Below are 288358 nucleotides of genomic sequence, written 5' to 3' on the forward strand. Positions count from 1 at the left end.
GAAAAGGCAAACCTGAAATAAAGATGAACAAACTTAAAAAAACATTTTTTTTTTTTTTTTTAAAGTTTCTTAAAAATTTAAATTTTTATTAAAATGGATAAATTTGACACTCCACAAAATTAAAATGAGTTTTTCAGGGCCATAACCATTGTTTAGCAGTCAATACGCTGTTAAAACCCAGTTACACCTAATCCCAAAGGGGTCTAACATTTAATGGGGTTTTTAACAGCGTAATTACTATGGAAGAGCCGACTTTTTCATCAGTTTCTGTAATTTGACAGATTACACTGGTTGCCAGCTCTGTGGTGGAGGTGGGATGCACAACGCAGCCTATCTCTCTTCTTAGGCAGTCCCTCGGAACCGAGGATGACTTGCTTCCACCCTAAAAATGAGTTCTCAGGTGACTGATGAGTCCAATGCAGGACCTACAGTCTCTGTCTCAGGTGGGGCAGACGGTGGTTGAAGGAGCAGGTGCTTGGGTTGACGTGCGCTCCTTCCGCTGTTTGCGCTTGGATTCTGCTTACTCCCGGCGAAGAGACTCGAGGTGTTCGGCACCTTCCCGGATGCTTCTCCTCCACTTTGTGTGGTCTTGGGCCAGGGATTCCCAGGTGTCGGTGGGGATGTTGCACTTTTTCAAGGAGGCTTTGAGGGTGTCCTTGAAGCGTTTCCTCCGCCCACCTGGGGCTCTCTTGCCGTGTTGGAGCTCCGAGTAGAGCGCTTGTTTTGGGAGTCTCATATCGGGCATGCGGACGATGTGAGCGCAGCCTATGGCAGAGCTGTAAATGACAGACCGCAACTTCAGGATTTCCGCTTTAGGCTGCACATGCACTAAATCTTCAAGTTGTAGTCAGTTTCAAAGGCAAAATGGCGTCGAACGCTGCCAGTTCGCCATCATCAGGGCCACAAATTCCAGGCCAACTCATTTAAAACTATTAAGAAATTGCACACAGGCTGTGAAAATTAAACTTCAATCAATAGGCTATTTAAACACAAGTTATCTTGATTACAAATTAAACACCAGGAAACAGCTGCACCATTCACATCAATGGACTTTTGATTACAAAGGGATTGTTCTCAAGTGCTCTGTTATAATAAGAGTGATCATGCAGATTTGATAAACTAGTAAAAGTAGTAAAAGTTATCAGCTTTATTTTTGCGATAGTGGGATCAATGGATTTTGGTGATCATTGTAGTGCTTTGCAGTGTTCTCACAATGAGTGATTTGATTTGAAAAAGCACTATGTTTGTTCTTAGATTAGCAGCTACATTGTATTTTCAGTAGGAAACCATGGATTTCCACTGCTGGTAGTTTCTTCGAAAACATGTATTTTAACACCCAACATCAAAATTTGTGGTTAAAGTGATTGGAATTGCTTCAATCACCAATGTGAAGCACAAACTCGGTATAAAAGAGCCCTATGTCGGTCCATTATGCATCACTACAATGCCATATCAGCCAGTTTCCAATAGCAACATCCTGACATCACATGCAAGTCAAGTATAATTAAAGATTTCAAAATTAGGTCACTTAGAAATTGCAACAGTGTTGAAGGAAATATTGTAAGAAGATCGAGGTTCAAGTTAGTAAAATAATTGTTGAAATTTGAGATTGGTATATTGAAGCAGTATAGAAACATAGAAGATAGGAGCAGGAGTAGGCCATTCGGCCATTCAATGCGATCATGGCTGATCATCCAAATTCAGTACCCTGTTCCTGCTTTCTCCCCGTATCCCTTGATCCCCTTAGCCTTAAGAAATAAATCTAACTCCTTCTTGAATATAATTAATGAATTGGCCTCAACTGTCTTGGGATTGGGAGCAGTTTCAGATTCAGCAAAGGAGGACAAAGGGATTAATTAAGAGGGGGAAAATAGAGTATGAGAGTAAGCTTGCATGGAACATAAAAACTGACTGTAAAAGCTTTTATAGATATGTGAAGAGAAAAAGAATGGTGAAGTCAAGCGTAGATCCCTTGCAATCAGAATCAGGGGAATTTATAATGGGGAACAAAGACATGGTTGACCAATTAAATACTTACTTTGGTTCTGTCTTCACAAAGGAGGACACAAATAAACTCCCAGAGATGTCGGGAAACATACGGTCTAATGAGAGGGAGGAACTGAATGAAACCAGTATTTGTAGGGAAATGGTGTTAGGGAAATTGACGGGATTGAAGGCCGATAAATCCCCAGGGACTGATAATCTACATCCTAGGGTACTTAAGGAAGTGGCCCTAGAAATAGTAGATGCATTGCTGGTCATCTTCCAAAATTCGATAGACTCTGGAACAGTACCCATGGATTGGAGGGTAGCTAATGTTACCCCACTATTCAAAAAAGGTGGTAGAGAGAAAACGGGGAATTATAGGCCAGTAAGCCTGACATCGGTAGTGGGGAAAATGCTAGAGTCCATTATAAAAGATGTAATAGCAGAGCACTTGGAAAACAGCGACAGGATCGGACAAAGTCAACATGGATTTACAAAAGGTAAATCGTGCTTGACTAATCTACTGGAATTTTTTGAGGATGTAACTGGCAAAATAGATAAGGGAGAACCAGTGGATATGGTGTATTTGGACTTTCAGAAGGCTTTTGATAAGGTCCTGCATAAGAGATTAGCATGTAAAGTTAAGGCACATGGGATTGGCGGCAAGGTATTGACTTGGATAGAGAACTGGTTGGCAGACAGAAAGCAAAGAGTTGGAATAAACGGGTCTTTTTCCAAGTGGCAGGCAGTGACTAGTGGGGTACCGCAGGGATCGGTCCTAGGACCCCAGCTATTCACAATATATATTAATGATCTAGACGAGGGAACTAGATGTAATATCTCCAAGTTTGCAGATGACACAATGCTGGGTGGACGTGTGTGCTGTGGAGGAGGATGCCGAGAAACTCCAGTATAATTTGGACAGGTTGGGCGATTGGGCAGATGCATGGCAGATGCAGTATAATGTGGATAAATGCGAGGATATCCACTTTGGTGTCAAAAACAGGAAGGCAGATTATTATCTGAATGGCAATAGATTGGGAGAAGGGGGAGTGCAACGAGAACTGGGTGTCCTTCAGCACCAGTCGCTGAAGGTAAGCATGCAGGTGCAGCAGGCGGTTAAAAAGGCAAATGGTATGTTGGCCTTCGTAGCGAGAGGGTTCGAGTAGAGGAACAAGGATGTCTTGCTGCAGTTGTACAGGGCCTTGGTGAGACCACATCTTGAGTATTGTGTGCAGTTTTGGTCACCTTATCTGAAGAAGGATGTTCTTGCCATGGAGGGAGTGCAGCGAAGATTCACCAGGCTGATACCTGGGATGGCAGGAATGACGTATGAAGAGAGATTGGGTCGATTGGGCTTATACTTGCTGGAGTTTAGAAGAATGAGAGGGGATCTCATTGAAACTTATAAAATTCTAACAGGACTAGACAGACTAGATGCAGGAAGGCCGTTCCCGATGGCGGGGGAGTCCAGAACCAGGGGTCACAGTTTAAGGATAAGCCATTTGGACTGAGATGAGGAATTTCTTCACCCAGAGAGCGGTGAACCTGTGGAATTTTCTACCATTCTTATTTTTATGCCAAACAGGGATGAACAAATTCTGTAGTTCATCCATGCGATCTTTAAATGTTTGCCATTGCCTATTCACCGTCAACCCTTTAAGTAACATTCCCCAATCCATCCTAGCCAACTTGCGCCTCATACCATCGTAGTTTTTTATTTAAATTCAGTACCCAAGTCTCTGAATCAACTACTTCACTCTCCATCTTAATGAAGAATTCTATCATATTATGATCGCTCCTCCCCAAGGGGCCTCGCACAACAAGATTGCTAATTAATCCTTTCTCATTACATAATACCCAGTCTAAGATGGCCTGATCTGTAGTTGGTTCCTCGACAGATTGGTCCAGGAAACCATCCCATATACACTCTAGGAATTCCTCCTCCACAGTATTGTTACTAATTTGGTTAGACCAATCTATATGTAGATTAAAGTCACCCATGATAACTGCTGTGCCCTTATTGCGTGCATCTCTAATTTCCCATTTAATGCCATCCCCAACCTCAGCATTACTGTTTGGGGGTCTGTATACAACTCCCACTAATGTTTTCTGCCCCTTGGTATTTCTCAGCTCTACCCATACAGATTCCACATCATCAGAGCTAATATCCTTCCTTACTATTGTGTTAACCTCTTTAACCAGCAATGCTACTGTGGTGTATGTGCCTTTAAGAGCACCTGTGTACTGTAATGCCGGTAGTGGCCACTCGGGCTATATAAGCCTGTATAGTGTCTTGTATCTGTTAGTTCACCTCCAGACTTTGTTCAGTAAACACCTGTTAAACCAACACCTGCATTCCGTGTCTCCATTAACACACGGATACAACAGTGGCGACGAATTGGAAACGGACTTACCTGCAATTCGGCAGCACCTCAAGGAGATCGATTCCTCAGACGAAAGTCGAAGAAAAAAAAAAGGGAAAAAAAAAACTGGTTTCACCAGCTAGCCGGGCTGGTGGCAGGTACTGCAATAATCCTTCCTGGGTGGCGGGCTGTGGCTCGATCGGCTGGCTCTGCAACGGGGCCTAGCAGCGAAGGCGGAGGCAAACAGAGACGGAGGGTGGAGCACTCGGGAGACGGCCAGCGCTGCAAAGCAGGTCGGCGTTCGGACCAAGCAGAGGGAGGGAAAAGTCCCAGAGAGTCCGACGGGAACGAGTCTCCAACTATTAAAAATATCTGTATAAATAAAAACCGCGGAGAACAGCGTTGTCAGCAGCAGCAGCGGCGGGAAAGCGCAGGAGGCGCCATTTTTTCTCTGCAGGGAAGAAAGGAAAGCGCGGGAGGCGCCATTTTCTTTTCAGGATGCCTAAGACTGGCAATATTACTGCTTTCGATAGTGATGTAGAGGATTGGACCACATATGTGGAAAGGGTGGAGGTATATTGCACAGCGAATGAAATAGAAGATGATAAAAAGGCATCGGTACTTCTAAATCTAATGGGCGCAAGGACATACGGGCTGTTACGAAACTTAATCACTCCAGCCAAACCGATGGACAAGAATTTTAAGGAGATTGTTGATACCCTACAGGAGCACTTAAACCCAACACCGCTGCTGATAGCGGAATGATTCAAATTCTTCAGGAGGAATCAGCACAAGAATGAAAGTAACGCTGATTACCTCACCGAATTAAGGAAGCTGTCAAAGCACTGCCAATTCGGAGCAGGACTGGCAGATTCTCTTAGGAGACCGCAGACGAATTTGTCTCGAAGTGAAGGAACACAGAAAAGGCTACTTTCTGAGAAAGATTTAACACTAGACAAGGCTTTCAGTGCAGCTGTATCATACGAAGCAGCAGCAAGAGGAGCTGCAGAGATACAGCAAAAGCCACAGGACTTCGGCACCCATGAAATGACACAGGGTTTCGAGAGATGTTATCGCTGCGGCAGATCCACCCATGACCAGAGGGACTGCTGGTTCAAGGACAAAGCATGCAGGCAATGCGGAAAGATGGGACACATTGCACGTGTATGCCGATCTGGAAACAAAAAATCCACCGACAGAAAAAAAATCAATAAGGAAAAGTACAGAAAGGTACAAATGATGACGGACAGTAGCTCCAAAGACCAGAAGAGCGATAGCGACTCCGGAAACAAGAGATTAAGCTGTCTCAAATTACATAATGTAATTGCCAAAGAAGACTCCCAGACCATTTGGGTTACCCTCACGATAGCGGGGTCCCCAGTTAAAATGGAGCTAGATACAGGATCAGCTCTGACCGTCATAAGTCGACGGGATTACGAGCAGCTATTTCCGCATATACCTTTGAAAGACACATCCATTATCTTGAAAACATATACGGGGCAGAAAGTATACCCCATAGGGAAAATAAGGGTGCCTGTTGTATACAACGGCAAGGAAATACAGAAGTTGTATTTATACGTTCTGCAAGATGGTGGTCCACCGCTGTTGGGACGTGAATGGATCAGGAAGATACGTTTAGACTGGCACTCCATTCAGGCACTGACGGTGACCAGTAAGAAAAAAAATGATGACGTCATACCTGAACGATTAAAAGACATCTTGGCCAACGCCAAAGAAATGTTTCAACAGGAACTAGGAACCTTGAAAGGCGTCACCGCCTCAATAAAAGTGGAAGATGCGACAATTCCCAAGTTTTTTAAGGCAAGGCCGGTGCCATACGCAATTCGTCCAGCAGTCGAGGCAGAGCTGGAGAATTTGGAAAAGGCAGGCGTGTTATCCAAGATAGATTGGAGCGAGTGGGCAACACCCATCGTCCCGGTCATGAATAAAACGTTGAATAATGATAAATCTGAAGAACAGAGAAAACTTCGCATCTGTGGGGACTTCAAGGTGACTGTAAACCCGGTTCTTCACACGGTACAGTATCCTCGGAAGAGGATAGAAGATATTTTCGCCTCACTATCCGGAGGGAAACGTTTCACCAAAATTGACTTGGCACAGGCATATCTACAGATGGAGGTTGAGGAGGCCTCTAAAAAGCGTCTCACGATAAACAAACACAAAGGCCTGTACCAGTACAATCGACTGGTTTTCGGAGTAGCATCAGCTCCAGCTATCTGGCAAAGAGCTATGGAGCAAGTCCTGCAAGGGATTCCGGGGACTCAATGCTACCTAGACGACATCCTTGTAACAGGAGAAAACGACAACGAGCACCTTGCCAATTTGGAGCAGGTGCTCACTAGGCTGAGAGAACGGGGCCTACGAGCAAATCGCCCCAAGTGCGAATTTTTCCAGAAACAAATATCATATTGTGGCCACATAATTAACGAAGAAGGGTTGCATAAGTCACTTGAAAAAATTGAAGCGTCATAAAAGCCCCAACACCTGAAAATGTCTCACGATTAAGGTTGTTCCTGGGATTGATAAATTACTATCGTAAATTTTTACCGAACTTGTCAACTGTTCTGCACCCTCTTAACGAACTTCTACAAACGGGAGTAATTTGGAAATGGAGCGAAGACTGTAAACGTGCCTTCCATAAATGCAAAGGCTTGATCACGTCCAAGGAAGTTTTGGCTCATTACAACCCATCACTGCCAATCAGACTGGCGTGCGATGCATCCCCTTACGGCATAGGAGCGGTATCATCGCATAGATTCCCTGATGGCTCGGAGCGGCCGCTAGCTTTTGCGTCACGCTCATTGAACTCAGCTGAGCGTAACTATGCCCAGATCGACAGGGAAGCACTCAGCCTGATATGGGGAGTGAAGAAATTCAACCATTACCTACACGGACAAAAATTTACCTTGTTGACTGACCATCAACCCCTCGTCTCCATATTCAACCCTAAAAAGGGCGTTCCCATTATGACAGCGCAAAGTCTACAGAGGTGGTCCCTTTTCCTAGGGGCACACCAATATGACATAGAATACAAAGGATCAAAACAGCATGGAAATGCTGACGGTTTATCGCGTCTACCGTTGCCAATGGTAGAAGAGGCACCTACAGTGGACCCAGTGGAGGTGTTCCACTTAACCATAGTGGAATGTCTACCAGTAACAAATTCTACCATTGAAAAGGAAACAAGAAATGACCCGACTCTCACGAGTCTACGATTTAACGGTGAAGGGATGACCAGCACATGGCGAACCACTGTTGCCAGCATTCTCGCAAAGAAGAGAACAGCTGTCAGTGTGCCGATGAACCTTGATGTGTGGATCCAGAGTGGTGATTCCACCCAAACTCCAGGATAAAGTGCTAAAGGAGCTTCACGAGGGGCATCTGGGTGGAGTGAAAATGAAGAACCTAGCCAGAGCATTTGTGTGGTGGCCAGGTATCGATGGAGACATCGAAGAAATGACCAAGGGCTGTCTAGGATGCCAGAAGGTCCAAAACGCCGCACCACAAGCCCCTCTACATCCATGGGAGTGGCCCTCATCTCCATGGCAAAGGGTACATATCGACTTTGCTGGTCCATTTATGGACTCAATGTTCTTAATCGCGGTTGATGCACACTCCAAGTGGCCGGAGGTAATAAAGATGTCCTCCACCACCACGGAAAAAACCATCACAGTATTAAGGACCATATTTGCCAGGAATGGGCTGCCTAAACAGATCTGTTCTGATAATGGACCGCAATTTGTGTCCGAAGAATTCAGGAAGTTCTTAAAAAACAATGGGGTTAAGCACGACACGTCCGCCCCATACCATCCCGCCACCAATGGATTGGCTGAAAGGTTTGTCCAGACCTTCAAGGAGGCCATAAAGGCCATGGGTAATGAAGACATAAAAATACAGCATAAGGTAGATAACTTCTTGTTTGCATACAGGAATGCAACACATGTGGTTACAAACCAAACTCCTGCCATGATGTTTTTCAATAGAAGACTAAGATGCTGGCTGGGTTTGATCAAGCCAAACATCAGAAGGGATGTAGAGAACCGGCAATTTCAAGGCATGAATGAAAGGCCAACTAGAACCTTCCAGATAGGTCAACAAGTTTTGGCCCGGGACTACCGTATCGAGAAATGGCAGCCTGGAACTATTTGCACATGACTAGGACCGCTGATGTATACCGTGGACATTGGAGAAAGCATAATAAGGCGTCATGCTGACCAGATCATAGAGTCATCCGAAAAGGGACAACCTACACCACAACTCTATACGCCTAATGATGAAGCAGAGATACCCATAGTATCTACCTCCGATCCGGTGATACTGGAACCAGATGAACCCGACACTGGCATTCAAGCCGAATCGACCTTGCCAAAAGAACCTACTACACCACCGAAAACTACTACACCACCGAGGCGTTATCCGGACCGAGTCAGGAAGCCTCCAGAGAGACTAACTTATAATTGATTAACTGCAGCAAATGTGTAGATTATTGTTCTTGTAAACATGTTAATTAATGATTACTTAAAAATGTTATGTACTGGTTGTCTGGAAGGGGAGGAATTGTGGTGTATGTGCCTTTAAGAGCCTGTGTACTGTAATGCCGGTAGTGGCCACTCTGGCTATATAAGCCTGTATAGCGTCTTGTATCTGTTAGTTCACCTCCAGACTTTGTTCAGTAAACACCTGTTAAACCAACTCCTGCATTCCGTGTCTCCATTAACACACGGATACAACAGCTACCCCACCACCTTTTCCTTTTTGCCTGTCCTTCCTGAATATTGAATACCCCTGGATGTTGAATTCCCAGCTTTGGTCACCCTGGAGCCATGTCTCCGTAATCCCAATTATATCATATCCGTTTACATCTATTTGCGCAGCTAAGTCATCCACCTTATTACGAAAGCCTTCAGGCTTTAAAAAAAATTTTTTTTAAAACACTCTTAGACCTTTTAGAATTATTGTTTACTGCGGCCATGTTTGATTTACACCCTTGATTTCTCTAACTTCCACTTTTGCTTTTCTCCTTCCTGTCTTTTGCTTCTATCCTTGCTTCCCTTTCCTCTGTCTCCCTGCACAGGTTCCCAAAACCCTGCCATTTTAGTTTAAACCTCCCCAATAGCACTAGCAAATACTCCCCCTAGGACATCGGTCCCGGTCCTGCCCAGGTGCAAACCGTCCAGTTTGTACTGGTCCCACCTCCCCCAGAACCAGTTCCAATGTCCCAGGAATTTGAATCCCTCCCCCTTGCACCATTCTTCTAGCCACGTATTCAACTGAAATATCCTTCTATTTCTACTCTGACTAGCACGTGGCACTGGTAGCAATCCTGAGATTACTACCTTTGAGGTCCTATTTTTTAATTTACCTCCTAACTCCCTATATTCAGCTTTTAGGACCTCATCCCGTTTTTTACCTCTATCGTTGGTACTTATATGCACCAGGACAACTGGCTGTTCACCCTCCCCCTCCAGAATGCTCTGCAGCTGCTCCGAGACATCCTTGACCCTTGCACTAGGGAGGCAACATACCATCCTGGAGTCTCATTTGCGGCCGCAGAAATGCCTATCTATTCCCCTTACAATAGAATCCCCGATCACTATAGCTCTCCCGCTCTTTTTCCTCCTGTCCCGTGCAGCAGGACCACCCATGGTGCCAGGACGTTGGTTGCTGCTGCCTTCCCCCGATAAGCCATCCTCCCCAACCATATCCAAAGCTGTATATCTGTTTGCGAGGGGGATGGCCACGGGGGACCCCTGCACTACCTGCCTGCACCTACTACTCTGCCTGGCGGTCACCCATTCATTTCCTGCTTGTGCAGCCTTTACCTGCGGTGTGACCAACTGATTAAACATGATATCCACGACGTCCTCAGCATCGCGAATGCTCCAGTATGTATCCATTCGCAGCTCCAGCGCCGCAATGTGGTCTGCCAGTAGCTGCAGCTGGATACACTTCCCGCACACATGGTCGTCAGGGACACAGGAAGTATCCCTGATTTCCCACATAGTGCAGGAGGAGCATGCCACGGGGCCGAGCTTTGCTGCTATGACTTACCCTTTAATTAATTTAAATTAAATCAATACCACCAATTATACTACAATTAAATGATCTACTCAAGGGCCCTTGTTTCCTAGCACTCCCCGCTACACAGCAGAGACCTTAGAAACTATAACCACAAAATTATGACCATCTAAACTTTATAAACTATGAACCTTAACTGTAAAACTATATAGTATAAATACTCACCTGGCCGTACTCACCCAATCAGCTGCTTCCTCCTGCCCGCATCACATTTTGAAGCGTGACGTGGCTCTGGAACGCCACCGCCGGTCTGCGAGATTGTTAAGCCTGTGAAAAAAAGCCCGCAAAAGTGAGTTTGAATACTCACTAAACCTCCGCTCTCACCGCTCCCAACAATGGCCTTTTGAAAAAAAGCTCTCAAAAGCGAGTTTAAATACTCACTGAACCTCTGCTCTCACCGCTCCCGACAATGGCCTGTGGAAAAAAAGCCCGTGAAAGTGAGTTTAAATACTCACTGACCTTCCACTCTCACCGCTCCCTATATCGTTGGTACCTATATGCACCACGCCCCCAGAATGCCCTGCAGCCGCTCTCACTTTCTAAAATGCATACAATACATTGAAACCAACATTTTGGGGCATTTTTCTAAGTGACTGTCTAGTATTTATCTTAGCAATAAATTAGATTTAAACTTTTGAAATGTCACTTGCCGTCAATCTTCAAGGGTGGGAATTCTGGACACGTTTCCTTATAATATGCTGAACACATACTGAATAGTTTGCCAAAATTGTGTGATTTGGCTCATAAGTTTTTTAAAATTCATTCATGGGATGTGGGTGTCCCTGGCAAGTCCAGCATTTATTGCCCATCCCTAATTGCCCTTGAGAAGGTGGTGGTGAGCTACCTTCTTGAACCGCTGCAGTCCATGAGATGAAGGTACTCCCACAGTGCTGTTAGGGAGGGAGTTCTAGGATTTTTGACCCAGCAACGATGAAGGATCGGTGATATATTTCCAAATCAGGATGGTGTGTAACTTGGAGGTGGTGGTGTTCCCATGTGCCTGCTGCCTTGTCCTTCTAGGTGGTAGAGGTCATGGGTACACTTAGAGATGATGCCAACCATGAATAAAAGTTAATGAAGCAGACAGCATTCACTTAAAAAGCCCACAAAACTCAATCCATTGAGCTTTCAACATTTTTCCACTAGTTAATCGCTTAGATTGCAAAAAGTACAAAATATCAACCAATAAAAATAAAATTCTTAGCTTTGGCTGGAGTAGAGATGGGGGTAAGATAATTCTAATTTTCAAAAAATTATACATTGGTTCTGTTTGTTTAGAAACATTTCAACACAAAGACTCATCCATTTCCTTTGTCTCTATAAAGAATGGCTGGTGAATTGCATTATCTGTGATTGATGGACAGCTTCATGGACCTAATAGGTCTTCTCATCTTTTATTTCTATTTACAAAAGAGCACAAATGTAACTCTTGACAGCTTCAAACCCAAATGGATTACAAATGTCTTATCTCAAAGGGACTTAGAATCATTGAATCATTGAAACTTACAGCACAGAAGGAGGCCATTTGACGTATCGTCCCTGTGCTGGCTTTTGAAAGAGCAGTCGTGCTTAGTCCCAAACCCCTGCTTTTTGTTTGTAACCCTGCAAGTTCTTCATCCTCACATATCCGTCCAACTCATTTAAAATTATTTATGTACTCAGCTTCCACGACCTTTTCAGGTAGAGATTTCCAGACCCCACCAACTTTCCGAATGAAAAAAATTCTCTTCATCTCTCCTCTAGATCTTTTGTCAATGATTTTAAATCTATGACTGCTATAGTTATTGACCCACTCACCAGAGGGAATAGTTTGTCGCTATCTAAACCTTTCATGATCTTGAAAACCTCTATTAGGTCACCTCTTAACCTTCTCTGTTCCAAGGAGAACAATCTTAACTTTTCCAATCTTTCCTCATAACTGAAGTTCCTCATACCTGGTAACATCTTGGTAAACCTCCTCTGTACCCTTTCTAAGGCCTTTACATCTTTCCTGAAGTCCACAAGTCTCCATCTGAGGCCTAATCAATGATTTATAAAGTTCTAGCATGATCTCTTTCCTTTTATATTCTATGCCTCTATTTATAAATCCAAGTAACCCATCTGCTTTGTTAACCACCTTATCAACGTGCCCTGCCACCTTTAAGGATTTGTGTATTTGGACACAGAGGTCTCTCTGCTCATTTACACTTTTCAAAATCATGCCATTTATAGTAAACTGTCTTTCCATATTAGTCTTCCCAAAGTGTATCACTTCACATTTCTCCGCATTGAACTCCATCTGCTATGCTTCTGTCCATTTAACCATCCTGTCTATGTCATCCTGAAGTCTACAACTATCTTCATCACTTTCTACTATATTGCTAAGTTTCGTATCATCTGCAAACTTTATAATGCTGCTCCCTACACCAGAGTCTAGGTCGTTTATAAAAATTGAAAAGAGTAATGGAATCAAAACTGATTTCTTTACTTTTCTAATGATATGGCATCTTCCACACATTACTGGAGCAGGCTGGCCACGTTTACCTGAGGAAAATCATATACAGAACAACATCCTTTTAAGATAGTTTTGACATCAGTCCATATATTTTGATGGATTTTGATTAAAATGAATACCAACTAAAATTTTCTTTTGGCTTCCACTCAATTACTTGAGTCGGGCGGAGGCAGCACAGCACAACGAGCAGCAGCAGCAGCCACGACGTCCCGCTGCAGCACGTCGGCCGGTAGCTCCATGGCGGGAAGCTCGCAGTCCGACTGGGAGAAGGGGAGCCGGGCATGGCGGCCAGAGATCGGATCGCGAGCAGGAAAGCAGGCCAACACTTGCAGCCGGCAACAGTGAGGAGGAGGACGGAGCGGCTGAGGGACATCGTGCTCCCACTGCCACTGGAAGCCACTGTATTGACTTTCTGAACGCGGCGCTGTATGATTAGCTGACGCATCCCTACGGGGAGTAAGCATTCCATTGTAATTGTACTTGTACTGGTTACATATGGCAAATAAAATTGAACTGATAATTGATTGGGACCATATGCCAATCCAGAAAAAGGAAAGATAACATACGAAACTCCCCACAACACCCGAGGATGTGGCCAGTTGTATAGACAATAGCATACCACTTAAAGAATTATGGCAACCCTACAAGGCAACAAATACAGAAACATTGATTTCCAAGAAAAGGAAAGATTCCAGCCTTGTAAGCTGATTTGCCTGTGGCCTTTGAGCAGAATCAAGGGAATATGATTTTTTTTGCTGTTGCAGATAAATTGATGGACATTCTGGATATGTCTGGACTATATTCACTGTCAATTTTTGTGTCATGAAGTTGTTCAACAGATCTATTAAGGGTCTTGGCTCTCATGTTGTCCATTCTGGCCCAATATTGCAACAGAATTGTGACCCTGTAGTTCAGGCACCAGAGCAAGCAGCGTCACGTCCCTGGACAACAAATGGACTGAGAGAGAATTAATATACAGCTGTGTTGTCTATTAAGATATGCACCTACTTACCCTGCACCAGATGGAAAATATTCAAAGCCACATGTACAACTCAGTTCATAGTTTGTCGATGTACTAATTAGATTCATCTTCAGTCGACTGAATTCATTTATTTGTCCTGAGTGACCTTTCCACAAGGAAATCTGTAAACTATGATACCCCGTCACGGTTGCAATGGCACTCACTGTTTAGACTCACACATGAAGGCATGAAGAAAATGTCTAACCATTCCATGCTCCTATTGTGCCACCACATTGTAAATTAAACCCAAGCGTAATATCACTCATTGGTTTAGTTACTGAGTAAACTACTGATGATTTTTTTCTCCTTTGTGTTAGTTTTAATGAAACTGTAAACATGTTCAAAATAGAGGAAAATATGGGGCATAATTCTAATTTTGAAACATGTGTCTTTTGGTGATGTTGATGTGCACTGTACTGTCTGCAGGAAACATTGAGGGAAGTCTGGTTAGGCTGTATTACACCTTGGCCTGCATGAAAATGAAAACTAGAAAATGGGGTGATTCCAGCCAGATTGGACTATGGTACATATTTTCTTCCAGAGTCAGCAGATAAATGGCAAATGAAATTCAGTATAGCAAAATGTGAAGTGGTTCATTTTTGTGGAATAAGGAGGCCACTTATTCTTTGGAAGGTAAGAATCTAAATGGGGTAGAGGAACAGAGATCTGGATATAGATACATAAAATGCTAAAACAAGCAAAACAAGTTGATAAGGCCATAAAGAGTACAAAGAAAGACTGGGGTTCATTTCTAGATGAACAGAATACAAAAGCAGGGAGGTATTGTTATATTTATAAGGAACCTTGGTTAGACCACACTTGGAATACTGTGTGAAGTTCTGGTCTCCATACTACTAAAAAGATTTACAAAGATGATACCAAAATTGAAAGGATGCAACTTTCAGGAAAGATTGAGCAGGCTAGGACTTTTTTCTCTGGAAAACAGAAAAGACTAAGGAGACTTGATAGAGGTCTTTAACGTTATGAAGGAGTTCGATAGGTAGACTTGAATAAACTCTTTCCACTTTTGGGTGAGTCCAGAATAAGGGGGGCCTAAATGTAAGATATCCAGTAACAAATCAAATACAGAATTTAGGAGGAATTTCTTTAGGGAGTGATGTGAAGGTGGAACTCGCTGCCACATGGAGTGGTTGAAGCAGTTAGCATTGACACCTTTAATGGGAGGTTTGCTGCATAAATGTCAGTCCCTCTGTTAATCTGTTTGATTGTAACAAATGGCAGAAGATCATCTACCTTGGTTGCCATATTTCCACGAGTGGAGGACCCGTCAGATAGTCAGTGAACCACACCACAAAAGACAGGGGCAAAATCTAAGGGCACCCTTTGCTGATGGTCTCCTAACCACAAGTAACAAAATGATGCATCCCATATAGTTCTGAAGTATTGCTACTTGGAAACTGTGAAGATGGCCTTTCACTTGAATATACTGTAGGAAGGGGAGGTAGGGGAATGTGTTTGGGGCCTGCTCCTTAGGGTAACATGCCAATCACTCATTGAACTACATCCAGATCTAGAAAAACATGCTGAATGCATAAAGCCCTGCTTCAAGGCACAGAATGGTAGCTGTACTTCAGATAAAGCCTCCAGACAGGAAAGCCTGACCATTGCTGGAAAATCCTGAAAATGTCAATCTGGGAATCGCTCAACGGTTCAATTTTTTTCCATTTGTTCATAGGCTGTGGGCGTCACGGGCAAGGCCAGCATTTATTGCCCATCCTTAATTGCCCTTGAGACGGTGGTGGTGAGCCGCCTTCTTGAACCACTGCAGTCCATGTGATGAAGATACTCCCATAGTGTTGTTAGGGAGGGAGATCCAAGATTTTGACCCAGCAATGAAGGAACTGCGATATATTTCCAAGTCAGGAATGGTGTGTGATTTGGAGGTAGTGGTGTTCCTATACTCCTGCTGCCCTTGTCCTTCTAAGTGGAAGAGGTCACAGGTTTGGGAGGTACTGTCAAATAAGCCTTGGCAAGTTGCTGCAGTGCATCTTGTAGATGGTACACATTACAGCCACGGTGTGCTGGTAGTGGAGGGAGTGAATGTTTAAGGTGGTGGATGGGGTACCAATCAAGCAGGCTGCTTTGTCCTGGATGGTGTCGAGCTTCTAAAGTGTTGTTGGAGCTGCACTCATCCAGGCAAGTGGAAAGTATTCCATCACACTCCTGACTTGTGCCTTGTATATATGGTGGAAAGGCTTTAGGGAGTCAGGAGGAGAGACACACTGCAGAATACTGTCGAAATCTCGACTCCGAGTAAGACCCTGAAACACAAGCAGTACCGTCAGATTGTTAGTTTAATTTTTACTTGCACAAGGGGAGAGCTGCCTGGACAAAGGCTAGGCCAACATCTCCACCAAACATCAGTGAATGCAGCATATTTATACACTCAAACAAGCAAGCGTTCCATAAATCACGTGTAATGGTATTGTATCATTTTAAACACATTAAGAGTTTGCACAAGGACAATCAAAAGGTCAGCAGGACAGAAATATCTCCAGACAAGGTTAGTTAATCATATATTCTGTCAGGAGGTTGTGTCTGAATCTAGTTACCAAAATGATTTACTTACTCATGTCTGATCATCTTGTTACCGAGATGATTAGCTTACTCAATAGTTTTGCTTCTTTGTCTAGCGACAATCATTAATAGTTTATCTATTCTATAGCCTTATGCCTCCCTTGTGCTAGTGAGTCAATTATAGCTGTTATCACATCCTCAATGTGGGTGGGTATTATGAAAGATCTCTTGGTCCTGGACACGTTGTGACACATTTACTTTTTTTTGCTTTAGCTACAACCTAAGCAAGTTTGTTCTTTTACTTGGCCATTTTATTCTACCCAGCATGCTAAGTATAATGTCAATTTCCACATTCCTCCCTTTTGTCCTAACTAGGACAATAATCTAATCAGATCTGGATTCTTCGGAGCCTTTCTAACTCCATGGCTTCTGCCTTTTCTGAATTTTGTTGAAACAGCCAATATGCCATTTTATTGGAATTAAAGGGGATAGGTCTTAATGGAATTCCTCCCTTCGTACGGATGGGCACCTGTGTGCATACCCAACAACTGGAGGCATTAGTTCCCCTAGCATAAGTGTAAGACATATACAAAAAGGTGTTTACATGCAATTCGGGCATTACAGGTATTATAAGTGTCACAAGGAAACATAGTCCTAACGTCCATTTCCATTTACTGATGGGGTTGGCAATTCCTCTTCCTCGGGTTCTGGGGCTCTTTTGCAGTGCGAGGCGTGGATCCATGTTGGTCTCTCTTTCACCTTTACAGCAGTGTTGGTGGTTAACAGGATCTGGGACGGACCCTCAAATCTTGGGTGAAGGCTACTCTTTCTCTTGAACACCTTTATGTAGACGAACTCGCCGGGCTCCAAGCTATGGCATCTTCCTTCGGCAGGGTCAACTTGGGCTTCTTTTACCTGTGAATGGAAACTAGAAATACATTTTGTTAGAGCAATGCAATAGTTTAGCATATTTTCTTCCATTTTGTGAATGTCCATTTGTTTAGCAGTAAACGGTGCGGAAAAAGGCAATCGTTGGGGACGTCCCATGATGATTTCATGTGGTGATAATCCTGTTGTTCTGTTTGTTGCTGACCGCATTACCATCAATGCTAGGGGTAACAGTTCGACCCATTTGAGTCCAGTCTCATCACATAGCTTAGCTAACTTATTTTTCAACATTCCATTATATCGCTCCACCAGCCCAGCTGACTGTGGATGATAGCTGCAGTGAAAATGCTGATTGATTTGCAAAGCCTTACACATCTCTCGCATAATTGTCCCAGTAAAATGTGACCCATTGTCACTCGAGAGTTGTACAGGTATACCGAATTGTGGTACAATTTCCTTTAACAAATGTTTAGCGACGGTAACAGTGTCATTCTTTTTACGTGGAAAAGCTTCAACCCATTTAGAAAACACATCTATAATATCTAATACATACTTAAAACCCATACATGCGGGTAATTCAATAAAATCCATTTGCAAATTCACAAAAGGTCCTGTTGGATTTGGGTGGGTGGCAGACTGTACCTTCTCCGTTTTTCCCGGATTCATCGTCTGACAGGTAGTACACTTTTCACTAATTTGTTTTGCAATTGCCAAAATACCCGGTGCATACCATGTCTGTGCGGTATAGTCTGCCATCCCCCCTTTGCCCGCAAGTGTGAAAGTATGAACACAGCGGGCAATCCATGGGAGCAAAGATCTGGGTGCCACCACGTGGCCGTCATGGTGAACCCACACTCCCTTAGGTGTTTTATCACATTGATCTTGTGCCCAGGCTAACACCTCCTCAGTACTGGCCTGTGACTGAAAGGCCAATACATCATCCAATGTGGGCGGCAAATCAACAGGTTTTGTGTTTTTAAGAACATAGGCTGACACCTGGGAACCTGTATTTGACAAAGCAGCACCTTTTGCAGCCCCGTCATTGCCCAATGCAATTTGGTCCTGATTGCCTGTGTGTGCTTGACATTTAATAATAGCAATTTTACGTGGACACTGGACAGCACGTAAAAGATTGTCAACTTGTTCTGCATTCTTGATCGTTGAGCCTGCGGAGGTCAAGTAACCCCTAAATTTCCAGATCTGTCCATAATCATGGGCAACTCCAAAGGCATACCTTGAATCTGTATAAATATTAACAGTTTTGTCTGTGGCCAAGATACATGCTCTTGTGAGCGCGAATAGTTGTGCTGAAAAGGAGTTTGGTAACGACATTGCCTCTACAGTTGAATTGTCCGTTGTGATGGCGTAGCCAGTGCAGGAAGTACCTTTGTCATCTCGGAGGGCTGAGCCATCGACGAAATATATGAAATCTGGATTTTCTAGCTGTGTTTCACTTAAGTCCACTCGGGGTTTGGTGACCAGCTGGGTTACCGTCTCACAGCAGTGGGGTGTGCCATCCTCAATGGTCGGGAGGAGCGTAGCTGGATTTAGGGTTGCGCATCGCTTTATGGTCAAGTTTGAATTGGACAGTAATTCTACCTCGTACTTAATGGTACGTGATGTTAGGTGTTGAGTGGCGTATTTGGTTAACAGCACCTCGACAGTGTGGGACATGTAATACTGTATGATGATTTAGAGTCACAGTTTGTGCTTGTTGTACAGCATAGTAAGCGGTGGCGAGTGCGGGCAGGCATCCCGGCAGACTGACTTCTTGTTGGTATTATAATGCCCTGGTCAAGTAAGGACTTGATTACTGGTTCAATGCCTTGTTCTACTGCTTGGGAGAGAGGATATTGTGCCTTTCTTGGGAGTGGGACTGCAGGATTGCGGGTAACCTTGTAGGGTTGTGCAGTTAACATCTTTCCGACCTCATTGGGGTGGCTAGACCATACTTGCTTGGGGATTTGACTCAGAAGTTTCTCTACTTCTGGTAGGAACGGGAAGTTATGGATGTCCAACACCCTTGCCTCAAATTTGCCTTCGAACAGCAGGCTTGTCTGCAATTCCACCCCGTATCCCTGCTTTTCTTCATACTGGACCAAGGTACCCTGAGGCACTTGCCACTCTTTTTCTATTCCTAGTCCTCCCATTCTTTTAACCATTGTTCCCAAGTCCCTTGGTGCATGTCCTTGTGCCACCGCTAGGGTGCAATGTGGTTTACTGTCTTTTTCTTCAAACAGGTCCCATGCTTCCATGGGTAAAAGAACAGCGGCGGTTATGCCTTCGGGACCAATTAAAATTTTCCGAATTTTCTGCAAATATCTGTGTTGCAGAACGGGCTTATAATATCTTTTGTGGTATTTGTCCATTCCTGTCTCATCATAAAAGGCTGTGCAGTGGGGCTCTGTATGCCAATAGTCCAAATGCAATTCTTTCTGGTATTCGGACGCCGATCTAAGGACAAATTGGAGGGAGCCTATAATAGTTGACAATGTTTTGTTAAGACCATCTTCACAAATCTGCCATGCGTATAGGACCGGGGACAATTTGATCTGTAGTGGGTGCATACCACATCTGTCTACGGGAACATGGACTTCAAGTCTTTTTTCAGAGCAAAAAATCGTTGCCTTCATTTTGCATAATAAGTCTCTTCCTAATAAATTCACTGGTACTTCTTGAGACATTAAAAAGGTATGTTGATTCCTGTAATTATCTACTTGCACATTGAGGAGTTCTGACCAAGTCATGGTCTGAGTAACTCCTGACACTCCTAAGCAACTGGCACTACACAAAATTCCTTCTGCATATTGTTTTGTCAATACTGAATTGGTGGCTCCCGTATCTACCAGAAAAGGAATTTCTTTTCCCTCCATATTGGTTGAAACTGCAGGCAATCGTACTAGGGGTAATTGCTTTTGGGCAATCTGCGGGTCAGGTCCCAGGCGTCACGTTGAATAGGGTAAATTTAAACTTTGTCCACTTTGATTCTGGGTAGCATTTTGTGCTCCCCACTGGTTGTGGACTGAAAAATTCGCTTGAGGGCGGGTGTGAGCCTGCGCTTGGGTAGAATAGTTTCCCTGGGTAAATTCATGACCTTGTCCCCCATTTTGTTGTAATTGCCAGTTTTGACTTTCTTTCTACCACTTCTCCCTGGGTCCCTTTCTAAGAGACACCCCTCGAGACACGTTATTCGGTCTAGATTAAATGTACCATCCGGTGGGAATGGCCTTTTCCCCTTTTTGGTCCATTTTACCCATTTGGGTAAGTCATCTATTGATGTCTGACCACAATTCTGGAGCATGTAACAGGCAGGTGTGCCTTTTTCTGGTGTTTTACTTGCTCTGGCTCCTATTTTTATTGGTTGCGATCCCCTGATCACTTTTTACTCTTTACCAATTTAAGTGTTTCTAAGACCCAACCTCCCCTGTTGAATCCCCTGTTATGTTTTTCCAAGAGCTCACAGACAATAGTAGCACAATAATACAAAGCTAAAAAAAATTACAGAGATGACAAAAATTGCAAAAAACCCAGAGGGGTATACAGATCAAAATTCTTATACTCTAACTAAACAAATAGCCAATTCTCGGTCTGCGTTGTACACCCCTACAGACCGAGTCCTTAACAGTAAAACTTATTACTTTAAAATCCTATCTTTCAAGGATAAGTCCTATCTTTCAAGGACGAGCGTCCCTTTTTTTTTTTACTTTTCCTCTATTTCAAGGATATCTCTCCCGTTCTTTCAAGGGTAATCGTTTCCTTCCTTCAAGAAACAGGGACCTCTACAGACGTCTCCTCTTACCTTCCTTTCAACAATCTGCCCGGCCTGTTTTCAAGGTTCAGGTTTTCAAAATCTGTCTCCCTTTTCTGTCAAGCTGAAAGAGGAAGTGATAAAAATTTCCAACTCAACCCTGAAATGAGTCTTAACAGATCGCAGTACTCTCGCCGAGACAAACAGACTACACTACTGTACTTGTCCAAGGAGGAACCCCTTTGGTGATTAAGCACCACTGATAACTGGCCAGTTAGGGTCTGTTCTTAAAGAGTCATCGTGTTTTTGTCCATTTACTCACCGGTAGGTAGTAAGCGATCTCGGTGGAACCTCCAAGTTTTACTGTCGAAATCTCGACTCCGAGTAAGACTCTAAAACACAAGCAGTACCGTCAGATTGTTAGTTTAATTTTTACTTGCACAAGGGGAGAGCTGCCTGGACAAAGGCTAGGCCAACATCTCCACCGAACATCAGTGAATGCAGCATATTTATACACTCAAACAAGCAAGCGTTCCATAAATCACGTGTAATGGTATTGTATCATTTTAAACACATTAAGAGTTTGCACAAGGACAATCAAAAGGTCAGCAGGACAGAAATATCTCCAGACAAGGTTAGTTAATCATATATTCTGTCAGGAGGTTGTGTCTGAATCTAGTTACCAAAATGATTTACTTACTCATGTCTGATCATCTTGTTACCGAGATGATTAGCTTACTCAATAGTTTTGCTTCTTTGTCTAGCGACAATCATTAATAGTTTATCTATTCTATAGCCTTATGCCTCCCTTGTGCTAGTGAGTCAATTATAGCTGTTATCACATCCTCAATGTGGGTGGGTATTATGAAAGATCTCTTGGTCCTGGACATGTGACACATTTACTTTTTCTTGCTTTAGCTACAACCTAAGCAAGTTTGTTCTTTTACTTGGCCATTTTATTCTACCCAGCATGCTAAGTATAATGTCAATTTCCACAATACCCAGCCTCTGACATGCTCTTGTAGCTACAGTATTTATGTGGCTGGTCCAGTTAAGTTTTTGGTCAATGGTGATGGTAGGGGATTTAGCGATGGTAATACCATTGAACGGTGGCAGCTTAGAGCTGTCAAATAGCTCTTTGATTTTCTCACTGAAGAGGGCCCTCCTACTAAACTACATCTAGAGGAGCTACTGCAATTATTGTATAAAAATGTACAGCCAAGCTGGCTAGCAGAGAATGATCCCATAGGTTATCGGCTTTCCTTGGAACATTTACAGCATCCACCACAGGCTGATGCACTGAGCAGGCTTGGAAGAGATCCTTAAGCAAAGGCAGGTATCGCTCCCTGAATGAACCCAGAGAACTTAATCCCAGCTTGGATCTGGGTTACGTGCTGGTGAAAAAACTTGGCACAATGGTTTAAGGGAATGCAATTTACACCTCAGTCTGGTGCCATTTGCAGCTACCTTAATCAACCAAGCCCTAACTGGTGCCTCTGGCCAGGATTTTGCTTACCTCGGCAGGTCTGGTGCAGGCAAGGTTGGTGGCGGGTCGCAGCCCCACTGCTGGCTCCATCCCACTGCCTAAAATGAATTTACGTTGATAAGGCTGGTTAAGCCTGCCCAGCACATTTCCTGGCCCAATTAGAGGAAGCGAGTCTGGTGACATCATTCACGATGAGTCATCAGCCGGTTTCCGTAAAGGGACCGTGGCCAATTTACTTTTGACGTTTGTGCAGTCAGTGTTCTGCAGCATTGTAGTGCTGCAAACACTGACAATCACTGCAGAGAGATGCAGGGCTGTACCCAGGTTCTTCCATGACTCCCTCCATATGCTTATGGAGGGAGTCACAGCACGCAGGGAGGTTCTCTTCCCTTCCCAAGAGATCAACACAGCCTGCCCGGAGGCACAGGAGGGCAGAAGCAGGGATGGCGTCAGGAGGACCTGGGTGCAGTGAAGCAAACCTTTCAATTATCTCATTAGATCACAAACCATTAGTACAAAGCCACACTCACCTTCATCCTCCTGTGCCTCTCAACACATTCCCATCACTCTGCCTTCCCTACCCTGCTCCTGCACATTCTTACACCAACTTACCTTGGACCTCCACCCATCCCTCTCTATCTACATTATCACATCCCCATCTCACTAGCCTCATCCTAGTGCAATCATACCAACTAACACACACAGGTAGCCACTTGGGTGTTTTATCCCCTGTTCATGTTTCTGTTAATGTGATTTCAAACATTGAAACCTTTATTTTCAACACTTTGCATTCTTGGACAGATTTGTGTGCACCTTTGGAAGTGGCTTAGTGAGTTGAAGTGAATGGCAAGACATAACAGTACCCCCATAATGGTGGTGAGTGTGAAAAGAATGGCTTGGACATTGTTGGGATGCTTTATGGTGTTGGTGTGGGGTAGTGGCAGCCAAGGTGTATAGCATCAAGTGAAGTAAATCTGGCCATGGTGAGGCCATCACTGGCCTCCAGGGCAGCAATGTGCTCGGGTGCCGATGCCCTCTGTCCTGTGCAGCATCAGGTGATTGCGGAGAAGGTTGGTGTTGTTGTTGGTGCTGATCGTGGTTGGATTCGGAGGACCAAGGTGAGACAGTATAAAGGGCACCCATGTTGATGGAATAGATGGCAGGTGAAGTAGAGATGACAGAAGCATCCTGTCAATGGTGAGAGAGTTCTTCCAATGAGGTGATACTGGATGGAGAGTGGAAAGTGGAAAGCCTGCAGAATCTGTGCTGGAAATGGACTGAGAAACAGCTTGTGGCTGAGGAAAGTGGATAGTCTGTCAGGTGGGAGCTTTTCCTGTACATTTGAAGTGGTCAAGTAATCAGCTGGAGCAATGGCCACGGAACTCCTGCCTCAGGTTGACAGACATGGTCCCTGAACAGCGTGATTCCAGTGGCCATGAAGTTAAAGTTAAAAAAGCCCATTAAGTACATTATAATGCGTTTAATTGGGTCGCCTGCTGCTGCCTGTCGGGACTGCTCAATGCCGACAGACCCGACATTGGGAATGGCACATTCCCGACCCACTGTAAAAAAAAAAAACTTTCTCATCTGACCTGCCACCGATCCCGCCCGCTGACACTCCAGAAAATTCTGGCCAATGCTTTTCCTTTTCCTTCTTGGAGTAAATATTAGTTAAAGTGATATCAGCTAAGATAGTTCCCTTAATGCTCTTTTAGAATTAATTTCATTTTGGGCTGTTCCAGTTGGAAGATAGGGGAAAACTCCCATCCTTTCAGTCCAGACAAGATTCAAATCCAGAGCCCAGAGGAGAAAGGACAGTGTTCAAACTCCTAAACCTGCTCGAGTGCAACCTCAGCTTTAAAAACATAAAAGCAAGATCGTAAATTTGTGGAACTGTTAACTCCAGTGGTTAACGAACATGAAGTACAGCAATTAAATGGAGCACAAATTGCTGCAACACAGCATATGACAAATACCATGCTGAAGAGTTTCTTAGAACATCCATGGGCTTTGGACATTAAGACATCAGGGTGCTCACTTAAATAAACTAGCTTTTTGGCTCTTGGTGCTACTTACCCCATTTTAATTACAAATCTGCCTACTTATTTATCTTGTCAATTCATTGAGATACTCTACCCATCATTTAATGTACCATATGTTGTATTATAGATCATCCCTGTTAAGTACACAAGCATCTTGACTTTTTTTTTCAAACCCAGGATACACACAGGACACATACAACATTGTTTAGAGCAAAAGATATTTATTTAGAAAAATGCTGTTTTATACTTGTAATATGACAGTTTAAAGGGCATCTGTTTCAGCTACATTTCCAGAGGTATGGTAACTGGTCTCAAACAGCTTTGGCAATCTATATCATTCCCTCCCACTTACATTGCCAAGATGATTAGTCTCACAACAGCAAACCTCTTCACAAATTCAGACCTCACGTGCAGTTCCACAAAGAGGAAAAAGGGCTAATTTGCATTGTCACATATCCAAGTCATGCCACAATTACTCAGATTCCCATGCTTCCATTAAAAATATTCACTGAATCCTAATATCCTGTAAAGGAGAATAGGAACATGTATGCTAGTTTTCAGTCTGCAAATGAGTTCATGTTGTGCAGATACCATGAAGCCAGAGACTGAGGATGTGGAGTTTAAATATTATAATACAAGGTAGTAGAAATAGGTACATTTGACTGAATCTCATTCATTAATAACTCACAGCATACTCAACTAATCCATCTTAATTAGTTAACAGGTGAGCATTTGTAAAGGAGAGAATGGTGGCAGTTAATCTGCCTAAGTCTGAAAATTTACACACTTAACCTGCAATTGATGAATTTGGTACTTTATGAAAGACTCACTTTGACCATTCCCAAACAGCAGATTAAGTCAGTATCACCAAGAACTCCCTATTCTTAATGTTAGAGTCGAAATGAAATCTGAACTGAAATCAGTCAGATAAACCTGTTACATGATATAAAATGAGACTACTTTTATGAAAAAGGGATAAATAACAAGACTTTGGTAACCCCATAATTTTTTTGTCATTATTTTTATCTAGATTAGATGAAGGATTTAAATAAGCCAACTAACATGGAAATGCCAGTCAGAACAGCCAATAGTTAATAAATAAAAAAAACAACGGTGTTATATGGAACAGCTAACCCCACATTTCTTATGGAATCTGGTAGTGCTAGATTAGGTTTTGTTTTGTTTTTATAAATACCATCAATTCACTTCAACGTGGCAAACAACCTTTTCGAACAGGGTACATACTTAAAGAGGGCATCTTAACAGTAGGATCGCTTTTCAAAATTGAACAACTGAAAATAATTCTGATTAACATCCTTTTCTTTCTGACCTATTTGAGTTTATTTTAAAAATATTTTTGTATAAACCGAGTGCTGATGATGTTATTGATGAGAATTGGTTGGGAGGGAGTTGCTGAGCCATACAGCATGTGGGAACAAATAAGTCCTGAAATAAAGCAGTCTGGTCATCTCAACACTGTATAGATAATTCAGCTCCCTCACAAGCTGGACTCAGTAGCTCCTCCAACCCAGGTTCTCCTGAGCTCTATTAGTATACTATATAAAATTAAAAAAATAGAAAGACAGGAAAAAACCACGGTTGTTAACCATAATTATTTTATACTTTGACTTTTAAAAAGGCCACTGACTGCACGACACCCTCTTTAAAAACAAATGTAGTTATGTGGAGAGAGCATTGTATGGAATAACACAAGTTGTCAGATGAATTAAGGTGTATGTGGTCCCTTGTTGATTTCAGGCTTTTGTGCATGCAAGTGGTCATATCGCTTTCATAACCACCAAGGACAGACACCCATGTTAGGTCAAGTACCTAAACTCAACTCTTATTCCACATGAATAGATACAGCCAGTTGCTATATTTATCCTCCAGCTTATCACCTTGAGTAAAGCAAGTTAATTTAACTTATATTTCATAAGGAACAAGTTTCTTTTAATGCACTACCGACAAGAACTCTGCACAACGTCCAAAGTGAAACTGCACCCAGAATGCCTGGCCTGCCTAAGACATATGGCACTGCCACAACACAGGAAAAGCTACTGTCTAAAAAACAAAGAACAAGACAGTCCAAAATCCACAATGGGTGCTATAGGTCAAATTCATAGTAATCAACATCCATTTCATCATGGAACAAGTCCCACTCATCATCAGAATCTGAAAAGTCATCATCAGGGCCATCTGCCAAAAGCATAAGCAGCACTTCACCAAGCTCAAAAGTGACCATTTCATCATCTTCATAGGAATCAGCATTTTCTCTCTCTTCAATGAAATCCCAAAGATGAGTCCTTCGTTGGTTCTATGACAAAACGTATGTAATTGTAAACAAATTAAAAGTGTCTTAAACAAACATCTCAGCAATATTGAACTGACCGCCAAATAACTATGGGCCAGAAATTGGTGAACGGGGCTTGCCGCGCGTGCAAGCCCCGTATATGCACTTACCCCGCGCTACTGCCGATCAGCTCCAGGGACGCCTGGACTTGGTGTTTGAAAAAGAAGAATCCCGGGCAGCGTATGACGTCACGCCGCCCAGGAGTGCAGCCAGCGCGAAGCCAGGAGCGTGCAGTGCAAGTGAGACACGCCCCTTGAGGTCTCAGTTTCACTGGACACGCCCCCAATGTTTCTGTCAAGCTGCTAAGCATTTTCACATGCAAAGCAGCAGTTTAAATAGGTTTTTGGAAGTTTTTTGAAGATTTTGGTAACTTTTATAAACTTTTTAAAATGTTTACATTATTTTGAGTAATCTGAAGTAGTTTTAAAGAGAATTAAAGCAATTTAAAGACTTTTAAAAGCCCTAAAAGAATTTTTTAAATTCCATTTATTTATTTAGCAATGTCGTCGTCGTACGTGTCTTCACACTGTTCCCTTTGGGGAACTGTATGAAGTGGTGGAAGGATTTATGGCCATGATTAACGCTCATTCCGTGACCATAGCCATCTTTGAACCAGCCATTAGGGCGGTTAGTCCTATGGCGGGAGGGTTTTACAGGCTCCCACAAGCTATACAAGGAGGGGGGGCCACCCACACCCACGGATGCAAATATCCCACTGGATGTCAACCCAGAATTTAGAGCCGGAGCTCCGACTCCACTTGCCGGGACTGTCTGGAGCGGGGTTCGAAACCCTACCCTGATCTGGCCCAGCGGCGGGGATCCTACCGCTATGACAAAGGCCCAATCCGATTAGCAACGTGAAATGGCAGCATAGGGCTCCAGTCACGGGGAGGGAAAAGGCGCAGGAAACGTATGGGTGTCACCTTTTGTGCGGAGTGGGCCTTTTGCGTAGCAGTAAGCATCCCCGCCGCTGGGCCAGAAGGAGTAGGGTTTTGAACCCCACTCCAGACAGTCCCGGCAAGTGGAGTCGGAGCTCCAACTTTAAATTCTGGGTGGACATCCAGCGGGATACTTGCGTCCGTGGGTGTTGGTGGCCCCCCCCCACCCTCAGATGGGTTGTGGGAGCCCGTAAAACCCTCCCGCCATAGGACTAACCACCCTAATGGCTGGTTCAAAGATGGTTACGGTCACGGAATGAGCGTTAATCACGGCCATAAATCCTTCCACCACTTCATACAGTTCCCCAAAGGGAACAGTGTGAGGATACGTACGATGATGACCTCTTGCGCAATGCACCTCCTTGGACCCTCAGTCGCAGATGCGAGGGGGCAAGTCGTGCAATTGTTACATTTTTCATTTTGTTGACATGTAAAATGTTGGCCCAGTAATTCCCTTCCAAATGCGCGAGTACGGTCGGGGTACTTACGCATCTGGCCGGATGAAATGCCGGTTTTCAGCATGCACAGTGCATGTGGGGAAAACCGGCATTTCCTGTCCTCTGAACGAAGGGGTTCAGAGGCAGAACGTGTGCGACTGCACAGGCAGCGCATGCGCAGTATAATTCGCCGCTTTCATTAATGCTTTCAGTGAGGTCAAGCCATTACAACTTACACATGAAAAAAGCATGGGTACAGTTGCTCCAGAGGCTGCGGAGGAAGATATTTATTATCGTGGAGCTTCTGAAAGTATGTATGTCTGTATATATTCCTTTACTTATGTGTATGAATGTATTATTTAATTATGACTTTCAGAGAAAGTAACTTATTGGAAAATCATAATTAAAAACATACATTCATACACATTAGTAAAGGAATATAAAACATACATACATATACGTAAAGGAATATATGTGGACATACATACATAACTCATTCTCACATTCCATTCACACAGCCACAATTGCTCCTTCTACCTACCGTTCTGAAAACCCTTTAAAAAAAAAAAAAATTTTAACTTTAAAACTTACTTAAAATTTCTTAAAATAACTTCCCTCCCTTTCCCAAACAAAAATATTGCATTTCAGAAGCTCCACGATAAAATATATCTTCCTCTGCAGCCAATGAACAACTTTACACTTGCTTTTTTCAAGTGTAACTTCTAAGGACTTACCCTCACTGAATCCATCATTGAAATCCACAAAGTTCACTGCGCAAGCGCTGCCTGTGCAGTCGCACGCGCTGTGAATAGACCTCGGGTCTGGAAATGCCGGCGTTCCCCGCATGCGCTGTTCCTGCTGAACGCCGGCATTTCCAACGGCCAGATGCGTGAGTACCCCGACCGTACTCACGCTTCTGGCCGCGAATTTCTGGCCCATTGTTAGCTGTTGAAAGGGCCACTAGACAAAAAATTTCCTTTCAGCTTATACCACAGTTGCAGAGAAACGGAGAGGATTAGTTCAGGCTCAATATTTTCAGTCTATACAGACACGCCTTCAGACTACTTGCTCTCAGCAAGGCAATGTTCTGACACATTTTTGTTTGTACATGTGCATATTTTGAAGACAGTAGAGATCAAGCAACAATGGAGCAGGGAGGAGGCCAATGGAAAGAAACGGAACCTCAATTTTTGTCTCCAGGTTGTACTGGCGCAAAATTACAGCATAAAAAACCAGTCGGGGGTGCTTCTGGTATAAACCAAGTCGATTTAATTATACAAGTCAACATGAAATATTGAGTTTGAGTAGTAGTTCCAATCCAATCAGATCTCCAAAAGAGTACAATTCTGGTACCACTTTACTAACAATCTCAACCTGTAAGATTTGGGGTTCCAATTGTTTGTATATATTTATAACATAATAACCAAAACAATGCTAAATACATAATTTACATGAAAAGTGTCAAAATCACACCTGGAGTAGCAAATGTAAAGCAAATCTCTGCTAACTATCTTAATTTTGCCCTAAATCATTTAATTAGAAGGAAACAAAGCTAAGCGGGAAGTGGCACAGCTTACCAGGAAACCAAATATAAAAAAAGTTGTTGTAGGATGTTCCACGATACCTCCCTATAACTAGTTCAACTTACAGCTCATAGATGAAAGCAATAGCACAAGGTGGCTTTCTTAATCAAAACTCACTTGTTTAACATATTGTAATTTGCTTACCCGGTATCTACCCATTGATCCAATTGGCTTCCTCTGTGGTTGGGGTTCTTCCAGACGACCATCAGGGTATGCGTGTTTGTAGAAACAGTTCCCCCCAAAGGGACAAGTGCCACGTCCCTGATCAAAGTATCGACATGCCTTGTTGCTGCAGAGCAAAAGATAAATAATTATTGAATAACTTACTGAAAACTCCTGCTTTATCTGATGAAATAAGCCAGTAAAATAGCATTAGATCAATTTCATCATCAACAAGTATATTTATAATGTTACGTTGATTTCTAGCATCCGCAGTATTTTGCTTTTGTTTTATGTTTAGCGGAGTCTTCGCTAATCATTTTTGGCTATGCTCCGCTATACACTACCCTCCAGTTAAGTGTCAGCTAACAACTCACTCCCAAGTCAGCCTAGAATAACTTCCCTTGGCAAAAACACAGAGAAGTTAATCATAGGTATGGGTCCACACACTACCAGAATGTCATAGCTCATTAAAACCAACAACACACTGTGCCACAAACAAAATTACTCTGTTTGAAATTTAAAAACAGTATCTGCAAAGTGCCATAGCCATTCTTGGATTGCTGACTCAGGAGACAATTCAGATAAATGGCAACTGTGGAAGTCATTCTGTGCATTCCCTCTCCTCCTACAAACGAACGTATATCCATGTAAGGATGTGGTACAGGAAGATGTAACGGGATTATAGCATTTGGCCCTCTACCCAACCCAAAATCAGTTTGAGATTTGATAGGAAAAGTTGAATTGAGGATTTTCATTACAGATGTATTCATTTCCTTCAATGAGAGCAGGATTCCTTTCTGATTGGTACTAATATTCAGGATTGTAAGAATAAATAATGGTATAGATGAATTTTGAGTGGAATAGGAGCATGGAAATGTCAAGTCAAGAAAGCAAACTGTTCGTAATGAAGAACATGAAGTTGGATAAAGTTTCTGGGGTTTTACTTGATTTACTTTGTTAGGAGGGGAAGAGACATTTTGCAGAACCTTTTCTCAGGAAATTACATAGTTTTGGTTAGAGTCCATAGTGTCCCGGAATTTCCTGGAAAGTTTACGGTGCAAGAGCGGAGATGCGCTGAATTTTCTCCAAGGAAATTCGCAGAACTGATTTAGTTTTACCCTGAAACATCTCTGTGTGAATTTCCTCGATAATTTGCACCACTCCTGAGTTACGTCCTTTGTAATCCCGTTGAGCTCATTAACATAGCCCCACCTCAATGAAACAGGCCAGAGAACGCGAGTTTCCTACATTTACATTAGTTCTGAACGGATGTAAAGTAACTCCCAAAATTTAGGCACGGTATGACCGAAAGTCACTATATCTGGTGTTTTATAGCAATTTTCCTTACTGAGACCGGCACTGTACTTTCTTGTATCTTTAAATAATTTATGGCATAAGAATTTATTACATTAAGAGGAGCGCTTCCACAATTGTAGTTTCTTAAACACACTGTGCTTAATGTACATAAATTATTTCAATTTTCCCATCATAAAGATAAAAAGGAACTTAAAGAAGATAACGCATATTCCGCATTTCTCTCGGGCCCCGATTGTTTAGGCTGATTTCCACTTCTTTTACACTGGTTTTTACGTCCAGGCATGTGCTGATGAGATTCTCAGAAAATTTTGGCTTCAGGTGCCGTCAGCAAGATTGGCGTAGAAACCAGTAATCAGATTGAGGAGATTCCAGCTGGGGTGGGTGCTGCGAGTCAGATTGAGGAGATTCCAGCTGGGGTGCTGCGAGTCAGATTGAGGAGATTCCAGCTGGGGTGCTGCGAGTCAGATTGAGGAGATTCCAGCCGGGGTGCTGCGAGTCAGATTGAGGAGATTCCAGCTGGGGTGCTGCGAGTCAGATTGAGGAGATTCCAGCCGGGGTGCTGCGAGTCAGATTGAGGAGATTCCAGCCGGGGTGCTGCGAGTCAGATTGAGGAGATTCCAGCTGGGGTGGGTGCTGCGAGTCAGATTGAGGAGATTCCAGCTGGGGTGGGTGCTGAGAGTCAGATTGAGGAGATTCCAGCTGGGGTGGGTGCTGCGAGTCAGATTGAGGAGATTCCAGCCGGGGTGCTGCGAGTCAGATTGAGGAGATTCCAGCTGGGGTGGGTGCTGCGAGTCAGATTGAGGAGATTCCAGCCGGGGTGCTGCGAGTCAGATTGAGGAGATTCCAGCTGGGGTGGGTGCTGAGAGTCAGATTGAGGAGATTCCAGCTGGGGTGGGTGCTGCGAGTCAGATTGAGGAGATTCCAGCTGGGGTGCTGAGAGTCAGATTGAGGAGATTCCAGCCGGGGTGCTGCGAGTCAGATTGAGGAGATTCCAGCCGGGGTGCTGCGAGTCAGATTGAGGAGATTCCAGCCGGGGTGCTGCGAGTCAGATTGAGGAGATTCCAGCCGGGGTGCTGCGAGTCAGATTGAGGAGATTCCAGCTGGGGTGCTGCGAGTCAGATTGAGGAGATTCCAGCTGGGGTGGGTGCTGCGAGTCAGATTGAGGAGATTCCAGCCGGGGTGCTGCGAGTCAGATTGAGGAGATTCCAGCTGGGGTGCTGCGAGTCAGATTGAGGAGATTCCAGCTGGGGTGGGTGCTGCGAGTCAGATTGAGGAGATTCCAGCCGGGGTGCTGCGAGTCAGATTGAGGAGATTCCAGCCGGGGTGCTGCGAGTCAGATTGAGGAGATTCCAGCTGGGGTGGGTGCTGCGAGTCAGATTGAGGAGATTCCAGCTGGGGTGCTGCGAGTCAGATTGAGGAGATTCCAGCCGGGGTGCTGCGAGTCAGATTGAGGAGATTCCAGCTGGGGTGCTGCGAGTCAGATTGAGGAGATTCCAGCCGGGGTGCTGCGAGTCAGATTGAGGAGATTCCAGCCGGGGTGGGTGCTGCGAGTCAGATTGAGGAGATTCCAGCTGGGGTGGGTGCTGCGAGTCAGATTGAGGAGATTCCAGCCGGGGTGCTGCGAGTCAGATTGAGGAGATTCCAGCTGGGGTGCTGCGAGTCAGATTGAGGAGATTCCAGCCGGGGTGCTGCGAGTCAGATTGAGGAGATTCCAGCCGGGGTGGGTGCTGCGAGTCAGATTGAGGAGATTCCAGCTGGGGTGGGTGCTGCGAGTCAGATTGAGGAGATTCCAGCCGGGGTGCTGCGAGTCAGATTGAGGAGATTCCAGCTGGGGTGGGTGCTGCGAGTCAGATTGAGGAGATTCCAGCCAGGGTGCTGCGAGTCAGATTGAGGAGATTCCAGCTGGGGTGGGTGCTGAGAGTCAGATTGAGGAGATTCCAGCTGGGGTGCTGAGAGTCAGATTGAGGAGATTCCAGCCGGGGTGCTGCGAGTCAGATTGAGGAGATTCCAGCCGGGGTGCTGAGAGTCAGATTGAGGAGATTCCAGCCGGGGTGCTGCGAGTCAGATTGAGGAGATTCCAGCTGGGGTGCTGCGAGTCAGATTGAGGAGATTCCAGCCGGGGTGCTGCGAGTCAGATTGAGGAGATTCCAGCCGGGGTGCTGCGAGTCAGATTGAGGAGATTCCAGCCGGGGTGCTGCGAGTCAGATTGAGGAGATTCCAGCCGGGGTGCTGCGAGTCAGATTGAGGAGATTCCAGCTGGGGTGGGTGCTGCGAGTCAGATTGAGGAGATTCCAGCTGGGGTGCTGAGAGTCAGATTGAGGAGATTCCAGCTGGGGTGCTGCGAGTCAGATTGAGGAGATTCCAGCCGGGGTGCTGAGAGTCAGATTGAGGAGATTCCAGCTGGGGTGCTGCGAGTCAGATTGAGGAGATTCCAGCTGGGGTGCTGCGAGTCAGATTGAGGAGATTCCAGCTGGGGTGGGTGCTGAGAGTCAGATTGAGGAGATTCCAGCCTGGGTGGGTGCTGCGAGTCAGATTGAGGAGATTCCAGCCTGGGTGCCTGTCACTGATGTCATTATCAGCATTACAATTTTAGATAAAGAGAGGTGCAAAGACTGCGCAACTCTGTAACTGAAAATCCATGAGCACTGATTTTTTTCCAGTATTGATGCCCTCAATTTTGATCTCCTCCCCAAAAAGCAGGTTTGCTGAAGTACAGAAAGATTAAATATGGCCAAAAATAGAGAAACATCAAAAATATAGAAACCGGAAAGAGAAGCTATAATTAGAAGTGTGAGCAGCATACAGTCTGGAAAAGTGTCTGTTAATTTTACCTCATTGCCTCTTTGTACTTCTTGATGAGTTTCTGTTTTTCTTCCTTGTCTTCTACCCAATATTCACTAGGAATGACAAAATTTGATGTAATCCGACACTCAGGACAGGATCTGTAAAATTGAATTCATGAACAATTAAAATAGGAAATATTATCAAGCCATCTTAAATATCTAAAAGCCGCTTAAAAGAAAAGGCTCATCTTTCTTTTCACAAACAGAAACTGCTATAAAAATAGCTTAATACCTCAGCTGGAAAATGAATTCCAATAACCAATTACTAAAATATGCATTGCAGTGTAACAAAATTCTCAATATAAACCATAATAAGTTACCCTTCATATGTTTCAAAATGTCTGTTGAAATACCAAGACATACCAAATGTATCTATCAACTATCTTTTCCCTGAAAGATAGGTTATATCTCAAAAATAATTTAAATATATGTAAACAGCCTACAGATTTTGAAAGGGCCACTACCCTGCAACAAAGCTCTTCTATTTATTATTGTAATGTGGCACCATGTGCACAGAAGATTATATTGAAGCACATCTCCATCTTGTTGAACAGAACATGTAGTGAGCTAACTTGCATCACGCTCAAATTTCTACCCACTCAGATCAGCAAAGACAGAAACAAGGAAGTGAGCTACCTCTTAACTTTTTGGGAAAAGGAATGGTGGGGAGGGGCTGGGGGAAGAAGTTAACAAATTACAATTATTTTTAAGTAATGGGCATTATTTAATCAGTGATATTACACAGTTTAAAATACTTGAATATATATCTTAGATTACAAGTCAAGCTTCTTGTGATGATCCCGATTTTAAGTGATGTGCAATTGATGCAAGCTCAATGTATTATACATTAATCAGTGGAACAGTCCACTTAACCTAAAATTTGGCAAGTCATAACCTAAAATAATTCAATTAGTTTTTCTTTTCTTTTAAAGTATGCTGTTAGTTTAGAGATATACTTTGAAACTTACAATTTGAGAAAATTCAACTGTACTCTATCAGGACAGTGGAGTACATACTACAGCCATTTAAAAAAAAATACTGCCAAGCAGAAAGAGCAGTAAACAGAAAATGTAGGTTAGACCTTCTATATTGTACAATTATGCTGTTCTTATTAGGCTAATCTGCACAATACCTGTATCACATTATATACCAGCCTAATTAGGATTGCCAGTTTTCCACAATTAAAATTCTATTTATAAAACAAATTACTCTGAATATGCAGATGACATACATAAATCGAGATCTATGATGACATTTCAAATTTTACTGAACTATACTTAAATACCACCTGTACATTGAGAGAAAAAGACAATTTTACTAAAGGTAAAAAAACTCTCAGGGGCTTAGTATATGTCAGTCTAAGTTCCAGCCTTTGTACCTCAGTAACACTGTGAATGCTTCTGTCAGTTTATATAAAATCAAATCAAATCAACTTTTATTGTCATTGTTAGTGCACAAGTGCAGTACAACGAAATGTAGGCTTGCGGCTCCCGAGAGTGTACATTTGGATTAAGACATTTAAACATTCAACATACATTTGGCTTGTAGTATATTAACATAAACATAACCATAATAAAGTGCATTGGCAGATGTGCAGGCTTTAGAGTTTATTTGTGGAGTTCAGTAGGATGACAGCCCTGGGAAAGAAGCTGTTCCTAAATCTGGTCGTACGGGTGCGAATGCATCTGTAGCGTCTCCCAGATGGCAGGAGGGCGAACAGACTGTGGCTGGGGTGGGTAGGGTCTTTAATGATGGACCGTGACCTCCGTAGACAGCGTTTCTGGTATATGTGCTCTATGGTCGGTAGCCGGGTGCCGGTAATGCGTTGGGCAGTTTTGACTACCCGCTGCAGGGCTTTCCGGTCATAGTAGCTACAGCTGCCATACCATACTGTGATACAGTTTGTCAGGATGCTCTCTATTGTGCAGCGGTAAAAGTTAGAGAGGATCAGGGGTGACAGGTTACATCCCTTCAGCCTCCTTAGGAAATATAGGCGCTGCTGGGCCTTCTTCACCAGAGAGGAGGTATTGAGGGACCAGGAGAGGTCTTCCGTGATGTGGACTCCGAGGAACTTAAAGCTGTCCACCCTTTCCACCACAGCCCCATTGATGTGGCTGGGGGTGTGACTTCCGCCTTTCGACTTCCTGAAGTCCACAATGATTTCTTTGGTTTTCTTGATGTTAAGGGCCAGGTTGTTATCGGCGCACCACTTCACGAGATGCTGGACAAACAAATATACTTGGGTGTGCTACTTTTGGTCTCGAGTTGCACAAAAATCATTGCCAAGCTTAACAGTATCCAAAGCAAACTATTAGAATTTCTGCTTGCCCAATAAGGAGTGCATAGTCTCTCATTGCCTCCATCGGGATACACTTAACTTGCAGAAGCCTACAGAACATAGGTGTAGCTGATAAGACTCGGTGTCAAATTTTCCTGTGAAGTGCCTTGGGATGTTTTACTACGTTAAAGGCGCTATATAAATACTTGTTGTTGTTTATGAGAGCAAAAACTTAACCAAAACAAATAGTTTAACCGACTAAAATTGCAGAGCTTACCAGCACTGGCTTACAAGGTTAACTGGTTGAGTGGGAAGATTCCAAGTCCATTGACAGGTCTATCTATGAGCCAGACTGCAGACCTACTAGCTCAGGTATCATATTACCGAATCTGCCACACAGGATCAACTTGGTTTATGTCTCCCGTTGGCAAACATGTTGCTTTGAAATCAGCAACTCGAAGAAATCCCACTTGCCTCCATCCTACCAAGAAGGCTAATGACTAATTGATTAGTCAGATACCCAATGAACATGGATTTAACCCTCACTAATCTACAGCAGATACCAGGCACTCCTCCTCAGCAGCATAGTAACTTGTAAAATACACCACAAAATCGGAGTGCATTACCACCAGCCTCCTGATCACATCATAGACACACACCATATATCATTAATGATGGTTCCACCAGTTGAAGGTGTAGAACTTCGGTAAATTTCCTCGCTGCAATCAAATCAAGGTTCATCTCAAGTCGCAAAGTTTCATCAGCTACTTGACAGTGTGCTGAAAGCACCTACACAAGACAGCTTTCAACATGCTAGCCACCTAAATGTTCTTGATGTCCACAAGCAGCGTTAAGATAGTAATCTGATTGAGAGATTCATGTTTCATAAATTTAAAATGTAACTACAAAGTTGTCATCTAATCCAAGTAATCTCAGAAACCTTGAGGTTCATAAACATCTGAACCCAGAGATTATGCAATAAAACAAAAACTGTAATTTAAAACATCTTGCTATTTGCAACTGTTCACATGTAGAGTTTTTGTAATTTTGCAGGAGGATATTTTTTCCTCGTCTAATTTTGTTTGCTTTTCTACCAACCTCTTCTGAACATATTAAGTGTGCCAGCAGCCCTCCTGTACCTCACTTAAGTACATAAACATACATAGAAAGCATAACACAAACAGGCCATTCAGCCCAACTAGTCAATGCCAGCATTTACCAGCCATGTGAGCAAACTGTCCTAATCACAGTTACCCACCCTATTTCCATATCCCATTTTCCTTTATCCACCTATCCAATCTAATCTTGAATACGGTCACAATTTCTGCCTCAACCACCAACTCGAAGTGAATTCCAAGCTTCATAACTCTGTGTAAAGAAGTTTCTTTTGTTCTATGTTCTAAACCCCTCAACAACTGGAAACAGTCTACTTCTATCTATGCTGTCCCATCCTTTACTAATTGTAAACACTTCTATCATATCATCTAACAAAATAAAGCTCCAATTTTTACATTTTCCTTTAGATCTATTTCCTCATGACAGGCAGCACCCTGGTGAGTCTGCATTGTACCCTCTCCAAAAGCCTCAATGTCCTTCCTACAATGTGGAGCCCAATACTGGATTCAGTACTTTTTGGTCTTAAGGTTTTAAATAGGCTCATCATTCCCTCTTGACTTTTATATTCTATACCTCTTGTGACAAAACCTAGAATTGTATTAGCTTTTTTCCCCCCCATAGCCTTATCAACTCAAGGAGCTGTCTTTAATGTCCTGTAAACCTGCACCCTCAAATCCTTCTGCTCGTCCACAGCATTGAGCCTACTTCTATTCAAAGTATAATTACTACTGTTACCTTTTTTTTAACCAAAATATATTACCTCACACTTACTGACATTGAATTCATTTGCCAACTTTTAGCCCTCTGCAGCTTCCTTTGGTCTTCTAAAGAATTAACTATACCTCCTATTTTGGTAGTGTTGAAAATTTTAACACTACTCTCTGGACCTATATCCAAATCATCAATGTGCACAGTGACCAGAAGAGGCCCCAGAACTGAACGTTGTGGGACAGCACTACCCACTTCCAACCACTCTGATAAATTGCCCTCAATTCCTACTTTAGGTTTTCATTCTTCTAACCAAATCTTAATCCAGTTTGCTATCCTCCCTCTAATTCCATACCCCTTAATCTTTTCTAAGAAAGAATCACCCGTGTGGTATTTTGTCAAAGGCTGTCCTAAAGTCCAGGTGTTCTATATGAATTACAGTGCCCCCAATGGAGCCCTGAAATATAATTTCTAGGAGCTCAGCAATTTTCTTCCTCATCATCAGGATCCTAGGACATACCTTGTTGGGCTATGGCACTTTGTCGTCTTCTTTTAGCCTAGCAAACTTGCCTAAAGTTCTCCTTTTTTCCATCATAATATTGCTCATCCTACTCTCAACCACTTTAGGATTCAGCTCCTGTCCCATATCCTTCTCTTTACTAAAGATTGATGTGAAGTACTTATTGAATACCTCTGCCATTTTGTGACTATCATCTACAAATTGACAAAGTGATTAGTCTTCATGTGTAAGCTTGGACAGCAAGTGCCAGTGGGCTATTATACCATAGAGACATCACAGCTAAGATCTAGATTTTCAATTGCCGTCCACATACAATCTAGCAGCTGTCATTGAACAGCAATCAGGAATGGGAACCCTAGCCGGGTGCGGAGGTTACAGAGCCCCCTACTGATGAGATCAACTGACGCAGCACAGAGTGAAGGCTGAATGGAAAGCTTTCCTGCTGCCGGCTCTAAAATTATATACCCATCCCTGGCCATTATCTCTAGCTGACAAATACTTTTCACAATCTCGGGATCCTATTTGATCCCAAGCTGAATTTCCAACCCCATATACTCGCCGTCACAAAGGCCACCTACTTCCAGCTGCACAACATCCGCCTCCTCTCCTGACTCAGTCCATTTACCCCCTGAAACAATCATCCCTGCCTCTGTCACCTCCAGACTCAACTATTTCAATGCTCTCCTGGCTGGTTTCCCATCCTCCATAAACTAGAACGCATCCAAACTTTTGCTACCTGTATCGTAACCTGCACCTGTCCTTCATGACCTACATTGGCTCCCGGTCTTCAAATGCAACCAATTCAAATATTTTCATCCTCATCTTTAAATTCCTTCATGGCCTCAGCCTTCCCTATCTCCGTAACATCCTCAGACACTGCAACAACACTCTGTTCCTCTGACTCTAGCCTTTAGTGCATCCCTCCTCCTTTTCTCGACCGTGCCTTTAGGTTCGGAATTTGCTCCCTTGACCTCCACCTCCACTTAAAAGATAGAAATGTCAGAAATCAAATTATTTTGATGCAATAAAGCATTATTGATCATTTCTGGACATCTTTAAATATAAGCTTTGTCCTACAAAATATGTTATTTAGAAGCGTGACTTAGAAATTGCACACCAGGAATCAGGGATAGTCACCATTTAATGCCAACAAGAGACCACAAACTACTAAACTGTACCCCAGCTACATCAAATGTATTTCTACAGATGTGGAATCTGTATGGGTAGAACTGAGAAATACCAAGGGGCAGAAAATGTTAGTGGGAATGGTATATAGACCTCCAAACAGTAATGCGGAGGTTGGGGATAGCATTAAAAGGGAAATTAGAAGTGTGCAATAAGGGCACAGCAGTCATCATGGGTGACTTTAATCTACATATAGATTGGGCTAACCAAATTAGTAACAATACTGTGGAGGAGGAATTCCTGGAGTGTTTATGGGATGGTTTCCTGGACCAATATGTCGAGGAACCAACCAGAGATCAGGCCATCTTAGACTGGGTATTATGTAACAAGAAAGGATTAATTAGCAATCTTGTTGTACAAGGCCCCTTGGGTCAGAGCGATCATAATGATAGAATTCTTCATTAAGATGGAGAATGAAGTAGTTGACTCAGAGACTAGGGTCCTGAATTTAAATAAAGGAAACTACGATGGTCTGAGGCGCGAGTTGGGTAGGATTGATTGGGGAATGTCACTCAAAGGGTTGAGTGAATAGGCAATGGCAAATATTCAAAGACCGCATGGATGAACTACAGAATTTGTTCATCCCAGTTTGACATAAAAATAAAACAAAAAAGGTGACTCAACCGTGGCTAACAAGGGAAATTAGGGATAGCATAAGATCCAAGGAGAGGACATATAAATTGGCCAGAAAAAGCAGTAAACCTGAGGATTGGGAGCAGTTTAGGATTCAACAAAGGAGGACAAAGGGATTAATTAAGAAGGGGAAAATAGAATATGAGTGTAAGCTTGCAGGGAACATAAAAACTGACTGTAAAAGCTTTTATAGATATGTGAAGAGAAAAAGATTGGTGAAGTCAAGCGTAGGTCCCTTGCAGTCAGAATCAGAGGAATTTATTATGGGGAACAAAGAAATGGCAGACCAATTAAATTCATATTTTGGTTCTGTCTTCACAAAGGAGGACACAAATAACCTCCCAGAGATGTCGGGGAACATAGGGTCTGATGAAAGGGAGGAACTGAAAGAAATCAGTATTTGTAGGGAAATTGATGGGATTGAAGGCCGATAAATCCCCAGGGCCTGATAATCTACATCGTAGGGTACTTAAGGAAGTGGCCCTAGAAATAGTAGATGCATTGCTGATCATCTTCCAACATTCGATGGAATCTGGAATAGTACCCATGGATTGAGGGGTAGCTAATGTTACCCCACTATTCAAAAAAGGTGGGAGAGAAAACGGGGAATTACAGACCGGTAAGCCGGACATCGGTAGTGGGGAAAATGCTAGAGTCCATTATAAAAGATGTAATAGCAGAGCACTTGGAAAACAGTGACAGGATCAGATAAAGTCAACATGGATTTACAAAAGGTAAATCGTGCTTGACTAATCTACTGGAATTTTTTGAGGATGTAACTGGTAAAATAGATAAGGGAGAACCAGTGGATGTGGTGTATTTGGACTTTCAGAAGGCTTTTGATAAGGTCCCACATAAGAGATTAGCATGTAAAGTTAAGGCACATGGGATTGGCGGCAAGGTTTTGACTTGGATAGAGAACTGGTTGGCAGACAGAAAGCAAAGAGTTGGAATAAACAGGTCTTTTTCCGAGTGGCAGGCAGTGACTAGTGGGGTACCGCAGGGATCGGTCCTTGGACCCCAGCTATTCACAATATATATTGATGATCTAGACGAGGGAACTAGATGTAATATCTCCAAATTTGCAGACGACACAAAGCTGGGTGGGCGTGTGCGCTGTGAGGAGGATGCCGAGAAACTCCAGGATGATTTGGACAGGTTGAGTGATTGGGCAAAAGCATGGCAGATGCAATAGAACGTGGATAAATGTGAGGGTATCCACTTTGGTGGCAAAAACAGGAAGGCAGATTATTATCTGAATGGCCATAGATTGGGAGAAGGAGAAGTGCAACGAGACCTGGGTGTCCTAGTGCACCAGTCGCTAAAGGTAAGCATGCAGGTGCAGCAGGCGGTTAAGACGAAAAATGGTATGTATGTTGGCCTTCGTAGCGAGGGGGTTTGAGTACAGGAACAAAGATATCTTGCTGCAGTTGTACAGGGCCTTGGTGAGACCACATCTTGAGTATTGTGTGCAGTTTTGGTCGCCTTATCTGAGGAAGGATGTTCTTGCCATGGAAGGAGTTCAGCGAATATTCACCAGGCTGATACCTGGGATGGCAGGAATGACGTATGAGGAGAGATTGGGACGATTGTGCTTGTACTCGCTGGAGTTTAGAAGAATGAGGGGGGATCTCATTGAAACTTATAAAATTCTGACAGGACTGGACAGACTAGATGCAGGGAGGATGTTCCCGATGGTCGGGGAGTCCAGAACCAGGGGTCACAGTCTAAGGATAAGGGGTAGGCCATTTTAGGACAGAAATGAGGAGGAATTTCTTCACCCAGAGTGGTGAACCTGTGGAATTCTCTACCACAGAAGGCAGTAGAAGCCAATTCATTAAATATATTCAAGAAGGAGTTGGATATATTTCTTAAGGCTAAAGGGATCCAGGGGTATGGGGAGAAAGCAGGGACCAGGTACTGAAATTGGATGATCAGCCATGATTGCATTGAATGGCGGAGCAGACTCGAGGGGCCGAATGGCCTACTCCTGCTCCTATCTTCTATGTTTCTATTCTTCCCCCCCAAAATTGTGTTGTAACAATCATTTAAAAACATCCTCAGCTCTCTACGACAGTCTGTGCGCTATCTAGCCAAGATGATTAATTGCACTGCAGCTCAAATTAATGCTGATTGATGTGAGGAGTCATGAAGATGCAACTGCCTACTGTGACTCTAACAAAACTATCACCTGACTGACAAAAGACTAATTGCACTGTATTTTTGCAGTAGATTCATCGGAAATTCACTGCAAGCATATAAATAGCAGTTTTGCTGGTAAGCAGTACTGATTACTTGAAGTAAAAGAGCATTGTATGGTTGTACCAGAAATCAGATGGCGTGTCTTCTATGGTGACATTTGTGTCTTTTAACCAGAAAATACATGTACCTCCATAAAGAAATTATTAAGGCATTTTCCAAACAAGCGAGAGTGTGACTGGTGTTTAATTTCCTCGTACCAATCAAAAGGAAGATACAAGTTTGAGTCAGGCCAGGTATAGAACCAAAGAGCAAAGCTCTGTACATACAAGTCAAGTCTATTCAAGGAATGAGAAAGGTTGTTTAATTACCTACTGTAGGTATGTTTGTTCATTCAGCTTTCACAAACAAATTAATCATGCAAAGAGAGGAGAAAGATTCTGTTGTGACTTAATGTGGAGGCGAGTTTAGGGCACAGAGCACAAAAGCACTAGACATTGAGGTGTTACATTAAGATCACATAAACATGTGCGTTACACAGATCGGCAGATGTCCTCTGTCCTATCCACATATAGAATTTAGTGGCTGTAAGCAATAATTAAATTCTACTTACTTTCAAGGGAAGTGTGTGGTGGTGAAGAAAATGTCAGATCTCAATATTCTGTGCCAAAAGTTAAGATAAAGTTTTAGGAACAGATTTCTGATTTGTCATTATGATTGTCCTATCTGCATGCCAAAATAAACAAGGTGGGTCGACCACCAAAGCATAGAACTCTCTAACCCTGCAAGTGAAAAAAGAGCAAACACTAACAATTTCAAGGAAAAAAAGACTTCAAGAAACTGTTGGACCTAATGCAACCCTGTGTAAAATAAGATTCAAGTCCTCTGTAGGCTAAGATCTAGTTTTCAAAAGATTTTCAGATGCCTTTCATGAACCCTTGACACCACTAGATATTCACAAATAAATTCCCCATCAACAGCAATTATAGGCTACAGTGGCTGCATAAACAGTCAAAAAAAACCTTGACAACAGACCTCAATTCAGTAACTACTGTAAATTAGCACACACAGCCGGATTTAACACAGCAAAGGGATGTTGTTGCTAATCTGGTACTGGGAGACAATTTGTTTTCACTTAGCACTGTAAGCTTTAGCAATGGAAGGTTTTCTGGATGCCAATGCAAATCAAAAATGACCTTAGTAGAGCAAAGTTGTTTTACAATAAATTAAAACCTAACAGAGAAACAAGGATCTGTTTTATAGTTTGTAAACAACCAAAGGAATTTACATTTCTACAAATCTAGATTCAAGGGACTTACTTTACAATCTTGTTCTCAAACTGCTTGGCACTCCTCCACTTTCGAATGCAATTGAGACAGTAGGTATGACTGCAGTTGGACAGGATTCCAAAACGTCGTTCATTTGCATTTGTTTTCTCATATATTACTTCCATGCAGATGCCACATATAATATCCTTACTACGTTGGATGGCAAAAGATAGCTCCATGTCCTTTTCATGAGCCTCAATGCAAGCCTATAATAAAGAATATTCAGAAGTCAAAAGAACATACTAATATTGCAATTTAATCAGTTAAGTTGGATTTGCATATATCTCCAACTCGCCAAGTTAATATTTTTGTTCAAGCTAACATCATGTTATTAGAAGAGAATACTCCATTATTCAAATATTTTCAGAGGGCTCTCTTTTAAAATGCCATGAAAATAGAAAAGGTAGAATTGTACAGTAAATCTAAAATAATGACCAAAATTATGGCCATAAACAATGAATTAATTAAAACCAGTAGTAATCAAATTTGCTTGATTGTCTTGTTACATCACTCACAGCACTAAATCTTGAAAGAGTTCATCACAGCATGTGTTGTACCGAACATGTGGAACGTCAATTTATTCAACATAAATTTTAATCAAACAGTCTTCCTCAAATTTGCAAACAAGTCCCTTCCCATTTGTAATATTATGCAACAGTCATGTTATTGATCCAAAAACTCTATGATTCTATGTTGCTTGGCCAGAGATCAGGAGTCTAACAAGACTGTACTGGGGAAAGCGCAAGACTGTTTGGTGCGATCAGGACTTCACTGGAATCTAGTATGTTGGGTCCATGTACAGGAAACTCTTTGGTATCCGGCACTGATGGGACCGGGATGGTGCCGGTTGATTAAAAATTCTGGATGACGGAGAGGGTTATCTACTGAGGCTATTTTTAACAAACAAAAATAAAAAAATCAAGAAATGTGCAGTATACAGTAATTGGGTACTCACCTACAGAATGTGTTAAATGGATGGTGGAAGATGCTTGATTAAGTACAGTACTGCCAGTTGAGGGTAATCCATAACTCTTTAATGGACTTCCGACAGCGCCAAGCCGCCGAGCAGTGGCAGTTTGGAGAACTACCCCCACTGACTAACTCGGCCACCGCGGGAGATTCTGACTCGGCAACATTTCCAGTTACTGAGGTGTCGTTTTCGGAGTATGAATTTTGCCGGTTAATAAGAGAATTCCGGATATTTAGGTGCTGTTTAAACGAGAGTTTCCTGTACTCTGTATATGGCTCCAAGTCCACCAGGCTTGCCTTTGATGGTGTAGCAGTTGTATTCTTTGCAGTCTCAGAAAATACAACCGGTACACCGGCTGGGACATGCCGATCCAGGCTGACTTGACCAACCTACCATCGATCTGTCTCAAATCTAGAAGGCCATTTTGGACAGTCACCAAAGCCCTTCAGCAATCTCCCCTCAGCCTTGATGACTGATAGCGAAATGCTTGGAAGAACTGCGACATACCAAACGGATTCCTTATAGAGGACCCCACAGTAAAACCTGAAGGATCAAACCTTCCTCGCAAACAGTGGGCAACCTTCAACCACCTCAGAACCATTCATGGTAGATGCTGCCACCTTCTCTATAGATGGAAGATTAAAGCATCCCCATCATGTGACTGAGGAGCTCCTAATCAGACCTGGAGCACATCAGTGAACACTGCCCTCAGAGGAAATTTGCAGTCAGCCTACAAGATATCAAAGCTGTTACAGTGGAAACTTTGGCCTGGATATCGGACTTAAATATTGATATTTAATTTGTTTCTTGCTACTACCATACAAAAGAAGAAGTCATCCACCAGGGATATTCATTACTAATGTCAAAGATAGTGATGAAGGCTGTAATTTGAACTCTGACAGAACACTCAGTTGCTGGCCATACCATGTCAAGGTAGAAGCTTCCTTTATTCTTACTGAAAAAAGCTAGCAATCATCTTTTTGAAGACTGCTAAAAATGAAAGTTAAACTGTATACAAGTTAGGCTCTGCTGACACCCTCAATCTCTTGGCAGATAATGATGCTTGCCTTGAGGAATCTGGCCATTGGAAAGGAGGCAATTGAAAGATAAGAAATCTCAAATAGAGCCTCATATGTGAGAGAGAGAGAGAGAGAGAGAGAGAGAGAGAGAGAGAGAGAGAGAGAAAATTCTGATGACCACTAACTGCATGGACGTGAACCAGAAAAGGATACTTGTATTGATTTTTTTAAAAATCTGAGACCTAATAATCTTCTATAAATGAAAACAATCACACTCGAGATCCATCTCTGTAAAACAATCTTCTGGAAAGATTGCTCAAGTTATTTTAACTAGAAAGAATGACTATTTTGATTCTGTTCAAAATTGATCCAAGTGATAGAAGGTCTGGAGATTGTACTGAATCCCTGGGGTTTAGGGGACCAAAAAGTAGTAGGAATATTAACTTTTTTTCTTTATACACCTGCTAGAATCTCCTCTATGGCACCAAAGTAAACTGCTTAGTTTATCTGACAAATTATTTCCAAACACAAGGCTCCTTGAATATTCCAAATTAGGTAAATTACTGGCACCACCCAAATTAACTATCGTATCTCCCATACTGTAAATTGTTCCTCCTTTCTTAAGACTTTGTAAGCCTTACTTTACTATCATTCATACCATCTCCATTTTCACACCATGCACTTGCATTTTTGAGAAGCTATTCCTGCTATTAGCTCATGTAGTTTGTGGAAAATGAAGACAGATAAAGAATAGTATGTATTCCAAAATAATGCCTTTTCTCACAATTTACTTTCTTAAAACATTCTTTAGCATAGTTATAAACTGCAGTACAGATATTTGAGCAGCTGTCCTGCACAAAATCGTGACACTTTAAGAGTGTAATGATTCTAATCAGAGCTATCAGAGATTGCACGTTACAGGAGCTTTTTCATGAGGGCAGGGGGTGGAGAGAAAACTTGCAGGTTGTAGACTGCAGGCGAGACAAGATGGTTTGAAATCAACTACACACTTCTGGAATTCATGATCGTAGGCATTATATATATTCTATATACAATTCAATTTTATTTTATTTTATTGCTGTCCTCAGTAAAACATCCCAACTGCAACTTCAAATAAATTCTGAAATGCTTCATTGACTAATGCTAACATTAAGTGTTAAACATGAATAAGCAGCAACAGGGGAAAAATGGCCACAGAACAAATTGCACAAAAGTGAAATACAGGAAACTTTCTGGTATCCGACACGGACGGGACCGACGTGTTGCCGGTTCATCAACAATTCCGGATAACCGAACGCTATAGTAAAAGATACGGAGCTCAGAGCTCCGTATAAAGCAACAAACCCTGTTGCTTAACAGCTTCAAAACAATCGGCACAAGTTGCAAGCGTCTCTGTAGCTTAGCAACAGCTTCAGCTACACTCTTGCACAGCAACAAATGGAGTAAAAAAAGTAACTAAAAGTAAAAAAAGTTACCTGAACCGACTCCTGAATTTTGCCGGTGGATAGAGCGTTCCGGTTATTTAGGGGCCGGTTAGTCGAAAGTTTCCTGTAGATGCATGGCATGGGAATCATTTACCCAGCAACTACAATTTAAAAAATGAAACAGCTTAAGGCTGATGTAGATTAAGTACACATCAATCCTCTCTTAATTCTGCTGCACCACAAATCACATCAAACCAAATGTTTTAAGCACAATATAGTATCCTTCCTGTTGTTCAGTTACTTGCCTTTATGTGGTCTGATCTCTGAGAGGCATCAGTTGGGTGAAGAACCTGCAAGCCACACATATCGCACACATCTCCATGGAGGTAGACGCAGTTCACACCATATCGACATTCTCCTAAGGCAGCATATGGACACATCTGTTTCTTTACATCTTCACCAGTTTGTGGGGCCCCAAAGCTTTCTTCTATTATTAAATCCTCCATTCTTGCTTCACGGTAAGTTGGTACAGCTGTAACGAGAATTTTAAAATGCTCCTATAACTAATTACCAACAGGACTCTACGATTGTATGTCAAAAATACACTATAATTTTGATTGTCTATCCAGACTATTACAAAACTATCCAAAACAAAATGTGGCAGAAATTAGCCTTAAAAGGGCAGGAATATTCATAGGGAATTGGGGTATTTTCATTCTGAAATTTCATCACCAAATTCAGTAAATGTTATTTATAGCTTCTTGTAACCAGTGAATTCCAATGAGAAAGAAGCCTGCATGAAACCTGTTGGGGGGGGGGGGGGGGAAAACACTTGCTCAGGTAACTTATGCAGTGTATGCACCATCAGGCAGCGCTCATATTAAACAAAGATCCAGTGCTGAGCATTAATTCACAAACATCAACACAATGAGAAAAATAAAATCTTGGCCAGAAAAGATGAATTCATTGCAAGAGTTGCTTGAGCAGGTCTTTTGATTAAAAAGACCCAAAATGGTAGGTCTCTAATCGGCCACTTACGAAAAGCTGAATTTTTCCCTAAAGGAGAATATTTATTTACAGTGGCTATGGGATGGATAAGAGGTGGAGGCAATGAATACTTTAGATTGTAGGTAGGCCCTTGCTCCCAACGTACTTATACACCACTGTTTTCCCTGTATGAAAGAGCTGGTGGCCTAACATGCTGGTTTATCAATGCTCTCTGCCACATTCCTCGAGTTCAGGCCACCATGGGAAGGTAGTTAGTGAAGGCTAAGCACTTTCCATAGGGAAAAAGATAAGGAGGGGGAGTCACCTTGTGCTACTCATGACCTCCTGGCTAGCTAATGATGGACATTGACATAGGCCAGGTAGGAAATTTCCTAGCACCATTTTATTTTTTTGTGGGAGAGGTGAAAGTAGGAGCACAAGGAAGATGGGGAAAAATTAAGCAGCTTGATATTTCTACAAACCTTCTTGCATAGAAACAAGAAAAATCAGTAAGCCAAAAACAGGGTATTTCAAAGTACAGCCATTGTTTTGGATCTGTGTCAGAATTGTTTTAACATTGACTTTTAAGAAGCCGTGAACTGCAGACATTAGTTGCATGTGTGCAGTTGTACTGCATAAGCTTGTCTCTCTGTGCCAAGTGAAATGGTCAGTAGTGCAAACACAATGAATCTGTTTATTTCTAACCATTAATTACCAAAGTACATGCAGATTACAGTATACACCAGGTAAAAAGGTAACAATTCACTCACATCTGGCATTGTACGAGTCAGATAGGTCTCACTCTCAACTCCTCTATGTATAGTAAACAGCAGGCAAAAAGGTGGGAATTCAATCACGTATGGCTTGTGTATTACTCCTGTCCACGTGTACCAGGGCTGGAAAATTTCAATCACAACTAGCCAGAGGTTTTTCAGCTTGGGAAAGCTGGCAGGTAACTCACTAATCCCTCATCTTCAATCCTTTATAATTTCTTGTTGGATCAGATCCTAAGTGGCCTGTTGCAGCTCCTTCTGCCACCCAGACTAGTTCCTCATCTATACCAACAGGGTGTAATATTTTCTTTGGATTCATTTCCTCTGTTTAAAGTTCAAGCAGACATGTTTGAGTGAAAAGTTATTTTAGGAGATTTCAGAATTTTTTTTTTTTTTTTTTTTTACTTGATTAAGTGGCGAGCAACTTCCAAACATTTTTTCCAGAATGGATGAATGCTGCAAAGTGAGTCTGCTGTACACCCACTATAGCAGAAAGGCAGTTAATTGAGAGCAGGACAAACTGCACTGATGACGGAGGAGCTGATATTCAATTTATGTGACATCTCAAACGAAAACATACATTGTACATCTCCCAAGTGTTATGTGCACCAGTGTCGGCTTTTACTTAGTACGTAACCAGGTGGTTTTACTGTCCTTCATAGCATTTGCTTCACTCACAAAGCTCAGCAGTTCTCCAGGTTGAAGAATTTGCAAGACAAGGGTCCAAGGAATATGCAAAGTTTCCTGGGTCGCTGTTGCCTGGGCCCTTCAGACTTTTAATTGTACTTAGGAGTGCTTTAATCAATATCAATACAAGCAGCACAGGATGTTGATTACATATTATTTTCTTTATAAAAATCAAAGAAATATAACGTCATTTTATTTCTAAAACCTTATGAATAAAAGCAATCTAGCTGTATTAAGGTGCTCTTAATATTTTATGGAAGGATCCAGGCTTCTGCATCAGAATTGCAGGAGCTAGCTTACAATTAAAGGAAAACAAAAACTTCACATTTCATTGCTAAAAGCAAACTTCAATGCCACTCCCAGTCATTCTGTCTCTATACTCGCTGTTGTTTTATAACTAACACTTTGGTCCTACACAAAGGGTCGAGCTTAGCTTTCAGTACCTCAGGTTTTAATTTTTTTTTAAATATTATCTAGATCATAGAAAGCCTGAGCTAAATGCAATCCAGTCATTCATGAAAGTTTTGGGATCACTTCTGTAGGTTTTTACATATACACAGACAAGATAGCAAAATCAACTTAAGACTGAATTATGAATCCCAAACTTTCCCAACAACTTTAATATGTACATATTTGCTACAATACATTCATTCGACCAGTATTCCCTGGTTTGCATACTGAAATTAATAGAACACATGGAAGAGAGGTTTCAACATGGACAGTATTCTTTGAATGTAATCAGTATATCTCAAGTAGGTTAATGTGTATTTTTTTCAGTTAAAATAATAAGTTTTTTCAAAGGGTTAAATTTAAATAATGAAAGGAAAATCTTACTGTATATTTGGAGGACAATTTCTTACCTCATGTGGCCCACACATTAGATGCAAATACACCTACTTTTGAAGAATAATGAGCTGTTGAATGGTTCCTCCATAGAGCACTGCAGTCTGTGACTGGACATCAGGTTGGGGAATTCTTTGGGCAATCATATATTCACTAACCATCATGAAGTCCTGTACAGCTGCACCAGGGTCATTTTATTCTTTTAAAAATAGGTATCTGCTGAGGTGTATAAGTGCAGCTAAAGCTACTCTCCAAGTCTGCTACTGTAACTGATCCATATTGAGGTGCTTTACAGGGCATGGCAGCAACAAGAAAAGCCTTTTTAATTCAGCAATGTACTTTATGTTTATTGGGTAGCAACTGTGACCAGAACAGATGTCTCCTGAAGTTGACTGATGAAAAAGGACAGGAATATTAATCTGAAAAACTAAGGGGATATCAGTTTTCCACAGCCTTACGTACAGTTAATCAACTCCAAGTCACAGATGACAGTTAAATTATCTGAGGGTTGAAAGGACTCATGAAACTCTCACTGCATATTGTTCCAAAAGAACAGTATCATACCTATCTTAAACCATCTTTTCTTCAATTAAATCCTTTCTTGTATACAAATTTCACATTGACTGTTCAATGTGTATTAATAGATTAATTTATCCATCTGGTTAAGTCACTGATCCACTTTATGCTGGTCACCTAACTAGTTTGGTCCAATCAGTAAATTTCATATAACTAGAAGCAGCCTATTCTATATTTTTTGTTAAATGAATTGTGTAACCACCAGGGTCCCAGATGAGACCCCTGCAGAATTATTTTTTCTATTAACAAGCCACTTTTCATTTCCAGTTGACCACTTTGGCATTAAAGGAATGACAGTTGAATTTGATATGTGATTGTAGCCAATTCACAACCATTTACCACTCCAATAATCGGTATAAAAAGCAAAACTTATATTAAAAAAATATTTTTCAGTGGGTTATGACACAATTCAAGCTGGATGTGGCATCAATGATGGAGTTACAAAAATACCCAACTTATTTCAAGAGCACAGTCCGAGACTAGGGCCTGGAGTTTCCTCCTGGAAGCACAATCTCGCTTACACCCAAGCATACACAGTCTTTTAAGCTTCGTAAATTGTTTGCGCCCAGATTGCAGGTCTCTCTGCGTGCAAATGCCGAGGAAACTCAGGGCCTGGATGTGGTGTACAGTTTAACTACTGCTGGATACAAGTGCAACATTATTGCCGCATAAAGCAACTGCATTCCGTGCAATTGAGGCCATTGATCTGTCAACTTATTTCTGCCAAGTTCAAGTTACTAGCCTTCAGTCATCATCAAAGGCCACACTGTTATATACCTAATGATATCCAGAATGGTGAAACCAACATTCAGAAAAAGCACCAAGATAAAATGACTGCGGGCTCAGTTGAGTATCAGTAAAATTTCCAGTTTTAACTTTTGATGATTTTCAGTGTATATTATGGCCATTTTTGGGTTTATTTAAATTTATCAGTTTTTCTTTACTTAAAAAAAAAAAATCACAGGAAAAGCAGAAAAACCAAGTATCACTTCGACCTTGCCATCTCACATGGTTTATTCCCATCGTCTTAGTCTCAGGCAAGGCCATCTTTGATCACTTTCTTGTATCCCTCACCACTCACATAACCCTTCCTTCTGCGTCCGCCCTGGGGAAAAACTCTCGCCAAGTCATTTACAACTGCTCTTTTAAACTCTCAACTGTCTAGCCATTGGCTGCCTGTTTGTCACGATATTTCTGCAGCTGTTGATCTGCTCAAGCACTCCTTCACCTCCACCTTTGATGCCCTTTCCCTCAGTAAAACACTTACTCTCTCCCACCCTCATCATTTCCTCACCTTCACTTCCTCAAGTCCAAAGACCTCAGATTTGAACATATCTGGCGCTCAACTGATTTAGCCATTCATCGCCAGAGCTGGCTGCACTACATAACAAGCTCTATTTGGCCCTGCTCTCCTCTGCCAAAACTGATCACTACTTCAGGATCATTCAGGAATGCAAAGATAACCCCATCATCTTTTCTCCACTACCAAATCCTTAAACGCCTCTCCACTCTTACCTTGAACAAGTGCGAGGAGCTCATGGATTTCTTCATCACGAACACGGAGATCATCCATTCAGCTGCATCTTCCTCCACCAAGCCAAACATCCCGAGGTTCTCTTTGCCCTAGCCCTGAACCTGTGCCTTTGTCTAGTTTCTCTCCCATCATGTCCTCTGCAAGCTCATCTTATCCATGAAACTCACCACCTTCTCTCTCAACCCCATTCCCACTAAACTGCTGACCAACCAACTTCCCTTCCTGGCCCGCGTACTAACTGATATTCACCCTCAATGTCTCTATCCTTGCAAACTACAACCCTATCCTCAACCTCCCATTCCTCTCCAAAGTAATTGAATGTCTTTATGCCTCCCAAATCCATGCCCACCTTTCCCACAACTCCATGTTTGAAGCAACTCCATGTCTGAACCATTCTAATCACATTTCCGTCCCTGCCACAGCACTGAAGCGGCCCTAATCCATGCCACAAAGGACATCCTCTGTGCTTCTGGTGCACTATCCCACTTCATACTTCTTGACCTCCCTGCAGCCTTTGACACAGTCGACCACACCATCCTCCAATGCCTAGCTGAGTGGGACTGACATCACTTGGCTCCACTCAGACCTATCTAATCGTAGCCAAAAAATCTCTAGCAATGGCTTCTCTTCTCACTCCATTATCTTTGGAGTCGCCCAAGGATTTATCGATGGTTCCCTCCTATCCCTCATCTATATGCTGCCCCTTGGCTATATCATCCGAAGACATGACATCAGATTCCACATGTACGCTGATGACACCCACCTCTACCTTGCCACCACCTCTCTTGACTCCAATGCCTCTGTTGTCAGCCTGATTCTCTATTCCAATGCTATTTGGACTGACCTCCACCCTGCATAAACTAGAGCTCATCCAAACTCTGCTGTCCTTTACCCCAACCCTGACAAAGTCCCACTCATCCATCACTACTGTGTTCAGTACATTGGCTCCAGGTCCACCAATGCCTCCATTTTAAAATTCTCATCTCTTGTTCAAATTCCTTCATGGCCTCACCCCTCCCTATATCTGTAACCTCCTCCAGCCGCACAACCCTCAGAACTCGGCATTCCTCCAACTCTGGTCTCTTACACATCCCTCACTGCCTTTGCCCCATTGGCCGTGCCTTCAGTCGCCGGCCCTAAGCTCTGGAATTTCCTCCCTATACCTCTCTGCCAGTCCACATCTCTCCTCCTTTAAGACCCTCCTAAAATCCTACCTCTTTGACCAAGCTTTTAGTCAGCCCTCCTAATATCCCCTTCTTTGGCTCAGTGTCAATTTTTGTCTGATTCGTCAGTTTATGCTCGAGATGTGCCTTAGTATGTTTTGCTATATGTAAATAATGACACCATGTAAATGAAAGTTGTTTTTAAATTTGTAACAGACTGGGGAAGCTAGTATTAAAATAATAAACTTGGACTCAAGCACAGAGTTAAAGAGTGAGGGAAGTCTGGAGAGAAAGTACATAGGAACTGGAGTAGAACATTCAGCCTCTCGAGCCTGCTCCGCCATTCAATTAGATCCTGGTTGATCTTTACCTCAAATCCATTTACCCACTTTAGCTCCATATCCCTCAACTTCCCTCACACTTTAACTCTGCTCAAGTGCAGGTTTACTGTTTCAGTGCCTTCTCCCCAGCTCCCTCATGACTTTCCAGTCGTTAGCTGTGCTCGAGTCCAAGTTTATTATTTTAATACTAGCTTCCCCACTCTGTTACAATTTTAAATGGACTTACCCAACAAAAATCTCAGTCTCGAAAGCTCCATCCCAGTATCCACAGCCTTTTGGGGGAGTGAATTCCAGATTTCTACTACCGATTTCCCTTCTAAATGGCCTGGATCTGGATTATGTCCCCTCGCTCATGGTTCGCCTCCCCCCGCCCAGAGGAAATACTTTCTCTTCATCTACCCTCTTGAATCCATTTACCATTTTAAACACCTCAACCAGATCACCCCTCAATCTTCTATACAAGGGAATATAAGCCAAGCTTATGCAACCTGTCCTCAATTTAATCCTCTAAGCCCCAGTATCATACCACCATATAAAAATATTTTTTAAATGTTCACAGGGGGTAGTAGGGGCGGACGGACAGGGTCATGGAAGAGTGGCCACTGGTTTAACCTGAAACCAGAGAAGTTAAGAAACAGCTGTGACTACAAATTCCTTTACGTACCAGGGAATGGATACCTATTAACCTGCTGCTTTGTATAAATTTTAGTGAAGAATTTCAATCACAGTCCCTTTAAATAGAGGATAATGCATGAGAGAACAAAAAAAAATTCGAGAGCTGTAGTGGTTATAACAAGTGGACATTACACAAAAGTACACTTTTCAGGCCACCTGGGAATCCCGAACAATTTATGAAGAATGTATTAGTATTGGATGCTGATGTAACTTCATTTAGACTGTTGTGTATTTTTCTTGGATAAACAATCTAAAAAGACTTAAGTACTGCCCACTAGAAGGGCACCATATTGCAACTAGAGTTTCAACTTAGGTTAACAAATACAATTTATGTTTTACGTGAATATTAATGCATTGTATCCTTTAACGTGCTGTACTTGCACCTTACATATTTAAATAACTTGCACGATAAAACTAATGGAGTGATCTATGACACATTAATTAAATTTGGTGCAACATGTATTTATGCAATATGATGCTCCAAAGTACCCCTAATTAAAAAGCAATAATGCATTTTGTATTAAATGATTAACTGACATTTGTCTAAACTTCTGAAGTTCAACTTATTTTATGGCAAAAAAATCTAAAATGTAAAACAGTTGGAAGGGTATGTAACCTCCTATGAGGGCATGCACTTTTTTTTTTTTTTTTAAATTACAGGAAACTTTCATTTATCTGGAGGTTAAATGTCCGGATAGCTCTATCTACCGGCAAAATTCAGGAGTCGGTTCAGATAATTTTTTTTCTTTTCGTTGCTTCTTTTCTCCAGTCCTGGCTCTGCAAGTGTCTCTGTAGCTAAGCAACAGCTTCAGCTAGATGCTTGCAAGCTGCGCCGACTGTTTTGCAGCTGTTGCTAAGCAACAGGGCTTGTTGCTGCACACGGAGCTCTGAGCTCCGTATGTTTTAACATTAGCGCTGGTTTCTACGGCAGTTTTGATCTAACGGCACCAGCTCGGTCCTGTCGGTGCCGGATACCAGAAAGTTTCCTGTACATGTCCTCCCTGGGCCTTCCAACTAATGTGGCTAAAGGACAGGGTGGGTGGCTGGCTCCTGGGTTGTTGTGATTATACTTTTTAGCAAGCAAGAGCTGCACATAACAACTGCCCAACAGAAACACCGAACTCAAATTACCCTTCTCCCTGCAAGGAGATGCCAGACTCCTGCTTGTCCTTTCACACTCCATTGCTGTGATAAGTAACTCAGTGGCACTGGGGGTTGAAACTGCTCCTCCCACTACAAATTATAAACTGAATGACTCCTCCTGCTTCAAAATGCCATGAATAAGCATTCCTGTGAAGTTTTACTTTTAAAGCACAGCAAGGCAAATTAAGGCATGTGCGTTTCTTTAGATTAAAAATTAATTAAATAAATAAATAAATAAATACAGTTTAACAATGTTAATGCTAAATACATACTAGCATATCAGAACTAACATAACCCATTACATCCCTAAATATGCAGTTGTATATTTTTTTAATCTTTAAAATATTTAATTGATTTGAACAACAATCACCCAGCCATTCTTCACTACAGTATTCTTAGGAATTTCCATATCTGGATTTACTGCAATGTTGTATAAATTTCCAAATGCAGAAATATACATCGAAGAAATTAATTTAGTCATTTATGAGTTTTACTTGGATGCAGGTAAATCATACACAAAAGTGACAATTGTTGCAGGACTGTCAATTATCACATTTGCAGAATTACCCAGGTGTGCTCATAGATAATCAGGAAACAACTGTCTGGATTTTTCAAACCGTTGCCCTTCTTCTGTAAAGCAATCCAATTTAACTAGGGTAATTATGCATCCAGGAGGCTGGAAGTGTGTTTTGGGACTGAAAACTAATTAAGTTAGACAGTTATAAAATGTCATATTTGGGCACCTGACCAATAATATTGTAGCACTATATGGCAGGTGAAAAACAAAATTGGTATACTTTTTCTGCTGGTCAGGGAACCATAAACAATGTGGATTTTAACAGAGGTTGAGGCGCAGCAACAAATGTTACAAACAGATCTATTAGATTTCAAGTTAGGTTCATACGCTATACATATGTTTATCCAAAAATATGCTAAATGATAGAGAATAATAGTGGCATTATTAGATTTTCATTACTGAGCCTATTTTTTTTTTTTTTTTTACACATAGGAAATCTAGAATAGAATTCTCTTTTGAACACCGCTGTGGAAGATTTGAAAGATAAACTCTAATCAGTTCAAAAGTTTGTGCGGCAAACTACGTGTTGTCATTCATGGACCGCAGTCAGCTGTACATGGGCTCAATCAGCACATTGGATCAATCAGCACATTGGTACAGTTGTTGAGACACAACTCCACTCCTCCCAACAGCAGCCAGTGACTGAACTAATGTCTTCAAGGTATTCCAAGTCCTTTAGGTAAGGCCACAGGAGTTTCATCAAGTTTCGATCTGAGGACTAGGCAGGTTTATTCCAGCACATGGACTTCCTGCTTCTTTACAAAGTCCATCATAGGTAGAAATTTGTTTAATGTCATTACCCTACTCAAATGTATACTGCCTTTCTAACACCCTGCTTTCAGATGGGATCATATAGTACTTAAGAACATTGATTTATGAATTTGAAGTACCCTATATCTGAAGTAGACGCCCAAGCCTAGGAGATGAGGACAGATAATGGCACAATCACTTCAACCAGTGATGACCTGATTTGTCAGACGTCTTTCCATACATCTTGCCAATTTTATCTCTTCTAGTTTCTGGTGCACGCGAGTTCCTGATCAGATATTTGTGCAACCATCACCTCACTTTCTGGCAATTTACTGGCCTGGACTAATGATGGACATTTGGTCAGTGGTCACAAAAGTCAAGAGTTGTCTGAAAAGACATACAATAATGGTGACTTACTTCTTCCACTGCTGCAGTGACCTAGTCTAAACTGATCATCATATTGCTTGACCAGAACAACGGCTTCTTTCAACTTGATATTGAATTAACAGTGAAAAGAAAGACAGACTTGCGTTTATATAGCGCCAGTCACGACCACCGGATGTCTCAAAGTGCTTTACAGCCAATGAAGTACTATTTGAAGTGTAGTCACCTGGGAAACGCGACAGCCAATTTGCACACAGCAAGCTCCCACAAATGACCAGATAAACTGTTTTTGTTATGTTGATTGAGGGATACATATTGGCCAGGACACTGGGGATAACTCCCCTGCTTTTCTTCAAAATAGTGCCATGGGATATTTTACATCCACCAGAGAGCAGACAGGGCCTCGGTTTAACGTCTCATCCGAAAGACGGCACCTCCGACAGTGCAGCACTCCCTCAGCAGAGTGAAGGAAAATTCAATCAATTCATTCTTAGGTTCCTGGCAAAACATTAGAGAATATTCTAGAAGTATGCAAATTATACCTCAAATGTTAATACTAGGAAAACATGTTCCTATATTAATTGCACCATAGACAGAGAGCTGAAATCCTGCTCCATCCTCTCATTTTAATTTTAGATGCTAGGGAAGGAGAGTAAATGCAGATTGAAGCCTTATGGGAAAATTACAACAATTGGCCGTTTAATATTTTTTTAAGCAAATAATCAGGGTCTGTATTAGAAAGCCAACAGTAAATAGCACTGCAGGCTCACATATTATGCACAGAATAAGGACTTCACATGACCGATAGCACCTTTTTTATGTAAATGACTGCCTGCGTCCTGATGCCCATATAAAATAGCTCAAGGACTACAAAAATGTCTACAGCTTATTCTTCAAATCAAAATGCAGACATTATTCCAAAATCTACAACTACTAATCAATTTCCTACACTCAGATTGTTCTTAGATTATAGAAATTTTTCCCCGAGATATCAGCTGATTGACAAATGGAGAACAATGGGATATCCAGGATCAATTATGAGGCAGCAATATAAATCAAAAGAAATGATTTAACCACATTACACAAAGAATACAAGGCTCTAATCTTAATCAAAAGGATTCAAATAAAATCACAAACCAAAAAAGTAAAGATGGAAAGGTATAGAAGTGGCACCGGAACTCGGAGAACAATTTACTGTCGTGAAATGATTCAATATTAAATATACAATTGTAACTTAATGTGGTGTTTTAATTCAGTTTTTGGCTTGTTGTGTGCCAACTCTCCCAATATTTCATGTCAACGGTATACAACTTTGGTACCGGATTAACTGTCATTATTGAAAAATACAGTTATTATATTAGACTGACTTCGGATCACAGCAACCCAAACAGCAGCTATGGTAAAATTCCACCAACACACAATAGCACTTAAATGCATCAAATGCATAAATAAAAATTCTCCACATTCTCTGGTCCTAGCTAAAATACTGTTATAGTGAGCAGTAGTGCTCAAATTTTGAGAAGCAGAACTTATGGCAATACCTGCTTTGGTTACTTTTGGTTTTATTGAAGAGATTTTGTTGCATTTATACCACTTTAAATATAGAGATTAGTGTAGGAATCTTGGACTACAACTTACTCTGGTTAAAAAAAATCTACACTGTGGATCATTGCATTCTTTATTGCAGACTTAAACTTACATAAGTAATGGTATTTCAAAATTAAATCTTAATGTCACCAAACTGGATTCAATCAGAGAATAGATTGTATACAGTTGCAATTGACTTTAGAAGAAAAACTAAAAATCTCAAACAGGTATGTAAAGATCTTTAACCCTTTCCCTGTATGTTTGGTCACATCTCCCCAATCCCTCTTGTATCCATTCCATTCCTCCAGTTAGTATCAAAACCATTCGCATCTGATGCCATAATCTTCTGGGATTCTCGCACCCATTCACCTGAATTGTGCCAAAACCAGTGAATCAATCGACAACTGCTCTCTCGCACTGTGCGTTGAATCCGTCCACAAACACCTATGCCTGTAACTGGCTTCAAATACCATTCCTTCCTACTGGTGGACTATGAGGTGAACTTTTTAGAAACAAAATGAAACCACGAGGAAAAATATAATTCGAAGAAAAGCACGCAAAAAACAGAAGTATTTTGAATAATGTAAAGAAAAGCTCAGAAATAACAGGCACATGACATCATAAAACAAAAGGGATTAAACAAAATACAAATTTGAACTTGGTTGCTTTCTATAGATGGGTTTTTGCTTCCACCTTGCAGTGAAAGGGCATTTCACCTCAGGTAAGAGACCTCAGTCTTGAACAATCAGCAGCACAGACAACAGGTCATAAAACATCTACAAGCTAATCGGTTTCACCCACCCTCTAGGCAATGGGGGGAGGGAAGACAGGGAAAGGGAGCACATATAAAGTAACATGTAAAAATCAATTAAATGACAAAATATGATTAAGTGCATTTTTGTACAATTGTGACTGAGTTGACACACGATGTTTTAATTCTTAAGACATGAACCTTTTATACAAAATATAAGTTATCTTAAATGCTGATACATTATCATTTTAGTAGATATAACAGACAAAATAACAAACATTAATAACTAGGCACTGCAAAATATGTAAGATGCACTACAGGAGCAAGTTCGAAAGCAAGGTGGACAAGCATTCCATACTACAGAGTACCATAGGGTTCAACTACAGCTGGGAGGCAAAGACTATGTGACTTACCAGATAAAGAGAAACAGTAACATGAAAAAAATCAGGGAAGGGGTAAAGTGTAACTGAACAGCAATAACACACAATTGTATCCGATGATGGCTTGATTGCAGTCTTCTGTTTCAATCCAGCTGTGTCTCCTATTTACAACTTGCTGCAAGCATGCTCATATACCAGCTGCCAAATATATGCAACCAGTCAAGGTGTTTGTGCACTCTTACAATACTTTTGTCATTTACGGAAACTAATTTCTTTTTAAGCATCTTGTCTAGTGAAATTAAATGTTCTGTCTAGTGAAATGAAATGTTAACAGCTGAATGAATTACAATCGGCCATTAAACTGAGAAAAAACAAATTCATTTTATTCTGACTCCTTAAAAGTCTTGCCAAAGTGAAAAATATTCAATATCCTAGTCAAGCTTGTATAACCAACACAATTAGTTAAAAGCAATAGTACTCGATGAAAAAGTTTTAAAATATCAAAAATACGTAAATTTTAATTTACTCCCACTTTGTGATACTTACAGGTCAACACTGATGACAAGTTCAAGTCTCACCTTTTAGATCTCTTCAGTGACCTCTACAGGTAAGTTGGAGTAAATGGTCTGGAGTTTGGTTGATCATACTTCCCTCCCGCAATATTTAAAATGGAATAATATAGTTAAGTGAAAAGGGAGAAGTACTTCAAATGTAAATATACTCCTCCCCTCTCATGTGTGTATAATTTATACAGGTTTAGTCAAAATTAACAGAAAATCTCTTTAAAATAACCACACTTGTAACTATGTCTCTTCACATTAGAATTCTAATTCTATAAGGTCACATCGCCAAAGTTTACACTTCATAAAAAACAGTGTGAAGGTGATACATATATGCTGCATTAAATAGCACTTAAGGACATATATATTGAGACAATTGTTTTTAATTTCAAGATTTCATTGACACATGAAGAAGAATCAGGCCATGAGTAACTACGTATCCAGGCTGCCAGTTTCAAAGTGGTATTTGAGGAAGCTAGCTGCCACTTAGCTAGCTGGGTCAAGTATGTAATACACAAAGACCCCCAAAAATGAAAAGGAGTGCAATTCCTTTTTTTAAGAAAGGAAATTTCAAAAAGAGTCTGCTCTGCCAAAATCATATGGTTATGGGAAATTGTTGATATAGCAATTCTATTGTTGATATATAAAAACCAAATTTTAGAAAAATTCACAAAACAGTGCTGTGGCAACTCTGCCATCTTGAAACTAGGTCAACAGTGGAAAGATGGAGCTGCAGTTTCCCCTCCTGGTTTCAACAGCAGCACAGGTTTACAACCAGGTCTGCTTCAGTACCTGACCATCCACAAGCAGTCACACAGGATCAGGCACTTGAGAATCCTTTTGGGAAAAAGGAAATATTGTTTAATTTATCTGTCATCTGAGGAGGATTTTTAAGAAAGTATATTTAAACCATTCATTAATGTTCATTTTACATGAATATTCCTGGACAAAATTTTTTAAATGACTTGCACACGTTGATGGCTTTTTAATAATGAAATCTACTGGCACAAGGAATGTGCTTTGATACGAGACATAGCTAAAATTGCTAGGTTAAAAACAATAAGGTAAATTATTCACCTCAGATTTATACTTTTATAACTAGCCTTTTCAGTCGCAACCATTTTTTCCAAGCACTTGCAATTTAAAAAACAGATGTAATCATTTTGGATGCACAGTTCTTAAATTACACTTACACTTTTGTAAACTATATTTTAATACTTTTTATTATTGACCTTTTTATATTTGGTTTTACAAGAGGCCTCGTTATCGCAAATGTGAAACTGTAAAGTACTAATTCTAAGGAAGGGTTCAAGATATCCTCAATAATTATGTAGCTACTGCTAAATCTCAGGAAAAAGACCAAGAGTTTTGCAAGAATAATTTAATATTAAGTTCCACTGTACTGTATGGCATCCCAGGAGGGCTCCATTGTAAATTAGCTTTTAAAAGCTAAGTTAGGCTATCCCAGATATAGTAACCGGAGCGGATTTTGGTATGTTAACTATTTAGAACCATAAATACAGCACCTTCACACTAAATGGCAGAAGCTGCAAACTGCTGCAGTATATCAAGCTTTATACAGCCACTAATTGTTGAAAAAGTTACATTTTGAAAATGACAGATGTGAATAAAGTTCTTGGTTTCATCACTTGAGACACATGCACTTGGAGCCACTTTATCCCTTAAAAAGCAGCCAACTCCAGCCTTTGCAGCATTCTCATCCAACAGTTGAATAAAGGAAAGCCCTTTGAGGAACTTGACAAATTTAAATACTGCTCATCAGCCACTTTATACAAAAGGACTATATAGCAATTATTGGTAGCTGGAAGATGCATTTCCAAGAGGATTACTGCACTGGACGTGGGTAAACATGTCTACTTCTGAGCTGGTTAAGTAAAATGCAGCATGGCCAGAGTTCATGAAAACAGGAATTATTGTTCGTGATTTTACAAAAAGCCCGAGGAACATTTATTCAGTACTTATGGACGACATCCAGTAACAGACTGGTGGTTGCACTGACTGGTGTCCTGTTGCCTCCCTCTGTCCCAGCCTCTCTCTTGATACTTCCAGAAATATGCCAGGTTGTGCTGTTCCTTAGGTTCCACTTAACAATACCTTTTGACAAGGTAAAGCAGTTCTATGGACCTAAAGATATCTGGCATGTAGTTCTTCCCTATCCTTGATTAGCATGTTGTACTCTGCATCACGATTGTAAACTCTGACATGATGTTTTCTGGTGTTATCTTCCTTCTGTATTCTTACAGAAAATCAATTCAAATATCAAACAATTGAGGAAAGACACTAGGGAATAAGTATTATACGCTGAAAGCATTTCTCCTTCCTCAAATAATTAAACAATGCTTAGCAACTTCCAGCAAAGATGGATTTTGGGAAGGGTTACCGATTTGTAGCTTTATTCCTAAATGCATTATGGCATTTTGCATCCTAAGGGTGAGGGCTCCCATTTGATTTGACTTTACATCAATGTTACATTATTTTACATAAATGTTATATTCAGGAGGAATCTAGGAGAACCAGTAAGTGGGGGGAGAAAAGCACGCAGCCATTACAGGAGCATTGTAATACCAGCTCCTAACATAAGCAAATGTGTGTGTAACCTGGGGAGGCGGGTGGGGCAGGAGGAGGGGTACAGGGACATGGACACATAAATCTAACATAAATCACATAATTGTGCTGTTTTAGTTTAACATTGTAACCCTCCATTTTCACAAAATCTGAGCAAAGAGAACCGAAACCAACAGCTCTTTTAAAATGGAAATCAAATCTGAACCATTTACCTAGCCCTATACAGGTAGCCCATGTTCATTTTGTACAGTAAAAAATAGGGAACCGTTTGTTAAAAGTTATTGTAAATAATGTATATTGGAGGCTATATACAGTAAACTGAGAAATACTACAGTAGGTTGTTTGTGTGTTTTTTTTTTATTTCGTTAAGTATCAAGCACGTAAACATGTCGAATCAGCTTACTTCGTCCACAGTATGGCTGTCCAGGTATAAACTCTGCTGCATTAACCCAGTCCTCCAGGTTTGAGCTTGTTGTTGCAGGGTTGGATTCTTCAATCACTGCTGTTTTTGTGCTCATTTCACCATTTAATTTGGTAAGTGGAGTAAGTTTAGTAGCTGATGCGGTGGCAGAATCCTTCGGGATCAATGGCGTAGGACCACTCTGAACCTCCGACAATCCTTGCTTTGACGGCTTCACGTGGTCATACCTGTATATCAATTAGGGATGTTACAATTAATGCAACATCATAAACCTGCGATAACAACCTTTTCGCTTAGGAACACGAGCCCGTTCCACAATTCAATTAGAGCATGACTGATCTGTATCTCAACTTCATAACCCGCCTTTGTTCTGTATGCCTCAATACCCTTACCCAACAAAAATCTATTGATCTCAGTCTTGAAAATTTAAATCGACCCAGCATCAACAGCCTTTTGGGGAAAGAATTCCAGATGTCCACTACCGTTTGTGTGGAAAAGTGCTTCCCAATTTCACTTCTAAATGGCCGAGCTCTAATTTGAAGATTATGCCTTGTTCTGGATTCCCCCACTACAGGGAGTAGCTTCTCTGTATCGATCATATTGAATACTGTTATCATTTTAAATACCTTGATTAGATCACCCCCCAACATTCTAAACTCAAAGAAATACAAGCCAACCAGTCTTCAATTTAACCCTTTAAGTCCTGGCATAATTCTGGCAAATCTGCACTGTACCCCTTCCAAGGCCAATATATCTTTCCTGAGGTTCAGTGCCCAGAACAGAATGCAGTTAGGATCTCGCAAAGGCTCAATACAAGTGAAACATCACTTCCTCACTTTTGAATTTCAATTGCCTGGAGATAAAGGCCAACATTCCAATAGCCTTTTTAATTACTTTTTCTACCTGTGCATTAGCTTTTAGTAATTTATGCTCAAGAATCCCTTTGCTCCTGCACAGCTCCAAGTCTCTCACCATTAAGAAAATATTCTGATTTGTATTTCTCAGATCCAAAGTGGATGGATGACCTCACAGTTCCCCCACACTGAATTCCATTTGCCATAGTTTTGCCCACACACTTAATCTGTCTATTTCCCTTTGCAACTTCCTGCTCTCATCCACAGAACTTAGTGTGCCTCCTAACTTAGTGTGACATGCAACACTCCCCTTCATTCAACGCCTTAACATATATGGTGCAAAGCTGAGGTCCCAGTACAGATCCCTGGGGAACATCAATTGTCACATCCCATGAATCAGAGTACATTCCCTGTATCCCTACTCTCTATCTCCTACCTCCCAACCAATTACCAACCCATTTCACAAGGTTATCACAGAAATCACAGAAACCTCACAGTACAGACAGAGGCCATTTCGGCCCATCGAGCCTGCACCGACACACATCCCACCCGATCCCCGTAACCCCTACACCAACACACATCCCACCCTATCCCCGCAACCCCACGTATTTCAATTTTATGCACACTCATTTTTGCTAATAATCTCTTGTGCGGAACCTTATCACATATGCCTTCTGGAAGTCCATATAGACAACATCAATAGATGCTCCCTTATCCACCATGGTAGTGACCTAAAAAATTTCAACTAGATTAGTCAGACATGGCCTATCCTTCACAAATCCATGCTGACTCTCTGATCAGCTGATAGTTGTTCAAGTGCTCAATCACTCTGCCTCTGATGATTGCAATATCTTTCCCACAATTGATGTTTTTTTCCCCCCCACAATTGATGTTAAACTGACAGATCTGCCATTACCTGGTTTCTCCCTCCCTTCTTAAATAAATTAAACACAGGCGCAATTTCTCGCAGAGGTGACGGGACAATGATCAGAAGCAGGGACCCCGGCTGATTCTTCGCCCTCCCTAACCAAGCCAATTGTAAACAGACTAACATTTATGTACAACCTTAACACACCTCTCAGAAACATTACAAAGCACTTCAATTGTTGCCATGGCTGAGATCAGCACGGGATAGGAACACAATATGGCCCCCTCGTCTGTATGGCGTAGTACATGTGTAAGCTCCCAAACCAAAAAGGCACAATTCCTGAAACTGGAGGGCATTGAAAAATTATGACTAATGCATCTGCAATTTCTTTGCCTGTTTTTAATACCCTGGAGTGGAAACCATCAGATCCTGGAGATATATCCCAATTATTTGCTCCATTACCATTTAAAAAAAACTTTACACTACATTCCTTCCCTTGACTTATTTTTAGGCTCCCTTGTAACACTGATATTTTGCCCTCTTCCTCCAGATACATACTCATTTAATAAGTCTGCCTTTTCCTTGTCCATTATATTCTCATCTGCCTCGGTCTTTAATGGGCCCACATTTCCCTTTACCACTATCTCTCAATGTTTTTTCAAAATTCATCCCCTTTTTGCACCTTATTACTTTCTTCTTCCTAAATCATAGTTGTAAAATGCTGACAGGTGAATGGGAAAAAAGATCCCAAGAACATGTTCACTCAATCACCTCACCATGGTGAATAACTCAATCAGCACGTTATCAAAAAACTTTTTAAAAAAAATCTGAGCTACATGGTGTACTAACTTAACCCAGCATCACTTGTGTGAAATCTGCAAATCCACTACAACAATCAAAACAAAAATTAAGTTGCCCATTGGACTTTTTAAATTCAAAGGGAAATGACTCACTATCTGCAGTATTAGCTCTAATTCATGTGCCCAATAAAAAGCAAACATTTCAACTAGATATTACAAAAAACCTCCAATGGGTTGTCGATATAAAAATCAAGGTTTGCGCAGTATTTATGTCCATTGCATTTTCTCCAATTTACCTCCTTGAATCCAACATTGAATTCCTGAAATTTATATATGGGGCTTTGAATACATTTCTACTTTCTAAATCTTTGCTCAACAGTAATATGCCTTGCTGTCTTTGGAGGCAGTGCTGAAATATAAATAAGATGGTGTTCAAGACAAACCTTACGAGTGCCTTTTTTGTCATGGAAAACGTAAATGACAGTCGCTAGCAGCAATTGACATCAAGTCCATTGCTGTATTTTGGCCAAAGGTGGTTGACAGCAGTTTTGACCTTGTAGGTCCCTACATACCTTTCCTCGACAGAGAAGGCTAGCAGCCAGAATGATAAAGTCCATGAATATAACTTTGTAGGAAGTGAGCATATTGTTATTTTCCAGCAGCTGCATGCATGTGTGCAAATTTTGTGCATTTGTTGCAGGGAGGATGTTTCCCCTCGTGGAGGAATTTAGAACTAGGGGGCATAGTTTCAGAATAAGGGGTCGCCCATTTAAAACGGAGATGAGGAGGAATTTCTTCTCGGAGAGTCGTGAATCTTTGGAATTTTCTACCCCAGAGAGCGGTGGAGGCTGAGTCATTGAATATATTCAAGATGGAGATGGACAGATTTTTGAAAAACAGGGGAATCAAGGGTTATGGGGAGCGGGCAGGAAAGTGGAGTTGAGGCCAAGATCAGATCAGCCATGATCTTATTGAATGGCGGAGCAGGCTCGAGGGGTCGAATGGCCTACTCCTGCTCCTATTTCTTATATTCTGGCGTTTCCAAATCCACTCTGCAATGTAAACAGGGCAAATTTGGCATCAAGGGATATTGGGCTATATAACAGAACCTATTCCACTGGGAGCCATTCTATATATTAAATATAAATGGCATGTAAACCCATTACAGGAGAGTTGCACTGAGGCAGAAATTTGTGAAGACCCTAAACCTGCACCAAAACTCCTACTCCCGACAAAAGAACAAATCAAACTCTTTAATTTAAGCATGAAGTGCTGATCACACAGAAATTGATTGGTAAGGATTATTAAACACAACAATGGAAATAAATTAACACACTTAGCAAAGAAAGGTACAATAATGGTTGTACAGACACTTTTAAATTGGTTCCAGAGCTCTGGGAGTTTTCCTTGCTAGCCAGTGACTTTCAGGCACCATTCTCCCCTTTTTACTGCATCTGTGGGGTTCCAGTCTCTTGTTAAGAGAGCCAATAGGAGCCCTGTCTTCTCCACACCTCCATCTCTGCTTTCCCAACCCACAAAAAGTTAGGCCCTGGGTTCTATCCAGTGCAGACTTTGCTTCTGTTATATTATACAGTGCTGGCAATAGGAGTACAGAGTACCTGTTGCCAATGATACACTATTAATGTAAAAATACTGTCTACTATTAATTTAGCTTCCACAATCCCTTTGGGCTCAATATCTCAATCAAATCATTTCCCCTTACCCTCTTTTTACAACACTGAACTGCTTTCTGTAATTGTGTCAGTTCCCGCTGGTGTTGAATCTCTCGGTTTATACTGTGGGGTGGATTTGACACAGGAGGAATATTGCAAGTACACAAAGTTTGTCTGAAACCACTAAAATGACTTGGAACTCTGCTGCATATATACTTGATTTGCTGCTGAAACCTTTCTAAAGTATAAAGGTGGTGATTAAGTACCATCAGGAACCTGCACAATGTTTGCAACTGTGATCTGGGTACAGACCTTACCTAATACAACTGGATAGCTAAAAATGGCAGAACCGAGAACAAATTTCACTAACGCTGTATAGCCTTGCTGTCACTCCAGGTAAGTTTCATAGCAGGTCATTTATACTACCAGGTTACCTCAAATGTTACTCTTGCATTCAGGATCAACTTTGTAGTATAAAAGTATCAGTGACAGATTTTTTTTTTATTTTTTTTATAAAAAACAGAGATACAAAACGAGGGCTGAACTTAATCACAATTCTTGATGACCAGTTGATTTGAAAGGCAGCCCAATGATAAATTCGTTGGAAGTGGGAGGTTTAAGTTTATTTCTGGACCTCCTTACTGGTAGGATTGAATGAATAATGTAATATTATTGCTTGAATGAGCTGGTCACTTGGATCAAGGAAGTCAGCAACCTTTATAGTGCAGAGGACAGAGATCAATTATATAATTATTTTACAAACAATATTCTTATGAGCTAAGCCTACAACATTTAGTAATGGATTAATAATTAGCAGTACAAACCCCTGATAGACCAGTATACACAAGCACAAGGAGCTTCTTTGGTGGACACATTAGAAACTGCATCATTTGTATGCATGTAAAGGCAAGTATGCTTTTTGGCATGGATTTTCCTCCACTATAATGCCAGAGATCTACTGGTATAACGGGGGAGGGAGGGAAAAAATGGGCAGAATGTCTACCGCCAAATCCCCCCCCCCCCCCACGCAGGGATTGCAGCTGTCTGACACTTGACCACCCTGCTACGTTTTAAATGACAGCGGAGAGGGCAGGGCTAGGGAAACCGGCTGATTTTTCTGCCAATAATGGCAGAAGGGGGTGGTGGTAGGTACCGGGGCAGCAGCAGGAAGCCCACTGATGGCCCTGTTGAAGGGAAAGGGCCTGATGGAAGCTGGATTTTCCTCCATGCCCACATACCTTTACAAGAATAGGCCTTGGCTCATTCAGAAGCCTTCATACCAACTATGCCAAAAATGTTTGGGGCATTTCTGCCTCCTTGAACTGTAACTCCACTTTCTAGCACTGCTGCTCCCTGAATTTTGGTTCCGAGCAGGGCACAGGCCCCTTCTGTGTGGCAGAGATACCGCACAATGTCCCAACCCACCCCCAGTAGTCAATCTGCCCCGACAGAAATCCAGCCCTTTATCTCTTCAATTGCTAAAAGAGCATTTCGTACTGATGTCTAGTAATTGTGCAGCCTTAATCTTGTCTAACAAATAAATTCAAGTAATTGCAGAATCAACAGAATTGTTGTCTGTGCAAGACCCAACGCATATTTAACCAGGAAGGTGTTGAATTTCTATTAGGACTTAAAAGGGAAGAATATTCTATAGGGAAGATAGCAGATCTGCAGTTGTGATCTTCATGGGTAGTCCAGGACATGAACTGGCAAGTGTAGCAAGTAGGGCATGCAACACAGAGAAAAGAGCAATGTAGTGGACTGGGGAAAGCTACATATGCCATGGGAATGCAGCATTTGAGCTATGTGAAGGCCAGAGTAATGATAGAGCTCAAGTGCTCCATGTGGGAATCCAGGTGTCAATTGAGCTATAGCATTCACCTCTAAATCAGGTCCATACATCACTGCAGGACACATCAGTACATATTTACAAAATTACTCTTCAAATAACAAATCCCGTGGAGTGGTCAGTTAACTCAGAACAGATCTCTACAGAACTCATGTCTATCCCATGAGAGAGGATGGTACTTCAGTGCAGCAGAGGGAGTGTTGTATCGTCAGGTTGCTGTCTTTTTGATGAGACGTTAAACCAAGGCCCCAGCCGTCTGTTCAGGTGGACACATAAGATCTAATGGCACTACTCAAAGAGGGGCAGGGAGTTCTAGGGGTGTCGTAACCAACATTGGTCCCTTAACCAACACCGCCAAAACAGGTTAATTGGTCGGTTATCTAATTTACTGTTTGTGGAACCCTACTATGCTGAAAATGGCTCCTATATTTGCCTACATAACAAGTGACTACACTTCCAAAAGTAATTGATTGGGTATGAAGCACTTCCTGGTTAATACAAAAACAAAAAGATAAACCCAGAATTTAAGGAAGATTGTGGGGCTCAAGTTCATCTGTTTTCCCCAAGTGAAGTTCACGTCAATTTCTTTGCCCGATTTATCTTGTACGTGTCTTCGTCTGTATTTTGCTGCTACAGGGAGGTTGGGGACTTCAGAGCCAGCCATGGACTTGACATTAAGCTACCAACAGAGTTGATGAGAATAGCCCTATGACAGGGGTCATGAACCAGTAGGGATGAAGCACAGGCATGGAGAGGAGCCCAAAATAGCTGGAGACCAGCGGGGGGGGAGGGAGAAGAGAAAGCATAGCTAACCAGCTAGCTGGAAAGGCAGAGCAAGGCTGGCAATGCAAGCCTTACTAATACACTACGCATGCAGGTATTAATGCGCAAATTGGCCAGAAAGTTAAGAGGAGAAACACTGATGAGAATTTCCATAACCTGCTGTTCGATTTACACCACTCTGCCTTTGCCTTGCAGACAGCAACTCACCCTCAAACTCCCCATTTTTAAGAAATTGCTGCATTTGCACATTAATTGCCCATTAAACTCTCAGAACTTCAAAGCTCATATTTAACTTTAATGAAAGAATTAAAAGACGCAAGACAATTAAATGGATAAATGTAATCACATTCTTGTGAATCATGTTTTTAAAAAAAAAAAATTAAATTAAAGTTGTTTAAACCCCTATTGTGGATACAAGAAATTTCAGTTACACAGGAAAAAAATGGTGGGTGAAAGAAAATTGCAGAAAGCATTCAGAGGGAAGCCGGTGATCGGATTGCACAATTAGGACAAATACTCTCCCTGTAAAATAGCAGCCATTGTTTGTCAGAGTGTGATACTTTAATATTGCAGATACCCATCACAACACCACCTACAGGAGTAATGTGTACTATAGGTACCCAAGAGTTTTCAATGAAACATGTACCCAAATACTGAAATTGACAGATCTATGGACAGATAGATGACTAGCGATTCACCTATGGTGTTTGCTCACGGTGAATCAGAAGATACAATGATTTACAACATGGTGTCATGCCATTTAATTCACAATACATCATCAAGGCTACCGAGTCACTGTATTTGAAAAAGTCAGTTTTTATTACTACATGGTATTCTGGAGATCAAATGCTGTGACTGTCCATTTTTTGACAAAACTATAAATCAGTGGCCTTGGTTATTATTATATGTTCTTTTAGTTTCTCAATTCTATCTCTTACCTTTTTTTTTTTTTAAATCCCAGGATAACAATAGCATTCCAAGAAGGAACAGGGTGAAGATACGGGTGTGTAGTGGTTAAATACTGGAATAGCAACGTTATGAAAATTATATCAGTAAAACTAGTCATTTATGAGCTGGCATCAGGATAAAAAAAAACTGCTAGACTGTTCCATAATCACAGATTCACTTCAGGGACAGGAACCTGCTACCCCTTTCTACAACGCCCTCTGAAGCAGCCTAGCCAGTCATTCGGTTGAGAAAGAAATAAAGACAAATCTGCATTTATATAGCACCTTTCACGAGTTCAGGGAGGTCCCAAAGTGCTTTACAACCAATGAAGTACTTATGAAATGTAGTCACTGTTGTAATGTAGGAAACACGACATCCAATGTGTGCACAGCAAGCTCCCACAAAACAGCAATGTGATAATGACCAGATAATCTGTTTAAGTGATGTTAGTTGAGGAATAAATATTGGCCAGGACACCGGATAAAATTCCCCTGCTCTTCATTGAAATATTACCATGGGATCTTATGTCCACCTGAGGGGGCAGATGGGGCCTCTGTTTAATGCCTCATCACAGACAGTAGAGAGAAAGGATCTTAGCTCTGAAAATCAAGAAGTAGAATCAGTTTGGGTGAAGCCAAGAAACAGCAAGGGGCAGAAAACATTGGTGAGAGTTGTTTATAGGCCCCCAAACAGTAGTAATGTAGGGCAGAGTATAAATCAGGAAATTAGAGGCACATGTAACAAGGGTAATACAGTAATCATGGGGGACTTTAATCTACATATAGACTGGGCAAACCAAATTTGCAGTAATAGTATGGAGGACGAATTCATGGAAAGTATGCAAGATAGTTTTCTAGATCAGTATGTTGAGGAACCAACTAGGGAACAGGCTATTTTAGATCTAGTACTGTGCAATGAGAAAGATTAATTAATAACCTTGTAGTAAAAGGGCCTTTAGGGACAAGTGACCATAATATGATTGAATTTTATATTGAGTTTGAAAGTGATTTAGTTAAATACAAAACTAGGGTCTTAAATTTAAACAAAGCAAACTACGTAGATATGAGGGGCGAGTTGGTTAAGCTAGATTGGGAAACTACATTAAAAAGGTATGACGGTAGAGAAGCAATGGCTAGCATTTAAAGAATTAATACATAATTTACAACAACATTCCTTCAAGGCACAAAACCCCCCACAGGAAAAGTGGCCCAAATGGTGGCTATCCAGAAAAGTTAAAGATCATATTAGATCAAAGGAAGAGGCTTATAATGTTGCCAAAAAGAGTAGCAAGCCTGAGGATTGGGTGGGTTTTAGAATTCAGCAGAGGAGGACCAAGAAATTGGTAAAGAAAGGGAAAATAGAATGAGTGTAAACTAGCGAGAGGCACAACAGACTAAAAGTTTTTATAGGTATGTAAAAAGGAAAAGGTTAGCGAAAGTAAATGTGGGTCTCTTATAGGCTGAGACAGGAGGAATTATAATGGGGAATAAGGAAATGGCAGAGAAATTAAACAAATACTTTGTGTCTGTCTTCACGGAAGACGACGCAAAAAACTTCCCGGAAATAGTGGAAAACCAAGCCTCTAGCGAGAATGAGGAACTGAAAGGAATTAGTATTAGTAAAAAAAAGTACTGGAGAAATTAATGGGACTGAAAGCAGAAAAATCCCCTTGACCCGATGGCCTACATCCTAGGGTTTTGAAAGAGGTGGCTATAGAGATAGTGGTCATCATTTTCCAAAATTCCATAGATTCTAGAACAGTTCCCACAGATAGGAAGGTAGTAAATGTAATCCCACTATTTAAGAAAGGAGGGAAGAGAGAAAACAGGGAACTGCAGACCAGTTAGCCTGACATCAGTAGTAGGGAAAATGCTAGAATCTATTATTAAGGACGTGGTAACAGGGCACGTAGAAAATAATAATAGGATTGGGCAGAGTCAACATGGATTTATGAAAGGAAAATTGTGTTTGACAGATGTTAGAATTTTTTTTGAGGTTGTAACTAGCAGAATAGATTAAGAGGGAACCAGTGGATGTGGTATATTTGAATTGTCAGAAAGTATTCAATAAGGTGCCACACAAGAGGTTAATCAATCAAAATTAGGGCTCCTGGGATTGGGGGTAATATACCAGCATGGATTGAGGATTGGTTAACAAACAGAAAACAGAGAGTAGGAATAAACGGGTCATTTTCAGGTTGGCAGGCTGTAACCAGTGGGGTACTGCGAGGATCAGAGCTTGGGCCTCAGCTATTCACAATCTACATCAATGATTTGGATGAGGGGACCAAATGTAATATATCCAAGTTTGCTGATGATACAAAGCTGGGTGGGAATGTAAGTTGTGAGGAGGATGCAAAGAGGCTTCAAGGGGATATAGACAGGCTAAGTGAGTGGGCAGGAACATGGCAAATGGAATATACTGTGGAGAAATGTGAAGTTATCCACTTTGGTTGGAAAAATAGAAAAGCAGAGTATTTTTTAATTGGCGAGAGATTGGGAAATGTTGGTGTTCAGAGGGACCTGGGTGTCCTTGTACACAAATCACTGAAAGTTAACATGCAGGTACAGCAAGCAATTAGGAAAGCAAATGATATCTAGGCCTTCATTACAAGAGGATTTGAGTATAAAAGAGTAAAGACGTCTTACTGCAGTTATATAGGGCCCTGGAGACCATCTGGAGTATTGTGTACAGTTTTGGTCTCCTTACCAAAGGAAGGTTATACTTGCCATAGAGGGAGTGCAACAAAGCTTCACCAGACTGGTTCCTGGGATGGGGGGATTGTCCTATGAGGAGAGATTGAGTAGACTAGGCTTATATTCTCTAGAGTTTAGAAGAATGAGAGGTGATCTCATTGAAACATACAAAATTCTTACAGGGCTTGACAGGGTAGATACAGGGAGGATGTTTCCCCTGGCTGGGGAGTCTAGAACCAGAGATCACAGTCTCAGAATAAGGGGTCAGTCATTTAGGACTGAGATGAGGAGAAATTTCTTCACTCAAAGGGTGGTGAATCTTTAGAATTCTCTACCCCAGAGGGCTGTGGAGGCTCAGTTGTTGACTATATTCAAGACAGAGATCGACAGATTTTTGAATATTAAGGGAATCAAGGGATATGGGGATAGTGCAGGAAGTGGAGATGAGGTAGAAAATCAGCCATGATCTTACTGAATGGCAGAGCAGAGTCGAAGGACCAAATGGCCTATTCCTGCTCCTATTTCTTATGTTAAAGATACACCCTCAGTACTGCTCTGGAGTGTCAGCCTAGATTTTGTGCTCAAGTCTCTGGAGGAGGACTTGAATCCAAAACCTTCTGACTCAGAGGAGGGTGTGCGCTACCCACTGAGAGAGCTGGATGGGAAAAAAATGTAGCCATGCCAACATCACCCACATCCCAAAAACAAATATCAAAAAAAGAGTGGGAGGGTTGTGGGATTTAGCAGCATGACAGAATTACTAGTGACTCAGCTATGATTAGCCAGTCTTGCTTTAAAGTCATAAAACGTTCAGGTAAAAGTCCAAAGCGTGTAGTTTACATGGTTCTCAATTTTTTATGCAAAAAAAACTTTGTGACTACCGCATACGCAGAATCATATAGCAATTTTTTCTTTTTCAATTCCCTTTTAAAAAATTACTTTTGAGCCGGCTTCCACCACCCTTTCAGGCAGTGCATTCTAAGCCATAACAATTCACTGTGGAAAATAAATTCTCCACAGCTCCCCTCTAGTTCTTTTGCCAATCATCTTAAATCTGTTCCCTCTGGGTACTGACCCACCCACCAGTTTCTCCTTATTTACTCTATCTAACCCCCTCATAACAACTCAACTAAATCTCCCCATAATATTTATGGGTTTTCCACTGAACTGCTACAGAGCTGTGTGACATTAAAACAAGTGGTGGCACTGTGAATGTTGATTCAACTCGGGAAAGATCTTGAATTAAATTTAGAGCTAAAATGAAGACAGGAGAGCTAGTCAGGATTGACAAACCAGTCAGAAAAGAACAGAATAATCAAAATTCATCTTCCAGGTATGTTAACAGTAATTAAAAAAAACAATTATGGTAATCACCTAAGAAAAAGCACAAATCAATTTTTCCACTGAGAAAAATAAAAGAACTTAATCTCAGACAGTTATCTTCCATCAGCTGTTAGAGGTAATTGAGGAAATTATGTATTTCAGGCTCAGGCCTTTGAGAGACAGTCTTTCAGTAAAATCCTCAATGAATATACTCAAAGACACAAAATTTATAGGCAAATTTATTCATGATATTGTAAAAATTGAAATCCTGTGTTTTTGTTAGATACTTTATTGGAAGCTCATTGTCGAAGGTTGTGGGGGGAAAATGGCTGACAATTTTAATGCTAAAGAACTTTGAGTTATATGATTGGCTCACATTCACGCTCAGTGGATGTTTGAGTCTGCATTACAATTTGCAAAGTTCCCTGGCTAAACAATTAACCAGAGCTTCCAGTTGGTCAAAGTTTAAGAACCAGACGTTGTGATCTTAAGACAGTTCAACATTACTAGCAAGATAATGCATTGTGCATCACATGGCACTTTGTTCATTATAAAACAGCATAGAAGTCACAAGTGATACACTGATTAAACAGAGCAGATTTCCTGTAGAGCTGTTCAGAGTGAAATGGAGCATACACTTGTTCCCTTACCCAAGTACCTGTATTCAATTTTTAATCATTTAAAAAAAACACACAGCACACAAAAAAATGGTATGCAAGAGATACTAGATTGGAGGTAGGTTCCCAGCATTCAGGAACACATCTAGGGGGAGGGGGGTGAGGGCACAAGTCCAGTATTGCAGGGGTATGGTAATGGTTTGGGAATCTGGTAAAGCTGGGGGCAATGATCCTATGGTTAGCCAGGGCTGTGGTTGAGGTGCTGAGGTTTTGTAACAGAGAGGACAGTCATAATGTTAGTGGCACCATGGCAAAATGAGGAGGTGCAGTTGGTTCTGGAGCTCAGCAACATTGCAGAGCATAATCTAACCTTCGACAGATATGGGGTTCAAATGTGGAGTTTGGCTCAATTGGGTGCTCCCGAGGTCTGGCTACAGTGGGACAAGGTCCAAGGTCTGGAAGCATGGGAGCCTGGGGTTTGGCAGAGTTGGGAGCAGGGACCTGGGTGTTAGTATATCTAGCATAAAAACCTACTTTGGTTTATAGGAATGGTCGGTCATTGATGCTGAACCTAATTCAGATTCCATGTGAATCAAGCAACTAATTATCTCCCCAATAACTAAGTCTATGTAGCGAGACTCAGGGATTGAACAGAGAACCCTCGCCATTGTATTCTAGCTTACTGGAATGGATCACGAGCAGCCAAGTGATCTCTTCGTCTTTGGTAAGCTGAAGAATACATCAAAGCAAGGCTATAAGCCCCTCAACAATTAAGAGTGATCCTTGAAACATGGTCGCTGACTTACATAGAAACATAGAAGATAGGAGCAGGAGTAGGCCATTCAACGAGATCATGGCTGATAATCTAAACCCTAGCACCCGATCCCTACACCGACAGCCATCCCACCCAAGCCCTATCCCCGTAACCCCACGTATTTAATCCCCCCTAACACTAAGGGCCAATTTTTTTTTATCATGGCCAATCACCCTAACCCGCACATCTTTGGACTGTGGGAGGAAACCCACGCAAACACGGGGAGAATGTGCAAACTCCACACAGTCACCCGAGGCCGGATTTGAACCCGGGTCCCTGGCGCTGTGAGGCAACAGTGCTAACCACTATGCCACCGTGCTGACTTAAGTGGCAATATACTAGTACAATATCATTGATTTAGCTCAGTCCCTCTGCTGCCTTCAGACCGACTGCTGATTACCGGTAACTCAGACACAGATATATAAAGATATACTGTAAGAAATGTCATTAGACAATTCTATCTCTCATAATTACATAGAATTAAATGATTCACAGCTTGTCAATTACCTAGCATGATTGTTCACAAATATATTTGCCATTTATGGTAAAGTTCAAAGATATTTCTTCACCTCAATGTACCCAACCTAAGTCTTATGCTGACTAATTGAGCAGGCTGCAATGTCTTGATTCACTGATCTGTGTCAAACTCTGAATGACCCGATAGATAAAAACAACAAATATAACGACAACAATGAAACCATGCAGACCAAGGCCTTTCTGAACTCTACCTTTTCCTGAGGTGTAAAATTAGTCAGACAGTAATGCATAATCCATACAATTTGCAGGAACAGAAAGCAGTGACCAACAACCCTGCAGATGTTGTGTTCAGCAAGAAAGAATCCAATAAAAGTAATATAGACATAACTGCTGCACTTTTGTGAAACTGGTAGCCGTAACAGCAGAGGAAAGGGGAAGTGTTGCAGTCTGTGAAAGCAGAATTTTTTTTTTTTGGGGGGGGGGGGGGGGGGGGGGGCAAAGTCTGCAGACACCAGAGAGCCTGGGGTTCAGCAGCACTAGATCGTGTTGCAGTTTCTAGCATCACAGGAAATGGTGGGGGGGGGGGGGGGGAAATGGTGTCCCAGCCATAGAGCCACGGTTTCCTATACCCACCCATCCCCAGTCTGATTGCATCCTACAGCTGCAACACCCCAGCTCTCCTCCCTCGGTCCCGCCCCCTCCATTTTCCATCTGTCATTTTCCATCTGATCTCCACAAACAGCAAAGGTCTCACTTACTGAAGGAGGGGTGGCTGGAAGGTCAAGATTGAGGATCAAGGAGAACAGTTTCATGAAGAAACCAGGAGGCTTCCATTTTCAAACTATCAATGTACAGGTGATGATAATGCGAGCATTTTTGACATAGAAATTCACTTCATTCTTTTAATAAAACAATTAGAAACAGGAAAGACACTGACTCTCTTTCTCCCCCAGTTTGAAATGCTTTCGAACAAGCAAGGTGAAATAACGTCAGTCCCTTTTGGAAATACTAGAAACTTAAGTTTGAATAACAATCAAATGTAGATTCAATCTCTGATCTCCAAGTTGGAAGACCCCAAAATTTTTTGGCTGCAATTTCCACCATACACATTTGATCATTTTAGTCATTACTCCATCAATGACTTGGATTGATTGTGCCAATAGAAAACATCTGATCAAAAAAGTTTAAAAAAAAAAGTAAATACACTAGTTGACCTCTCATGGCTTAGCTTGTGGGCAGTTGTTACAAATGTCATGGTTCTCCAGTAGATACAGTACTCTCTTGGCTCAGCGTCACTGGGCACTCCCATAAGCAGACCTCACGTGCCCAACGATCAGGAGCACATCTTTACAGATCAACATCTACTTAAACCATAGCATGGCCCAAGGCTCGTAGCACAGACCCCCTCATGTGTACCGAACACGAAGATCTTGCACGCGCCACCACGTGCGTTCATCTGTCTTTACGGAAGATGGACTGAAAAGCACCCTAGTGAAATAAGGCATGATTATAAACCAACAAACCTAATTACAGTGAAACCTGTAAATTAGGGATATCCAAGGGACTTGCATCAAATGTTCTTTATTTGCAGGTGTCCTTACTTTCAAAACGGTCATTGTATGTACAAAAAACCGATGAGCCAAATGTTACAAGATTGGCTGTATCTCCTGCAGCATTCTTTTGGTTTCACCCTCACTGGGATCGTGCCTAATTCTGGAGCCCTGCCAGCAGGATGCGATTTCAGTTCATTTTCTGTTTGTTGGGTTTCCGAGTTCATTGCCAACCCAGGATCCTTTTCCATTGTGGGAGGGCTGTCCTGATTCTGGGATATGTTACCTTGGCAGCCTACACAGAACAAGGTGGCTGCTGTAGGGCCAGAGCGCCTGGGAGAGCCAAGTTGGGAGGCGGGGGGTGGATTAATGCCCTGCAGACCGCCTGTGCGGGACACCCTCCCTCCGTGTGCTGAAGCTGATAATGTTTGAAGTGCTGGGGGTTGGGTAGGGGGCTGTTAGCAGCTCATCAGTACCTGACATACTGGTGCAGTAGGGTTGCCAACTCTGGTTGGAGGCTTTCCTGGAGGTTTGATCGCATGACAAAGGGTCACGTGACTGCTAAATATTATTGGATTTACTTTATAAAAGTTGGGGCGCCTGTAGTTGAGAATCTTTATTTGTGGTTTTGTGCCAGCAGTTGTTGTGCGAGAAGTTCCAAGAACCAGGAGGCCACCAGTGAGCAGGCGAAATGGGGAAATTGAGGGCAGGGAAAAGGGGAAGCCATTTTCCCCATCAGCCCCCATTCTCCTTCTCCCAAGCCCCTTCTCCCTCCCCTCCCCCGCATTCACCAGTGTCCCTCTCCCTGCCCAACTCTTGAGCCTTCCCTGATATTAGCCCCCTCCCCCACCCCAAGTGATTTCAGGGCCCCCCCGATTACCAACTCTTCATTAGTCCCCTCTCGCCCTCAACTGGCAGTTCCCGACATTGGTCTAAAAGGAGTTCTCTTTACCCAGCATCCACAGTGGCAGAGAAATCCCTCTATCTCCGTGATAAAGCTTTGCAAGCATTCAATCCCAGAGATAGAGCGGTTTCTCTGTCGCTACGCATGCTGGGTAAAGGGATCTCCATTACACAAAAGCTGTTTTCTCACCGCTGCTGCCTCACACCTAGCTGCATATCCAGTGTTTTAAGTTGTAAACAGACTTGGTACATTGAACGCTGTTCATAATTTGCGATCATCCTTGGTTTCAAGGTGCAGTTTGTAGCTATTACAATGCAAGTTATTTGGGGCTGTTGGTAAGTGTCTGTTTTTTGCAGGTGTCCATTTGTACAGGTTTCACTGCTTGTTATATGACATATATGAATGAATAGTCATGGTGTGGAGATGCCGGAGGTTGGACTGGGGTGGACAAATGTAAGAAGTCACAACACCAGGTTATAGTCCAACAGCTTTATTTGAAATCACAAGCTTTCGGAGCGCTGCTCCTTCTTCAGGTGAAGTGGAGAAATGCATAAAGACACAGCTTATATAGTCAGAGAATCATGTTAGATGTTTACAGGTAACCTTTCCAACTGCCATTTATCACACCTCGGCAGAGAGATAATCACAGCAGTCAAAGGTGTGAATGGTGTCCAAACAGGTCAGTCAGGGAAACATTACATCAAAGAACAATGAGGTGGGGTCACAAGGGGTCAAATATTGCAGATGCTGGGGTCTGTATGAAAAACAAAAAAAGACAAAAAACATTTTTTTTGGCTGGAAATCACAGCAGGTCCGGCCGCATCTGTGTAGAGAGAACAAGCCAATGTCGACTCGAGTCTGGATGACCCTGCGTCAGGTGGGGTTACATGTAGCGTGACATGAACCCAAGATCTCTGTTGAGGCCGTCCTCATGGGTGCGGAACTTGGCTATCAGTTTCTGCTCGACGATTTTGCGTTGTCGTGTGTCTCGAAGGTCGCCTTGGAGAATGCTTACCCGAAGATCGGAGGCTGAATGTCCTCGACTGCTGAAGTGTTCGCCGACTGGGAGGGAACACTCCTGCCTGGCGATTGTTGCGCGGTGTCCGTTCATCCGTTGTCGCAGTGTCTGCATGGTCTCGCCGATGTACCATGCTCCGGGGCATCCTTTCCTGCAACGTATGAGGTAGACAACGTTGGCCGAGTCACATGAGTATGTACCATGTACCTGGTGGGTGGTGTCCTCACGTGTGATGATGGTATCTGTGTTGATGATCTGGCATGTCTTGCAGAGGTTGCTGTGGCAAGGTTGTGTGGTGTCGTGGTCGCTGTTCTCCTGAAAGCTGGGTAATTTGCTGCGAACGATGGTCTGTTTGAGGTTAGGCGGCTGTTTGAAAGCGAGTAGTGGAGGCGTGGGGATGGCCTTAGCGAGGTGTTCGTCGTCATCGATGACATGTTGAAGGCTGCGAAGAACATGGCGTAGTTTCTCCGCTCCGGGGAAGTACTGGACGACGAAGGGTACTCTGTTGGTTGTGTCCCGTGTTTGTCTTCTGAGGAGGTCTATGCGATTTTTCGCTGTGGCCCGTCGGAACTGTCGATCGACGAGTCGAGCGTCATATCCCGTTCTTACAAGGACGTCTTTCAGTGTCTGTAGGTGTCCATCGCGTTCCTCCTCGTCTGAGCAGATCCTGTGTATTCGCAGGGCTTGTCCATAGGGGATGGCTTCTTTAACGTGGTTAGGGTGGAAGCTGGAGAAGTGAAGCATCGTGAGGCTGTCCGTGGGCTTGCGGTAGAGTGAAGTGCTGAGGTGTCCGTCTTTGATGGAGATTCGTGTGTCCAGGAATTAGACCGATTCTGAGGAGTAATCCATGGTGAGTTTGATGGTGGGATGGAACTTGTTGATGTTATCGTGTAGTCTTTTCAGTGATTCTTCGCCGTGGGTCCATAGGAAGAAAATGTCGTCGATGTATCTGGTGTATAGCGTTGGTTGGAGATCCTGTGCAGCGAAGGAGTCTTGCTCGAACTTGTGCATGAAGATGTTTGCGTATTGGGGTGCGAATTTGGTCCCCATGGCTGTTCCGTGTGTTTGGGTAAAGAACTGGTTGTCGAAGGTGAAGACATTGTGGTCAAGGATGAAGCGGATGAGTTGTAGGATGGCGTCTGGAGATTGGCTGTTGTTGGTGTTGAGTACTGAGGCTGTCGCAGCGATGCCGTCATCGTGGGGGATACTGGTGTAGAGTGCCGAGACGTCCATCGTGGCGAGGAGTGTTCCTGGTTCAACTGGTCCGTAGGTGCTGAGTTTCTGTAAGAAGTCTGTAGTGTCGCGACAGAAGCTGGGGGTTCCCTGTACGATGGGTTTCAGGATGCCCTCGACATATCCAGAGAGGTTCTCACACAGGGTTCCGTTGCCTGATGCGATAGGGCGTCCAGGTGTGTTGGCTTTGTGTATCTTTGGGAGGCAGTAGAAGTCTCCCACGCGGGGAGTACGTGGGATGAGAGCATGTAGGATGCTTTGTAGGTCTGGATCGAAGGTTTTGATCAGTCTGTTGAGTTGGCGGGTGTGTTCTTTGGGCGGATCTGCGGGTAACTGTCTGTAGTGTTCCTGGTTGTCCAGTTGTCGGTATACTTCTTTGCAATAGTCCGTTCTGTTCTGTATGACGATGGCACCTCCTTTGTCTGCTGGTTTGATGACGATGTTGCGGTTGGTCTTGAGAGCATGGATGGCGTTGCGTTGTGCTCGGGTGACATTCTGGACTGTCGTGAGTGCGGCTGATGAATCTGGCGTTGATGCATCTCCTGACAGCTTGAGCATACATGTCAAGCTTAGGGCAGCGACCCTCCGGAGGGGTCCAATTTGACTCTTTCTTCTTCGGTAGCTGCACTGCGGATCCCTCTGTCTGCTGTTCCGGATCATTGATTGTCTCCTTGGGTTCGCTGCTGACATCTTGGGATTTGTGGAAGAATTCCCGGAGCCTCACTCTCCTGATGAATTCCTCTGTGTCTGCCGCGAGACCGATGGGGTCCATTTTGGTGGTGGGGCAGAAATTGAGCCCTCGGCTGAGAACTTCAATTTCGTCTGGTTGAAGGGTGTGGTCGGACAGGTTGACGATGGATTTCCCTGTGGTTTCAACCGTGGTACCGGGGGAGGCTTGGTTGCTGCTGCTGGTGATGCCAAGTTTCTCAAGCTTCCTGTTCTTGGTGTGCATGTAGGTAGCGTAGTTCCGTTGCCTTGTTTGTTTGGCGGTGTCTCGTAGCTGGTCTGCTGCGTCCTGAGCACAGGCTGAGAACATGGACTCCATCTCGGTTTCGACGTCTGCTGTAGAGCTGGTGTACGAGATGGTTGAGGAGTGTGTGAGAGGTACGACGGCAGAGTCTCTCAGCGTAGTCTGTGTTGTAGGTTGACTTGAGTGGGTTAGTGATCTGTAGTCCTTTTGGGATCTTGTCTGCTTTCTTGCATCTCTGTAGAAACTTGATGTCTGTGTCAATATGCGCGATCTTCTTGGAGATCCTCTCCACTTTGAGCCGGCAGTTTGTGGTGTCGATAGTCGTCATGGTGTGGAGATGCCGGAGTTGGACTGGGGTGGACAAATGTAAGAAGTCACACAACACCAGGTTATAGTCCAACAGCTTTATCTGAAATCACAAGCTTTCGGAGCGCTGCTCCTTCTTCAGGTGAAGTGGAGAAATGCATAAAGACACAGCTTATATAGTCAGAGAATCATGTCAGATGTTTACAGGTAACCTTTCCAACTGCCATTTATCACACCTCGGCAGAGAGATAATCACAGCAGTCAAAGGTGTGAATGGTGTCCAAACCGGTCAGTCAGAGAAACATTACATCAAAGAACAATGAGGTGGGGTCAAATATTGCTCAGACGAGGAGGAACGCGATGGACACCTACAGACACTGAAAGACGCCCTTGTAAGAACGGGATATGACGCTCGACTCGTCGATCGACAGTTCCGACGGGCCACAGCGAAAAATCGCATAGACCTCCTCAGAAGACAAACACGGGACACAACCAACAGAGTACCCTTCGTCGTCCAGTACTTCCCCGGAGCGGAGAAACTACGCCATGTTCTTCGCAGCCTTCAACATGTCATCGATGACGACGAACACCTCGCTAAGGCCATCCCCACGCCTCCACTACTCGCTTTCAAACAGCCGCCTAACCTCAAACAGACCATCGTTCGCAGCAAATTACCCAGCTTTCAGGAGAACAGCGACCACGACACCACACAACCTTGCCACAGCAACCTCTGCAAGACATGCCAGATCATCAACACAGATACCATCATCACACGTGAGGACACCACCCACCAGGTACATGGTACATACTCATGTGACTCGGCCAACGTTGTCTACCTCATACGTTGCAGGAAAGGATGCCCCGGAGCATGGTACATCGGCGAGACCATGCAGACACTGCGACAACGGATGAACGGACACCGCGCAACAATCGCCAGGCAGGAGTGTTCCCTCCCAGTCGGCGAACACTTCAGCAGTCGAGGACATTCAGCCTCCGATCTTCGGGTAAGCATTCTCCAAGGCGGCCTTCGAGACACACGACAACGCAAAATCGTCGAGCAGAAACTGATAGCCAAGTTCCGCACCCATGAGGACGGCCTCAACAGAGATCTTGGGTTCATGTCACGCTACATGTAACCCCACCTGACGCAGGGTCATCCAGACTCGAGTCGACATTGGCTTGTTCTCTCTACACAGATGCGGCCGGACCTGCTGTGATTTCCAGCCAAAAAAAATGTTTTTTGTCTTTTTTTGTTTTTCATACAGACCCCAGCATCTGCAATATTTGACCCCTTGTGACCCCACCTCATTGTTCTTTGATGTAATGTTTCCCTGACTGACCTGTTTGGACACCATTCACACCTTTGACTGCTGTGATTATCTCTCTGCCGAGGTGTGATAAATGGCAGTTGGAAAGGTTACCTGTAAACATCTAACATGATTCTCTGACTATATAAGCTGTGTCTTTATGCATTTCTCCACTTCACCTGAAGAAGGAGCAGCGCTCCGAAAGCTTGTGATTTCAAATAAAGCTGTTGGACTATAACCTGGTGTTGTGTGACTTCTTACATGAATGAATAGAACAGAGTTCACAGTTTAATTCAATCCGTTCCCTACCTGCACCCATCACAAAAAATAACAAAATGCATGACTCTGCCACTATTATAGACCAAATTCTCGTTAGCTGACCAGCAGTTGACTTCCTCTGACATAATCCTCAGTCTCCCTGATTGATGAGCGAGAGAGAGAGATATCTCAAATTAAATTCCATTTCTGGCAGGGGAAGAGAGGAAGCTAGAGAGAAAGACAAGACTATTCTTTGACTCCATCAACTGTGAATGTCAAGGATTGGTCCAAGCTCCCAAAAAAACTACCATGTAATTGAAAAGGCACTTCCCCTTTGGTTTGGTGGATGGCAACATCTGTATGCCTTCTTCAACCAAACTCCCTAATAGGCACAACAAATGAAAACCACTCTAGCACCCAGTGAGAACTGCTATGAAATATACTCAATAACTTTCCATCGTCTTCAATCTGGTGGCAAATGTACAAGTACACAGTTTGGTGGCTGTTCCATCTGGGGTCTTCTCCCTACTGTCTTCCACCACACCCCAAAACCATACCAATCACTATTTAAATGTCTTCTGTATCTTTCAGAGTTAACACGTTGTAATCTGAATCTGACCCATAATATGAATAAAAACAAAATCCCTTCCAGGCTATATAGCAAAAAATTCCAAAATATTATAGCAGTCCATAACCAGGAGGAGTTTTTGATTTTTGTCATGAGGTGCTGGAACTCTGTCTGCTGTTAAGTAACATATTGGCTGTACCCCCAAATTAGGCACTAACACCCGAGTACAGGTAGACTACCCTTTATCCGGACTTCCGAAAACCAAAACCCTCTAAAAACCGAAGGTTTTTTCGGTCAGCGTAAGTCGTGCGCACGACATGACCAGAGTGGCGCATGACTTACAGGCCTAGCCGGATAAGGGATAGTGTAGCATTTTTCCGCACTTCTGAAAACCGAAATCGCTCAGCGTAAGTGTACCAGCCTTTATCTGCACATCCGAAACCAGAAAACCTCTGAAAGCCGAAAGTGGAGCAAAGCATGACTTCTGAAAACCGAAATGCGCACGACCACGACCCCCGCCGACCCCCACCCCCGACCCCCTAGCCGTACCCCACCCCCGCCGAACCCCACCCCATTTTGGATAAGAGATAGTGTACCAGCCTTTAGCCGCACATCCGAAACCAGAAAACCTCTGAAAGTCGAAAGTGGCGCAAAGCATGACCTGACGCTGCCGATGCTTGACCCACGCAGGTGTTATGCTGCTCTGTGATATTTGCAGCTCTCTTAGATATTTGCTGGCTTTTAACAATTTGTGAAAATGCTAAAAAGAGCTGCAGATACTCCAATGGGTAACAGTGAGAAGCAGAGAAGGAAGCATCACTCATTATCGATATCGCAGAAAGTGGAGTTATTGCAGAAGCTTGATCGTGGTGTGTCTGTGCGACATCTTACTGAAGAATATGGTGTGGGAAGTACCACCGTATATGACTCAAAGAAACAGAAAGACAAGTTGTTGAAATTTTACACTGACAGTGATGACCATAAACTAATGAAAATTAGGAAAACATTGCATAGGGCAAAAAATGAAGATCTTGACCGTGTGCTGATTGAGTGGATTCGACAACGAAGAGGTGAACGTGTGCCACTGACTGGTTTGATGGTCATGAAACAAGCTAGAATATACCATGAAGAACTGAACATTGAAGTTGAGTGTGAATATTCAGAAGGTTGGCTGCATAAATTTAAGAAGCGTCATGGTATAAAATATCTGAAAATATGTGGTGAAAAAGCTTCTGCTGATCATGAAGCAGCTGAAAATTACATAGATGAGTTTGCAAAAATAATATCGGATGAAAACCTTGGTCCTGAACAAATTTACAATGCTGATGAAACAGCTCTGTTCTGGCGCTACGTTCCTAGAAAAACATTAGCAACGGCTGATGAGAGTGCACCAGCAGGTTTTAAGGATGCTAAGGACAGGTTGACTGTTCTTGGGTGTGCCAATGCTGCAGGCACGCACAAGTTAAAGTTGGTAGTGATTGGAAAAAGCCAACATCCGAGATGTTTGAAAGGTGTATGCAATTTACCTGTGCATTATTATGCGAGCAGGAAAGCATGGGTAACCAGAGGAATATTTTCTCACTGGTTCAATAACCACTTCGTACCAGCGACACGAGCTCATTGCAGGCAAGTTGGACTGGAAGAAAACTGCAAAATTTTATTGTTCCTGGACAACTGCTCCGCACATCCCCCTCCTGAACTTCTTGTGAAAAGTTATGTTTTCGGCATTAACTTTCCCCCTAATGTGACATCTTTAATACAGCCTTGTGACCAAGGAATTTTACGCTCCATGAAGAGCAAGTATAAAGACGTTTTTTTGAACTCTATGCTTGATGCAATCAACAGAGGCGAAGGAATCCAAAGCTTCCTGAAAGAATTCAATGTTAAGGATGCCATTTACGCAGTTGCTAATGCTTGGAACGATGTTGACAAACCAACATTAACAAATGCTTGCCACAGACTTTGGCCTTCAACAATGTTTCATGAAGATGGACCTGCAGATGACGAGTTTGAAGGATTTCCTGTCAGTCAGGAGAAGATGATGATATCAAACCTCCTCACTTACGCCAAAGGTTTATCATCCGAAAGTGTAAATACGTTAGAGGAAGCTGACATCGAAGAAGTGCTGAACATTGACAATGATGCACCTGTTGTGAATTCATTGAGTGATGGGGAAATTGCTGAAATGGTGTTAAATAAAGACAAGCATGAGGACAGTAGTGATGATGACGACATTGTGAACACAGGTGAAAAAATCCCCATAGACGATATGGTGACAATGCGTGATCAGTTAATTGCTGGCCTTGAAAAATGTGCATTTATCAGTAAGAGATTATGCAAGTTTACTCAATTAAAGAGAGACTGCTTAGACAGAAACCAATGTTAATGAGACAGATGACACTGGAAGAAGTCTTTAAAAAGGCCGTCTGTCGTAGTCATGCTTCATCACTTGAGAATCCTGTTCCTGGCCCATCTTCAGATGTCCAACTCCAACCTGATGACAATGATGACAACACTGATGTACCATCTTCTCCAAGATCCTCAAGCCAGATGTAATGTACCTTTATTGCATGTTTATGTACAGGTATTTAGCTTAGTTTGTACCTGTACATGTTTGAAGTTTTACTGAATGTTTTCCTTACAAATAAACTGTACTACAGTATTTATCCCTGTAACTACAGTATTTATAGTCGTTATTTTCGGATAAGGGATAGTGTATCCTTTATCCGCACTCCCGAAAACCGAATTACCTCTGAAAACCGAAGTGTTTTCGCGCACCTTCCGAAATCCGAAATTTTCCTAAAACCGAAACACAGCTGGTCCCGAGGTTTTCGGATAAAGGATAGTCTACCTGTACTTCCTGAAATTGTAACTGAAGAAAATACAGCCAATAAGGAAGAAAACAAAAGACAAAGAAAATTAATGGACAGTCACAACCTGGAGTTATAGTCCAACTGACATCAATCTCAAGTAGTATAAGGCAGGCTCCAAGGGGGAGGGATCTAAAATCATTTTGCATCAATCAATATAAATGTAGCAGTGCTAGTGCAGCCTTACCTTCTTTTTCACACTTTTCCTCAATGCTTTTACCTGCTTGTGCTTCATTGCTGATTTTTGGCTGTGTTTATACTTACCTTTTTGTTTTCATTATTTCTTTACAATCTTTTAAAATCTGCGAATTTATTCTGCATTTTCTTTCTCACTTCTATTGACCGTTTTCCTCCTTTAACTTTTTGCTCTCATTTTTCTCTTCAGTCCTGCTGTTTTTTTTTTGCTCTGTCCTCCAAAATCTTATTTCCTCCACCTTTAGCTTATCAGTCTAAGTGTTGAACACATCACTGAGGAGCAAAAAGCAACACAGTATACCACATACACAAGATTTTGCCGGTCCATAGAATGGTTACAGCACGGAAGAACGCCATTCAGCCCGTCGAGCCCGTGCTGGCTCTCTGCAAGAGCACTTCAGCTAGTCCCACTCCCCCTCCCTTTCCCCGTAGCCCTGCACATTTTTTTCTTCAGGTACTTATCCAACTCTCTTTTGAAAGCCGTGGTTGAGTTTGCCTCCGCCACCCTTTCAGGCAGTGCATTCCAGATCCTAACCACTCACCGAGTAAAAAGGTTTTTCCTCGTGTCGCCTTTGATTCTTCTGCCAATCATCTTAAATCTGTGTCCTCTGGTTCTTGACCCTTCTGCCAATGGGAACAGTTTCTCTCGATCTACTCTGTCCAGATCCCTCATGATTTTGAACACCTCTATCAAATCTTCTCTGCTCTAAGGAGAACAACCCCAGCTTCTCCAGTCTATCCACAAAACTGAAGTCCCTCATCCCTGGAATCATTCTCGTCAATCTTTTCTGCACCCTCTCCAAGGCCTTCACAGCCTTCCAAAAGTGCGGTGCCCAGAATTGGACACAATACTCCAGTTGAGGCCGAACCAGTGTTTTATACAGGTTCATCATCATTTTCACGCGTTTGCATTTTATACCTCTATTCGTGAAGCCCAGAATTCCGTAAGCTTTAACTGCTTTCTCAACCTACCCTGCCACCTTCAACAATTTGTGCACACATACCCCTAGGTGTCTCTGTTCATGCACCCCCTTTAGGATTGTACCATTTAGTTTATATTTCCTCTCTTCATTCTTTCTACCAAAATGTATCACTTCGCAATTTTCTGCATTAAATTTCATCGGCCACGTGTCTGCCCATTCCACCAGCCTGTCTATGTCCTCTTGAAGTCTATCACTGTTCACTATACCTGTACTTCCAAGTTGTGTCATCTGCAAATTTTGAAATTGTGCCCTGTACACCCACATCCAAGTCATTAATATATATCAAGAAAAGCAGTGGTCCTAGTACCGACCCCTGGGGAACACCTTCCTCCAGTCCAAAAAACCATTCACCACTACTGTTTCCTGTCACTTAGCCAATTTCGTATCCATGCTGCCACTGTCCATTTTATTCCATGGGCTTCAACTTTGCTGACAAGGCTATTATGTGGCACTTTGTCGAACGGCTTTTGGAAGTCCATGTACGCTACATCAACCGCATCGCCCTCATCAACACTCTGTTACATCAAAAAATTCGATCAAGTTGGTTAAACACGGTTTACCTTCAACAAATCTGTGCTGGCTTTCCTTAATTAATCCACACCTATCCACGTGACTGTTCATTTTGTCCCTGATTATTGTTTCTAAAAGCTTCCCCACTACCGATGTTAAACTGACTGGCCTGCAGTTGCTGGGTTTATCTTTACACCCTTTTTTGAGCAAGGGTGTAACATTTGCACTTCTCCAGTCCTCTGGCACCAGCCCCATTTCCAAGGAGGATTGGAATATTATGGCCAGTACCTCCGCGATTTCTTCCTTCACTCCCCTCAGCATCCTAGGATGCAGTCCATCTGGTCCTGGTCAATTATCTACTTTAAGAACAGCCAGCCTTTTGAGTACCTCTTCTATCAATTTTTATCCCATCCAATATCTCCTCTACTTCCTCCTTCATTACGTCTATGGCAGCATTTTCTTCCTTGGTGAAGACAGATGCAAAGTACTCATTTAGCACCTCAGCCAGGCCCTCTACCTCCATGTGTAGGTCTCCTTCCCTAATTGGCCCCACCTCTCCCCTTACTACCCATTTACATGCCTATAGAAGACTTTTGGATTACCTTTTATGTTAGCTGCCAATCTATTCTCATACTCTCTCTTTGCCCCCCCTTTATTTTCTTTTTCACTTCTCTGAACTTTCTATATTTAGCCTGATTCTCACTTGTATTCTTGACCAGACATCTGTCATACACTCTCTTTTCTGCTTCATCTTACTCTATCTCTTTTGTCATTCAGGGAGCTCTGACTTTAGTTGTACTACCTTTCCCCCTAGTGGGAATATATCTCGACTGTACCTGAATGATTTCCTCTTTAAAGGCAGCCGATTGTTCCATCACAGTTTTGCCTGCCAATCTTGGATTCCAATTTACCTGGGTCAGATCTGTTCTCATCCCACTGAAAATGGGTGCTCAGTAGAATGAAAATGGCTTTCCTCCAATTAAGTATTTTTACTCTAGATTGCTCCCTGTCCTCTTCCATAGCTAGTCGAAACCTTGATACTATGATCACTGCTCACTAAATGTTCACCTACTGACATTTGCTCCACTTGACCTACCTCATTCCCCAGAACCAGATCCAGCATTGCCTCCTTCCTAGTTAGGCCGAAAACATACTGATCAAGAAAGTTCTCCTGAACACACTTCAGAAATTATTTCTCCTCTCTGCCCTTTACACTATTACTATTGGCGCGCGCCAAGAACGGAGAGGTACTCATCAAGGACAGGGAAGCAGTCAGTGCCCGCTGGAAGGAGCACTTTGAAGATCTCCTTAACCACGACTCTGTCTTCGACACGAGTGTCCTCAACTCCATCCCACAGTATGCTACCCACCACCATCTCAGCATAACCCCAGCCCAGCATGAGGTTGCAAAGGCCATCCGACAACTGAAGAACAAGGCCTCAGGAGCAGATGGAATCCCTGCCGAGGCACTAAAGCATGGCTGAGAAGCACTACTGCCGTGAATTCATGAACTCATTTCTCTTATCTGGAAGGAGGAGAGCATGCCAGGGGATCTCAGACGCCGTAATTGTGACCATCTTCAAGAAAGGTGACAAGTCCAATTGCAGTAATTACAGAGGAGTTTCCCTGCTATCTGCCACAGGGAAAGTCATTGCAAGAATCCTCCTCAATCGCCTTCTCCCAGTGGCTGAAGAGCTCCTCCCAGAGTCGCAATGCGGATTCCGCCCACTAAGGGGCACAATGGACATGATCTTCACCGCACGTCAATTACAAGAGAAATGCAGGGAACAGCACCAACCACTGTACATGGCCTTCTTTGATCTCACAAAGGCCTTCGACACTGTCAACCGGGAGGGATTATGGAGTGTCCTCCTCAAATTCGGCTGCCCTCAAAGTTTGTCACTATCCTCCGCCTGCTTCACGACGACATGCAAGCAGTGATCCTGACCAACGGTTCCACCACAGACCCAATTCACGTACGAACCGGGGTCAAGCAAAGCTGTGTCATCGCACCAACGCTCTTCTCAATCTTCCTTGCTGCAATGCTCCATCTCACCCTCAGTAAGCTCCCCACTGGAGTGGAGCTAATTTACAGAACAAACGGGAAACTGTTCAACCTCAGTCGCCTCCAGTCCCAATCCAAGGTCGTCCCATCCTCTGTCGTCGAATTACAGTATGCAGACGATGCTTGCGTCTGCGCTCACTCGGAGGTCGAACTCCAAACCATCGTAAATACCTTCACCAAAGCATACGAGAGCATGGGCCTTACACTAAACATCCGTAAGACAAAGGTCCTCTACCAACCTGCCCCCGCCACAGTGCTGCCCCCCGATTATCAAAATCCATGACAAGGCCTTGGACAACGTGGACCACTTTCCATACCTCGGGAGCCTGTCAACAAGGGCAGACGTCGACGAAGTCCAACACCGCCTCCAGTGTGCCAGTGCAGCCTTCGGTTGCCTGAGGAAGAGAGTGTTTGAAGACCAGGGCCTCAAACCCGGCATTAAGCTCATGGTCTACAGGGCAGCAGTGATACCTGCCCTGCTGTATGCCACAGAGACATGGACCATGTACAGCAGGCACCTCAAAGCACTGGAGAGGTACCACCAACGCTGCCTCCGCAAGATCCTGCAAATCCATTGGCAGGATAGACGCACCAACGTCAGTGTTCTTGCTCAGGCCAACATCGAAGCTCTGACCACGCTCAATCAGCTCTGATGGACGGGTCACATTGTCCGCATGCCCGATACGAGACTCCCAAAACAAGCGCTCTACTCGGAGCTCTGGCACGGCAAGAGAGCCCCAGGTGGGAAGAGGAAACGCTTCAAGGACACCCTCAAAGCCTCCTTGAAAAAGTGCAACATCCCCACTGACACCTGGGAATCCCTGGCCCAAGACCGCACAAAGTGGAGAAGCATCCGGGAAGGCGCCAAACACCTCGAGTCTCTTCGCCGGGAGCAAGCAGAAGCCAAGTGCAAGCAGCGCATGTCAACCCAAGCACCCCACCCACCCGCCCCTTCAACCACCGTCTGCCCCACCTGTGACAGAGACTGTAGGTCCCGCATTGGACTAATCAGCCACCTGCGAGCTCATTTTTAATGTGGAAGCAAGTCTTCCTCGGTTCCGAGGGACTGCCTAAGAAGAAGAAGATCCCAGTCTATAATAGGATAGTTGAACTATTTAGTGGCTCAAAGAACACTCGTGCACAATGGCCTCAAAAACATTCAGAAATAATGCCGGTCAACAACTGGAAAGGAAATAAAATGTAAAACTTAAGCGGTTAAAAGAGGGGATGTACACAATAGTGACAAGGGCACCAGTTAAGATATGTAGGGTATATGAGGCAATAGGTCAGGTTGGGGAATCCATCATGGCAGCCCCTAAAATGGAAAACTACCTTGGTGTCCAAAGGCTTTCGCACATCTTTTTAAAGGGATGATACTAGTTCATTTTTTGTGAATGGGAATTCAAGAGCTACTGAGATGCACTGTGCATGTTTGAGAGTGTCCATTTATTTTTATGATTGGTTGCTTTTCAGTGATTGTGAAACTTAAACCATTAAGTCTGTTATGCGCACTACAGACACTCTGGACATTTTGCCAAAATCAATGGATATGGACACAAAACTATTCTATGGATAGGCTATACGCAAGTGAAACTGAATAGCACTTAGATTGCCCATGATCAATTATGTTGCAGCCAAAGATTCTCTTCGATATTCATATAATTAATACAAATTCTATATAGCATCTATACCATGGTCTGCATTACTTACCCCGTGAGAAAAGCTATCTAGAATATTTTCACAAAACTATTTTTATTCTATACGTGGCGTAACACAAATGCTCAATGCTTGTAAGAATTGTACAGTTTTTAAAACTCATTATTTCTTCTATTTGTTGGCATGATGTAAAATTCTACACCATTTTCATTCATGGCAAGTCAAGTCTATCTCATTTGTTAAGTTTATTATTTGTACTCGAGCACAGTAAACTCTCGTTTAAACGGCACCTAATCAACCGGAATTATTTAAGAACCGGCAAAATAGATAACCGGTAATCTTGCCAAATCCATCCATTTTTCGTTTTTCCGAGTCAGAGTTTCCCGCGGTGGCCGAGTTAGTCACTGGTTTTTATTTTGTGTGTGTTAAAAATTGCCTACCACTCGGTTATCCGGAATTTTTAATCAACTGGCACCATCCTGGCCCCATCGGTGCCGGATACGAAAGAGTTTACTGTACATACAGAGCACGTCACAAAGATGCTGAATGTACTACATTTCAAATGGTCAACCCAAGGATCATAGGACATTCAACTTTAAAAAGTAATTCTGTCTTATGTGGTCAGATTCACCCAATGACAGAGTTTATTTAAGGAGTCCTCCACACACATCAATTATTTATAATGCACGATCAAGTAACAAGAACATTGTCAAAGATTTAATTGTCCTCCCAAACACGGAGGTTAGCAGACAATCTATTTCAATTTCTCGACCAATGAACCAGGGCTGTAAATTCTGCCAATGTGTCAGTTACTGGAAAATTGTAAAAAAATGACCCAGGACTCCAGATACTCAAACTACATTAAGAATCGCAGCTAAGAACATTAAAAGAGAGCCAGGATAAGAAAAGGTCATGCAACTCACTGATTATAATTCCTTTCGTACATTAAGACTCCAAATATAGCTTTGAATTGTATATTGAATATAGGGTTGCGAAGGGGTGGAAAGTTTCTGGGAAATTTCCGGAAATTTTCCACGGAAAGTTTAGCTTGGGAGTTTTGCCCAAAAAAGCACATGCTAGCATTATATTGTTTTTTTTTAGTATTTCTTTCATTTCCTCCCCCCCCCCCCACAGGTCCTCTCTTAAAAATTAACAGAAATGGAATCTTAATTATTAAGGAATTTCTTAATCAATATATGTTTATTTTCTTACTTGGCTTGTTTTAAAAATTACAAGTTGTGTGTGTGACTGTGAACAAATATGTCCTGATTGGTTGGGTGAGTGGATGAGCAATTAGCTCCCTCTATTGGTGATGTAGCGTCGTGCGTGCACAGGTCATACTTCCATCACATGGAACATCGGGAAAAATGTACTCACCCTGTTGCAATCGTGCTGATCGACCGCAGTTTGACAGAGACGAATGCCCTTTATTTCTCTGCATAGAACAATGCCACATTTACCGTCGGATGTGTGGAAGCATTTTACCCCAGGCATTAAAGATGGAAAGACTGTGTACATGTGCAAACACTATACAAAGCCATATGTAAAGAATGCCACAAAGATGCAGCAGCATTTATCCAAATGCAACAACTTCACTCAAAGCTCACAGCAGTCAGCCCAGAGTTCCTCTGCTTCCATTCAAGAAGATGATGGTTCACATTCAGCATCAGGCTCCTTATCAGCAGCAGCTCCTGGACCACTTGGAAGGTTCTTTGATACAACGGATAACCATAGCCAGAAGAATGCAGGTGAGTGCCTTGCTCAAGCTGTATATGCGACATGCTCACCGCCAATGTGTATTGGAAGAGATTTTTCAATGTTATTCGCCCTGCATACTGTCCTCCCACCAGACATGCTTTGTCTACTTATTTGCTGGAGGCTGAGTATAACAGAGTCCAAGGAAAGCTCAAAGAAACGATAGAGATGGCAGACTGTGTTGCAGTTATCTCAGATGGGTGGTCAAATGTACGAGGGGAGGGCATCATAAACTACATCGTCTCCTCTCCCAGTATTCTTCAAGAGCACAGACACGAAGGACAACAGACACACAGGCACATACATTGCTGATGAGCTGAAAGCGGTCATCAACGATCTTGGATCACAAAAGGTCTTTGCAGTAGTTACTGACAATGCTGCGAATATGAAGGCTGCTTGGGCTCAAGTGGAGGAGGCCTACCCTCATATTACGCCTATTGGGTGCGCAGCTCATGGGCTCAACCTGCTCCTCAAGGACATCATGGGTTTGAGAACCATGGAAGCACTGTACAAGAGAGCCAAGCAAGTTAAGTATGTCAGGGGAAAACAGGTAGTTGCAGCAACCTACAAGTCCAAGCAAACGACAAAGAACAAGAACACCACACTGAAGCTGCCCAGCAACACTAGATGGGGTGGCGTTGTCATAATGTACAACAGCCTTCTGGAGGGTAAGGAGTCGCTGCAAGAAATGGCAATATCCCAATCTGGGGATATGGAAACCACCATCAAGAAAATACTGCTGGATGATGTGTTTTGGGAGAGAGTGGTTAGCAGCCTTAAACTACTCTCACCAGTAGCATCTGCAATTGCTCAAATTGAAGGAGATGACGCTGTCTTGTCAGATGTTCAGGCTTTTTGCTGATTTAAAAGAACAAATCAGCATTGCCCTACCCACATCCCTGCTGCTCAAAGCAGAGGAGAAGGCAATTGTTCAATTCATAGACAAGTCAAGAATTTGTCAAGCCAATTCATGCTGCAGCATACATGCTGGACCCAAAGCATGTTGGGAGACCAATACTTTCTGGCGAACAGATCAACAGCGCTTACAGTGTGATTTCTACCCTCTCACGCCACCTCAATCTGGACGTGGGCAAAGTTCTGAGAAGTCTGGCAAAGTTCTCTACCAACCAAGGTCTTTGGAATGGGGACGGGATATGGGAATCATGCAAGCATATCAGTGCACATACCTGGTGGAAGGGACTTTATGCATCTGAGGCCCTGTCACCCATTGCATCAGTGATACTCCAAATCCCACCTTCATCAGCGGCCTCTGAACGAAACCGGTCACTTTTTGGGAATACGCATACAAAGGTGCGCAACAGGCTGACTGGCAAGAGAGTGGAGAAACTGGGGGCTATCCGGGCGAACCTATAACTTATTGAGCCAGATACAGAAGTGTCCACCACACAGCTAGACAGTGACAGAGGAGGAAATGGACACATCTGAGCCAGAGTCAGAGAATCAGGAGGAGCAATGAGTAGAAGACTCATGAGTAGAAGACTCAAAAGGGACAAAATAAGGACAAATTACAGGCTAAATAAGCGGACGCTCTTTTTATTTTATTTTAGACGGGTCTTTTTTGTGGGGGTTCAATAAAGTTCAAAATTATAACCTAAATAAAGTTTTGAAAGCCTGTTTTTATTTGTATGGAACAGTATGTCTATTTTGATGACAAAGATAATATAAGGGTCAGAGACAAAAACCATCAGTGTGCAAAAAAACCTCAAAATTCCCAAAAATTCCCATGGAAAGTTTCCTCTTAAAAATTACCGGAATTTTGCAACCCTAGTTGAATAATCACAATGTTGGAGTCTATTATCCGGCTTAACAGATAATTCCAAACATTCTACAAAATGTTCTCGGTTAAGAACATATCGTGACAAAGAGTGGTCACATTTCAAATATAAGTCTACATATACTCTACAAGCATTTGTATCCATTTATTTATGAAATGTAGTCGGTCACTTTAAACTGTGATTACGGCAAGCTGTCTCTGGTGTCTTTTTTTTACATGGTGGAGAGGATACACATTATTCTATGGTATGTAAAATGTCACTTCAAACGGTATTATTTCCTATACAAATACATTTTCACGGCAAAGCAAACAGAAACCACTGAGCACAGATTGCATGCTTCGCCTTGAAATCTATGAATTTAAGGTAAGTGCCTGACAACGAAAACAGACTGCTATCTCACATTAGAGATCTATTGCTTTATTTTGATATAAACTTGATTCTGCTATAGAAGATGCCCTTGGTTATCTTGTATTTTGAATTTGAATGGTTTTAAGAGGTATATCCTACGCAGTTGTCCTGTCAACTCAATTCTTCTAGGTTCATCAAGAGAGACAAATACCTAAAGACTCCATTGTTGTTAAGGTGAAACATCACAAAGGTTTAGGAGTGTCAGTAATTTTGTGGTTTTGGAATAACCAAGGAGATGCAAGTTAAACATTCTATAATCAAGTGAAATCTGCTGTATTGATTTTCCACTAGTCTAATTGTTATTTATAATAAATCTGATTTATAGATTATACCTAAAATCATAGTCGGATGCAGTGTTTATTATCTGAAGACTACGAGAACATTAGGGTGCTCAAGTCAATTCAACAAGCTATTACAATAAAAAGGTTGCTGTTCAATTTCTAGGCAATGCTACATTACTCGTCATTATTTGCACAATGTTATCAGTAGTAGGCAAAATGCTAGAATCTATTATTAGGGACGTGGTAACAGGGCACTTAGAAAATCATAATATGATTAGGCAGAGTCAACATGATTTTATGAAAGGGAAATAGTGTTTGACAAATCTGTTAGAGTTTTTTGAAGATGTAACTCGTAGGATGGATAAGGGGGATCCAGTTGATGTGATGTATTTGGATTTTCAAAAAGCATTCGATAAGGTGCTACACAAGAGGTTATTACAGAAAATTAGGACTCATGGTATTGGAGGTAATATATTAGCATGGATTGAGGATTGGTTAATAGACAGAAAACAGTAGGAATAAACGGGACTTTTTAGGGTTGGCAGGCTGTGACTAGCGGGGTACCGCAAGGATCAGTGCTTGGGCCTCAGCTATTTACAATCTATATTAATGACTTAGATGAATGGTCTGAATATAACGTATCCAAGTTTGCTGCTGATACACGGTTAGGTGGGAAAGTAAGTTGTGAGGAGAACGCAAAGAGATATAGACAGGTTGACTAAGTGGACAAGAACATGGCAAATGGAAGTGTGAAGTTATCCACTTTGGTAGGAAAAACAAAAAAGCAGAATATTTTTTGAATGGTGAAAGACTGGGAAATGTTTGCACTCGGAGACCTGGGTGTCCTTGTACATGAATTACAGAAAGTTAACATGCAGGTAACAGCAAGCAATTAGGAAAGCAAATGGTATGTTAAGCCAAGAGTAAAGAATTCTTACTACAATTATACAGGTCATTGGTGAGGCCACACCTGGAGTACTGTGTCAGTTCTGATCTCTTTACCTAAGGAAAGACATACTTGCCTTAGAGGGAGTGCAGCGAAGGTTCAACAGACTGGTTCCTGGAATGAGGGGATTGCCCTATGAGGAGAGATTGAGTAGACTAGGTCTATATTCCTTAGAGTTTAGAAGAATGAGAGGTGATATAATGAAACATATAAAATTCTTAAAGGGCTCGACAGGGTTAATGCTGGGAAAATGTTTCCCCTGGCTGGGGAATCTAGAACACGTGGTCACAGTCACAGAATAAGGGGTAGACCATTTAGGACTGAGATGAGAAATTTCTTCACTCAAAGGGTTGTGAATCTTTGGAATTCGCTACCCCAGAGAGCTGTGGATGCTCAGTCGTTGAGTATATTCAAGACAGAGGTCGATAAATTTTTGGGAACGAAGGGAATTAAGGGATATGGGGATAGTGCAGGAAGGTGTAATTGAGGTAAAAGATCAGCCATGATCTTGTTTAATGGCGGAGCAGGTATGAAGGGCCAAATGGCCTACTCCTGCTCCTATTTCTTATATTCTTAAATAAAGATGCAATCTAGTTAGTAGGGAGAAAGGGCTCGCTTATGAAAGTGGTCTTTGTCACTGAGCACTAGAGAAATATTTAAGTAAATGCTAAAAATATAAGACATCATGTTTTGATAAGAACAGGAGCACATAATCCTGTACCATTCTATAGCATTGTATGCTGGAGCGCCACATTTCATCACTGTGCTATCAATTGGCAGAACGCTTTCACCTTTAAGAATTTCTGAAATAAACTTTTAATATCGCTCAAGGCTACATAAGGATCAACATTGCCACGGTAAGGTGGTCCTTACCTGCAGCGGTCTCCATAGGTACAGCAACCTTTCTGGAAGAATTTGCAAATCAGTGAAGGCTTGCTGGTTGTAAGGTCGTGGGAATAGCGGCAGTTGTTTCCTTCTTTGCAAACTCCATGCATGAAATACCTACAAGTAGAGTTTTACAGTTGGTATTAGCCTATTCATCCCTTGATATCTGCAATACAATATTAAAAATTCTCATTTACTTCAGTGAATTAAACTTTGTATTTTCTTATCTCCCTGCAAATTTTAGACTCCGCATTGGTTATCATTTGTTACAATGGTACCATTGAAAGTGGAAAAGTTGTACTTTCTGTTTGCGATATATAATGTGATGATACAAATAAATATCAAAGTGGCTCTATCATAAATATTTGACAGTATGGGGCCCTCTTACATTCTATGGCAAGCCTTCAAAGTTAAACGATCTCCATGTAAAGTTCAAAATGTCACGATACTTTAAGAAGCCTGAAAAAACTAATAGTACTTTTTAATGGTTTAAGCTAAAATGCAAATTTTATGAATGCTTCCAACTTTAAACTTTGTAAACATTGAACCTCTCCTTAAACAAGTGTTGTTGAATTACCAAGGCTTTCTTACATTCCAAAAACAAATCAGTAGTGAAAGGAAGATTCTTAATTGAGTGGAGGAAAAATAAGATCTAGAATTGCAAATACACAGGTCTTTAAAGGTGGGGATACAGATAGAAAAGGAAGCTAAAAAGGCAAATGCAATTCGGGGTTTTATACATAGGGGTATTCAATATAAAAGCAGACGAGTAATGCTGAGTTTATACAATACATTGGTTGTGCCACAATTGTAGAATGGTTTCCAGTTCTAGGCACTCCATTATAAGAAGGATACAGGAAACTCTCTGATATCCAGCACTGACGGGACCGAGCTGGTGCCGTACCATCAAAAGTGCCGGACATACCAGCGTTAGTGTTGAGAGATACGGAACTGAAAAGCTCCGTGTGAATCAACAAACCCTGTCAAAACAGTCGGCTGCAGCTGCAAGCGTCTCTAGCTGAAGCTGTTGCTATAGCTACAGACCTTGCAGTGCCTGACTTTGGGGGGGGGGGGGAAGCAACGAGAATTAAAAAAACGGCTCCCGATTTTTGCCGTTAGATCGAGTATTCCGGACATATAACCTCCAGATAAACCAAAGTCTCCTGTATTAGAGTCATGGAGTGGATAAGATTTACTAGAATTACACTATGAAAGCAGCATTATAATTCTGAAGGGTCAAAGTGGGGCTTTTTCCACTGAAAGAGAGGTGGTTAAGTGGCAGAGATTTTTTAAAATATGATGGTTTCAAGAAGCCAAAACTAATTAGTGAATCATTAACAAGGTGCACAAACGAATGATTAGCAATGGAAAAACAAAAGAAAGTTAGAAGAATTTCTTTTCATACAGAAGGTTATTAAAACATGAAATGTTTTAAAACAAGTGGCTATTAAAGCAAAAACAGCATAATTTAAAAAGGGATTTGGTAAGTATTTGAAAAAGGATGTAAAAAAAAATTCAGGGAAGGAGCTGGGAAATAGGATTAGAGCTAATCCTGAACAGGCCTGATGGGCAAAAATACAACATTCTGTGTTGCAATTCCTATGATTCTACAATAATTCAGCATTAAATAGTTAGAGCACGTACACAATATAATAAATAGGCACAAAAACAGAACATGCATACAAAATAATAGACACGAATAGAAAACTATGGTTCATCTCTGGGGAAAAAAAATGTCTTCCATATTTCAGCTCCAATCCTCCCTGATCAGGTTCCGTAATTCCTCAGCAACATCTATTGTCAAGATCCACGAGCCACCAAATACTGATGCATTGGACAGTCAAATCATGTTACTTTAACCTTGCAGACATCACTGGTTGGGTTATCTTCAGATTGTGTACAGTTCTGGGCATATTATCTACAAACGGACTGACAAAAACCTGAGTAACTAAAGATAAACTACATTAGGTAAAAATAATGAGTCCTCCGTATTACATTACTTTTCTTAAAAAAGACAAATGCTATTGGGAAAGATACAGCCCTCAAAATGGCTTCTGCAACTGCATGCTGAGAAATTACCTATTCTTTCAGTGGTGCTTCAAGCCGATCAGAAAAAAGTGAGCCAAAACAATACTGTTAATAACTAACAAACTAAATGTCTAGAAAGACAATCAAATAATTAAAAGTGCATCACTCAGCTAGTATGATTAGCATAGCTACAGCAGAGACAGCATTTGTTGGACAGCCCAGTTGGTCATCGATATGCCTTTGTATAGGTGCTCATTATTGAAGTACAGTAGTGTGCACCAGTCTCAGACAGATTTCTCAAAAGGAGAGACTGATTTCAAAAGGGTTTTACAGCGTAAGGATTGGACACAATTGGTATACATCAGTTCTAGTTTTAATCTAGTCACAATAGATGGAGAGGCAAAACGCAACTCTGTGGGTAGTTCCAAGAAAAATTGTAGCCAGTAGGGATCGGCAACTTGTCCCTTTGGAGAAGTGTTTTAGCTATTGCTTGTAGGTTCTTCAAAAGGAAGACCTTCAAAAAGGAACTGGTTTGTATGTTTAACCATTTCATGAACTGGTTCAAAAAAGTGCTGTATTATACAAACAGACTGCTGCTGCTCATTTCTGTGGTTATGATCCTTCAGTCTATTACAAAAATGTCCATCACAGATATTGAATTGCCCTCTGAAGTGACATGGGTGCAGAGTGAAAATCTTGTGTGTAATCCAGAGATAATAACCAGGTTTATTGTTAGCCCTGACTGAGCAAGCTATCACAGATTATTTGGCGCAGAGGTCTCGCAGGCTCGTCTTTGGGAGCCGACTCTTATGTTGGGCACTAGAAATAGCATCTGCAGAAACCCAAATTCTAACAAGGACATTGGTGCATTGTAGAAGATTCAGAGAGCAGCAACAAGGATGGTTCCAGGAATTATAGCTAAGCTTTGAGAACAGACTCAGAATTAAACTTGGTTTCAATGGGAAAATATTTTGAGGCAGAGAAAAAGGGCAGATTTCAGTTATACACAATGGGAGGTATACATTTTCAAATGATCCCACTTGAGCATTGAAAACACCCAATTACAGACTGTCTTTCCAAACATGAGTTCTATTTTAAGAGGTATAACAGTAGGGTTAAGTATTAGTAATTGTAGGTCTGTCAGTGGTGGTTGTGGCAGGAGAAACTTCAGGTGATGAATAAAGAATATCTTCCCTTCTTAGGCAGTCCCTCGGAACCGAGGATGACTTGCTTCCACATTAAAAATGAGTTCTCAGGAGACCTACAGTCTCTGTCACAGGTGGGGCAGACGGTGGGTGGGTGGGGTGCTTGGGTTGACGTGCGCTCCTTACGCTGCCTGCGCTTGGCTTCCGCTTGCTCATGGCGAAGAGACTCGAGGTGTTCGGCACCTTCCCGGATGCTGCTCCTCCACTTTGTACGGTCTTGGGCCAGGGATTCCCAGGTGTCGGTGGGGATGTTACACTTTTTCAAGGAGGCTTTGAGGGTGTCCTTGAAGCATTTCCTCTGCCCACCTGGGGCTCTCTCGCCATGTCAGATCTCTGAGTAGAGCGCTTGTTTTGGAAGTCTCGTATCGGGCATGCGGACAATGTGACCCGTCCATTGGAGCTGATCAAGCGTTGATAGAACGGATTCTTTTACCCTCAGTCTGGTTCAGCAAACACTGAGTCGAATGCAACTGGAGAATTTAAACGATTTATTATCCACGGAGTCTTACTCTGAAATGTCGACACCGACTCCTGCAAGAGTCTGACGAACCCAACAGAGCAAGCAATTTCTCATACAGCGTGCTACATTTTTATCCCTGCTTTTGAGAGAGCATTAACACCTCATACATTCTGCACCAATCATGAGCTGTGCATGTATACATTTAATTGGATTTCCTGGTCTGGCAGTTTGAAATAAAGTCACATTTTACTGAATGGGTTACAGCTAAGTAAACATCCTGGTAATGTGTTCACGATCACCTCAACATTATGGTAATGCGTTTGCAATCACCTAATGCCTGTACAGTTTCTGCTCGCCGCCCTACATTGTTTCTAACAGCAAGGGGTAACATCATGGGTGCCAGCCTCGTTAACAATTAAAGATCAGGTATCAGGTTAGCCCTTTTTACTGCTCTGCTGCTTTTACAGCTTCTGGTTTCTTTTTCTTGAAATGATATTCTCAGCGTGGTCAAAGCTTCGATGTTGGGGATGTTGGCCTGAGCAAGAACACGGACGTTGGTGCGCCTATCCCGCCAATGGATTTGCAGGATCTTGCGTAGGCAGCGTTGGTGGTACCTCTCCAGTGCTTTGAGGTGCCTGCTGTACATGGTCCATGTCTCTGTGGCATACAGCAGGGTAGGTATCACTGCTGCCCTGTAGACCATGAGCTTAGTGCTGGGTTTGAGGTCCTGGTCATTAAACATTCTCTTCCTCAGGTAACCGAAGGCTGCACTGGCACACCGAAGGCGGTGTTGGACTTAGTTGTCGACGTCTGCCCTGGTTGACAGTAGGCTCCAGAGGTATGGAAAGTGGTCCACGTTGTCCAAGGTCTTGTCGTGGTATTTGATAATTTGGGGGGGGGGGGGGGGGGGGGGTGGCGGCAGTACTGTGTGGCGGGGGCAGGCTGGTAGAGGACCTTTGTCTTACGGATGTTTAGTGCAAGGCCCATGCTCTCGTACGCTTCGGTGAAGGTGTTGACGATGGTTTGGAGTTCGACCTCCGAGTGAGCGAAGACGCAAGCTTCGTCTGCATACTGTAATTCGACGACAGAGGATGGGACGACCTTGCATCTGGACTGGAGGCGACGGAGGTTGAACAGTTTCCCGTTTGTTCTGTAAATTAGCTCCACTCCAGTGGGGAGCTTACTGAGGGCAAGATGGAGCATTGCAGCAAGAAAGATTAAGAGCGTTGGTGCGATGACACAGCCTTGCTTGACCCCGGTTTGTAAGTGAATTGGGTCTGTGGTGGAACCGTTGGTCAGGATCACGGCTTGCTTAATATCTTACAAACACACTGGAAAACATTAAAGCAACTGGACTGAAGACAGGAAGTCCAGATGAATTTCTATTTTATACTGCAAAATGTCAGTGACAAAACTCTTGGACATCATTGTTAGATCCGTGATTCTGAGAGTATGATGTTTTTCAATAACCACACGGATGCTGTAACTTAACAATCAACAGGTATTTACTAGAGTAGGGTAGTCACAAGACTGGGGGTACAGAGGCATGCTCAAGGCTTATATACAGGTGTGGTCACTGCCGGTACTACAGTATACAGGAGCTGTAAAAGTAGTTCGCTCTTAAAGGTACATACACTACAATTCCTCCCCTTTTAGATTAGCAGTACCCATAATATTCAAACAACAATTAACACTTTAACATGTACATTAAACAACAATAGTCCATTTATAGATTCAGTCTTTGGGGCGGCTTCCTGACCCTTTCGGGATAGCACCTTTCCGGAGGTTCTTGTTTTTGGTGCGGAGGCGATTCTGGCCCCTTTTCGTCGGTTAGTTCATCGGTTTCCACTGCTACTGGTTCTGAGGTAGATGTTACCGGTATGTCGGGTTCATCCCCAGGTACTCGAGACATGGGGTTGACTCGTTCCTGTGAGCTAAGATCTGATCGACGTGGCGTCTCAATGTTCTCCCCGACATCCACTGTGTACATTAATGGCCCCTGCCTTGTGCATATCGTTCCGGGTTGCCATTTCTCTGTTCGGTAGTCACGTGCCAAGACTGATTGTCCTACATTGAAGCTCCTTGTCGGCTTCTCATTGATGTGCTGGAATTGTTTATCCTCAACATTTCTTCGCACATTTGGTCTGAGCAAACCCAGACGAGATCTCAACCTTCGGTTAAATATCATCATGGCCGGGGTCTGGTTGGTGACTGCATGTGTCGCATTTCTGTAGGCTAATAAGAAATTGTCCACCTTATGCTGTAGTGGAATTTCATCGTTGCACATGGCCTTTATTGCCTTTTTAAAGGTTTGTACGAACCTCTCAGCCAATCCATTTGTGGCTGGATGATACGGGGCGGATGTGTAATGCCTGACCCCATTCCTTCTCGAATTTCCGAAACTCTTCGGACACAAACTATGGCCCATTATCAGAGCAAATCTGCTCTGGCAAGCCGTTCCTGGCAAATATGGTCCGTAGGACTGCAATCGTTTTCTCTGTAGTGGTTGAGGACATTTTTATCACCTCAGGCCATTTCGAGTGAGCATCCACTGCTATTAAGAACATTGAGTCCATGAATGGACCAGCAAAATCAATGTGCACCCGTTGCCATGGAGAGGAGGGCCACTCCCATGGGTGTAGAGGGGCATGTGGTGGTGCATTTTGGACCTTCTGGCATCCTGAGCAGCTCTTGGTTCGGTCCTGGATTTGTTGATCGATCCCCGGCCACCACACATAAGCCCTAGCAAGGCTTTTCATTTTCACCCCTCCCAGATGACCTTCATGAAGCTCATTTAGCACTCTCTCCTTTAACTTGGGTGGAATCACCACTCGGGATCCACACATCACTGTCCCCTGGCATACTGACAGCTGTTCTCTTCTGGATGAGAATGCTGGCAACAGTGAGTCGCCATGTGTTGGCCATCCCCTCACCGTCAAATCATATACCCGAGACAGTGTCGGATCATTGCGGGTCTCCTTCTCTATATCCACGTTCGTTACTGGCAATCGTTCAATTATTGATGAATAAAATATCCCGAAAGGGTCCACTGCTGGTGCTTCCTCCACAGTAGGCAGTGGCAGGCGCGATAGCCCATCAGTGTTTCCATGCTGTTTCGTGCCTTTATATTCTATTTCATATTGATTCGCCCCTAGAAACGGGGACCATCTTTGTAACCGCTGTGCAGTCATTACTGGCACGCCCTTCTTAGGATTAAAGATGGAGACAAGTGGTTGGTGGTCAGTCAGCAAGGTGAACTTCTGCCCATGCAGAGATTGGTTGAATTTTTTTTACTCCCCATACTAGGCTGAGGGCCTCCCTGTCAATCTGAGCGTAGTTGGCTTCGGCTGAGGTTAGTGACCGAGACGCAAAGGCTACTGGCCTCTCCAACCCGTCTGGGAATTTGTGCGGCAGCACCGCTCCAATACCATAGGGTGAAGCATCACATGCCAAACGAATTGGTAGTGCTGGGTTGAAATGGGCCAACACCTCTTTTGATGTGATCAATTCTTTACACTTCTGGAAAGCTCGTCTACGTTAGTCATTCCACTTCCATGGTACCCCTGTTTGCAGTAGGGTGTTTAATGGGTGTAATACCGTGGACAAATTTGGTAAGAACTTCTGGTAGTAGTTTACCAGCCCGAGGAACGACCTCAGTTGTGACACATTTTCCGGTGCTGGAGCCTTGACTACTGCCTCAATCTTTTCAGGGGACTTATGTAACCCCTCTTCATCGATGACGTGGCCACAATACGAGATCTGCTTCTGGAAAAACTCGCACTTGTGGCGATTAGCTCGTAGCCCATATTCCTTTAATCTGGTGAGCACCTTCTCCAAGTTGGCGAGGTGATCACTGTCATTTTCGCCCGTGACCAGGATGTCATCCAAATAACACTGGGTCCCTGGAATCCCTTGCAGGACTTGATCCATTGCCCTTTGCCAAATAGCCGGAGCCGATGCTACCCCGAACACCAGCCGGTTATATTGATAGAGACCTTTATGAATGTTGATTGTGAGGTATTTTTTCAAGGTTTCTTCTACCTCCATTTGCAAGTACACCTGGGCTAGATCAATTTTGGTGAAGCGTTTACCTCCAGATAGAGAGGCGAAAATATCCTCAATTCGTGGAAGCGGATATTGTACCATGTGAAGGACTGGGTTCACTGTCACCTTAAAATCCCCACAGATGCGGACCACCTTTGGTTCCCCAGGCGTATTACTCAATGACCTCTTCATTACAGGAACGATGGGTGTAGCCCACTCGCTCCAGTCTACTTTGGACAGTACTCCTGAACGTTCCAACCCTTCCAGCTCCGCTTTGACGGCTGGTCTGATCGCATAAGGCACTGGTCTGGCCTTAAGAAACTTTGGGCTTGCATTTTCCTCTATTTTAATCGTTGCTGTTATGCCTTTTAGTGTTCAGAGTCCCTCCTGGAACACTTCTTTCGTGTCAGTTAGCATTTTTGACAGTCGTCCAGGTGTGACGTCGTCATCCTTTTTGGCCTCAACCTTCAGTGCCTGTATGGAATGCCAATCTAATTGGATCTTCCGGATCCATTCACGTCCTAGCAGTGGTGGTCCTCCATCTGGCAATACATATATATCCATTTTAGGTATTTCCTGGCCTTTATATATCACTTTCACCCTTATTTTTCCTTTGGGGTAGACTTTTTGCCCCGTGTACGTCTTCAAGACAATCTCTGTAGCTTTCAAGGGTATATGTGAAAATAGCCGCTTGTAGTCCCTTTGGTTTATGACTGTTAGGGCTGATCCTGTGTCCGATTCCATTTTCACTTGGACTCCGTCTATCTTGATTATAACCCAGATAGTCTGGTGATCCTCCATTTTGGTTACCTTATGTAGTTTCAGACAACCCAGCTCCTTGCTTCCGGAGTCCGTGTCACTTTTCTGTTCGTCTGAACTACTGTCCATCACCTTGTGCACCTTTTTGTACTTCTCCTGTGGAGATTTCTTGCTGTTGGTTTTCTTCCCAGACCTGCAGACTCTTGCTATGTGTCCTGCTTTCCCACACTGTCTGCACACTTGGTCCTTGAACCAACAATCCTTCTGGTCGTGTGTTGTTCTGCCGCAGCGATAACACTTCCCTATTCCATAGGACATTTCATTGGTGCCATATTCTTGCGGTCTCCGTTGTATCTCTGCAGCGCCCCTTGTGGCTGCTTCGTGTGATACTGCCATACTGAAAGCCTTGTCCAGCGTAAGATCCTTTTCTGATAGAAGCTGTTTCTGGGTTCCTTCACTTTGAAGCCCACACACAAACTTGTCCGTTAACGGATCTGCTAGTCCCACTCCAAACTAGCAGTGTTTTGATAGCTTGCGCAGTTCCGTTAGGTACTCAGCATTGCTTTCGTCTTTGTGTTGGTTCCTTTTATGGAACTTAAATCGTTCTGCTATCAGCAGCTGTGTGGGGTTTAAGTGGTCCTGTAGGATTTCTACTATGCTTTCGAAATTCTTATTCACAGGCTTCTCTGGGGTTATTAGGTTTCGCAGTAAGCCATAAGTCTTTGCACCCATGGAATTTAACAAAACCAGTGCTTTCCTAGCATCTGGCACTTCATTCGCCCTGCAGTACACCTCAATACGTTCCACATATGTCGCCCAATCTTCGACTTCATTGTCGAACGTAGAGATACTGCCACTCTTCGGCATCCCTGGGTGTGATTTAACTGTCAAAAATGGCATCTCCCGCACTTTCCCTTCTTCTCCGCTGGCACAAAATGGCGTCTCCCGCGCTTTCCTTTCTTCCCGCGCTCGCCCTTCTCCGCTGCAGCTTCTAAAAATGACGTCTCCCGCGCTCTCCCTTCTCCCCGCGGACATTGTTCAGCCCTTGAGCCCTGGCTGCGCTCTGCGTAGTTTTTTTTTCTGTGCGCCTTTCGGTTTTCAACCCCCGGCTGCGCCCTGTGCTCTTCACCCTCTATCTTACCCCGTCGACGCTGCTCGGCTTTTTCTCTGCCGGTCGGCTCCAGCCGCCGCTGTCCAGGAAGGTCTGCACTGTACCTGGTACCCGTCGTCAGTCTGTTGCTGATCGTCGTGGCTGGGGAACCAAGCCCGGCTCTCCACAGCCTCCCCTGCGATGTTCACTCTCTGCCGGACGACTGGGCGGTTGCTCGTGGTCGACGCCCGTGTTTCTGGCCTCAACTTTCTTCCACTGCCCTCCCGGAGCGAATCCTTGAAGGGAAATGCAGAGTTGCAGGTAGATTCGAATCGACACTCGTCGCCACTGTTAGATCCGTGATTCTGAGAGTATGATGTTTTTCAATAACCACACGGATGCTGTAACTTAACAATCAACAGGTATTTACTGGAGTAGGGTAGTCTCAAGACTGGGGGTACAGAGGCATGCTCAAGGCTTATATACAGGTGTGGTCACTGCCGGTACTACAGTATACAGGAGCTGTAAAAGTAGTTCTCTCTTAAAGGTACATACACTACAATTATGGCATTTCATGAACAAAAACATCAATTTTCTGAGCTGCAGGGAGACCAGATTGGTCAGTTCTCTCTTCCTGCTAGGCTACTCAATGGGAAATATACTGCATCTGTTTCAGAACTGCTTTACTGGAAACAATAACTAAATCTTCAAAAAGCAAAATAATGCAGATGCTGGAAATCTGAAATAAAAACAGAAAATGCTGGAAATACTCAGGTGGTCAGGCATCATCTGTGGAGAGAGAAACAGTGTTAAAGTTTCAGGTCGGTGGCTCTTCGTCAGAACTGGAAAAAGCTGGAGATGGAACAGGTTTTTAAGCAAGTGTAGGGACAGAGAGGTGGGGAGGAAAGAACAAAAGGGAAGGTCTGTGATAGGATGGAAGGCAGGAGAGATTAAGAGACAAAAGGGATGATGGTGCAAGGCAAAAGGAGATGGTAATGGGACAAGTTAAGAAACAAAAGATGGTTCTAGGTTTTAGTTTCTCTCTCCACAGATGCTGCCTGACCTGCTGAGTATTTCCAGCATTTTCTGTTTTGAACTACATCTTCCCAGTGGACGATGTTGACCTGGAAGCACCCAAAGCTGGGAAACCAAATCACATAACTCCAGTTGGCTCTAAGCCCATTCACTGGAGGACTACCAGGATTGTATATTGTTCATGAGGTCTGGAATATTTTTTGTATTTCCATTGGGGGAATCAGGGGATATATATGCAGAACTCTGCCTCAGTAGATTAAACAAATTGTCTCAAGACTATCTTAGCTTAAAAGTGATCTGTGATTGCTTTTCTCATTCCATGTTCTCCTACATTCACCAGTAACTGATCCTCCAATGTCAGCAATGTTCCCTAACCAATCCGGTGCAGTACCAATTCCCAGAAATTAGTCTTCAAAGGGATTTTAAATTTTTTTTTTTTTTTTTAAATAAGGTCCTTAAAAAAAGTCTGAATTAAAGTTCTGCACAATGCAAATGATCACATCAATCTGTAAATGAATCTTAAGAAACCAAACACAGAAACAAAAAAGCTAAACATGGGAGTAGAAAATGCTGTAATGGACCACAAAGAATGAGATACAAATAAAAGAAATAATAAGGACAAAAGCTACAGAAGCCCCTATGTGTAACTTGGCAAGTTACCTTCTTCAGTTCACCAAAGCTGGAAAGTCTTACCTTTGACTAGTTGGCAAGTGAAATTTACCATGCCCTTGTACTCTTATCCCCATGTACAAATTTAGGTTTTTCATGACAGGCTACTTTTCCTCACTCCAATAAGTATTGTTAAACTAAAAAGGTATCAAAAATTGTTCAGAAAAGGCCAATACATATAAAACCACCTTCCTTCAGGTAAAACACTCTGCATTTATCACTAGTCCCACTTTTCTTTATAACCTCAGTTCATTCTACAGCCCAAATGAGTATATCACAGCAGTCAGTCCCTTGCAGCTAACCTCCTTGGTCTCAGGTAGCCATCCAGACTCTGCAAGAGGATTCTTCCAAGAAGTTCTAACTATGATCATATCAGCAAAGTTTGGTACCACTGAGCTGACCATGCAACAATGTTGCAGCCAATAAACACTGAACCACTGTGTTGAACACTGAATCACAAATATTTTCCCTGCCACCAAGCCTTCAAAAGCATAATGAACAGTCAGCTGTTTGTTCTCTAATATTTAACATTTTTATTCTCCAATAATTTTCTCACTATAGAAGATTTTAGAGCAATATACAACAAAGGTCAAATGGTGCAATATACAACAAAGGTCAAATGGTGCAATATACAACAAAGGTCACATGGTGCAATACAGGAATAGAAAAGTAACACTCCTGGAATAATATGCAAATGGAAAACAAGTTAACTGCAGTCAAGAATACTTTACCATAACATATAAACCTATAATGACTGTGTGCTGTAAGCAGTACACCACAATAATACATAGCATTAGAGGGAGTGCCACTGTAGCTTTGCCTTGAAGCAAAATTAATCTACTCCAAATATTTCTGCAACTATCCAACCGGTCTGGAGACAAAGGCATCAACCGATCATCAAGTGAGAATTAAAAAATCCAAGATTGAACTAGAAAATCCAAGAGTGAACTAGTCACGGGATGTGTCTACGTTCATCTCTTTTCAACAGTGCAGTAGAAAAGGTGAACTGATCACAGTTGTTACAAGTTTTGGGTCTGCTTTACACCCGTGATACAGCAGTGCTAATCACTCCAGTAGGCGGTCCAAGCGCATGCCCAACTGCCCCATATTTAATTACATGATAGCATAACCAAGGGTGTAACAATACAACGCCCATGTGATCTGAACCTGATCGGCATGGCTTCAAGTGCACTTCTACAACCTTTCCGAAGGCAAACAGAAACACTTCAGTGAGATTAAGAGAATTGTTGAGCCGTTTCATTTTAGACAGCAAGTAAATGCACAAAGAAAGAGACACAAAAAAATTAACCATAGAACTGAATTTATTGCCCTCCTATACTCCTACCCTTCGAGTACTGCTCCCCCACCCTTCCAAAACTGCTGTCCTCACTCCCTCAAAAACCTAGCTTGAACCTTCTATCCTTGCAAAGAAGAGCCCCATCTCCAACCTTCCTATTCTTTCCACAGTCCTTAAATATGTTGTTGCCTCCTAAATCTGTGCCTATCTTTCCTGCAACTCCATATTTTAATCTCTCCAATTAGGTTTCCGCCCCTGCCACGGAAATGGCCCTAAACCAAGTCACAAATGACATTGCCTGCGACCGACATATTATCCCTCCTTGACCGCTTCAATCTTTCTGCAGCTTCTGGGATAGGTCGACCACACCACTCATCTCCAAAGCCTCTCCTCTGTCGTCCAGCTCAGCGAGAATGTCCTTGTTTGGCTCCACTCTTACCCATCACCGCATAGCCAAAGCATCTCAATCAATGGCTTCTCTCCCACCCCACACTGTAATCTCTGGACTTCTGCAAGGATCGATCCTTGGCATCTTATGCTACATTTTGACATCACCCACAGACATGGGGTCAGTTTCCACATGTACGATGATGACACCCACCTCTATTTCTCCACTACCTCGCTAGAATTATCATTTCTAAAATTGAGCAAGTGCCTCGTCAGACTGCTCGTCCAACATCCAGTCTTGATTGAGCTGCAATTTCCTCTAGCTGAACATTGGGAAGATAAATGCCATCGTGTTCCACTGATTCCATCCCCTCCCCGCTAATATCTCAGGCTGAACCAGACAGCTTGCAACCTCGGCATCCTATTTGATCAAGCGGATTTTCTGACCCCATAATTCTCTCCATCAGAAAGACCACCTAGTTCCACCTCCATAATATTGCAAGCCTCCCCTCCCCACCTCAGTCCATCTGCCGCTGAAACGCTCATCCATACCTTTGTCACCTCTATATTCAACTATTTCAATGCAGGCCAGTTTCCCATCCTCCACGCCTCGAGTTTAAAATTCTCATCTTTGTGTTTAAATCCCTTTATGGCCATCAAACAATGCTCCTGGCTCTGCTTTTTTGTGCATCCCCACTCATTCACCCCAGCATTGGTGACAGTACCTTCAGCAGCCTATGGGAATTCCCTCCCTAAACACCTCTGCCTCTCCACCTCCCCTTGTAAGGCTCTCCATAAAACCCACCTAATTGACAAAGCTTTTGGTCATCCATCCTAAAATCTCCTCCTTAGGTTTGGCATGGATTTTTTCCTTATGCCTGTGAAGCCTTAATCATTTTTTTTCCAGTGTTGAAAAGGTAATGCAAGCTGTTGTTGCTGTTTTCAGGCTGCATTTATTGCCATGCTTTATTTCCCGAGGTGATGGGGCTTCTCCTTGACGTTAGGTAGGGAATGGCATAGGCTGCTTCATTATTGGAGGACTTGGGAATGGAACTGAACAATGTGGAATCGTTAATGAAGCACCCCATTCCTAACTTTATACAGGGTAGGTCACTGATGAAGCAGCTGAAAATGAATGGGCCAAGGACGCTTCCCCAAGAAACTCCTAGGCCTCAGACAACAATAACCATCTTTCTGTCAGACAGATATGGCTCTAGCCACTGGAGGGTTTTTCCTTTGGCCCCCACTGACCTCAGTTTTGCGCAGGCTCCTTGGTGTCAAACTTGGTTGGATGCTGTCTTGATGTCGAGGGAAGCTATGCTCATTGCTCCTCTGGCATTCAGATCTTGCACCCATGTCTGGATCAAGGCTTACCTGACCCCAAATGATTATGGAGGAACCTGAACTAGAAAATGCCAAGTCAACCATTTGACGCAGTCACTGTAAATCAGTTACCTTGATATTATGCTCTACATGGCATAATAGCCTTAGTTATATAAAACAGAAAATCCTCTGGCTCACCGTGAGCAGCACCACAGGAGATCTACTAGTACAGTAAACACTTGTTTAAACGGCACTTAATCATCCGGAATACTTTAATAACCGGCAAAATAGATAACCGGTAATCTTGCCGAATCCATCCAGCACTTGTTTTGCCGAGTGAGTCTCCCGCGGTGGCCGAGTTAGTCAGTGGTTTTTATTTTTGTTTGTGTTAAAAATTGCCTTGGTAGGTATACCTCTCTGTTATCCAGAATTTTTCATCAACCGGCACCATCCTGGTCCCATAGGTGCCGGATAAGAATAAAAGTGCCAGTTTTCAGCTCGGTGCTGAAACAATGTCCGTTATTTTAAACTTAATTTTCACATCACTGTGGGTGGCACAATGATTCTGCCAAACTGCAACCATATTCATGGTCACTAAGTAGGACTAAACAGTGCACCCTCTGACCCACTGTGACCAATGCCATGAGAGATCTGATAGATATACATCAGGGATCATACCTTTTGGATTATAGGTTTTGCAGTTGATTTGTTACCGTTTAATGAAATTAACTGAACATATAAATTAAAAAGTAGCAAACAAGAATGAAAGCTACCAATCACGGAGTCCAAAAAATTACAAGTCAAAAATGGGTAGTCAGCAACAACTATCAATAAAAAAGTGAAAGCCAACCAATCATGATTTTTTTAAAAATATATAAATTCTTTTGATCTCCTTTGAGTTCTCCACTAAGCTGAGCACTTGCTGCTAGAAATAAGGCTTTTAACATACTTTAAATGCCAAAACTTACAAGAAAATTATTAAACTTACCTAAACAAAAGCATCTTGTGCATTTGAAGGAGCAGCCTGCACCTCAGGTACATATAAGTTGTCCGACATCAATGTTAGCTGAAGAGACTCAAGCTCATCAGGTACAACTTCTAAAATGCACACGTTCTATACCTAGAAGTGCTTACTATTGATTTTATGGCTATTTACAAAGCATGCCAGGGCTTCCTGTTCATAATGGAAAAATTACCAAAAAGGAAAAGGACAGTGAAAGTAACTGGAAAATAGTTTTTATATTGATGTTTTATACAAGTTAACGGGTGAACTCTTCAAACATATTATTTACCAATTCATGGTCTCAAAATACAATCAAGTGCAACATGAAAACTGACAGCTGGTGAGTATGGAAGACTCAGAGCAGGTCTTTATATTTTGTATTGTATTTTATATATATAGTTTATCATATATGAAGACTAGCTGCTTTTGAGCTCTGAATATAAGCAGCAGCAAATTTTATTCAAATTTGGATCAAGATTACAGATACAAAATAACCTTAAAAGAAACAAGGAAAGTTCAAATGATTCTAACTTGGAACTGGAGTGTTGCAAGCATCTGCATAGTTGCCTCTCCAAACAATTAAGTATACTGAGGTCATTCAGAGTTTAACAATTGAGACCTTAAAAAGGGGGCCACACCACCTTACCAGAAGAAGAATACACTCCTTCCCTTACAAAACAGTACATCATTTGACTTACCATGAGCAATGCCACACTAGTTTAAAAACAAATTCAATTCATGTCGCCTTTTCCCTTAGTAACTGTGCATAGTTAAAGTGAGAAACGGAGAGTAGCCGCAAGTAGAAACTTTCAAGCTGGAAAGGGAGGAGTGATTTAACCCGGAAGAATATTTTGTGTGTTTATAATACCAGTAAATTGGCTGTAGTGTTATTCTCAGGTCATCTGAGCTTCTGGAGAACAGTTGTGCTGATTAGCTCTTAACCTGGCTGGTGCTTTGAAGGCTGCTGCTCAAGTACTCCCTGCAAGATGCCAGATAATATTAGCTGCTTGTAAAATTCTCAGGCCAATTACAGATCAGTAAATTTCTTGTAAACTTCAGACTCCAGATCAGAAAACTGTTTTGCATCTGTAGCAAAGTGTAACACTTGGAAGGAAGGATGGATGCACAAGAAATACTTTTAAATTACATTTATGTAACAAATTTAATCTCTTAAATGTCCTGAAGCAGTTCAACCAGAATGAATTACATTGTGCAGTTACTTGTGGGTAATCACGGAAGCCATTTTGCAGAAAGTTCCACAAACACATCGGCCTGGAAATTGTGGTCGGAGGCTTGCCGCCAGCATAAGCCTCCAAACCGAAAAAAATCATACCAACTTACCTGGTGTCGCCGGGCTGTTCCAGTCCCGGGCCCGCAGGCAGACCCCTGCTTAAAAAAGGCCCATGGTTCCCAGGGGCGCATGCGGTTTGCAAACATCCCTGGGATCACGTGGGCTAGGCCAACCAATCAAAAAGGGGGATTCCTATGATGCTCCTGGGGATTCCATTTACGTCCAGAATCCCCTTAAGCATAATATAAATCCCCAAATAACATTTCACACCACTCAAATAATAAATGATCACATGTTCAAAATTAATTGAAAGTCCCTTTAATTAAGCTTTTAAAATAAATAAATTTAATTTTTGGAAAAATAAATTTAAACATTTTAAAACAGGTCAAAATTTACCTAAGCTACTTTTAAATGTATGTGTATGTTTAAATAATTTTTTTAAATGTATTTTTACCAGGCATAAGGGTTTCGTAGGCATTCACTGGGCAGTAGTTGGGCAAATAGCCCAACTCTGCACCAACTAAAGTGAATTTGTAGCGGATGTGGTGGATCCGTCCAAGTGAAACGTGACAAATCGCAAGTTCCGGGTTTTCACGTACGCGCAGCACCTGCGGACACCCGGAACTTACAAAGCCATTCTGAAGGTTTCCGACAGCGAAAGCGCACGCTGTCGGAAGCACCGTAAAATCCAGGTCAAGAAGATGAATGACCAATTAATCTGCTCTTACTTGTGTTGGTTGAAGCAGTAATGTTGACCAGGGCACTGGGAAAACTATCTACGCTCCTTTAGATAGTGCCATGGAATCTTTAACAACAGGACAGGCAGACAGGGCCTTAGCTAAATGTCTCAATGCAGTATGTTCTCATTATTTACTCCACTGAAGTGTCAGCCTATTTATGGACTTAAGTCCTGGAGTGGGGCTCAAATCCACAACCTTCTGATTCAGAGCCAACAACGCTATCAACTGAGCCAGGCTGAAGTGGATAGATCATCTAAGTCATTGCTCATGCTAAGTCAGAGGATGTTATGCTGTAATATAGGGACAGGGGTGCTATACTATGTATTGCACTACATATTATTCCTCTGCTACAATGGAGTGGAGTCATAGAATCATTGAATGATTACAGCACAGAAGGAGGCCATTCGGCCCATCAAGCCCGTGCTGGCTCTCTGCAAGAACACTTCAGCTAGTCCCACTCCCCCGCTCTTTCACTGTAGCCCTGCAATTTTTTTCCCTTTGGGTACTTATTCAATTCCCTTCTGAAAGCCACAATTGATCTGCCTCCGCCACTCTCAGGCAGTGCATTCCAGATCCTAACCACTCGTTGCGTAAAAAAGTTTTTCCTCACGTCGCCTTTGGTTCTTCTGCCAATCACCTTTAAATCTGTGTCCTCTGGTTCTCGACCCTTCCGCCAATGGGAACAGCTTCTCTCTATCTAGACCCTTCATGATTTTGAAAGCCCCTTTAAGATCACAAAGTCTAACTGTTAACTAAACAGAGGCTGATCTGAATTTGAGTTAAATTGCTGTTTGATCAAGGGATTTTACAGATTGGAAAGTGGTTCAGTTCCATCTCAAGAGTGTGATGTCTAGACTGCGTGGATCTCCCGTGACAATGCTCATGGCAAGCCAGGTAAAAAAATGATGTTTTATAAGGATAGGGATCCTGCATGTAGGAAGAAAAATGGGCGACAAAAGTACTCCATAAATGGCATTGAAATAGCAAAGGGTGAAAGTGAAAAAGATCCAGTAGACTTAACAGATTTGACATGGCATATCCAACTACTGTGGACAAGTAATCAACAAAGCAAATAGAATACTGAATTATAAAGCCAAAACAGACCAGTGCAAGTTAAAAGGAAGTCATGCTCAAATGAGAGAGATCTGATCAAACACTATGCCCATTTCTCGTCTGTGACACACAAGGGAGACATTCAGGTCTTGAAGGCAGTTCAGACAAGAACTGCAGGACTGAATTATGAGTAACAACTGCAGAAACTTGGGCTTTTCAGCTTCAAAAAGGAAGCAACTAAAAGGTAACCTTGCAGAGATAGTAAAAAGTATGGAAAAGGTAAATTCTGAAAAATTAACAGAGTATAATACAAGGTGACACAGGTTAGAACTAGTAAGAGACAAATTTAGGACTAACATTGAGACACAGACACACACACAGACAGACACCTTTCAAGTAGGACAGTGGAGGGGGAAACCCTGAAATCATTTAGGAACTAGATGTTGTGATGGGAGGACCGTGCGTCTTCCTGTAAGAATGAACTTGGAAGATGGGTTGGATAGCTTTCTTCATCTGTATTCATCTATGGATTTTCTGAGTTATACAATGTAATACACAATACAGTACTGTGCCAGTAAAGAGAGTTATAACCTTTTAAGGCCACAAAGTCTAACTGTTAAGTAAACAGAGCTTCAGGTTATTCAGATTGGTTAGTCAGGGAACTTTGCAATTTGGAAAATACTTGTCAGATTCAGATTCCAGCTCAGATGTATAGACCATTTCTAAGATTGTTTTGCATCTGTAACAATGTGTCAAGCCTACATATGATGACAATATATGATACATGAGGAGGAACCTTGTGCAGCTGACCAGGTAACTCACAAGTGACAAAGGTACGACTGAGTGATAACCTTGCATCCGGAACAGGTTGTATGAACTTTATTCCACAGCTTGTGTTAAGAACACATCTAGTGTAAATATAAAGTTTAAATGCAAACAATACTAATGCCGAGTTTGGAAAGGTACTGTTGGTGCCCGCCACACCAACAGCACCCTTTTTTTGAAAAAAATGCTGCCATCTCTATGAAAAACTAAATATTTTGCAGAGACAACATCGATAAGTAAAATACATTTTAAAGCATGCACTTTAGTACAGCAATGTATGATTAATTATTTCCAAGTTTAATCTAGATTTGTTTTCCCTTCCAACATTTTACGGTAGTTGTATGGTCAGGCCTGAGCTAAAAAAAAGCAATATGGCATTACAACAGACAGAAAATCATTCAGGTCTGGGGAGAACTCCCGTTTCATTAGTCGCAACAAATTTGCTATTAAACTATATGCTCCATCATTACAAACGAACTTTAAAAAGAGAATACAAAGCCACCAAACTCAATTTTGTAAATTTTCTCTCACCAGTTCTATGAACACAGGCACAGGAGTAGGCCATTCAACCCCTCGAACCTGTTCCGCTGTACAATTAGACCATGGGTGATCTGCATCTTAACTCCATCTACCCACCTTGGTTCCATAACTCTAATACCCTTGCCAAACAAAAAGCTTTCAATTTCAGTTTTGAAATTTAAAATTGACCTCGCATCAACAGCTTTTTGGGGGAAGAGTTCCAGATTTCAACTGCTATGTGTGTGAAGAATTGCTTTCTGACCTCACCCCTGAACAGCCTAGCTCTAATTTTAAGGTTATGCCCTCTTGTTTTGGACTCCCCCCACCAGAGGAAATGGTTTCTCTCTATCTATCCTATCAGCTCCTTTAATCATCTTAAACACCTCAAATACATCACCCCTTAACCTTTTATATAGTCATGGGAATACAAGCCTAGTCTATGCAACCAGTCCTCATAATTTAATAGCATAGCCCAGTATCATTCTGCTGAATCAGCACTGCACCCCCTCCTTCTTGAGATGTGGTGTCCAAAATTGAATGCTGTACTCTAGATGGGGTCTAACCAGAGCTCTGTACAGCGGTAACATAACTTCCACCTCTTTGTATTCCAGCCCTCTTGAGCTAAAGGCCAACATTCCATTATCCTTTTTAACTATTTTTTGTACCTGTCCACTAGCTTTTAGCAATCTCTGTACTTAGACCCTTAAATCTCTCTGCTCATCCACCGTTACTAGCTTCTCACAATTCAGAAAATACTCTAATCTATCTTTCTTAGATCTAAATTGGATCACCTCACACTCCCGAGATAATGAAGCAGTCCATGCCCGCATGCAACAAGACCTGGACGACGTTCAGGCTTGGGCTGATAAGTGGCAGGTAACATTCGCATCACAGAAGTGCAAAGCAATGACCACCTCCAACAAGCGAGAGTCTAACCACCGCCCCTTGACATTCAATGGAATTATCATCGCCAAATTCCCTACCATGAACATCCTGGGGGTCACCATTGACCAGAAAATTAACTGGACCAGCCACATAAATACTGTGGCAACAAGAGCAGGTCAGAGGCTAGGTATTCTGCGATGAGTGTCTCACCTCCCAACTCCCCAAAGCCTTTCCACCATCTACAAGGCACAAGTAAGGAGTGTGATGGAATACTCTCCACTTGCCTAGATGAGTGCAGCTCCAACAACACTCAAGAAGCTCGACACCATCCAGGACAAAGCAGCCCACTTGATTGGCACCTCATCCACCACCTTAAACATTCACTCCCTCCACCACCGGCGTACCGTGGCTGCAGTGTGTACCATCTACAAGATGCACTGCAGCAACTTGCCAAAGCTTTTTCGGCAGCACCTCCCAAACACACGACCTCTTCCACCTAGAAGGACAAGGGCAGCAGGCGCATGGGAACACCGCCACCTCCAAGTTCCCCTCCAAGTCACACACCATCCTGACTTCGAAGTATATCGCCGATCCTTCATCGTCCTTGGGTCAAAATCCTGGAACTCCCTGCCTAACAGCACTGTGGGAGTACCTTCACCACACGGACTGCAGCGGTTCAAGAAGCCGGCTCACCGCCACCTTCTCAAGGGCAACTAGGGATGGGCAATAAATGCTGGCCTTGCCAGCGACACCCACATCCCATAAACTAATAAAAAAAACTTTCCTACATTAAACTTCATTTGCCACAGTTTTGCCCACTCACTTAATCTATCAATGTCCCTTTGCAACTCTACCTGTAAGACGCTGTTCAAATTCTATCTTCAAACCTAAAATATTAATTAATACAAGATTAATACACTATACTTCATTGTTACTCCAAGTGCACAAAGTTACAGCATCTAAATTGAATAACCTATAATACAAAACAAAGTTATAATAAGAGGTTTACACTTTGGGCGGGGGTGCATGAGAAAACAAAGTTCAGTCGCTAATTTTCTCAGTGGAATCTGCAGTAAAACAGAACGGTGAGATTTCATCCAACTATTTCGTGAAAATTTTACAAAATATTGGCAATTAATTGCTTAAATACATTTGAAAATGTACATGTACAATAAATTAAAGCATTTCAGCTCTTATACAAATTGAGAAAACTTCAACTCACTGCGGTTTTTGGTTGACAACATGACGTCACGTCAAAACAAAAGACATTTTTTCCCTTTCCCTCAAAGTTTCTTACCAACTTTCAGAAACACTTCACAATCCACAAAAACAGCCCTTCAAAAAGTAAATTACAGTAGGGAGTATATAATTCTTTAAATATTAATAAAATCGTGTTCTGTCTTCAGCTGTTATTCCGAGCACTTTAAAATGCCGAAATCAAGAGGGAGTTTAACCGACACCTATCTGTACAATTTCTTCTACAAGCGAAAAATCTGCAGCTTTATCTGTCACAAGCCTCATCTAAAAGCCCCATATGGGGGAGACGAACCCTGGCCCAACCAGGAACTGTTGCACTCGCTTTCTCTATTATTGTCGCCACTCGGTGTGTTTTTATGTTTAAACAGATCGCCTCTAACCGGCCTTTTATCATTACGTCGCTAACTGCATGCGAGCGTACAAAAGCTGTGTGACACTATTAAATTATCTTTTTTTTACCTGCACGTAACCTGTTTAGTCCAACCAATTCCACCACCACCGCCTCCTCCTGCCGCCGCCGCCACCGTCCCCATGGATGCCGCTGCCTCCGCCATTATCCACCACCGTCACCGCGCGGCTACAGCCGGGCCTCCCAGCGGCCCCCGCGCCACCACTTCCGGAGAGGGTTTCGGACTCGAGCTTAGACTCTCGAGCTCGGCGCCGCGCACGCTGAGCTCGCGCTCGATCCAGCTCGCGCACGGCGTCCCCAGCGCACGTTGACCGGTACTTCCAGAAAACAAAAACAACCGCCACGTATCGCCCTCGATACGGATCGCTCGTTTCGATCAGTGACTGCCCGTCGACGCGGTCGATATCTACTCCTGCTTAAAGAGTGGAAAAGGTAAGAGATTAAAAAAAACACGTCAGATCCGACCGAGTGAGGAGAAGGAGTAAAGAATGAAGATGGAGAATAACCGTAGAGGTCCAGGATCTCTATGGCAACAGTGACTCTGACCGACTACGAAGACGTGATCGGAAGTTTCCGGAGAAAAGGGTTTGTCAACTTCTGGTAATTTCCGGAGACAAGGAGCGCACGCGCGGGAGTGAGAGTGACAGGGAGGTTGGCGAGACAGGACGGCGGAGTGAAAATGTCACATCCTCTTACATTGAATTTATAAACACAAAGGGGGCGGGAGGTTGTTAACGTAAATACGATGTCATTTGAGGCATTTATCATCACAACCCACACTACATACTGTACATAATGGTGGTTGTATTATGAGACCATAAGGAGATACATATTTTCTAGCCGCTAATATTTGCTGAATAAAAACCACAATAGATTGGGAGGGTCTAAACTGTATTATAACTATTCGGACACAGTGTAGAGTGGCACATGGCAATTGAATTTTAACCAGTCACAATCCTATCGTGTGTGTAGTTCTTACGCCACATAATTTAGAAGTTTTTTCCGAAACCTTCATTTCCACTGAAGCTGACATATGTTAAATTATTAATCATATATCAGATGGGATTACAGCAATGTTATTGGAATGTGTAAGCAGGCCGGTGCTGCAGATTTTTGATTTGTCAATTGTGCGATGGAAAAGCAGGATGAGCCCACCGTTTCACCCCATGTGAGTGAGTTCTTTACCACGACAGGGCTGCCCTGGGAGGAGGGTCGAGCACAAGTGTTTTCCTTTGGGCTTAGCAGTTGATCAGTGAGAGCAGTTGATCAGTGAGTAAATCACTTCGGGCCACTACCGCCCATCTTCTGGCGACTGTTGAAGCTGTTTACATCTTTGCCTGGGAAGTGCGGATATGACAGCAATCTTTTCATTTCCGTGCCTACCAGGATCCTGGTGAGAACTAGTTTTGTTCCACTGATATCACAGGATTTTTTTAAAATATAAGTCTGGCTTGAACATAGGAATACGTTTCCATGAATACTTTATCTGTTGAGGTCAACTGCGATTGGTACTTAACACTTGACCATGACTTTTGTATGAATTACAGAACGGCAAGTGTAATGTAGCCCTAAATACACCTTGTCGATAGATTCAAATGCTGTTATCCAAGAATAATAAACGGATAATCATAAAGAAATCTGTAAGTGACAAACTCCATATCAATACCAAGAAATTGTGATTTCACCAAGAAATCAAATAGGGAATTCAGAATAAACTTCTTTACCTAGAGTGGTGAGAATGTGGAACTCGCTACCACAGGGAGTGGTTGAGGCAAATAGTATAGGTGCATTTAAGGGGAGGCTAGACAAGCATATGAGGGAGAAGGGAATAGAGGGTTATGCTGATAGAGTTAGATAAGAAAAGACAGGAAGAGGCTCCAGCGGAGCATAAATGGCAGCATTGACTGGTTGGACCGCATGGCCTGTTTCTGTGTTGTATATTCTATGTAATCCAATACATAACTCACTATGAGAGGTGATTTTTGCATTTGTAAGTTAATGGATTGGGATCTACAGCAATTGCTAGAGGTTCTAGAAACTATGCTCCAATAACGTCAAGAACCTGTACCTAGATAGGTATAGAGCTACCATATTTCAATGGGTTCCCCTCAAGCTATGTCTAAGAGATACTCAAATTAGAATGTTAACTTTTTAATATATTTGGAAACATTGCTTGTATCAACAGTATAGGATTTATACAGAAACCATTTCACAAGGTAAAACTTTCCATTTTCTGGTCAAGGTGTTCCAACAGTCCTTGTCTGAGGGTTAAAGCGAGGTCTGCTAATATACTTATAAACAGATAAATGCATAGGAGCGTTACTTGTCTAAACATTTAAATTGCCTACATTTCACAAGGGAGGTCGTGGCACAAGTTATACCAGGAGCGATTATCCCCAGAAACTTTAGGCTAGAGTCTCCGAGGTGGCCAAGCTGGGGTCTTGGGCTGCAACACCTGGTTAGCCCGCGTTTACCTTAAGACACCATCTTGGTAAAGGAGTTGAAGCGCACGCTAGGAACAGCCACCCCGAGGATCATTAAGGCTTTGATGACCAATTAAAGTGCCCCCTAGCACTCATTAAAGAGTCTGCACGCTATTTTGCTGGCCAGTGCTGCAATTAACAAGCATTCCTAACAGCAACCAGCTGAACAGGAGTAAAGAAGTCATTGGTGAGGATTGCAAGTGCTACTTACAACCATGCTCAGCTTTCACTGTTCACTTGCTGCTGGAGATCGACTGACTACACTGCATTTGACGGCCAACCAAATTTTAATTTAAGTTGTTAAGTCTTCTTTAATGGTTTTTAGTTACAGTTTATTTGTTTATAGTGCGCACCAAAAGAGTACACTGCGTTTTGAAGAGGACTTTTGATACATATCAGGAAACTTTCTGGGGCACTTTGTCAAGACTTCACCAACACTCTATCAACATTTATTTTGCAAATTCTCTGAGGACTTCACCTAGAGCGAGTGAGTGCTGTGCTACTGTTTGGAGACCTTATAGGAGTCACCAGGAGAAAGGAAATGTTTGGTCATAGAAATCTTGCTAGGGGTCCACCTTGGTCTGGAGAAGGAATGGGAGGAGGAGATGAGGCCAGGTAGAGCAGCTCCAGCTCCTGGAGGAGAGAGGGACAGAAGGGCAAGGGGAGCTCCTGATTTGCTGGTGACTTGCTGCATGCTCCACAGGAGGACTTCTGAACTGCCCTCTTCAGAATCTTAGCAGCCATCCACCTCACATGTTGCTGCCACTCGGGTTGCACTTTGTAGAAGCAACAGAGTACGCAAGAGCACTTATAGGATAGCGTCTAAGGGTACGCACCAGGGTGAATAGATTAATATCTGTGAGTGCTGTTGGTTATGTCATGTTTTCATTGTGTTTGCTCTAGATGAAGAGTGAATATAGTAATTGTGTACTGTTGGAATTAGTGATCTTTTTTATTGTGTTGTTCATAGGGAAAGGGTTGAAAGGATTGAGTGCAGATGGCAAACTTCTTGATGGATCCTCAGTCATGGGAGGTAAGGCAACAGAGGAGCCCAGAGCTACTATGGCAGCTGCCTGATCATCCTTAATTGTAAGAAATCACACAACACCAGGTTATAGTCCAACAGCTTTATTTGAAATCACAAGCTTTCGGAGCACTGCTCCTTCGTCAGGTGAAGTGGAGAGATGCATAAAAACACAGCTTATATAGTCAGAGAATAATGTAAGATGTTTACAGGTAATCTTTCTAACTGCCAGTTAGAAAGATTATCTGTAAACATCTTACATTATTCTCTGACTATATAAGCTGTGTTTTTATGCATCGCTCCACTTCACCTCACAAAGGAGCAGCGCTCCGAAAGCTTGTGATTTCAAATAAAGCTGTTGGACTATAACCTGGTGTTGTGTGATTTCTTACATTTGTCCACCCCAGTCCAACACCGGCATCTCCACACCATCCTTAATTGTAGCACTTTGCCATTCCATGGAAGATGCTAGTAATGCAATGGAAGCTGCTTGGGCTTCCATTGCAGCATTTTGTCATTCCATGGAAGCTGCAGTGGAAACTGTGACCTCAGTCATGAGACACTGCATGATGTTGGGCTCCACAGGTCACTGGATGGAATTGGCCAGCCTCTCCACACTGGAAAGGATGGTTTCTAGGTTCTGCGTCAAGCCACGGGCCAGGCTGGAGGTGGACTCCTCCATCCCCCTAGCCATGACCCGTAAGCTTTCAGGCAGGCTATCCATTGCACCAAGTATTTGGTTCGTTAAACCCATCAGCCTTCTTCTGAAGCTTGATCCTGCATTGTCCTCATCTGACTCCTCTACAGCAGAGTTAGTTTGCGACCTTGCCTCCCAGAAATGTGGCACCTGTGGCGTCTCTTCCACCTGTGTGGCTGTTGCCCACTAGTGCCCGATGCGTCCCTCTGTGAGGATCAGTGTTCTAACCTAGCCTCTAAGTTACGCATGGTGCCGGTCTCTGAGCTGGTGCCTGTGACAGTGATAGTGATTGATGCAGTGCCTTCTTCCTCGCCTTCCTCCGAGGGTGAGGGGCAAGGTGGCTCTTCCTCCTCTTTCAGTTCCTCTGGGGTGTGAGGTGAATCTTGGTCCTGGGAGCCTGTAATGATAAAGCTAGAAGGGTTAGGGTGCAGCACATGTGACAACTATAGGAGGATGTGTGTGATGAGACCGTATGGAGCTTGTGAGGATAGGATTAGGGATCAGGAATAGTTGTGGATATGTAAGGAAGCTGGAGTGGCCACATACTTCTAGGCGGGATGTCCCTGCTCTCCCGGTGGCCACGGCATCTGCCACTCCTCTCCTGAGCACCGCCTCCTCAAGGGGGGTGTTCTTATGCTTCCCTATCCCCGATCAGGTCCTGCTGCCACCTATTATGTGTTATCTTGTCCTGGAAGTGAAAGAGTGGTGATTGTGAATTGAGTGTATTGACAGGTGTGTGTGTGTGTGTGATGCCTCACATGGTTAAAGAGCTGTGAGATGTGTCTCAGGTGTGAGTAGTGCCTGTGAAGGATGCAGTAGTGTGAGGTGTGTGAATGTCAGTGTATAAGTTATATGATGGATGAAGTGTTTTGAGGTTGTGATGCTGGTGGTGCAGTTATTGAGAAGTGTGTTTGTGAGATGGGATCTTACTTTGACCACTCGTGTCAAGTCGTTAAATTTGTTGCGGCATTGGAGCCATGTCCTGGAGGCAGGGCCCTGGCCATCACCTCGCCGGCAATCTCCCCCCACATCCGTCACATTATTTGCCTCTGTGGCCGCCTTCTTCCCTGCAGGTACAGGACATCCCTCTTCCTCTGTACCTTCTCCACCAGGACCTATGTCTGAGAACCTTTGAGCCCTCTCCCTCAGTCCCTGAGCCATCCTGATATGAGCTGTTTTCTGTCAGCCAGCGCACTCCACATCTTCAGTAGAAGTGTGTGTGTGGAGGTTACATATACCGCTCCATGACAATTGCTCCTAATCAGCGCTTGAATGCTAAATGTGCACATCTTCGGTTTAGTGCCTACAGGCATGTTTAAATCATGGCAATCACCAATTAGCCCCAAATTTGTGCGCTAAAATCAGACTTTTAAACAGCCGTGTCTTATTAGCACAGCACCCATTTAGCGCCTGTTTTCACCTTTTCCCTAAAATAACACCCACCATCTCGAGTCAGACCTTCAGACAATATCCATCAGCGGGATAGCAATGCCGATAGCAATGAAGGTGATGAGAGCCTTGAATTTCTGTGGCACATCATTCCAAGCACCAACAGTAATATTTACCAAAAATCACTCCACTGAGTAACAATGCATCAAGCAGGTGTCAGAAGTCTTGTTTACCAAGGCTTTCATAATTTTCCCCATGGAAATTTGGCAGCACCATGAGAGGGTATAGCATTTTTATTGGATGGCAGATTTTCCTAAAATAGCAGAGAATCAGATGACATGCAAGTGACCATACAGGCCCTTGCCATCAACCCCATGATATACATGAACAGAAAGGGGGGTTAATTCAATTAATGTGCAGGTTGTCTGTTGTCTGTGACCACATGCAAGTACTTCCTGATCACTTGGTAGGGGTCACAGCAGCTTAATTTTCCACCAATTCACCTTGCCATCATTATTTGAAAGAGGATGGAAACTGGATGATTGGCTTCTCAAGGACTCAGGATATCTTCTACAGCCTTTGTTTACCCCGTCAATACAGCCATAAACACTGCAGATTTAATGAGACACATGCCTCTACCAGAGTCCTTGTGGAATACAAAATCATGTTCAGAGATTCTAATGTTGTCGAGATCAAAGATATGTTCAAGAAGGCAGTCACCATCACCTTCTCAGGGCAACTAGGGATGGGCAATAAATGCCAGCCTTGCCAGCGACACCCCGTCCGATAAAATAAATAAAAAATAGGCCGGACAAGTCTCCAAAATTGTAGCAGTGTTGCACAGTACACAATTTTCCCCATACATAGAGGAGTTACAGCAAGAGGATGAGGAGGTCCCACCCACAAAGAAGAGAACGAATAAAGATGAGTCTGAAGTAATGGATTATGAAGCCCAGTTGCAGCTAGAAAGTCATATGCACTAGGCTCTAATTGACAGCATATTTACCTACGCTTCCCACTGCACAATGAATCCTGTTCACTTGTGCACATTAGCCCAATAAACTTCATTGGCATTGTTATCATAGTCTGCCTTAACTACCATACACTGTATTCTTCCTTCTGCTGCTACTTTATTTTGCCCCATTAGCAATGTTAGTTGCCTGTGTATTCTTTGTTGCCCTTTTTAAAAGTAAGCCTCATGTTAGGATGGCACTGAGAGGTTGCACAGTTGCAGAAAACATGAGAATGATGTAGACAAGCTGGTTCATTGTGCATTTTTCTGTACTTAACTGAAGGGATACTTGTCATAGTCAGAGACCCTGTTCAGAGAGGCCTCTCGCCTTGAAATGGTCGATGCACACATCTCTGGATAGGTCACTGAATTCTAGAGATTGCTGCTCCAGCTCCAACAACACCATGAGGTTGGGTGGTCCTCTCCCAGTCTTGCTCCTCTCCCTAATGTTGTGCGATGTCTTGTCCTACAGAGAGGGTGAGAGTTAGTGTCTCCTACAAGCAAGAGTAGATGTGTGGGGCTTCTGCTTGCAGTGCAGAAGACAGGGCTGTTAGTAGCAACTATGAAGGAAGTAATGAAGAGGTGAGTGTGTGTTTTAAATCAAAATGAGAGGTGGTATAATGTGCCCTTGTGATGGATGGTGAGGGGGGGGAGGGAATAAATTAGAAACATAAACATAAACGTAGAAGATAGGAGCAGGAGTAGGCCATTCGGCCCTTCGAGCCTGCTCCGCCATTCAACGAGATCATGGCTGATCATCCAAACCCTAGCACCCGGTCCCTACACCGACAGCCATCCCACCCAAGCCCTAACCCTGTAACCCCACGTATTTAATCCCCCCTAACACTAAGGGTCAATTTTTATCATGGCCAATCAACCTAACCCGCACATCTTTGGACTGTGCTGGGGTAGTGGACGAGAAGGACTATTGACAGGTGTGACTGAGAGAAATGGAGAATTCAGGGCCGTTCTCACTCTTGCTACTTAAGTGAGGCCATTGAATCCAGGTCCTAGGTGTAATATTCCTTGAGCTAACCGCCTCTGCCACCTCCCTCTAGGCCTGGTGGACCTCATGTTTAGGAACATTCCTTCTAGAGCTGGGACTTCCTTTTTCTTCCTCACTTCTTCCAGCAGGATCTCCACACGGCGGCTTCAGAGAACCTGGGGATTGTTTCCTCGACATCTCTGATGTTCCCCCTCTCTGTTCAACAAAATTATTTAACATTAGTTTGATCAGGATTGAATGTACAAGAAAGAGGAAAAGGGGGATGAGGGCTATTAAACAGCCTACCCCAGAGAATGTAGGTCAGAAAGTTGAAAAATCGTATACTGAAATTAAAAATATTTCGCACAAAGAAATAACATTTTGTTTTAGTAACAAAGGGTCCTTTAGTGCTTTTGACAAAGTTTATAATGATATTTCATAACGTGGATTGCAGCATTGCAGTGATATAACATGAACTCCAAATCAATTAGGCTCTATTAAAGGAAAAATTCACAGTTCATTCACAAAACATATGGTACAATTTGAGATATGTGAGACTTTTGAAATTACTGAGGCAACTAGGAGAAGTGAAGTTCTATTTTTTTATTTACAAACATTTTAAATGTTTGCACCTAACCCTCATGGTGATTTTCTCTTGTAACCCTAGAAGGCCTCCTCACCAAATGCATTCAAACTGAGGATTAAAACCCTGGCCCTCATCCCTGTAATGGCTGTACCAGCTAAAGATCAGATGGTTGCTTATTTTGTGAGGTGAAAATAACTGACATATTCTGATGCATAGGCATCAGTTAATACTGTGATTTCTTCAACCATCAAAACAAAGGGTATAGTGTCTACACCAACTTGATGACATAAGCATTATTATCCTGCCTTTGATGTCCAAAATTCTGTTCCAGTATGGTTTACAGTTGGTCAAGCCAGCTATTCAGCTGACTGACATTAGTCTGATCATTCAACCATTGGTAGCCCTAAGCTGTCCTGCCTAAATCTCTCCACCTCTCTTTCCTCCTTTTAAGATGCTCCTTAAAACCTACCTTTGACCAAGCTTTTGGTCAGCTGCCCTAATTTCTCCTTATGTGGCTCGGTGTCAAATTTTTTGTCTTATAATACTACTGTGAAGCACCTTGGGATGTTTTACTACGTTAAAGGTGCTATATAAATACAAGTTGTTGTTGTGATGGTATTTCCAAGCTCTGAGAACCCATTCCTGATAGTTGACTGTAATATTTCTTAGAGATCTGACAGCCCTTTCCTTAAAACTGACGTTATGTTGTTCACTCCATGGGCCACAGAGGATTTGTATAGCAACTAATATGAGGAGAGATTTTCCTCTTCAACACTCCTGGCACCTGCTGGAAAATTGCACACCCCATCCCATGATTTTTTTGTCTATTAAAGTGAATAGTTGGAAAATCACAGGCTGAAGTGTGCACATACCTGTTATCCTGGCACATTCTGGAATGTGTAACAGGTGAAAAATCTCCCCCATAGTCTTTAAATGATCCATCATGGTGGAATGTATCAAACCCATTTTGTAGTATAATACTCCATTCAGATCACAGGGAACTTTGAATACCTTCCAATCTAATTTATCAACCTGTGTAAGTGTTCTGTTCCACGGTATGTATCTTGTTGATGCATTAGTAATCTTGATTTGCGGGCTTGTCCACCAACATCCATATGCAGACCTCTATGCCCCTACTCACCTTCCTCAATACTCACTCACATATTCAGCAATAGTTGCAGAACCTGCTCCCACTCTCAGGCAGGACTTAACTCAACCCAAACCTCGTCTCTGGCAGAACCTGTCAGGACCTTGCCACCCGCCAGAAATGGCAGCAAAATCAGATATTAAAGTGCCATGTGATCTTACTGATGAAAGTCACAGGTCATTATGCTCCAATGGGACAAACTGCTGCTGGTGAGTTCAGCTGGTACTGTAACAGCTGATGTGCTGCCATTGATGTAGGCAACAGATTTAAAAATATATTTTATTATAAAGATTGAGGAAAATGAAAAAGAGGACCAGTAATTATACTATTATAATTAATTTTCTTTCTACCAAACCTGTTTAGTGGGAGGAGACCAAGTAATTTAGTCCAATCTCCTTCTCAGCCTGTTTACACATCACAATTGATGCTCAGCCAAAGTCCTCTCTGTTCCTCCCCCTTGCCTAAATCTCCTTATCCTGAGCATTGAAACATAACATAAAACAGGAGTGCTAAAGGAAATGCACAAGACTTGAATTTTATCGTACTACACAAATCGGGTGTACCATGAAGAAAAAATTGAGTGTTGCAGCTGATGAGAATCTTGAATATGCCAATGCATTGCAAGAGGAGGGCAAGAAAATCGGACAGTGTAAAACAGGCTGCCAGTTCGCCATCACCGAAAACCAATTTCATCCCGTCAGTCTTTTCCCTATGTTAGAAAGATTAGCTGAATAATTCTATTGGCCCAGAAATTCGGGTTGGGGGCTTCCCGCGGGTGCAAGCCCCCGACCTGCACTTACCTTGCACGCCGGCCGTTGTGCTGTGGGTCCCCGTGGAATTCCGATCCTGGGCCTGCTCCAGCTGCCGGCGCGCAGTGCTTGCGTATCCCAGGGGCGCAGTTAGTTTGATGCGTCCCCTGGGATCACGTGGGCCATGGAGAGCCAATCGGAGCAGGGAATGCTCCATTCATAAGTCTGACAGGAAGTGCTGTCAAACTTAGAAATACTACGGGCCCCAAAAATCACTAAATCTTCAAATAATTTTTTTTTTTAAATCACATTTTTAAAATCTATCTATATATATAAAACAGTATGTCTCTCTGTCTGTCTGTCTCTCTGTCTGTCTGTCTGTCCGGCTATACAATCAAAAGTTATAGAGCGTACCTACACATATGTTATATCAAAAGAAAGCTTAGCATTAGGGGACTCTCATAGGCATATTTACTTTTTGGTCGGACAAAAATTGTGCCGACGGTATCCAAAAAACGTTCAAAATTCCGCTCATTATCCGCTCATTAGCATCGAGTGGGGGCGGGTTCATTGCGTGTGTGGGCGGGCCATTCTAGAGTTGAGTGATGTGACTATTGACCAATCCTACAGTTCAGTGACCTGACGGTTGACCAATCGGTGCGTGTGTGGGCGGGCCTTATCATTCTGAACTGAGGTGAGTGTCAGCCATCTTGATTCGTAAGTTTATTTTTTTTCCCACTTTCTGCATGTTTCTTTTCAAATCTAGATTTCCAGCAAAAAAAAAAGTTGCTTTTAAAACACAAATTGTTTTTAAAAAAAGTTAATTAATTTGTAAATCTTTTCTCTAACCTCTATAATTTTCCTACCTTTCACCGTTTTTGCAGGCCTGGAAGCCTGGGCCTCTGTTGCCCAGCCACGCCTGAGCTAGGTACCGCCCCTCCCGCTGGGCCCGCCCCGCGATCGCCACCATCTTTGTAAAGGCTGGCGGCGCGGGACTGGGCCGAGCGTAGCCATCGCCGCCATTTTGGTAAAGGCTGGCGGGGCGGGAGGGAGCCTAGCGGGAGGCGAGTTGCGGTCACCGCGGGGCTCGGGCTCAGCTGATCGGGCGCTCATCAGGGGTCGGCCCGCAACACATCGACCGGAGGAGCGGCGGCTCTCTCCTTCCCCCCCGCGGCTCGGGCGGGGGGGCCGGTGCTCGGGAGGGCGGGGCTCAGGAGGCCGGTGCTCGGGAGAGCGGGGGGAAGGGTTACCCCAGCAACCGGGTCTGGCCCTCTCTCACAGCCTCAAGCCGGCTCACGCCCGTTCCCGGGGCTTGGCTCCAGCGCAGGCCCAGCCGCAATCGGCGGTCTTGAAGCCGAGGCTCGGGAGGGCATGGGGCAGGGCTTGGGAGGGCGGGGGCGGGGCTCGGGCTGACTGGGGCGCTGCGCTCGGCTGGGCCATGTCAGTGCGTGGGGCGGCACGGAGCTCCGCGGAGCCATCGCCGGCAGAGAGGAGAGGGTCTGCTGGCTCCCCCCCTCCCTTTCTCCCCCCCTCCCTTTCTCCCCTCCCCCTCCTTCCCCCACCCTTCCCTTCCCACCCCCCCTTTCCCCCCCCACACACCCTCTCCCCCCACCCCCCTCCCCCTCCCCCCATTCCCCTCCCCCCCTCGTTCGACCTCTGAACCCCTGCTTTCAGGGGAATGGAAGTGCCGGTTTCCCGCGCATGCGCAGTGCATACAGGAAACCAGCACTTCCATTGGGCTTACGGGTGAGCACCCCATGCGTACTCACCCGTGGAGACCTGAATTTCTGGGCCAATATGTAGGGCATTTATATTGGGATTTACTGTTTTATGCCTACAGTTTAAAATTTATGTTGCCATATTTAGCTTATTACAAATTGTCCTGCATACCAAATTGATTACAACTAATTACGGCATCGTTCACTCAATTGCATGAGCATGTTTGGAAAGCATTTAACTCTTCTCATCTTAAGAGATCAATAGGGTCTGAGTCTCAGAGAGAAAATTTAGTCTCAAATATAATTTTTACTCGAAGTAATCTCTCTGCTGAGCCAAAGTAGAATTCTTTTCTGTGATGAGTGGATTCTGTCTTTCTTTTTTCCTTTGTTTGTCAAAAATGTATTTCGTTGCCTTCCTGGTTAATACTTCCTGGTGCTTAACTTAACTAGGTTTTCTTTTTTCTATCTAAGAGTTATTTTTCTATCTAAGAGTTACTAAGTAACTCCTCAAAATAGCATTGTTTTTTATTTGATGAATGAACATGCGAACATACGAATTAGGAGCGGGAGTAGGCCACTTGGCCCCTTGAGCCTGCTCCGCCATTCAATAAGATCATGATTGATCTGATTACTCCACATTCCCGCCTACCCCCGATAACCTTTTACCCCCTTGCTTATCAAGAATCTATCTACCTCTGTCTTAAAAATATTCAAAGACTCTGCTTCCACTACCATCTGAGGAAGAGAGTTCCAAAGACTCACGACCCTCTGAGAAAAAATTTCTCCTCATCTGTCTTAAATGGGCGACACCTTATTTTTAAACAGTGACCCCTAGTTCGAGATTCTCCCACAAGAGGAAACATCCTCTCCACATCCACCCTGTCCAGACCCCTCAGGATCTTGTATGTTTCAGTCAAGTCACCTCTTGCTCTTCTAAACTCCAGCGGATACAAGCCTAGCCTGTCCAACCTTTCCTCATAAGACAACCAACCCATTCCAGGTATTAGTCTAGTAAACCTTCTCTGAACTGCTTCCAATGCATTTACATCCTTAAATAAGGAGACCAATACTGTACACAGTACTCCAGATGTGGTCTCACCAATGCCCTGTATAACTGAAGCATAACCTCCCTACTTTTGTATTCAATTCTCCTCGCAATAAATGATAACATTCTATTAGTTTTCCTAATTACTTGCTGTACCTGCATACTAACCTTTTGTGATTCATCACTAGGACACCCAGATTCCTCTGCATCTCAGAGCTCTGTAATCTCTCACCATTTAGGTAACATGCTTCTTTTTTATTCTTCTTGCCAAAATGGACAACTTCACATTTTCCCACATTATACTCCATTTGCCAGATCTTTGCCCACTCACTTAGCCTATCTATATCCCTTTGTAGCCTCCTTATGTCCTCTTCACAATTTACTTTCCTACCTATCTTTGTGTCATCAGCAAATTTAGCAACCATACCTTCGGTTCCATCATCCAAGTCATTTATATAAATTGTAAAACGTTGAGACCCCAGCACTGATCCCTGTGGCACACCACTTGTTGCATCTTGCCAACCAGAAAATGACCCATTTATGCCTACTCTCTGTTTCCTGTTAGCTAGCCAATCTTCTATCCACGCCAATATGTTATCCACTACACCATGAGCTTTTATATTCTGTAATAACCTTTGATGTGGCACCTTATCAAATGCCTTCTGGAAATCTAAGTACAGTACATCCACCAGTTCCCCTTTATCCACAGCACATCTTACTTCCTCAAAGAACTCCAATAAATTGGTTAAACATGGTTTCCCTTTCACAAAACCATGTTGACTCTGCCTGATTACCTTGAACTTTTCTAAGTGCCCTGCTATAACGTCTATAATAATAGCTTCTAACATCTTCCCTATGACAGATGCTAAGCTAACTAGCCTGTAGTTTCCTGCTTTCTGTCTCCCTCCCTTTTTGAATAAAGGAGTTACATTTGCTATTTTCCATTTTTTTAAATTTGCTTATGCGATCTGGGCATCGCTGGCAAGGCCAGTATTTATTGCCCATCCCTAAATGCCCTTGAGAAGGCAGTGGTGAGCTGCCTTCTTGAACCGCTGCAGTCCGTGTGGTAAAGGTACTCCCACAGTGCTGTTAGGCAGGGAGTTCCAGGATTTTGATGCAGTGACGATGAAGGATCGGCGATATACTGCTAAGTCAGGATGGTGTGTGACTTGGAGGGGAACTTGGAGGTGGTGGTCTTCCCATGCGCCTGCTGCCCTTGTCCTTCTAGGTGGAAGAGGTCGCGGGTTTGGGAGGTGCTGCCGAAGAAGCCTTGGCGAGTTGCTGCAGTGCATCTTGTAGATGGTACACACTGCAGCCACGGTACGCCGGTGGTGGAGGGAGTGAATGTTTAAGGTGGTGGATGGGGTGCCAAACAAACGGGCTGCTTTGTCCTGGATGGTGTCGAGCTTCTTGAGTGTTGTTGGAGCTGCACTCATCCAGGCAAGTGGAGAGTATTCCATCATACGCCTTACTTGTGCCTTGTAGATGGTGAAAAGGCTTGGGGAGTCAGGAGGTGAGACACTCGCCACAGAATACCTAGCCTCTGACCTGCTCTTGTTACCACAGTATTTATGTGGCTGGTCCAGTTAAGTTTTTGGTCAATGGTGACCCCCAGGATGTTGATGGTGGGGGATTCGGCGATGGTAATGCCATTGAATGTCAAGGGGAGGTGGTTAGACTCTTGCTTGTTGGAGATAGTCATTGCCTGGCACTTCTGTGGCGCGATTGTTACCTGCCACTTATCAGCCCAAGCCTGAACAGCGTCCAGATCTTGTTGCATGCGGGCATGGACTGCTTCATTATCTGAGGAGTTGTGAATGGCGCTGAACACTGTGCAGTCATCAGCGAACATCCCCATTTCTGACCTCATGTTGGAGGGAAGGTCATTGATGAAGCAGCTGTAGATGATTGGGCCTAGGGCACTGCCCTGAGGAACTCCTGCAGCGATGTCCTGGGGCTGTGATGACTGACCTTCAATCACCACAACCATCTTCCTTTGTGCTAGGTATGACTCCAGCCAGTGGAGAGTTTTTTTCCCTGATTCCCATTGACTTCAGTTTTACTAGGGCTACTTGATGTCACACTTGGTCAAATGCTGCCTTGATGTCAAGGGCAGTCACTCTTGCCTCACCTCTGGAATTCAGCTCCTTTGTCCATGTTTGGATCAAGGCTGTAATGAGATCGGGAGATGAGTGGTCTTGGCGGAACCCAAACTGGGCATCAGTGAGCAGGTTATTGGTGAGTGAGTGCCGCTTGATAGCACTTTTGATGACACCTTCCATTACTTTGCCGATGATTGAGAGTAGACTGATGGGGCAGTAATTGGCCAGGTTGGATTTGTCCTGCTTTTTGTGGACATGACATACCTGGGCAGTTTTCCACATGGAACCTTCCCAAATCTAGGGAATTTTGGAAAATTATAATCAATGCATCAACTATCTCACTAGCCACTTCTTTTAAGATCCTAGGATAAAGTCCATTGGGACCCGGGGACTTGTCAGCCCGCAGCTCCAACAATTTGCTCAGTACCACTTCCCTGGTGATTATTAATAGCCCTTCTTCCTCACCTAATCTAAAATGAGCTACATTCAGAACTGATCTGAATTCATCTCTAACAATCTACATTCCAAAACAATTTGCTCAATTTCTGAAATACTCAGCAGTGGCCAACATTTTAGAGCTCAACAGCCAGAAATGGAAAATTGTATCTTATAAACAGGCACAAGTGTTCAGGCTCTTTCACATGACAGCGTTGCCATTGACACAACCTCTGCGGTACCATTTATGACAGGAGTGCTGTCAACAGCATGATAACCACTTGTCTGAAGTCCATGGCATTCCATTGGCTGTCCTTTATTAACCTATGCTTCTCCAAGTGAGAATTAATTTTGTCCTTGACCATGGTCTCTAGTAGTTTTCCAACCATTGACGTTAGATTAATTGGCCTGTAGTTAGCAGGTTTATTTTTCTCCCTTTTTTGAATAGGGGTGTAACATTTGTAATCCTCTAGTCTCCTGGCACCACAACCATATCCAAGGAGATTTGAAAGATTGTGCTGAGAGCTTCTGCTATCTCCACTCTGGCTTCTGGGGATTGAGGTGGGTCAAGGGGAGCAAGTGTCAGTAGGGGAACATTTAGGGAACAGTGATCATAGTATCATAAGGTTTAGATTGTAGTGTATGTACCTTGAAGAAAGAACTATATTCTGCAGCCCCTGTATACTGCAGTACCAGTGGTGACCACCCCTGTATATAAGCCTGTGTAGTAACTTTGTATAGTAGTTCCAGTTTTGTCTCCTTTCAGTAAACACCTGTTATAACCAACTTCTGCAGTCCGTGTCTCAATTACACACGGACATTACATTGGCGACGAACAGATCCGAACTTACCTACAGTTCTGCACCACCTCATGGGGATCCATCCCTGAAGCAAAGTTATTGGAGGTCGAAGCCAGAAGGAAGAAATCCAAAAAGAAAGGAAAAAGGAAAAAAAAAACAGACAGAGGAAATGGGCGTCGACCGTGGGCAACCGCCCTCTGATTCATCGAATTCGAAGATTTGCAGGAGAGGCTGTCGAGAGCTGGGCTTGTTTCTCCAGTCTATGGTGTTCCAGCTAATCGGGCTGGTGGCAGGTAGTACACTGATCCTTCCTGGGCTGCGGCGGGCTAGAGCTCGATTGGGTGGCTTTTCAACGGGGCCGAGCAGCGTTGTCGGGAAAGAGGAGAGAGAGAGAGAGGGTGGAGCACACAGGGCGCGGCCGGTGCTACGAAGCCGGGCAGCGTACAGACCCAAGAAGAGGGAGGAAAGTGTCCCATAGGGTCTGCTCTGACGACGGGAACAGTAATTAAAATAAAGGAAAAAGAAGTTAGAAGCGCAGAAAGCCGCGAGGAGCTGCAGTTTGCCACGGGGACCGCGGAGAGCGGCGTTGGCAGCAGCGCGGGGGGAAGCGCGCGAAGACCATAGGGCGTCGCCATCAAGGCATAAAAACACCAGCAACAGGGCTGGCAGCAGCGGGAAAGACAGAAAGCGTGGGAGGCGCCATCTTAATCCAGCGGGGAAGAAGGCAAAGCGCGGGAGGCGCCATCTTAGATCTCCAAGATGCCGAAGACTGGCAATATCACTGCCTTCGATAATGAAATAGAAGACTGGACCACATATGTGGAAAGAGTCGAAGTATATTGCAAGGCAAATGAAGTAGCTGATGAGAAAAAGGCATCGGTACTACTAAACTTAATGGGCGCAAGAACGTACGGCCTATTGCGGAACCTGATCACACCAGTCAAACCGATGGGGAAGAGTTTTAACGAAATTGTTGATATTCTACAGGAACACCTAAATCCTACACCGCTGCTGATAGCAGAAAGATTTAAATTCCACAAGAGAAATCAGCATAAAGATGAGAGCAATGCTGATTACCTTACGGAACTACGCAAGCTATCAAAGCACTGCCAGTTCGGAGCAGGACTGGCAGATACCCTACGGGACAAATTTGTCTGTGGACTCCTGAGTGAAGGAACCCAGAAGAGGTTACTCTCGGAGAAAGAGCTGACGCTAGATAAGACTTTCAGCGTGGCAGTATCGTACGAAGCAGCAGCAAGGGGAGCTGCGGAAATACAGCAAAAGCCACAGGAATACGGCACCCATGAAATGACACGGGGATTTGAAAAATGTTATCGCTGCGGCAGAACAACCCATGACCAGAAGGACTGCTGGTTCAAGGACAAAACATGCAGGCAATGCGGAAAGATGGGACACATTGCACGAGTTTGCAGGTCCGGGAAGAAGACTAACGACAACAAAAAGACTACTAAGGAAAAGTACAGGAAAGTACAAAAGATGACGGACAGTAGTTCCAAAGACCAGAAGAGCGATAGTGAATCCGGGAACAAGAGACTAAGCTGTCTCAAACTACACAACGTAATCGCAAAAGAGGATCACCGAACCATTTGGGTCACCCTCACGATAGCAGGATCCCAAGTCAAAATGGAATTGGATACAGGATCAGCCCTGACCGTCATGAATCGACGAGACTACGAGCGGCTATTCTCACACATACCCTTGAAAGACACATCCATTGTCTTGAAGACATATACGGGGCAGAAAATAAGGGTGCCTGTCGAATACAACGGCAAGGAAATACGGAAATTGTATCTGTACATACTGCAAGATGGTGGACCACCGTTATTGGGACGTGAATGGATCAGAAAGATAAGTTTAGACTGGCACTCCATTCAGGCACTGACTGTGGCTGGTAAAAAGGATGACGACGTCACACTCGGACGATTGTCAAAAATCTTGGCTAACGCTAAAGAGGTATTTCAACAAGGACTGGGAACCCTTAAAGGCGTAACCGCCTCAATAAAAATAGAAGAGAATGCAATACCCAAGTTTTTCAAAGCAAGACCGGTACCGTATGCAATTCGCCCAGCCGTCGAGGCAGAGCTGGAGAATCTGGAGAATGCAGGCGTGTTATCTAAGGTAGACTGGAGCGAGTGGGCGACACCCATCGTTCCTGTCATGAAGAAAACGTTAAACAATAAGTCTGAGGAGCCAAGGAAGGTTCGCATCCGTGGGGACTTCAAGGTGACTGTGAACCCAGTCCTTCACACAGTACAGAGGATAGAAGATATTTTCGCCTCACTATCTGGAGGGAAACGTTTTACAAAAATTGACCTAGCGCAAGCATATTTGCAGATGGAGGTTGAAGAATCCTCTCGGAAATATCTCACGATAAACACTCACAAAGGTCTTTACCGACTGGTATTCGGAGTAGCATCAGCTCCGGCTATATGGCAAAGAGCGATGGAACAAGTCCTGCAAGGGATTCCGGGGACTCAGTGTTACTTGGACGACATCCTAGTGACAGGTGAAAATGACAGTGAACACCTTGCCAACCTAGAGCAGGTGCTCACTAGACTAAGAGAACATGGGCTATGAGCCAATCGCCCCAAGTGCGAGTTTTTTAAGAAACAGATATCGTATTGTGGCCACGTGATTGATGCAGAGGGGTTACATAAGTCCCCTGACAAAATTGAAGCGGTAGTTAAGGCTCCAGCGCCTGAAAATGTGTCGCAACTGAGGTCATTCCTCGGATTGGTGAATTACTACCATAAGTTTTTGCCGAATTTGTCGACAATTCTGCACCCACTGAACGCCCTACTACAAACTGGAGTAGCATGGAAATGGAGCGATGAATGTAAGCGGGCCTTTCAGAAGTGTAAAGGCCTGATCACTTCAAGAGAAGTATTGGCTCACTACAACCCATCACTACCGATAAGACTGGCGTGTGATGCGTCTCCCTACGGCGTTGGAGCGGTACTGTCACATAAATCCCTTGATGGTTCAGAGAGGCCGATAGCTTTTGCGTCACGCTCGTTAACTGCAGCCGAGCGTAACTACGCCCAGATTGACAGAGAGGCCCTCAGCCTGGTGTGGGGGGTGAAGAAGTTCAATCACTACCTGCACGGACAGAAATTTACTCTACTAATTGATCATCAACCTCTTGTCTCCATTTTCAACCCTAAGAAGGGCGTCCCGATAATGACAGCACAACGGCTCCAGAGGTGGTCCCTTTTCCTAGGGGCACACCAATATGACATTGAGTACAAAGGAACTAAACAGCATGGGAATGCTGATGGATTGTCGCACCTACCGTTGCCGACGGTGGAAGAAGCACCTGCAGTGGATCCTGTGGAGATATTCCACTCGACCATAGTCGAATGTCTACCTGTGACGAATGCAAACATAGAAAAGGAAACACGAAATGACCCGACACTCTCCAGGGTCTATGATTTAACGGTGAAGGGATGGCCAGCACATGGCGAACCACTGTTGCCAGCATTCTCGCCGAGAAGAGAACAGCTGTCAGTGTGCCGAGGAACCTTGATGTGTGGATCCAGAGTAGTAATTCCACCCAAATTGAAGGATAGAGTGCTCAATGAGCTTCATGAGGGTCATCTGGGAGGGGTAAAAATGAAGAACTTAGCCAGAGCGTTTGTGTGGTGGCTGGGAATCGATAGAGAAATCGAAGAGATGACCAAGAGCTGTACAGGATGCCAGAAGGTCCAAAACGCCCCACCCCAAGCCCCTCTACATCCATGGGAGTGGCCCTCATCTCCATGGCAAAGGGTACACATTGATTTTGCTGGTCCATTTATGGACTCGATGTTTTTAATTGCGGTGGATGCACATTCAAAGCGGCCAGAGGTAATAAAAATGTCCTCAACCACCACAGAAAAAACTATCACAGTCTTACGAACCATATTCGCCAGAAATGGGCTGCCCTGAACAGATTTGCTCCGACAATGGACCACAGTTTGTGTCTGAAGAGTTCCGGAGGTTCTTAAAGAACAATGGTGTTAAGCATTACACATCCGCCCCATATCATCCAGCCACCAATGGATTAGCCGAGAGGTTCGTTCAAACATTCAAGAAGGCTATCAAGGCAATGTGTAATGAAGACATACCCCTACAACACAAGGTGGATAACTTCTTGTTTGCCTACCGGAATGCGACACATGCGGTTACCAACCAAACTCCAGCCATGATGTTCTTCAATTGAAGACTAAGATGCCACTTGGATTTGGTTAAGCCAAACATCAGAAGAGATGTGGAGAACAGGCAGTTTCAGAATATGAATGAAAGGCCAACCAGGAGTTTCAAGGTAGGTCAACCAGTTTTGGCCCGGGACTACCGCACAGAGAAATGGCAGCCAGGAACGATCTGCACACGGCAAGGACCTCTAATGTATACCGAGGACGTTGGAGAGAGCATTGTAAGACGCCATGCTGACCAGATTCTAGAGTCACTGGAAAACGTCAAATCTACACCATGATCCTACACACCTGGTGATGAAACCGAAGTACCAATTGCATCTACCTCAGAATCGGTGATATTGGAAGCAGACGAACCAAACAACGACGTTGATCCCGAATCAACTTTGCCAGAAGAACCTGATACCCCAAGAAGCGTTATCCGGACAGAATCAGGAAGCCTCCTCAAAGACTGAATTTATAATTGCTTAACTTCAGCTAATGTATATAGCAACTGTAATTGTAAATATGTTATTTAATTATTAATCGAATGTTATGTACTGTTTAGCTAAAAGGGGAGGAATTGTAGTGTATGTACCTTGAAGAAGGAACTATATTCTGCAGCCCCTGTATACTGCAGTACCAGTGGTGACCACCCCTGTATATAAGCCTGTGCAGTAACTTTGTATAGTAGTTCCAGTTTTGTCTCCTTTCAGTAAACACCTGTTATAACCAACTTCTGCAGTCCGTGTCTCAATTACACACGAACATTACATAGATTAGCTATGGAAAAGGACAGGGAGCAATCTGGATTAAAAATACTTAATTGGAGGAAGGCCAATTTCAGTGGGTTGAGAACGGATCTGCCCCGGGTAAATTGGAATCAAAAATTGGCAGGCAAAACTTTAATCAAACAATAGGTTGCCTTTAAACAAGAGATGGTTCGGGTACAGTCAAGGTACATTCCCACGCAGGGGAAAGGTAGGGCAACCAAAGTCAGAGCTCCCTGGATGACAAAAGAGATAGAGAGTAAGATGAAGCACAAAAAGAGAGCGTATGACAGATGTCAGGTTGAAAATCGGGCTGAATATAGAAAGCTCGGGGGGAGGGTAAAAAGAAAATAAGAGGGGCAAAGAGAGTATGAGAATAGATTGGCAGCTAACATAAAAGGGAATTCAAAAGTCTTTTATAGACATATAAATAGTAAATGGGCAGTAACAGGAGGGATAGGGCCGATTAGGGACCAAAAAGGAGACCTACGCATGGAGGCAGAGGGCATAGCTGAGGAACAAAATGAGCACTTTGCATCTGTCTTTACCAACAACAACTTGTATTTATATAGCACCTTTAACAGTAAAACGTCCCATGGTGCTTCACAGGAGTATTATGAGACAAAAAAAATTGACACCGAGCCAAATAAGGAGAAATTAGGACAGATGACCAAAAGCTTGGACAAAGAGGTAGGTTTTAAGGAGCGTCTTAAAGGAGGAAAGAGAGGTAGAGAGGTGGAGAGGTTTAGGCAGGGAATTCCAGAGCTTAGGGCCTAGGCAACAGAAGGCACGGCCACCAACGGTTGAGCGATTTATAATCAGGGATACTCAAGAGGGTAGAATTAGAGGAGCACAGATATCTCGGGTGGTTGTGGGGCTGGAGGAGATTACAGAGAAAGGGAGGGGCGAGGCCATGGAGGGATTTGAAAACAAGGATGAGAATTTTGAAATCGAGGCATTGCTTAACCGGGAGCCAATGTAGGTCAGCGAGCACAGGGGTGATGGGTGAACGGGACTTGGTGCGAGTTAGGACACGGGTAACCGAGTTTTGGTTGACTTCAAGTTTACGTAGGGTGGAATGTGGGAGGCCAGCCAGGAGTGCATTGGAATAGTCAAGTCTAGAGGTAACAAAGGCATGAATGAGGGTTTCAGCAGCAGATGAGCTGAGGCAAGGGTAATGTTTCGGAGGTGGAAATAGGCATTCTTAGTTATGCCACGGATATGTGGTTGGAAGTTCATTTCAGGACTCATAAAAATCAACATTTCATTGTGCAGTACACACGTCTGCTGCATATATGACAAATAAAATTGAATTGAATTGAATATGACACATATGGTTGCGAACAGTGTGGTTCAGCCTTAGACAGATGTTAGGAAGAGGGATGACGTCAGTGGCTAGGGAACTGAGTTTGTGGCGGGGACTGAAAATGGCTTGGTCTTCCCAGTATTTAATTGGAGAGAATTTTTGCTCATCCAGAATTAGATGTCGGACAAGCAGCCTGACAATTTAAATACCGTGGAGGGGTCGAGAGTAGTGGTGGTGAGGTAGAGCTGGGTGTCGTCAGCGTACATGTGGAAGCTGACGCTGTGTTTTCAGATGATGTCGCCAAGGGGCAGCATGTAGATGATAAATAGGAGGGGGCCAAGGATAGATCCTTGGGGGACACCAGAGGTAACTATGCGGGAGCAGGAAGAGAAGCCGTTGCAGGTGATTCTCTGGCTATGATTAGATAGATAAGAATATAACCAGGCGAGTGCAGTCCCACCCAGCTAGACGACGGTGGAGAGGCGTTGGAGAAGGATGGAGTAGTCAACCATGTCAAAGGCTACAGACAAGTCAAGAAGGACAAGGCAGATAATTTACCTTTGTCACAGTCACAAAGGATGTCATTTGTGACATTGATGAGAGCCATTTCGGTACTGTGGCAGGGGTGGAAACCTGATTGGAGGGATTCAAACATGGTGTTGCAGGAAAGATGGGCACGGATTTGGGAGGTGACAACACATTCAAGGACTTGAGAGGAAAGGGAGGTTGGAGATGGGGCAGTAATTTGCAAGGACAGAGGGGTCAAGGGTTGGTTTTTTGAGAAGATGGGTGATGATGGCAGATTTGAGGGAGAGGGGGACAGTACCCGAGGAGAAAGAACTGTTCACAATGTCAGCTAACATGGGAGCCAGAAAGGAAGTTGGGTGGTCAGCAGTTTGGTGGGAATAGGGTCGAGGGAGCAGGAAGTCAGTCTCATGGACATGATGAGCGCAGAGAGGTCATGAGGGGAGATCGGAGAGAAACTAGAGAAAGATGTGAGTTCAGGCCTAGGGCGGGCAGAACCTTAGAGGAAGTTTGCCCCAGTGGTCATGGGGAAAAAAGGGAAGTGGCAGAGGCAGCTGAACAGATGGTCTCAATCTTAGAGACAAAGAAGTCCATGAGCTCCTCGCACTTGTTGTCGGAGGTGAGGGTGGAGGAGACAGGGGAGAGGGGTTTAAGATGATGGTTAGCAGGGGAGAATAGAAGCCAGGGTTTATCTTTGCATTCCAGAATGATTCTGGAATAGTGAGCGATTTTGGCAGACGAGAGCAGGACCCCATAATGCTTTGTGGTGCAGCCAGATCTGGCGGTGAATGGCTAAACCTTGTGTCCGCCATATCTGTTCAATGGTGTGGAGATGCCGGTGTTGGACTGGGGTGGACAAATGTAAGAAGTCACACAACACCAGGTTATAGTCCAACAGTTTTATTTGAAATCACAAGCTTTCGGAGCGCTGCTCCTTCGTCAGGTAAGTGGAGAGATGCATAAAGACACAGCTTATATAGTCAGAGAATAATGCCAAATGATTACAGGTAATCTTTCTAACTGCCATTTATCACACCTCGGCAGAGAGATAATCACAGCAATCAAAGGTGTGAATGGTGTCCAAGCAGGTTAGTCAGGAAAACATTACATCAAAGAACAATGAGGTGGGGTCACAAGGGGTCAAATGTTGCAGATGCTGGGGTCTGTATGAAAAATAAAAAACAGACAAAAAAAACATTTTTTTTTGCTGGAAATCAAAGCAGGTCCGGCCGCATCTGTGTAGAGAGAACAAGCCAACGACGACTCGAGTCTGGATGACCCTACGTCAGGTGGGGTTACATGTAGCATGACATGGACCCAAGATCCCGGTTGAGGCCGTCCTCATGAGTGCGGAACTTGGCTATCAGTTTCTGCTCTACGATTTTCCATTGTCGTGTGTCTCGAAGACCGCCTTGGAGAATGCTTACCCGAAGATCGGAGGCTGAATGTCCTTGACTGCTGAAGTGTTCCCCAACTGGGAGGGAACACTCCTGCCTGGCGATTGTTGCGTGGTGTCCGTTCATCTGTTGTCGCAGTGTCTGCATGGTCTCGCTGATGTACCATGCTCCGGGGCATCCTTTCCTGCAACGTATGAGGTAGACAACATTGGCCGAGTCACATGAGTACGTACCATGTACCTGGTGGGTGGTGTCCTCACGTGTAATGATGGTATCTGTGTTGATGATCTGGCATGTCTTGCAGAGGTTGCCGTGGCAGGGTTGTGTGGTGTCGTGGTCGCTGTTCTCCTGAAAGCTGGGTAATTTGCTGCGAACGATGGTCTGTTTGAGGTTGGGTGGCTGTTTGAAGGCGAGTAGTGGAGGTGTGAGGATGGCCTTAGCGAGGTGTTCGTCATCATCGATGACATATTGAAGGCTGCGAAGAACATGGCGTAGTTTCTCCGCTCCAGGGAAGTACTGGACGACGAAGGGTACTCTGTTGGTTGTGTCCCGTGTTTGTCTTCTGAGGAGGTCTATGCGATTTTTTGCTGTGGCCCGTCGGAACTGTCGATCGACGAGTCGAGCGTCATATCCCGTTCTTACGAGGGCGTCTTTCAGCGTCTGTAGGTGTCCATCGCGTTCCTCCTCGCCTGAGCAGATCCTGTGTATTCGCAGGGCTTGTCCATAGGGGATGGCTTCTTTAACGTGGTTAGGGTGGAAGCTGGAGAAGTGGAGCATCCTGAGGTTGTCCGTGGGCTTGCGGCAGAGTGAAGTGCTAAGGTGTCCGCCTTTGATGGAGATTCGTGTGTCCAAGAATGAAACCGATTCTGAGGAGTAGCCCATGGTGAGTTTGATGGTGGGATGGAACTTGTTGATGTTATCGTGTAGTCTTTTCAGTGATTCTTCGCCGTGGGTCCATAGGAAGAAAATGTCATCGATGTATCTGGTGTATAGCGTTGGTTGGAGGTTCTGTGCAGCGAAGAAGCCTTGCTCGAACTTGTGCATGAAGATGTTGGCGTATTGGGGTGCAAATTTGGTCCCCATGGCTGTTCCATGTGTTTGGGTAAAGAACTGGTTGTCGAAGGTGAAGACATTGTGGTCAAGGATGAAGCGGATGAGTTGTAGGATGGCGTCTGGAGATTGGCTGTTGTTGGTGTTGAGTACTGAGGCTGTCGCAGCGATGCCGTCATCGTGGGGGATACTGGTGTAGAGTGCCGAGACGTCCATCGTGGCAAGGAGTGTTCCTGGTTCAACTAGTCCGTGGGTGCTGAGTTTCTGTAAGAAGTCTGTAGTGTCGCGACAGAAGCTGGGGGTTCCCTGTACGATGGGTTTCAGGATGCGCTCAATGTATCCAGACAACCAGGAACACTACAGACAGTTACCCGCAGATCTGACCAAAGAACACACCCGCCAACTCAACAGACTGATCAAGACCTTCAATCCAGACCTTCAAAGCATCCTACGTGCTCTCATCCCACGTACTCCCCGCGTGGGAGACTTCTACTGCCTCCCAAAGATACACAAAGCCAACACACCCGGACATCCTATCGTATCAGGCAACGGAACCCTGTGTGAGAACCTCTCTGAATACGTCGAGGGCATCCTGAAATCCATCGTACAGGGAGGGAGAGATTAAGGGAGGACAGGAGGCTAGTGAACTCAGAGGAGAGAGAGCATGATGAATTGAGATGGAGGTTGAAATCACCGAGGATGAGAGGCTCGGTGCAGAGGCTGAGGGAGGAAAGCAGTGAAGGTATCTCGGTAATAAAATACATTTATAGTACTTGGGTGGGCGGTAGAGAACGAGAATTTTAAATGAGAGATGAGGGGGTGGAATAAGGTGCGATGCTCAAAGGAGGAGAAAGTGCCAGAGGAGTAGGGGGACGGACCAAGGTGTGATTTGGTGATGAGAGCCACACCACCACCACGGTGGTCTGAGTGCGGCAAGTGGTGGAAGGTATAGCCAGGAGGGGAGGCTTCATAAGAACATAAGAAATAGGAGCAGGAGTAGGCCCTTTGAGCCTGCTCCACCATTCAATAAGATCATGGCCGATCTTCTACCTCATCTCCACTTTCCTGCACTATCCCCATATCCCTTGATATTCAAAAATCTGTCGATCTCTGTCTTGAATATACTCAACGACTGAGCCTCCACAGCCCTCTGGAGTAGAGAATTCCAAAGATTCACCACCCTCTGAGTGAAGAAACTTCTCCTCATCTCAGTCCTAAATGGCCGACCCCTTATTCTGAGACTGTGTTCTAGACTTCCCAGCCAGGGGAAACATCCTCCCTGCATCTACCCTGTCAAGCCCTGTAAGAATTTTATATGTTTCAATGAGATCACCTCTCCTTCTTCTAAACTCTAGAGAATATAGGCCTAGTCTACTCAATCTGTCCTCATAGGACAATCCCCCCCCGTTCCAGGAATCAGTCTGGTGAACCTTTGTTGCACTCCCTCTATGGCAAGTGTATCCTTCCTTATGTAAGGAGACCAAAACTGCACACAATACTCCAGGTGTGGTCTCACCAGGGCCCTATATAACTGCAGTAAGACGTCTTTACTCTTGTATTCAGATATACATAGAAAGATAGGAGCAGGAGTAGGCCATTCGGCCCCTCGAGCCTGTTCCGCCATTTAATGAGATCATGGCTGATCATCCAAATTCAGTACCCTGTCCCTGCTTTCTCCCCATATCCCTTGATCCCTTTAGCCTTAAGAAATATATCTAACTCCTTCTTGAATATATTTAATGAATTGGCCTCAACTGCCTTGTGTGGTAGAGAATTCCACAGGTTCACCACTCTCTGGGTAAAGAAATTCCTCCTCATCTCAGTCCTAAATGGCTTACCCCTTATCCTTAGACTATGACCCCTGGTTCTGGACTCCCCCGCCATCGGGAACATCCTTCCTGCATCTAGTCTGTCTAGTCCAGTTAGAATTTTATAAGTTTCAATGAGATCCCCTCTCTTTCTTCTAAACACTAGCGAATATAAGCCTAATCAACCCACTCTCTCCTCATACGTCATTCCTGCCATCCTAGGTATCAGTCTGGTGAATCTTCGCTGCACTCTCTCCATGGCAAGAACATCCTTCCTCAGATAAGGCGACCAAAACTGCACACAATATTCAAGGTGCGGTCTCACCAAGGCCCTGTACAATTGCAGGAAGACATCCTTGCTCCTGTACTCTAATCCGCTCGCTATGAAGGCCAACATACCATTTGCCTTCTTAACCGCCTGCTGCACCTGCATGCTTACCTTCAGCGACTGGTATACAAGGACACCCAAGTCTCGTTGCACTTCCCCTTTTCCCAATCTATTGCCTTTCAGATAATAATCTGTCTTCCTGTTTTTGCCACCGAAGTGGATAACCTCACATTTATCCACATTATACTGCATTTGCCATGCATCTGCCCGATCACCCAACCTACCCAAATCATACTGGAGTTTCTCTGCATCCTCCTCACAGCACACACACCCACCCAGCTTTGTGTCGTCTGCAAACTTGGAGATATTACATCTAGTTCCCTCGTCTAGATCATTAATATATATTGTGAATAGCTGGGGTCCTAGGACCGATCCCTGCGGTACCCCACGAGTCACTGCCTGCCACTCGGAAAAAGACCCGTTTATTCCAATTCTTTGCTTCCTGTCTGCCATTACTAGATCCTCTTGTAATAAAGGCCAATCTACCATTTGCTTTCCTCATTGCTTGCTGTACCTGCATGTTAACTTTCAGTGGTTCGTTTACAAGGACACCCAGGTCCCTCTGAACACTAACATTTCCCAATCTCTCACCATTTAAAAAATACTCTGCTTTTCTATTTTCCCTACCAAAGTGGATAACTTCACATTTCTCCACATTATATTCATTTAAGGGTAAGGTGTCATCACCCTTCAGCCAAGGACGTTGATGCAATCATCCACGATAACCTCATGGATGGCAAGGGCCTTGTTCACAAGTGAACGTACAATCTGGATGGAGATGCGGAGAGGGTCGGCGATGGCTGACCCACTGCCAGCGTCCACAAGGTCAACGCTGGGAAGGGTGAGTTGGACAGGGAGGAGATTGGCAAGATTAGCCCCCGTTGGGCGGGAAGGTCAGCAAAAGAGTAGGATGGGGCAGTTGGGGTTGCTGCTCATAAGGAGGCAGTGACGAGTGCCTCGATGGGTCCTTCATAGAATGCAAAGAGAGGCACAGAGGGTAGCTGTCGGCTTATCTAAGAGGGAGTCAAGCCTGGGACAGCGGCAGGACAATAGGACGGTCGAAGAGTAATGAAGGATTAGGGTAGGGATTTGGGAGGGCAGCGTATCTGAGAGTGGAGAGATGAAAGGAGGCATGACGACAGGAGGAAGTGGTCAGGGAGGGATAGAAAAGGAAAAGCGGGAGAAAAAAGTGGGAAAAGAAATGAACGGCTTGGGTCCGGAGCAGCAGCCAAAGTGCGCACACGAATGGATACAGGGAAAAGCTCAGGTTACATAGGCCTGGTTGTGTAGCAATTAATGGGATACATATTTCCTGGTAGCAGGGAATAAGTTGGAGACAATAGTAGGGAGACCAGGGTCAAAGTCAGTGGTCCCATGGAGGGACAAAGCTGACGTAAGCAGCATGGAGTCGGCATGGAACATCGACGAACCGCTGTCCAAATTCAGAGACAGGTATAGCAGGGGAGTGAAGTCCAGAAGCTATTTGAAGGGTAGAGAGTTTGAGGTTGTTGCTGTAGGAATGAGAGTCGGTAGCGGTGCAGAAAGATGATAGCAAAGTTGGAGGTCACCGTAGATCAAAGCGGTGGAGAAAATGTAAAACCACAAGCCAGCGACCAGCAAAGCTGAAAGAACAAGTCACCAGACTGTGCTTGTTCAGAAAAGGGTGTAAGGATAAACCCAGCAACTACAGGCCAGTCATTTTACCTCAGTAGTGGGGAAGCTTTTAGAAATGATAATCAGTGCTAAAATTAACAGTCACTTGGACGTGTGGATTAATTAAGGAAAGCCAGCACGGATTTGTTAAAGGCAAATCGTGTTTAACTAACTTGATCGAGTTTTTTGATGAGGTAACAGAGGGTTGATGAGGGCAATGCGGTGGACGTGGTGTACATGGATTTCCAAAAGCCGTTGATAAAGTGCCACATAATAGGCTTGCCAGCAAAGTTGAAGCCCATGGAATAAAAGGGACAGTGGCAGCATGGATACAAAATTGGCTAAGTGATAGGTAATAGAGAGTAGTGGCGAACGATTGTTTTTCGGACTGGAGGAAGGTATACAGTGGTGTACCCCAGGGGTCGGTACTAGGACCACTGCTTTTCTTGATATATATTAATGACTTGGACTTGGGTGTACAGGGCACAATTCCAAAATTTGCAGAGGACACATAACTTGGAAGTATAGTGAACAGCGAGGAGGATAGTGATAGACTTCAAGAAGACAGACAGGCTGGTGAAATAGGCGGACACATGGTAGATGAAATTTAATGCAGAAAAATGCGAAGTGATACATTTTGGTAGGAAGAATGAGGAGAGGCAATATAAACTAAAGGGTACAATTCTAAAGGGGGTGCATGAACAGAGAGACCTGGGGATATATGTGCACAAATCGTTGAAGGTGGCAGGGCAGGTTGAGAAAGCGGTTAAAAAAGCATAAGGGATCCTGGGCTTCATAACGAGAGGCATAGAGTATAAAAGCAAGGAAGTTATGATGAACCTTTATAAAACACTGGTCGGCCTCAACTGGAGTATTGTGCCCAATTCTGGGCACCGCACTTTAGGAAGGATGTGAAGGCCTTAGAGAGGGTGCAGAAAAGATTGACGAGAATGGTTCCAGGGATGAGGGTTGTTCTCCTTAGAGCAGAGAAGGTTGAGAGGAGATTTGATAGAGGTGTTCAAAATCATGTGGGGTCTAGACAGAATAGATAGAGAGAAACTGTTCCCATTGGCGGAAGGGTCGAGAACCAGAGGACACAGATTTAAGGTGATTGGCAGAAGAACCAAAGGCGACATGAGGAGAAACTTTTTTAGGCAGCAAGTGATTAGGATCTGGAATGCACTGCCTGAAAGGGTGGTGGAGGCAGACTCAATTGTGGCTTTCAAAAGGGAATTGGATAAATACCTGAAGGAAAAAGATTTGCAGGGTTACGGGGAAAGGGCAGGGGAGTGGGACTAGCTGAAGTGCTCGTGCAGAGAGCCAGCACGGGCTCGACGGGCCAACTGGCCTCCTTCTGTGCTGTAACCATTGTATGATTCTGTCAACAACCTAGGATGCATCCCATCTGGACCGGACGGCTTATTAACGTCGAGTGATGCCAACATATTTAGCACTTCCTTTCCAACTATTTTTATCCTATTCAATATCTCTACTCCATCCTCCTTTAGTGTGATATTAACTTCATCGTCTTTGTTTTGTGAAGACAGATGCAAAGTACTCATTCAGTACCTCAGTCAGGCTCTCTGCCTCCCTGAGAAGATTTCCTTCTTTGTCCCAAATCGACCCCACCATTTCTTTAACTATCCTTTTACTTTTTATATGTTTATAATATTTTTGGATAAAGGCAAATGATGTCTGACTAACCTGATTGAGTTCTTTGATTTAGTAACTGAGAAGGTTGATGAAGATAGTGCAGTAGATGTATATATAGATTTTCAAAATGCATTTGATAAAGTACCACATAATGGACTTATTTGGAAAATAGAAGTACATGGGATTAAAGGAACACTAGTAACTTGGGTACGTAATTGGCTAAGGGATGGGAGGCAGAGAGTAGTGGTGAACGGATGTTTTTCTGACTAGCAAGAAGTATGGAGTGCGGTCCCCCAGGGATTGGTATTAGGACCATTGCTTTTCTTATATATAAATGACCTGGACTTGGGTATAGGGAGTACAATTTCGAAGTTTGCGGATGATGCAAAACTTGGCAACGTAGTAAATAGTGAGGAGGATAGTAGCAGACGTTAGGAGGACATAGACACGTGGAAACAAGAACAGAGGGACCTAGGGGTGCATATTCTCAAATCTTTGAATGTGGCAGGGCAAGTTGATAAGGCAGGTAAGAAAGTGTATGGGATAGTTGGCTTTGTCAATAGGGGCATTGAATACAAAAACAAGGAAGTTATGCTAAGGAAGTCATCCTTGTTCATCTTCATTGCTTTCTGTTTCCCATCTCTTGTTTGATCAGGTATCTACCAAAGCACGCTTTCACAGCCACATCTCTTTCCTCAGCAACTGACTCCGACTTATTCCACGTGGATTCCAATTGAAATTCCACCCTTCATGTTTTGGATCCACCCAGGATTACAGATATCTCTGAGATATTCAGCGTTCCTCGAACCACTGCTCTCGCCACATACTGAGATCCACGCTGAATGCCATTCGTCGCCACATGCACACTCTCGACCTCTCTCTTCAGCAGCATCAACTCACTATCTCAAAGCTGTCATGGTCCGCAGTTCCATTTCATCCTTCACCTCATCTGGCGCTTTAACAAAACTTTTTTCTTCCTTTCAGGTGTCAAGGATCGTAAGCTTCAACAACTCTTGGACACCAATGCCCCTCTGGAACCTTCTACCCCTTCACTTTCCTCTGACCTCATCCCTTCTTCCAATCTCACCCCCTGCCATGTTTTCACTATCCCCTCTGACCCCGAACTATCAGTCCTCAGCAAAGGCCTGAGCTTCCTCCCCTTATGCTCCACCTCAATGAATTTCAAGCTCAGCACAACGCTGAGCTCCTTTTCCGTCGCCTTCGTCTCCATGCCCACTTCTTTGGCCAGGAGTCTTCCTCCCGCACAGCTGACCCTTTCTCCCATTTTCAGAATTCTCGTTCTACCTGGACCCCTCTACCTAGCGGACGCTGAACGCCAACTCTCTGACACCTCCTCCTACCTCCCCCTGGACCATGACCCCACTATCAAACATCAAGCCATCGTTTCCAAGACTGTCACTGACCTCATCTCCTCTGGGGATCTTCCCTCCACAGCCGCGAGCCTCATAGTTCCCCAACCTCGCACAGCCCGCTTCTACCTCCTTCCCACGATCCACAAACAGGACTGCCCTGGTAGTCCCATCGTTTCAGCCTATTCTTGCCCCACGGAACTTATCTCTTCCTATCTCTACTCCATTTTTTCTCCTTGTCCAGTCTCTTCCCACCTACATCGGCGACTCTTCCAACGCCCTCCGCCACTTTAACAGTTTCCAGTCTCCTTTTCATTATGGACGTCCAATCCCTCTACACCTCCATCCCCCACCAGAATGGCTTGAGGGCGCTCCGCTTCTTCCTTGAGCAGAGGCCCAACCAGTCCCCATCCACCACCACCCTCCTCCGTCTGGCTGAACTTGTTCTCACATTAACATAGAAACATACAAACATAGAAGATAGGAGCAGGAGTAGGCCATTCGGCCCTTCGAGCCTGCTCCGCCATTCAATAAGATCATGGCTGATCATCCAAATTCAGTACCCTGTCCCTGCCTTCTCCCCATATCCCTTTAGCCTTAAGAAATATATCCAACTCTTTCTTGAATAAATTTCATGAACTGGCCTCCACCGCCCTCTGTGGCAGAGAATTCCACAGGTTCACCACTCTCTGGGTGAAGAAATTCCTCCTCATTTCAGTCCTAAATGGCTTACCCCTTATCCTTAGACTATGACCCCTGGTTCTGGACTCCCCGGCCATCATAAACATCCTTCCTGCATCTAGTCTGTCCAGGCCTGACAGAATTTTATAGGTTTCAATGAGATCCCTTCTCAATCTTCTAAACTCCAGTGAGTATAAGCCCAATCGACACAATCTCTCCTCATACGTCATTCCTGCCATCCCAGGTATCAGCCTGGTGAATCTTCGCTGCACTCCTTCCATGGCAAGAACATCCTTCCTCAGGTAAGGCGACCAAAACTGCACACAATACTCAAGGTGCGGTCTCACCAAGGCCCTGTACAACTGTAGCAAGACATCCTTGTTCCTGTACTCGAACCCTCTTGCTACGAAGGCCAACATACCATTTGCCTTCTTAACCGCCTGCTGCACCTGCATGCTTACCTTCAGCGACTGGTGCACAACAACACCCAGATCTCTTTGCACTTCCCCTTCTCCCAATCTATTGCCATTCAAATAATAATGTGCCTTCCTGTTTTTGCCACCAAAGTGGATAACCTCACATTTATCCACATTATAGTGCATTTGCCATGTTTCTGCCCAATCACCCAACCTGTCCAAATCGTACTGGAGTTTCACGACATCCTCCTCACAGCTTACCCTCCCACCCAGCTTTGTGTCGTCTGCAAATTTGGAGATATTACATCCAATTCCCTCATCCAGATCATTAATATATATTGTGAACAGCTGGGGTCCTAGGACCGATCCTTGCGGTACCCCACTAGTCACTGCCTGCCACTCAGAAAACGACCCGTTTATTCCAAATCTTTGCTTTCTGTCCGCCAACCAGTTCTCTATCCAAGTCAATACCTTGCCCCCAATCCCATGTGCCTTAATTTTGCACGCTAATCTCTTATGTGGGACCTTATCGAAAGCCTTCTGAAAGTCCAAATACACCACATCCACTGGTTCTCCCTTATCTATTTTACCAGTTACATCCTCAAAAAATTCCAGTAGATTAGTCAAGCATGTTTTACCTTTTGTAAATCCATGTTGACTTTGTCCAATCCTGTCACTGCTTTCCAAGTGCTCTGCTATTACATCTTTTATAATAGACTCTAGCATTTTCCCTACTACCGATGTCAGGCTTACCGGTCTATAATTCCCTGCTTTTTCTCTACCACCTTTTTTGAATAGTGGGGTAACATTAGCTACCCTCCAATCCATGGGTACTGTTCCAGAGTCTATTGAGTTCTGGAAGATGACCAGCAATGCATCTACTATTACTAGGGCCACTTCCTTAAGTACCCTGGGATGTAGATTATCAGACCCTGGGGATTTATCGGCCTTCAGTCCCATCAATTTTCCTAACACCATTTCCCTACAAATACTGATTTCTTTCAGTTCCACCCTTTCATCAGACCCTATGTTCCCCGGCATCTCTGGGAAGTTATTTGTGTCCTCATTTGTGAAGACAGAACCAAAGTATGAATTTAGTTGGTCTGCCATTTCTTTGTTTCCCATTATAAATTCCCCTGATTCTGACTGCAAGGGGACCTACGCTTGACTTCACCAATCTTTTTCAACTTCTCCTTTGCACTCACTTCCTCCAAATTAAAGGTGTTGCTATGAGAACCCGCATGGGTCCTAGCTATGCCTACCTTTTCGTGGGATATATGGAACATTCTTTGTTCCAGTCCTACTCAGGTCCCCTCCCTCACCTCTTTTTCCGATACATTGATGACTGTATCGGTGCCATTTCCTGCTCTCGCCCTGAACTAGAAAAATTCATTCACTTTGCTTCCAATTTTCACCCTTCACATGGTCCATCTCCAACTCTTCCTTTCCCTTCCTCGACTTCTCTGTCTCCATTTCTGGGAATAGGCTATTGACAAACATTCACTATAAGCCCACTGACTCCCACAATTACCTGGATTACACTTCCTCCTACCCCGCTTCCTGTAAGGACTCTATTCCATTCTCCCAGTTTCTCCATCTCCACCGCATCTGCTCCGACGATGCCACCTTCCATACTAGTGCTTCTGATATGTCTTCCTTTTTCCTCAACCGAGGATTCCCCTCTACTGTGGTTGACACGGCCCTTGACCATGTCCATTCTATTCCCCGTATTTCTACTCTCACCCCTTCTCCTCCCTCCCAGAACCAGAACCCAGAACCCCTTGTCCTCACCTTTTACCCCACAGCCTCCACATTCAACGGATCATCCTCCGCTTTACAAATCACTGGTTCGGCCTCAGCTGGAATATTATATACAATTCTGGGCATCACACTTTAGGAAGGATGTCAAGGCCTTGGGAAAGGTACAGCGGAGGTTTACTGGGATGATACCAAGGATGAGGGACTTTGGTTATGTGGAGAAGCTGGGATTGTTCTTCCTTAAAACAGAGAAGGTTAAGTGGTGACCTAATAGAGGTATTCAAAAATGAAGGGTTTTGATCGAGCAAGTAGGGAGAAACTGTTTCCTCTGGCAAGTGGGTCGGTAACCAGAGGTCAGATTAAAATAATTGGCAAAAGAACTGGAGGAGAAGTTACGAGAAATTATTTCACACAGAGGTTAAGATCTGGAACGCACTACATGAAAGGGTGGTGGAAGCAGATTTCATAGGAACTTTCAAAAGGCAATTGGACATGTACTTGAAGAGGTCTAATTAGCAGGGTTATAGGGGGAAAAAATGGGGTGTGAGACTAAATGGGACAGCTTTTTCAAAGAGCTGGCACAGGCACGACAGGCCGAATGGCCTCCTTCTGCGCTTTAAGATTCTATGATTATTAGGTGTACTAGTGAAGATATTTTCACTACAGCCACAGACAGTTTTTTTGTTGTGTTGAATTTGACAACAAAATTCCAGTCAATAAATTTTTGGATTAAAGGCTGTTATTTTCCAGAAATGTCAATAATCCCAGCTACAAGAAGAAGCAGCAAAATGAAATCATTTCTAATCATAAATAATGAAACACCACTACTCATAGTAATATGAATATGCTCAGTTGTATTCTCACTAACTAAAACAAAATATGCTTGCACTAACACATGGTGGAATCAGGCTCTTTAATTAATAAAACTTATGGGATGCTTTGATTCTTAATATTTTACTGAAATTTGGCTTATTCTTGGATGTTTAGGAATATATCCCATAACATTGAGAACTGATCTGTAATTTTGTGTTAACATACTGAAAACTAGAAAGAAACAGATTTGTACATATAGATAGGACTCAACATAGAAATAAGACAAACTGAACATCGAAATAAGACAAAAGGTAATGCTCCTGATGTTTGGATATTGGTCATATGGCGCAGCCCTCCAAAGTTCAAGTATTCCCTCTTTAGAAATTGTCTATACCACAGAAAGCAAGGGACCTAGTACTGAGCCCTGCAGAACCCTACTAGAAACAGCCTTCCAGTCATAAAAACACTCATTGTCCATTACCCTTTGCTTCCTGCCACTGAGCCAATTTTGGATCCAACTTGCCACTTTCCCTTGGATCCCGAGCTTTTACTTTTCTGACCAGTCTGCATGTGGGACCTTGTCAAAAGCTTAGCTAAAATCCATGTAGACTACATAAAATGTGTTACCCTCATCGAGCGTCCTTGTTAACCCCTCAAAAAATTCAATCAGGTTAGTCAGAAACAACCTTCCCATAACACATCTATGCTGACTTACCTTGATTAATCCGTGCCTTTCTAAATGACAATTAATCAGAATTTTTCCCCATAATTTGCCCACCACCGAGGTTAGACTGACTGGCCTGTAATTACTCAGTCTATCCCTTTCTCCCTTCTTAAACAATGGTACAACGTTAGCAGTCCTCCCCTCCAGAACTTGAGTACATAGTGTTGACTGGGGCTCCGGTGCGGTGCCAGAGGAGTGCTGCATTGTCGGGGGTGTTGGTCTTTCAGGTGAGATGTTAAAGCAAAGCCTTGTCTGCCTGTTAATGTTCACGATGCCTATTTGAAGAGGAGAAAAGTGTTCTCCTGGTGTCCTGGCGAGCATACCTCCCTCAATCAACGCTATTCAAAACCAATTAACTGGCCTTTCATCCCAGTTCCTGTTTGTGGGATCTTGCTATGTGCCAAATGCTCACTGTCTTTGCCGATACATCAACAGTATCTGCACTTGAAAGTAGTTGTGTGTGAAGTTGTTTCTAGCCTGGGATTGGTGGTATTGGAGGTATCTCCATTGATGTGCTCACCACTCCTTGGAGACAATCTCATCTCTCACAGTCTCCCTGCCCTCCCCCCACTCCAAAGCTGTGGCGACCCTCTTTGGACATGCAGCGCTGAACAAGCCCAGAGATCCCTTGGCTCTTACAGTACTTAAAGAGACCAGACACTGGTTCCAAGGAAGTTGCACAGATCAGTGGGTGGGGATGCCAGGCTCAGTTGTCCCAGCTTCAGTCTCGGCCTGTGTGGAGTTAGCTGTTCTGAGCTGATTCAACCACTACAGCTGCCCTCGTGTCCCCCAAGCCACTTAATGGTCAGATATGGTGCAGGCCCCCATAGTGAGTAAGCATTCCTCCGCGCCCGATTCTTCTGTATTCGCTGTGCCCAAGTGATTGCATGGCCCCAGGATGTTTAAGCCTTAAACTGTTTGCTATCAAAATACGATCAGCTGTTACTCCCTCTGACTGAGAAGTGAGAGAAAATAAATTAACGTGCCATTATATCCTTTAATCCCCAAATCCGTGTGAAAAAAAGTCTCTAAAATTTTGATAGTTCCCCCCAGCATTTTAAAATTGGGGAATGTGCTCCAAAATCGCACCCAGTCACCGACGGTCCGCGGCAGCTGAACCAGCTATTTACACAAGAAAGCACCGTCCCAGTAACTAGCCCAGGAGCAGCATGCCCTGCGTGCTGTCAGCGGTAACTACACTCCCGTATTGGGTGAAGTCAGGATTTCCTGCGGACCAGTTGAGTTGGGACTGCTCTACCTCGGGAGGCCTTTGGCTAGCCGGTGTCCTGCCGAGGTTGTTCTCCTGCTCGCCTCTCACTGCAGCGTGTACTCGGTTTGATTTGGAGCTGGGGAAGCTCTGTTTTGGGGCAGTCTAGGTGTGGTTTAACATTTGGCACAGACTCTGGGGCTTCCTGAGTACAGATTCAATGTCTGGACCAAACTATTTAACATTGCTCCTCCACGTCGCCGAGCTGAAAACCGGACCGTTTGCCACTCTTTACCTGGGTGCGCTGTCCCCAATGAGAGCTAAAACCAATTTCTGGTACTCCTGGGCCACGATTGTCCAGGTCGAGGTCCCAGCCCGGTGCCTCTCCCAGTGATTTTACGTTAATAGGGCTTGTTAAGCCCGCCCTGCGAGGTTCCCGGCCAATTAAACGGAAGCGGGTCTCATGACATCATTTGATGACGCGTCATCAGCCGGTTTCCTTAAAGGGGCCATGTCCACATTCATTTTGACAGTTCTGCTGTCAGTGTTCTACAGAATTGAGGTGCTGCAAACACTGACAAGCACTGCACAAAGGTGAACGGTTGTACCCAGGCTCTCGCATGACTCCCTCCATATGCTTATGGAGGGAGTTACAGCACGCAGGGAGGTTCTCTTCCCTTCCAAGGGTGGAAGAGACCTCCCCAGGACACCAACGTAGCCTGGTTGCACATTGCACAGGAGGGCAAAAGCAGGGATGTAGTCAGGAGTACCTGGCTGCAGTGGCGCAAACCTTTCAATGATCTCAGTAGATCACAAAACGTTACTGCAAAGCCACACTCAACCTCATCCTGCTGTGCCACTCATCACATCCCCATCACTCTGCCTTCCCTACCCTAATCCTGCACATCCTTACTCACACCAACATACCTTGCACATCCACCCATCCCTCTCTATCTACATTATCACTTTCCCATCTCACTAGCCATCCTTCACACTCACCCTCATCCTAGTGCAATCATACCAACTAACAACACACAAGGGTAGGCACTTGGGTGTTTTATGCAATGTTCATGTAAATTTTCTGTTAATATGTTGTCAAACATTGAAATCTTTATTTTCTACACTTTGCCTTATTGGACAGAGTTGTGCTCACCTTTGGAAGTGTCTTAGTGAGTTCCAGTGAATGTTGAGACATAACTCCCCCCTCCCTCCCCCACAAATGTAATGAGTGTGAAAGGAATGGCTTGGACATTGTAGGGATGCTTTATGGTGCTGGTGTGGTGTCAACCTGATGGATCATGTGGCAGCCAGGGTGTATAGCATCAAGTGAAATAAATCTGGCCATGGTGATGCCATTGCTGGCCTCCCGGGCAGCAGTATTGTTGGGCGTTGATGCCCTGTGTCCTGTGCAGCATCAGGTGATTGCGGAGAAGGTTGGTGTTGTTGTTGGTGATGTTGGTGTGCCTGGTGATGTGGTTGTTGGAGCTGATCGTGGAGGGATTCAGAGGACCAAGGTTTTTCAAGGGCACTGATGGTGCTGGAATAGTTGGCAGCTGAAGTTGAGATGACAGAAGCGATCTGTCAATGGTGAGAGAGCTTGCTCTAAGGAGGTGACAGTGGATAGAGAGTTTACTCCAAACACTTCGAAACTGCGTACAGCTCAAAAGTGTCTTTCAAGTCCTGAAGGCTCAAGTTCTGACATTGGAAAGTGACCAGCTGTGAAATGGTAGCTTTTATACCACTTTTGCAGCTGCCACCTATTCACAGCAATGAGGAGACATAGAGAAACAACCTACTTACCTGACGTGATCTCCGAACGATGTGAACCTCTTTAAAAAAAAGTGGTAAAATAGAAATAGGCTGGCAAAATATAAGCGTTTAACAAGCATTTAACTATCCTAAATGCCTCCCCAGCCGCTTGGTGTCGGATCTGTTCTGTAATCACATACCCGACACTTTGGAAACTTACACGGAGGTGGGTTCGGAGCGGGCTCCCAACCCACTGTTAATCATTTCGATTTTGACAGTGGACCCGCCTCCAAACCTGCACTCTGAGCGCCAGCAAAATCCAGCCCTTGGAGTCCAGACTTCCTGCTCCTGGTCGCTGTCCCCTGCTGGAAGTTGTGTGCCAATTAGGTACAACACCAAGCTTGGCTAAGATGTCCTCCCCCCCCGCCCAGTGCTTAGAGTGGTAGTGTAGGGGGTGGCAATAGGGCACAACAAACTGTCAACACCCGAGGTAAAGGGAACGAGGCTTGCGGGCGAATGCGATCGCTTGTGCCACAAATCCAAAACAATAGCAGATAAGTCGGAGGAAGTCTTGATCAAAGTGTATAGTGTTCTCTTCAGACCTCACCCCGAGTACTGGGTCCAGTCTTGGTCGCCAAGACACCAGGGTGACATTCGACTGCTGGAAGCAGCGCAGAGAGGGGCCATGACGAGGCTGAACTCAGTGTCGGAGGGGATCTTGAGATGTAGAAAGACTGTAAAGGAGGCATGTGAGTGGTGCACAGGATAGCTCAGGGAGTGAGAACGGTTAAGCTCGAATATTACTTTAAATTAAATTGTGAGAGTAGGGTAAAGGGGACACGGGTTCAAACCTGTGAACGATAAATTTAGGACGGACATCAGACAAGTTCTTTAGCACTCAATGATCACTTGGAATGGACCCTGGATAAGAATAGTAGAGCCTGGAATAATTGAAGAACCAATGGGGCGGAGGCTGTGGGGTCTCTCTGGGTAGATGGGCTGAATGGCCTTCCTGCTGTGTAATTGTCTTCTGAGCCTGCCTGTGATTGGAGCTTGTGATGGGGAGGCTGTGGCAGAGGAGGAGTTACTTGTTGATTGTTCCAACCTGCTTTTGTTCTGACTGTGAGAAAACAGACTTGGCGACGCAGCTCGAAATCTCCTCACAAAGGAGCCTAGTCTGACTTTAACTCCCTGTCTGTGGAGCTTCAATTGTTTCTGGGACGTTACCACAAAGTTCAGGGGTTTTTTTTGCTTTTGGCATTGCACGCCTTAACCCATTCGCTGCCACCAGATGCATCTGCTTTTTGCTATGAGGCCGCCCAGGGGCCTTGGCCAATCTTTGCACAGGCCTGGAGGTAGTTCGATTTGGTGAGATGCCCGGGAGAGGGTGAGAATCCACCTGCTCAGCTGCACTGCTGTGGCGAGTCTGTAGCCGCAGGTGAAACCGTAAGATGGATGGACATTGGGGGAATGTTGGGGTTCGTTTCCCCACCTCCCAGTATTCTACTGCCCCCCCCGCCATCCAGAAGGAGATGGTCCTTGCTGGGGTCAGCCCTTCGGATACCTCAGCCAAGTGGCCATTCCTCATGCATGAGTTGAATGTGCTATTTGACTAGAGTTTAGACAAATGAGAGGTGAAACATATAACGTTCTTACAGGGCTTGACGGGGTAGATGCAGGGAAGATGTTTCCCCTGGCTGGAGAGTCACGAACCAAGGGTCACAGTTTCAGAATAAGGGGTCGGCCATTTAGGACTGAGATGAGGAGGAATTTCTTCACTCAGAGGGTGGTGAATCTTTGGAATTCTCTGCCCCAGAGGGCTGTGGAGACTCGGTCATTGAGTATATTCAAGGCTGAGAGCAATAGATTTTTGAACTCTAAGGGAATGAAGGGATATGGAGCTAGTGCGGGAAAATGGAGTTAAGGTCGAAGATCCGCCATGATCGTATTGAATGGTGGAGCAGGCTCGAAGGGCCGAATGGCCTACTCCTGCTCCTAGTTCTTATGTTCTTATGACTGTGGGCGGCATCACAGCTGGGACTGTCCTCATCCCCTTTTCGGCGAGGGGGTGTTTAATGAATAGTTGGGAGCGGGGTCCCTCTGATCCTTTTTAAACCCCGAGGCTAATCTTAGTGGTTCCCTCGCCCCCTGGCTGGGACCAACTAGTAGCCCTACGGGCAGTCAGTGGAATCCAGAATCTGCCAGTGTGCGCGGCTCAGTAACGGCCGGGCACCGTGGGTGGATTCGTGAACCGGAGTGGGCGAGCTCTGCTCCCGGGAATCTGAGGGTGCACGGGCTGTGCGCTGGGTGATGCCACACCTGTTAGCGGTGGTTCGTGGGGGTGGGGGTAGTTTGTGAGGGAGCTGGCGAAACTGGCTAACAGTCTACAGGTGGGCGGATGGTACTGGTTTGATTAATGGGCAGGTTTATCACGGAGAACAGAGGCACTTTGCTTTAAGCTGGGGTGTGGTGATGATGCACTGGTGCTGTTTAAACGTGGAACTGAGATTTGCACTTAGTACTCACTACAGTGAGAGGGAAGAAAGCTGTTTCCTGAGCTGTACTCTTCCTCCTCCGATACCTCCCAAAGAAAAGGTGCCTAAAATGAGCCCCCAGACAGTGGGCTATTCGACCACAAGGAGCTTCACAGCCGAGCCCAATTTGCCCTCACCGGCACTTTCCAGCAGCAGCCCCTGGATAGCGATCGGGAGAGACACTCCTGGCTCCCAGTCTGGGGAATGCAAAGGCTCAGCTGAGATCAGTAATCTCCACGCAGACCGGAGACTGAATGTGGGATGTTCCCATCTCCGCAGCTCAGAACCACATCACAAGCCACCGGGGAGCGCTGCAGGAGAGAGTTTGCAGTGTCGCGGCACAAAGTGCGCTTAGATGTTTTCTGCTTCAGGGCAGTTGCTTATTTTATTCGGCAAGAATTTATAAAGCTCAGTACAGGGGTAGTATCGCGTTGCTTAATGTGTCAGCTTCACTCACTTGATTGCGCTCTCAACTCCCAAGTCAGAAGGTTGTGGTTTCAAGCCCCGTTTCCAAGACTCGAGCTCATAATCTACTGCGGGAGCGCAGCACTGTCAGAGGTGCCACGTATTTCAGTTGAGATGTTAAACCGAGGCCCTGTCTGCCTGTCCTGGTGATTGGGGTGGATCTCAAAGATCTCATGGCACTGTTGGATAAGCAGAGAGTTCTCCCAGTGTCCTTGGGCCAACATTCCTGCCTCGACCAAAAGCCGATTATTGGGGCATTCAGTACATTCGCTGTTTGTGGGATGTGGCAGCTGCTGAATGATGTTTTGACACCTGTGTATTACAATCTATATCGGAGAAAGCTATGGGCAATGGCCACCCTGCAGGTGCACAGTTCTGGTCTCCATATTATAACCAGGATATAGAGGCACTGGAGAAGGTGCAAAACAAGATTTACAAAGATGATACTGTAGGAACGGATCGAAAAGACTGAGTTCGACTTCGGCAATCATAACAATGAACTTTAATGGAACAAAACAGGTTTTAACTAGAAACTGCTGGAATACATCGAATACAGGTCTGCTCTCTTTGAAGGCTCCACGAGGACTGATCCTCTGGTCTGAAAGCTCACGTCATCACGTTCTTCCCGTCATTAGGGAATCACGTGACTAACGGCATGACGTCATCACGTTGAAACCGCGCTGTAAAGGTAACTAGACATTGTACAGTCAAAGTGTAATTAAAGGTACAGACACAGACAGTAACTACATTGCTGTTAAAGGAATTATGTACAACCGCTCTGAGTCCTTTGGTGGCTCCGCCAAAAATACCAGAATTGAGGTTATAACTATCAGGAAAGACTGAACAGGCTGGGGCTCTTTTTCTCCAGAAAGGAGAAGACTGAGGGGTGACCTGATAGAGGTCTTTAAGATTATGAAAGCATTTGATAGGGTAGATGTAGAGAAGATGTTTCCACTTGTGGGGGAGGCCAAAACTAGCGGTCATAAATATAAGATAGTGGGGGAGAAATTCGGTGGAGCCGCAAACGGGGCGGCAAGCTCACCTGGGCACCGGAATTAGCGCAGCGATCGGAGCAGTTGCGACCGCCGGAAATTCAGCTTGAACACCCCAAGAGGGACACGGGGCGAGGCTCGAGGCGCTCCGCGTCCCTCTTAGGGTGCTGAAACTGAATATCGCAGCGCAACGTGCCGCAGCGCCACACGCTGCGGCACAGCGCGCTGCAGTACTGCAAGTCTTCCTCCCATTCTTAAGTGGGAGGGGCCTGCACCAGCGCGATCAGAGATCGCGAGTGCCGGTAAAAGAGCCCGGCACCGTGGAGAAGTGCCGGGCTCTCGGAAAACAGCCGGCACTGCCGCGGGGGGAGATCAGGAGGCCGGGGACAGAGGTGCTGACAGGCAGCCGCCGAAAAAAACGGCCGCCCCGCACCTCCACCTTAATTTGCGCCACTGCCGCCACAGGTAGGCCCCGTGAACCGGGCGTGAGTTGCGAATGGCGCTACAGAGGCGGTCGCTACCGAATATCGAGATCGGGGCGGTAGCGGGGCGCTGCACACACCGATGACGTCATCGGTGGCGGCGCAGCGCAACAGGCTAACGCCGCCATTAGCGCCCCAGCTAAATATCGCGGGAGGCGAGGCCAGTGGCGCTAAAGCCACTGAGTGCCCTCTTTAGGCGCTAACTGGTGGCGCAGCCCACCGAATTTCTAGGCCAGTGACTAATAAATCCAACAGGGAATTCAGAAGAAGCTTCTTTATCCAGAAAGTGGTGAGAATGTGGAACTTGCTACCACAGGGAGTGGTTGAGGTGAATAGCATAGATGGATTTAAGGGGAAGCTAGATAAGCAAGAGGGAGAAAGGAATAGAAGGATATGTTGGTAGGGTGGGAGGAGGCTCATGTGGAGCATAAACACCAGCACAGAGCAGTTGGGCCGAATGGACTGTTTCTGTGCTGTAAGTACTGTGTAATTCACTGTGTAATTCTCAGTCCTCCGGCACTATGCCCGTAGCCAGAGAGAATTGGAAAATGATGGTCAGAGCCTCTGCTATTTCCTTCCTTGCTTCCCTTAACAGCCTGGGATACATTTAATCTGTGCCTGGCGATTTATCTACTTTCAAAGATGCTAAACCCCTTAATATTTCCTCTCTCACTATGTTTATCTCATCTAATATTTCACACTCCTCCTCCTTAACTACAATGTCTGCATCATCCCCCTCCTTTGTGAGGACAGGCACAAAGTATTCATTAAGAATCATACCCCACGTCTTCCGCTTCCACACACAGGTTACCTTATTGTACTCTAATAGGCCCTACTCCTTCCTTAGTTATCCTCTTGCTCTTTATGTATTTATAAAACATCTTTGGATTGTCCTTGATTTTACGTGCCAATATTCTTTCACGCCCTCTCTTTGCTTTCCTAATTTCCTTTTTAATTTCACCCCTGCACTTTCTATACTCCTCTAGGCTTTCTGCAGTATTGAGCTCTCGGTATCTAACAAAGCTTTCCTTTTTTTCCTTATCCTACCCTGTATGCTCCTTGACATCCAGGGGGCTCTAGATTTGGGAGTCCCACCCTTTTTCTTTGTGGGAACATATTTGCTCTGAACCTTCACTATCTCCTCCTTGAATGCTTCCCACTGTTCTGACACTGATGTACCTTAAAGTAGCGGTTTCCAGTCCACTTTTGCTAAATCGCATCTCAGCTTAAACATAGAAACATAGGAGCAAGAGTAGGCCATTCGGCCCCTCGAGCCTGCTCCGCCATTCAATGAGATCATGGCTGATCATCCAAACTCAGTACCCTGTCCCTGCCTTCTCCCCATATCCCTTGATCCCTTTACCCTTAAGAAATATATCTAACTCCTTCTTGAATATATTTAATGAATTGACCTCAACTGCCTTGTGTGGTAGAGAATTCCACAGGTTCACCACTCTCTGGGTGAAGAAATTCCTCCTCATCTCTGTCCTAAATGGCTTACCCCTTATCTTTAGACTGTGGCCCCTGGTTCTGGACTCCCCCGCCATCGGGAACATCCTTCCTGCATCTAGTCTGTCTAGTCCTGTTAGAATTTTATAAGTTTCAATGAGATCACCTCTCTTTCTTCTAAACTCCAGCGAGTATAAGCCCAGTTGACCCAATCTCTCCTCATACGTCATTCCTGCCATCCCAGGTATCAGTCTGGTGAATCTTCGCTGCACTCCCTCCATGGCAAGAACATCCTTCCTCAGGTAAGGCGACCAAAACTGCACACAATACTCAAGGTGTGGTCTCACCAAGGCCCTGTACAACTGCAGCAAGACATCCTTGTTCCTGTACTCAAACCCTCTCGCTACGAAGGCCAACATACCATTTGCCTTCTTAACTGCCTGCTGCACCTGCATGCTTACCTTCAGCGACTGGTGCACAAGGACACCCAGATCTCGTTGCAATGTGAGGTTATCCACTTTGGTGGCAAAAACAGGAAGGCAGATTATTATCTGAATGGCAGTAGATTGGGAGAAGGGGAAACTATTACTGCCCTATTGTTTTTGAACTAGAGGATACAGATTTAAGGTGATTGGCAGAAGAATCAAAGGCAACATGAGGAAAAACTTTTTAAATCAGCGAGTGGTTAGGATCTGGAATGCAATGCCTGAAAGGGTGGTGGAGGCAGACTCAATTACAACTTTCAAAAGGGAATTGGATAAGTACCTGAAGAGGAAAAATTTGCAGGGTTACAGGGAAAGGGCAGGGGAGTGGGACTAGCTGAAGTGCTCTTGCAAAGAGTTAGCATAGGCTCAATGGGCTGAATGGCCTCCTGTGCTGTAACCATTCTATGATTCTATGTTTCTATGACACACACACACACAGATAGAAGGCAGAGAAAGAGAAAGGCAGAGAGAGACCGACAGAGTGACAGGGAGAGAGAGGAGAGATAGATGGGGATAGACAAGTGAGGAGAGATAAATAGATAGTCAGAGGGAGATGTGCTTCCCTGTTTGTTCTGTAAATTCCTGTGTGCTATGCACCCTTTGAGCAGTTAATGATCCTTTGAAAAAATTGGGTGGCTTGAGGGGGTGCTAACCGGGTGCAAAGCCCCTAGCGCCCGAGCGCAGCGCTGCTAGTGCCTTCCGTGAAATTCAGCGGGTATTCTGCATTACCTGCCTGGTAAAGTGACTCCCTTGGTAGGACTCCACATACTGCGGTAGCCCCCATCGCGAGAACACTTCCCGGACCAGGATCCTGGCCGTACCCAGAGCTGTGGCTGTTCTGCAGGGGAAGGCTTCTACCCATTTCGTGAACACATCCACCAGGACTAGGCAGTACTTATAGCCTCCCTGGGCAGTGGGTAGGGGCCCGATGTAGTCGACCTGTATCGACTGCCATGGTCCCTCTACCCTCCTGATGTGTCCCATGGGTACCTTCCTTTTATGGGGGTCAGGGTTATTAGCAGCACACACCAGACAGCCGGCGCAGAACTCGCGGACATCTTCCCTGAGTCCCGGCCACCATCCCGCCTGTTCCACCCGCTGCCAGGTGGTCTCAGGCCTGGATGCCCCGCTCCTGGACCCTCATGGGCCAGTTGAAGGAAATCCCTCCGGTGCTGTTGCGGCACAACCCACTGTTCCCCCCTGAACAGCATGCCTTCTTTTACGGAGAGGGCTGCTGTGCCATAAGGGCCCTCTACCCTTTTTCCCTCAATCACTGCGCTGAGGACCGCCTTAAGGTCGGGGTCTTGGGCTTGGACCATCTTAAGGTCCAGGGCTAAAGCTACCCCTGCACTCTTTTGAGTCCCATCCCTACCCCTGACTGCTGCTATGGGTCTGGATCCATATGGGTCCCAGAAAGTGCCTGTGCGGGCACCCTCCTTAGCCAGTATGTCAGCCTGCTGGTTACCCTGACTACGGGGTTCTGTGGAGGAATGGTCCTTCACCTTGTGAATGAAGACCTCCCCTTCCTCCCCCACTGCCGCTAGGATTTTTTCCAGCAGGGGTTTTACTGTGAAGGGTCTCCCGTCGGCGGAGGTGTATCCGCGGCGGGACCAGATATCGACCAGATACTCCGTACACGAATTGCACGTAAACATACTGTCCGAGCAAATCATGTATGGGGTGGGGAAGATTTCGGGGTGTGTAACGACGTACACTACCGCGGTCAGTTCAGCCTGCTGGGCGCTCATGGTGCTGGGGAGCTTAATTGCCAGGGCAATGTTTGCCGCTGGTTCATAAACTACACACCCCGTGAGTCGCTCACCAGCAGATACCGTGCTGGAACCGTCTACATAGATCTCGCGGCCCGTGGGATGTATCCCGGCCCGTAAACCTATGTTCACTTTCCAAACCCCTTGTATGGAACACCGGTGGGCTGTTCCAGGATATACCAGGTTGGCTGCGAGCTTTGGCTCGCAGAGACCCTTCACTTTAAGGTCCATCTGTGAGAGGAGCAGGGTCCAGCGAGCAATGCGGGCACTGCTCACCGTTCCATCCTTGATCCTCCCATCCAGAAGCATCTGGGTGGGTGTGTGATGGGTGAGGAGGGTGATGGGAGATGTGCCTGTGAAGATCAGCGATCTTTTCACAGCCCAATGTGTGGCCAAGAGGTGCCGCTCACAGTTGGAGTAGCTCCTCTCCACCTCCGTGAGTATCCTGGAGGAGTAGACCACCGGCCTTAGCCTGCCGTGCCGCTCTTGGAGCAGCACAGCACTCAGGCTATCCCCACTGGCTGCTACCTCCAGGAAGAACTCTTTCCCCCCATCTATGGCCCCTAGAGCTGGTGCGGTCTGCAGATCCTCCTTGAGCCTGACAAATGCTGCCTGGTAAACCTCATCCCAAACCCACTCCACTCCCTTGTGTAGGAGTCGGAGCAGAGGGGCTGCTGTGGCTGCATAGTCCTCAATAAAGTCTCTACAGTACCCGGTTAGCCCTAAAAATGACCTCACACCCGTAACTGTGTTGGGGACGGGTAACTCCTGTACCGCCTCCCTCCTAGCCTTATCTATGGCCCTTTCCCCAGCGCGTACGGTCAGGCCCAGGAATTTCACCTCCTGGTGGCCGATCTGCGCTTTCTTTGGGTTTACTTTAAAACCCTCCTGCCTGGGCTGGCTGAATCCCTTTAAACTGTTCGCCATGCACTGGTAGAAGATGCTGGGGCTGTTGTGGAAGCCCTGAGGCAAACAGTTCCACGTGTACTGTTGCCCTTTAAACGTAAAGGCAAACTTGTACTGATCCTCCCTCCTTAAAGGGATGGACCAAAACCCGTTGGAAATATCCAGCACCGTGAACGTGGTCGCGGATGCTGGGATACTTCCTATCAGGTCGGCAACTGCTGCTACCGTGGGTGCACAGGCTGGGATGTTGCTGTTGAGCACCCGATAGTCCACCGTGACCCTCCAGGAATTGTCCGGCTTTCTAACCGGCCACAGTGGAGAGTTTACGTGGGTGGCTATCGGTCTCAAGACTCCCTGCTGCACTAAGGAGGACATGGCTGCTTCCATGTCTGGCTCTGCTTCCCTGGGGAAGTTATACTGTTTCTGTGGTCGGGCCATGGGGTTCCTGTCTACGGTGACCTCAAACCCGTTGACCCTCCCGCAGTCGTGTTTGTGTGTGGCAAATGTGGCTAGGTGGGCGCACACAAATGCCTGGAACTCTTTCAGGGTGTTACTGACCATGAGCTCGAGGTTATAACCCTCTTTGGGCTTCATGGTGCACAGGGTCCCCTTCCCTTCTTTCCCTGGGATGACCACTACCTCGCCGTCCTTTCCTGTACTTGCCCCCCCCATAGGCAATGATTCCTTAAATCTACCAGGATCCCGTGACCTACAATAAAATCGGCTCCCAGGACCCCTCTTCCACCCTCCACTTCCCATCTCATCAGGACACAGGTCCACTTGGAGCGGAGTGGTCCTAACCAAATGGCGAGCGGGATGGAAAATGAGCCGGCCTGTTCTTTGCCTGTGAATCCCGACAGACTGTATGAGACCCCGTTAGATAGAGGTGAGATGGTGGGGTTAGCTGAATGGACCACGGTGCATAATGCCCCCGTGTCCAACAGATAGGTCCCCTTCACCTTTTCTACCTCCATCTACATGAGGGGTCTCTCATTCATCGTACCGAAGGGAACACAGGTAAACAGGCTGCGCTAACTCTAGTCAGGGCTGTGGGTTGGATGGGGCTGACGGGGTCAGAGCACCGGTAACGGCTGCTACTCTCCCGTGGCCAGTCAATAAGGACCTCATGGTGTCCAAAAATGACTCGACTGCGGCGGGAGGGATTCCTGCCTCTGCCTTTTGGGCTGGGGCTGTGGAATTCTTTCCCTTGTTATCCTTCCAAGGGTTTTTGTACTCCTTCCTCCAGTGGCCATCCTTCCCACACCCATAGCAATTCATCTTAGTGCTAGAAGGGTTATTCCCTTCCTGATGCCACTCCTTCCTACCCTGTCCGGGTTTTACCTCATGCACCTTCCCCTTAGGTGGGTGTGCATCGGTTCCCCTACCGTTCTTATAGGCTAGGGTCAACTGTCTGATCACCGTAAGTTCAGTGGTCTGGGGATTCTTGGGGTCGAACCAGACTTCCGCCTTGGCCCGGACCTGTGGCAAGCTGTTTGCCACTAGGCAACGGAGCCAGTGGGCCAGCTGACCCTGGTTCAGGAATGCCCGATTCGGTGCCCCAGGACAGGCGCTCCTATAAACCGGCCATAACCTGTCCGCGAAAGCCTGCGGGGTTTCCCCTGTGAGCTGGACGGTCTTCTCCACACGGGAGAAAGGACTTCCCTCATTCATCCCCATGGCCTCCAGAACCTCATCCCTGAGCTCCTCATACCCGCACTGCCCCTTCTTACACTCGTCAGAGAGGGATTGGAGGAGCCTACTTTCCAGGGAGAATAGCAGCATTTTGGCCTGCTCAGCACCATCGCAGTCGTTGACGCTGGCTGCCTGCTCTACTTCCCTGAAGTGGATCGAGGGGTCCCCTTTTTCGGAGAGCTTTGGGATATGGCTCACCATAGCCCTAAGCTGTTGGGTGCTATAGGGTAATACGAACTGGTTTTGGAGGGGTCCCTCGTCGTTGCCATTGACGGGTGGGCTGAACCTCCGATGCCGGGCCGGGCACATCGGTCCCGGCTCCGGCCTCTCTGGCGGGGGTTGTTCCACCTCCGCTCCCACCCCTGACTCCGCCCCCCCCCCCTTGCTGCCAGACCTCGCTGAAACCTGGCACTACGGGTGGTGGTCGTGTGACCTCCTGTCTCAACCGGGTCATCCCTTGGCACTACCAGTGATGTTTGAACCGTTCTCCCCTCGTTCCCTATAAAATCCACCTGGCCTGCCTTCGGGCTTATGAGGCACACTATACCTTTTGCCTTCCTGAGGGCCAGGCTCAGATTTTCTATCTGTTCCTTGCAGGGGCCATGATCTGCATCTTCAAACCCCTGTTCGCTCGCTAACTTGTACGCTGCCTTTACCTCCTTTACTTTCTCCTCCTGTTCTCTTACTTGTCTCGCTAGGCGGGCGTTCTTTTCCCGCAACCTCAACTCATTACCCTTGGCTTCGGTGACCTGGCACTGTAGGTATTCCAACTTGGCCTTATGTTCTCCCATTAAATGTACCCTTTCCTGATTCAGGGCCTGCAATGCTACCAGTAACTTCTCCCCTGCTAGAGCCTTGTCCTGGATCTCCAGGGCTGACTCCTTTAACTCGGCTGCCTGTGCTGCAACGAGCCTGTCCAGAAGCTGGACCTGCTTTTTAAAGCACATCAGCCAGACTGCCTTCTCTAGGGATTTCTTGTGCTCCTTCCCTTCTGTCCACTTAGCTGCGGCATCTACCGGACGCCCAGCCTTGGTGATCCACTTCTTTGTGATATTCACCTTGCTAAACGCATAATCAGAAATCCTTTCCTCCATCATGGTTTGCTCATCCGAACCATTGTCTACTGTATCGCACCCCTGTTGCCGGAGTCCTGCCGCGGTCGCCATTTCTGTAGGGGGTGACGTGGCATGTGCCCAGTCAGCTTCACCTCTGACTGTCTCTGAGCGGTTCGAATCGCTCCCACACCCCTGGGTTCTAGACACTGGACTTAGGTACAGGCGGCGATACAGAAAATCGAGTAGACAAGTGGTTTGGTGCAAGAAACCAACATTTTATTAAAAGGCTGAATTAAACACAATGCTACTGAGAATTACTGGTATAGTTACAGGCATAAACAATTAATACACTCATATGGGAATGCGGAACACACGGCACATCGAGGGAAACAAATACGTTAAAAATCCCCTTATCCTTATCCCACCCCCTATACCTAACTAGATTAAGCTATGAGGGGCCAGGAATTCATGCTCACCAATTCAAAACCTGTTGCTTTAGCTGGTGGGGTTTTGAGGTTCGCTCTTTCTGTCCTTTGGGGTATCTCGTCGCCGCGTGGTCACAGGGCGCGGCGCTGAAGTTGTTTGTGCGAAGCACCCTCCTTTTCTTCTGTCAACGTCTTCGTCGAGTACTTCGTCGCGGTGGGCCGCCTTCTTCTTCGGGCGGTCGCCGACAGTATTGCTGCGGCTGGGGGTCGGTTGGCGGTCTTTACCATTTAACGATTTTCCTACCCAAGCTTCGAACACCAGCTTATTCTTCAACTGGGCTATTACTGTCCATGCATGTAATGCCGACTTATTCACCAAACGACAGCTTATAACTAGTCGTTTATCCCCCAACGCGTCTTTCCGCTGTCCTTCTCTGCCCTTATCGGTTTACCGTATTCTTCGTCTCATCTCGTCTGCCCGTTTGTGGCCTGTGTGTCCTGTGTGTTTTTTAATTCGGGTCTCGTTCTCCTCCCGCGTTGGGCCCTCGGTGTAGTAATGGGCGTCCTTGATGTTGAGCGGCGCGGGGAGCGAGAAGAGAGCCCGCCACGAGGCCAGGGCACGAGAACGAGAGGCAGCAGGTCAAAAGCCAAATGATAAGGGCAAGAGCAAGAGAGCGAGATCACTACCGATGGGCCTACAATTATACCCGATTCTTCATTCCTTATCTGCGCGCCAAATCAGGTCAGTCCTTTGTCTAACTTTTGGCGGGTTCGTTTAAAATGATTACAGCCATTTACTTTAACAACTTCTGGAGTGGTTGTCCCCATGTTTAATGGTTTCGATGTCCTGGCTGTTTGTCATTTCTGAAACTTAATCGGGTTTCCTGACTTGGCAGCTACCTGTGAGCTGTTACCGATTAAATATGCAGAAACCTAATGGCCTCGATTTAGGCTCATTCTAACTTGATCTGTTTCAAGGTGAATGAATGCATATTCTGTGTTTGCTTTAGCTGTCTGGCTCCACAAAGTCTCTTCACAGATTCATGCATTTTATGTTTCATTTCAGGTTTGAAAAAGTGCCTGTCTTTTCTTTTAAAGGGGAGAAAATAGATTAAAACAGACTTCTGTTGATTGAGGGGTCTAGAATGAGGGTACAGAGATATAAAAATAAAAGTAAGATATTTAGATAGAGAGCAGGAGAAACACTTTTTTTTTTTACACAGAGGTTTGTGAGGCTGTGGGATGCACTCCCAGAGTTAGTGATTGAAGCAGAGACCATGGCTGCAATCTTTACCTTTGCTTCGGGTTGGGTGCATGTGGGCAGCGTAGCGGATCTGGAAAGCGATGTTCTGAGCAACGCGCTGCTCAGAGCGACTTTTACTTAATGGCCCCAATTAAAAGACTCATGAGCGTTTCCTGGCCCTATTAAATGGTGCGGGTCTGATGACATCATTGATGACTCATTTCCAGCGCCGATAATTAAAGCAGCCTTGCACTCAACTCACTTGAAGGTTGCTAGTGGAGGGTGGAACATGACAAAGAAAGGCCACAGTAGTGTTATAACTTTGGAAGGATGGATAGCCAAAGGCAGAGGGCTACACCACACTTCTCTGATTCATCGCTGCATACTCTGGTGGAGAGCAGGTAGGGAGGTCCCATTCACTGCTGATAGGCAAAGAAGACATCCACAAGAAACAAAAAGAGCCTGGCTGGATATAGCTGAGAAGGTCAGCAACAGGGATGTGGTCAGGAGGACCTGGATACAGTGCAGGAATCGCTTCAATGATCTCATGAGGTCAGGAAAGGTGAGCGCAGTGCCACACTCACCTTCATCCTGAAGTGCCTGTCAACGCATCTACATCACTGTGCCTTCCCAAGTCTGCCCCTGCACATCATTCCTTACACCAACCTATCTTCCAGGTTCACCCATTCCTCTCTCTCTATGTACATACTCATATCCCCATCTGAATAACCACCCCTCACTCTTACCCTCATCCTAATGCAAGCAACACCACAGAAGGAGGCCATTTGGCATTGGCACCCCACTCCATCATGGTCCCCCTCTACAGATGTAACCTATCCATTCCTTACATTCATTCCATTACTCTCACTCAAATTTCTCCTCTTTCCCTCCTTGCGGCAGAAAAGAGCCCACAACAACAGAGAGAGGGAGAGAAGCGGAGGTGGCCCTCCAGTAATCGCACACCTTACAGCAGCAGAGAAGGCAGCTCTGGAGATTTTGGGAACTCGAGAGACGCTGGCAGTGGGCGATGGAGAGAGGGAGATGCTCATAGACCTCCTCTCAAGGAGGGATGTAAATGTAGACTTGGGCCTTCATCGCCTCACTGATGTACAACAAGGTGCTTTCCAGCTCCTTGCTAGCAGGGAGGTGCAGGTGGCCCATGAGAGAGATGATGGTGAGAGGTGACATTGAAGTGGGGGCTCTTCTCAAAGCACTCCCACTTCTCCCCCGTTGCCTCCCCCTCAGCCAGAGCCCCACATGCTTCCTAGGATCCCGATGGCTGAGTCTGCCCCTGCACAGTCGCAGGAGGAGCAGACTTTGGTGGGGCCATCATAGGCTCCAAAACCCAGAGGACGTCTGCCAAAAGTGTTTACGCAGTCACAGCAGAGAAGTGATTGGTCTGCAACTACCTCTGCTGAAGCCACAGGGGTTGCACCTCATAGAAGCACTCGCAAAAGAAAAATGACACAAAAGTAGATGCGCAAGGGTATGAACATAGGTGTTAGTGCTAAGTTTCAGTTGTTTTGATTACATACCTACATGTTTTACTTTACATCACTTTCGGGCCTTGTCCATTTTTGCCTCAAACCTTGGAAGTGGCTTTGTCACTTGGAGTGAGTGGGGACATATTATGTATCCTTGAGCATTGGGGCTTTGGGTAAGAGGAATGGATTGGTCATTGTAGGGATGCTTTATGGTGTTGTTGGGTGGGGGGGAACTTAGTACAGCATGTGGCAGGCATGTGGCTGCATTGGAGCAAGTTAAGTAAATCTGGTCGTGATGAGGCTATCCTGGGCCTCCTGGGCAGCAATGTGCACCGCTGCTGGTGCTATCTGCATCTCAGGTTCCTCTTCCTCCTCCTGCTCGTCTTCCACCTGCTTGTCCTCCTCATCCTCTGAAGAGACTGTGTGCTGTGCACCATGCTCCTCCTGCAGCTCCAATCCTCGCTGCTGCGCTATGCTGTGCAGCGCGCAGCAGACAACGATGATTCTGGAGACCCTGGCTGGTGCCTACTGAAAGGTTACTCCAGATTTGTCAAGGCATCTGAAGCGCATCTTTAGCATGCCTATTGCTTGTTCTATGAAACATCTGGTGGCAATGTGACTCTCATTATAAAACTCCTCAGCCTCAGTACTTGGCCTCCTCAGGGATGTCATGAGCCACGTCTTCAGTAGATAGCCTTTGTCTCCAAGCAGCCAGCCGGTAAGTCTGTTTGGAGGTGCGAAGAGCTGAGGGAGAGTGGACTGAAGCAGCAAGAAAGAGTCATGACAGCTGCCAGGGAATTTGGTGCACACATGCATAATCATCTTTTTATGGTTGCAGACGAGCTGCACATTGAGGGAGTGGAAGTCTTTGCAGTTCACAAACACTCCTGGGTATGATGGGGTGCCTTCATGGCCACATGTGTGCAGTCGATGATGCCCTGCACCCGTGGGAAGTCAGCCAGAGCCACAAAGCCGAGCGCCCGCTCAGTAACGCTTCTTCAGTGGCAAAGTTGATATAATTGGTTGACTTGTGAAACATGGCATTGGTCACCTGGGTGATGCATCTGTGGGCGGCCGATTGCGAGATGCTGCAAATGTCTGCTGGAGATTCCTGGAAGGAACCTGAGGTGAAGAAGTTGAGGGCGGTGGTGACTTTGACAGCCACTGGTAAGGACTGTCCACCAGAACCTCTGGGCAGCAGGTCTTGTTCCAGCAAGCTACAAATGTCTGCAATGACCTGGCGCGATATTTTGAGCCTCCTCAATTACTGCTGCTCAGTCATGTTGAGGAAGCTCATCCTCTGCCTATATACACTGTTTTGGGGGTATCGCCTCCGGCATGGTGCTGCCCTATGTTGACCCCCTCCTGTGGAGCATCAGGTCGTTGAGGAGAAGGCTGCTGTTGTGGTTGCTGGCGTTGTGGCTGATGTTGGTGGTGGTGGGGCTTATTTTGGTCCGATTCTAAGGACCAAGGTGAGACAGTATAAGCGGCACCCATGCTGTTGTATCAGATGGCAGGTAAAGTGGAGATTAGAGGGCCAATCCCTCAATGTTGTGATAGTGAGTAGCAATGTGGTGAGAGTGGCTTCCGAGGTTTCAGAAATGACCTGCAAACTGCTGACACCTAAATCTGTGAACAAGATGGAGTGAGAAGATCCTTTCCATGAGGCAAGTAATGAGCTGTAATGTTGCAGTATTTACATGCTTTTCCCAGCTATCAATGAATGAGCTTGCCAATGGCCACTGAGCTTCCGCCTCTCCTTCACAGGCGAGGCAGCCGACCTCCGTGAATCCCGTGCTCCTGCAGCAAAACTCAGAAACAACTGTTAAAATCACTGTTAAGGGTCTGTAAACAAGCACTTAATGATTTCAATGAGGTCATCCGCCTCTGCGGATCGGGCCTGTGTCGTGCCTTCAAAGCCACCCAAGTTAAATGCGCAAGGCGGCGGGATGATGGCAGATTCCCGACACGCTTGCTATTTTCAATGTTTTTACTGCCGACCCACCCCCAAACCCTCACGCGCAGCAACAGGAAAATTCCTGCCCATGTCAACATTTAAGAATAAGTTAGGTGGTTGAAGGAAAGGGGAACAAAAGGATAATGGAATAGGGCGGCTTCATGGGATTAGATTACTTCTCATGTGGAAGATAAACACCAACACAGATGGGTCGAACAGCCTGCTTCCATGTTGTAATTTTCTACATAATTGTATGAAGTGAAACCTCTCAATTATCCTTCCTTAAGTTATGTGTTTTTAACTAATAACATTCTAAGTTCTAACCCCAGTGGCAAGTGCAAAAAGTGTTTACTTAGCTGATGGCCACACAGACAAGGAAGGACAGATAGCGTAGCCGAGAAACACGGAAAGTGGTTAGAGGCTCATGCACAATTAACTGGGCCTGCTTCAAACAGCAAAATTCCAAAAAAATGCAGTATGGCCCTCGCAAATGATTAACCGAAACTTCTAATCATCTGCACTAGTAGTAATGTGTATCTCTTGCCCCTTCCTGGCCCCCACTGAGAAGAACCAGCGGGCTTCCCCCTCCACCACTAATAAACTCCATCCTCCCCTTATCTCACCACACAATGGAGAAGCAATTACTGCCTTGAAGAAACTTGGACAACTTCTCATCTTCCTCACCCTCAGAGAAACAACTGATCATCCCCAGACCGCCCCCCACCCCACCCTCACTGAGGCGAAAATGTCTCATGGCGCCATTCCCCAAGCACTTCCCACACAATGATGGGGCCTGCCTTCCTTCCTTCACCACCCCCCCACACAGCTTAAAACCTAGCCTCTGACCACCCCCGCACCAGGGAGAAGAAGATCATCCCCTCCACCGAGATGGAAATGGTGCCTCGCCCAGTGGAACACCTACCTCCCAATGAGAAGAAAATTGACCACCCCTTCCTCGTTCCCCCATTACACTCTCTCCTGTTCTCCCTTGATTGCTATGATTAGTCAACAACTTCATTATCATTGATCATGCAACTACCCAGATAGTAGAAAGCGAACTAGATGGACCTTGTTTTTTTTTTCATCTAGCAATTCCTATGTTGTCCCCTGTAGAAGTGCATCAGCATAGATATATATATCCACACATATTAGTATAAAATAAGCACACATACTCTGTTATATTAAAATGGAGTCTGGAACGTTCAGCAGGCCAAAATGGCTTCACACAGTACAAAATAAGGGGGAAACAGGCAGGCCCATATTAGGAAGCGGTTTAAGGAAGAGGATGTGACTCCTTTGTAGCTTGCAGGCTAGACAGTTCCATAAACAAGCTTAGCAGAACAAATTAATGATAACCGAAGGACATGTACTGTAAACATTCATATGAATGTCCAGAACCAAAGTGAGAGACAAACCGTCTCCATTGTATAAAATTAATTAACTTTATCTAAAGGTATTCCTGCACCATGACTTTTGATTATCTATTGGCTAACCTTATCTTAAGACACCGAGGCTCTGCTGACCCTTTAGTCATCTTCTTGTTGACCTTAAACATTCCTTACTCATCTCTTTTTTAATGTTATTAATTGTGTCTCTCAATACTATACCATGTGATAAAAGGTTTTGATCTTTGTGTATAAAAAGAGGTGTTTTTGTCCATGTATTCGGAGAAGTCACAATAGCCTTTGCCTACGTGAAGCTCCCCTTGCTAGCAAGTAATTAAATAAAGTCTGCCTTTGACGATCACTTTGTTTCACAGAGTCTTATTGAACAGTCGAAACTTCGACACCCCTCTTATCCATTTCTCTCCCTTCCCTCCCCACTATGAAGAAAATTGACTCCTTCCTCATTCCTCATTGCCTCCTCCTCTGGGAACAATTATCCCCACTCTCTAACCTTACCTGTCCTGAATACTGCACTTAGTCTTCACAGGACACACACAGACACACCACTGCATCTCCCAAGCCTTTTCATGCAGTTAGTTGGAGTCTCCCTTACCAGTATCTGTCACCTTAATTTTCCTGTTTCTCTGGTTTTTTCCTCCTGTGTTTGTGTTTTCTCTTCTCTTTGCTTCTCTGTGGATTCTCACTCTCCTCTTCTGTTTCTGTCTTTTCCTTTGAGATAGGTGGTGTTATGGCATGGTGGGAAAGGGAGACAGCAAGCAGCATTTTCTGGTGGTGGGAGCAGTGAAAATACAGGCTGCAGCTATTGGCAGCTCCCTTTTCATTCACTGTCCTTGTCACTTGTCTGTTCCTCATCAGCATGAGTCCCTAATCCATTCACCTTCCCACTAACCCCTCCCTTTCCAGCAGCTTCTGGCTCCAATCACCTCCTATACCCTTTTCCTTTAAGCTATCTGCTGAACAGACAGGGAAGTTCAAAGTTACATTCTGTAATTTTAAACAAGTTCATGAAAGTTCAGCTCTGTAATCTTCACTATACAGAAATACACAGCTCCAGCTTCAGAAGAAATAGATTTTTTTTGACCAACTTGCAATGTATATACCTTTAAGGGGGGAACTATCTTTTACAGCTCATGTATACTGCAGTACCGGCAGTGACCACACCTGTACATAGCACTGAGTAGTAATCTGTACAGATCAGTTCCAGTGTGAGCCACATTGAGTAAACACCTGTTGTACCGTTCTCCTGCAGTCTGTGTCTTATTATACACGGACACAACATTGGCGACAAGGCAAGTTCGAACCTACCTGCAACTCTGCATCACCTCCCGGGGATTCGTTCCTGGAGATCAGTGGATTGGAGGTCAAGGCCAGAGACTCAGGCGTCGACCACGGGCAACCGCCCAGTCATCCAGCAGAGACTCGAGAATAGCGGGGGAGGCTGTCGAGAGCCAAGCTTGGCTTTCCAGTCGAGGTGGTCCAGCGAAACGGGCTGGCAACAGGTAGTGCGCAGACCCTTCCCGGACAGCGGCGGGCTAGAGCCCGACCGAGCGGCACAGCAAAGGGCCGAGCAGCGTCGACGGTGGAGAGAGAGAGAGGGCAGAGCGCACAGGGTGCAGCCGGTGTTCAGGGGCCGAGCAGCGTCGAAGAGAGGGAGAGAGAGACGCGCAGAAACCCGCGAGGCGCCGCCATTGCCACGAGGACCGCCGAGAGCGGCGTTGGCAGCAACGCAGGAGAAGCGCGCGAAACCTACAGGGCGCCGCCATTGCCACGAGAACCGCCGGGAGCGGCATTGGCAGCAGCGGGGGAGGAAGGAAAGCGCGGGAGACGCCATTTTAAGCCATTGGGAGACGCCATTTTAAACCACACCCAAAATGCCGAAGAGTGGCAGTATCACCGCATTTGACAATGAAGTCGAAGATTGGACTACATATGTCGAACGAATAGAGGTATACTGCAAGGCAAATGAGGTGTCAGATGACAGGAAAGCGTCGGTATTGTTAAATTTAATGGGTGCAAAGACGTATGGTTTATTACGAAATCTAGTAACCCCAACGAAGCCAATGGAAAAGAGTTTTGAAGACATAGTAACGATACTACAGGAACATTTAAACCCCACACCGCTGCTGATAACAGAAAGATTCAAGTTTCACAAACGGAACCAGCATAAGGATGAAAGCAATGCTGATTATTTAACAGAACTGCGCAAACTATCGAAACACTGCCAGTTTGGAGCGGGACTGGCAGATACCTTAAGGGACAAGTTTGTGTGTGGGCTTCAAAGTGAAGGAACCCAGAAACGGCTTTTATCTGAAAAGGACCTTACGCTGGAAAAGGCTTTCAGCATTGCAGTATCATATGAAGCAGCAGCACGGGGCGTTGCAGAGATACAACAGAGACCGCAAGAATATGGCACAAATGAAATGTCATATGGAACAGAGAAGTGCTATAGCTGCGGCAGAACAACACACGACCAGAATGATTGCTGGTTCAAAAACAAAGTGTGCAGACAGTGTGGAAAAGTAGGACACATAGCACGAGTCTGCAGGTCGGGAAAGAAAACCAGCAATAAGAAACCTACCAAAGAAAAGTACAAGAAGGTACATAAGATGACGGAGAATAGTTCAGACGAACAAAAGAGTGATAACGACTCCGAAAGCAGGGAACTGAGTTGTCTGAAACTACATAATGTGATCACAACGGAGGATCACCGAACCATTTGGGTCACTCTCAAGATAGCAGGAGTCCAGATAAAGATGGAATTGGACACAGGATCAGCCCTAACAGTCATAAACCAACGGGACTACGAGCGGCTATTCTCACACATACCCTTGAGAGACACAAAAATTATTTTGAAGACGTACACGGGGCAAAAAGTCTACCCCAAAGGAAAAATAAGGGTGACCGTTATATATAACGGTAAGGAAACACCAAAACTAGACCTGTATGTATTACAAGATGGAGGACCACCATTACTGGGACGTGAATGGATCCGGAAAATACAACTGGATTGGCATTCCATACAGGCACTGACTGTGGCTGACAAAAAGGATGACGACATCACACCTGGGCGACTGTCAAAGATACTAACTGACGCGAAAGAAGTGTTCCAGCAAGGACTCGGAACACTAAAAGGCATGACAGCGACGATTAAAATTGAAGAAAACGCAAGCCCAAAATGTTTTAAGGCCAGACCGGTACCTTATGCAATCCGTCCAGCCGTCGAAGCAGAGCTGGAGAGCCTGGAACGTTCAGGTGTACTGTCCAAGGTAGACTGGAGCGAGTGGGCTACACCCATCGTCCCTGTGATGAAAAAGTCGTTGAGCAGCACGCCTGGGGAACCAAGGAAGGTTCGCATCTGTGGGGACTTTAAGGTAACAGTGAACCCGGTCCTTCACACCATACAATATCTACTTCCGCGGATTGAGGATATTTTCGCCTCGCTATCTGGAGGGAAACGCTTCACTAAGATTGATCTGGCCCAGACGTACCTGCAAATGGAGGTAGAAGAAGCATCAAAAAAATACCTCAATCAACACCCATAAAGGTCTCTACCAATACAACCGGCTGGTATTCGGGGTAGCATCAGCTATTTGGCAGAGGGCAATGGAACAAGTCCAGCAAGGGATACCAGGGACCCAGTGTTATTTGGACGACATCCTGGTCACGGGCGAAAATGACAGTGATCACCTTGCCAACCTGGATCAGGTGCTCACTAGATTGCAGGAATATGGGCTCCGAGCTAACCGCCCCAAATGCGAGTTTTTTAGAAAACAGATCTCGTATTGTGGCCACGTTATCGATAAAGAGGGGTTACATAAGTCCCCATAGAAGATTGAGGCAGTAGTCAAGGTTCCAGCACCGGAAAATGTGTCACAACTGAGGTCGTTCCTCGGGCTGGTAAACTACTACCATAAGTTCTTGCCAAGTTTGTCTACAATACTACACCCACTGAACACCCTACTGCAAACTGGGGTGCCATGGAAGTGGAGTGACGAATGTAGACTAGCTTTCCAGAAGAGCAAAACACTAATCACATCGAAAGAGGTATTGGCCCATTACAACCCAGCATTACCAATTCGGTTGGCACGTGATGCGTCACCCTATGGCATTGGAACGGTGCTGTCGCACAAATTCTCGGACGGCTCAGAGAGGCCAATAGCCTTTGCGTCACGATCACTAACCTCAGCCGAGCGTAACTACGCCCAGATTGACAGGGAGGCCCTCAGCCTAGTGTGGGGAGTGAAAAAGTTCAATCACTATCTGCACGGGCAGAAATTCACCTTGCTGACTGATCACCAGCCTCTTGTCTCCATTTTTAATCCGAAGAAGGGCGTTCCGGTGATGACTGCGTAACGACTACAAAGATGGTCACTTTTTCTAGGGGCGCACCACTATGAGATTGAAACAGCATGGAAATGCTGATGGGCTATCACGCCTGCCACTGCCTACTGCGGAGGAAGCACCAGCAGTGGATCCTGTCGAAATATTCCATTCGACTATAGTTGAATACCTACCGGTGACTAACGCTTGTATCGAAAAGGAAACCCGAGATGACCCGACACTGTCTCGGGTATATGATTTGACAGTGAAGGGATGGCCAGCACATGGCGACTCACTGTTGCCAGCATTCTCGACAAGGAGAGAACAACTGTCAGTGTGCCGGGGGACCTTGATGTGTGGATCCCGAGTGGTAATTCCACCCAAGTTAAGGGATAGAGTGCTCAATGAGCTTCATGAAGGTCATCTGGGAGGGGTAAAAATGAAAAGCCCTTATGTGGGCTTATGTGTGGTGGCCGGAAATCGATAAACAAATCGAGGACCTGACCAAGAGTTGCTCAGGATGCCAGAAAGTCCAAAATGCACCACCACAGGCCCCTCTACACCCATGGGAGTGGCCCTCATCTCCATGGCAACGGGTGCATATTGATTTTGCTGGTCCATTCATGGACTCAATGTTTTTAATAGCCGTGGATGCGCATTCGAAATGGCCTCAGGTCATCAAAATGTCCTCCACCACCACGGAGAAAACTATTGCAGTCCTACGGACCATTTTTGCCAGGAATGGCTTGCCAGAACAGATTTGCTCCGACAACGGACCACAGTTTGTGTCCGAAGAGTTCCGGAGGTTCTTGAAAAAGAATGGGGTAAGGCATTACACATCTGCCCCGTAGCATCCAGGCACAAATGGATTGGCTGAGAGGTTTGTACAAACCTTTAAGAAGGCAATAAAGGCTATGTACAATGACAACATTCCGCTGCAGCACAAGGTGGACAATTTCCTGTTCGCCTACCGGAATGCGACACATGCAGTCACCAACCAGGCCCCAGCCATGATGTTCTTTAACCGAAGGTTAAGATCTCGCCTGGATTTGCTCAGACCAAATGTACGAAGAGATGTTGAGAGTAAGCAATTCCAGCACATCCATGAGAAGCCAACAAGGAGCTTCAATGTAGGGCAACCAGTCTTGGCCCGCGACTACCGAACAGAAAAATGGCAGCCAGGAACGATATGCACACGGCAGGGCCCACCAATGTACACAGTGGATGTTGGGGAGAGCATCGTGAGACGCCATGCTGACCAGATCCTAGAGTCACATAAACAAGTCAACCCCATGCCTCGCCCATACGTACCTGGTGATGAACCCGACGTACAGGTCGCATCTACCCCAGAAACAGTAGCATCGGAAGCTGATGAACCAACCGACAACGGGGCCAGAATCGCCTCCTCACCAAGAGCAAGACACTCGGGAAAGGCGCTATCCAGAAAGGATCAGGAAGCCTCCCCAAAGACTGAATATATAAATAGACTATTTTCAGCTAATGTTGCATGTTAAAAATGTTAATTGTAATTAGTTTGATATTTAATTGTTAAATGAGTGTTATGGTACTGTTAATCTAAAAGGGGAGGAATTGTAATGTATATACCTTTAAGGGGGGAACTATCTTTTACAGCTCATGTATACTGCAGTACCGGCAGTGACCACACCTGTATATAGCACTGAGTAGTAATCTGTACAGATCAGTTCCAGTGTGAGCCACATTGAGTAAACACCTATTGTACCGTTCTCCTGCAGTCTGTGTCTTATACACGGACACAACACAACTTAAGATTTTTTTTTGAATTAGCTGCATCCCAAATAAGTGGGGGATACCGTGGGGCGAAACTGGGCATGGTAGCACCCGTTTTTTGGGTGGTATGAGTGCCCGTCGGGTTCCAAAATGGCGTCCGCGACATGTGCGCACACTTCTGATGCAAAGCGGCCAGACGCCATCTTGGTAAAGGTGTTAGCACGCGTGCACTTAATGTCCACAAAGCAGGCCGATCCTGATGTCAATCAGCGTGCAACACTGATTTGAAGCCACGCTGCCATTTTGGAGCTCCACGCACGGCTGAACACGCATTACGCAGCATGAAGGACCCCCCGCCAGCACTATTTAAAGGAATCATCAACTACTTACAGTTTAGTTGCTGGTTTATTTTTTCTGGGTGTTGCTACAATTCTACATGTTTCTGGTGCTTTCCATAGTTGTTTCAAGTTTCAGAAGTGTACAGGGCAGGTGTGGCAGGTGCTGAAGTACTTTTTGCTGACTTCAAGGCTTCTGCACAAACCAGTTGCTCCCAGACATGTGTACACCAGTAGGCCTTCCTCTTGGAATCGAGCATGACTGGGAGAAAGAGCAGAGGCCACGCAGAGCAGGACAAGCTGCTAGAAGAGGGAGGAGGAAGAGGGGGAGAAGGGCTCTCAGCAGGAGGCCATATCTGTCCAGGGTGTACAGGGAGCAAATCTCCTACCTGAACCTCAGTGACAACCAATATTTGAGATGTCTGCATTTCACGAAGGAGGCCATCACTGAAAACTGCTGCAACCACAACTGCAACTCCAGAGCAGGGCAAGGACCGCATTGCCAGTGGCTGTGAAGGTGACCTTGGCTATGAACTTTTATGCATCTGGCTCCTTCCAGGCTGGTGTTGGGATATTAGCAACATGTCACAGTTTGCAGTGTACTGTTGCATGAGGGAGGTCGCTGAGGCTCTCTATTCAAAGAGAGATAACTTAATTTCATCATTCCCTCTTGCCTGAGAGAAGCAAGCAGAGCGAGCACGAGGGTTTGCAAGGTTTGCAGGCTTCCCCGTGGTGCAGGGTGCCATTGACTGCACACACATTGCTTTGCGGGCGTCACTTGTCAACTCTGCCATGTACCGGAACTGAAAGGGATTCCATTTCCTCATGGTGTTGCTCATGTGTGTCCATAGGCAGCACATCATACAGGTCAATGCCCAGCATCCGGGCAGCAGTCATTCTGTGGCAGTCCGCTGTGCTAGCCACCATGACAAACCAAGGGGTGGCTACTGTGCGATAAGGGGTATCCGCTGACGACATGGCTCCAGTACTCGGTTGAGCGGGATTCAAGATTTGTGGTGGTATGCTGCATACTGCACAACCTTGCCATCATGAGGGAACAGCCCTTGCCACCACCTATCAACCGAGAAGCTGAGGAGCAGGCGCACAAGGGGGAGGCGGAAGAGGAGGAAGAGGAAGGGGGGCTGCAACCTAGACAGCCCCTTTCTGCCCGGGCTGTATGTGAAGAACTAATTCAGGTGTGATACCAGTAATTCAACCCCAATTCCCCATTCACCAACAGTTCTACACTCCTTATCTTCCCTCTGTCACTAACCATCACATCATCCTCTTGGCCACAAAAATTAAAGACAACACCAAACAAACATTCCAAACCAAATTTATAAATGAAATGAAATCATGCCATAGTGCATACAAACTTAAACTGATCACCCTTTTGTATTCCCTTAGTGCCTGTCTTCCATGTGCCTTTGCCTGTCCTAGTGCTCCTACACCATGCTACCTACCCCAGTGCCTGCAACATGGCTGGTGGAAGGCTGCTGACTTTCAGTGGAGGAGACTGCCGATTGCCTTAGAGGATGACCTCAAGCAGCTCTGGCCCGGCTTCAGACTGCACTATCTCGATCGGCATGAGCGGCAGCAGTCTGGGTGGGCTGGCTGACAGGCAACAGCAAGGGCACTGGTGGAGTGGCAGTGTTGGGATTATGAATGCTGTCATCCTGAGAGAGAACAGCAGGCTCGTGCTCCATGGAGCCACTACCATTCCCTGGGATGGCACCTCAGCAATCCTAGTAATCTGTTGGAAGACAGATCACTGGACTGCTGTGACACCCTGCAAGCTCCTTTGAACACTGGTATTCACAGCCAGGATGGCAGCAGTCTGAGCTTGCATGGAAGAAAGCTAAGCTTGCATGACATCAGTCTGAGCTTCCACTGCAGCACTCAGTCTTTTGGTGGCTGCTGCTTGTGCTGTAATTGAAGCTGAGAATTCAGCCATCAGATGCTGCATCATGGTTGGGTCCAGAAGTGTATTGATGGAGTTAGCCACCAGTTCCATGCTGGGAAGGATGGACTCCAAGCTCTCTGCAAACCCTTGTGCCAAGTTGATGCCAGAATCCACCATGCTCCTTGACATTGAACGCAGGCTTTCTGGCAGGCTTCCCAATGCACCAAGCTGTAACTGGTTTTTGTGGTGGCCAATTTCCTATGGCCCCTGCCGCAATCGCCAATTATTGTAAGTGGTTTCGCCCCGCCCGTAGTGAGCATGCAAACCCCCTTACTGCAAGTTCTGGACGATAGGGATTACTGAGGACAGATTTGAACACGGACGGCGTTTTCGGGCTCCACCGTACTGTGTTTATTAAGGTTCACAAAAACCACTCCACACGCATACAGTACGAGCGGTGTGAACACAAAAGTACAGTTTAAAACAGTACAACCCTGACTTGTCCAACAAGCCCCTGCCGCGCTGTCTTACCACGGCCTAAAAACGCCCTCCCATGAACTAAACTATCACAGGACCCTTCCAACGCTAAACCCCCTCTGGTTTGGTAGGAACATACAGGCACCTCCTTGTTATGTTCATAAATAAACAGACGTTTTCATTATGAACAGCTAGCTTGTGCTAGTCATTTATTCAGCCATGTGGGCTAGTATACAGGCATCCATCTTGACTACTGCCTTGTGGGTAGCCCCTACTAAACATACAGCTCCACCTAGTGTACCATTCTAGAATGAAATGTTACTGATCATTACATCCCCCTTCCTTAGAGGTTAAACAAAATCAATATCAATCAACCATAACGACATAAACATCTTCACAACAGTCAACACATTTTCAAAGCTTTACTTTATGAACTCTAAGCTTTTCATTCTTTTATTATAGTTTTCTTTGTACTCAAAGATTAAGTCTATCAGGCTTTTTTACTTCACGTGTGGATCTTCTCAGCACAGGTAAGTCTGATGTGTTTTCATGAGAGCCTGTATGTGTGTTTGTGTTAGATTGTTCTGGTGGTGAGTGACAAGATTCAGTTGCGGCATTGTCATCGATTTGCTCTTGGATAGTTTCTTGTGTTTTCAGGAGGGAACGGCGGTTCCTCCTGAGAATCTGTCCTTCCTCAGTTCTAACAGTGTATGACCTTGGTCCTACTTCCTCAAGAACTGTAGCTTTCCTGTTCCATGCATCTGGATCCTCAATCCTGACAACATCATCCCTTGTCAATGGTTTCAGAGTTTTGGATGACTTGTCATAGTGTGATTTCTGTTTCAGCTTTAACAGTTGAAGTCTCTGTCTCAGTTCCTTACTCTGCTTTTCTTTTGCACAGCAGGGTAGCGTGGTGCGCAACTTGCGACCCATTAGGAGTTCAGCAGGTGAAGAACCACAGCCTAAAGGGGAGGCTCAGTAGCTCAGCAGGGCGAGATAAGGATCAGACTTGCTTTCTGTTGCTTTCTTCAGTAGCTGTTTGAAACATAGAAACATAGAAGATAGGAGCAGGAGTAGGCCATTCGGCCCTTCGAGCCTGCTCCGCCATTCAATGAGATCATGGCTGATCATTCAAATTCAGTACCCTGTCCCTGCCTTCTCCCCATATCCCTTGATCCCTTTAGCCTTAAGAAATATATCCAACTCTTTCTTGAATATATTTAATGAACTGGCCTCCACCTCTGTGGCAGAGAATTCCACAGGTTCACCACTATCTGGGTAAAGAAATTCCTCCTCATTTCAGTCCTAAATGTCCTACCCCTTATCCTTAGACTATGACCCCTGGTTCTGGACTCCCCGACCATCAGGAACATCCTTCCAGCATCTAGTCTGTCTAGGCCTGACAGAATTTTATAGGTTTCGATGAGATCCCCTCTCAATCTTCTAAACTCCAGTGAGTATAAGCCCAATCAACACAATCTCTCCTCATATGTCACTCCTGCCATCCCAGGTATCAGCCTGGTGAATCTTCGCTGCACTCCTTCCATGGCAAGTACGTCCTTCCTCAGATAAGGCGGCCAATACGGCACACAATACTCAAGGTGCGGTCTCACCAAGGCCCTGTACAACTGTAGCAAGACATCCTTGTTCCTGTACTCGAACCCTCTTGCTACGAAGGCCAACATACCATTTGCCTTCTTAACAGCCTGCTGCACCTGCATGCTTACCTTCAGCGACTGGTGCACAAGAACACCCAGGTCTCTTTGCACTTCCCCTTCTCCCAATCTATTGCCATTCAAATAATAATGTGCCTTCCTGTTTTTGCCACCAAAGTGGATAACCTCACATTTATCCACATTATAGTGCATTTGCCATGTTTCTGCCCAATCACCTAACCTGTCCAAATCGTACTGGAGTTTCATGACATCCTCCTCGCAGCATACCCTCCCACCCAGCTTTGTGTCGTCTGCAAATTTGGAGATATTACATCCAATTCCCTCATCCAGATCATTAATATATATTGTGAACAGCTGGGGTCCTAGGACCAATCCTTGCGGTACCCCACTAGTCACTGCCTGCCACTTGGAAAACGACCCGTTTATTCCAACTCTTTGCTTTTTGTCCGCCAACCAGTTCTCTATCCAAGTCAATACCTTGCCCCCAATCCCATGTGCCTTAATTTTGCACGCTAATCTCTTATGCGGGACCCTATCGAAAGCCTTCTGAAAGTCCAAATACACCACATCCACTGGTTCTCCCTTATCTATTTTACCAGTTACATCCTCAAAAAATTCCAGTAGCTTAGTCAAGCATGATTTACCTTTTGTAAATCCATGTTGACTTTGTCCGATTCTGTCACTGCTTTCCAAGTGCTCTGCTATTACATCTTTTATAATGGACTCTAGCATTTTCCCCACTACCGATGTCAGGCTTTTTCTATAATTCCCCGCTTTTTCTCTGCCACCTTTTTTGAATAGTGGGGTAACATTAGCTACCCTCCAATCCATGGGTACTGTTCCAGAGTCTGTCGAGTTCTGGAAGATGACCAGCAATGCATCTACTATTTCTAGGGCCACTTCCTTAAGTACCCTGGGATGTAGATTATCAGGCCCTGGGGATTTATCGGCCTTCAGTCCCATCAATTTTCCTAACACCATTTCCCTACAAATACTGATTTCTTTCAGTTCCACCCTTTCATCAGACCCTATGTTCCCCGGTATTTCTGGGAGGTTATTTGTGTCCTCCTTTGTGAAGACAGAACCAAAATATGTATTTAGTTGTTCTGCCATTTCTTTGTTCCCCATTATAAATTCCCCCGATTCTGACTGCAAGGGACCTACGCTTGACTTCACCAATCTTTTTCTCTTCACATATCTATAAAAGCTTTTACAGTCAGTTTTTATGTTCCCTGAAAGCTTACTCTCTTATTCTATTTTCCCTTTCTTAATTAATCCCTTTTTCCTCCTTTGTTGAACCCTGAACTGCTCCCAATCCTCAGGATTATTGCTTTTTCTGGCCAATTTGTATGTCCTCTCCTTGGATCTTATGCTATCCCTAATTTCCCTTGTTACCCACGGTTGAGTCAGCTTTTTTGTTTTATTTTTATGCCAAACTGGGATGAACAACTTCTGTAGTTCATCCATTCGGTCTTTGAATGTTTGCCATTGCCTATCCACCGTCAACCCTTTGAGTGCCATTCCCCAATCAATCCTACCCAACTCGCTCCTCAGACCATCGTAGTTTCCTTTATTTAAATTGAGGACCCTAGTTTCTGAGTCAACTATTTCATTCTCCATCTTAATGAAGAATTCGATCATATTATGATCGCTCTGACCCAAGGGGCCTCGTACAACAAGATTGCTAATTAATCCTTTCTCGTTACATAATACCCAGTCTAAGATGGCCTGATCTCTGGTTGGTTCCTCGACATATTGGTCCAGGAAACCATCCCGTAAACACTCCAGGAATTCCTCCTCCACAGTATTGTTACTAATTTGGTTGGCCCAATCTATATGTAGATTAAAGTCACCCATGATGACTGCTGTGCCCTTACTGCACGCTTCTTTAATTTCCCTTTTAATGCCATCCCCAACCTCCGCCTTACTGTTTGGAGGTCTATATACCACTCCCACTAATGTTTTTTTCCCCTTAGTATTTCTCAATTCTACCCATACAGATTCCACATCATCAGAGCTAATATCCTTCATTACAATTGTGTTAATCCCTTCTTTAACCAGTAATGCTACCCCACCTCCCTTTCCTTTTTGCCTATCTTTCCTGAATATCGAATACCCCTGGATGTTGAGTTCCCAGTCTTGGCCTTCCTTGAGCCACGTTTCCATAATCCCAACCAAATCATATTCGTTTACCTCTATTTGCGCAGCCAATTCATCCACCTTATTACAAATGTTCCTCGCATTAAGACACAAAGCCTTCAGGCTTGTTTTTTTAACGCTCTTAGACATATTAGAGTTATTATTTACTGTGGCCACGCTTGATTTAAACCGTTGATTTCTCTGGCTGCCACTTTTGTTTTTCTCCTTCCTATCTTTAGCTTTTCTCCTTGTTTCCCTTTCCTCAGTCTCCCTGCTCAGGTTCCCAACCCCCTTCCATTTTAGTTTAAACCTCCCCCACAGCACTAGCAAACAAACCCCCTAGGACATCGGTTCCAGCCCTGCCCAGGTGCAGACCGTCCGGTTTGAACTGATCCCACCTCCCCCAGAACCGGTTCCAATGTCCCAGGAACTTGAACCCCTCCCCCTGGCACCGTTCCTCTAGCCACGTATTCATCTGAAGTATCCTTCTATTTCTACTCTGACTAGCACGTGGCACTGGTAGCAATCCTGAGATTACTACCTTTGAGGTCCTGTTTTTTAATTTACCTCCTAACTCCCTATATTCCGCTTTTAGGACCTCATCCCGCTTTTTACCTACATCGTTGGTGCCTATATGCACCACGACAACTGGCTGTTCACCCTCCCCTTCCAAGATGTTCTGCAGCCGCTCGGAGACATCCTTGACCCTTGCACCAGGGAGGCAACACACCATCCTGGAGTCTCGTTTGCGGCCGCAGAAACGCCTATCTATTCCCCTTACAATTGAATCCCCTATTACTATAGCTCTACCACTCTTTTTCCTCCCATTCTGTGCAGCAGAGCCACCCCTGGTGCCAGGAAGTTGGCTGCTGCTGCCTTCCTCTGATAAGCCATCCCCCCCAACAGCACTCAAGGTGGTGTATCTGTTGTAGAGGGGGATGGCCACAGGGGATCCCTGCACTACCTGCCTGCGCCTAGTACTCTGCCTGTTGGTCACCCGTTCCCTTTCTTCCTGTCCAACCTCTACCTGTGGTGTGTCCAACTCCCTAAACGTGCTATTCACGATGTCCCGAGCATCGTGAACGCTCCAGTATGCATCGAATCGCAGCTCCAGTGCCACAATGCGGTCTGTCATTAGCTGCAGCTGGGTGCACTTCCTGCACATGTAGTTGTCAGGGACACAGGAAGTGTCCCTGAGTTCCCACATATCGCAGGAGGAGCAGATCACGGGGCCGGGATGTCCTGCCATGATTTACCCTTTAATTAATTGAGTTTAAATTAAATCAATCAATCCCACTAATTACACTACAGTTAAATAGTTTACCAACAGTCCCCGCTACACGAGAGAGGCCTTTGAAACTAAAAGCCAGAGTTAAAGTTTAAAAAAGAGAGAAATACTCACCAACCAATCACTTACCTGCTTCCTGCTGACGTCACACTTTGATTACTTTTTACTTCTCTCCCCTGCTGCTGAATTGGTCAGGCCTCGCTGCTGCCGCCGCTTTTAAGCTCTGCCGCCGATGCTGCACTCTCCCAGGTACAGGTCCAGGCTCTGTGGTCGGGCCTCGCTGCCGCCGCTTTTAAGCTCTGCCGCCGATGCTGCTCTCTCCCAGGTACAGGTCCAGGCTCTGTGGTCGGGCCTCGCTGCCGCCGCTTTTAAGCTCTGCCGCCGATGCTGCTCTCTCCCAGGTACAGGTCCAGGCTCTGTGGTCGGGCCTCGCTGCTGCCGCTTTTAAACTGCCGCCGCTGCTGCTCTCTCCCAGGTACAGGTCCAGGCTCTGTGGTCGGGCCTCGCTGCCGCCGCTTTTAAACTGCCGCCGCTGCTGCTCTCTCCCAGGTACAGGTCCAGGCTTTGTGGTCGGGCCTCGCTGCCGCCGCTTTTAAACTGCCGCTGATGCTGCTCTCTCCCAGGTACAGGTCCAGGCTCTGTGGTCGGGCCTCGCTGCCGCCGCTTTTAAACTGCCGCCGATGCTGCTCTCTCCCAGGTACAGGTCCAGGGTCGGAACTTGAACACCTTTCTCTGCCTTACCATTCGACTGAGCATACAGAGGACTGGATGTGATGTGTTGAAAGTCATAATGTGCTGCAAACTGTTGCCACTCCTTACAGTTGAAGCACGGACCATTGTCGCTAACGGCAATCCTGGGAATTCCATGTCTGGCGAAGATGGATTTAACATGCATTATGACACTGCTTGCTGATGTGCTTGAGAGCAGCGCCATCTCAGGATAGTTAGAATAGTAGTCAATCACTAATAGATAGTCTTTACCATTCAAATGAAAAAGGTCCATACCAACCTTTTGCTATGGTGCTGTTGGTAAGTCAGCTACTATCATTGGTTCCTTTGCTTGTTTGTTTTGGTGTTTCTGACATGTCTCACATTTGCCTATCATGTTCTCAATGTCCTTATTTATGCCAGGCCAATAAACAGTGTCTCTTGCTCTCCTTTTGCATTTTTCAATTCCGAGGTGTCCCTCATGAATCCTTTTGAGCATGTCTTGACGTAGAGCCTGTGGAATTACTATTCTGTTCTGTTTTAGTAATAGTCCACTTGCGACACTCAACTCTGACCTGATGTGATAGTACTTTGGACAGGATCCTTTTGGCCAACCATGATGAATGTTCTCTATTACTGTTTGTAACACTGTGGGGGAGAAATTCGGTTGTTAGCGCCACCGATTAACACCTAAAGAGGCCGAGAAGTGGGGCGCTTGCCAATTTCCGGGCGGGCACAGGGCGCCTAGTGCCTCGCCCCATATTGAGCATGTATTTAGCGCCGTCGCTAAATCTTAGCGCCCGCTCATGTGCGCAGGCTGATTATGACGTCATTTGAGTGTGCAACGCCTTTTGGGCGCCCCAGACCGGAAATTCAGTGGCGCCCCCCTCCATATCGGCTGGCGCTAATAGTGACAGCTTACCTGGAACCTTACCAAGTCGCTCTCGGGCTGGAGGAGCGTTATTTAAAGGGGATTGGTGTGGTTTAAAAGCGGCAGCCATTTTTGGAGCACAACTTCCTCGAGAGCTACAAAGAGTTGCTGAGCTGCACACTGAGAGCCATTTGACCACTGAGCCAGCGCAGGCAGACGATCTTCAACCTTCTGACCATCACCTTGCTGTTGGTGAGCCTTGACAACGGGGAACCTTCCTGTGGGCACTTATTATGGGGGCTGCATTGGAGGGGAACATCCTGCTGCTGAATCATCTGGAAAGGGCACTGAGACGCTGGGAGAGGGGGGCGGGCATGGCCAGACGGAGGAGGGCCAACAGACGTCGCCACAGCAGACTTTATGCTGGCAGGGTTTTCCGACAGCAGTTTTCCTACATGAACATGCCGGAGGAGCAGTGTGTCAGAAGGCTGCGATTTAGAAAGGAGGTGGTGACTGAGCTGTGCCAGCTGCTTCAGCCAGATCTGCAGCGTCAGATAAGGTGCAGGACATCTCTGTCGGTGGCTGAGAAGATGCCTGCTGGCCTGAACTTCTACATGAGCGGCTCTTCTTGGGCTGCGCGTCAGAGGCTGATCAGAAGTAGCTTCTAGGCCCCTCTCACGGAATGCTTGCTGCCATTCCAAGAACAGGAATGGAACCGGTCTGATACCCCCAAGCCTGTGAAGGGCAAGATGCATGTAAATAGCAGGCATGGCCATTGTAAATGAAGAAAGTGTTTCATTACACAAAATGTGGTTCCTTCAAACATGAGAAAGCTATGGCAACAGAAAGCAAAACTAGTACACTGACACATAACTGCCTCTCACACCCGGGAGACTGTCCAAAACATAAATCACATTCCGACCATCTTCCTTGGCCTTGATTCCACTGCGCCAACCAAAGCATCCAATGCCCCATCAGTGAGGCGTTCCGCCCTCTGCCTCACCCTTTCCATGTCTTGCTAGGCCGGTGCGCCACAGGTAGGCTCCCACCGCTTTGAAGGCCTACAAGGCAGTGAGTGTGCCTGGTGATGCCAATTGACCTTCCCCTTTAAGAGCTGGCCGGCGCCAGTGTGCCTCAGGGAAAGTGATTATTGACAGCACCTTCGCTGTGCCCCGCCGCCACGAAATTGGGTTGCGAGCCGGGTTAGCGCCTTAAGAGTAGCGTGCAGCGCTTGATTTAGCGCCGCAATCACCTTTAGGGGCGCTGCAACCCAATATCGCGCTAGGTGGCGCTAAATTGCGCCTGGCGCTAAACTTTGTGCATCACCAGGACTAGCGCCTCAAACGCGGCTATACCGAATTTCTAGGCCTGTATCTTTTACTGTTTCTTCTGCTATTTGCTTTGATTTTGTGTCTGACATGGGCAGCACAGCAGTGACCATACTCACATGAACATCCACGTCTTCCTCAGTAGAGCTCACATGACTCATTATGGGTGCTCGGAATAGTGCATCTGCTAACACTATGTGTTTGCCTGGTGTGTAGATCAGTTCAAAGTCATATCTTTGCAGCTTCATCATGAGTCGTTGAATCCTTGGAGACATCTCATTCAGGTTTTTTTTTATGATGCCAACCAGTGGGCAGTGGTCTGTCTCAACTCTGAAGGTGGGAAGGCCATATATGTAGCCATGGAACTTTTCTAGTCCAACTACCAAGCCTAGACATTCCTTTTCAATCTGGGCGTATCGACACTCAGAATCAGTCATAGACCTGGAGGCATAGGCAACAGGCTTCCAATCTTCACCCTCTGCTTGTAGCAAGACCGCGCCTAGGCCATCTTTTGATGCATCCGTTGACACTTTGATTCTCTTTGTTGGGTCAAAGAAGGTGAGTACAGGTGCGGTTGTCAGCACTGTTTTGAGGTTCATCCACTCTTGTTCATGTCTTTCTGTCCATGCGAACTTATTTGTTTTATGTAGCAGGTCTCGCAGACAGGCTGTCTTGGCTGACAAGTTAGGAATTAATTTTCCAATGAAGTTTATCATCCCCATGATGCGTAGCACTCCTTTTTTGTCAGTGGGTCGGGGCATTTTGAGTATGGCGTTTACTTTTTTCATATCTGGCTCTATTCCTTTACCAGATAGATTATTTCCCAGGAAAGTGACTTCCTGGACGCCAAACTGACACTTGGCTTTGTTGAGCTTCAGTCCATTCCGGCGTATGCTCTGTAGCACTTTAGTCAGTCTCTCATTGTGTTCTTTCAGTGTGGAGCCCCAGATGATGATGTCATCAACATAGACCCGAACTCCTTCCAGACCTTCAATTATGTTTTCCATCGCTCTATGAAAGATTTCAGATGCAGATATTATCCCGAAAGGCATTCTGAGGAAACAATACCTGCCAAATGGTGTGTTGAAGGTACAGTATTTGGTGCTCTCTTCATCCAGTTTTAGTTGCCAAAATCCTTGTGAGGCATCGAGCTTTGTGAAGTATCTGGCACCTGACATTTCACTGGTGATTTCTTCTCGCTTGGGAATCTGGTAGTGTTCACATTTTATGTTTGCATTTAAGTCCTTTGGATCCATGCATACTCTTACATCATTGTTCTTTTTCTTTACACATATCATGGAGTTAATCCAGTCTGTTGGCTCTTCGACTTTCCTGATGACTCCTCGTGTGGTCATTCTGTCCAGTTCTTTCTTGAGCCGGTCACGCAGGGGTGCTGGAACTCTCCGCGGAGCATGTACCACTGGCTGAGCATCCTCCTTTAGCTGGATCGTGTAAGTGAATGGTAGAACTCCAAATCCTTTGAACACATCCTGGAAATTACTCACTACAGAATCCACTGAGTCATCTGGTCTGCTTATGGCACAGTTTATACGGTAGACTCTCTTGACCAGTTCTAAGTCCTCACAAGCTTTGTCACCTAGTAGTGAATCAAGTCCTTCAGCCACAACAGAAAACATGAGATGATGCACTTTGTCTTTGACTGTCACTTTAAGTCTGCATACACCTAAGCTATCTATTTTCTGTCCATTATAGTTCTTCAGTAGTACTGACTTTTTCTGTATTTTGGGCTTTTCTTTCATATTTTTAATGTCACTCATACTGATTAAGTTTGCTTTTGCCCCAGTGTCTAGTTTCAATGTAACTAATGCTCCATTTACCTGCAGTGGCATCATCCATTTGTCCTCTTTTACTGCATTAACTTTATGTTCAGCATTGTCCATTCCTGAGGGCTGCACATTTTCTGTATCCTTTTCTATATTGTCGCATGACACCATTCGTACAAAAAATGTCTCACTTAAATCAGTGTCTTCAATCACATTGACTTGTTGCCCTTTCTTTGTTTTTACTTTTGAAAAGCATTGTTTGGCGAAGTGATTCTTTCCATTACATTTTGTGCACATTTTTCCAAACGCTGGGCATTGTCTTGACTGGTGCTGGTAACCACAACGTTTACAATTTAAAATTCCATCCTCCGATTGCTTTGCATTTCTGTTCTGCCCATGTTTCTTCCCCTCGTAGGACACAGCACCAACAGCAGCACAGTCATTCACTACAGTCGCATTATTATTAATTTCACTGAAAGTCTTTGCGTGCTGTTGAGCTAGCTCACTGGCATGGCATATTTTCACAGCATTCTCCAATGTTAGTTCGGTTTCTCTCAACAAACGTTCCCTGACTTTTTTATCATAAATACCAAACACAATCTGGTCACGAATCATGGATGATTTCAGTTCAGAGAAATTACATGTCTGTGCTTTCAGTTTCAGATCGGCCACAAAGCTATCAAAAGTCTCATTTTGCTGCTCTGTCCGTGAACGGAACATGTACCTCTCATAGGTCTCGTTCTTTTTGGGAGAACAATGTGTATCAAACTTCTTTAGCACATCGTCCATTTTTTCTCTGTCCTCCTCTTGATCAAATACAAACATATTAAATACCTCTATCGCCTGCGGGCCTGCAACCGTGAGCAGTAACGCTATTTTCCTTGCGTCTGGCTTCGTACCGAACCCGATGGCAGCAATGTAGAGTTCAAATTGTTGTTTGAAAGTCCGCCAATTGCAGTCGACATTCCCCGTGAGTTTCAAACCCTCCGGTGGCTTCAAATTCTCCATGTCGCGTTTCACAATATTCAGCAGCTATTACCACTCCTGGTACCATGTTATGTTCATAAATAAATAGACGTTTTCATTATGAACAGCTAGCTTGTGCTAGTCATTTATTCAGCCATGTGGACTAGTATACAGGCATCCACCTTGACTACTGCCTTGTGGGTAGCCCCTACTAAACATACAGCTCCACCTAGTGTACCATTCTAGAATGACATGTTACTGATCATTACACCCCTCACACAGCTAAGTGATCTTGTGGGTGTGTAGGCTTGGCAATGCTCACCTAGATTGCCCTTTTGATCTTGCTTGCAGCTTCCTCCCATACGTCTCGGCTACCTGGTTCCATACCGGCCTTGCGGCATGCGAGTCCCAGCCTTAGTCGAAATCCGTCTCGGTTGGAAGAGCAAGGTTCTGCTCCGCTTGACATTCCGTTGTGTGGAGGGCAGGAGAGAGCGAGAGAGCTATCCAAACTGCTCTCTGATATACCCCTCCAATACACAGACCACTGTCTGTGGTTTTAATGGACACATGGCCTCAGGGAAGTGGTTTCCAAGCTTCCTCTGACGGTTTGAATGGTCTTCGAACTCATTTCGATCTTCCAGCCGATTAACTTAACGAGTTCCTCTTGACCAGAACAATGAGTCGTCAGCCTTGTTAATCAAGACTTGGGAGTGGGCCTCTCGGGCCATTGTTCCCAAGGACAGTTCGTTTCCATACGATTACAACCTAGTTACGTGAGTCACCTCCAGCTTGAGTGCTTTTTTTCACTGCTTCCCCCCCCCCCAAACAGCCTGTCCAGTTTTAAAAAACCCATATGTTCAAAACCCATGGAGCCTGCGCCAACTGCTTACAAAGCATTTTGTTGTGTACACCCATCAGCCTTCTTCTGTAGCCTGGTCCATCACTACAGTGAAACTCGTGTGCGACCTCACCTTCCAGCAAGCTGGCACCTGCGCTGTCCTTGCCCCCTGCCCTGGCTACAGCGCACTTGTGCCCAGTGTCTCACCATGTGCAGATCCTACCTCTATGCTATCCTCTAAGATACGTGCAATGTCAATATCTGAGCTGGTGGCTGCGAGTGTGAAAACAAGTGACAGTGTGTCTTCATCATCACTGTCTTCTTGGTCTTCCTCCACTGCCTCGCCAGGGAATCTTGGGTATCTGAAAGGAAAAAGGCACAAGGGTAAGGTTGTGGTGAGGGGAGAGGGGAAAGTAAGAAGTGCATGCTTACACCATCTGCAGCTTGTCAGTCAGAAGAGATTGTGGGATGAGGGGGAAGTGGGATGTGAGAAGGAGAATTAGGTATGAGGATACCATCACCTTCAATGGATCCAGCCCCACTGCTGGCCATGGCCTCAGCTATTGCCCTTCTGATAATATCCAGCACCATCTCCTCCATGGGGGTTAGAACATGCAGATGCTCCTCTCCCCCTCCGGTTAGTTCCTGCTGCCTCTGGTTGTGCGCTACTTTCTCCTGCAAGAGAGGGAAGTGTGTCAGTGAGTGTCGTGCAATATGTTTGGGTGATGTGGCTGTCATGGTTGAATAGCTGGCAGTGTCTGCAAGCTGTGAGATGTGGGTGTGAGGCTTGCAACAGTGCTCAGTGTGTGAGGGTGAGGTGAAGCATATGAATGTTAGGTATGAGTTCTAATTGATAGAGATTGTTGGTAGGTGAGTGATGGGGATGTGGTGAATTAAGCAGTGGTTGAGGCTAGTGGTGCAGTTGGTAGGATATGGCATTTGAAGATGTATTCACTGACCTTGACCACTTGTGTAAGGTCATTAAACTTTTTGTGGGACTGCATCCAGATCTTCGGGACTAAACTCCTGGCATTGACCTCCGCAGCTGTCTGCTCCCACTGCCTTCTCACCGTGTGTCTGGAGAGCCTCCTGCCCCCCTGTGGATACAGGACATCTCTCCTCCTTTCTACCTCCTCCACCAAGGCCTCCAGTACGGCATTGGAAAACCTTGGTGCACGCTCTCTCCCATGGTCAGGCATTGTTTGTTGCACAGCATTATTCCGAATTATGTCAGCACCTCCAGCAGCCACAATGCACCTTCCCTCTAAGAGGTACAGGCTAGATTTAAGCAGTGCAGGCTAGCTTTAAGTAGTGCTAGCAAATAACGATATTGGGCCCCCCACTGATGCGTGCAGCCAATGTACAGTGGCTGCACGCAGTAGACATGATAATCAGCAGGCAGATGGCGTGCTGCCTGAATTACATTGAACGGGTGTGGGGTAATCGTGCATTGCAATCCCCGTGCCTGTTTTTGGGGGCTATCCAATTTAGCCTCCCATATGACTTACACCAATTGCAGGTCCACATATGGATTCAGTGGAATATGGCTTAGTGGGATTAGCACCCACCCAGTGGATGAGTATTGATCCAGCTAGGAATTATGGGTTCAGTCAAATTTTAATAAAGGGGGAAACCTCCCAACTCATAGTAAGCCTGGTGTTGGTAGCTCAGTGGAGGGTGAGCAGGTGGGGTTCGGGGGTGGGGTAGGGGTTTGACAAAAGGTGGTGGGAAACTCTAAAGGGATATGGTCACTTAGAGGTAACTAGCTGCATACAGGAACAAAAATTGTTCCAGCTTTTAAAAGGATGATAAATATTTGTAATGCATACGTCAGCTTTTCCAAAGGCTGTTTGGGGCAAAAAAGTAGCTGGCAATATCCAGTGGCAGACCCAATAAATACAGTGCCGGAAACTGATTCTGTGGGCTAGTGAACTTCCTGTTTGATACTGGCGAACTGGAGGTGCTACTACATCAAGCAGATACAAGGAGAATTGCCCTGTTTGCCACTCTTCCAGAGGGCAGCAGAGCAGCATGCCTGGTAGGAGGTAGCGGTAGCGCTCAATGCTACATACATGACCTGCAAGCCCTGGGAAAAGATGTGGAAAAAACATAGAGCACCTTAAGGAAGCTGCCATGGTAAACTTACTGGATAGTTTCATTTACCAGGTACGTGGTCTACAAATGCACACCACTAAATGGTGCCAGGCAAACATAGGAACAAGAGTAGGCTATGCAGCCCCTCAAGCCTGTTTGCCATTCAAATAGATCATGACCGATCTGTACCTCAACTACATTTACCTACCTTTGTTCCATATTCCTTGACACCTTTACCTAACAAAAATCTATCAACCTCAGTCTTGAAAATTTCAATTGACACAGCATTCACAGCCTTTTGGGGGAGAGAATTTCAGATTTCCACCACCCTTGTGTGAAAATTCCAAAAGGTATTTAGAAAATGAATACTTGGAAGTGAATTTAGCATTGCCTATACAATTAAGTACCCAGTGCGCGACTGAAAATATGGGCTGGGTTTTTCGCCCAGAGGCGGGATGGTGGCGGGTTCATTGTTCTGCGGGTTCCAGTCCTGTTCCCGGTTGCAGCCGTTCTCCATTAAAGATTTTCCCAAGATTGGCCTCATTAAGGCCGACGTGCGCGCTAGCCGGCCCAATCGGAGGATGCAGGTCGGTTTGCCATGCTTGATGATGCGCTAGGAGCCTGGATATTTAAGGGGGCCATGTGCCCTTTGATTTTCACTTGCTTTCTTCTGGTTTCGAATGCTGGTTGCTGCAGGCATGGCAGCTCAACGGTCCAAGGCTGCTCCCCGTTTTGATGGTGACTCCCTCCATGCTCTTGTGGAGGAAGAGGACAAAAGGAGGTCCTCTTCCCTTCCGATGGACAGAGGAAGGCTTCTCAGGATTGCTGAGGAGCTAAGTGCAAGGTTGGTGTGTACACGCACCTGGGTGCAGTGTAGAAAAAGGTTCAATGATCTAATCTGCTCAGCAAAAGTGAGTAGAACATCACACTTACCTTCAATCTACTTCCCATCTCTTCTCATCCCCATCACTCTGCACTGGCAACCTACTCCTGCATCCCAACTGACCCTAACATCCCTTGCACCCTCACCCACCACAACAACTAACAACGCACAGGGAGGGACGTTGGTATTGGCACCTCACTCCATCTTTGTCTCCCTCGAAACATCTATGTTATCCATTCTTTACACTGACTCCATCAATCTCACTGAAACTCCACTTGTGTTCCTCATTGCAGGAAAGGAGAGCCCACAATAAGAGGGAGAGAGGGAGGACAGGAGGAGGCCCACCATCCCTGGTGCACCTAACGAACGCTAAGGAGGCAGCTCTGGAGATCATCGGAGGTGCAGAGGAGCTGGAAGTGGGGGATGGAGAGACGGGCACAGTACAGCAAGCTGCTGACAGAATTAATTTGCAACGCTATCATTTTGCTTTCATGAGTGACTGATATGGCATCTGATGCTCATAGTAATTGAGTTATGATCATCTGCACAATGGGATGTGTCTGCTACCTAAATATCACATATCTAACTCATGCCTTTACTCCCCCACAGGACCATCGAGAGCCCCCCTCCCCACTGTCCATGAGGAAGAGCTGAAGGGCTCCTCAGAGGAATCTGCAGCCTCTGAGGGAGCAGCATCAGCAGAAATGAGCGCACCCAGCACCAGCGCAGAGACGCACACCTCGGTGGGTAGTTTGCGAGATAGAGTAGTGTTGTCACCTGGTGTATCACAGCTCACAAGTAAGCATGAGCAGATGGTGGAGAGTCCTCGTCGGAGGCCGTAGGGTGCTCCTAGCTCCACTCAGCTGCATGTAGACGCTGTGCCTCTGGGGCCATCCAGAAAGAGAGCGGTGCTGGAGCTTCAGGAACAAGTGCAGGAGGCTCTGACTGGATTTGCAACCATAGTAACTGCAAGTGTGCAGAGAATGGAGATGTTTTATAAATATATTAAGAGTAAGAGGATAACTAAAGAAAGGGTAGGGCCTATTACAGATCATGAGGGTAATCTGTGTGTGGAGGCGGGAGACGTCGGTAGGGTTCTTAATGAATACTTTGCGTCTGTTTTCACAAAGGAGAGGGGCGAAGCAGACATTGTTATCAGGGAGGGGGAGTGTGAAATATTAGATGAAATAAACATAGTGAGAGAGGAAGTATTAAGGGGTTTAGCAGCTTTTAAAGTGGATAAATCCCCAGGCCCGGATTAAATGTATCCCAGGCTGTTAAGTGAAGCAAAAGAGGAAATAGCAGAGGCCCTGACCATCATTTTCCAATCCTCTCTGGCTTCAGGTGTGGTACTGGAGGACTGCTAATGTGGTACCCTTGTTTAAAAAGGGAGAAAAGGATAGACCAAGTAATTACAGGCCACTCAGCCTAACCTCAGTGGTGGGAAAATTATTGGAAAGAATTCTGAAGGACAGGCTAATTCTTCATTTAGAAAGACACGGATTAATCAAGAATAGTCAGCATGGATTTGTTAAGGGAAGGTTGTGTCTGACAAACTTGATTAAATTTTTTGAGGAGGTAACAAGGAGGATAGATGAGGGTAGTGCGTTTGATGTAGTGTATATGGACTTTAGCAAGGCATTTGATAAGGTTCCACATGGCAGACTGGTCATGAAGTTAAAAGCCCATGGGATCCACAGCAAAGTGTCAAGTTGGATTCAAAACTGGCTCGGAGGCAGGAAGCGGAGGGTAATGGTTGATGGGTGTTTCTGTGACTGGAAGGTTGTTTCCAGTGGGGTTCCGCAGGGCTCAGTACTCGGTCCCTTGCTTTTTGTGGTATATATCAATGATCTAGACTTGAATATAGGGGGTATGATTAAGAAGTTTGCAGATGATACTAAAATCGGCTGTGTGGTTGATACTGAAGAAGGAAGCTCTAGACTGCAGGAAGATATCAATAAATTGGTTAGGTGGGCAGAACAGTGGCAAATGGAATTAAATCCAGAGAAGTGTGAGGTAATGCATTTGGGGAGGGCTAACAAGGAAAGGGAATATACATTAAATGGTAGGACACTGGGTAGTGTAGAGGAACAAAGGGACCTTGGAGTGCATGTCCACAGATCCCTGAAGGTAGCAGGCCAGGTAGATAAGGTGGTTAAGAAGGCATATGGAATGCATGCATTTATTAGCCATGGCATAGAATACATAGAAACATAGAAGATAGGAGCAGGAGTAGGCCATTTGGCCCCTTAAGCCTGCTCTGCCATTTAATGAGATCATGGCTGATCATCCAAATTCAGTACCCTGTCCCTGCTTTCTCCCCATATCCCTTTAGCCTTAAGAAATATATCTAACTCCTTCTTGAATATATTTAATGAATTGGCCTCAACTGCTTTGTGTGGTAGAGAATTCCACAGGTTCACCACTCTCTGGGTGAAGAAATTCCTCCTCATCTCTGTCCTAAATGGCTTACCCCTTATCCTTAGACTGTGAACCCTGGTTCTGGACTCCCCGCCATCGGGAACATCCTTCCTGCATCTAGTCTGTCTAGTCCTGTTGGAATTTTATAAGTTTCAATGAGATCCCCTCTTATTCTTCTAAACTCCAGCGAATATAAGCCCAATCGACCCAATCTCTCCTCATATGTCAATCCTGCCATCCCAGGTATCAATCTGGTGAATCTTCGCTGCACTTCCTCCATGGCAAGAACATCCTTCCTCAGATAAGGCGACCAAAACTGCACACAATACTCAAGATGTGGTCTCACCAAGGCCCTGTACAACTGCAGCAAGACATCCTTGCTCCTGTACACGAATCCTCTCGCTATGAAGGCCAACATACCATTTGCCTTCTTAACCGCCTGCTGCACCTGCATGCTTAACTTCAGCGACTGGTGCACAAGGACACCCAGGCCTCGTTGCACTTCCCCTTCTCCCAATCTATTGCCGTTCAGATAATAATCTGCCTTCCTGTTTTTGCCGCCATAGTGGATAACCTCGCATTTATCCACATTATACTGCATCTGCCATGTATCTGCCCAATCACCCAACCTGTCCAAATCATACTGGAGTTTCTCTGCATCCTCCTCACAGCACACACGCCCACCCAGCTTTGTGTCGTCTGCAAACTTGGAGATATTACATCTAGTTCCCTCGTCTAGATCATTAATATATATTGTGAATAGCTGGGGTCCTAGCACCGATCCCTGCAGTACCCCACTAGTCACTGCCTGCCACTCGGAAAAAGACCCGTTCATTCCAACTCTTTGCTTCCTGTCTGCCAACCAGTTCTCTATCCAAGTCAGTACCTTACCCCCAATCCCATGTGCTTTAACTTTGCACGCTAATCTCTTATGTGGGACCTTATCGAAAGCCTTCTGAAAGTCCAAATACACCACAGCCACTGGTTCTCTCTTATCTATTCTACCAGTTACATCCTCAAAAAATTCCAGTAGATTAGTCAAGCACGATTTACCTTTTGTAAATCCATGTTGACTTTGTCCGATCCTGTCACTGTTTTCCAAGTGCTCTGCTAATACATCTTTTATAATGGACCCTAGCATTTTCCCCACTACCGATGTCAGGCTTACCGGTCTCTAATTCCCCGTTTTCTCTCTACTACCTTTTTTAAATAGTGGGGTTACATTAACTACCCTCCAATCCATGGGAACTGTGCCAGAGTCTATAGAATTTTGGAAGATGACCAGCAATGCATCTACTATTTCTAGGGCCACTTCCTTAAGTACCCTAGGATGTAGATTATCAGGCCCTGGGGATTTACAAGAGCAGGGGAGTTATGCTTCAACTGCATAAAACACTAGTTAAGCCTCAGCTAGAGTACTGCGTGCAGTTCTGGTCACCACATTACAGGAAAGATGTGATTGCACTAGAGAGGGTACAGAGGAAATTTACGGGAGTAGAAAATCTTAGCTATGAGGAAAGACTGGATAGGCTGGGTTTGTTTTCCTTGGAACAGAGGAGGCTGAGGGAAGACCTTATTGAGGTGTATAAAATTATGAGGGGCCTCGATAAAGTGGATAGAAAGGACCTATTTCCCTTAACAGAGGGGTCAAAAACCAGGGGGCACCGATTTAAAGTAATTGGTGGAAGGTTTAGAGGGTATTTGAGGGGAAATGTCTTCATCCAGAGGGTTGTGGGGGTCTGCAACTCACTTCCTGAAAGGGCGGTAGAGTCAGAAAACCTAACCACATTTAAAAAGTACTTGGATGTGCACTTGGGATGCTGTAACCTGCAGGGCTATGGACCAAGAGCTGGGAAGTGGGATTAGACTGGATAGCTCTTTTTTGGCCGGTGCGGACACGATGGGCCAAAATTGGCCTCCTTCCTTGCTGTAACTTTCTATGATTCTATGAGTCCATGTCAAACATGAGCAATGCTGTGGTGCACGCATTGGCGAATGTAGGTTCCACCATGGAAAGGATGGCAACCTCCATGGAGGACATAAATCACCAGACTCAGGACAACATGGTAACACTTCTAAATAGATGGTCATCTACAGAGGATAGATGGGCATCTATTGAGGAGTGAAAGCAGAGGTTCATGGATGTCCTTGTTATGAGGAATGTCAGCACAGAAATGGGTCCTCATGGCCCCACTGATATGCAGCAAGGTGCTCTCCAGCTACTTGCTAGCAATGAAGTGCAGGTGACCCATGAGAGGGATGGTGGTGGTCGACAACAAGAAAGTGGGGGCTCCTCTCCAAGCGCTCATACTCACATGTCACTGTGGAGCCCTGTGTTAGAACCCCAGATGCCTCACCCACCTGAGATGGCCGTTTCTGCCCCTGCACAGCCGCAGGAGGAGCAGACTGTTGCAGAGCCCTCCAAGGCTTCCAAACCCAGAGGATGACCACCAAAGGCGTCTAAGCAGGTGCAGCAGGGAAGTGAGCACACTGCATCTACATCTGCTGAAGCCACAGGGGAAGCACCATGTAGAAGCATGCGTAAGAGAAAGCTAAAACACAAATAGTCACAAGGGTAGTCACTTGGGTGATTTCATAGTATACCAATTTACGTTTGTGATCTTTATTTCTAGTGTATCAAAGTAATGCGATGTCAATGATTCAGTGCGTTGCCTTATGTGTGCTCCAAATGGGAAGTATCACAGTGAGGGGTGAGGGCGCCTTTCATCTGCAGTGATGGTGGGGAGAATGATAGAAATGCATAGTTCATTGTTCAGATGCTGTATTGTGTGGAATGAAGGTCCTGCCAACCCTCGTGTGCGTGTGCCAGCCACATGTATGTACAGCGTAAAGTTACACGAATCTGGCATGGATTAGTCCATCCCTTGCCTCACGGTCAGCAATGTGGTCGCGTGCTGGTAGCACTGGGACAGACGCCTCCGCCAGGTGTTCCTCACCTGCAGTCTCATTTGGCACTTCCTCTTCCTCCTCTGAGGAGGCGTGCGCCATGCCACTTGTTCCTCAGGCAGCGGTAAGCCACGCTGCAGTGCGATGTTGTGCAGCGCACAGCAGACCACGATGATTCTGGACATCCTGGCTGGTAAGTACTGTAGGGTTCCACCAAATCTGTCCAGGCATCTGAAGCGCATTTTGAGCAGTCCTATGGTTTGCTCTATGATGCTTCTGGTGGAAATGTGGCTCTCATTGTAATGTTCCTCGGCTTCGTTTGTGGGCCTCCACATAGGTGTCATTAGCCACATCTTCAGGGGATAGACCTTGTCTCCAAGTAACCATCCAGAAAATTGGGTTGGCGGATTGAAGAGCTGAGGCACAGTGGACTGCCGCAGGATGTATGAGTCATGGCAGCTGCCAGGGAACTTTGCGCACACATGCATAATGTTCTTCCTATCATTAAGGGAGTGGAAGCCCTTGCGGTTCACAAATACAGCTGGCTTGTGATGGGGTGCCCTGATGGCCACATGTGTGCAGTCGATGACGCCCTGCACCCTTGGGAAGCCTGCCATATTGGCAAACCCAACCGCCCGCGCGGTTACACTTGCTTCATCCATTGAGAAGTGGATGTAATTGGCCAACTTGCCAAACAGGGCATCGGTAACCTGCGTTATGCATCTGTGTGCGGCCGACTGGGAGATGTTGCTGATGTCTGCAGATGATCCTTGGAAGGACCCTGACGCAAAGACGTTGACAGCCACTGGTAAGGAGTGTCCACCCGCTCCTCTGGGCTGCAGGTCTTGGTGCAGCATTGTGCAGATGTCTGTGATTACCTCTCGCAAAAGTCTCACACGCTATTAATTACCTTAACTGCCTCTCCCGCCGCTTGGTGTTGGGTCTGATCAGGCGTCGCAGACCCAACACTTAGGAAAGTCGCGTGGAGGTGGGTTCACAACCCGCCGTCAATCATCTTGGATTTAACTCCTGACCCCCCTCCAAGCGCCGGAAAAATTGCAGGCTATACAACTGCCTGAGATTGTCAGTGCTCTGTGCTTTCAATATACCAATATTCTTCTTCTACTTCCACCTCCGTAACATTGCCTGACTCCGCCCCGCCTCAGCTCATCTGCAGCTGAATGCCTCATCCATGCCTTTGTTACCTCTAGACTTGACTGTTCTGATACTCTCCTGGCTGGACTCCCAACTTCCAGCCTGCCTAACCTCGAGCTCATCCAAAGCTCTGCTGCCCGTATCCTAACTCGCACCAAGTCCCGTTCACCCATCACCCCTGTGCTCACTGACCTACATTGGCTCCCGGTCTGTCAATGGCTCAATTTTGAAATTCACATCCTTGTTTTCAAATCCCTCCATGGCCTCGCCCCTCCCTATCTCGGTAACCTCCTCCAGCCCTATAACCCTCCGCGATCTCCGCGCTCCTCCAATTCTGGCCTCTTGCGCATCCACGATTTTAATTGCTTCATCATTGGCAGCTGAGCCTTCAGCTGCCTAGGCCCTAGGCCTTAGGCCTGGAATTCCCTCCCTAAACTTCTCTGTCTCTCTACCTCTCTCCTCCTTTAAGACGCTCCTTAAAACCGACCTCATCTGTCTTAATATCTCCTTATGTGGCTTGGTGTCAAATTTTGTTTGATAACGCTCCTGTGAAGCGCCTTGGGATGTTTTACAATATTAAAGGTACTATGTAAATGCAAGTTGTAGTTGTACTTATACATGACAAGATGGCCTTCAAACAGCAAAAAGAATGCCAACCAATATAAATAGTATACTCCATTTGAGGAGATCACTTTGACAATTATTTCCAGAGAGGGCATAGAAACTGCCCCCGAGTTTGTGACCAGTATCTTGATGGTAATGTTATGCAATGTTGTCCTACTGAATAACTGTCACACAGCTAAGTAAAGCTATCAAGGATATGGAGCAAAGGCAGGTAAATGCAGCTGAGGTACAGATCAGCTATAACCTAATTGAATGGTGGAGCAGGCTCGAGGGACTGAATGGCCTACTCCTGTTCCTAATGTTGCTATTACTTGCACAGTCTAATCTCAGGGCTGAAGTCTGTTTAGTTTAATATCTGAGTCTGATTTCAGCTGAAGTAGGTCATTCTGAAAAGATATTACAAATACCTGTGCATTGCTGCCCCCAATGTTCTGGATTTGGTAGCGAAACGAATTTAACAGATCCACAGTCCGACTATAACTTCATTTACCAGCAGGCACACCAACAAAACATTAGTGTAGTTGATCTATACCCCATTCCTACATATGCCACTGTTGTTTCCTGCCCCTACAGCTGCACACTGATATTCACTGGTCTCACTGGCATTTTACTTTTCAAAGCCCGATTATTATGTACGAATGATCGTAAAGATAACTTTAAAAAATGAAAAGGCTCATTAGCTGAAAAGTGCCTTTTAGTTTGCGAATGCACTTAAACAGCTAATACTATCTATTTATATAGTATTGTAGCGATTCGTGTGCATCGCCACTAAATAATCGACTTCGACGAACTATAAATAAGTTGTTTATTTACAGGAACAGGTTAAATACAACAGGTAAGGTAGCAGGTAAGATGGCTGACTGTAGGAGCACCGTGGTGTAGGTCTTTCCCCAGCGGGGACGCCACGAGGACTAACTAGAAGTTTCCGAGCTCAACTGCTAGCAGGTTCCGAGCTCAACTGCCAGCAGGTTCTGAACTCAACTGCCAGCAGGTTCCGAGCTCAACTGCCAGAAGGTTCCAAGCTCTGACGTCATCACGCAGAGTACAGGAATGAAGCCTGAGTGCAGTAACAGATACATTTAAAGGTAAGTTAAAGGGAATTATGTATCTCAATGTAAGGGACAACCAGTGGTACCGTCACAGTATAATACTTTGAACTGCTTCAAATCAAAATTCTTGCTCCCAAACTTCATTGGTGGCTTAGCCACTATGAAAAATAGTTGCTGGGAACAAGGATCCCAGACAAAAAGATTGGCACAGGTTAATAGGAGGATGGGTAAAGTTTATGGTAAGGGTATATAGGTTTGGGGTAGAGGAAAGCATCACAGAGAGGACAGTGGTCAAGGGGTTGAGGTCATCATGATTGTGGGGTCAGAAATTTAAAGTTTTCATATGGGGGGCGGGGAGGGAGGACCAGAGACCTATGGTGGTAGTCCCAAGGTCAGCCACTATACCACCACGGAAAACTAGGCCTCAGCCATAAATTGGGTGCTGATGGTAGAGGAAGGCCTGCAAACAAGAAAGAGGATCCCAGGTCTCCTGTTTATTGGATAAAAAAAAACCCAAATCAGATTTCAAACACCCTAAAAATGGAAGAAATAAAATGCACAAAATTGGAAATAAATTGGTGGCCGGAGTTCAGAAACTCACACCACAATACCACCCAGAGCCAGAGCCTATATCATGACAGCAAGTGAATACATGCCTATGCAAAGATTTTAATATCAGTTTTTAAATAGGTGCATCATACCTATTAATACTTTTGTATTGTCCTTTTAAAATAGCCTTCAGAAACTGCTTTCTGGAAGAGAATATACAATCTATTGCTTGAAATTGAATTGTGGCGAGAGTTTGGATCATATACTTCAGATATGTGATATATCCACGTGCAACTTTGCCACTGCGAGAAAAGATGCTATCTCAAAAAGCTTTGTTTTTGAAAAGCTAGCAGGGTCTGATTTGTCTCAGAATTAGCATCTCTTCATTATACTGTAAAAGACCATAAGGTACTTCAGGAGGACACATGCAGGTTAGCGGAGTTGGCAGACAGATGGCAGATGCACTTTAACGTGGAGAAAAGTGAGGTAATATATTTTGGAGGGAAAAGAGTGTAATATACACCGAATGGAAAGATGCTGAAGGATGTGGGTGAATACAGAAACCTAGTGGTTTAAATACATAATTCGCTGACAGTGTGATTACGTATAGATAAAACCATAAAAACTCAGTAGCTTTTGAGGTTTGCTAAACTGGAACATAGACTAGAAGAGAAAGAAGTAATGACAAATTTGTATGAGACAGTGGTTAAACCACAATTAGAGTACTGTGTGCAGCTTTGGGCGCAGAGGAAGATATGAGGTTATGGCGAGATTAGTCAGATCGTGGGGGGTGGGGGAGTCCGGATCACAGGGGGTGGGGGGGGTGGGACAGTGTGTCTGGATAACTGGAGGGTGTCCGGATTGTTGGGGGTTCCCGATTGCGGGGGGTGGGGTTCCAATGCTGGTCTTGGGGTCCTGATTTTTGAGGGGTGTCCGATGGGGGTCTGGGCAGGGGGGGGTCTGATGGTGGTCAGGGGGGAGCAGACAGATCGTGGGGGTGGGGGGGTTTACTGGGTAGCTTGTCAGGCCTTGAGAAACCACTCCTGCTCCTCCTGGCCCACAAGCAGTGCTGTAAAGGCACTTTCCTCATAGATTCAGCCCTTCTCGCCTGCTTTCAGCTACCGCATTTCCTGCGACCTGGGAAACCTGGCTGCCTGTGGTTAAAAATAGAATCACGGTTAAAATGAAGGCAGGCAGCCACATTAGAATATTTCCTGCGAGCCGATTGGTCGCCCCCCCCTTGTCCCACCTCCGTTAAAACTGGAAATGGGCGGTTCGTAGTGGATTCGGTTCCTATTCCAGATATTTTGCATTTTAACTTCTGACACGACCCCCAACCCACTCGTTTTTGGGAGATAAGATTCAGTCCAATGGGTCAAATGGTCTTCTATGATAATGATCTTTTAGCACCAAGCTATTTATATTGCTCAGCAAGTATGGGAAGGTGCAAACCACCTAGCTGATCAAACTTTTTAAAATTAGGTTGTCAATGGCCTATTCTTTAGCCTATTCCAGGTGACTTTAAAATCTATGCTTGACTGACAGTTTTTATCATCTGTGAATGAAAGCTTCCTATCTTCCTTTATACTAGCTTGGAGCAAATGAAAGAGAGACAAATAACTGGGATTGGCAGTTTGTGTTATTTGGTTCCATTCTCATTGTATTACCATATGGGCTGGAGACTATAGGATTCAATACAGTGTCTTTCTCACATAAGTTTTTATCATGGCCACATCGTCCAAGTTATGAAAGTTATTGCAGAGAACTGAAAAGGTTACAGGAATGTTATACTTTTGGAACAGTTTTAATGTACCAGTGAGAAATCAAGTATTCTGATACTATCATCAATCTGCAGTTTGATCCATTTTACTTCAGTATTATTTCAGTCTTTTAATAAATGGTAATTAGCAGTTTTGAGCCTGAACTATATGGTCTGTCAGCACGTTTTCTGCCACTTTTGCAGGGATCAGGGCTTAACAGGGGAAGGGTTAACCCAACTGTTTCAAGTGTACCAATGGAAAGGGGTTTATTGTTCATTCTGGACACCGTACATCCTAGATACCTTGTGAGTTTTGATTATAAGCAGTGCATACTCAAATATGGTAGCCTAATTTTTCCCCATTAAGCATATTTGGAAAGTATGGGGAGAAAGCTCGATTTGTAACATTGTAAACAGAGAAATGACCATTGACATAGTCTTGCTTACCAATCATGATTCAAAAGTAAGAATTGGACTAAGGTGTTCAGAGCAATGCTTCAATCTGAAGTCTGTTGGCATACCTGGCATAGAGGTATTTTCCTGTACCAGTCACCATTTTCAAGGGGACTTTAAAAAAAAAGTTACTCATTTATGGGATCAGGGCGTCGCTGGCAAAGCCAGTATTTATTGCCCATCCCTAATTGCCCTTGAGAAGGTGATGGTGAGCCGGCTTCTTGAACCGCTGCAGTCCGTGTGGTGAAGGTACACCCACAGTGCTGTTAGGGAGGAGTCCCAGGATTTTGACCCAGCGATGATGAAGGATCGGCGATATACTTCTAAGTCAGGATGGTGTGTCAGTTGGAGGGGAACTTGGAGGTGGTGGTGTTCCCATGCGCCTGCTGCCCTTATCCTTCTAGGTGGAAGAGGTCGCGGGTTTGGGAGGTGCTGCCGAAGAAGCCTTGACGAGTTGCTGCAGTGCATCTGGTAGATGGTGCACACTGCAGTCACGGTACGCTGGTGGTGGAGGGAGTAAATGTTTAAGGTGGTAGATGGGGTGCCAATCAAGTGGGCTGCTTTGTCCTGGATGGTAAGTTGCCCTGCAAAGGCTAGATGCTCCTCCCTTGGGCAGGGGGGATCAGAAGGTCATTCGCCATCTCAGGCAGCATTCATGGCTCTCTGCGCAGCTGGTGTGAGCAACAAACTAAGACATGAAAGTAGAACGGCAGCATAGTGGGAATTGGGGATGGTAGCATAGTGGTTATGTCACTAGGCTAGTAATCCAGTAGGCCTGGACTAATGATCCAGCGACATGTGTTCAAATCCCACCATGGCAGCTGGGGAACTTAAATTCAGTTAATTCAATAAATCTGGAATAGTGTCAGTAATGGTAACCATGAAACTATCGTAAAAACCCATCTGGTAACTCAGAAAACCTGTTGCAATACCTGTTATGCCTGTAGGTGTCACTGTGATAGTCCTAAATAATCGTCACACAGCAGGTCCAAAAGACAGCAACACCTACTATATATCAATTTTGTGAGGCATCATGGATTTACACCAAGATGCCTGTGCAGCACAGTGGTTTCCAAGAATCGGAAGTGAAATAATTAACAGGGCAGTTTATAAAGCACCTGTGAGTAACATAAGTTGTGCTTTGTAAACTGCTAACTAATTTATGCCTTTTGTATCTCAACCAAACCTCCCATCTCCCCCCGTCCCCATTGAAAGCATTTAGCAGCTCAGCCTACCACCCGCCATTCCAAGTTAAAAACCCACTTACAGAAAATGCCAGCCACCCCAAACCCATTAAGAGATTATGGTACCTCAGAATTCTCCCTCCCTCCACTGAGAACATTTGGAAGCCTGACCTCCCACCCCTCCTCTGAGAGAATTTCCCTGTTTTTTTTCTCCGCAACCCCCTCCCCACCCCGCCATCTACTCCCCATTCCTTTCCCTCTGCTCTCTCCATCCCCCTTTCTGTCCCCACTCATACCCCTTCCTGTATCCCCCGCCCCATCACCTCCCACTCTCCTTCCCCGCCCCTTTGTCCCATTCCTGTCCCTCCTTTTCCTCCCCTGCCCTCTCTCCCATCTTCTCTTCCCCCTCCCTTAATAATAACCAGAATAATTATTAGCAGATCTCTATTAAGCTGAGTTAAAGTAATCCATCCCATTTGTAATTGCATGTGTCTTAGTCTTGATTTAGTCCACATTATGTAGTGCTGTGGCTTTGCGAATAAGCCTTTCAGTCATTGGGGAGTTTGGCCGGAAAGTGTCTCGATCCACCAGTAAGCATCTGTTGGTAAAAGAACAATTAAAAAGTTAGCAAATCACACAGGAAGCAATCATGAAGCTCAGAGGAAATCAGTAGGGATACAAGTTCCATTTGTTTATAATATGCGAAGGCTCTGAAATTACACTGTGGAATAATAAGGTACAAATACTTAGTATATTCATCTGCTATGCACCTCTGCTAAAATAGTAAGAGGAATTTCAAATGTGTTAATTATTCAATGTTACTTTCCCCCAGTATAATTTCAGGACCCAAGTGCTTCATCTCCTGCATTTTCTGAAAATTGCATCGCTTTCAGGCTGGGCACATTTTCTGTGATTCTGATGTTCAATGCCGCTGTTGTCTTGCAGCTGCTACATCACATAACCATTGCTCAGATGGTCGGCTTACCTATGTAATCAGCAGACCCTGGAATAACAATCATTTTTGTAATACAGGTAGAATGTCCCGAATCCGGCAACCTCGGAACGTGTTTCTGATGTCCGAAGTCCTGAAACGCCTGGGCCCAGGTTGCGCTTTTGGTAAGCCTCCCTCAGGGTGTCCGAATTCTGGAACGTTTTGCGGATTCCGGACCCCTGCCACCAATCGTCCCAGAGTCTGGATTCAAGATCATTCCGGATTCCGGAACTCCGGATTTGGGACGCTCAACCTATAGAAGCATACTGTTCAAGGTGCATAATTGGCGATCTAGATGAAGTACAAAGGTGCTAAGGGTTATGCAATGACTTTCTGTCATTCACATATGATGACTGCTGTTTTATATTTTGTTAAGTTTGGAAATTTTCAAAAAATTCTAAAATTATTAGAGGTAACAAGGAAAAGAGTCTTTGAATGAAAAAATCCCCACTTCCAGTATTCAGGTACAGTGGAAGGGCTTCCCCCATTATGGGAGCAGCATTCAAGACTTGGACAGACTTGGAGTTGATTGAAATTATGGAAAAATGCAGAGCTGTTAACATCAAGAAAATGTTAAAAATTTATATTCATCATGGAAAAGAGTGATACGTATTAAAAACTCAGCTAAACGCGATGTGATCAGTATTCCTAATGTGTGACACTTAGCTGGCCTGAAACTATGTCAAGAACTTAAAGTTCCTGTGAAAAGATCCCCTCCTAGGACTTGAGATCAGATTTATTACTTATAGTAGCTTTGCGCCAGGAATATACAAAGTTGAGAAAAAACAGTAATTAAAGAGAGAAAAGTAGACTGAACAAATGCTGTTGTTGATCACATATTGCTTTTATTAATTCTCAGTATATGGGCGTCGCTGGCAAGACCAGCAGTTTTTGCCCATCCCTAGTTGTCCTGAGAAGGCGGTGATGGTGGGCCTCCTTTTTCAACCGCTGGTAACGGTTTGATTAAACTGAGGGGCTTGCTGGGCTACTGCTCACCCCCCAACCATGCCTGCTATCTGCTTTTCTCATTGAGCTCCTGGATCTTTTCTCAAATCTGGCTTCCAAATATCTGGACATCAAGGGGGAAAAATTCAGTTGGTTGCGCCACCCATTAGCGCCTAAAGAGGTCGAGAAGTGGGGTGCTAATCAACTAGCGCCCGGGCGCAGCGAACCCTGCGCCTCTTCCCAAATTGAGCGGAAATTTAGCGCCGGCGCCAAACCGTTGCGCCCGCTCACCGGCGCACGCAGATCATGACATCATTTCAGTGTGCAACGCCCTTGGGGTGCCCCGGACCGGAAATTCAGTGGCGCCCCCCTCCGTTCTGCCTGGCGCTAACAAGGACAGGTTACCTTGAACGTTTCCCAGTCGCTGTCGGGCTGGGGGGGCGCTATTTAAAGGGGACTCTTCCTGGATTATTAGTGGTAGCCATTTTTGGACCACACCTTCTTGGAGAGAGAGAGACAAACGGAGAGCCATTTCTGCAGTGAGCCAGCGCTGGCTGAGGAACTTTAGCCTTCTGAACATTACTTTGCAGTTGGTAAGCTTCTCAACTGGCATAACTTTCAGTGCGCACTTACTATGGGGGCTGCATTGGATGGGAACGTCGTCCTTCTCAATCATATTGATAGGGCACAGAGACGCAGGGATAGAGTGGCAGGCATGGCCAGACGGAGGAGGGCCTACAGACGTCGGCACATGAGATTTTATGCTGCCAGGGTTTTCTGCCAACAGTTTTCGTATATCAACATGTCGGAGGAGCAGTGTTTCCAAAGGCTGCGCTTCAGTAAGGAGGTGGTCACTGAGCTCTGCCACCTGCTTCAGCCAGATCTGCAGCCTCAACTAAGGCGCAGGACATCTCTGTCGGTGGCTGTGAAGATCACTGTGGCTCTAAACTTCTATGCCAGCGGCTCCTTTCAGGCCGCTACTGGGGACATTGCCAACATCTCACAGTTCGTGGTGCATTGCTGCATCCGTCAAGTGACTAATGCCCTCTTTAAAAGGAGATGGTAGTACACCTCCTTCCCAATGACCCCGGACAAGCAGTGAGAGCGCACAGAGGGCTTCGCAAGGATAGCGGGCTTCCCCATGGTGCAGGGTGCCATTGACTGCACGCATGTGGCTTTGCGGGCGCCTCTAGAGAATGCGGAGGATTTCCGCAACCGAAAGGGGTTCCATTCTTTGAATGTGCAGCTGGTCTGTGACCACCGACAGCTGATACTCGCTGTCAATGCCCACTTTCCAGGCAGCAGCCACGACGCCTTCATCCTGTGCCAGACTTCAGTGGCAGACCTTTTCGAAGCCCTGGCTCAGCCAGGAGGCTGGCTTCTCGGGGACAAGGGCTATCCTCTGTGCCCCTGGCTGATGACCCCGCTCCGTTCGCCCAGCACCCCCTGCTGAAGAACGTTACAATGAGAGCTATCAAGCGACCAGGAACATCATTGAGCACACAATCGGCGTGCTGAAGCAACGGTTCCGTTGTCTGGACCATTCCGGAGGAGCCCTTCAGTACTCACCTGAGCGAGTCTCCCACTTCGTGGTTGTGTGTTGCATGCTGCATAACCTGTCAATCCTCAGGACCCAGCCAATGCCAGCAGACATTGAAGAGGAGGAGGAGGAAGAGGAACAACAACAACAACAAACTGCAAGGGCCGTCAGTCAGAGGCTTATAGCAAGTCGCTTCTAGGCCCCTCTGAGGGAATGCTTTCTGCCATTCCAAGAACATGAATGGAACCGTTCTGCTACCCCTAAGCCAGTCAAGGCAACAAGTAGTGCAAAGAACAGACATGGACATTGTAAATAAATAAACTTCTTTATTTAACAAAATGTGTATCCTTCCCGCATGACAAAGCAATGGAAACAAACAGCAAAACAAACAGACTGCCACATAACTGTCTCTCACACCCTGGAGACAATGTCCAAAACATAACTGCCTCTCACACCCTGGAGACAATGTCCAAAACATAACCAGCATTCAGACCAGCATCCTCAGCCTTGAATGAAAGAAATAACATAATTTAGCAGCACCTCCTACTTTTTGCCCCTCGATGGTGACCTGCTTCCCTTGCGGAATTGCTCCCTTCCCGCCCTGCAGCTCCTCCGTAGTGGGACCCCAGTGGCTGCAGCAAGGCTGGGGGAGGCCTGCTGACTGTCCGAAACTGAGACCGCAGATGCCCTTGAGGGACGGCCTGGACCAGCTCTGGGCCTGGAGGGCCCGGCTGCTGACTGCTCCAACTCTGCATGGGCGGAAGCAGTCTGTCCTACAGGTGATGGCAGCTGCAGTGGAGAAGTGCCAGTGGTGGCATCAGGAATGCTGTCATCCTGAGAGCGGACAGCAGCTCCCTGGTCGGCCGACACACTGGCACTCTGACGGGACAGCACCGCAGCATGCGCAGCAATCGGCTGGTGCACAGATTGCTGGCCTGCTGTGGCGCGGCGAGTGCCCCGGGGAATCCTGCCCGATCCAGCGAGGGTGGTAGCAGTCAGTGCTCGCGTGGCCTCAATCTGCGTCTGCATGAGACCAGCCACTGACTGCGTGGCAGCACTCAGCACTTGCGTGGCAGGTGCCAGTGCTTCGCCAAAGTCCTGGAGAATCCTTGCCAGTGCTGCGCCGAAGTCCTGCACACTCCTTGCCTGTGCTGCGCCGAAGTCCTGGACACTCCTTGCCAGTGTCTCAATGGAGTCGGGCATGCTTGCCACTGCAGCCATGAGCTCAGTGTGCCTCAGCCCAGCCTGGGCGCTCATTTCTGCGAGGGCACGCACCTCTTCTGCGCTCTGTGCAGCAGCACTCGCGGCCTGACTCTCCCTCCAGGGAGCCCCCGAGCTTCCCTACCCCCCTCGCGTTGCTGCAGGCCGCTGGGTCCTGGAGCTGCATCCTCCTCAGACCATTCCCCCCCGCTCCCCTCCAGGGAAGGCGTCTCCCCAGTCTGGACATGGGCTGGCTCACCTGAGGGTGGTACGGATGGTCCAGCTTCCTCCTCCTCGTCGCCTCCAGAGTCACTCGCACTGGCAGCTTGAAGGCCCGCCTCCTGAGCTGGTGATGCAGCATCTGAAAGCAGGGAGGTTCAAGAGTGGGTTTAGCAAAAGGACAGGGTGGCAGCAAGGGATGCATGAGTGCTGCAATGCTCTGAGTTGGCTCGAGAGTGAAAAAGCATGCTGGTGTGGGGAACAAGTGGAAGGAGAGAGGTCAAAAAGGTGATGACCTTACCATTGCTGTCCACAATGGGATCGGCATCTCCAGAGGCGACGGGGCCAATCATCCGGCTTGCCACAATCTGGTGGACTTGCTCCTCCAGGTCTGTAAGGATCTGCAGGTGAGGCCGGCCTCCTCTGGTCCGATGCTATTGCCTTCTATTATTGGCCAGCTTGGCCTGCAAGAGAAAGGACGGGGTGTGATGAAACCTGCAGCCCTGATCTGGCATGACATGCCTCCCATGGTTGATTAGCCCTTACATTATGCTGCCCTGATCTGGGATGACATGCCCCCCATGGTCGATTAGCCCTTACATTATGCTGCCCTGATCTGGGATGACATGCCTCCCATGGTCGATTAGCCCTTACATTATGCACAGAGCTGAATGTGCGTGTGTGTTTCCAGAAAGGGCCATGGGTGCTGGATGACAGCTGGCCATTGGGGCTTTGCACACCCTCTGGCCATAAAGTGAGGTCCAGATGGAGGGATGAAGATGATACTGAAAAAGGCACTCACCCTGACGACCCGAGTGAGGTCGTTGAACTTCTTCCTGCATTGCACAGGAGTCCTGGGAACCATGCTGCTGGAGGTGACTCTGTTGGAAACCTCCCGCCAAGCTCTGCGATAGTCGCTGTGTTGAGGCCTCCTGCCATTCTCTGGGTAGAGTACAGATCGCCTGCGCTCCACCGCGCCAACCAGAGCATCCAATGCCCCCTCGCTGAAGCGCTGTGCTCTCTCCCTGGCCCTCTCCATATTGATGCAGTTGTCGATGCCACAGGTAGGTTACCGCCGAGTTTGAGGCCTACGAGGCGCAGGGTGCAGCTGGAGATGATAATTGATCCGCCCCTTTAAGAGCTGGCCAGCGCCAGCGTGTCTGGCTGAAATTGATAATTGACAGCACCTGCGCTGCGCCTGCCCGCGGAGAAATTGCGTCGCGCCGCCGGGTTAGCGCCTTAAAACTGTCGTGCAGCGCCTGATTTAGCGCCGCAATCACCTTCAGGGGCGCAGCTACCCAATATCGCTCGAGGTGGCGATAAATTGCACCTGGCGCTAAACTTTGCGCACCGCCAATACTAGCGCCCCAAATGGGGCGATACCAAATTTCTCCCCCCAAGAGTCATACAGTCATAAAGGCACAGAAGGAGGTAATTCAGCCCATCGAGTCCGTAACGGCTCTCTGTAAAGCAATCTAGTCAGTCCCATTCCCCCGCTCTATCACCGTAGCCCTGCAAGTTTATTTCCCTCAAGTGCCTATCCAGTCTCCCCTTGACAACATTGAGTGTCTCCGTTTCCACCACTTCTGTCGGCAGCGAGTTCCAGGTCCTCACCACTCGTTGCGTAAAAAAGTTTTTCCTCATGTCCCCCTTGTATCTCTTGCCCAAAACCTTAAATCTGTGTCCCCTAGTCCTTGTACCATCAACTAGTGGGAACAGTCTTTCCCCGTTTAGCCTATCCAAACCCGTCATAATCATGTATACCTCTATCAAATCACCCCTCAACCTCCTTTGCTCTAATGAAAACAAATCCACCTTCTCCAACCTGTCCTTGTAACTAAGGTCCCCCATCCCTGGAACCATTCTGGTAAATCTCCTCTGCACCCTCTCAAGGACTTTCACATCCTTCCTAAAGTGTGGTGACCAGAACTGGATGCAATACTCCAGTTGTGGCCTAACCAGTGCTTTATAAAGGTTCAGCATAACTTCTCTACTTTTGTACTCAATACCTCTATTTATGAAGTCTAGGCTCCCATATGCTTTGCTAACCACTCTCTCACTATGTCCTGCCACCTTCAGGGACCTATGCACATTAACTTCCAGGTCCCTCTGTCCCTGCACACTCTTTAAAACTGTGCCATTAAGTGTATATTGCCTCTCCCTGTTCCTTCTGTCAAAATGCATCACCTCACACTTCTCTGTATTAAATTCCATCTGCCACTTGTCTGCCCATTCTGCTAGCCTTTCTATGTACTGTTGCAGTCGATTGGTATCATCCTCACGGTTTGCAACATCCCCAAGTTTGGTGTCATCGGCAAATTTAGAAATTCTACTCTGTATTCCAATATTCAGGTCATTTATATATATCAAAAAAAGCAGTGTCCCCAGCACTGACACTTAGGGAACACCACTGTCTACTATCCTCCAGTCTGAAAAGACTACTCTTCTGCACTGGACTACACTGGACTACACCGTAAGACTTATCTGTTGTGTCTCTAATCTGCTGCTCTGTTGCTTAAATTTTAAAGTAACTTTGATCAGATTAAAGCCTTTCCCCCAACGCTGCTGCTCCCTGCTGAGCCTGTGACTGGTTCTACTGCTTTTTCAGCTTCAGCTACAATCTGTTCCAGGCTAGCGTTTCACTCTCCTGGGCCAAAGTACATTTCTCCACCACTTCTGGATCTTATGATGACATCCAACTTCGCCATCATCTTTCTGCCCTGCAATCGATTCTGTACATCTCCTGGATCTTCATTCCCATGGAAATACGTCCATCAGTGCGTTATCCGATACTCTACCCTTCAAATAACTTCTGCATTTCACCTGCCCGACACAGCTGTCTCTGAACTTAGACAACAGTTTGTCGATGCTCCATGCCGACTCCACCCTACCTACCTCAGGACCTCTGACTTCAACTCTGGACTCCCTCATACTGTCTCCTATCTATTCCCTGTTACTACCAGGATGTATGTATCCTAATAATTGCTCCGTAACCAGGCCTCTGTAACTTGAGTTTTCCTCTGTCCAATCATGTGCACATTTTGGCTGCTGCCCCAGACCCGAGCCCATCACTTCTATTTCCACTTTTTTCTCCCCCTTTTATAAAAAATTATTTTCTCTTCACTCCTCCTAGACCCCCCTCTCCTGTTGTCATGCTTCTTTTCATTTCTCCCCTCTCGGGTACTCTCCCTTCCCTACCCCAACCCTCCCGGTTAAGCAACGCCTTGATTTTAAAATTCTCATCTTTGTTTTCAAATCCCTCCATGGCCTCGCCCCTCCCTATCTCTATAACCTCCTCCAGCACCACAACCCTCCAAGATATCTGCGCTCCTCGAATTCTGGCCTTGAGCATCCCCGATTTTAATCACTCCACTACTGGTGGCCGTGCCATCAGCTGTCAAGGCCCTAAGCTCCGGACTTCCCTTCTTTAGCCTCTCTACCTCTCTTTCCTCCTTTTAAGATGCTCCTGAAAACCTACCTCTTTGACCAAGCTCATCTGCCCTAATAGCTCCTTATGTGGCTCAGTGTCAAATTTTGTTTTATTTCGCTCCTGTGAAGTGCCTTGGGATGTTTTACTACGTTAAAGGTGCTATATAAATACAAGTTGTTGTTCAGTACTCCTCGAACTTTCTACTCTCCTGCCACCGTCCCAGGCTTAATTTCCTCTTGGATACGCCTACATCTTCCCTCTGTGCCTCTCTTGGCATCCTCCAAAGTGCCCATCGAGGCACTCGTCACTGCCTCCTTATGAGTAGCAAGCCCAACTGCCCCATCCTACTCTCTCACTGACCTTCCCGCCCACTGGGGGCTAATCTTGTCAATCTCCTCCCCATCCAACTCACCCTTCCTAGTGCTGACCCTGTGGACTCTGCCAGCGGATTACTTATCACCGCCCCTATCCGCATCTCCCTCCAGAATGTCCATTCATTTGTGAACAAGGCCTTTGCCATCCATGCGCTTATTGTGGATGATTGTATTGGCATCATGGCCTTGACGGAAACCTGGCTGAGGGGTGATGACACCTTCCCCTAAATGAAGCCTCCCCGCCTGGCTATACCTTCCATCATTTGCCCTTCCCAGGCCGACACGGTGGCGGTGTGGCTCTGATCACCAAATCACACCTTGGTCTGTCCCCCTATTCCTCTGGCACTTTCTCCTCCTTTGAGCATCTCACCTTGTTCCAATCCTCTTGCCTCTCATTCAAAATCCTCGTTCTCTACCGCCCACCCAAGTACCATAAAAATTTTCTCACTAAGATATTTTCACTACTTTCCTCCCACTGAGCAAATTTTCATTTTGTGATTTCAACCACCATCTGAATTCATCATGATCTCTCTCACTGAATACTAGTGGCGATGGTTCCTCTGGGGAGTACAGCCAGAGCCAAGTCCATGGCACCACGGTGGGGAGGAGGAAGATCGGGAAAGCAATAGTGGTAGGGGATTCGATAGTTAGGGGAACAGACTGGCATTTCTACGGCCACAGACGTGATTCTACGATAGTATGTTGCCTCTCTGGTGCCAGGGTCAAGGATGTCACTGAGTGGCTGCAGAACATTCTGAGGGGGGAGGGTGAAGAGCCAGAGGTTGTGGTCCATATCGGTACCAACGACATAGCTAGAAAGAGGGATGAAGTCCTGCAGGCAGATTTTAAGGAGCTAGGAAAGAGATTAACAAACAGGACCTCAAAGGTAGTAATCTCTGGATTACTCCCAGTGCCACAGTGAGCATAGATATAGGGGGATAGAGCAGATGAATGCGTGGCTGGAGAGATGGTGCAGGAAGGAGGGCTTCAGATTCCTGGGACAGAGGGACCTGTTCTGGGGGAGGCGGGACCTGAACAGGTCGGACGGGTTGCACCTGAACCACTGTCCTCACGGGGGGGGGCGGGGTGGGGGGCGGGGAGGGGTTGCTAGTGCTTTTGGGGCGGGTTTAAACTAATTTGGCAGGTGGGTGGGCACCAGGATGTAGCATTAGAAAGGAGAAACAAAGTGCACAAAGGATTGGGAAAGACAGATAGCGCTAGAGTAAGAAATAGTATGGTATTAGGTGAGGTCAGACTAATAGAGAATACAAGAATGTCTAAAATAGTTTATAGTGCATGTGTGTGAATGCACGAAGTGTGGTAAATAAGGTTGGTGAGCTGCAGGCGCAAATAGCCACATGGGAATATGATGTCATGGCGATAACGGTGATCTGGCTCAAAAAAGGGCAGGATTGGGTTTTAAATATTCCTGGATATAAGGTGTTCAGGAAAGATAGGGAAGGAAAGGAAGGAGGTGGGTGGCAGTACTGGTTAAGGAGAATGTTACAGTGCTGGAGAGAGAGGATGTCCTGGAGGGGTCAAGGACAGAATCTATTTGGTTAGAGTTGAGAAACAATAGAGGTACCATTACAACACTAGGTGTATTCTATAGGTCACCAACTAGTGGGAGTGATATAGAGAAGCAAATTTGCAGGGAAATTATAGCGAGGTGCAAGAACTATGGAGTAGTGATAATGGGGGACTTCAAATATCCTAATATAGACTGGGATGGTAATAGTGTAAAGGGCAGGGAGGGGGAAGGATTTCTGAAGTGTATTCAGGAGAACTTTCTTGATCAGTACGTTTGCAGCCCAACGAGGAAGGAGGCATTACTGGATCTGGTCTTGGGGAATGAGGTGGGTCAAGTGGAGCAAGTGTCAGTAGGGGAACATTTAGGGAACTGTGATTATAGTATCATAAGGTTTAGATTAGCTATGGAAAAGGACAGAGAGCAATCTAGAATAAAAAAATCATTGAAGGTAGCAGGGCAGGTTGAGAAAGCGGTTAAATAAGTATACAGGATCCTGGGCTTCATAAATAGAGGCATAGAGTACAAAAGCAAGGAAGTTATGATGAACTTGTATAAAACACTAGTTTGGCCTCAACTGGAGTATCGCGTCCAATTCTGGGCACCGCACTTTAGGAAGGATGTGAAAGCCTTAGAGAGGGTGCAGAAAAGATTTACGAGAATGATTCCAGGGATGAGGGACTTCAGTTACATGGATAGACTAGAGAAGCTGGGGTTGTTCTCCTTAGAGCAGGGAAGGTTGAGAGGAGATTTGATGGAGGGGTTCAAAATCATGAGGAGTCTAGACAGAGTAGATAGAGAGAAACTGTTCCCATTGGCGGAAGGGTCGAGAACCAGAGGACACAGATTTAAGGTGTTTGGCAAAAGAACCAATGCTCCTTCTCACCCTCAGTAAGCTCCCCGCTGGAGTGGGGCTAATCTACAGAACAAACGGGAAATTGTTCAACCGCCATCGCCTCCAGTCCAGATCCAAGGTCGTCCCTCTGTCATCGAATTACATTACGCAGATGACCTCAAGTCTCTTCGCCGGGAGCAAGTGGAAGCCAAGCGCAAAGAGCAGAAGGAGCGCACGTCAACCCAAGCACCCCACCCACCCACCCCTTCAACCACCGTCTGCCTCACTTGTGAGACTCTTTAGGTCCCGCATTGGACTCATCAGTCACCTGAGAACTCATTTTTAGTGTGGAAGTAAGTTATCCTCGGTTCCAAGGGACTGTCTAAGAAGAAGGTTCACCACAACATTTCTGTAGCTACCAATCTGCTCAACCATACCCTCACTTCCACCTTTGATGCCCTAGTCCCCATATAAACCATTACCCTCTCTCACCCGGGCCATTCCTCCTGGTATGGCCCTCATCTGCGTTCACTTATATCCAAGGGACGCAGTCTTGAATGGATATGGCGGACAACTGGTTTAGCCATTCACTGCCAGACCTGGCTGGACCACATAAAGCACTATTGGGTCCTGCTCTCGTCTGCCAAAACTGTTCACTATTCCAGGATCATCATGGAATGCAAGGATAACCCCGGAATGCAAGGATAACCCCAGTTTCTTTTCTCTACTGCAAACCATCTTCTTAAACCCCTCTCCACTGTCTCCTCCACCCTCACCTCCAACAACAAGTGCGAGGAGCTCATGGACCTCTTTGTGACTAAGATTGAGACCATCGGATCAGCTGCCTCTGCCACTTCCGTCCCTTCCCATAGCCCACCGGGCCAAGCTTCCTCTAAGGTTACCCGCTGCCCTAGCCCTGAACTCACATCTTTCCCTAGTTTCTCTCCTATCCCCCCTCATGCCCTCTCCGAGCTGATCTTGTCCATGCAACTAGGACTTAAGTCAGGCAAGAGTGAGGTGGAAGCCCTGGGAAATAGGCTGGGATCCAGATATGCCGGGTTCCAGCCTCTGCATCAAGTTTCCAGGGAGCCGTGTTTGGCGCAGAACTTCTGCAACCTCAAACCAGGTCACCTGCATCGGAGGGGGTATGGTCGGGAGGAGACTCCTGGGTTGGGAATTCACTGGCAGGCCAGTACACTGAGAGATAAGGTGTAGCAGCCTGCCAACCTGCAGAAAAGAAACCCTTCTGGGGGTCCAGGGCTGGGACTTGGGGCTGGAGATTATTCATCCCCTCCTTAAAAGGACCAATCTGAGCCTAGCTTTGCTCTAATTCCAGGCCATAGTGCTGGTGGACAACTGGCTTGTGTCGCATTTCCTGCTTCCTTTCTGGCGGGTGTCAGAGATGTGCAGGTGCTTGGTGGTTATAATTAAACAAGCTGATCTGCCCCTGGCCTCATCTTTTCTGGCAGGGTCAGAAATGGAGGTCACCAATGGACACATTGTGCCACTCTGTAACCTCGTGGCTCGGCATATCCCTCACTCTACCCTTTACCATCAAGCCAGGGGACCAACACTGGTTTAATAAGGAGTGTAGAAGAGCATGCCAGGAGCAGCACCAGGCATACCTAAAAATGAGGTGCCAACCTGGGGAAGCTGCAACACAAGAATACAGGCATGTTAAAAAGCGGAAGCAGCATGCCATAGATAGAGCTAAGCGATCTCACAATCAACGGATCAGATCAAAGCTCTGCAGTCCTGCCACATCCAGTCGTGAATGGTGGTGGACCATTAAACAACTAACGGGAAGAGGAGGCTCCATGAATATCCGCATCGTCAATGATGGTGGAGCCCAGCACATGCAAAGGCAAAGCTGAAATGTTTGCAACCATCTTCAGCCAGAAGTGCCGAGTGGATGATCCATATCGGCCTCCTCCTGAGGTCCCCACCACCACAGAAGCCAGTCGTCAGCCAATTCAATTCACTCCACGTGATATAGAAACATAGAAGATAGGAGCAGGAGTAGGCCATTTGGCCCCTCGAGCCTGCTCCGCCATTCAATGAGATCATGGCTGATCATCCAAACTCAGTACCCTGTCCCTGCCTTCTCCCCATATCCTTTGATCCCTTTAGCCTTACGAATATATCTAACTCCTTCTTGAATATATTTAATGAATTGGCCTGAACTGCCTTCTGTGGTAGAGAATGCCACAGGTTCACCACTCTCTGGGTGAAGAAATTCCTCCTCATCTCAGTCCTAAATGGCTTACCCCTTATCTTTAGACTGTGGCCCCTGGTTCTGGATTCCCAGCCATCAGGAACATCCTTCCTGCATCTAGTCTGTCTAGTCCTGATGGAATTTTATAAGTTTCAATGAGATCCCCTCTCATTCTTCTAAACTCCAGCGAGTATAAGCCCAATCGACCCAATCTCTCCTTATACGTCATTCCTGCCATCCCAGGTATCAGTCTGGTGAATCTTCGCTGCACTCCCTCCATGGCAAGAACATCCTTCCTCAGATAAGGCGACCAAAACTGCACACAATACTCAAGGTGTGGTCTCACCAAGGCCCTGTACAACTGCAGCAAGACATCCTTGCTCCTGTACTCAAATCCTCTCGCTATGAAGGCCAACATACCATTTCCCTTCTTAATTGCCTGCTGCACCTGCATGCTTACCTTCAGCAACTGGTGCACAAGGACACCCAGGTCTCATTGCACATCCCCTTTGTTAGATCCGTGTATTTTTGATGTAGTGTGTCCTTCAATAACTAGACATGAGACTGCAGGAACAATTCAACAGGTATTTACTGGATGAGGGTTACTCTAAAACTAACGTAAAGATCCCTACTCAGGGTTTATATACAGGTGTGGTCACTGCCGGTACTACAGTATACAGGAGCTGTAAAAAGTAGTTCTCCCCTTAAAGGTACATACACTACAATTCCTCCCCTTTTAGATTTACAGTACCATAACATTCATTTTACAATTAACACTTTTAACATGCACATTAACTGAAAATAGTCCATTTATAAATTCAGTCTTTGGGGCGGCTTCCTGATCCTTTCTGGATAGCGCCTTTCCTGAGTGTCTTGTCCTTGGTGCGGAGGCCCCCTGTCGTCAGTTGGTTCATCAGCTTCCGATGCTACTCTTTCTGGGGTAGATGCTACCGGTATGTCGGGTTCATCACCAGGTGCGCGAGACATGGGGTTGACTCGTTCCTGTGACTCTAGGATCTGGTCGACATGGCGTCTCACAATGTTCTCCCCAACATCCACTGTGTACATTAGTGGCCCCTGCCGTGTGCATATCGTTCCTGGTTGCCATTTCTCTGTTCGGTAGTCGCGGGCCAAGACTGGTTGCCCTACATTGAAGCTCCTTGTCGGCTTCTCATTGATGTGCTGGAATTGCTTATTCTCAACATCTCTTCGTACATTTGGTCTGAGCAAATCCAGACGAGATCTCAACCTTCAGTTAAAGAACATCATGGCCGGGGTCTGGTTGGTGACTGCATGTGTCGCATTTCTGCAGGCTAACAGGAAATTATCCACCTTATGCTGCAGTGGAATGTCATCATCGCACATGGCCCTTACTGCTTTCTTAAAGGTTTGTACGAACCTCTCAGCCAATCCATTTGTGGCTGGATGATACGGGGCGGATGTGTAATGCCTTACCCCATTCCTTTTCATGAATCTTCGAAACTCTTCGGACACAAACTGTGGTCCGTTATCAGAGCAAATCTGCTCTGGCAATCCGTTCCTGGCAAATATGGTCCATAGGACTGCAATAGTTTTCTCCGTGGTGGTGGACGACATTTCGATCACCTCAGGCCATTTCGAGTGCGCATCCACGGCTATTAAAAACATTGAGTCCATGAATGGACCAGCAAAATCAATATGCACCCGTTGCCATGGAGATGAGGGCCACTCCCATGGGTGTAGAGGGGCATGTGGTAGTGCATTTTGGACCTTCTGGCATCCTGAGCAGCTCTTTGTCAGATCCTCGATTTGCTGATCGATCCCCGGCCACCACACATAAGCCCTAGCAAGGCTTTTCATTTTTACCCCTCCCAGATGGCCTTCGTGAAGCTCATTGAGCACTCTCTCCCTTAACTTTGGTGGAATTACCACTTGGGATCCACACATCAAGGTCCCCTGGCATACTGACAGCTGTTCTCTTCTGGATGAGAATGCTGGCAACAGTGAGTTGCCATGTGCTGGCCATCCCTTCACTGTCAAGTCATATACCCGAGACAGTGTCGGGTCATTTCGGGTCTCCTTCTCTATATCAGCGTTAGTTACTGGCAAGCGTTCAATTATAGTCGAATGAAATATTTCGACAGGGTCCACTGCTGGTGCTTCCTCCGCAGTAGGCAGTGGCAGGCGTGATAGCCCATCAGCGTTTCCATTCTGTTTCGTGCCCTTATACTCGATTTCATATTGGTTCGCCCCTAGAAAAAGCGACCATCTTTGTAGCCGTTGCGCAGTCATCACCGGCACGCCCTTCTTTGGATTAAAGATGGAGACAAGTGGTTGGTGGTCTGTCAGCAAGGTGAGCTTCTGCCTGTGCAGATAGTGGTTGAATGTTTTCACTCCCCACACTAGGCTGAGGGCCTCCCTGTCAATCTGGGCGTAGTTACGCTCGGCTGAGGTTAGTGACCGAGACACAAAGGCTACCGCCCTCTCCGAGCCATCCGGGAACTTGTGCGACAGCACCGCTCCAATGCCATAGGGTGATGCATCACACGCCAACCGAATTGGTAGTGCTGGGTTGAAATGAGCCAACACCTCTTTTGATGTGATCAATTCTTTGCACTTCTGGAGAGCTCGTTTACATTCGTCATTCCACTTCCATGGTACCCCCGTTTGCAGGACGGTGTTCAGTGGGTGTAATACCGTGGACAAATTTGGTAAGAACTTATGGTAGTAGTTTACCAGCCCGAGGAACGACCTCAGTTGTGACACATTTTCCGGTGCTGGAGCCTTGACTACTGCCTCAATCTTTTCAGGGGACTTATGTAAGCCCTCTTCATCGATGATGTGGCCACAATACGAGATCTGCTTCTGGAAAAACTCGCACTTGTGGCGATTAGCTCGTAGCCCATATTCCTTTAATCTGGTGAGCACCTTCTCCAAGTTGGCGAGGTGATCACTGTCATTTTCGCCCGTGACCAGGATGGCGTCCAAATAACACTGGGTCCCTGGAATCCCTTGCAGGACTTGATCCATTGCCCTTTGCCAAATAGCCGGAGCTGATGCTACCCCGAACACCAGCCGGTTGTATTGGTAGAGACCTTTATGAGTGTTGATCGTGAGGTACTGTTTCGAGGCTTCTTCTACCTCCCTTTGCAGGTACGCCTGGGCCAGATCAATCTTAGTGAAGCGTTTCCCTCCAGATAGCGAGGCGAAAATATCTTCAATCCGCGGAAGCGGATATTGTACCGTGTGAAGGACTGGGTTCACTGTCACCTTAAAGTCCCCACAGATGTGAACCTTCTTTGGTTTCCCCAGGCGTATTACTCAACGACCTCTTCATTACAGGAACGATGGGTGTAGCCCACTCGCTCCAGTCCACTTTGGACAGTACTCCTGAACATTCCAAACCTTCCAGCTCTGCTTCGACGGCTGGGCGGATCGCATAAGGCACCGGTCTGGCCTTAAAAAACTTTGGGCTTGCATTTTCCTCCATTTTGATCATCGCTGTTATTCCTTTTAGTGTTCCGAGTCCCTCCTGGAACACTTCTTGTGCGTCAGTTAGCAATTTTGACAGTCGTCCAGGTGTGACGTCGTCATCCTTTTTGGCATCTACAGTCAGTGCTTGTATGGAATGCCAATCTAGCTGTATCTTCTGGATCCATTCACGTCCTAGTAGTGGTGGTCCTCCATCTGGCAATACATATAGGTCCATTTTTGGTGTTTCCTTGCCGTTATATACAACATTCGCCCTTATTTTTCCTTTGGGGTAGACGTTTTGCCCCGTGTACATCTTCAAGACAATCTCTGTATCTCTCAAGGGTATATGTGAGAATAGCCGCTTGTAGTCCCTTCGGTTTATGACTGTTAGGGCTGATCCTGTGTCCAATTCCATTTTCACTTGGACTCCAGCTATCTTGAGCGTGACCCAGATAGTTTGATGATCCTCCATTTGGATCACCTTATGTAGTTTCAGACAACCCAGCTCCTTGCTTCCGGAGTCTGTATCACTTTTCTGTTCATCTGAACTACTCTCCGTCACCTTATGTACCTTCTTGTACTTCTCCTGTGGAGATTTCTTGCTGCTGGTTTTCTTTCCTGACCTGCAGACTCTTGCTATGTGTCCTACTTTTCCACACTGTCTGCACACTTTGTCCTTAAACCAGCAATCATTGTGGTCATGTGTTGTTCTGCCGCAGCGATAACACTTCACTGTTCCGTATGACATTTCATTTGTGCCATATTCTTGCGGTCTCCGTTGTATCTCTGCAGCGCCCCGTGCGGCTGCTTCGTGTGATACTGCCATGCTGAAAGCCTTTTCCAGCATAAGGTCCTTTTCAGATAAAAGCCGTTTCTGGGTTCCTTCACTTTGGAGCCCACACACAAACTTGTCCCTGAAGGTACCTGCCAGTCCCGCTCCAAACTGGTAGTGTTTCGATAGCTTACGCAGTTTCGTTAAATACTCAGCATTACTTTCATCTTTATGCTGGTTCCTTTTGTGAAACTTAAATCTTTCTGCTATCAGCAGCGGTGTGGGGTTTAAATGGTTCTGTAGGGTTGACACTATGTTTTCAAAATCCTTGTCCACTGGCTTCTCTGGGGTTACTAGGTTTCGCAGTAAGCCATACATTTTTGCACCCATGGAATTCAACAATACCAGCGCTTTCCTCTCATCTGGCACTTCATTCGCCTTGCAGTACACTTCTATGCATTCGACATATGTCGTCCAATGTTCGACTTCATTGTCGAACGCTGTGATACTGCCACTCTTCGGCATCCCTGGGTGTGGTTAGACTGGCTCAAAATGGCATTTTCCCGCGCTTCCCTTCTTCTCCGCTGCGGCTCAAAATGGCGTTTTCTCGCGCTCTCCCTTCTTCTCCGCTGCGGCTCAAAATGGCGTTTTCCCGCTGACGCTGCTCATCCCTTGAACACCGGCTGCGCTCTGCGCGTTTTCTTTCGTGCCTCTCTTCTCCCGTCGACGCCGTTCGGTTCTGAACACTGGCTGCACCCTGTGCGCTCTACCCTCTCTCTTCTCCCGTCGACGCCGCTCGGTCCTGAACACCGGCTGCGCCCTGTGCGCTCTACCCTCTCTTTTTTCCCGTCGACGCTGCTCGGCCTTTTCTGTGCCGTCGGTCGGCTCTAGCCGCCGCTGTCCGGGAAGGGTCTGCGCCGTACCTGTTGCCAGCCCGTTTCGCTGGACCACCGTGACTGGAGAACCAAGCCCAGCTCTCAACAGCCTCCCCTGCGATGCTTAATCTCTGCTGGGTGACTGGGCGGTTGCTCGTGGTCGACGCCCGTGCTTCTGGCCTCAACTTTCTTCCACTGTTCTCCAGGAGCAAATCCCTGGGAGGTAATGCAGAGCTGCAGGTAGGTTCGAATCTGCCTCGTTGCCACTGTTAGATCCGTGTATTTTTGATGTAGTGTGTCCTTCAATAACTAGACACGAGACTGCAGGAACAATTCAACAGGTATTTACTGGATGATGGTTACTCTAAAACTAACGTACAGATCCCTACTCAGGGTTTATATACAGGCATGGTCACTGCCGGTACTACAGTATACAGGAGCTGTAAAAAGTAGTTCTCCCCTTAAAGGTACATACACTACACCCTTCTCCCAATCTATTGCCGTTCAGATGATAATCTGCCTTCCTGTTTTTGCCACCGAAGTGGATAACCTCGCATTTATCCACATTATACTACATTTGCCATGCATCTGCCCAATCACCCAACCTGTCCAAATCATACTGGAGTTTCTCGGCATCCTCCTCACAGCACACACGCCCACCCAGCTTTGTGTCATCTGTAAACTTGAAGATATTACATCTAGTTCCCTCGTCTAGATCATTAATATATATTGTGAATAGTTGGGGTCCTAGGACCGATCCCTGCGGTACCCCACTAGTCACTGCCTGCCACTCGGAAAAAGACCCGTTTATTCCAACTCTTTGCTTCCTGTCTGCCCCTCGCCGACCGCGCTCTTTATTTACTGGCCTCTGCTCCGGTTCCCAGCTAGGTCCGCTTCTCCTCGGCTGCTCACAGTGATATCAAGAAACGGATGAGCGCACTGGATACAGCAAAGACTATGGGCCCCGACAACATCCCGACTGACGTGCTGAAGACTTGTGCTCCAGAACTAGCCATGCCTCTAGCTAAGCTGTTCCCGTACAGCTATAACACTGGCATCTATCCGACAATGTGGAAAACTGCCCAGGTATATCCTGTCCACAAAATGCAGGACAAATCCAATCCGGCCAATTACCGCCCCATCAGTCTACTCTCAATCATCAGCAAAGTGATGGAAGGTGTCGTAAGCAGCACTTCATCACCAATAACCTGCTCACTGATGCTCAGTTTGGGTTCCGCCAGGACCACTCAGCTCCAGGCCTCATTAAAGCCTTGGTCCAAGGATGAACAAAAGAGCTGAATTCCAGAGGTGAGGTGAGAGTGACTGCCCTTGACATCAAGGCAGCATTTGACCGAGTGTGGCATCAAAGAGCTCTAGTAAAATTAAAGTCAATGGGAATTGGGTGAAAAATCTCCACTGGCTGGAGTCATACCTAGCACAAAGGAAGATGGTTGTGGTGGTTGAAGGTACATCATCACAGCCCCAGGACATCGCTGCAGGAGTTCCTCAGGGCAGTGTCCTAGGCCCAACCATCTTCAGCTGCTTCATCAATGACCTTCCCTCCATCATAAGGTCAGAAATGGGGATGTTCGCTGATGACTGCACATTGCTCAGTGCCATTCGCAACTCCTCAGATAATGAAGCAGTCCATGCCCGCATGCAGCAAGGCCTGGATGACATTCAGACTTGGGCTGATAAGTGGCAGGTATCATTCGCGCCACACAAGTGCCAGGCAATGACTATCTTCAAAAAGTGAGTGTGTAATCACCGCCCCTTGACATTCAACGGCATTACCATCGCCAAATCCCCCACCATCAATATCCTGGGGTTCACCATTGACCGGAAACTTAACTGGACCAGCCACATAAATCCTGTGGCAGCGAGAGCAGATCAGAGGCTGTGTATTCTGTGGTGAGTGTCTCATCTCCTGACTCCCCAAAGCCTTTCCACCATCTACAAGGCACAAGTCAGGAGTGTGATGGAATACTCTCCACTTGCCTGGATGAGTGCAGCTCCAACAACACTCAAGAAGCACGGCACCATCCAAGACAAAGCAGCTCGCTTGATTGTCACCCCATCCACCACCTTAAACATTCACTCCCTCCAGCACCGGCTTACCATGGCTGCATTGTGTACCATCTACAAGATGCACTGCAGCAACTCGCCAAGGATTCTTCGGCAGCACCTCCCAAACCCACGACCTCTACCACCTAGAAGGACAAGGGCAGCAGACGCATGGGAACACCACCACCTCCAAGTTCCCCTCCAAGTCACACACCATCCTGACTGGGAAGCCATTTCTCCATCGTTGCTGGGTCAAAATCCTGGAACTCCCTCCCTAACAGCACTGTGGAAGTACCTTCACCACACGGACTGCAGCGGTTCAAGAAGGCGACTCACCACCACCTTCTCAAGGGCAACTAGGGATGGGCAATAAATGCTGGCCTTGCCAGCGACATCCACATCCCATGAACAAATTGAAAAAAATTCATGCCAGGATGTCAGTCCTGTAGATTTTGAGGGCTAACATATAAATTACACTGTCTGGACAAGATGAGCAAGACTGGGAGAGATTCCAAGGAATGTTATTTTTACCTGGTGTCTGATTTCATTTTAAGGCTGGGAAGGTAAATGCAATAACTAGCTAACAAGCAAGCCTGTTTTCTGTCCTATAATTAACATTTGTTCATTTCATATGTCTGGTTAAGGTGCTTGTCACCTGAAAGGTGAATCTTTTTAATAAAATAAGTCATCTCAATCGATCAAACTTCAAAACAGCTGGAAAAAGGAATCTTACTTTGTGAATTATAGTGAACAAAATAATTGTTTTGACACCCAGATCAGAAGGAAGTAGAAGGAAACCCTGGAGATTAGTAAAGGTTCAGAATAGCTTATAATGCCAGTCCTCTACATTGCATGAGTACTAAGAATAATAGTTCAGAAAGAAAGTTTAAGAAATCTAGTCAGATATTTAAATGTATCATTTGTCTGCAACAGTTCAAGTATCTGAGAATGGAGGGACAGAAATTAATAAGAGCTATTTGCATGGACTTGCTAAGTTAGATGTACCGGGAAGAGAAGCAGGCGGTGGAGGGAAAGAAAGAAGGAATACTCTGCTATGGACTGAAATCAACTCCACAAGTTTCTCCAGGGGCGAATACAAGTGACCGGAGGGTGGCAAATCCACCCAACTCCGCTACGGCTGACCCAGATGGACATTGACGTAAGAAAACTACTCGGCACTTGGTCTGAGTATTAAACAAGGCTTTAATCAACTGTTTTTCAATATGGAGAGCTAGTTGTGTCCTTCACTAGTTCCTGTTGAAGATGTCCTGAGCAAGCTGGGCCCATGCCCGAGTATTTATACTCTCCCTGGACAGCGCCACCAGCAGGCCGCCCAGTATTATTTCATAAGTCATTTCCACATGAATGACAAGATTCATGTCAGACATGGTTATATGAAATCCAGGAATAATATTGTCAAACCAAGTAGCTTATCAGCACTACACCGAAATAGAGGGCTGCTCCTCGATTTTTGACTGCACTTCAGTCCCACGCTCCTGATCTTTGGTCACCCAGTGCGGAGGGGAGCAGGCAGATCGGAGGACCTCCTCATAGGACTGCTTCTGGGCCTGGCCAAAGTGGCCATTAACTGGTCCAGGCAGCGCGCAGTTGAGGGGGTCGTTCGGCCCGATTGCCTGCCTCTTCTGCGGCCACGTTCGCGCCCGGGTGGCCCTGGAGATGGAGCTCGAGGTGTCCGCCAGCATGCTCGAGGCCTTCTGCGACCGGTGGGCACCGCGGGGACTGGAGTGCATCATCACTCCGGCCAACAAAATTTTAATTTAATTTGTTAAGTTTCATTTAAAGTTTTATTAGTAACAGTTTATTTGGTTTGGTGTCCACACAAAAGAGTATACTGAAATAGATTTTCAATATATCTGGATAGACTTGTTATTCAAAACTGTTAACATGTCACCTGTGGAAATGAATAACTTTGCCAATTTATGTAATCTTGTATGATGAGCCGATCCCTGTTGTATTAAATAGAGCCCAGCTGACAATGAGTTATTGTGGTATACCTAAACCATGCTGGAGTTTGCAAATGCTGAACTCGTCAGTTAATAATATTTGCTCATGTACTCCTTAATGCTGAATTTGATGGTGTATTAATCATGTTATTATAGAAGTGTTAATAAATTCCTGCTGTATCTACATCTGATTTCATTTTTGATGACTCTGGCAAGCGAGTGATTGTGTTAATTTACTCAGTAGCGTGCAGTGTTCCAGCTGTAACTGAATTGGGCAACTTAAGATCATTTGAACTGATTAGTTCAAGGTTGTTCAAATGAGCTAAACTTCAGGCATCTAATAATGCTTACACATAGAATCTCCAAGCCTATTCTCTGATGTGGAGTTATGCACCAAAACTCTGTGTGGTTTATGGATTTACTGACCACCATTGTTCTTACAGTACTGTCGTACAGCAATTACCAGGTAAAGCTTGCCCAAGCTATTTTCAGTCAGGAGAAAGGGTGGTGGAAGCAGCTTCAATATTAACTTTCAAAAGGGAGCTGGATATATACTAGAAAAGGAAAAATTTGCAGGGGAGTGGGACTAATTGGGTAGCTCTTTCAAAGAGCTGGTACAGGCACAATAGGCTGATTGATCTCCCTCTATGCTGCAAGATTCTGTGCTTCTATTTAATAGCCATCCAATGTTAGCCTGAATTACACATCTCAAATTCTAGCTCAGTATCCATTTAATGAGATCAGGTGCTTCAAATTACAGGAAACTTTCTGGTATCCGGCACGGACGGGACCGACGTGTTGCCGGTTCATCAACAATTCCGGATAACCGAACACTATAGTAAAAGATATGGAGCTCAGAGCTCCGTATAAAGCAACAAACCCTGTTGCTTAAGCTTCAAAACAATCGGCACAAGTTGCAAGCGTCTCTGTAGCTTAGCAACAGCTTCAGCTACCCCCTTGCACAGCAACAAATCAATTAAAAAAAGTAACTAAAAGTTAAAAAAAAGTTACCTGAACCGACTCCTGAATTTTGCCGGTGGATAGAGCGTTCCGGTTATTTAGGGGCTGGTTAATCGAAAGTTTCCTGTAACAATGTTTCTTCTGTCTCTCTGTACAGGCACAGTGAATGCCTTTCTGAATGTTATATCACAGAACAACTGGTCTATTTATGCTGCCCTGGGACACAAACTGGAGCAATGAACATCAGAATGAAACATACGGCCAAACTGCTATTTGCTGTTGTAAACGTGCTTAAAGTGAATAAATATTCATCCCAGCTAGCTGGGCTGGGTGAAAATCCAGATACCAAAGGTGACGTCCAATTGTATCAGTCCACCTTGGTAATGGTGTGATTATGTCACCCCTCCCTCGGCCCCCCCCCCTTTAAAAAGACAACATATAGTTGAGCAAAAACTTGACCACATACTGTACCTGGCTAGTTTCTGGTGAGATCTGCTGTCTGATTTTAAAGCAGCATGGATCAGCAACAGGTTAAAGAGATCTCTCTGCAAGAAACAAAGTTATTTTAAAAGGAATGAGATTACATGCAGTGAAATAAATCCCAATATCACAGCTGTTCAAATTACATGGTACAATATCATATGTCTAAGTCGCATAATTTGGTCACAGAAGCCTACCAACCACTCCTATTTGATAGGAAGTACCCTGGCAACAATAGAAAAAAGACTTGCATCCACTGGACATCCCAAAGCGCTTTATAGCCAATGAAGTAATTTTGAAGTGTAGTCACTGTTGTAATGAGGGAAATGCGGCAGCCAATTTGCGCACAGCAAGCTCCCACAAACAGCAATGTAATAATGACCAGATAATCTGTTTTTGTTATGTTGATCGAGGGATAAATATTGGCCAGGACACGGGGATAACTCCCCAGCTCTTCTTTGAAATAGTGCCACGGGATCTTTTATGTCCACCTGAGAAAGAGCAGACGGGGCCTCGGTTTAACATATCATCTGAAAGACGGCACCTCCGACAGCGCAGCGCTCCGTCAATACTGGACTGAAGTATCAGCTTAGATTTTTGTGCTCAAATCTCTGGAGTGGAACTCTGAACCCACAACCTTCCAACTCAGAGGTGAGAGTGCTACCCACTGAGCCACTGGCTGACACCAGAAGAAAAATGTTTGTTGAAAACAGTAAGAACAAAAACAATCATCCACAAATTCCTTCAATATATTCTCTAGAAGAGTACAGTAGCTCATCTCAATTTCAGCTGATATTAGCAAACAGCTCAAGTGGGCTTTCAAGGTTACAATGGCATTTCAACCAGTCCTGCAATCCAGCATTACTGTCTTGGGACATACTCCAGCCTGTGCGTTGTTCAATATTTGTTTGTTTTAAGAGTCTCTCAACTGTGCGTCCGATTCCTCATGGATAGAGGCACTGCTCAGTTAACACCAAGCCATACAGACCACATGGTCTTGGCCTCCATTCCCAGACTGTATTGAAATAGGTCATCTCAGCTGAGGCAGGACCGCATGCAGAAAATTAATTTAGAATTATATAGAACTGATTGTACCTGCTGCCCCCTGGGTGCACTGCCTCATGAATTGGGATGGGGTGTGGGGGGTGGGGGAAGGGGGTGGAAACCAAGGGCATTCTCCTTGGAAAATGTTCAGGTTTTACATTAAAAATGGTTCCTTACAGTTCATTTTAAACATTTTAACTTAATAATGGGTAGTTTTTCAATTTAATAATTATAGGGAAAATAAATGATGTTTGGGGCTCATACGAACCAGACCATCACATCCCATGAAGCTACTTAAACAGTCATGTGCCTCCCATTCACAAGGCAATCTTCTCCCTCGAATCCCCAGTTCTCAGAGGTATGGATTCCCCTTCAGTGCATAATGGCACTCTTCACACACCCCCAGTTAATAGAGGCGCTCTACCCTCTCCAACGTCTCCAGTTCACAGATGTACGCTCCACTCCTGAAGACCTTGTCACTGCCTTCTCCAGCTGTAGCTCACAGCTGGCACTGCCATTTTGCTCTCTGGAAGCAGTCTTTGTGCTCATAGAAACATAGAAGATAGGAGCAGGAGTAGGCCATTCGGCCCCTCGAGCCTGCTCCGCCATTCAATGAGATCATGGCTGATCATCCAATTTCACCCCTGTCCCTGCCTTCTCCCCATATCCCTTGATCCCTTTAGCCTTAAGAAATATATCCAACTCCTTCTTGAATATATTTAATGAATTGGCCTCCACTGCCTTCTGTGGTAGAGAATTCCACAGGTTCACCACTCTCTGGGTGAAGAAATTCCTCCTCATCTCTGTCCTAAATGGCTTACTCCTTATCCTTAGACTGTGACCCCTAGTTCTGGACTCCCTGGCCATTGGGAACATCCTTCTTGCATCCAGTCTGTCCAGTCCTGTTAGAATTTTATAAGTTTCAATGAGATCCCCTCTCATTCTTCTAAACTCCAGCGAGTATAAGCCCAATCGACCCAATCTCTCATACGTCATTCCTGCCATCCCAGGTATCAGTCTGGTTAAACCAGGAATTCCCATACAGCATACAGTCTGTTCCTGAAGTGAAGCCGCAGAATCAGCTACTAACTGCAGCCAGAACCAGCAGCGCGATTCATCAAGGTGTAGAACAGCATGCATTTTCAGTCAAATCCCTTGGGGCAGCTAATGTGCCACTCTCAGAGGTAAAAAGCATACAGCTTTGTGTACAGTGCATATACCTAGTTGCACCCATGTGGAAAGCTACAATTGGCTTCAGTGCCCGTGGGCTAGGGAGAAGAACGATCAGATTGTCTTTGCACTTCTGTGATTTCTAGCCAGTGACTTTTGCTTTAAAGTGACCATGTGTAGACATGACTGTAATCACCTCCAATTACCCTGCCATTACACAATGGGGGTGAAATTCTGCTTCGGCAGCAGCGCAAAACGGGCAATAGTGAATCGGTGGTCCAATTTCAAATCGGGCAGGGTGTAAAATAGGCTGCTGATTTGCTAACGCCTGTTTTATTCTACCGCCGAAGTTGAATTTCACCCCCAATGCGAGGGGTCATATATGAAGACGACTGGCTGGAGCGAAAGACTGATAACTTGAGAAAGGCATGGGAAGGCTGATGACAGTATGAAACAGCAGTTTAAGCCCCTTCAGGAGAAATGGAGCAAAAAAAATAGAAAAAAGGAAATAAATTCAAAGATTTTTTTTTAAAAAAACAATATCGAATGGATATAAAAAGATAATAGAAATTTGTGAGTGTTTTATTCCTTGACAATATGAAGGGCATTCTCCATAACTCCAGTGTACAGTCTGCATTTTGGGATCTGGTTTCCACTTCAATCAATGCACACACTATTAATGGAGATGAATACTATAACATAGAACGTAGAAAATAGGAGCAGGAGTAGGCCATTCGGCCTTTCGAGCCTGCTCCACCATTCAATATGATCATGGCTGATCCTCTATCTCAATACCTTATTCCTGCTCTCTCCCAATACCCTTTGATGCATTTTGTGTTTAGAAATCTATCTATCACCTTCTTAAATATATTCAGTGACTTGGCCTCCACAGCCTTCTGTGGTAGAGAATTCCACAGGTTCACCACCTTCTGAGTGAAGAAATTTCTCCTCATCTCAGTCCTAAATGTCCTACCCCGTATCCTAAGACTGTGACCCCTCGTTCTAGACACCACAGCCATGGGAAACATCCTCCCTGCATCCAGTCTATCTAGCCCTGTCAGAATTTTATATGTTTCAATGAGATCCCCTCTCATTCTTCTAAACTCTAGTGAATACTGGCCTAGTCGACCCAATCTCTCCTCATACAAAAGTCCTGCCATCCCAGGAATCAGTCTAGTGAACCTTCGCTGCACTCCCTCTATGGCAAGTATATCCTTTCTTAGGTAAGGAGACCAAAACTGCACACAGTACTCCAGGTGTGATTTCACAAGGCCCTGTACAACTGCAGCAAGACATCCTTGCTCCTGTACTCAAAACAACGAAAAACAATAAGAATAAAACTGGATGGACCACCCGGCATCGACCTCGGCACCGGAAACGACAATGACAACGGCAAACCCAGCCCTGTCGACCCTGCAAAGTCCTCCTCACCAACATCTGGGGACTTGTGCCAAAATTGGGAGAGCTGTCCCACAGACTAGTCAAGCAACAGCCTGACATAGTCATAATTACCGAATCATACCTTACAACCAATGTCCCAGACACCACCAACACCATCCCTGGGTATGCCCTGTCCCACCGGCAGGACAGACCCACCAGAGGTGGTGGCACCGTGGTATACAGTCGGGAGGGAGTAGCCCTGGGAGTCCTCAACATTGACTCAGGACCCCATGAGGTCTCATGGCATCAAGTCAAACATGGGCAAGGAAACCTCCTGCTAATTACCACCTACTGCCCTCCCTCAGCTGATGAATCAGTACTCCTTCATGTTGAATACCAATTGGAAGAAGCACTGAGAGTAGCAAGGGCACAAAATGTCCTCTGGGTGGAGGACTTCAATGTCCATCACCAAGAGTGGCTCGGTAGCACCACAACTGACCGAGTCCTAAAGGACATAGCTGCCAGACTGGGTCTGCGACAGGTGGTGAGGGAACCAACAAGAGGGAAAAACCTACTTGATCTCGTCCTCACCAATCTACCTGTTGCAGATGCATCTGTCCATGACAGCATTGGTGGAAGTGACCACCGCACAGTCCTTGTGGAGACGAAGTCCCGTCTTCATGTTGAGGATACCCTCCACCGTGTTGTGTGGCACTACCACCGTGCTAAATGGGACAGATTTCGAACAGATCTGGCAACTCAAAACTGGGCATCCATGAGGCACTGTGGGCCATCAGCAGCAGCAGAATTGTATTCAACCACAATCTGTAACCTCATGGCCCGGCATATCCCTCACCCTACCATTACCATCAAGCCGGGAGATCAACCCTGGTTTAACGAAGAGTGCAGGAGAGCATGCCGGGAACAGCACCAGGCATACCGAAAAATGAGGTGTCAACCTGGTGAGGCTACAACACAGGACTACTTGCATGCCAAACAACGGAAGCAACATGCGATAGACAGAACTAAGCGATCTCACAACCATCGGATCAAATCAAAGCTCTACAGTCCTGCCACATCCAGTCATGAGTGGTGGTGGACAATTAAACAGTTAACAGGAGGAGGAGGCTCCAAAAATATCCACATCCTCAATGATGGTGGAGCCCAGCATGTGAGTGCAAAAGACAAGGCTGAAGCATTTGCAACTATCTTCAGCCAGAAGTGCCGAGTGGATGATCCATCTCAGCCTCCTCCTGAGGTCCCCAGCATCACAGATGCCAGTCTTCAGCCCATTCAATTCACTCCACGTGATGTCAAGAAACGGCTGAAGACACTGGATACTGCAAAGGCTATGGGCCCTGACAACATCCCGGCAATAGTACTGAAGACTTGTGCTCCAGAACTAGCTGTGCCCCTAGCCAAGCTGTTCCAGTACAGCTACAACACTGGCATCTACCCGGTAATGTGGGAAATTGCCCAAGTATGTCCTGTCTACAAAAAGCAGGACAAATCCAACCCGGCCAATTACCGTCCCATCAGTCTACTCTCAATCATCAGCAAAGTGATGGAAGGTGTCGTCGACAGTGCTTTCAAGCGGCACTTACTCAGCAATAACCTGCTAACTGACGCCCAGTTTGGGTTCCGCCAGGGCCACTCAGCTCCTGACCTCATTACAGCCTTGGTCCAAACATGGACAAAAGAGCTGAACTCAAGAGGTGAGGTGAGAGTGACTGCCCTTGACATCAAGGCAGCATTTGATCGATTGTGGCATCAAGGAGCCCTAGCAAAACTGAAGTCAATGGGAATCAAGGGGAAAACTCTCCATTGGTTCGAATCATACCTAGCACAAAGGAAGTTGGCTGTGGTTGTTGGAGGTCATTCATCTCAATCACATGACATCACTGCAGGAGTTCCTCAGGGCAGTGTCCTAGGCCCAACCATCTTCAGCTGTTTCATCAATGACCTTCCCTCCATCATAAGATCAGAAGTGGGGATGTTCGCTGATGATTGCACACTGTTCAGCACCATTCAAGACTTGTCAGATACTGACGCAGTCCATGTCCATATGCAGCAAGACCTGGACAACATTCAGACTTGGGCTGACAAGTGGCAAGTAACATTCGCACCACACAAGTGCCACGCAATGACTATCTCCAACAAGCAAGACTCTAACCATCTCCCCTTGACATTCAATGGCATTACCATCGCTGAATCCCCCACTATCAACATCCTGGGGGTTACCATTGATCAGAAACTGAACTGGACCAGCCATATAAATACTGTGGCTACAAGAGCAGGCCAGAGGCTGGGAATTCTGCGGCGAGTATCTCACCTCCTGACTCCCCAAAACCTTTCTACCATCTACAAGGCACAAGTCAGGAGTGTGATGGAATACTCTCCACTTGCCTGGATGAGTGCAGCTCCAACAACACTCAAGAAGCTCGACACCATTCAGGATAAAGCAGCCCACTTGATTGGCACTCCATCCACCACCTTCAACATTCACTCCCTCCACCACCGGCGCACTGTGGCTGCAGTGTGTACCATCTACAAGATGCACTGCAGCAACTCGCCAAAGCTCCTTCAACAGCACCTTCCAAACCCACGACCTCTACCACTTAGAAGGACAAGGGCAGCAGATGCATGGGAACATCACCACCTACAAGTTCCCCTCCAAGCCACACACCATCCTGACTTGGACCTGTATCGCCGTTCCTTCACTGTCGCTGGGCCAAAATCCGGGAACTCCCTTCCTAACAGCATTGTGGGTGTACCTACACCATATGGACTGCAGCGGTTCAAGAAGGCGGCTCACCACCATCTTCTCAAGGGCAATTAGGGATGGGCACTAAATGCAGGCCTAGCCAGCGACGCCCACATCCCATCAATGAATAAAAATTTTTTTTTTTTTTAATCCTATCGCTATGAAGGCCAACATACCATTTGCCTTCTTAACCGCCTGCTGCACCTGCATGCTTACCTTCAGCGACTGGTGCACAAGGACACCCAGGTCTCGTTGCACTTCCCCTTCTCCCAATCTATTGCCATTCAGATAATAATCTGCCTTCCTGTTTTTGACACCAAAGTGGATAACCTCGCATTTATCCACGTTATATTGCATCTGCCATGCTTCTGCCCAACCACCCAACCTGTCCAAATCATCCTGGAGTTTCTCGGCATCCTCCTCACAGCACACACGCCCACTCAGCTTTGTGTCGTCTGCAAACTTGGAGATATTACATCTAGTTCCCTTGTCTAGATCATTAATATATATTGTGAATAGCTGGGGTCCAAGGACTGATCCCTGCGGTACCACACTAGTCACTGCCTGCCACTCGGAAAAAGACCTGTTTATTCCAACTCTTTGCTTTCTGTCTGCCAACCAGTTCTCTATCCAAGTCAATACCTTGCCCCCAATCCCATGTGCCTTAACTTTGCATGCTAATCTCTTATGCGGGACCTTATCGAAAGCCTTTTGAAAGTCCAAATACACCACATCCACTGGTTCTCCCTTATCTATTTTACCAGTTACATCCTAAAAAAATTCCAGTAGATTAGTCAAGCACAATTTACCTTTTGTAAATCCATGTTGACTTTGTCCGATCCTGTCACTGTTTTCCAAGTGTTCTGCTATTCCATCTTTTATAATGGACTCTACCATTTTCCCCAGTACCGATGTCAGGCTTACCAGTCTGTAATTCCCCGTTTTCTCTCTACCACCTTTTTTGAATAGTGGGATAACATTAGCTACCCTCCAATCCATGGGTACTGTTCCAGATTCCATCGAATGTTGGAAGATGATCAGCAATGCATCTACTATTTCTAGGGCCACTTCCTTAAGTACCCTAGGATGTAGATTATCAGGCCTGGGGATTTATCGGCCTTCAATCCCGTCAATTTCCCTAACACCATTTCCCTACAAATACTGATTTCTTTCAGTTCCTCCCTTTCATCAGACCCTATGTTCCCCGACATCTCTGGGAGGTTATTTGTGTCCTCCTTTGTGAAGACAGAACCAAAGTATGCATTTAATTGGTCTGCCATTTCTTTGTTCCCCATTATAAATTCCCCTGATTCTGACTGCAAGGGACCTACGCTTGACTTCACCAATCTTTTTCTCTTCACATATCTATAAAAGCTTTTACAGTCAGTTTTTATGTTCCCTGCAAACTTACTCTCATATTCAATTTTCCCCTTCTTAATGAATCCCTTTGTCCTCCTTTGTTGAATCCTAAATTGCTCACAATCCTCAGGTTTACTGCTTTTTCTGGCCAATTTATATGTCCTCTCCTTGGATCTTATGCTATCCCTAATTTCCCTTGTTAGCCATGGTTGAGTCACCTTTTTTTTTTAATGCCAAACTGGGATGAACAAATTCTGTAGTTCATCCATGCAGTGTTTGAATATTTGCCATTGCCTATCCACCGTCAACCCTTTGAGTGCCATTCCCCAATCAATCCTACCCAACTCACACCTCATACCATCGTAGTTTCCTTTATTTAAATTCAGGACCCTAGTCTCTGAGTCAACTACTTCACTCTCCATCTTAATGAAGAATTCTATCATATTATGATCGCTCCGACCCAAGGGGCCTCGTACAACAGGATTGCTAATTAATCCTTTCTCATTACATAATACCCAGTCTAAGATGGCCTGATCTCTAGTGGGTTCCTCGACATATTGGTCCAGGAAACCATCCCGTAAAACACTCCAGGAATTCCTCCTCCACAGTATTGTTACTAATTTGGTTAGCCCAATCTATATGTAGATTAAAGTCACCCATGATGACTGCTGTGCCCTTATTGTACGCTTCTCTAATTTCCCTTTTAATGCCATCCCCAACCTCCGCCTTACTGTTTGGAGGTCTATATATCACTCCCACTAACGTTTTCTGCCCCTTGGTATTTCTCAGTTCTACCCATACAGATTCCACATCATCAGAGCTAATATCCTTCATTACAATTGTGTTAATCCCCTCTTTAACCAGCAATGCTACCCCACCTCCCTTTCCTTTTTGCCTATCTTTCCTGAATATTGAATACCCCTTGATGTTGAGTTCCCAGCCTTGGCCACCCTGGAGCCATGTTTCCTTAATCCCAATCAAATCATATTCGTTTACCTCTATTTGCGCAGCTAATTCATCCACCTTATTACGAATGCTTCTCGCATTAAGACACAAAGGCCTAGAAATTCATTGACGCCACTTTTGGGGCGCTAAAGTGGGGCGTCCGCTAAAGTTTGCGGCCGCCGCCAAGTCTAGGCCACTTCTCCGATATTCATTAGCTTCGCCCTACTAGTTCGGGCGAGCGCTAAAACTGCTGCTGGACGCCTCTCTTTGGGCGCTAAGCCGGAGGTGGTGATCGATAGCACCGAGACCGGGCGCAGCACAGGTGCGGCCATCTCGTGACTGACAGCAGACACCCTGGCGCCGGCCAGCTCTTAAGGGGGAAGGGTCGACTGTGTCTGCTGTCACGCCCTGGATAGTGGAGCCCTCCAGCTAGGCCTGAACACTGCTGCTGGACCCAAATAGCGCCTGAAGACATGGAGAAGGCCCGTGAACATGCACAGCGCTTCTCAGAGCGTGATCTGAGTGTGCTGCTTGCTGCTGTGGAGAAGAGGCGCCATGTTTTGTACCCGGACAATGGCAAGAAGGCGACGGTCCGCGTCTACAGGAGAGCCTGGAGGCATGTCGCCAGCAAGCTGTCAGCCAACAGCGACGTCCCCAGGACCGGTGCCCAATGCCGCAAAAAGTTAAATGACCTCACACGCATTGTCAGGGTGAGTACCCTTTCCAATGACCTCCTCATCCTTGCATGTGCACCTCACATTATGGGCAAAGGGACCTGAAAGCTCTAATGGCCAGCCTTCATCCAGCAGCTATGGCACAGGCATGAGCATCAATTGCACATTCTGCACTGAACACACTGGCCAAGCTATTCCACCATGGGAGGCAGTGCACACCAGATCATGGCGACACACTGGCCAGGCTATTCCACCATGGGAGGCAGTGCACACCAGATCATGGCGACACACTGGCCAGGCTATTCCACCATGGGAGGCAGTGCACACCAGATCACGGCGACACACTGTACTTAGAGGCCGTCCTTTCTCTTGCAGGCCAAGCTGGCGAATAATCGCAAGAGCCGGACTGCGACCGGGGGAGGACGACCCCATATCCAGCCACTCACCGACCTGCAACATCGCGTGGAGCGCCTCATGGGTGGCCGGGTGATTGGGCCCGTTGCATGTGGAGATGCCGACCCTGTTCTGGGCAGCAATGGTAAGGACATCACCTTTTGCACCTCTCTCGTCCCACTTGCGCATCAGATCTACATCCTTTGCCACTGTCCGACCAATGCACTGAACGCCACCACTCATGCATCCCGCACTGACGCCCTCTCCTCACTCTAAAGCTACTCTTGTGCCTTCCTGCTTTCAGATGGTCAAGAGGAGGTCCCTCAACTTGCCAGTGACAGACCCTCCAAGGAGGAGCAGGAGGAGGAGCAAGAGGAAGGCGGCCCATCAGGGGAACCCTCAGCCGCGGCCACCCAGGCCAATGTAGGGGACACGTCTTCCCTGGAGGGCAGCGTGGCGGAAGTGTCGAAGGGGAGGGGAGCTCCTGGGACCTGCGTGCTGCAGAAAGGCGGGAGGTGGGTGGAAGCTCGGCGGCCTTCTCCCCAGAGGGGGGATGCGTCGGAGGGGCGTCCAATTGCTGGGCCCAGCGGCCTCCAGCAACGCAGGAAGGGTCGGCCAGCTCGGCGGCCTTCTCCCCAGAGGGAGAGTCCGGCCTCCAGTCAGGAGATGCTCTTCGCCGAGGAGATGAAACGCCTCGAAGACTTGTCCGCAGACTCGGAGCGCCGGCACACGGAGCTCATGGCGGCAGTGGCACGGTTGCCTGAGTCCATCGATTCCCTCTCTCGGAGTGTGGCCGAGTTCGGGCCCTTAGAGGCCACCAGTCGGGCGGAATACCGGGCAGATCTGTCAGCGACTGGCCAGGTGATTAGTGGTGCCGTCCAGTCACTGGCTGCTCTGCTGCGGTCAGTGAACAGGTCAACACGGGCACTCACTGCTGCCACACTCGCTGTGTCAGCCAGGCATCGCCAGGGCACCCGGCGCGCTGCAGCAGCACAGCGGTCTGTCCCTCGGCAGATTGGTGCGCATGCTGCAGTGCTGGCCCGGGCGAGTGCCAGTGTCTCAGGCGACCAGCGAGCGCCTGCCATCCGCCAGCTTGCCGCCATTCCTCCAGCCGCCACTGCCACTCCCCCAGTGGAGCTGCCAGGAGCTGCTGCAGTGACTGATGCTGGCCAGCCACAGCTGCAGCAATCAACAGCCGCCCGCTCGACGGCCAGACCTCGACTAGGCCGACCCCCAAGGGCATCTGCCGTCACGACATGTGCCCCTCAGGAGCCTGCCCCCAGCCTTGCAGCAGCCAATGGCCTTACTTTGAGGCGGAGCAGCAGGGCGGGCAGGGGCCACCCAAAGATGGCCAAGGCATCGCCCTAGCGGGCCAAATAGTCGAATGTGTGGCCATTTGTGTTCGTTTCTTGAGGCCGAGAATTGGATGTTTGTTTTTTGAAGGCCGATGATGTGATGTTTGTTTTTGACGTAGGCCGCGAATGACGGCCATTTTAGTTGCCCTCTTTTGTTAATCCTCTCCAGGTTGTGGGAGCGAGTAATGTGTTTGAGTGTTTTTTGGGGGTTTCGTCTGTTTTTGGTTTTCATGTGGGAAGGGCCCAGAGTTTGTACAATAAAGCATTTTATTTATTCACATTGTCCATGGTTGATCTTTGAAGTGTTTGTTGCCTTAACCGGCTGAGGGCTTGCGGAGCGGCTGCAATCATGTTCTATCATTGGCACAAGCCATTCCCTGACAGGGGGCCTAGAAGTGACGTTCAATAAGCCGCCGACGGGCGGCCCTTGGACCTTGTGCGCCCCTCCTGGGCTGGTACTCCTCGTCCTCGTCGTCCTCATGCTCCTCCTGCTCCTCCTCCTGAGGTGGTGGTCCAACGTGAGGTGGCAGTGCCTGAGTCCTGCGGATAGCCAGGTTGTGCAGCATGCAGCAAACGACGACGAATTGGGAGACTCGATCCTGCGAATACTGGAGGGCTCACCCGGAGCGATCGAGACAGCGGAACCGTTGCTTGAGCACGCCGATTGTTTGTTCTATGAGGTTCCTCGTCGCTTGATGGCTCTCGTTGTATGCCTCTTCAGCAGGGGTCGTGGGCGCGCAGAGCGGGGTCATGAGCCAGGTACACAAAGGATAGCCTTTGTCCACGATAAGCCATCCTCTTGGGGGAGGCTGTGCCTGGAACATGTCAGCCACAGTTGTCTGTCGCAGGATAAAGGCATCGTGGCTGCTGCCTGGAAAGCGGGCATTGACAGCTAGGATGCGCTGCCTGTGGTCACACACCAGCTGTACATTGAGGGAATGGTAGCCCTTCCAGTTGCGGTACTCCTCGGCATGCTCAAGAGGTGCCCGCAAAGCCACATGCGTGCAGTCAATGGCGCCCTGCACCATGGGGAAGCCCGCTATTCTTGCAAACCCCACTGCACACTGCTGCTGCTTGTCCAGGGTCATGGGGAAGGAGATGAATTGATGTCTCCTTCTGAAAAGGGCTTCGGTCACCTGGCGGATGCAGCAATGCACGGCGAACTGGGAGATGTTAGCGATGTCCCCAGTAGCGGATTGGAAGGAGCCGGAGGCATAGAAGTTGAGAGCCACCGTCACCTTCACTGCCACCGACAGAGACGTCCTGCGCATCAGCTGTGGCTGCAGATCTCTCTGAAGCAGCCGGCAGATGTCTGCAACCACCTCCCTTCGGAATCGCAGCCTCCTAACACACATCGCGGCAGACATGGTCAGATAGGAGGTCTGCTGGCGGTATAGCCTGCGTGGGTAAGGCCTCAGTTGGCGACGCCTGTTGCCCCCTCTGCGTCTAGCCAGGGCTGCCACTCTCTCACAGCGTCTGTAAGCCCTTCTGGCATAAGGCTGAAATTCTGCGTTGCCACCCAATGCAGCCCCCATTATATGCTGGCAAACACTGAGCTCTGAATGAAGGCAAAGATAATTGGTAAGCTCTGGCCTGAGCCAAAAATACCTGTCCAAGTGTTGGTCCAAACCAGTAAACTCTCCTCCTTGGTCTCTGTCCAAAAAACCGTTGCTCAAGAGTGAATGCTGCAAAATGGCTGGCCTTTATACTGCTGGGTAAGTGCCCTTTAATTTGCGCTCCCCGCGGCCCGGCTGGCCTGTGTACCGTTCCACTTCACAGTCGCTCGGGCCGCCCGGCGCACAATGGGCCGGCGCGAGTGAAGTTCCGGTTTGGGGCGCACAAAAGGCGTTGCACTATTAAATGACATCATGATCTGCGCGCGCAGCAGGGCGCGTGCTAAGACTTTGCACCGGTGCTAAATGTGTCCTGAAGTTGGGGAGAGGCGCAGATCGCACTGCGCCCGGGCGATAAGCGCCTAGCGCGCGAGATTTACTCCCCCTAAGGCGCTAACGGCTGGCGCGCCCAACTGAATTTCTAGGCCAAAGCCTTCAGGCTTGTTTTTTTAACGCTCTTAGACTTATTAGAATTATTATTTACTGTGGCCATGTTTGATTTAAACCGTTGATTTCTCTGACTGCCACTTTTGTTTTTCTCCTTCCTATCTTTTGCTTTTATCCTTGTTTCCCTTTCCTCTGTCACCCCGCTCAGGTTCCCAACCCCCTGCCATTTAGTTTAAACCCTCCCCCAGAGCACTAGCAAACACTCCTCCTAGGACATCGGTCCCAGCCCTGCCCAGGTGCAAACCGTCCAATGTCCCAGGAAGTTGAATCCCTCCCCCTTGCACCATTCCTCTAGCCACGTATTCATCTGAAATATCCTTCTATTTCTACTCTGACTAGCACATGGCACTGGTAGCAATCCTGAGATTACTACCTTTGAGGTCCTATTTTTTAATTTACCTCCTAACTCCCTATATTCAGCTTTTAGGACCTCATCCCATTTTTTACCTATATCGTTGGTACCTATATGCGCCACGACAACTGGCTGTTCACCCTCCCCTTCCAAAATGTTCTGCAGCCGCTCTGAGACATCCTTGACCCTTGCACCAGGGAGGCAACACACCATCCTGGAGTCTCATTTGCGGCCGCAGAAATGCCTATCTATTCCCCTTACAATAGAATCCCCTATTACTATAGCTCTACCCCTCTTTTTCCTCCCGTCCTGTGCAGCAGAACCACCCCTGGTGCCAGGAATTTGGCTGCTGCTGCCTTCCTCTGATAAGCCATCCCCCTCAACAGTATTCAAAGTGGTATATCTGGATGGGAGGCTTGTTGATAAAATTAAAGTACAGTAAAGTAAAGGGATTGCAACCGCATGGATAGGGAGTTGGTTAAAGTCCATTTACAACAACAACAACAACTTGTATTTATATAGCACCTTTACCGTAGTAAAACTTCCCAAGGCGCTTCACAGGAGTATTAAAAGACAAAAAATTTGACACCGAGCCACATAAGGAGAAATTAAGGCAGGTGACCAAAAGCTTGGTCAAAGAGGTAGGTTTGAAGGAGTATCTTAAAGGAGGAAAGAGAGGTAGAGAGGCGGAGAGGTTTAGGTCGGGAATTTGAGAGCTTAGGGCCTAGGCAACAGAAGGCACGGCCACCAATGGTTCAGCGATTATAATCAGGGATGCTCAAGAAGCCAGAATTAGAGGAGCGCAGATATCTCAGGGGGTTGTTGGGCTGAAGGAGATTACAGAGATAGGGAGGGGCGAGTAAATGGAGTGATTTGAAAACAAGGATGAGAATTTTGAAATCGAGGCGTTGCTTAACGGGGAGCCAATGTAGGTCAGTGAGCACAGGGCTGATGGGTAAACGGGACTTCGTGTGAGTTAGGACACGGGCAGCCGAGTTTTGGATGACCTCGTTTACGTAGGGTAGAATGTGGGAGGCCAGCCAGGAGTGTGTTGGAATAGTCAAGTCTAGAGGTAACAAAGGCATGGATGAGGGTTTCAGCAGCGGATGAGCTGAGGCAAGGGCGGAGACGGGCGATATTACGGAGGTGGAAATATGCGTTCTTAGTTATGCTGTGGATATGTGGTTGGAAGCTCATTTCAGGGTCAAATATGACACCAAGATTGCGAACAGTGTGGTTCAGCCCCAGACAGATGTCAGGGAGAGGGATGGAATCAGTGGCTAGGGAACGGAGTTTGTGACAGTGACCGAAAACAATGGCTTTGGTCTTCCTAATATTTAATTGGAGAAAATTTCTGCTCATCCAAAACTGGATGTCGGACAAGCAGTCAGACAATTTAGAGACCGTAGAGGGGTCGAGAGAAGTGGTAGTGAGGTAGAGCTGGGTGTCATCAGCGTACATGTGGAAACTGATGCTGTGTTTTCGGATGATGTCGCCAAGGGGCAGCATGTAGATGACAAATAGGAGGGGGTCAAGGATAGATCCTTGGGGGACACCAGAGGTAACGATGCGGGAGCGGGAAGAGAAGCCATTGCAGGTGATTCTCTGGCTACGATTAGATAGATAAGAATGGAACCAGACGAGTGCAGTCCCACCCAGCTGGACGACGGTGGAGAGGCATTGGAGAAGGATGGAGTGGTCAACCGTGTTAAAGGCTGCAGACAAGTCAAGAAGGATGAGGAGGGATAGTTTACCTTTGTCACAGTCACAAAGGATGTAATAATAATAATAATAATAATAATCAACTTTATTGTCATTGTTAGTGCACAAGTGCAGTACAACGAAATGTAGGCTTGCGGCTCCCGAGAGTGTACGTTTAGATTAAGACATTTAAACATTCAACATACATTTGGCTTGTAATACATTAACATAAACATAACCATAATAAAGTGCATTGGCAGATGTGCAGGCTTTAGAGTTTATTTGTGGAGTTCAGTAGGATGACAGCCCTGGGAAAGAAGCTGTTCCTAAATCTGGTCGTACGGGTGCGAATGCATCTGTAGCGTCTCCCAGATGGCAGGAGGGTGAACAGACTGTGGCTGGGGTGGGTAGGGTCTTTGATGATGGTCCGTGACCTCCGTAAACAGCATTTCTGGTATATGTGCTCTATGGTCGGTAGCCGGGTGCCGGTAATGCGTTGGGCAGTTTTGACTACCCGCTGCAGGGCTTTCCGGTCATAGTAGCTACAGCTGCCATACCATACTGTGATACAATTCGTCAGGATGCTCTCTATTGTGCAGCGGTAAAAGTTAGAGAGGATCAGGGGTGACAGGTTACATCCCTTCAGCCTCCTTAGGAAATATAGGCGCTGCTGGGCCTTCTTCACCAGAGAGGAGGTATTGAGGGACCAGGAGAGGTCTTCCGTGATGTGGACTCCGAGGAACTTAAAGCTGTCATTTGTGACTTTGAGGAGAGCTGTTTCGGTACTGTGGCAAGGACGGAAATCTGATCGGAGGGATTCAAACATGGAATTGCAAGAAAGATGGGCACGGATTTGAGAGGCGACAACATGTTCAAGGACTTTGAAGAGGAAAGGGAGGTTGGAGATGGGGTGGTAGTTCGCAAGGATGGATGGGTCAAGGGTTGTTTTTTTAAAGGAGAGGGGTGATGACAGCAGATTTGAGGGAGAGGGGGACAGTACCCGAGGAGAGAGAACCATTAACAATGTCAGCTAACATGGGAGCCACAAAAGGAAGTTGGGTGGTCAGCAGTTTGGCGGGAATTGGGTCGAGTGGGTCTCATGGACAAGATGAGCGCGGAGAGGTCATGAGAGGAGATTGGAGAGAAACTGGAGAAAGATGTGAGTTCAGGGCCAGGGCAGAGGAGGACCTTAGAGGACGTTTCGCACAGTGGGCTAGGGGAAGGAAGGGAAGTGGCAGAGGCAGCTGAACGGATGGTCTCAATCTTAGGGACAAAGTCCATGAGCCCCTCACACTTGTTGTCGGAGGTGAGGGTGGGGGAGACAGGGGAGAGGGGTTTAAGAAGATGGTTAGCAGTAGAGAATAGGAGCCGGGGTTTATCTTTGCATTCCAGAATGATTCTGGAATAGTGAGCAATTTTGGCAGACGAGAGCAGGACCCGATAATGCTTTGTGGTCCAGCCAGATCTGGCGGTGAATTGCTAAACCAGTTGTCCACCATATCCGTTCAAGTCTGTGTCCCTTGGACTTAAGTGAGCGGAGATGAGGGCCGTACCAGGGGGAGCGGCCAGGGTGAGATAGAATAATTGTTTTAATAGAGACGAAGGCATCAAAGGTGGTGGTGAGGGTGTGGTTGAGCAGACCGGTAGCTGCAGAAATATCATGGTGAATGGAGGGCCAAAGGCTGGACAGTTGGGATTTCATAAGTGCAGTTGTAAGAGAGTTGGGAGAGAGTTTTTTTCCAGGTGCTTTGGAGGGAAATTTCAAAGAACTTTTTCACACAAGTACAAATCTGGAATTCTCTCCCCCCAAGCAGAAATGGATGATAGGACAATTGGAACTTTCAAGACTGAGGTCAATAGATTTTTGTGAGGTAAAAGTATCAAGGGATTTGGAGCAAAGGCGGCTAAATGGAGCTGGGTACAGATCAGCCGTGATCTCATCGAATGGCGGAGCAGGCTCAAGGGGCTGATCGGCCTACTCCTGTGCCGAGTGTTGCTATTGCTTGCACAGTCTATTCTCAGGACCAAAGTCTGTTTGGTTTGACATCCGAGTCTGGTTTCGGCTGATATAGGTCATTCTGAAAAGATATTGCAAAATACCTCTGCATTACTGCCTCCAATGTTCTGGATCTGGTAACGAACTGGATTTAACAGATCCACAGTGCCACTATAATTTCCATTTGCAAACTCTATTATTGCCTGACAGATGGGAAGTCCCAAATCTCGACCAAGCTGGTGTTGATAGTTCTCACCAGGTGTTCTGAAAAATAAAAAATAAAACAAACAACATTCTCCAATCTGAGACATTGCATAATGTCTGATGTGAATTGAATTCAGACTTTTCTTTCCATAAAGATCACCTTGCATTTTTTTCAGAAATGGATTGAAGCAGATTTGTTATTGTAGATGAACAGAACTCAATTGGAAAATTGGAAGACCTGACCCGAGACCTCACCATAGGTTTTCCTCACAAAGGAAAAAATTTGCTTTCTACATTTTCTCTGCACCAATGTGATACCACCAGAACAAAATGTTCCTTCACAGGATTGTCTTCAACTGTTTAAGATTTACCTCATGACCAGGTATCAGATAATTACCAGCACCTTCATTCCAACTTTGGGAAACACAATAAAAACAAATCATTAAACTAAAAAACAAACACAAGCAGTAGGGATGCTCCAATAAACTCCAGCACATGAAAACTTGGTTTAAACCTTTCAAAGGTAACAAAAGCAAAAATTCCTTCAGCCGGTGCATTTAAACCCATTTCGGGGCGGTAACCGAATTAATGGCAGACATTTAGCGCCCAGCATGGGAGTACAACCCTGGCGAGGAAGCGGAGTGCTATCTCGGACGCTCCACTTCCTCTCGGGGCGGTGTCTGGGGTGCAAAGCGCGGTAGCGCTGGAGCACAATGTGGTTGCTCTGCGTTGCGCTGAGGTGTTTCCCTGCCCCTCCCCTTCCGTTAAAGGGGAGGGACACAGCGAGCTCTACAGGCCGTTTGACAGCCTCCACTAGCCCACCAGGGAGGCGTGGTGCCGTGGCCACAGCCCGGCACCGAGACGTGGTGCCGGGTTGCGCGTTGGCGGCCACGAACCATGGCAAGGGCCACCATGAGGGGCCGACCCAGAGGTCGGTGAAACAAATAAAATGGAAGCGTGGGTCGCACTGAACCTCCCAGCGGTGTGTGGCCCGGTTCGCGACCCGTGAGGCTGTCGATGACATTGCCCGCAGGAGCCTCACGGGGCGCAGCCGAATTTGTGCCGTGGGGCGCTAAGGAGTCACGTCGCTTGGCGAAGATGTCATCAGCGGCGGTGCAGCAGCCGGGGCCGCTACCGGTGGTCCACGGCGCTATCGGCTAGCGCCTCAGCAGCGCCCCGGTGAATTTCTCAGGAGGCTCCATTATCGCCCCCCACCGGGCGATAACCGTTTTGCGCCCCGCTGGCACCAACGGCATGAGCAAAGGAGGTGAATTTCTAGCTCTAAATATTATCCTCAAATCCACATATTTGCATAAACTGCAGGATCAGTGCTGCATTCCTCCTTAATGACACATCAGTATAAATTAGTCTTTCATTTCTTGATTTGAACAAACAATGTGAAATTAATGAATTACTACAATTAGTTGCCAATTTTATAAATAGACAACCACTCAAGTCCAGATATGCTGCATTTAGACAATAAGTGTACCTGAGTAGCACAGTACAAATGTAACTTGCTGCTGTTGATGTGTCCTGTGGTCAAATCCACTTGTCTGAATGGCACATCTCACTGGAACCCATCTTCTATGTTCCACAGTTACTCACTTGTACACAAGTGTGCCGTTTTGCCCCAGTAAAAGATGTTTCTTTTCACCTTGAATTTTCCCTCTGATTATTTTCCCGTTTACCCCTTCTCTTTTGATGGCAGTGAATCAGTTCCATGAGTGGTTGTCGGTGTTCTATACCTCACCCAACTCACTGTTCTGGACTGTTATTTGGCTGTGGAGGTCAGCATAACAGTTTAACCCTGTCTTCATGTGATGTCCACACATGCATTTCCAAAATATATCACTGAAGAGGGACATTGGCCAAAAGTGATCCCAAGACTGACTGCAACATGGCTGAGATTGGCTAATTCAGCACAAACATGTGACCTCCCTGATCAGTATAGTTCAATAATATACTTCACACTTACCCAGTGAGCAATCAGGAGCCTCGTGGTCAAATACGAAACTAATTCAAATGTGTTATTGTTCACTACCTATTTTTAATTTCCTTTAATAATCAGAGGATTAAGTCAGCTCGCTATCTCTGCTCTCTAGAAATGAACTGCTGCTACATTAGCAGGGCTGAAGAAGTGAATTCACTACACTGCATTGGCAACAAATACAAGTTATTGCAACACTGGGCTACAAGATTTTATCTCCCTGACTCAAAATGCAGGAAAAAGTAGACAGTAATTTTATGAATTTGGTTGAATGTGTGTGAAATTAAAAGTCACAGCTAAAACTGATTGAGCGACATCAGGAATAGTACATTGTAATTCAGTACAGTGGCCTAACTCCCAATTTCAATACATTTTTGATTTATTCATGGGTGGGACAATGCTTGCGCTTGTTAAAGTGAGGATAGTCAACACTGGTTAGTGGAATAACAACAGAAAATGCTGTCTTCCGACATGTCTTCCTTTTTCCTCAACCGAGGATTCCCCTCTACTGTGCTTGACACGGCCCTCGACCAGGTCTGTTCTATCTCCCGCACTTCTGCCCTCACCCCTGCCCCGCCCTCCCAGAACCACGATAGGGTTCCCCTTGTCCTCACCTTTCACCCCACCAGCCTCCACATTCAACGGATCATCCTCCGCCATTTCCGCCACCTCCAACGTGATCCCACCACCAAACGCATCTTCCCCTTCCCTCCCCTTTCAGCATTCCATAGGGACTGCTCCCTCCGAGACACCCTAGTCCACTCCTCTATCACCCCCAGCACCCCTTCCCCTTCGCCCGGCACCTTCCCGTGCAAGCGCAAGAGATGTAACACCTGCCCATATACCTCCCCCCTTCCCACTGTCCAGGGCCCCAAACACCCCTTCCAGGTGAAACAGCGATTTACTTGTACTTCTTGCAATCTAGTATACTGTATTCGCTGCTCACGATGTGGTCTCCTCTACATTGGGGTGACCAAACGCAGATTGGGTGACCGCTTTGCAGAACACCTCCGTTCAGTCCGTAAGGGTGACCCCGAGCTTCCAGTCGCCTGTCATTTTAATTCACCGTTCCATTCCCACTCAGACCTCACCATCTGCGGCCTCTTGCATTGTTCCACGGAAGCTCAGCGTAAACTCGAGGAACAGCACCTCATCTTCCGATTAGGCACTTTACAGCCTTCCGGACTCAATATCGAGTTCAACAATTTCAGATCATAACCTCGGCCCCTATTATATATTTTTATATTTTTATCCACACTTTTGGTTTGTGACTTTTCCTTTTTCTTTCTCTCTCCCACATGGCAGCTGTCTTTCACTCTGCCAGCGCATTTCACACTTCATCTAGAGCCATTGTTTGTCTCTTTACCTGTCCTATTACTATCTCGTCTCACCTTGAATATCTCTTAATGTCTCTTCTTTCACCCCCTCCCCCATTTCCCAGCCCCCAAACTGCCTTTTAATCTTTTCATTTCCTGCCTTTTTTTCCTCAGTTCTGTAGAAGGGTTTCGACCCGAAACGTTGACTCTGTTTCTCTCTCCATGGATGTTGCCTGGCCTGCTGAGTTTTTCCAGCGTTTTCTGTTGTTATTTCAGATTTCCAGCATCCGCAGTATTTTGCTATCGTACTGGTTAGTGGAATATATGTGGCTCCCAGCGTTAGCAGCATGCCCACTGGAAATTGAATTGAAATCACTAAAACTCTTTTTACTATTGACCCTCAGGACAGCACTGTAAGGAGACAGCCAAAGTATGGGATTCAATTCTATCCCAGGCCTTGAGCTGGAATGACGACATCTATGCACAATACCACCTAGAACACTAGAGAAGGTGCAAGATGGACTCATCGTCAATGAAACACTTTTAAAAATAAATAAAACTCTCAGTAACATCATCACAGTATATCAACAAGCTAAGCATCACATCTTCACATCCTGGATCTGAAATACAGCATTGTTGTTGAATTTGTACATTTTAAAATATTTTCCCTTTCCATCTTTTACTATGCTTGTGGTATACCCGTCCTGAGAATAGGTAGCGAACCTACTCTTAGACCTTTAGATGGCTAGAAGTATCCAATTTACAGACATGCTTACTGGGAGAGTTCTTGCAGTGATGTGATGAACCAATTTGTGCTCTCAGTGTCTTTAGCTCCAAGCAGGGACATCAGTATATGGGAGTCATTGAAGATAAAAATGTGGTCTTTGGCGTGATTCTTGGTGACTCTGACAAGTTCCTTCCAGTGGTTGTCAACATTAATACCTGTGGCAGACTGTACTGTCAGTAAAATAAGGATCTGACTTGTTCTTTCAATCCTTATAATTATCATTTAATTATGTGATCAGCAATAAAATCACATGTACATAATGGAAACAACAAAATCCATTAAAAAAAACACTGTCCGCTTCTGGGTGTGAATGATGCTGATCTCCGGGTCTCATTAGCCTCTCTCTAAAATTCTGTAACACACTTCCCAAATTGCTCTCTGCTACCTTCCGCATCTCTTTTACAAAATCCTGATTGTTTACAGTCGCCCACCTCCCCCAAACCAGGTCCCCTGACAACTTCCATCCTGAAATCTCCTCCCTTCTGACTGAGTCTTATCATTGACAAACTCTTCATCCTTGGTGCTTTTAACCAGGCCTGACTAATTTGACGGTTTTGATCAACAACATAATAGCTTTTGATTATTTCTTAATTTCCTTCCCCCTAAATATCCCTCTACTCATCTTTCTGTCTTCTCTTTTGCCACTGGAAAAATCTGTCTCTGAACTCCCTCAGCAGCACAATCTCCAACTTCCAACTCCCTCACCTTTGGCTCATCACCCACGCTGGCACGGACACCTACATCAAATTGTTCCAGAATTGCTTCTCCTGCACTTTTGCCTCCCTTGTCCACACAGCTCCCAGATAGTCCACCATTCCCATCATTGCCCCCAGTAAAACAGCCACCTCCATGGATTCAAGCTCAATGGGGGCGATTTTCCCAGCCCCGAGGAGGCAGGTTTGGAGGTGGGACAGCTGGCAAAATGGCAAAAACTGAGGGCAGGTTCGGAACCCGCCTCCAACCTGCCTCCGTGCAATTTTGCCGGAGGCGGGTTTGATGGGTGCGATTCGGTCCTGCCACCATCAGTCCGGAGAGGTAGTTAAGACCCTTAAATAGTAGTTAAGGGCCTCTATAATCCTATTTTGACAGGCCTTCGTTATTTTACCACATTTTCAGCATGTTGCACGACCCTCCTAAACCACGCCAGCTAATCCTGGCGGGGTGACAAGTGGGTGGCCTCCTCACAGCTGCAGCTCCAACATTAAAATGGAGCTTTCATCAGAGAGCAGTTGCAGGTTGCAGAACTTTTGTTCCAAAGGTCTTTCAGCACTTTTAGCAGGCCTACCGGTGCTGCAGCTTCTATCTCTCAACTGTGGGACCTCCTTGGAAAACCCTCTCCCCGCTTGGACTGAGCACTTCCTGAACGGAGGTATCTGCCAGCAGCATGGGAACCATTTATTTCCTTTCTCCATGGACCTCAGATTCGGATGAGGAGCAGCCACGGCAGCAGCAGAACCAGGCAGCTCAGCAGCAACAGCAGGAGGAGCCCCAACCTCCTGCTCACCCACCTGATGCTGCACAGGGCAGAAGGCACCAGCACATGGAAGCACGTCGTGCAAGGAATGAACTCATCCTGTCCAGATTTGCATAGGTTGTCCATTGTGGCACATGTGCTTGGCTCCTTCTTAACACATGATAGACAATGGACATGACTCTCTGGCCTCCTTTCACTCTGACCACCAACCTGACCACGCAAGTGTCGCGGAGCCTGCAATGTGGAGCTGCTTAAGCCAAAATAACAGATGCTATCACGCCAACAGTTTGCCATCACCAAGTTTTAATACATTCCCACAGGGATGGCATTTCATCAATAAACAGAAACAAATCACCCAATCTGCACACAGATCTGGAGCTTATATCCCTTGCCAGCTAGGCCCACACAGCCTATGTTTCTTTGGGAGGCCTCTTCCTCCCAGATGAGGGGAAGAGCACCTCCCTGCTAGCTCTCGCCCCCTCAACCAGCATACCCAGCGCCTCATCAGAGAACCTCGGGGAGGCCCTTGCCTTGGAGCTGGCCATTCTTCAAGGAGATAACAGTGTGGAGGTGGTGCAGCATCGACCAAAAACCAGTGGGATGAGCCAAGGCAGCAGGCAGCCCTTAAATGAAGCTGGATAAGTGACGTCAGCAGAAGCGAGTTTCAGTTCCAAAACACTAATTGGCCCAGGGGAACCCACACCTCTGAAATCAACTGCTCAATTAGGGGGAAATCGCTAATTTTTCCCACCTCTCAGTGGAGGCGGGTTTGGAACCCACCCAAACCGAAACCCGCCTCCAACCCGCCTCCATTGGGAAAATCGCGCCCATAGTTTCTACACTCATATGACTGACCTGGCTGTTGATCACCAGATTTGGCTCAAACCGCTGAAGAAGTAACAATGATCCCTCTCTGCAGCTAATTCCTCCTGTTACTCCAGGGTCATCCTGGAGAGCAAGAACAACTGCAATCCTCTTCTCCATCACAAGTGGCTCCTCAAACCAAATTTCCTCGCACCTTCCATTGTCACCTTTAATAGTAGAGGTGAGTGAGGAGCTTCTGGAACCGTAGATGTTTACAGCACAAAAAAAGGCCATTCAGCCCTTTGTGTCTGTAACAGCTCTTTGCAAGAGCAATCCAAAACTATCCCACAGCCCCAGTCTCCCCCAGTGTCTTCTCTGTTTCAAATATTTATCCACTTTCTCTCTAAAAGATGCAATGGTCTGTGTCTCAACTACACCCTGAGCAGAACATTACAGACTCCAATGACCCTCTGCATAATGAAATTTCACCTGACCTCTCTCCCCACTCTCAGTGACAATTTTACATTGATGAGTCCTTGTCGCTAACTCCCCAGAGGAAATACTCTTTCCCTATTGGTCCTATCAAAACCCCTTTTAATTTTAAAAACCCAAATTTAATCTCCTCCGTTCTGTTCCGGGGAAATAGCACCAATATCTCAAATCGTTACTCATAACTCTCCATTGGTTGGAATCATACCTAGCACAAAGGAAGTTGGCTGTGGTTGTTGGAGGTCATTCATCTCAATCACATGACATCACTGCAGGAGTTCCTCAGGGCAGTGTCCTAGGCCCAACCATCTTCAGCTGTTTCATCAATGACCTTCCCTCCATCATAAGGTCAGAAGTGGGGATGTTCGCTGATGATTGCACACTGTTCAGCACCATTCGAGACTCGTCAGATAATGACGCAGTCCGTGTCCATATGCAGCAAGACCTGGACAACATTCAGACTTGGGCTGACAAGTGGCAAGTAACATTCGCACCACACAAGTGCCAGGCAATGACCATCTCCAACAAGCGAGACTCTAACCATCTCCCTTTGACATTCAATGGCATTACCATCGCTGAATCCCCCACTATCAACATCCTGGGGGTTACTATTGATCAGAAACTGAACTGGACCAGCCATATAAATACTGTGGCTACAAGAGCAGGCCAGAGGCTGGGAATTCTGCAGTGAGTGTCTCACCTCCTGACTCCCCAAAGCCTTTCCACCATCTACAAGGCACAAGTCAGGAGTGTGATGGAATACTCTCCACTTGCCTGGATGAGTGCAGCTCCAACAACACTCAAGAAGCTTGACACCATTCAGGATAAAGCAGCCCGCTTGATTGGCACTCCATCCACCACCTTCAACATTCACTCCCTCCACCACCGGCGCACTGTGGCTGCAGTGTGTACCATCTACAAGATGCACTGCAGCAACTCGCCAAAACTCCTTCAACAGCACCTTCCAAACCCGCGACCTCTACCACTTAGAAGGACAAGGGCAGCAGACGCATGGGAACATCACCACCTACAAGTTCCCCTCCAAGCCACACACCATCCTGACTTGGACCTGTATCGCCATTCCTTCACTGTCGCTGGGCCAAAATCCGGGAACTCCCTTCCTAACAGCATTGTGGGTGTACCTACACCATATGGACTGCAGCGGTTCAAGAAGGCGGCTCACCACCATCTTCTCAAGGGCAATTAAGGATGGGCACTAAATGCAGGCCTAGCCAGCGACGCCCACATCCCATCAATGAATTAAAAAAAAATTTTTTTTAAATAATGATAGTTTCCCATGGCTAGAATCACCAGGGTGAATCGATGCTGTTTGGTATAGTTTTAATGTCCTTTCTATAATGGGGTTTCCAAAACCGCACAGTACTCTAATCTATGGTCTAAAACAGGCCAACAGAAGTTGCAATAAATAGAGGTTAACACATACAATTAACAGGGTTACTAAAAAGGTATATGAAAAGAACCTGTGAGGCCCGATTAAGAACGGTAATTAATTTTCTGTTCTCCCTGTGAGATATTGGCTGGCGTTACCTTGGCTTGCCCCCCACCCTCGACAATGCAATTTATTCACAACATGGGCTGGGTTTTGTGAATGGAGACGTGCTGGAGGCGAGACTGCTGATTGTCGGGTCTCAGTCCCGCCTCCAACATCTTCTGGCCAACCAGCGGGATTTTCCCCTGATTGACCTTGTTAAGCCCGCCCTGCAGGCTCAGCAGGCCAATTAGGGGGAATCATTGACAGAGCATGTCAACGTCTGACGTGCCATCTGTCAAGACTTCTTGAAAGAAGAAATGTCAGCGTTTGACAGTTCTGTGAAGCTGTCACTGACATTCTGTCTAGTTTGATGAGCCCTTGTGTTCAGGATTCATCAAACCGTTCTACTTTGTAGATTTCAGATGACTGTTGGTTCGGAAGATCCAACAGCCAGTCTGTGAAATCTACAAGGAAGATGTCGGGACTCCCGATTCAGAGCGGATGAAGACTGTACAAAGGTAAGTGAATATTTTCGAACACTGAACACTCACCTCACATACTTACCACTCCACATTTGCACCCATCACTCACCTTTACATCTTACTTTCAGGCCCCTCCAACCCCCGCAGACCTCCTACTCGACTCCTCCAACCCGGCGGCGTTCTCCGAGGTCGGGAAGCCTTCCCCTGAAAAGGTAAAATGGGACTAATCCTTTTTTCTGCCTGTTAACTACCTGTTTACAGGCAGTTAGAAGGATTTAATCCCTTTCCCACCTTGAGGAGACACGACCCAAAGCAGCACATCTTCTCACCTCCTGGCAAAAGGGCACGGAGGCGGGATGGGGGCGGGTTTGCCATCCGTCTCCACTTTCTGCTATTTTACTGGCAGTCCTGCCTCCATACCCGCCTCCTCGGGGCTGAGAAAATCTAGCCCCATGTGTTTCTTTGTTTACCAAGTGTGATAACTACATCCAAAATTGTTTGAACAACAACTTTCATTTATATAGCAGCTTTATTGCAGAAAAATGTCCCAAAGCACTCCACAGAGGTGTAATCAAACAGCGGCAAGCCAAAGGAGGAGATATTAAAAGGGGTGACCAAAAGTTTCATCAGAGGTGGGCTTTATAGGCAGTCTTAAAAGGAGAAAGAGGGAGGTGCAGAAGTTTAAGGAGCAAATCCAGAAAATGGGACCTAGGTGACTGAAGGCACAGTGGCCAATGGTGGGGCGAAGGGGTGTGGGGGGCGTGCACCAGAGACCAGAGTCAGAGGAACAGAGAGTATGAAGGGGGGTTGTAGGGTTGGAGGAAGTTAGCGGTAGGAACAGGCGAGGCCATGGATGGATTTAAACACAAGAATGAGAATTTTTATTTTGAGGTGTTGGATAAAGGTAAGCACTTACCTTCCATTTGGAGTCGATGCAACATAGAACTTGTGTCCACCATATCCAGCATTGATCCAGATTTGAAACAACCTGGGCAAATCTGCATATGGTACAGATAAAATAACAGTAAGAGACACCAGAAAACAAGGGAAAGGAAACAGTGAAAGACACATGCATTCAACAGAAATAATAAAATTAAAAAAGCAAAACCAAAATACAGCAGATGCTGAAAATCTGAAATAAAAACAGAGAATGCTGGAAATACTCAGCAGGTCAGGCAGCATTTGTGGAGAAACAGAGTTAACATTTCAGGTCAATGAACTTTTATAATAATATAAAATACTTATATTTACATAACACCTTCCACATTGAAATATCTGTAAGTGTTTCACACAATGAATTACGTTTTGAAATAAAATGGCTGCTTTATAAACAACACAGCTGCCATTCAGTGCCAATATCACCCCCTCCAAAATAGACATTCACTTTCACAGGTAGATGAAAAGAAGTCGGGGGATAGAACACAAGAGTGAGAGAAAGACTGAGATAGAAACAGACATCTACATGCATTGAAGAACAAAAGATTGACACTGAAGAAAGCTTCAGAATTAGTTCAACAATGTCAGTGGAATTTCTCTACAGGAAGGGTGGAAAACTAAATGTGGGCAAGTCATTCTGGACTGGTTTCTGGTGGCAGACTGATTTTTACAGCCATTGGCAGTGCCAGCCTGTGGTAGAGTTTGGCTGCAGGTCTGTTTGTAGCAGGTGGTATAATTGTCACAGCTTCTTGTTAAATTAAAGAACTCACAGGCACTGTTCTTCGGACAAGGGGAATAACGTGCCGTCCTGCTGAAGACTCGATGTGTGTGTACCAGCAGCAGGGGGCTCAGTGCTTCAGGGACAGCTTTACCTTTCTGGCATTCCTCTGTTGGTTCTCCTCGTCCATCACAAAACAGAAATTGGGAAATTCCTAGTGGAAACCCATTGAGGCACTTTGAGAGTCGGAGTAAAAAAAAAGGCAGCACCACAATAATTACCACTCAGACTCTTCAAAGAACTCAGTGGCAACAGAGGAATAAAAACACAAAAGAAACAATTCTTACAATTAGAATTGTTCACCCTTTCAAGCTCCTTCACATGGCTTTAGATTATATATATGCAAAGCAATATTTAATAAATGCTGAATATTTCAGCTCCCTCTCTCCAAAATTTAAAAGTCCTAATTTCATTTACCCAATTTAAGCATTTGTGGGTATATTTTCCTCTATGGGCACACACTGGGTGTCTGACAGGTAGAGAGCATCTCAGGTGCGCTCTGGCTGGGCATTAGGCCTAAAATCAGGGAGGAAATGAAAGCTCAGCTGTGGGCCTGAGAAAATACAACCCTGCCCATCAACACTGGGGCCTTCTCCTGGGACTGAATGCCTCACGTGACTCAGCTCCTCCTGGGGGCAGGGATCAGGGGGATTGTGGGAGGATTACACAGGAGTACCTATCTGCCTACCAGCAGTCTTCATTCCACCCTTGAGACCCCTGTAGATCCTCTGGCTGAGCACCCAACTCCCACACTTCATTATCATCCTAACAGTAGACCTGCTCCTACTACAGGTGTAGACCCAACTACAGCCACTGGGGAAGCTCCCGGAAACCCTGGGGTAATCCACTGGGGGCAGAGACCTCATGACAGCCTGGTTGGCACCAGTTCCCCAGGTGCAGTGGAGGAGTAAAAAAAGGCAATTGCCACAGGGGCTCTTCAAAGAACTCTACTCTTTTTATGTGACACAAATCAGTCTTTGCTGCTAAATAGCAACATTCACCTAAAGGTACAAAGATCTGAGAAAATAGAGAGGGAACTGCTAAGTACTTTTCCCTTGAACAATGCTGGACTTGTATTATGTGAGAGGCAGAAAGTGCCAGTGTGCGGACAACTTTGATTCATCATAGTTTCCACTGTTAATGGAGCAGTAGGGTACAATGTCAGTAAAATACCCTTTGAACAGCACGTGTTCCAGGCACAGTGCAAACACTAAATACTGAAATATTCAACTTCAAGACATTGACCCCGAACTCATCCCTGAAATCAAATGAATGGGAAAAAAATCAGAAAACCTACACCCTCTGTACAATGGACTTCTGTTATGAAGTATCTTTTCAAACATCTCAGCTAGTTTATACTCACATGAGCATCATAGAGTGTGAGTGCCGCTTCATATTCACCCTGTGTGAGAGAACACTATCAATAAGAAGCAAACAGTATCTAGGAATAAGGATGTAAACACAGTGGGGGGTTCAGGGTAATGACTGCTGATATCAAGCACGCCAAGGTAAGGTGAAGTACTGCCCAGATCAGATAAAGTACAATCCAGCTACAGACTGAATCTCAGTGAACATGTCTAAAACTCAGCTTCAGAAAGCATTCCTTACTTCACCAGTGTGACATTCTTACTCCTTCTGCCCCTCTGTGAGCTGCACATACCAGATAGTTTTGTGCTTTTGTATCCACTCACTGGGAAATTGATCCAGTCTGGCCCGAATTCATTTCTCTTTGATAGATTTCATTGAATGCATTCAATTTTTCAAAACCCTGCTCTGCCAGTGGGAGCTGGCACACAGCTGGCGGAGATCGCAAGATCACAGGCACTTTGCCCGTATCATTCCATCCATTGTAATCAATGGACAGAAAGTCGTGAGCTCTCTCCCCATCGGCTGTGTGTGAGGCCCTGCCAGCGGCAAGGAGCCTCGCAACATTTGTCCTTGAGTGAGACCGACTTCATAAATCATCATAATTTAGAACCAACATATCTGGGACCAGCCAGCCGGATCCCCATAGCCCTTTCCGGTCCTCAATATTCGTCTGTTCCTATTACCTGGAGAAGCTTTTGTATCAGTAAGCAGCATATTGCCCATTTAATTCTGTCCAATTAGTGCCAAATTCGGGGCAATTGTTTTTGCTGCGATTCCATGCTGGTTATGAGCTGGTTTTGAGGCAGACCAAACTCATCGCATGGGCCTTACAGCCAACAGACCGATGAGATTATCATCCAATTTGAGTCAGATTTAAACCCAGGTATAGAAATAAACAGTCAAGGGCCCAATTCCCTCTTGGGTTATACTGCTAAACTGGAAAGGCAGAGAAGAAAAATTGGACAGGGAGTCATTCCACTAGGTCCCCACCCGCCACCACCCACTTCTGGGATTTCCTGCAAGAAACCCTAATATGGGCAGGCGTACTGTAATCTACCTATCTATCTATCTATATATAAAAGGATAGTGGTGTCTGTCCGTCTGTCTGTATGTCTGTCTGTCCGCTATACACTCAAAAGTTATAGGCCTAGAAATTGGGTATAGCCCCGCTTGGGGCGTTAGAAGTGGCGCTGTGCAAATTTTATAGCCAGACGCAACTTATCGCCACCTCGCGCGATATTGGGTTGCAGCGCCCCTAAAAGTGATTGAGGCGCGAGTTCAGGCGTTACACGGGGCTCCTAAGGCGCTAACTCGGCAGCGCTACTCAATATCGGCGCGGGCGGGCGCAGCGCAGGTGCTGTGAATAATCGATGACCACGAGGCTTTCAGGCGCCGGCCAGCTCTTAAAGGGGTGGATCAGTCAGCTCCAGCATCCACACTCTGCGCCTTGTAGGCCTGAAAATCGGAGCAGGCCCTTCTCTGGCGCAAAAAACTTGGAGCAGATGGAGAGGGTGAGGCAGAGAGCAGAGCGCTTCACCAATGAGGCTCTGGAGGTATTGGTGACTGCAGTGGAGCGCCGGCGAGATGTACTCTACCCAGACAATGGCAGGAGGCCTAATCATAAGGACTACCGACGAGCTTGGAGGGATGTTTGTCAGAGGGTCAACTCCAGCAGCATGGCGACCAGGAGCCCTGTGCAGTGCAAGAAGAAATTCAATGACCTCACTCGGGTCGTGAGGGTGAGTGGTGTTTATGCAACCTTCTGCATCCCTCCATTTGCACCTGACTTTATGGCTACAGGGTGCACTATGCCCCAATGGCCATCTGTCAGCAAGCACCCATGGCCCTTTCTGGGCACACACATGCACATTTGACGCAGGGCATTATGTAAGGGCTCTTCCACCATGGGGGGCATGAGATGATAACTCAGGGCATCATGTAACATCACTTCCCGTCCTTTCCCCTGCAGGCCAAGCTGGCGAAGATCCGCAAGGACCAGCTTCGCACCGGAGGAGGTCCTCCTCAACTGCAGACTCTGACGGATCTCGAGGAGAGAGTCCATCAGATTGTTGGAGGATGTCTGAGTGGTCCTGTCACCACTGCAGCTGCCGACCTCATTGTCCACAGCGATGGTAAGGTTCTCACCTTTTACAGCTGTCTCCTTCCACTTGTTTCCCCCGCCAGCATGCTTTCTCACTGTGGACCCATGTCATAGCATTGCCGCACTCTTGCATCCCTTGCTGCCAAGCTGTCCTTTTGCTAAAGCCACTCTTCAACCTCCCTGCTTTCAGATGCTGCATCACCAGCTCGGGAGCTGGCCCCTCATGCTGCCAGTGCCAGTGCCTCTGGAGGCGACGATCAGGAGGAAGCCGGACCATCCGTGCCAGCCTCAGGGGACTGGGGATAGTAGTTCCCTAGAGGGGAGGGGGGGGTGCTCTGATGAGGAGCCAGTTGCAGGAACCAGCGGCCTGCAGCAATGCGAGGGGGGTAGGGAAGCTCGGGGGCCGTCTCCCCGGAGGGCGAGGCAGGCCACGATGACTGCTGCACAGAGTGCAGAGGAGGTGCGTAGCCTTGCCGATATGAGCGCCCAGGCCCGGCTCAGGCACACTGAGCTTATGGCTGCAGTGGGGAGGATGCCTGAGTCGATTGACACACTGGCAAAGAGTGTGCTGGACTTTGGGGCAGCAATGGAAAGGACTGTCCAGGGCTTCGGGGCAGCAATGGAAAGGTCTGTCCAGGGCTTCGGGGCAGCAATGGAAAGGTCTGTCCAGGGCTTCGGGGCAGCAATGGAAAGGTCTGTCCAGGGCTTGTCCGAAGCAGTGGAAAGGACTGTTCCGGCCTTGTCCGAAGCAGTGGAAAGGACTGTCCAGGGCTTCTCCGAAGCACTGGCACCTGCCATGCAGGTCCTCACTGCTGCCACGCAGTCACTTGCTGGCCTCGTCCACATGCAAATTGAGGCCACGCGAACACTCACTGCTGCCACCCTAGCTGCATCAGGCAGGATCACCCCAGGCCCTTGCAGCACCACAGCAGGCCATGAATCTGTGGAGTAGTCGATTGCGGCGGGTGATCCAGTGAGGCCCCGTCAGAGTGCCAGTGTGTCGGCCGACCACGGTGCAGGTGTCCTCTCTTGGCATGTGAGCATTCCTGATGCCACCGCTGGAACGTCAGCAGTGCAGCTGCAACCACCTGCACGGCAGACTGCTTCCAGCCATGCCCAGTTGGAGCAGCCAGCTTCCATGCCCTCCAAGCCCAGAGGTCGTCCAGGCCGTCCCTCAGGGGCTTCAGCGCTTCCAGACACTCAGCAGGCATCCCCCAGCCTTGACGCAGCCACTGGGGTCCAATTACGGAGGAGCTGCAGGGAGGGAAGGGGCTGACCTCGTAAGAGAAGTCGGTCTCCATCAAGGGGTCAACAGTAGAGGGAGGTGCTAAGACGTCTCTTTTTTCAAATTCAGGGCCGTCCACACCTGCTGTGTTTGTTTGTTATGTTTTGGTTAGTCTCGCTGGTTTGCCAGACAGTTATCTGTTAGTTTGTTAGTTATGCTTTCTGTTGCCATTACGTTGTCATGCTGGAAGGAAGCACTTTTTTGAAAATAAAGAAAATGTTTTATTTACAATGGAGCTGTGGACTATTTACAATAATGGTAGCCTTCATAGGCTTACTGCGAACCGAAGGGCGCTGTTCCAAATACACCCAGCATTCTGTCAGAGGGGCCTAGAACCGAGTCCTTATGAGCCTCTGACGAACGGCCCTTCCAATTTCTGGAGCCCTCCCATCTTCCTCTTCCTCCTGCTCCTCCTCGTCCGCATGCTCCTCCTCCTCCTCGTCCGCCTGCTCTGCTGGACCTTGAGGGTCGGCTGGCATTGGCTGGGTGCGTCAAATGGCCAGGCTGTGGAGCATGCAGCAGACAACGACGATGCGTGCCACATGCTCCGGCGAGTACTGTAGGGCGCCCCCCGAATGGTCGAGACAACGGAAACGCTGCTTCAGCACACCAATTGTGTGCTCCACAATGTTCCTGGTCGCCTGATGGCTGTTGTTGTAATGCTCTTCTGCTGGGGTGCTGGGCAAACGGAGCGGGGTCATGAGCCATGGGCAGAGAGGATAGCCCTTGTCGCCAAGAAGCCAGCCTCATGGGTGAGCCGGGGCCTCAAAAAGGTCAGCCACTGAGGTCTGCTGCAGGATGAACGCGTCGTGGCTGCTGCCCGGGAATTGTGCGTTGACTGTGATCACAGACCAGCTGCACATTGAGGGAGTGGAACCCCTTGCGGTTGCGGAACTCCTCAGGATTCTGTAATGGCGCCCGCAAAGCCACGTGTGTGCAATCAATGGCCCCCTGCACCATGGGGAAGTCCGCAATAGCCGCGAAGCCCTGCGCGCGCTCCCCCTGCTTCTCCAGGGTCACAGGGAAGGTGATTAATTTGCACCTCCTTCTATAGAGGGCAGCTGTCACTTGCCGGATGCAGCAATGCACCGCAAATTGTGAAATATTTGCTATGTCCCCAGTTGCTGCCTGAAACGAGCCGCTGGCGAAAAAGTTGAGGGCAACAGTGACTTTGACGGCCACCGACAGAGAGGTCCTGCACCGTAGCCGCGGCTGCAGATCCTCAGCAAGCAGGTGGCACAGCTCAGTCACAACATCCTTACCGAATCTGAGCCTTCGCAGACACTGCTCCTCCGACATGGTAAGGTATGAGACCTGCTGCCTGAAAATCCTGGCAGCGTATGGTCGGATTTGGCGACGCCCATTGCCCCTCCTCCTTCTTGCCAATCCCGGCCCTCTCTCCCTCCATCTCTGTGCCCTTGCCGGTTGTTCAGCCAGGAGGACGTTCCCCTGCAAAGCAGCTCCCATTATTATGTCAGACGAGTAAGACGCAGTAATCTCTCACGATCAAACTGTTCTGGACAGGGCTGAAGGTCCCAAGGCTCCGCTGGCTCAATGAGAAGAACGCTCTCCAACTGAAGGTCTGCAACTCTCTCCAGCAGCGAGCAGGATGGCCAGCCTAAATGGCTGCTGCTTTTATACTAGTGCTGTCCCCTTTAAAGAGCGCCCCCCGAGTCCAAGAAGGACCTGGTAACGTTCCATCTAACTGTCACTAATAGCGCCAGGCGGAATGGAGGGGGGCGCCACTGAATTTCCGGTCCGGGGCGCCAAAAAGGCGTTGCACACTGAAATGATGTCATGATCTGCCTGCGCCCGCAAGCGGGCGCAAAGAGTTAGCGCCGGCACAAAAAGGCTACTCAATATGGCAGGAAGCGCTGGGTTCACTGCGCCCGCCCGAAAATTGGGTAACGCCCCAAATCTCAGGCTCTTTAGGTGCTAATCGCTGGCGCTACCAACCAAATTTCTCCTCCATATAGCGTACCTACACATATGTTATATCAAAAGAAAGCTGATAATCAGGGGAGTGTCATAGGCGTATTTACTTTTTGGTCAGACAAAAATTGTTCGGACAGTTTCCAAAAAACGTTCAAAAATCCGCTCATTAGCGGTTGACCAAGCCTATCACTCATTAGCGTTGAGTGACGTGATGGTTGACCAATCCTACAGTTCAGTGACCTGATGGTTGACCAATCGGTGCGTCACAGGCAGGACCTAATCCTGCAGCCTCCCGAAACGCCGCCGCCATTTTTTCCCCTGCTTTTCCTCAACAGCGAGCGGGTCAGCTGCGTCAGCCCACCGGAGCAGGAGGTGAGTTGGGGTCACTCGGGCCAGGCCTCACAACCGCTCGGCCCGAGACACAGAGCGGGGGAGCGGCAGCGGCCAGCCGTCAACCGCGGGGCCCTCTAAACTACCCTGGCAATGCTGGGCCCCCCCAGCTAGTTATAAATAAATGACAAGAATACGTAATGTCATGTATTTACCATCATTTGCCCCATAGCAACACTGGGTGCGAGGAACACTTGTTCCTGGAGCACAATGCTGCTATAGCATGGCATGAGCAGAGTCGTAACTTTTTTAAATCGCCAAGGAAATGTAATCCATTGCAATTTTTAAAATGTTTTTTTATAAAAGATTGAGGCTCCTCTTCAGCTGCCCTGGAAGCAACCAACCCAGAAATGTTGCAGTAGGCACCCAAGGGTGCCACAGCATTCCCCCAGTCCCCAAAGAGGCAGCCCCCCTCCCCAATGCAGGTGGGAATCCCACTGGGAGTCTGACTAAGATATTTAAATGACTGTCTCCGGGAAATCGACTGGGTTCAAGGACAGCCCCACGAACCTTATGCTGACTTTCCACCCAGGAAGAAAACTGCCTTTCAGCGGAACTCACTGCACCACTCAAACTCCTCTTGTAAAATAAATTGTCAAGCTATTTTCATATTGTCAGATCAGTTCAGCTCCTGTCAGTGACAGCATAACATGTTCACTGGTATAGATTCCAGCATGGCGGGAGTACAGGGTCCTTCGATCCAGTGGGACAGCTTGCAATGACTTTATACTGGAAGGTCAAGCTGTGTATATAAAACTGTAACATGATGATTAACAGATGCAAGCAAGGATGTGAAGGTGCAAGGGTCCAAATCACTTACAAACCTTTTCAATGTGGTAGAGTGCCCAGTGCCAGTAATTATGACAGGCGAGCATGTCAGAATCCTGTGAATAGATTGAAAAGACAATAATTTATTTTCTGCCCTTTTGCACCATTCCCTGACTGACCGCAGACTGGCCATCTATTCCCATCCCTCTGGCAGAGTTAATCTTGAGCTAGTAGTTGTTCAAAATTGGTACTGTTTCACGTCATCTCAGATTTTCTGTATCTCATCTAACCCTAATAGTTATTGTACTGATAACAGAATCAAGATTTCACAACAGTAAAGTTTATCACTCAACTAAATGCTAAGAGACAGTTATTCACCTATTTAGCACCTTTAAAAAAAAACTACAAATGGGGGAACAAAATCCCTGTTATGAATCTTATGATCCATGAAGACTCATGAAATATCACTGGACGGCCAGCTGGTGGCGCCGTCCAAGGAGTATAAATACTCGGGCGTGGGCCCAGCTTGCCCAGGACATTGTGTAAACAGGAACTAGTAAACGATAACTAGACCTCCATGTTTTGAAACAAGTTGATTAAAGCCTTGCTTTATACTCGAACCAAGTGCGTAGTGAGTTTTATTACATCAATTTAATCAACTTGATATCGACTCCATGCTCTGAATGATTTCGGGAACAGCCAGCTATGACTTCAACTGCAGAAGGGAACTCTGGCGTAGAAATCAATCCATCATGGACAAACTACTCAGACCCGCCCATCTTGACCTGGACCCAAATTCACCTACAACTTCTAAGGTATGGAAACACTGGTATCGTACCTTCAGCAACTTCCTCGGTGTGTGGTGAGAATGTTCCTGATAAATTAGAGATACTTGCCAATTATGTATCTCCTCATGTGTTTGACTATATCGAAGACTGTGTAGACTATGACTCCACTATCCTAATATTACAGCGACTATATAAGGCCCCAAATGAAATTTTTGCTCGGCATCTATTGGCCACAACTCGACAACAACTCGGGGAATCACTTGACAAATTCCTTCAAAAGCTTCGCAGGCTCAGCAAGGATTGTAACCTTAAAGCAGTCACAGCTGAGCAGTACCAGAAGGAGCTAATTCGCGATTCCTTTATTAATGGAATTACGTCTCCCTTCATATGCCAGCGTCTGTTGGCGAATAAAACCCTCGAGTTACAGGCTGCCTATGACCAGGCGTGTTCCCTGGACTTAGCAAAGAAGAATGCAGATACCTATCTTTTACCTCGTGCACGGGCTGCTGCTATCACTATTAATGACTCCTTCGATAGGTCTCAGGCGGAAGCCCTCACTGATGATGACTCTAACCTAGCGGATGACAACCCTACCCTAGAAGCCTTCACTGATGATGATCCTACCCTAGCGGCATCTTGGCAATCTGGAAGGAAGTGTTTCTTCTGTGGAGGTGCGTTCCATTATAGGAAATTTTGTCCTGCTCGTAATGCAACCTGCAATCATTGCAGCAAGAAAGGTCACTTTTCTAAGGTATGCCAGTCAAGAGCCTCTGTTAGTAAGAAAGGCCCCTTTTCTAAGGTATACCGGTCGGGAGCTCCTGTTAGTAGTGGTTCTTGGGGGAGGAGCAGTTTCATAGATAGCAGCTGCAAAACTAAGGTTACAGCTGTCAAGGGTAAAATTGCCCCTCCTCCCATCACAACTGTTTTCCCCTGAAGTCTGTCCCATGCAGCCATGAAGGTTTTGGTAAATGGACACATTCTGAGTGCACTAATCGACTCATGCAGCTCTGACAGCTTCATTAGTGAGCGGGCTGTCAGTAAGTTAAAACTGCATATTTACCCCTTGGACAGGGAAATTGCAATGGCTCTGACGACACTGACCACCAATTCTTCCGGCTTTTGTCTTGTCGACCTTATTCTCAATGGACGCACTTATTTCTCCACCCGGCTCGGGGTGCTCAAAATCCTATGCAGTGATGTGCTCCTGGGACAGGATTTCCAGAAACAACACAAAAGACTCACTTTCGAGTTTGGAGGGTCAAAGCCGGAGCTTACTATTTCCAAAGTACCGTTTTGTGCTCTTTCGGCAGCTTTGCTCGATGAGCCCTCCTTGTTTGCCAATCTTTCCGCCCAATGCAAGCCCATAACCACTTAATCACGACGTTTCAGCCAAGATGATCGATCCTTTATTGAGGTGAAAATCTCTCGCATTCTAGCTGACGGTATCATTGAGCCATGTTCATCTCCCTGGCGGGCTCAAGTCGTCGTTGTTAAAAATCCTCTGAAGCAACACAAGAAACGTCTTTGCATCGATTACTCGCAAACTATTAACCAGTATACCGACCTGGATGCCTACCCACTACCACGCATCGATGACATGGTCAATAACCTTACCAACTACAAGGTATTTTCAACTTTTGATTTGAAGAGCGCACACCATCAAGTTCCATTAAAGGACTCTGACAAAAAGTATATGGCCTTTGAGGCCAATGGTCGGCTTTACCAGTTTTGTCGCCTTCCATTTGGGGTCACCAATGGGGTGGCCGTCTTTCAATGAGCAATGGATAGCCTAGTCAAACAGGAGAACTTAACGGACACTTTTCCATATCTAGATAATATCACCATTGCTGGTCATGACCAGAAGGAGCATGATGCCAACCTCCAGAAATTTTTTGACGTTCTCCGTCATCGCAACTTAACCTTAAATGAGTCCAAATCTGTGAAATCAGTACCATCAGTCAACATCCTTGGCTACTGGGTGGGCAACGGTGTCATCAAACCAGACCCGGAGCGGCTTCGTCCGCTTCAGGAGTTCCCTCGTTCTACGAATCTCGGCTCTCTTTGTCGGGCACTCGGCATGTTCGCCTATTATGCGAAATGGATACCCCACTTCTCCGACAAGATCCAGCCCCTGCTTCACGCAAAGTCATTTCCGTTGGAGGCAACGGCTATTTCAGCTTTCAACCTCCTCAAGCGACAACTGGAAAAAGCCACTCTTCGCTCCATTGATGAAAATCTCCCTTTCGTGGTCGAGTGCGATGCATCGGAGGTGGCGATCTCGGCTACCTTTAATCAAGGTGGTCGACCCGTTGCATTTCTGTCCAGAACTTTGCAGGGTAGCGAGCTCTATTATCCTCCTTTCGAGAAGGAGGCTATGGCCATCATCGAAGCTGTACGTCAATAGAGTCATTTTCTCGCTCATCGCCATTTCACACTTATAACCAATCAGCGCTCCGTGGCCTTAATGCGTTTCCGGTTATCCAGCATAAAGATCAAGAATAATAAAATGCAACTCTGGAGGATGGAATTGGCCGCCTTTGGATATACCATACATTATCGACCCGGCAAAGAGAATGTGGCCCCGGATACCCTCACGCGGGCATTCAGCTCTTCTATGTCAACTTCAACTCTTGCGGATCTTCACACTGACTTATGCCATTCTGGCGTTACCCGTATGTTGCACATTGTGCGATCTAAAAATCTCCCATTTTCTACGGAAGATGTGAAAAGAACATGCTCCTCCTGTAGAATTTGTGCAGAATTAAAACCGCAATTCTTCCGTCCATCGGGTGGCTCGCTCATACACACTATGCAGCCTATGCAGCGATTCAGCATTGACTTTAAAGGGCCATTGCCTTCCTCAACGCGAAACACCTACTCACTATGGTGGACGAATATTCACGCTTTCCCTTTGCTTTCCCCTGTCCCAATATGCTTACTTCCACAGTGATCAAATGCCTCGATCAAGTCTTTTCCCTTTGCGGTACGGCCAATTTCATCCACTCTGATCGGGGTCCTTCCTTCATGTCAAGCGAACTCAAAAGTTATCTTTCCCAACGGGGAATCACCACACGTAAAACGACACCGTATCATTCCATTGGTAACAGACAGGTTGAGAGATACAATGCTATCATTTGGAACGCTGTTTGTCTTGCACTGAGGTCACGCAACCTACCAGACCAGCAGTGGGAAACTGTGCTCCCTGACGTGTTGCATTCCATCAGGTCTCTTCTGTCCACGTCCACCAACATCACGCCTCACGAGCAATTCTTCAGGTTCCAGCGTCGCTCCACACATGGGACACCCATATCGTCATGGTCGGCAGTTCCCAGCCCCGTGCTGCTCTGAAGATTCATCCGATCTGCCAAAAACGATCCCCTCGTTGACGAGGTGGAGTTAATGGATGTTAATCCCACTTACGCGCATGTGCGGTGCAGGGAGTCCACCGTTTCGCTCAGAGACCTGGCTCCCTGTCCAACCAGTCCCACGGACCCAAATAATAGAGGGTCCCACAGTAATGATGCTGACACTCTGCGCACCTTTGAAGATGACACCCTACCTGGGACATCAAGAGATCTGCCGGCTAGTCCACCGGATCAACTCAGGGAGCCGAGCGCTCCCCATGGGATGGCCACCCGAAGCCAGGATGCCAGTCAATCCCCGGCTATCAAACAAAATGAAGCCAGCTCTACGCCTGTGGGGACCCGCACCCGGAGTCACGATCTCCCCGTCTCCCTCAGGTCGATCAAGGCGACACAGGCCCTGTCGACCTACCAGTAAGGATCAAGCGACCCAGGGACCCAGACACGGTCCGGGGAGACGTGCCTTGCAGCCACAAGCGAAGAGCTAAAAGACTGCGGCTATTCGTGGTCCGGCTAATCCGTTAAAAGGAAGTCAGTCATCGGACTTCCAAATCTTTAGGGAGGAAGAATGTTATGAATCTTATGATCCATGAAGAAAGACTCATGAAATAACACTGGACGGCCAGCTGGTGGCGCCGTCCAAGGAGTATAAATACTCGGGCATGGGCCCAGCTTGTCCAGGACATTGTGTAAACAGGAACTAGTGAAAGATAACTGGACCTCCATGTTTTGAAACAAGTTGATTAAAGCCTTGCTTTATACTCAAACCAAGTGCGTAGTGAGTTTTATTACGTCAATCCCTTCCCCTATTTTTCCCGCCAAGACACCAGCAATTAAGGCTGCAAAGGAAGGTGGGAAATCTGCTTTCCAGTCTGTCTCCATCTAGTATCGAAGTATATAACAGAAACCCAGTGATGACAGTTTTCCGTCCAATGTTCCCTTTGCTCCCCGACCTGTGGGAAGACTGAATGGAGACAAGCAACCTCCCTACAGCAGAGCAGAAATCAGTGGAGTTCAACCTGTACCCTCCAATTCCCATGGCGCTGTGTGTTGCTGTACCAGTCCGCTGCCCTAATTACATTTATGGCCTTTAACGTGGTTGGTCAGGAACCACTTATCTTCACTTGTTTTTCTTAGGTTTACCTTCCAGTTGTTTTCCGTCTGCTTCATGAACTTTACTCCAGCGTCCGCATCAGCACGCATCTCATCTACATGTGCAAGGGAATGAACAGAAACGGCATCACTTGGGTTCAGAGCCAAGCCCTGGGGGGGCGAGGGGTGGGGGGTGGGGGTGGTGGTAGAGGAAGAGGAAAAGAGAACAAAAGTTTACACTGTGATTGTTAAAAAAACGTTATGTCCCTGAATTCATGTGGGGCACAATCCCAGCCGTTACACTGGAGGGCACTGGAGATCCAGATGTATGTGGGGTCAGTTTGAGTGCAATTCATTGCATGGGGCTGGCGGGCACCTGTAGCACTACACGCACACCTTAGGTGCCCACCTGCCCCAGGCTTCTGCAAAATCTGGAGTCTGCCTGCTAGCTGCGGAGGGGAATGAGAAGCCTGGTGTCCCCTCCCCCCACCCCAGAGCCACGACGTAGGTCTCCCTTTGACCCCTTGCGTAAAGGAGTAAAGGGACCAACACAAACATTTTATTTTAATTCTACTACTCTCCAGTAGTCCATGTCACTCCCCTGGTCTGGAAAAGAAAGAAGGTAAAATGGAGGCGAAAGAAAGCAACCATTTACCAACCAAACAGCAAAGGAACATGGTATTATATGCAGCCAGGCAGAGGTCCCTGGGTCCAAACCCACTGTAAGCAACACGACAGTAGGTATGAAAAGTCTTCCATTTGTGCACTTCTGTAAGTGTAATACACTTGCTTCCTGTGATTATCGCACCTATTTCTGTCATGATTTTATTGTCTAGAGGAACCCATATTATTTAAACAGCATTATTTGCCATTTAAATTAAACAGCTTTCAGTACAGTGTGGGAAAGCTCATTAGATTTTTTACATCTTCTAAAAAGGATTCCCCTTCACTCCTCTGCAACCTTCATTTCTCATCCATTCCTCCCTCTCTCCCTGCCGCTCGCTGTCCCAACCTGCTCACTCCTACTATCTCTGACCGCCCAACCACCGATGCCTTTCCTCTTCCCCACTCTTCTAATGTAATTAAAGTTGAGCAACCTGTGGCATAGTTTGAGCATTTCTCAGAAAGTGACATATCTGGAGATACCAATGAAAGTCTGAATTTACAAAGTACAACTGAGTATATGACCAGACAGTACCTTGGTAATGGTCCAATAGTCCAGATTATATGGGTGTTGCCTTTTGGTTGTTCTCAGTCCCACCTTTTCACAATATCCCTTAATGCCCTTTCTCTGCTAAAACACATCTATTGTCTTTCCAAGCCATTTATATTACAATACTGTAGTGCTGAATCTCCAACTATTCTCTCTTGGAGCATGCTTTTCACTGCAAGCAGAGTTTCTGCGAACTAATCCTGGTGTCCCGTAGATCTTTAACCCTATGTCTGTGTGAATAATTTTTCTTTATCAAGCTACTTCATCATTTTGAAAACTTCTCTTGGGTCACCTTGAAGTGACACCAAATACCAACCTTTCATCATAACACAGACTTTCTAAGACCCAGTATCGTCTGACCCATGTGAATGCTTCAATGGCAAAACACCCTTCTGATGGTACAGTGACCAATACTGCAGAGTTTTATACAGATGGGGTTTTTTGAGGGGGGGGGGGCGGCGGGGGTTATCAGGTTGGATTGATCAATTTTAGTGTTTACTGAACAGGATGTTTGGATTTTGTGCTAGAGTAATCCTGTTGCATGGAGCAGAATCAACCAGTTATACAACAGATAGTTACCATCACCGATGTGATGAATATAACGTCACACATCAAAATAACACCTGCTGTCTTACTTATAGCGATATGTTTTAATTATCACTTACCTCTTTGGCTGTTTTCTCTGCCAGGTCATAAAAGTTCGTCTCCACCAGCCCGAATGAGTACATGCCTTTCAAGTAACTAGACAGGAGGAGAACACAAGGTTATCAATACAAATCAGTGACTTTTAATTCTGGTGTATGGTCTCTTTAATAAACATTTATTATGTTGCACATGGCTGCTCTTCAGCTGGCTCCCAGTAATAACTCTCCCTCAAACATTTCCTTCTCCAGGTGTGCTGAATGGAAGCCATTGATGGAAATAAAAATCAGCAGAGATGTAAATTGGGCTGCCGACTCGCTATCACCCATTTTACACTATTGCACAAGGTTGAGATCTACCCCAATATGTTTGAAGCCCTCATATACAACAACAATCAATGTATGTAACGCCTTTAACGTAGTAACAATCAATGTATGTAACGCCTTTAATGTAGTAAAACATTCCAAGGCACTTCTCAAGAGCGTTATAGAACAAGATTTGACACAAATCAGTGTCAGAGCAGTGGGAGGCATTCAAGGAGGAGATCCGGAGGATTCAGACCAAATACGTGCCCTTAAAGAAAAAAGTTGGTACTAACAAATCTAGAGCCCTCTGGATGTCTAGAGACATACAGGGTAGGATAAAGAAGAAACGGGAGGCGTACAACAGATACAGAGGGCTAAATACTCCAGAATCTTTAGAAGAGTACAGAAAGTGCAAGGGTGCAACTAAAAAGGATATTAGAAAAGCAAAGAGAGAGCATGAAAATTTCTTGGCAAGTAAAAACAAGGAAAACCCAAAGATGTTTTATAAATATATTAAGTGTAAGAGGATAACTAAAGAAAGGGTAGGGCCTATTAGAGATCATGAAGGTAATCTGTGTGTGGAGGCGGGAGACATCGGTAGGGTTCTTAATGAATACTTTGCATCTGTTTTCACAAAGGAGAGGGGCGAAGCAGACATTGCTGTCGGGGGGAGGAGTGTGAAATATTAGATGAAATAAACAGTGAGAGAGGAAGCATTAAGGGGTTTAGCAGCTTTTAAAGTGGATAAATCCCCAGGCCCGGATGAAATGTATCCCAGGCTGTTAAGCGAAGCAAAAGAGGAAATTGCAGAGGCCCTGACCATCGTTTTTCAATCCTCTCTAGCTTCAGGTGTGGTGCCAGAGGACTGCTAATGTTTAAAAAGGGAGAAAAGGATAGACCAATTAATTACAGGCCAGTCAGCCTAACCTCGGTGGTGGTGGGAAAATTATTGGAAAGAATTCTGAAGGACAGGATAAATCTCCATTTAGAAAGACACAGATTGATCAAGGATAGTCAGCACGGATTTGTTAAGGGAAGATCGTGTCTGACAAACTTGATTGAATTTTTTGAGGAGGTAACAAGGAGGGTAGATGAGGTTAGTGTGTTTGATGTAGTGTATATGAACTTTAGCAAGACTTTTGATAAGGTTCCACATGGCAGACTGGTCATGAAGTTAAAAGCCCATGGGATCCACAGCAAAGTGTCAAGTTGGATTCAAAACTGGCTCGGAGACAGGAAGCAGAGGGTAATGGTTGATGGGTGTTTTTGTGACTGGAAGGCTGTTTCCAGTGGGGTTCTGCAGGGCTCAGTACTAGGTCCCTTGCTTTTTGTGGTATACATCAACGATCTAGACTTGAATATAGGGGGTATGATTAAGAAGTTTGCAGATGCTACTAAAATCGGCTGTGTGCTTGATACTGAAGAAGGAAGCTGTAAACTGCAGGAAGATAGCAATAAATTGGTCAGGTGGGCAGAACAATGGCAAATGGAATTCAATCCGGAGAAGTGTGAGGTAATGCATTTCGGGAGGGCTAACAAGAAAAGGGAGTACACATTAAATAGTAGTTCATTGAGTAGTGTAGAGGAACAAAGGGACCTGGGAGTGCATGTCCACAGATCCCTGAAGGTAGCAGGCCAGGTAGAGAAGGTGGTTAAGAAGGCATACGGAATGCTTGTCTTTATTAGCCGTGGCATTGAATAAAAGAGCAGGGGGGGTTATGCTTCAACTGTATAAAACACTAGTTAGGCCTCAGCTAGAGTACTGCATACAGTTCTGGTCACCACATTACAGGAAAGATGTGATTGCACCAGAGAGGGTACAGAGGAGATTTATAAGGATGTTGCCGGGAGTAGAGAATCTTAGCTATGAGGAAAGACTGGATAGGCTGGGTCTGTTTCCCTTGGAACAGAGGAGGCTGAGGGGAGACCTTATTGAGGTGTATAAAATTATGAGGGGCATAGATAAAGTGGATAGAAAGGACCTATTTCCCTTAGCAGAGGGGTCAACAACCAGGGGGCACAGATTTAAAGCAATTGGTGGATGGTTTAGAGGGGATTTGAGGGGAAATTTCTTCACCCAGAGGGTTGTGGGGGGTCTGGAACTCACTGCTTGAAAGGGTGGTAGAGGCAGGAACCCTAACAACATTTAAAAAGTACTTGGATGTGCACTTGGATGCTCTAACCTGCAGGGCTACAGACCAAGAGCTGATAAGTGGGATTAGGCTGGATAGCTCTTTGTTGGCCGGCGCGGACACGATGGGCCGAATTGGCCTCCTTCCATGCTGTAACTTTCTATGATTCTACCAAGCCACATAAGGAGACATTAAGACAGGTGACAAAAGTGCGGTCAAAGAGGTAGATTTTCCAGAGCATCTTAAAAAAGGAGGGAGAGGGAGAGAGGCGGAGAGGTTTAGGGAGGGAATTCCGGAGCTTAGGGCCTGGGCAGCTGAAGGCACAGCCGCCACTGGTGGAGCAATGACAATTGGGGATGCACAAGAGACCAGAATTGGAGGTGCACAGAGATCTCGGAGGGTTGTAGGGCTGGAGGAGGCTACAGAGATAGGAAGGGACAAGACCATGGAGGGATTTAAAAACAAGGATGAGAATTTTAAATTTGAGGCATTGCTGGATCAGGAACCAATGTATGTCAGCGAGTACAGTGGTGATGGGTGAACTGGACGTGGTGCGAGTTAGGATATGGTCAAATTAGTTTAAAGCTGTCTGGGCAGAGGAAGTCCAGTTGTCAGGTGATGAATGGCAAACATATTAAAATACTAAGTAGCCTAAAATACTTACAAAGGGACAAAGACAGTCATAAACTCTTAGAACCCATAATTGGAGATAAAGGCCCGGAGTTAGCGGTCGGAATGACGGCGAACTGTCAGAGCACGCCGTCATACCACCTTTGAAACTGACCACAGCTTCGGGATTTGGACATCCCAAAGTTGTGGTCTGTCACTGACAGCTCCGAAACAGGCTGTGCTGAGCCCCCCCGCCCCCCCCGCCAACCCACAGAGCCTGCAATCAGTGAAATCTTGTAAATCATTGAAAGTGACGGAAACTTCGGCTCTTCCACAGTAAGTGCGCTGTAAATTCCCCACTAAAAGTTAGACCCAAAGGGATTAGGCGTACCTGGGGTTTTAACAGCGTATTGACTGCTAAACAAATGTAAGGGTCTGGAAAATTCATTTTAATTGTTGTGCAGTGTGAAATTTGTCCAGTTGAATAAAAATTAAAACGTTTAAGAAACTTAAAAAATTTTTTTTTTTTAATGTTTGTTCACCTTTATTTCAGGTTTGCCTTTTCCCATGTGAGAACCCCAGTCTCTCTTTTGCTCTCTCTAACTATTTTAAAAAGTTAGAATTTTAAGGGCTTACTCACTTCCTTGTTCGCTGTCTGTGAGAATTCAGCCTTTTGATTGGCTGCTTAGACAGCTCGTTGACGTCACAGCAGTTCACACAAGGGAATCCCCATTAAGTTCCATTGAATTGAATTCAAGATCAGAAAACCCTAAGGTCTCAACACAGGGATTGTGAGATCCTTGTGTGGAGCGTACTTTGGGGCCAGCAGCAAACGCCTTTGCTTCACTGCTGACCGCAAATTCTGGGCCAAAATGTGAGCATTTAGAAATGCAAGGGTTAATCAAAGACAGGCAGGTTCGTTAAACGCGTGTCATGCTTAACAAAATTAATAGTTGTTTTGGAGAAGTGACCAATTGTATCGAAAAAAAGTCAGTAATGAGGTGTCATCAATTTAAAATTGTCACTAGGAGAGCAGATAGGAGAAATGTCTTTACACAGACGAGTGTCGGAGCATGAAATGCACAGCCCATTGCATCTTTTAAGGGCGATTTGGATTAAATATTTGAAGCAAAGGAAGATTAAGGGCAATGGGGAGAGACCGGTGTAGTGGGATTAATTTTGGGTTCCTCTAGCACAAAGACAGCACAGACACAATAGATCAAGTAGCCTCCTTCTGTGCTGTAAACTTCTACGATACAATATGTAGCCAAGTGGGAAAATGCAGTGAATATTTAAGTCCACTAGATGGCGCGGTTCATGTTCCCCTTTAGAATTTGAAAAAAGGAGAAAAGGGTTATGGGTAAGGCCATGTGATGCCAAAGGAACCTCCCCTTTCTTCACAGCCTCCATTTTCTAGATCCAGCGTGGGGGGTGTGATCTGAGGAGAGTTGGGGTGAATATGACTTTTGAAATGAACTTAGTCTGCGTAAAGTACAACTAAAACAGCATTTAGTGCAGCCAGACATAGTTTTAAAGTGATATTGTTTCCCAAATCACTCGATATCACGGGGATGCTTGTAGATTGTCCCACCATGTGCTGGTGTTAACCTTTGTTAAAATTGTTGTTGAGTCCTTGGGGCTACGTTTCGAACGAGTTTAATACTTTCTGTTTGCTTGTAAGAGGTGACAAGTGATAACGGGACATACGAATGTATGGTATGATATGTTTTGTTTTGTATAATGATTGTTAGTTAATTAACTGCCTTCACCTGTGGTTTGCCTCATGTTCTGTTTTGCAGCAAGCCACTGCCGTATTTTGTCGACTGTGTTTTATGTATTTACAATTTCATCCTAAACCTAGACCCAAGTTATTAATACAGAATAAAAAAACCCCAAAAACGAAAGTTCGTGTCCTGTGCTGCTCCATTTCACCAGGCTACACATTTTGGTACCAGGAGTGGGGTCTGTTAGCTTGGAGTTTCTCAGGTTTGGGAAAGTTACATAAAATACGGCAGTGGGGGAAGAGCAGTGTGGTGCCAAGTGGACCTGGAGACAGACGGAGAGTGCTGCCTGGGGTTGCTAAGGAGGACCAGACCAGACAGACGGGATCCAGAGGGCGCCAGGACCAATCTGGGAGAGGACCCATCAAGGCACCGAGGAGGGACACCATTGGAGAAGAATCGTCACAGCGGCCATCCCATTCAGTGACTGTCAGGGACTTGTGAACTGAGTCAAAATGTTAGACCCTCCTGAGGAGGCGGGTGGAGCTCACAATTCGGATGGTGAGGACAATACCTCGAGTG

General features: G+C 45.7%; 2 protein-coding genes, 1 long non-coding RNA gene and 1 pseudogene across 8 annotated transcripts; all 4 read right to left on the bottom strand.

The window, feature by feature from the left end:
• Positions 1-8406: 8406 nt before the first annotated feature.
• LOC147106127 (uncharacterized) lies at positions 8407-12395 on the bottom strand (annotated as a pseudogene).
• Positions 12396-16263: 3868 nt separating this feature from the next.
• On the bottom strand, positions 16264-19072 carry LOC147106128 (protein NYNRIN-like). Its single transcript, XM_086008926.1, has one exon. It carries the CDS (start codon positions 19064-19066, stop codon positions 17159-17161), a length of 1908 nt encoding a protein of 635 aa, XP_085865052.1. The 5' UTR covers positions 19067-19072; the 3' UTR covers positions 16264-17158.
• mkrn1 (makorin, ring finger protein, 1) lies at positions 17345-123509 on the bottom strand. 6 transcript variants are annotated; one of them, XM_086008931.1, is made up of 9 exons: positions 122892-123508; positions 100551-100679; positions 64379-64623; positions 47984-48210; positions 44257-44471; positions 34287-34397; positions 30121-30265; positions 21463-21532; positions 17345-17432 (listed from the first exon to the last, which is right to left on the bottom strand). In XM_086008931.1, the coding sequence occupies exons 1-9, from the start codon at positions 122984-122986 to the stop codon at positions 17416-17418; spliced, it is 1254 nt and encodes a 417-aa protein (XP_085865057.1). In that variant the 5' UTR covers positions 122987-123508; the 3' UTR covers positions 17345-17415. The 6 variants fall into 6 exon arrangements, with proteins under 6 accessions (XP_085865057.1, XP_085865058.1, XP_085865053.1 ...); XM_086008932.1 differs by lacking the exon at positions 17345-17432 and adding an exon at positions 21209-21264 and having other exon boundaries at positions 122892-123507; XM_086008927.1 differs by lacking the exons at positions 17345-17432; positions 21463-21532 and adding an exon at positions 24870-26982 and having other exon boundaries at positions 122892-123253; positions 123348-123509.
• Positions 123510-268066: 144557 nt separating this feature from the next.
• On the bottom strand, positions 268067-283109 carry LOC147106130 (uncharacterized). The gene is made up of 4 exons (XR_015081371.1): positions 283033-283109; positions 281206-281270; positions 275969-276028; positions 268067-269467 (listed from the first exon to the last, which is right to left on the bottom strand). It is a non-coding gene; the product is annotated as an uncharacterized LOC147106130 (long non-coding RNA).
• Positions 283110-288358: the final 5249 nt, after the last annotated feature.

Source organism: Somniosus microcephalus, chromosome 16, assembly GCF_052327205.1.
Source record: "Somniosus microcephalus isolate GS21.2 chromosome 16, FLI_Smic_1.0, whole genome shotgun sequence".
Taxonomy (NCBI): Eukaryota; Metazoa; Chordata; class Chondrichthyes; order Squaliformes; family Somniosidae; genus Somniosus; species Somniosus microcephalus.

Excerpts from the sequence above, each read along its gene's own strand:
- LOC147106128 (XM_086008926.1), bottom strand. The coding sequence starts at position 19,066 with ATGTCCCACACTGTCGAGGTGCTGTTAACCAAATACGCCACTCAACAC.
- mkrn1 (XM_086008927.1), bottom strand. The coding sequence starts at position 122,986 with ATGGCGGAGGCAGCGGCATCCATGGGGACGGTGGCGGCGGCGGCAGGA. Across the intron at positions 64,624-100,550 it reads ACCTATGGAGACCGCTGCAG|GTATGACCACGTGAAGCCGT; the intron begins GTAAGGACCACC and ends ATTGATATACAG. Across the intron at positions 34,398-44,256 it reads TTTGAGAACAAGATTGTAAA|ATCCTGTCCTGAGTGTCGGA; the intron begins GTAAGTCCCTTG and ends TCAATTTTACAG.